Source organism: Pseudorca crassidens, chromosome 18, assembly GCF_039906515.1.
Source record: "Pseudorca crassidens isolate mPseCra1 chromosome 18, mPseCra1.hap1, whole genome shotgun sequence".
In the NCBI taxonomy this organism is placed as follows: Eukaryota; Metazoa; Chordata; class Mammalia; order Artiodactyla; family Delphinidae; genus Pseudorca; species Pseudorca crassidens.
The window spans coordinates 58,186,796-58,475,153 of record NC_090313.1 but is presented as its reverse complement, the minus strand read 5'-3'; the positions used below and the strand labels follow the sequence as shown (position 1 = coordinate 58,475,153).

Genomic DNA, 288,358 nt, shown 5'->3' with positions numbered 1-288,358 from the left:
TATTGAATATCATATTTTATAATAGTTTATCATATAATGGAAAAGAATATATATATATATATATATATATAAAACTGAATCACTTTGCTGTACACCAGAAACTAACACAACTTTGTAAATCAACTATCCTTCAATTTAAAAAAAGAATTTTAATTAGAAAATGTGCCTTAATTTTGTACTTAAAAAACCTAATTTTGTAACACAAATAATAACAGAGGAGCAGAGACTGCTGCAACTCCCAGAATTCCACTTGAAACTATGGTTCAGCCATGGACAAAGTTCTGGATTTAAGGACTTGAAGTACAGACCACTGCTAGCCTTCAAGCATTTTATGTTCTTGGGCAAGTTTTGGCCACTTTGTTCTCTCTCTCTTTTTTTTTTTCCCTTTCTTGAAATAACTTGAAATCCATACTGCTGACCTATTTCACAGGAAAATTGTGTGAAAAATCTCACAGAGGAGCCAAGAGACCACAACTTGCTTCACAGTTTCAAGGTGTTAAGCATCAGGGTGGGGTTTTACCCACTTCTGGGTTCAGTATGGCTCTTATTTGGCCCCTGAGAGCACCAGTCTGAGTCATTATTATACGACAGGCCCCGTTCTAGATAAAAATGTGGAGAACAATTGGTCTTGAGCTGCTTCATGTCTTTGTAAGGCACTTGCAGCCTTACTTCATCAGACTCAAGTGGATCTCCTGAACCTGTTTTTGGCAAGGGTCTTGCATGCGGACCACCTTTCCTAAATCTCTTCCCTTAAGATGTGGAAAGGCTTCCTGTTCCCTGGGGGCTGTGCCTCAGAGATGCGTGCGATCCACATTCTGTCCTACAGCTGTCACCCATAGGCACAGGGCCTGTGGGAATTGTGGGAACAATTCAGTCCTTAACAGGTGAGGATGCAGGTTCCCACTCTTGGACGTGGCTCCCCCTCTTCCCATGGTCTAGAACTCAGTGTGTCCCCCAGTGCTGCCTCTTCCCTGTGGATGGCCGATCCCAGCCTCTTCCAGGTGTGCCAAGCTTTCTCAAGTCACAAGAAACAGGTGTGGGAAGATCTCTGGACTAGAGTAAAAGACCTGGATTCCGGTTCTGTGCCACTCCAGGCCTTGAGCAGGTCACTTCAATGCTGAGTCTCACTTTCCACTTGTGAAAAACGCATGGTTTAGATGGACATTAATGTCCTCATCACTCAAGAAAACCAGTCTGATATGAGGAACCAAACCTCAGTAAAATGTTAGTGGGTATTAACTGGGCTAATATATTTCCTCTTCCAGGTCACATTTTTGAAGTTTACCTTGGGTGCCCTGAGGAATTTTGTCTTCCCTTATTCCAAAGGGTTTATTTCCATATTGACTGTATGTAACTATTGAGGCAGGCCTATGGGAGTATATTACTTCAGGGAGTCCAGACTCTAGTAGCCCTCAAGTCACTCTCTCCACTGACATCCATTGACAGTCAGGACTGTGACGACCAGTTATTTATTTATTTTTTATAATTACAGATACTTAAAAATTTTTTTTAATTTATTTAATTTTGGGGGGTTTTTTTTGGCTGCTTGGGTCTTCGTTGCTGTGCGCGGGCTTTCTCTAGTTGTGGCGAGCGGGGGCTACTCTTCGTTGTGGTGTGCCAGCTTCTCATTGCGGTGGCACGGGCTCTAGGTGCACGGGCTTCAGTGGTTGTGGCACGTGTGCTCAGTAGTTGTGGCTCACGGGCTCTAGAGTGCAGGCTCAGGAGTTGTAGTGCACAGGCTTAGTTGCTCCACGGCACGTGGAATCTTCCCGGACCAGGGCTCGAACCCATGTCCCCTGCATTGGCAGGCGGATTCTTAACCACTGCGCCACAGGGAAGCCCCGGATACTTTTTTTTATTTTTTACTTTTTGGCCGCACCACCTGGTGCAGCTTGCGGGATCTTAGTTCCCCGACCAGGGATCAAACGCGTGCCCCCTGCAGTGGAAGCACAGAGTCTTAACCACTGGACTGCCAGGGAGGTCCCTGAGGACCAGTTATTTAAATGGAAAGGATTTGGGGATAGGTCAGTGAGAACAATCAAATAAAGTAGCGTTATGCTTCAGGCCCATAGGGTACATCTCATTCCAGTGGGGATCATTTGATGGAAACATGAAAGACTACAGTTAACTGGTTGTGAGCCCTGCCCCGCCCCACCCTCCCCACCCCCCGGCCCCCAGTGGTCTAAGAATAACCATCCAAGGGTCTTCTCCCATGGAAGAAGGTGGAGAGTCAAGATAATAGGAAAGTCATCACCAGACATCACCCCTGTGTTCTAGCTCCCAGAGGGCAGAAAGGATCCTCAGGTCTCTGCTAAATCCAGAGAGATAACCTAGCTCTTCACAGGTTGCCTGCCTCAGGGTCATGACGTAAGAGGAAACATGAAAAGCAAAGATTTGAAGTCCCACCATTATCCTTCCCTCTGCATCTCCAGAACCATCCAGGAGTCACCTTGGCACAGGATGACTCCTGTGGCCTTTTAAAGACCGGATTGTGATGCCACTTCCAAATGTGCAAACGGTCTAGAGAGAAGCCCCCTTGAGGAGCATGGGGTGAAAACGTCACCACACTCCCACTCTTCAAGGCCTGGAAGAGGACTAGCAGGTAGAATTGTAGAGCACCGAGCAGTGTCCTTGGGGAGAAACAAGACATCCACCATCTCACTGGCTTTGCATTTTGGAGAGTCTAAGATGAGACAAAGGGTGCCTGAGAAATGAGATCAGTTGAATAGTCAGTTCTCCAAAATATCAACAATTTAATTAAACAACAGGGCTGATCCTGGCACTCTCAAGGAGCTCTTTTTAATTAAACTTTGTATTTCTTCGCGCTGCTCTGCGGTGGCATTCCAGGGTAGCATTTGGCTTTGAATAAGCCGTCATTTTGTCCACCCATGATGGTTAGGAAATGCCCCACTGCTGAGTTAACAGAATTCTTTTTTTTTTTTGAAGACAGCAATATTACTATTTATTGACACTTAGAAGCATTATCCTATTATGAGGAATAATGTAATAACACCTCATTCTTATTATGTTTTATAATCATTAAGTACCTATGAACACATATAATAAAAATACAGATACTGCATGGTGACTAAGTAATTTGGGAATAAGCCCAGAGACTAAGTCACAGCACGCATAAACTGTTTATGTCTTAACTGCTCACTTATACCTGAACAAGTTTTCATTAAGCATACTAATCATTTCCAAGTGATGTAATAAAAAGTCTGGTTGCCGTATTTTATTATTTTTCTTAATTACATTTGGGAGAAAGATGCTAGCTGCTTCACCTATTTTTATACTCATATATTCTGGATCATATTATACAAATACATACATAGAAACTTAAATGATCATAAATTTCCCATGAGGAGATTTATTTAGTCTGTGTCACTTGTGTGTATTTGCAAAACATTTTAACACTGCAAACATTAGAGGTTTCAAGATTGGGCACAGGAAAAAGTTTTACTCTACGACGATGATGCTGGTGTGCACTTCTCCACAAGGCCTCTCAGTGACATCAAACAATGGGAGGTAGGAGTTTATCAATGAACTGCCTGATATCCATCACTTCCTGTTCACATGAACTGTGCATCATGCCTCCATAGGTTTTGAAGGTTACATTGGCTGGATTTACCGATGTTTTTAGCCTTTTCAGCAGTAAGAGAACCGAACATTAGGGGAACTAAAGGACCCAACTCTCCATGGCACTGAAGAACAGAAATGTCTCTATTCACACCACTGATAGGATCCTGTGGAAAGGAGGCCCGCAGGGGCAGCCAGCAGCTGAGAGCGGTGACGCCGGCCAGCTTCTGCTGTGTGGTCAGTGCTGTGAACAGAAATAAAGCCCCTCCCTGAGAAAATCCTCCCAAAATCATTCTGTTAGAAGGAATGCCATTCTTCACCTCTTGCTCTATTGAAGCTTTTACACTTTCTGCTGCCTGTTTAATTCCAGTTTCATCTTCCTGGGAATCTAGTGAAAGCCCAATAATGTTAAACCAAGAAGGCACGGCCATGTTCACATTTAATGTTACAGGCATAACTGGTGCGTGCGGGCAGATGTATTTGATGTGGGCGCTTCTGATACCTGCAAAGGCTTCTGTCCATTCATGCCCCGTGTCTCCCAATCCATGAAGGAAAATTACCGCGTCGGTGGCCTTCCGGACGGCGGGCACAATGGCGGACAGCGGGGCCGACATGTTACTGCCGCACATACACCGGCTCTACCGACAGCGCGTCTCAAGCGGAAGGCGGAGCTGGCGCCAAGCCGCGGCCCAAGGGCGCACGCTCAGGCGCGTGCGCGCAACAGAATTCTTAAATGTGAGTATCCCTGACTCCTCATTTTCACCCATATTCAGAAACTTTCATTAGGGTTAATGAAACTTGCGTGTTATTTTATTTATTCTTTTCCGGGCTGTCTGCAAAATATCTGCCTCTACATAGAACTCAGATGTTGGCTAAGTTTCAGGTCACATTTCAGTCCTTTCATCTGTAAAATGGTGTCACAATTCTCTCTTAATGCAAAATTATTTTACATTTTGGGTGAGGACATGACAAAACAAAACAAAAAAAGAAGGAAAAGCTCATGACAATGTGTGTGGCATGACCTCTAACGCATAGTAGCCAGAATTCATGAGAGCTGGGCTACTAATCGCCCTGCACGAGAGTGAAGATGCTGCCATTGTAGAAATTGCTTGTAAAATTGCTAAAGTATAAATTTTAAGGTTTAGAGTGGAGAGAATCCCATCTAGGGTAAAAAGGACATCAAATTATTATGTAGACATTATTCTCATAAACTACTCATCTTCTAACTGGGAGAGGGCTTTATACACATTGCAGAAAACTGATTGACAGGTGAGAAAGAGAGGATGCGATTAGGAAAGATGGGTGAATGGAAGTGGATAGTGTGGTAATTGCCTTCCTATAATACTGACTGTAATAATTTGACTATATGACCATTTTCTGCTCTGTAAAAACATACGTCACAAAAAACCCCTATTTCAGCCGAATTCTCTACACACGTATATATAATCCAAATGCCTCCGTCTAAACTCTTGGAAAAAAATGAGTCAGAACAGCATAGATTTCAAATTGGAAACAAAATACATCAAAGTAATTCAGATTATTAAAATCCAAGATCAGTCATGTTGGGGTTAAAAATATTACTTTAATCTTCCCAACAAATTTTGTTATAGGATGTTCTTTTAGAATGTGGCAAAACAAACTCCTAAAACCGATCACTAGAATTAAAAAAAAATAATTCGTGGGGCTTCCCTGGTGGCGCAGTGGTTAAGAATCCGCCTGCTAATGCAGGGGACATGGGTTCGAGTCCTGGTCCGGGAAGATCCCACATGCCGCGGAGGAACTAAGCCCGTGCGCCACAACTACTGAAGCCTGCGCGCCCTAGAGCCTGTGCTCCACAACAAGACAAGCCACCACAATGAGAAGTCCACGCACCGCAACGAAGAGTAGCCCCCGCTCACCGCAACTAGGGAAAGCCCGTGCGCAGCAACCAAGACCCAACACAGCCAAAACAAAATAAAGAAAATAAATAATAAATTAAATAATAATAATTTGCAACACGGGAAGCCTGGCGAAACTCTTTTTTGCTCTACTATAAGTATTAATATGTTGTGCTTTGGGAAACTTCATGTATTTTACAGCTAATGCTAAATACGCCAGAAGTAATTGCATTATAATGTGTATATAAGAAACAAGAGGGACTTCCCTGGTGGTCCAGTGGTTAAGTGCCTTCCACTGCAGGGGACACGGGTTCGATCCCTGGTCGGGAAACTAAGATCCCACAGGCCGCGGGGCAACTAAGCCCATGTGCTCTACAGCCTGCTCGCCACAACTAGAGAGAATCCCGCATGCCGCAACAAAGATCCGGCGTGCCGCAATTAAGACCTGATGCAGCCAAATAAATAAATAAATAAATATTTTTAAAAAATTAACAAGAAATTTTAAGTTGGGGAGGAACCAAGAGGGTTTTCAAAGCTGAGTTTCTTCTTTTTGAATACAACCACAAGACTCATGTCTTTTTCCTTCTCCATATGAAAGTAGAGTAATTCTGGTTGCTCTGTGTTGCTGTCTTTGAGGCTTTGCTCCTAATGACTAGTCATAAGCAATTAAAATTTTTTTCTTTTTCTTTTTCTCCTATGGCCTCTCTAGAGCATGCTTTGCTTCAAAACTGACTAATGTCAAGATTATCTACATCGTTAATGAACACAAGTGGCTTGAAATGTTATACAGGGAAATCTATTCCTCTTAAGAGCTAGATCAGGAACATAGCAATGGAGAAGATAAACCTTTTCATAATAACAAATGAACAACCATGGGAGAAAAGAGCTGAGATCTCTTTATAGCACAAAACAAGAAACTAAACTATTAAAGGAAAAGAACTATTGTTAGTCCTATAACCTGAAATGTAAAGTGGCTCCTGAGCCTCACTTTCACTGTAATTTTCGAAACTTTTGGAAAATGGACTTTCTAAGCAGGGCATTCTGAATGTACACATATAATGGACTTTACTAGGTAGATGCAATTGATGTTATGATTACTCACCAACATCTTTAGCTAGTGGAGGATCTGGGTAGCATTATTTTATACAGGTCAAAGCCCATTAAAAATAAACTCCAAGGCCAAATAACAAAATACATGTGAAAAATATTTTTTTAATTAATTGATTGATTTATTTTTGGCTGTGTTGGGTCTTCGTTGCTGTGTGCAGGCTTTCTCTAGTTGCAGTGAGCGGGGACTACTCTTCGTTGCGGTGTGCAGGCTTCTCATTGCGGTGGCTTCTCTTGTCGCGGAGCACGGGCTCTAGACAGGCGGGCTTCAGTAGTTGTGGCACATGGGCTCAGTAGTTGTGGCTCTCGGGCTCTAGAGTGCAGGCTCAGTAGTTGTGGCGAATAGGCTTAGTTGCTCCACGGCATGTGGGACCTTCCTGGACCAGGGCTCGAACCCGTGTCCCCTGCATTGGTAGGCAGATTCTTAACCACTGCACCACCAGGGAAGTTCCGTGAAAAATATTTTGAATGTTAAAAATGCAAGGCCAATGTAAGAAAGTATTGTGTTATGTCAAATATAGGGAGAACATATGGCTGTGGCTTGGGACTCATTTTTAGATGGAAGTTCCAGAGATATTTATTCTGAACAAAAATAACCAGTACATTTATCCTTTGCCATTGAATTTGAAGAAAGAGAAAGAGAGGAGAAAAGAAATTGAAATTTGTATTAGTCTGGACTCTGTTTTCAGATAACAGAAACTCAACTCCAACTAACTTAAGCAAAAAGGGAATTTACTGGCTCATGTAAAAGCGAAAGTCCAGGAGAGCTGGACCTAGGGACTCAAATATCATTTGGCCTCTCTCTCTCTCTCTCTCTCTCTTTCTCTCTCTGTCTCTGTCTTTGTCTCTCTCTCTCCACCTTCTCTTCCACTACCAATGCTCTTTCTTTAAGAGATAGAAAATATGGTAGAACCAATGAAATGTGTGTGCAAAATCTGAAGGATGGGCCGGGAGCCGATACTGAAGTTCAAATTCCTCTTTCTTGGGGGAACTCAGTCTTTTTTCTATTCAGCCTCTCAACTAATTGGATGAGTCCCACCTACACTATGGAGGGTAATCTGCTTTACTTAAGTCCACCTACGTAAATGCTAAGATCATCCGGAAATACCCTCACAGAAACTTCCAGAGTAATATTTGACCATGTATTTTAATTGGTTAATGTTAGACATAGGGTAATACCATATACTCTTAGTGGCTACATAGGCATGCCAATATCACTTCTTTTGTGATTACTAGTGCACTGACTTTATTCATACTGATCTGGGGGAGAGGGTGTCCGGGGGTACTGCAGTCTGAAAGGAGATCTTAGTTCCCTGACCCTTGAACAGGAATTGAATCCAGGGTGCGGTGGTGAAGGCACTGAACCCTAACAGCTAGACCACAAGGGCCAGCATAAAGGACTTGCACAGCCACAGATTTTGGTATCCAAGGTGGGGTCCTGGAAGCAATCCCCAGGATACTGAGGAAGGACTGAACCAACTTCACTCAGGCTCCCTCTGACTCTCATACCCTCTTTTTTTTTTTTTTTTTGCTTTACTTCTCTCATCTATTTTATTTTTATCCTGCAATGTTTTACTTATATTTGAAAACTACCTAAATCCTTTTTGGAAGAAGGCAGAATATAAATGAACAAATAGTGCTTATTTTACAGGGTGAGTTCAGCTATTTTAGCCAATGCATTTTGTTCTCTTAATAAAATGCCCCATGAAAGAACCTTCTGGAGGAACCTTGTAGGCAGACACACGTGCTAGGTAGAACCTGCCTGACTCCTCAGTCTAGATTCTAGATTCTAGATCCCAGAGTAGGCAAAATCAGATAAGCAGCCCTCTTACAGGGATGTTTTTCAAATTTAGATAATAGATGCCTCTCTTTTAAAAGAAAATCATTATCACAGACCTTCATTACTGACATTTTAATTATAATATTACCTAAATATGTAAAGTCATAAAATGAGATAAAAGTTCCTTATATATATAGTTATTATATAACTAAAAGCCAAAACAAATGTATTAATTAAATACCAGCAAAGCTACAAAACTAAAATTTCACAATTTTAATGTGATGAAGGATGCCATTTTGCAGAAATTAAATTTCAAGTGCAGCTTTCTAATTTATATATTTTTTGGTTTCCTATTTTGTGACTTCCGTAATACTAATGTGGCTTCAATGATACTACTGCTAATAATTATTCACCTAAGTATATTTTTCAAGACAGTATTAACATTTTCAAAACTTTTTTACTTCAAAACAATCTTATACCTAAGCAAAACTATCAGTGAGAATTCCATGGATGTCAAACTTAAAAGTAGCTCTGTAAAACTGTCCCCTTCTAAGATAAAATTAACGTCACAATGTAATTGGAATATGTGTTAAATGGGTAACAAAACCAATTACTGCTTGAATAAGGAGCAGGAAAATGCTTCACTGTATATTTAGTATTATGCCTGCTGCTAATGAATTTTTGCAACTTGGTACTGACTGCAGTCGAGGGGATTCTTTTGAATGTAAAACTTTGACTATGGGATTAATGAATCAACCCTCTCAGCACTTTCCTCTTTTCAAACTCCTGCAAAATTTTTGTCTGAGAGCATCCTCATTGGAAGTACACGTGTTGCATGGATATACTCGGAATTCCGCGTGATTCTGGTAATAGTAATTTTTTTTAGATTATCATTGAAATTAAAATGTAATATTAAAAATAAAAAAAAAGACCCCAGACCCTAAGGAAACACGTGCAACCCACAGCTTGAGAAATACTGCCTTACAGAGTGCTTCTGTAGCAGGCTGACCCCTGGGAGATAGAACAGTAGCATCACTGGGTTGGGACAGAAAGGCCATCCTGAGCCCCAAGTCCAGGCTTCTTCCCTTCTTTTCCTCCTCACCCCTTGTCACCATTTGCCCCATGTGTGGATGGACCAACCCACAGCCCATCAGCTCCTGCCCTGGAGGCAGAGACGTCATTGTCCAACTTTCCCAGATGGTCTGACAAAAAGAGGGCTGAGGAACACTTAGGCAGAGCTTCTCGCTCTGGAACGTGCATGCAGATCCCTGTAGATCTTGCTTAAATGCAGATTCTGACTCAATAGGTCTGGAGTGGGGCCCGAAATTGCATTTCTCACAAGTTCCCAGGATCCATCCAATCCCCCTGGCTTGTGGCCCACAGTTTGAGAAGTTTGAGTCTAGGGCTTGCCGGCCCTCTTCTGGGATGCCACTCAGAGTAGGCATACTGTCCATGGTTTGCCCTAAGTTACTGGAAAGTTGCCTTAACACTGTGTTTTGCTTGGGACCATGGCATTTTGGCTTCTATGAAATGGAACAGAGACTTACTAAGCAGATTAAACAGATTACAACCATCTCATTTCAATCGGAGAGAAAGAAAGTTTCACCAGACCCAAAGGATCTTTGTATTATAGGGATTTTTCATACCACTAGTTGGTACGAAGTTTCTGTAAGATTAACAGCCAAAGACTCAATATAGATAACTCTAGAAACTCTGAATTAATTTTAATTCTACTTGGTGGTAAATCAATAAATGGAATAATTTAGGAGTGAAGTGAGTGATTTTATTTTCCTTTTGCGTTGGATTTCAGTGAGTGCTGGGTAGCTTTAACGTACCATTATGTCAGCCTGCTCCCAGACTGATATTCATGGTTAGGAAATATTTTATTTTTAATTAAATGCTATATATTATTAGAAGAAACTCAGGACAAAGTTATCTCCCTTCTGTGAAGCCTATAAAAATCTCCTTGCGTCAGTTATAAATGTAGTTGGCTGTGAGTGACAGAAAATCCAGCCCACTGTGGCTTTAGCAGATGGTGGATTACTTTTCCCACATAGCAAGAATCCTGGAGGAAGGTGGCCTAGTATCGGTTCAGCAGCTCCGTGATGTCAGGGTCACTATCTTAGATTTATGACAGGAAAAGGGGGATAAGGACAGCATCAGCCTTATCCACTGATATAACCAGGAAAGCCAAAATTTCCCAGTAGCCCCCAGCAGACTTTTGCTGACACATTTTTGGCCAAAACTATGACACACAACCACTCCCTCCAAACCCCTAGTGATGGAGGCAAGGGAGAAGTTTGGAAAAAGATGATGGATTAGTCATCCAATTGTTTTTTCAATCTCAAATTTCTCTTCTGCTTAACTGAAAAGGAGAATATTGTTTATCTCTATTTTATGCTACTTCTCTATTGGCAGAAATTGTGATGGTTTAAAAAGTATGACAGATATATGAAATTTCTGAAAAAAATCACAGAGTCCAAAGATTCCTCATTAATACGAAAAGTGGAACATAAAAGAATTCCCTTACTTGACACTCCTTCTAAGGACATGGGATGCAGTCCTAAGGTGAAAGGTCATAAACACCTCTAGGTCCTCTGTCCTTCCCTGGTCTTATCATGGCAGGTCCCGGCTCCCAGTGGGTCCACCCGTTGCTGGAGACCTCAGTACAATGGCTTCCCCTTCCTGCTTGCCCATCCTCAGTAAGGAACCAAGAAAGAACATTGCAAAGATTCCAGGACTTGTTCAGTCTTCAATTACTTGACCTCCTCTTTGTTTGTTTTTTGTTGTTGTTGTTTTTTGTTTTTTTGCGGTACGCGGGCCTCTCACTGCTGTGGCCTCTCCCGTTGCGGAGCACAGGCTCCGGACGCGCAGGCTCAGCGGCCATGGGTCACGGGCCCAGCCGCTCCGCGGCATGTGGGATCCTCCCGGACCCGCAACGGCAGGCGGACTCTCAACCACTGCGCCACCAGGGAAGCCCCTCCTCTTTGTTTTGACGCTTTGATGTGATACCGTAGTTCTTAGCATTAAACCCTACATATTCGATAAATTTGTTTTGAACTGGCCATGGATTCTTGGCTCTATCCTTAATTTCAAATTCTGTTTATAAACACCAAGGTTCTTAGTGACTCTTTTTTTTTTTTTTTTTAATAACCTATTTCATTGTTTAAACACTATGAAGGGCTTTTTATTCTTGAAGATTTTTTTTGATATGGACCGTTTTTAAAGTCTTTATTGAATTTGTTACAATATTGCTTCTGTTTTATGTTCTGGTTTTTTTGGCCACGAGGCATGTGGGATCTTAGCTCCCCGACCAGGGATCGAACCTGCACGCCCTGTGCTGGAAGGTGAAGTCTCAACCACTGGACCGCCAGGGAAGTCCCTCTTAGGGACTATTTCTAAGGAAGGATCAATTTGGCTGCTATGCATTTGTCTGCTAGGACAGTCTTCTGTTTTCCAGTTTTACTAGGAATTCTGCACTTCCTATCTTTTTTGCGGAACTGAGATGTTGGATGGCTGCTCTTATGACGTTAGGCTGACCTATCAATGGATTTCTTAGTTTACTTGTACGTCAGGCAGTGCTGTACAGGATGTTGGTGCTCTAGCTCATACTTCTTGTCCGGTCCCCATCACCTCCAGATGTCAGCCTCAAACAAGATAGGAAATATTTAACCATATTGCCAGCTTTTTTTCATCGTGTCTAGGACCTCTGTTACTGAAGAACTACTGGACTCTAATCACACAAAACTGTAATTGCAATAGAAGGAGAAAGTCTATTAATATATATTTAAATATATAACAGCTTTTTGAGATTTATTTGAATGAGTTATTCTTTTAGAGGTGTTTTAAAGAAGATAAGGGGAGCGCTTCCCTGGTGGCGCAGCGGTTGAGAGTCCGCCTGCCGATGCAGGGGACACGGGTTCGTGCCCCGGTCCGGGAAGATCCCACATGCGGCGGAGCGGCTGGGCCCGTGAGCCATGGCCGCTGAGCCTGCGCGTCCGGAGCCTGTGCTCTGCAACGAGAGAGGCCACAACAGTGAGAGGCCCGTGTACCGCAAAAAGAAAAAAGAAAAGAAGATAAGGGGAAAGAATTCAGAGATAGGACCCTTCACGTAAGGAGTTCAGATCTTGGAGCATCTGGATGAAAGAGTTCCGAGCAGGGAGTCTTACCTGGGCCACTTTAAACCTTACGGTATGGATGGAGCTGAGTCTGCCTACTTTACCAGTGTTTACAAGACATGGTCCCATCCACAGGATGAGCAAAAAGATGCTGCACGAGGGACCCTACCATGGAGTATCTTGAAACACCACAAGTGTCTAGGGGTGGGGGAGATGCCCAGAGGAGGAAGTGAGGAACTCGGAAGAAAAACTGAATCTGCCCCTCCATTTTCCTTGGAGGGAGCCCCGATAGTTTCTTGTACTAAGTACTTTCAGAGGGTAAAGGCTATAATTTCTGTGGAAAGAAAGAAAAATTGTGAATTAAAAACCAGATTTTCTGTACGTCAGCGAGATTTCAATTTAAAAAGAAGAAAATTGTGTTAAAAAAATCAGATTTTTCTCTCAACTCTCTGACATAGTAATTTTTTAAAAAGAGCAGATTTTGGGGGACTCAACCTTTCTGCCTTACTTGGGACAACAGAAAATATCCCCTTTTAGTAGATGCTTATGATGGTGATAGCGGTGAAAACATGAGTGCTTCTTTCTAAATAGAAAGCATTTCACTAGCAAACCAATCGAAAAGAATATAAACCAGATATTTAAAGATTGAAAGAAACGTAGAAAGGGTAGTAGTGTCAGGATATTTGGAAATGACAAAAATGGGATGACTGCTTAAATACATACAGTGGCAAAAATATACCCTTGCTCTCTGCAGCAGCAAACAAAGATGTGTCAGCTTATGGAACAAGGAAATGATGGGTCTCTAAACACTACTTTGATGAGCCACAGCTGGTGACTCTGTTCTGTGGATGGCATTTCAGAGTGTTTTTAATGTGCGTGCGTGTGCTAAAGTATCAGGAGTTGAATTTAACCACCTGCTAGGGCTTGGGGGGATTTATCTCCCCCAGATCCAATCGTGGCCCTCAGAACCCCTAGGAGTCGTGAAATCATACTCATTTGCATTGGAAAGGACTTTAGAAGTTCTCTAGTGAAGTATTTCCTGACTTTTTTTGAGAATCAGAACCCCTTTTAACCTTAAAAAAAAAAAAGGCTTCAAGGATCTCCACGCGCTAGTAGTTGTACTTCTAATATCTGTTCTTCGAGAAAATGCAAAATGGCAAAAGACTTTTATAAATTTAGTGACATTCATAATTAATTTGTACTCTATTAATCATAAAAGCATCTGCAAAACTTGAAAAAGAGTAGTGTATGTACTCACCAGACATATTTTTCATTCCGTCTAAAAGCAACACTTGTGTCTGTGGATTCAGACTCTTAAAATAACTCCACTGCTCACCACCGATCCCTGGAGGGTCTTTCATTCACAAACTGGGAAATCCAGCTCCAAGAAAATTGCCCTACTGATGCTCTACAACAGTCTTGCCAAGTTATTGTCCAGCCTGTACTTGAAACCTTTCAGTGACGGGGAACTCACTACTTCAAAAGCTGTCTCATCCTGTCTTTGAATCAAGACTATTAGATGATTAGACTTCATTATCTTGAACTCAAGTTCTTATTACTTACATTACTTGCTTCTAACTGTCTCCTTAGGTGGTGCAGACAAATCTAGCCCCTCTTCCACACACAGCCCTTCAAAAATTGTAGACGGTGCTGTTGCCTTCCCTGAGCTGTCTCTTCTCCAAGCCACACGTATCTGGTTCCATGGAGTATTTCTTAGTGTATTCTTGAAATGTTCTTAGTGTTAACATTTGAAATTGATATTGTGATGATATTACCTCTGAATCAAGTCCTTTTCCACCATCTTTAATTTCACCCTGTTGTAACGGCCCATTTGTTCTCCAGGCTAGTGGGTACCACACTAGAAAGGGAACAATTCAAGCACTGAAGCTAGCAAATAGATATGATTTTGTTTTTCTGTGAACAAGAATTAAAAGGAAGAAGATAAGGGGTTTTGTTTGTTTGTTTTTGTTTTGTTCACGTTATCATTTCCTTTTCCAATTTCATTTATTTAATGTTGCATTGTGCAGAAGCGTGTGTGGCAGGACCGTGGGGAGTTGGGGCCAGAAGATCCGTGTTTAAGTTCAGCTGCTGCCTCGCTGACCTCGGATGGCACTGGGAAAAGCCCTTAACGTCCCTGGAATCCATTTCATCTTCTGTAAAATCGATGGAGTAATTCGGATGCTGTTAATCTGCCTAATGCTTCAGTGTTGTAACCTATCTCCCCACGTGGGGCAATCACGTGGCCTCTGAGCCTCAGTTTCCTAATTATTGAGCTGTACTTTGCAAAGGCGTTCTAAAGATTAAATAAGATAATGATGTGAAGCCCCATAAAAAGCACATAAGCAAAGGTAGCTCTTGCTAGCGCTAACTTCTCTGGACTGTAGAAAACGAACGGCAACACCCGCCCCAGCCTGCCCGCGCATCCCACCGATGGAGAGATTGACTCTCCATCAGTCAGTCTCCCAGATCTGAGGCTGTGCTCATGCGATGTGGCTGCCATGTGCCACTGGGCCGAAGGTGCCAGCTGCCTCTCCACCCTGCACCCCCCCTTTCCCACACAACCCGAAATCCCCAGCAGCCTGTATTTCCAGTTTCTCTTTTGTCCCAGTAAGTGGACCAGCCCACCCTCAACCCTGGTTATAAGCTGAGACTTAACGCAGTCATTTCTCAGGACCTAAGCTCTTCTCTTTTTTTTTTTTTTAACATCTTTATTGGAGTATAATTGCTTCACAATGGTGTGTTAGTTTCTGCTTTACAACAAAGTGAATCAGTTATACATATACATATGTTCCCATATCTCTTCCCTCTTGTGTCTCCCTCCCTCCCACCCTCCCTATCCCACCCCTCTAGGTGGTCACAAAGCACCGAGCTGATCTCCCTGTGCCATGTGGCTGCTTCCCACTAGCTATCTATTTTACGTTTGGTAGTGTATATATGTCCATGCCACTCTCTCGCTTTGTCACAGCTCACCCTTCCCCCTCCCCATGTCCTCAAGTCCATGCTCTAGTAGTTGTGTGTCTTTATTCCCGTCCTACCCCTAGGCTCTTCATGACATTTTTTTTTCTTAGATTCCATATATATGTGTTAGCATACGGTATTTGTTTTTCTCTTTCTGACTTACTTCACTCTGTATGACAGACTCCAGGTCCATTCACCTCACTACAAATAACTCAATTTTGTTTCTTTTTATGGCTGAGTAATATTCCATTGTATATATGTGCCGCATCTTCTTTATCCATTCATCTGTTGATAGACACTTAGGTTGCTTCCATGTCCTGGCTATTGTAAACAGAGCTGCAATGAACATTTTGGTATATGAGTCTTTTTGAATTATGGTTTTCTCAGGGTATATGCCCAGTAGTGGGATTGCTGGGTCGTATGGTAGTTCTATTTGTAGTTTTCTAAGGAACCTCCATACTGTTCTCCATAGTGGCTGTATCAATTTACATTCCCACCAACAGTGCAAGAGTGTTCCCTTTTCTCCACACCCTCTCCAGCATTTATTGTTTCTAGATTTTTTGATGATGGCCATTCTGACCGGTGTGAGATGATATCTCATTGTAGTTTTGATTTGCAACTGACAAAGGATTAATCTCCAAAATTTACAAGCACCTCGTGCAGCTCAATAACAAAAGAACAAACAACCCAATCCAAAAACGGGCAGAAGACCTAAACAGACATTTCTCCAAAGAAGATATACAGATGGCCAACAAACACATGAAAGAATGCTCAACATCGCTAATCATTAGAGAAATGCAAATCAAAACTAAGCTCCTCTCTTAAAGGTCAAAGTCCCGTCTAACAGGAGCTGAGTCTGTTTCCCATCTCTCCGCAGCACGTCATTATGCACTTCGGCTCTTGAAGTGTCTCCCACTGTGACTGATTTGCCTCACACCCGTTTCTCTCTCTGCCTTTTCTCATGCCCGGTACCCTGGTAGCCTCTCGGTCTTTTTATACTACTTTCTCCCTTGAGCAACCTTATGCACTTTAACAAGGGTAGCCGTGATCTAGAAACTGATAATTCCCGAACCACTGTAACAAGTCCTCCCTAACTCCAGACCCAGAAGGCCTTCAAACTGCACACGTCCCACCGCATCTTGTTCACTTCCTTCCTCCTGTGTTCCCCAGCTCTGTGAATGGAACCATCACCCACCCACGGACCGCCAAAGCAGAAAATTCAGTGACCACCGACCCTGCTTTTTCCTACTGCCCCAACTCTTATTCCATCTGTCTCTACATTTTATCAATTTTAATTCTTTCCCATCTTTTCACTATGCTTAGTTCAAACTCTCACAATGTTTCATCCAATTTCTGTAACCTCCAAACTGGTCTCTGTCGTAGCCACCCTCCCTCCTGGGCTAGAGATATCTTTCTTTTTTTAAAAAAATTTATTCTTTATTGAAGTATGGTTGATTTACAATGTTGTGTTAATTACTGCTGTACAGCAAAGTGACTCGGTTATAAATATATATACATTCTTTTTCATATTCTTTTCCAGTATGGTTTATCACAGGATATTGAATATTGTTCCCTGTGCTGTAAAGTAGGAACTTGTTGTTTATCAGAGATATCTTTTTAAAACAGAGAATTCACAATCCCACCTTGCTTAAGTCTTTGACAAATGTCCTTTGCCAAAAATCATCAGTGAAGCATTCCACAACCTTCACAATTTATCCTTTGATGCTCACCCCTTGCCGAATGTCCCTGGGACCCAGGCTGAGTGCCATGTGGTTTCTGTTTAGTTTGCAGTTCAGTTCATCAACCAATCACTTTCAGTCACACGGCCTCTCTTCTGCCGAACAGCCCAGCTCTGCTTGAATTGTTTAGCGTATGCAGGTGATTCAATCTCAGAAAATTTCTTTGGGTGGATATTTTTAGTCATCAAATGACAGAAATACTCTACGCATTAATCATAGAGTTTATAAAATTTTAGAGCAAACCTATAACTACCTGATGGCATCTCAGAAATGTTTGATAGAACAATGGCATAATGATGTCAGCAGAGCAATTCGCAAAACTTTTTCCAGTTAACATTGAACTCTTATTTGTCCAAGCTAAGGGAAGGATATAGTACAAATAACTTACAGCATTAAGTATAGAAATACACTTTTTTGTTGTATAATACATTATTTTTTTTCCATCTTCCAGAGTAGCTTTGGCTAGGTTGATAAATTAATTCCTAATCCCAGGTATCAAGTCGCTAATGCTAAATTAGGGAGTGACTCAAAAGTATGGGAATTTCGGGCATCAGGTTAACCAGGAGACGACATTTGTTGCAGATAATGTAAGTTTACAACAATAATTTGGACTGAGAATGTGTTTTTTCTGTCCTCACTTGACTGTTGACTTGCTTATGTTTTATACAGTCACGCCTTATGTCTTAGCTAAAGATTGTCATTAAGGCTATACCGGCAACCTGCCTCCTGATATATGCTCTATACAGCTAGGGATGCAGAAAGTTGGTGCTTTTTGGTTTCTTTGTCGTTATATATGGGTCAGATGTAAAGCACATTCATGCACCAAAGTCTACAAAATATAGTCATTGTTGAAGTGAGAGGTCATTCTATTTTTACTCACTTTCACTTTAATTGCAAATTGTTAGTGCAGGAATTTCCACAAAAGGGTTATGCAAGCATGCCCAAATTGCTTGAAATATTTTCCACTTCTCTGACTTCCCATGGGAAAAGCCACTAGGTTGCATTTGTGGCATCTCAGTTGGTTCAAGCAGCCTAATTGGGATTTAGAAGCTTTAAACTATACAGGTTTACAAAGGGACATCCAGGATTGGAACTCCTGTCTTCATTCCCTCCCTGGAATCTGGAAATGTGTAAATTACCCATGTAACATACAATCTGAACAATGGTGGCTGACATCCAACTTTTGTTTGTTTGTTCACCATCCTATTTTTACATTTATTCCTTAAAATGATTTTTCAAAAAGGTTTGAACTGTTTGCCTGGAATTTCATCAGGAAGCAAAGTACACTGCTGTGTTCTTTAAAAAAAGGGGGGGGGTTCACCTCTCATATGGGAGAAATATACTCTTGGGCACAGGTAACTTGCTTGTCTCTTGAGCAGAAGCACATAATCATTCTGTCCCATCTGTCAGAGCCACTTAATTGCAAACACAGGCCCTTTTGCAACATAGTGAACCAATGCAGAACAATGAATTAAAGCTCAGAAGAAAATAGTTGTTTAAAGGTATATACTCCACTCAAGGAATAAAACTCTTACTGCGATGTAGCTTTGATTGTCTCTTGTATATACCCCCATCCATGTACCCATGCAAATTTCATTTGTCCTACTTTTCAATTTCTGCTGTCTAATATTCAGTATAATTTAAAATCGTCAGGGAAAAGAGCCAAAGTAAGCAATTAATTCACTGTTTGCCTCTCAAACTTTAGTGTGCTGATAAATCGCCAGGGAGATCTTGTTAGAATACAAGTTCTGATTCAGTGGGTCTGAGGAGGTGCCTGGGAAGCTGCATTTCTAAGAAGCTCCCAGATGTTCTGATGCTGATGGTCCCAGACCACAGTTTGCATAAGAAGGATCTAGACTATTAGATACTTACTCTTCCTGATGTGAATTTAGACTTCCTCTCTTCAGGATTGCTATGCAAAGTCATCTCCATTTTACTTGCTTGATACAGTGGGCACATCTCAGATTTATCTCGTCTGCTTCACTTCTGCTCAAACCCATATTTCTCCTTGGCCTTGTTGCTATTTCCTCGGGAATCCTTAAAGAAGCACATCAGTGTCTAGGACTCTGATAGATCATGTAATGGATATGTTCAAGATGTGGTTCCCTCTGGACAGTTTTAGAAACAAAATGACACACTTTTTTTTTTCTTTCCGTTGATAACTGAACTGTCATGCAGCAGTGCACTGTTTGGAAAAATGCACAGGGCAGGTAGGAATCTGTCAAAAACTCCCTGTGAGTCTTAAGATCATGTGCCTCAGATTTCTTCTCAGTGAAAAATGACAAGGCTGAATTTGATGATCTCAAAAGCTCCTTCCTGCTGTAATGCTTTATGATTCTGAGAGTTGGTCAGTGAATCATCTGGAGGAATTCTTCCTGGTTTAAATCAATGGATGCTCCTTTAAGAAGGTAATTCTATTAGTGTGGAACCCTGTTGAGTTCACCAGGTTCCACTCCTGCCTCTGTGCTCCCAAAAGCATATTACTCAACCCATAAGAGTAGTGTGATGACATTGCATGTTCATTCATTTACACCCACCTGTCTTTATGGCTGGGCTCTGAGTGTCTGGGTCTGAGCATTTTGGGGGGAAGGGAGGCAGCCATGAGGACTGTACCAAGTTGCCAAGACGGTAGGGGTTGGTTAGACTAGGCAAGACTTTACCCAAAATACATGAAATCAGCATAACGCCAAACAGGAAGTAGGAAGTGAACCTAAGAAGCGAAGCTAGAGATGAAGGTTGGAGTACTGCCAAGGCAGTGAGGTGGAACCACAGTCAAGGAAATGAGATGTGATCAGAAATTGGGAGGTTTGGGAACAGGCTAGGAAGCAGAATTTGAAAGGATGCAGGGTAAATTGTTCTGACTGGAGGCTATCACTCTCAGGGGGTGGGACTAATTTTTGAGTTGCTAGATTAAAGAAGTTACTCAGGGCTGGTCAGAGAGCTTTGTGAGGGCAGAAACTCTACATTACTCATTTTTTTGCCTGGTATCTCTAACAAGTGCCTGATACAACAAAAGAAATGAATCAAAGTAAGAATGAATGAATGAACAAATCTATTTTTAGATCACGTAATTTATCTGTTGTCTCCATTTTCTTTGCCACCATACAAGTTCATAGCCTCACTATTTCTCAAGGAAACCAAAAGGACTCCCCAATTCTCCAATCTCTCCCAATTTCAATTCATACTATAGAATGCAGCAGGATTAGCCCTCTTGTTTTTGCCTCAGTTATTTGCATATTCTGTTCCATCAAAGAAAGTAAGTCCCTTGAGATGGTCAGCGATAGTGTTCTACCAAGTGTTCTATGTCTATATTCACATGCCCAGTCATTATAAGGATTCAATATCCTGAACATTTAAAGCAATATCTTTTTCTCTACTTTATTCTTTAATAATCAGATACCCAAGAGTTACACGTGACTAAAATGTTCTTATAAAATCTACCCCATTCAATCTTTCACATTAGTTATTATTTTAGAGTTATAACTTTAGGCTTAAATTCTTTTTTTTTTTTTTTTTCGGTACGCGGGCCTCTCACTGTTGTGGCCTCTCCCGTTGCGGAGCACAGGCTCCAGACGCGCAGGCTCAGCGGCCATGGCTCACGGGCCCAGCCGCTCCGCGGCATGTGGGATCTTCCCGGACGGGGCACGAACCCGCGTTCCCTGCATCGGCAGGCGGACTCTCAACCACTGCGCCACCAGGGAAGCCCTTAAATTCGTACTTTTTTAAGTTAAGAAACCTTTTAATAGGCAGTGTGTCTTCATTTTTTTAAAGTAGCAGACTCTGTGAGAGCTATGAACGTCATCCCCAGAAATGCACTTCTGCACGTATGCACAATCTCGCATATGATTTCAAGGGATTCGGGAATTCCCTGAAGGCCCATGAAGACCCCTGATGAAAGTCAAACCTGGAATTTCTACTGGAGACAAATAAAGGTTTTCTGCAGCTAAGAGGCTCTGCCGTAATTCTTCCCTCGCACTCCTGCCCTAAGCCCTGCCACCTAGCATTTAAGAACGCAGAGGACCAGTGCCTCAATACCCATTTGGAGATTGAAAACAGAAAACACGTGGGAGGCAGGGCACAGTATATTTTGTGCTCTTGTCAACAGTGGTCTTTACCCTGGGATTATGGGAAACAAGCATGGGTTGGCTGGACGACCCCTCTTGAAGCCTGGAAATAGGCAGGTGTTTTTGAAATTGCCAACTGATGAGAGAGAGGACACAGGATTGCCTCCACCCAACCCTGTTGGCCCCTGGGAGCTCCTAACTGTCCTTGGAGGATCTGTTGGTAGCAAGGGCTGATTCTGAGCCCAAGGAGCCCTTTTTTCTTTCTTTCTTTCTTTGAAGATTACTTTCCCCCTCTTTTCAGCTTCAAACTCGTGTGTGGATCTGACACATAGGTAAGGTTGCTAGGAGAAGGGGGATTAGGTCCTCAAATATAAGAAAGGAAACTAACCTGTCAAATGTGGATTCTAGTTTAATTTCCTGGCAGCCTTATCCCAGAAATAAGGGCTTCCAAGTTTCTGTTTCGAGAGATTTCAATATCCTTTGCAATTTTGAAATAAGAGGTTTCTCTGATACAAGTTGTCATGGCATGATGGAAGAGAACAGAAAAATCTGTTGAGATCTCAGAACTCACTCCCCCTTTCACGGTTTTTCCTTTCACTCTTTTCATGGGTAATCTGCCATTTTAATGTGATCGTTTCACCGAGATCCATCCAGCATTTGAAACAGGGTCCTCAACCTCTTTATAGGGTGGATGTAACCTTTCCTGGGCCCCATTTGTTTGGCTCGTGATTGATTTCTCAACATGTTGAGAGATGTCTAGTTGGATAAGCACATGTTGATGCATAAAAAGCATGATCACTGATGACCGATTATATAAGAAAATCGTGGCTTAACAGACATCACCGATTTTGATTTACGTCACCAGAATAAGTATGATCATGGGGCAGGAATAGCATGTATTTCCTCTGATAAACCTGGGAAGAAACTGACCATTCTGATGCAGAATTCACACTCAGTCATTTCAAAATGAGAGGGAAACAAGTTGCAACCAGGATTGCAGGTATCAAGAGATGTACATAAGGTGAGGATTCTGCATTTCGGAGGAATACAGATTTAAAATTAATCCAAGCGTCATCTGATTAACAGCATACAGAGAATATCTGTGCATATAAAGCAGGAGTGTTCCATTAGCCTCTTCCTGTATATTCTGCTCATTAATTAGTGCTCTTAATTATAATCTCTCATACAAATAAATGATGTGATTTATACCATTCTTAAGCAAAGAAATTTAATTTTGTACCAAAAAAGGAGGTATGGTTTGCTTTAAGGTATGGCTTAGTTATCTGTGGTTGGAGAAAACCTCAGAGGTCCCACTCCTCAAATTCAAAGGCCTCACCTATAGAAGAGCAGTAAGCAGAAACAACAACAAAACAAAATGAAACAAAAAGCAAACAAACAAAAAAGCCAAAACACACACACACACAAAATGCCACTAAATTAATGCCACCACGCTAATTGTTCTCTTAGGCAATGACAGGCTCTACATAGGAGCTGAAGCAAATCTATTTGGGGTTTTGGGGGCAAGCTTGTTGCTACTTAACTGTGTGGGTTTCGACAGGCATTTTACATGTCTGGGTCCCAGTTCCCCATTTGTAGAAGGAGAGTTATGACTGTAGGACCTAGTACATATCGAACACTTTGTGTCAACCACTGTGCCTGGTATTTTAATGTATTACCTTTAATTCTTTAAGCAACTTTCCAAAGTAGATATTACTATCTCCACATTACAGAGGAGAAATCGGAGGCTCAGAAAAGTAAATTAACTTGCCGGAAGTGACGTAAGGGACTAGTGATGGATCTGGAATTGGAACCCTATTGTATGGGGCTCCAAGAGAAAATTCTTTTCCCTACGGTGCTTGTACTCATTGGTTTAGGGCTGCCATAGAAAGTGACACAGACTGACCGGCTTAAGAAACAGAAATTGATTGTCTCACGATCTGGAAGAAGAAGTCAGGGATCCACCAAGGTGTTGGCAGGGTCGGTTTCTTCTGAAGCTCTGAGGGAAATGGTTGCATGCCTCTCTCCTAGCTTCTGGTGGTTTCTGGCAGTCTTTGGCATTACCTGACTTACGGCAGGATAACTCCAGTCTTCATATGGTGTACTTCCTGTGTGCATGTCTGTGTCTAAATTCTCCCCTTTTTATAAGGATACTAGTCATATTGGATTAGGGGTCCACTCTAACTCCAGTATTGTTACCGAAAGTGGGGTCCGGATGCTCACCTCTCTGAAGCCAATAAAGAGACAAGGTTGGTGGAAAGGAAAGTTTCTATTTTTCAGATTCCTGTCCAAAGGCCAGACTTCCCCCACTGACAACCAGTGAGCAAGAGCTTTTATAGGCAGAGGGAGGGGGCTCCATGCGGAAACAGCACAGGCAGCTCTGACTCTCATCTTGAAATTGGTCATTCGGTGGCCTGATCAGCGTCATCTTGATTGTTTTAAGCACAGTTAGTCTTTAGTTCCAGGGTCGGTTTGTGCCCATTTCTCTGAGGCCAGTTCTCAGAATTGTGGAAGCTTATGTCATGGCTACAGTCTGGTCATCATGTAATTAACTTCTTCCATCTGATGGGGGTTTCAGTATCTATAAGACGGCTCACAGGATAGGGCTCAGAATATTATCTACAGCACCTGGAGAGGAACTAAAGGTCTTTGACTATGCTTAATGACTAAACTATTACTATTTAGTCTTGTTGGACTGTTTTCCTTTGATTCTGCATTTTCTCACTTCTCTGATTAAACTTATTCTTTTTTTTTTTTTTTTTTTTTTTGCAGTACATGGGCCTCTCACTGTTGTGGCCTCTCCCGTTGCAGAGCACAGGCTCTGGACGCGGAGACTCAGTAGTTGTGGCTCACGGGCCTAGCCGCTCCGTGGTATGTGGGATCTTCCTGGACCAGGGCACAAACCCGTGTCCCCTGCATCAGCAGGCGGACTCTCAACCACTGTGCCACCAGGGAAGCCCTAAACTTATTCTTTGGCTAAAGTTTTTCCACAGACAAAAGGCAAGATGAGGACATGGGGGGCAAGGACCATAGGGTCCTCCTCCATTTCGGTATAACCTCATCTTCATTAATTTCATCTGCAGCAACCTTATTTCCAAATAAGTTCATATTTAGAGGTACTGGGGATTGAGACTTCACCATATGAACTTGGTGCGAGGGGGATACAATTCAACCCATAACAGTGGGGTTGTTAAACCTGTTAAAGCTCCAGGAAAGAAGTACACAAAAGCATAATTAACATTCGGACATGAGCAATAGTTCCAGGTGACACTAGATGTCAGAGTGCGTGAGTGTTTTCTTTGGTGGATAATTAGCGCTAGCCCTTCAGAAGCTTAAGGAAATCCCCTTTGGCTGGGATGAGCAGGGAATGCTTTATACTGTGATGGGATTTTAACTGACTGTGAAAAAGTGGCGTATCCCTTGGGTCGGTAGAGACAAGAAGGAGGAGGGGTCCTGGTATGTGTAGGGACATCTTCCCCGTCATCAAGGAACTTAAAATCTAGCTCCAGAAACACAAATAAAACTCAAGAAAAGTTAACTATCGAGGCAAAAGTTGACAATATGACCTTCACCGACACATATGTGGGTAGCCGTGCACCACGGCACAAGGCAATGGCCACGTGAGTGACAAAGTGAGCTCCAGCACTTTGGGGAAGGTTTGTGGGTATATGGTGATGTGAGCTGTGTTTGTTTTTTTTTTTTTAAAGGATGGGCTTTGGATAGAAGAAGAGCAGGGAGAGGGGTTCCCAGGGAGAGAAGGTGCTGTACACAGAGGTCGTAAAGCCCAAGACCTAACTGAAAGCCATCAGACATGCCAGTTGGGTGGAAACATCAGGTTTTTGTAGGGGAATGCTCCAGGGTGAGAGTGGAAAAGCTGTCAGCCTGCCTTCATGTTTCCAGAATCCTACACTGAAGCCACTGCCTAGGAAGGCATTTACCAAAGTATACGGTCGAAACCTGTGCTTTGTCAGACATTGGTAAGTATTCCTCAATTTAGAAAAAAGTTATGGGTTTAATAAATTGGGAAATAATGAATAATTAACATTAAGATTGCAGTCAGGTCATCAGGTCCTGGTGGGAAACAGCACACTCAAATTTAAGGGAGGTTTAGTAAATGGCTGGGCAGGGTTTGAGGAAACCATAAAGGAGAGGTGAGTGCCCCAGAGATGGTACCAGTGGGGAGCCATTAACTATCCCTAGGCCTGAAGGGAGGGGGAGAGAAAGGTTACTGTACCTGGTGAGGGATGCTCAACATGGCCTGTGTCCTTGAATTACAGCAGCCCTGTGGTGTCTGGGCACAGACCGGGGAATAAATACTCCCACCTCACTCTCCTACCTCCCCACCTCCTGTTCAAACCAACCAAGGCCAAAGGCAAAGGGGTCCATTGATAGAGAAAGTCAAGATAGCCTCCCAAGGCACAGAGCAGGTGCATGGGGGGATGAGGGGGGACAAATGGGAGGTTTCCCGCACAAACAGTTACTTTACAGGAGGAATTCATAGAGTATTTAATATATTAATGGGCTAATGACCCTACAAAGGAGGCTTTGGAAGGCAGTATTCCTAAACTAGCTTTATCACAAAATGCCATTTTTGAAGGATCTTTAGGACGAGTGATCAAAGGAAACCAAACTGGGAGACTTTGATCTGTGGGATGGAATCCAAGCCTCTTATATCAGTCAACCTTCTTTCAAATGAAAGTGTCAGAAACCGGTCTCAAGCTAGTTTAAACAAAAGGAGAATTATTTTGGATTTCACATAATTGGTGAGTCAGAAAGGGACTGCTGATTCAGGCATGGGTGGACCCAAGAGCTCTAGGGTTGGTGAGAGCTCTGTCTGTCCCTCCAGCATTCCACTCTGTCTGTCTCTGCTAAGCTTTATTCTCACCATGAGGTGGGCAGTACCACTACTGACTGCCTGACACCACATCCTCCCAGCTCAGCAATCCAGTGAAGAAGACACTTCTCTCTCTCCAAGTCCATATACAAATCCCATGATGATTCTGAGTGCTTCTGCCTGAGGTAAAGTGTCCATCCCTAAACAACATCTGTGATTATACATTGAGGTCCTTTGATTGACACTGCTTAGCCCTTTGGAGGTGGGGAGGGTACTGACCCCATTTTCACAGACTCAACAGAACCATATCACCCCAGAGTGTGGGGAAGAAACAAGAAAGAGGGTCATGAAAAAGCATGCAAACTTACTGCCAACTAAAACTATAGCTACCATGATCTATCATCTTCCTTTACAGTGTATTCATGGCTTCCTCCAAATCTGGCCTCAAACAATGAGTTCCAATACCCACTGTTCTCCTATATAACTTCCGTGCTTCAGTCAGACTGATTTACTTCCTGTTTCTTGAACACACCATAAATTCCCATATTTGTTCCTCAGCCCTTCTGATTTGAATCCTGCTTCGTCCGAATCAAGTCTCAAGACTCCAATGAAGTCTGCTCACTGTGTCCCTGTTCCCTTATTCCAAACTGTAGATCTTGTTTTCCATCCTCTTAACTCCTGTTGCATTAGAATGTCTGTACCATCCATTTGATCTTTATGACCCACTGCCCTTTCTCCATATTCCTATAGATATAACTAGGTTGTAAGCTCCTTGAGCTCCATGACATCATCACCATATCTTCATAAACTTTGTATCTACCTTGCCTGGCACACCGTAGAGGTTAATCAAATGTATTTTGCTTGCTATTTCAGAAGTTCAAGGTTAGCCTCCCACCTCTTCTTGCTTGCTTGCATTTTCATCAATCCTTCATGTCCTCTATGCTAACTTGTACAGTGGCCTTGAAAAATGTTCTTACCTTAGTCAGGTCCCAGTTTCTTGTCAAGTGGGTTAGCAATACTGATATCTTGGAAAAGAATCGCCCATTCATTCATTCATTCATTCATTTACTCACTCATTCGGCACTTATTGATAAACTTCTATGAACAACACACTATGTTAGGTGTTGTGGAGCACACAAGGATAAATAAATAGAGTGTGCCTTGAGGACATTCAAAAAATTGTGGGGAATATAAAATAAGAATTAAATTTCTAAAAGACACGGTAGAACATTGTGCACCAAAACATTTTAGCAATCCTTATGGAAGGGAATTTGGCAACATCTAACAAAACTATATATACATTTACCCCTTGACCCAGCAATGCCAATTCTAGGAATTCACCCTAAAAATAGACCTCCATCTATATGAAACAACATATGTACAAGGTTTTTCACTGTGGAAATTCTGTAATAGAAAAATTAGGAAACAACCTAATGATCCATCCTTAAGAGACTGGTAGAATAGATTATGGAACATCTACATAAAAAGACTGAGGAAGATTGTTATAGGTTGAGTGAAGTGATTTCCAATATAATATTGTTAAGAGAAAAGAGAAGCAAGGTACAAAAGTGTATATAATGTGCTAACTTTTTTGTCTATAAAAGAAAGAAAAATTTTAAATATGTATCGTATTTGCTTTTTTTAAACATGATGAAACATAGAAGGAATGAATTAAAAAATTAATGAAATGGCTACTAATAGTGCCTCCCTCCTTCTCTCTCTCTCTCTCTTAAAAGAGATTTCCTAGTTTGTCTTGTCCACTGAAAGGGCCTAAAAACAATGACAGCCCGGTAGAAATGACCATATCTAGCACTCAGATTTTGTTTTCTATTTACCATTCTCCAATAAAAAGAACCAGGGTTTCTTGAGAAATGGCTCATTTCAAGTCTGGTACAATAAAGGTTTAAGGTAAACATGGAACATCTTGTAGTTCCATAAAGCAAAGAAATGCTCAAACTCTAATGGGGTTAATGTCAAAGTACCATGGGAATGAAGTTCAGGGTTTCCTGAACACATTTTTAATTAAGTGCAAAACACACAGAGTATAAAAAAGAATATGGGACTATAACACTTTGAATTAAAAAAATTAATAAGCTTATGCAGACTTAAAAAAGAGATACAATAGAATACCACTGAACAATAATAAGGAACAAACTGTTGAAACACACAAACAACATGGCTGAATCTCAAAATCAAGCCAAGTGAAAAAATTCAGACAAAAAGGAGTACATACTGTAGGATTCCATTTATATGAAATCTAGAAAGTGAAAGCTAATCTACAGTGACAGAAAGCAGATTGGTAGTTAGTTGCCTGTGGATGGGGTTAGAGGAAAGAGGATGAAAAAAAACTTTGGGGGGTGTTGGGAATTCTTGTTATCTTGATTATGGTAATGGTTTCACAAACATTTGTCAAAACTCATCAGTTTATACATTTTAAATGTATGCAATTTATTGTGTGTTAATTTTATCTCAATAAAATTAGAGAGAGAGAGAGTGTGTAAATGATGGGGACTCTTCTTCCGTTGCTAGGTTATAAATACAGAAGAAATGAAAGAAGTAGAACATTGTCATTTTGCAATCCCCAATGTAATAATTGATTCAGAGAAGAATCATCAATAGAGGCTATCAACACTGGGGGAAATGTTCAAGGTAACAGGATAGTCACATGGTCTCAAAACACCACCCCATAGATTACTTATCAGTCCTAAAGGGGAAAATATACCTCTATGTTGGAGAGATATGGTGATAACACCATCACAGCAGAATACACATTCTTTTCAAGTGCACAGGGAACAGTCTCCAGTATAGATCACATGATAGGCCACAAAACAAATCTCAACAAATTTAAGAGGATAGAAATTATCTCAAATAGTTAATTTGAAGGAACTGTTTGTTGCAACTGTATCTGAAGCCAAGATTTCCTCCTTCTTAGTAGACCCTGACATATGAATGAAATAAAAATTGCAATCATATTGCTATTCATGGGATCTGTACCATCGGTAGGGATCCACTGAGGACATCCTGGTCCCAACATTGCTTAAAATTCAATTGGAATATTTTGTTACTGGTGAGATTGGACTGTTCTTTTAAATAGCATATTGTTGTTTTCAAATAGAGTCATTAATGGTTCCCTTTTCCCCTCTACACATTGAGAAATAGCAGTTTCTGTTCTATCCATGGGCAAGTCATTGCTTCCAATTTCAGGGTTTCATCATGTTGAATATTTATTGAGTTCTACAGTAAATCATGGAGCTTGTAAATACTGTCACAGGAAAACAAATTTATAAACTACTATTATCACAAAGATTCCTGAAGCGTTATGCTGTGTGGAGAACCCATCTCATCAGTCATTCAGGAATGTTATATATAAGATTTACAGCTCTTGCAAATGAAGCTTTAGATGCTTTCATATGTGATTGAAGTGTCCATCCATTATATCTGTTACTCAGTAAGTGCACAGATGGTGCTGTGTGCTGAGTGGCAAGGTGGGTGGGGACCCAAAGATTCTCTCCTGGTGCTTGTAGAGGTCAACGTGTGGGCTTGTGACAGAGTAGGAGAAGAGGATGTAGCCAGATTCAAGGTGTGACCCTTCAATTTGCATGGGCCCCTGTTCTAGAGAGGAGTTTGGCAGTGCAGTATCTCCAAGGTTTTGGATTGGCCTATGTCCTTAGAAGAATGTTAGGTGCACGGTGACCATGGCCACTGCAAATGAGCCCACCCATTGGATGAAGTGCTCTAAGTTCTGTTGTAACAGAGGTGGGTCATCCACCCAGGGCCCTTCTATATCTTTCCCGCAGGGATTTGAACTTTCACCTCTGTGCATCTGTTTCCTCCCTGGGAAATGTAGGAGAGCACCTGCAGCCTTGTGGGAAAAAATCGTAACTTCTCCTTTTTCTGCTTCACTTCTTAAGCCATCCCCCTCTTTGACAAGATGTGCATTTCTCTTTCTCTCATATTGCTATTGAAGTACAGTGCATAAATCTAATCTTTAAAGTTTATCTTATTTAAAGTCTCTGGGGAGTACTTAGGATTTGAAGAAAGCAAGTGGCAAATCCTGGAAAAATGTGAATAATTATAGCATTATTGAGTTATTCTGTAAACTTGCATCTTATTTCACTTTACTTGAGGCTGGAGTGAACAGCTGTCTTTTTCACTTATTTTCAAAAGCAGAGACTAGTTCATTCTTTTCCAGGGGTGGCAAGTTGTTGATCAGGAGATTACAGTCACCCTGACTAGTGAGCTGAATTTTCTTGTTGCTCTCTGTTGCCAGGGTATCTTCTTTGGGTTTGGGGCAGCTTGTCCCAGCTTCCTTGTCTTTCTCCCCTTCCTACACTACACAGTGACTGAACGACCTCCAAGGGCTAATTTAGGAGGAGTCGAGAGCGTTTGAATGGGGCTTTGTATTCGTGATTCATTTCCGGTAGCCTCACACAGATGATGGATGGCACTAAATAACACATCCAATTTTTGAGACTTGATATTTGCTAACTGTATAGCCAGGCCCCTTTGACTCTCACTGAAGGGGAAACTTAAGCTATTAACTGAGATTAAGTGACTCATTTTAAGGTCAAACCGTAAATCAGGGATAGAATGGGAATTAGAACCACAGCTCCAAAGAGCTACAAAAACAAAGACTTGAAGAGGGGGAAAAAAGGACACAATTTAGGAAGATTACTTTCTCCTCTGGCTACAGTGACAGACAACCCTGCCTCTGGATTATTCTCAGGGATTAATAATTCATTTTGAACCTCAATAATGAATTCAAGTGTTCACGCACACAGCATCTTTGTGTGACAGTTCTGTGCTCTGCTCTAGAAGAAAACGGAAACAGATTTAAATGGTTCGCTGATCCCCACCCACTCTGCTGTCTGCGGTGTGTTGATGTAGTTCAGTTTATTTTAGCAAGAATTTATTTAGCTCACACTGTGTGCCAAGCATGGTGTTAATCCTCTAAAATGAATTTTGGAGAATTTAAGCGAGACCCAAACATTTCCCGAAGGAACTTGGAGTCCAGTGATCTATTCATTTATTACCTTAAATGATTATTTGTATCCTTCTCTTTCCAACCGGTATAATTACAAGAGGAACACAAATTAGACTTTGACTTAAAAGTGTCAAGAATACGCAGTGTTCTTGAAGACACAATTGGTTTTTTTTCATTCAGCCAGATGAAGTGGTGAATGCCAGCATCGTGACATTGGCGGCTGCCCTTCAATTGTAGACTTGGAAAGTATATCCTAAATCCTCCAGTGAAATGTTTTGACAGGCATTTTCATCCAGATATTATTAGCAACAAAACACAAACAATCCACACATCAATTCTGACTCTCAGGGAGGTCCTTGATGGGAATGTTAGCAACTGCAACTTCAGGTGTTCTTGCCCAACCAAATCTCATTTCCCAATCAGTCGTAATCTTTTAAGTAGCTTTTCTGTTTGGGGATAAATAAAGCATAGGCATGTATTTGCCCAGCCACTTTTTGCATTTTTCATTACTGCGACACTTTTGGAAGTTATGACTCATCCATGGCTTAACGACATAAGGATATTATCAATAGCCAAAAGGCTGTTGGCAAAAACATCACACAAGCCTACAACCTATGGGAGATCGGAAAGAGCGTGGTCTGGGCAGCCCATTCATTCAACAAATATTTTTTGAGTATTCTGCTAGACCTGCCTCTGAGACCAATGACTCCATCTCTCTGAGCCTCAGCTTTTCTCATCTGTGAAATGGGGACACCTACCTCGCAGGGTGGTGGGGATTCAGGACAGCAGCTACGTGAAAATTCCCAGCCCAGGGCACACATAGGGGAGGTACTCAGTAAACGTGGATTTCCTTCACTTCTAGGGGAGAAGGAAAAGATGTATTTTTTCACACTTCCTTCAAGTTGCCTTCTTCACCTCTGCCCTCTTCATCTTTAAGAGCTGCAACCTTGGAGACTTCCTTAGAAAATAGATAGAGGTCATTGCTTGGGAATGCCTTCACGTTCCTGTCTTCTGACCTCTCCTCAATGTGTCCTCATCTTTACTTATTTGGTCTCAGAGCATCACCATCCTTTCTCTGGACAGATTAACTCAGCCTTCTGTGCTCTGGAGCCCATTCCTTCCCAATTCCAAAAGACCTCCTGCCATCCAAAACTTCTTTCTCTTCTTGTCCTTGGGTACTTTACTTTCAGTGTATTAACAAGGCTTGACTCTCCTCTTGGGCTCTTGAGCTCCTCCGTCCATGGGTCTCTCTCTCCTTGACTTCAAAGGCAAGCTTTTGGAGACTTCCCTGGTGGCGCAGTGGTTAAGAATCCCCCTGCCAATTCAGGGAACATGGGTTCGATCCCTGGTCCCGGAAGATCCCACATTCCCGTGGAGCAATGAAGCCCGTGTGCCACAACTACTGAAGCCCGCGTGCTCTGAGGGCCCGCATGCCACAACTACTGAAGCCCGCGCACCTAGAGCCCGTGCTCCGCAACAAGAGAAGCCACAGCAATGAGAAACCCGTGCACCGCAACGAAGAGTAGCCCCCGCTCATCGCAACTAGAGAAAGCCTGTGTGCAGCAGTGAAGACCCAATGCAGCCAAAAAAAAAAATTAATAAAAATAAATATAAATAAAATAAAGTTAACTGTTTAAAAAAGAAAAAGCCAAGCTTCTGGAAGGATGGGAGACGGATCACTCCCTCCACTTTCTCACCCACCATTCACCCTCAAATCCCCATCCTCTGGCTTCTGTCTTCCTCATACCATGGGGACAGCTCTTGCCAAAGTCATCATTCATTTCCAAGTCTATTGGGTATTTTTCACCTTATTCTTCACGGCTCTTTAGGACTTTTGAAACTGTTTTCTTTCTGGAAACTGCTACTCCCTTGGCTTTGTGGTATGTGATTCTGGTCTTCCTCTTCCTTCCCTGGCCACTCCTGGCTACTCTAGGGGCTCCCCATCCTCTATGCCTGATGATAATAACCAACTTTTTTTTTTTTTTTTACTTTTATTGGAGTAGAGTTGATTTACAATGTTGTGTTAGTTTCAGGTGTACGGCATAGTGATTCAGTTATACATATATATATATTCATTCTTATTCACATCCTTTTCCAATATAGAGATAATAACCAACGTTTACAGAGACCTCAATATATGAAGGTAGTTTTCTAAGTACTTTATATAAATTATCGCATTTAAATCTTAACAAACCTTTAATGAGTACTAATATTTCCCCCTTTTATACACAGGAAACTGAGGCTTAGAAAGGCTAAGCAATCTGCCCAGAGGGACATACTAATAAGAAGTGGAGCCTGATTCAAACTCAGATAGCCCAGCCCCAGAGCCCCTCCTATCACTACCTAAAGTTTAGTTTTCTCCTTAACCTTTTCTATCCATTTTAACATTTCAATCCTTTTCCCCCTCATCCTATAGGTTCTCCCAGATATATCTAATTTACTCCCATTCTTTCAATGATTGCATACCTGTATACTGATGACTCCTAGGTGAGTGCAGGATCTCCAAGAAGCAGACACCAAAATGGAACTGGATGTGCAAGAGATTAGTTGGGAGAAATGACTGTAGGGGATACAGGAGAGAGGGAGAGCCTTAGACCTTTGTGCTGATGGACATTGATGAAAGAACAGGAAGGAAGGAGGTTGGGTAGGGAGAACCTCAGCTCCCAGTACAGCCCAGAGGAAGCCTGTGTTAGAGAAGCACGTGAGGCGTGGCCATGCTTGGTCACCAGGTGGGAGCACCCCAAGGAGAGTGTGGTGGGTGTGAGCGCTGTCACACTTGAAGGTGAAGGAGCAGAAGGCTGTCTGCTAGCCTACTTCCTTGCACCAGGTTCTCTTGATGGGAAACATGAGCAGTACACCTCCCTAATCAACGCCAAGCCCCAGTCCCCATTTTCCATGCAAACCTGTCTTTGAACTCCAGCCTTACCCCCAGCTGCTTGTCTCCCATGTCCATCCCACCTCCATGGAACCTCAAACTCAGCATGTCCACCACTGAACTCCTTAAGGGCCTCGCCCCTTTCATATTCTCTACATCCGCTGCCTCAGCATGTGGCTCTATCATCTAAGTACCCCCACTTCCTTTCCCTCATGTCTGCGCATACGACCAGTAACCACATTCTGTGGATTTTAGGTTCTAAATTTCTGTTAAATTGATTGGTCATTTCCTCTCCATATCTATTACCGCTGCCTTCGTTCAGACCCTCATCATCTCTCTGTTATAAGAGCTTTATATCTCCCTGGTCTCCTTGTCTCTGCTGTCTTCCCATTGTGCTGTCAACAGAGCAATCTACCCCCCTTGAAACTGACCTCGCGTGACCTGATCATCTCCATATGACATAGTGAAGCTGAGAGGTGAGGGCTGAGTGCTACAAGAATTCAGAGAGGGGATGGTCAGCCTCTGCTGGAAACGCAAGGAAGCCTTCCTGGACAGACAACTGAAAGATCACCAAGCAGATGACCAGCCCCTGTTTAAATAGGTAATTATCCGCTCAGTCACGGCTGCTCATGGCCAAGAAAAGTTTAGTCATAAGAAGGTTTCATGTTGCTTATCAAAACAGTGATTTGCTGCAGGCAAAGAAGGGAAGCTCTTCATTTTCCCTGAAATGTGAGGACCTCTAGGTTTGGGATTTCTGTCTTGCAAGCACAGTGGACAGTAACACATATCTGTTGGATGGGTTTCAAGTTCAGCCACAACCTTTGCCCTAGTGCTCCCTGACCTCGCCCCACACCTCCCATCTCCTTTTAACTTGAGAGGCAAACACATTCTCACTTCTTTTCAGGGAGGGATTGTTTCTTGTCTCTTCAAAGAGAAACTTGAGAAGGCCAAGAGTGTGGGCCTCTCCTGCAGGTACAGATGCCTCTGAGAAACAACGGAGTTGATTTTGGTTTTCAAGGATATCAAAGAACTTTAGGAAATAACCCAAGTTTTGAGTATTTTGAGTTCAATTTCCAGACATGTCAATAGAGATATGACTATAATATGCTCTGGAGGATACAAGATATTCTGCTCAGTGAACTGACTTGTGAAAGTTTAATCAGCTAACTTATCCTTCGCCCAACCTCTACCCATCCAGGATACAGAAATGAGCACTTTCCTTCTTCCAGAAGAAATTTATTCCGCATGCTCTGTGAGACAACGTAACAGAAACTAGAGTAGATCAGATAAACCGATACTCTCGAAGATATTATCAGCTACAAATAACACCAAATAGCAGCCTTCTAATTTTGATACCTAAACATAATTTCCCTAGAAGATGTCATTTTAATAACAAATAGTTATACACTTGCTTTAGCTTAGTGTTTACTTTCTAAAGGAAATGATACCATTATCATCTTTTTGCCTGTAGGAGAGGAGGGGCAGCAGGAGAAAGAGGACCGAAGCAAAAGGTCATGGAAATGGACTCACAGATGATTAACTGCCTCTTCAGAGGCAACCCCTAGGGCCACAAAAGCCATTGCTCATTTTAAGACTTTCCCAAGTTTCCCTCTTGAATATTGCAATCTGCTCTTTGTTTCGTAGGCATACATCAGGAGCTTGATAACTTTATTTTGTTGACTGTAATCTGTCCTCCATATTCAAGACTAGGGAAGCAGGTAATAGCTCTATACCAGAGGCTCCCCTTCATGCTGGGGTTTGTCTTTGCAATGGTGGAAAGGAACAAAGGCTGGGAGAAGATGCCCAGAGAGCTCAGACCATGGAGAGGGAAAGAGGCATAACTGCCACTTTGGGTGGCCATTTGAGTAGAGTAAGGTTGAGAACCGTTGGTCCAAGAGCAATCTCTCAGGGAGACCCCTGGGCCTCTAAGCTGGTGCCTGACCATGCTTATGTGCGACATCTTTCTCTCCTCCTTCTTCTCACCTTGCAGTTGGACCACAGGTACACAACACAGTGTTCAGTTGACTCCTATTTCCCATGAGTTTCCTCTGAAACCTCCTTTCACTGAGTTGTCTTGGATCAGGCTGCTGCCCCCAACTTGTCCAGCTCTGCCATCACAGCTCCAAGCATCCTAGGAGAAAGGGAAAATGGAACCCATCACCCAGCTGTTCCGAGCCACCAGCGTTGTGTTGCAGGTGTACATAGTATGTCAAGAAAATTGGCTGTGTTTTTCTTTTTTCAAGTAATCGGCTTTCAAAGCCCATCTCTGCCATTTAACTAGTGTGTGACCTTGGGAAACTTTCTTAACCTTGCCAAGGCTCAGTTTTCTCACATGGAAAATGGGAATACAGTAGGGCTGTTGTAAGGGTTAAGTGAGATGATGCTGTTGGGAGCAAAAACTTCCTCTTCCAACATGAGCTCAGCTAGTCAGGAGAAAAGACAAAGTTTATTTACATTCACCGGAGTCTTTAGATGAAATGGCCCAGAACTGCGAGAGATAGGGGTTTATACACCAACTTAATAGGAGAGAGAGAAGAAAGAGAAAGATCTTCCGTGGAAGAACAAAGGAAGGTCTGACAGTTTCAGATAAAGTTTGTTGAGCAGTTACTCATCCCAGTGATAATGGTTAGTCCCCATTCCAGCTATAAATCTCCTGGAGAGGGGATTTATGACGGCTATATTTTGGGGGAGTTCCAGCTTAAGTCCCCAAAATAAGTTTAGAGAAGGTTTCTTTCTGTGTCTGCTGTTTGTTCAGATGTTTTTAGCTTAAAATAATCTTTATGCCATTGAGGTGCATGTTGGGTTCTTTCATTGTAAGACACATGGTGCTATGTAGGTGTTGTTACAGGAGAGGGAAATCTTTCAGAGTTCAGAGGCATTACCCAAAAGTGGCATCATCACCCTTAGGGCCAGTGGCTCCCTTCTGGGCTCTGGGGAGTAGGTGGTACCCTAGAAATCGTAGCAGCAAAGGCAGCCATGAGAAGTACTCTGCTTGTCCCAAGAGGAGAAAAGAGGTCCCCACTCTCCACACTTTGACCATAAACACAAATGATGTGCTCCTGCCTCCACCTGGGAACAGCCTCTTCTTTGGATCCACCACAGAAAAAATCAAACTGAATAAAAATAATTTTCCTTCTGAAGTTTTTACTCCTGGTGTCTGTAGAGATGGTCAAAAGGAGGCAAGGCATGTGGCAGAGGGATGCTGGAGTCCAGGCAGGAATTAAAGTCACCTAACGAGGACCAGCTGAAAATTCACATCCAGGTTTGTGTATTTTTAAGTCCAAGTGAATAGCTTTATATAAAGGTGTGATTTGGTTTCAAGCTATTTTAAGCCCTGACAAGAAAAATCTTTAAAAATAAGAGATAAATTTCTTCTTTGCTCGTTAGAGAAAAGAATAGTGGAATAGTTCATATTGCATAGATTTTCATGTTTTAATTCCATTTTTCTCCAAGAAATCTACTTCCCTTCTATTTGTAGCACTGCGTGTATAGCTGGGAGTGAAGACACGTTAGAAAAATTCATGCAATACCTAATTGCATTAAAGATAGTTATACCAAAAGAGACTGACTCCCAGTGAGAAATCTGCTTTAATTTTATTATTTATAAGGATTTATGAATTGCATGTAGTGCAAAGGGCACCACACCAATCCTATAAATGTTACTCTTATATAATTGCACAAATTATGCAAATGACTTATGCAAATAATTCAAAATTGCTAATATGAAATTTTAATTGGGCATATATGCCAAATATTTTCTTCAGTAAGGTAGATTCCCCTTCCCCAGGCCAACTGGTAATTAAATAAGAAATAAGGGGAGGGCTTCCCTGGTGGTGCAGTTGTTGAAAGTCCGCCTGCCGATGCAGGGGACACAGGTTCGTGCCCTGGTCCGGGAAGATCCCACATGCCGCGGAGTGGCTGGGCCCGTGAGCCATGGCCGCTGAGCCTGCGCGTCCGGAGCCTGTGCTCCGCAACAGGAGAGGCCACAGCAGTGAGAGGCCCGCGTACTGCAAAAAAAAAAAAAAAAAAATCATTGAAAACTGTAATTTTTCAGTCTTCTGAAATATCCATTCATTCACTCATTCAATGACTATTCAGTTAGCATTTACTATGGTCTTGCTGGGAAGGACACAAAGAAATGGAGTATCTAGCAGTGGCTTAGTTCTCAAGCATTCACCAAAAGCTTCACATGCACAGTTTGATGGCCACAAGAACTCAGAGAAATCAGTATTAGCATTTCCATTTTACTGATGACAAATCTGAGGTTCAAAAAAAGGTTGTCCAAATGTCCGTAACCTGACTCCAAGTCCAGGGTTCTTTCCACCAAAACGTGAATTGTATCTTGCCCTTGTACCTTGCTTTTAGATCTAAAATCCGGGAGATGAGGTATCCATACATTTAGAATGAATAAACAAGATTTAGATAGCGAAGCAAAACAGCTATTTGGGAAATATTACAGGGTAGTAAGTGGTTAAATGCCTAACGTGTAGGGCAGAGAGCAAGCATCACACAGGAGGAACTTATCATTCTTGATCGAGAAGCAGAGTGTATGCTTATTGCAAATGGAAAATAATCTTTCCCACACAGGGACTAACAGCCTGTATTTGGAATCTGATTTAATCATATAAAAACTATGGTTAACTTCAAATAAACAAAAAAATGCATAAACCAAATCCATGATTCTTATCAGATCTGTGATACCAACTTTTGGCACCTGTAAATAATTAATTCTAAGCTTGAAAAGATCTGATAAAACAACTTCATTTGAAAAGCAATAACGTGTAGATGTTGAGACTATTAGAGGAAAAAGATTTAAGGTAGTCTCAATTTGCTCCAATAGCAACTGAAGTGAAGGAAACGGATTAACAATAGATTCTTACCTTTACTAAATCACAGAATTAATAACATGTACTCAAGCCCTTTAAAACTGTCTGATTCAGGAGCCAGTAGCCACTAGATGCAACTATTTAAATTTTAATTAATTAGAAATTAAATAAAAATTTAGTTTCTCCGTTGCACTAGCCACATTTGACATGCTCAGTAGCTCTATAATAGATGATTGGCTACCATATTGGACAGTGCAAATACAGAACATGTTCATCTTTGCAAAGTCCTGCTGGGCACTGCTGCTCTAGTCTCTGGCAAATGAGAGATTGTGATGGAGAATGTAAAATTATTTTTTAAATGAAAAAGGGGAAATATTGAGGTTCTTATTATAATACTTTTGCCTTGTTTTGTATAATGATAGCATCAGAGTTGCTCTGTTCATTCATTATAAAACAAATATTTGCGCTTTGCTAGGCACTGTGTAATTACACAATTTCAGTTCTGCTAGGGATCGGCAGTTGTTTCTCCCAGAACCTAGCACCTAGCACTGTGCAGGAAAATAGTCCTACTCAAGAATTGTTTATTGAGCCTCCCTGGTGGCGCAGTGGTTGAGAGTCTGCCTGCTGATGCAGGGGACACGAATTCGTGCCTCTGTCTGGGAAGATCCCACATGCCGCGGAGCGGCTGGCCCCGTGACCCATGGCCGCTGAGCCTGCGCGTCCGGAGCCTGTTGCTCTGCAACGAGAGAGGCCACAACAGTGAGAGGCCCGCATACCACAAAAAAAAAAAAAAAGAAAGAAAGAAAGAATTATTGACGGAACAATGCAGATCTTCAAACATCTTCTTCTGCCTTTGTACAGGTCAGGAATGAGACTAGCAACTCCATTGCTGAAGATAAGGTAACTTCCTAGTTACCCACCCAATATCTCTTCCCTTCTTCTTTTCTGCAGATAGAATTCCAGTTTTATTCAGGTCACTAATGTCCCCAGCCAGGGAGATGGATCAAGACTTTTCTGTGCCCACACAACAATTTTATCCCAGCTTTCCCATCCTTTCTTTCATCTAGTATGACCACATAATCCAGATTTGGCCAGTGAGATCTAGGTAGAAATTAGTGTGTGGCGTTTCTATAAAACCTGATAAAAGTAAATTGACTTGCCTGCACCACCTGCTCTGTTTCCTTCTTCCTGCTTTGAATGTGAATGTCTTGTCTGGAGACGCCACAGGTATCTTGCAACTATGAGGAGATATGTATAAGTGAAAAACTAAGAGAAGTGCAGACAGCAACGTTGTTGAGCTGCGGAGCGAAGGCCTAAACTGTCTTTCACCATACTTCTTATGTAGAAAAAAAAGAAATGCCCATTCATTTGAGCCACCTTTAACTAAGTGTTCTGTTACTTGCAGCTAAAAGCAATCCTAATGTATACAGAGCATTATGGCACATAGTGTGTTGTGCAGAGAGACTACCTACTCCTTCATGACGCAATCACTTACCTGATAAGATTCTACGTTTCAAGTGGCCATTATAATGTATGGTTCAGACCTCCTGCTCCAGGGAGCATAATTGACTGATGGCTGCAGGTGCTGCCTTTCTGGACCCACCCCCGAGCTCATGCAAGGCTATCCTTCCTATGGGACGCTCTGAGTCTATGACCGAGTATGGCAGGGAAAGGAACGCAGACCCATTCCTGCAAGATGAAGGCCTCCTTCAACAGGCAACTTTGGCCCGAGGACTCCCCATTGGCCTGGCTGAAACTTTCTTAGAATTATCCAGCATCTGAGAGTCTTCCTCTCCAAGCCTCCTTCCTTGCCGCTCTTTTTCACAAGCACCAGATTTGCAACATGGTCTGAAAGCTCTTCTTGTTAATTCTTTCTCCCTCCCCTTTATCCGTCATAGCTATTTCTCCTAATAAATCTCTTGTGTATCTAATTCCCTCTTGAAGTCTCCTTCTTAAAGGACCCAATCTGGACCCAATCTAATCTTGGCTAAATAAATTAGGAAAATAACCTAACCTGGGAAGCTAGAAGAGGTTCAACCTGATTGAAGCATGAAGTGAAAGGACTGGAGAGGTTAAGAAGACTTGAAAGCTACATTCAAGCCATTGGTTTATCAACCTCTCTGCTTTCCTACTTTTAAAATTCCTGCCACTTAAAATTCCTGCCTTGTTTTTTAGAGTGTAAACCACTCCCTCAGGATCATTTCCTAGAATCCACTCCTATCCTTCTGGACAATTCCTTTCAGCACCAGTTTGGTAGCTTGTCTCCAAGATGGCCACCATCTTGGAGACAAGTTACCAAAGAAAGGGAATTCTTTCCATCCATATACACTCATACCATTTCCTCATCAAGGATGGAATCTCTTCCTACCTTCCCCTTGAATCTGGCTGGCTTTAGTGACTTGCTGGACCAGTAGAATATGGCAGAAGTGACACCCTGTGACTTTCAAAACTCAGTCATGAGAAATCTTGTGGCTTCTGCCTATACTAATAGGCATATTCTCTCATGGAACTCTCTCTCTTTAGAGGAAACCAGTGACTGTGTAAGAACTGCAACTAACCATAAGACTACCTGTGGGGGGAGAGAGAGAGAGAGGCATGCTGGCCAGACTTCAACTGTTCTAGCCACCCCAGCCTGGCACTGAATATGAGTCAAGGAGCCATATTGGACTTTCCACTCCCATCAGACGCCCCAAAGAGATGAAAAGAGGCTCCAGACATACAGCCCCAGGAGAGATATCCTAGCCATCTCCAACCATTTATTCCACTCCAGCTGAAGTCTCTGACTCAGCAAATCATGAGCATAATAAAAAAAGTTTGTTGTTTTATGCCACTAACTTTCAGGATGGTTTGTTATGCAACAAAAGATAACTGGAATATCCTTGGGTTCCTTCACATCCATAAGACTAAGCCGTTTTAAACAATGGCTTCTCAGAACTTCATTTTAGTTCTTTGAACTATATCATCATATTGAGCTAATTCTCCACAGTCTTTATCATCCTCCTGCTAGACTTCCTGTCTTCCTCACTGAATCCAGTATCATATGGTACAGTTACGCAGGTTGTGCACTGCACAAAGGTGTCAGGCCAAGGAGTTGAGTGATGGTTGAAAAAGATGTCTTTTTTTAAGTTTACATAAATCTGTTATATAGCTTAGTGGCTGTCCTGACTGGGACAGTCAGTCCCCCAAATTTTTCAGTCCATCAGTTCTCTTTGCTATTATTGGATTGCCTGTTCAATGTACTCCAATGCTACCTTCACACCATTTTCATTTTTTTGCATCTTTGATGTCTTGAAGTACTCATTGTGCTTATCGCAAGTCTTGGGCCACTTCCTTCCTCTTCCGCTATTAATAAACTCTTTTTTTTTCTCTCTCTCAGCAGAAATACCTTATTTTCCTAATTGTATACAATATTTGCCTATTAAAAAAATTTAAACTATACATAAAAGTTACACTATACATAAAAGTATAAAGAAGAAAGCAAAAAACCTGAAATCCCATCCCTGAGATATCTAAAATTAACATTTTTGGTGACTTTTTTTTATATGTTTGTACATATACACAGGATTTTCTGGATCATTCTATCTGCTTCCTCCAGTTCTTTCCCCAGATGATAAATGAAGAACCTTTGCCTGGATGTTTACACTGCTTGGCAATGTTTTAAAATCTGTTTCATTTCCTTTCTACTACATCTGGTAAGTTGACACCTTTCCAGTAATCCTCAGGCTCTACCCATTTTGCTGCAAAGAGTGAGTCCCTCCTCAACTCCCTGTCACCTCAGTGGACTTCTGTCATGGCCCATGCATCAAAAAAGGGTGAAGAGGGACTTCCATGGCACAGTTAAGACTCCGTGCTTCCACTACAGGGGGAAAGACTGTGGTTAAGACTCTGGGTTTCTGGGACTACCCTGGTGGCGCAGTGGTTAAGAATCCACCTGCCAATGCAGGGGGCATGGGTTTGAGCCCTGGTCCGGGAAGATCCCACATGCCGTGGAGCAACAAAGCCTGTGTGCCACAACTACTGAGCCTGCACTCTAGAGCCCGTGAGCCACAACTACTGAGCCTGCTCTCTAGAGCTCACATGACACAACTACTGAAGCTTGTGCATTTAGAGCCTGTGCTCAGCAACAAGAGAAGCCACTGCTCGCCGCAACTAGAGAAAGCCCTCACGCGGGAACAAAGACCCAACGCAGCCAATAAATAAATAAATAAAGACTCTGCACTTCCACTGCACGGGGAAAGACTGGTTAAAACTGCTGTAACCTAAGTGTCCATCAACAGATGAATGGATAAAGAAGATGTGGCACATATATACAATGGAATATTACTCAGCCTTAAAAAGAAATGAAATTGAGTTATTTGTAGTGAGGTGGATGGACCTAGAGTCTGTCACACAGAGTGAAGTAAGTCAGAAAGAGAAAAACAAATACTGTATGCTAACACATATATATGGAATCTAAAAAAAAGAAAAAAGGTTCTGAAGAACCTAGGGGCAGGACAGGAATAAAGACGCAGACATAGAGAATGGACTTGAGGACATAGGGAGGGGGAAGGGTAAGCTGGAATGAAGTGAGAGAGTGACATATATACACTACCAAATGTAAAATACATAGCTAGTGGGAAGCAGCCGCATAGCACAGGGAGATCAGCTCGGTGCTCTGTGACCACCTAGAGGGGTGGGATAGGAAGGGTGGGAGGGAGACGCAAGATGGAGGGGATATGGGGATATATGTATACGTATAGCTGATTCACTTTGTTATACAGCAGAAACTAACACACCATTGTAAAGCAATTATACTCCAATAAAGTGTTATTAAAAAAAACAAAAACCAAGAAGATTTGGGCAATTACATTTTCTAAGTCTTCTTTTATATTGAATTTGTGTCCAGAATACTTATTTAATGATCTTATACATTCTAATAGTTTGTAAATTTTCTTGGGTTTCCTATGCAGATAATCATATTGTCCTTGAAAATTTAGATTTTTATTTCCTTTTTCTATCCAAATATATTTTATTTTTTATTATTTATTTATATTAGCTAGTCCCTCCGAGCAATGAATTAGAAGTAATGATAGTAAGCATTCCTGTCTTGATCCTGACTTAGTAAATAAAAAGCTTCTAATGTTTCACTGTTAAATATAGTATTTACTAGAGTTTTAGTGAATATCACTTTGTCAGGTTAAGGAATTTTCTTTCTATTCCTATTTTGATTATAGTTTTATTTTAACATTAATATATGTTGGATTTTTCTGTATCTATTGATGTGTTTATGTTTCTTTCATCTTTAATTTCTCATGAGAAATTACATTAATGTATATTCTCTAGTATTAAAACTTGGGTGGACCCAACTTAATGGCAATGTATAATTTTTTTTCTCTAATAGCCTTTTTAAAATAGTTGAGAAATTTTGTCTCTTTTTCTATTTTTGGAACATTTTACATAAAATTGGGATTATCTATATTTAAAGCATCAGTGGAATTATTTTTAACTGCCTAGGTCTGTAATTTGAGGATATATGGATAGAATATATTTTTAAATAGTGATTAAATATGCATAATAGTTGTAAGTGTAATCATATCTTTAATTCGTTTGCGAGTCGGCCTGGCAAGTTATATTCTTTTGGTAAATTGTTTATGCAAGTCTTCAAATTTATAAATTTATAAGTAAATTTATAAGCATTCCAAATTTAAAGTTTTCATAGCATTATATTATCGTTAAAAAAAAAAACTCTAAAAAAATAAAAAACTGTGCACTTCCACCACAGGGGGCCTGGGTTCGATCCCTGGTCAGAGAACTAAGACCCTGCATGACGCGTGGTGTGGCCAAAAAAAGAAACAAAAAAGGATGAAGAGGGGCAAAGAGAAAGGAGGCAAGTTGGGGCTATCTTGGGATGGACAGTTGGACAGTTGACAAGCTTAGGAGACAGAAACTGGGAAGGCAAAGGATGGACTTGAGGACATAGGGAGGGGGAAGGGTAAGCTGGAATGAAGTGAGAGAGTGGCATATATACACTACCAAATGTAAAACAGATAGCTAGTGGGAAGTAGCCGCATAGCACAGGGAGATCAGCTCCGTGCTTTGTGACAAAAACACCAAGGATGCTTTGGTCCCAACAGGCCAGGATGGCATGTTCACTGAGCAAGGCCAAGTCCAGATGCAAGAGTCACAAAGTAAGATTGTAATGGAAGCGAAAGAAGGGCCTTAGAGAAAGTCCGTTAGACACCTGAGTATGGCTTTATTACGACCAACTCCAGGTGCTAAGGTACTTCAAGGTATAAGTGTCACTCCTCACAGGCTGAAGTTTTGTCTCTTGAGAACTCACTCCCTGTGCGTCCCTGGCCAGTTGGTCCACTCACTCCCCTTGCCTGACTGTGAGCCTTGGAAGCCACTCATGCCTGCATGAAGGCTAAGCTGGTACCGGTCTTTGTATGATGGCTTGTCTGTGGAACTTCTCTTCCAGGCTGGAGTTGGCCAGGGCCCAGCTCTGCCCTGCTGAGTTGTTCCCTCAAAGCATTTTCCTCATATTCCTAAAACCGTTGCCAAGCTCTGGCAAAAAAAATATTACGTTTATTACCACAAGCCAGGTTATAAGGTGGGAAGGCATCCTATGTTTTGATGCTGCTATACAGAAACGAGAGGAAAAAGTCCTTCAGTGTCCTGGTAAGACTTGAACGACTGCTGGGATGAATAAAGAGGGGAGAGTTGTCTGCTGTGGGCAGTAGGGGAGGGGACCTGTTGTTCCAGTGGCTTCTTACTTGGACCTTCAAGCAATCGGCTGGTTTTCAGCTGCATGTTCATCGTCAATGCCCAAGGTCCCTGTGAGTCCAATTCCTAAGCATTTCAGAGATTTTATGGCATAAATCAAGTCACTTCTAGACTTCTCTCACTGACGGTTTTGGATTCAGTTTTCACAAGTCTCCTGTGTCAGTTATGGCTCATCCATCTGCTTTACAGTTTTCAAAATGTTGATGATGTTTGTCTCCATGGGCATAAGTCTATCTTTTAGATTTATTTATTTTTAACCTTTTACTGTCATTTTGGGGGTTGGGGAAAGAAATTGAAGTAAAGTACACTCAACCCATCATCTTAAACCAGAAATTACTATGAGAGTATTTGCCAAGGAGAGCAACATAGTGAAAACATTATTTTAGGAAGTTCAGATCATCTGTAAAATGCAGGACAGATTAGACGGGTAGAAAATCAAGTCACGGAGCCAGGAGGGCACACAAAAATCCAAAAGGGAGAAAGTTAAAGGTCTAAAATATGGTTGCGGCAAAGAGAATGAAAAGAAAGAGCAAGACCTTTGAAAAAGGGGAAAGGAAGGGATTTGTTGGCCAGTTGACTAAAAGGAAGAAAGAGGAGTCCATGTGCTTAGGAGAGAATGACTGCAAGAATCCTAGGAATTTATGAGAAGTCATAAAGAAGAAGCAGAAAGAGGTTTGGGGGGCAGTTCATGCCTTCTGCTTTTATAATGATGAGTGTTAAGAATGAAGGGAAAGTAGGTTACTTTCTTAGAGCAACCAAACTATAACAGAAATTCTACCAAAACTCATGAAAGTTTTCATTTAATTTACAGGGACATCTATTTCTAAAAGATATTTGAAATATATATTCAAGAACTTCTAAGTGTAGCATTGGAAGTGAATGGCCTTGGAGGTTCAGGAGGTAATGTCTTTTCTCTCTCCATATGAAGGTCATAACTTTTTTAGGACAAGGTTTTCTATTCTCTGGAGAGAGTAAATCAGAGGGTTTCTGATTTAGGAGTTACCAGGCACAGCTTAAGTTTTGAGATACCAAAACTTAAAACAGGGGATTAAGAAAAATCCTGCAGCCTTTGTATCCCACTGGTAGCCAGGCTGCCTTTTTAGTCAAGAGACCATGAGTCTTTTTAAAAAAATCTGACTAGGCCAAGAGGAAAAGCCTAAATATCAGACAACAGGGGCTCCCTGTGCCAGTCAAGGATCTCCATGGAAACACAGAATCAATAGAATACATGTGTATTCACATGAACAGATTTCTTTTAAGGAAATGCCTCACGCAATTATGGGGCCCAGAAAGCCCAACATCTATGGGACAGGCCAAAAGCCTGGAAACTGAGGCAGGATTTCTCTGTTACAGTCTTAAGGAAGAATCACTTTTCTCTGGGAAACCTTGTTTTTTGCTCTTAAGGCCTCCAACTGATTGGATGAGGTCCATCCACATGATTGAGATTAATCTTCTTTAAAGTCGACTGATTGTAGATGTTAATCACATCGACAAAATACCCTCACATCAATGTCTAGAGCTGTGTTTGATCAAACAACTAGGCACCATAGCCTAACCAAGTTGACACATAAAATTCAGTCCTCACACTCCCCAAACAAACTGCCCAACCAGATCACCCCAACACCAAAGCCCACCATCAACAAGGCCCACCCATGGCACAGATCTCCGAGTCCCCTTATTAAGTGCCCCATGCTAAAGAAATAATAGTCAACCAAGAATCAACAGACGTCTGAGCAAACTCACTTTGTGGAAAGAAAAACAATTCAGGGAGAAGAAAAAAAAACAAACACAAACAAAAGCAAAAACAAATAACCAAACCACCATTAATATCTTTGGGGGAGTTAAGAGAAGACAATTCAATCATGAAACAAGAAAGAAACTATTGGAGAAAAAAAGACTTCAGAGAACAAAAAGGAGCTCCTGGAATTATAAAAATTATAACATCAATGAAAAACTTGGTAAGAGGGTTATAAGATAAAGGTGAAGAAATCTCCAAGAAAGTGAAACAAAATGACAAAGAGACAGAAAACAGACAATAAAAAAAAAGAAGAAGAAGAGAGGGAGAGAGAAATCAGTTTGGAGGGATTGACTCTAAATGAGGTTTCAGAAAGAGAGAACAGAGAAAATGGAGGAGGACAAATTATCAAAGAAATAATTCAGAAAAGTTTCCAAACATTAAATGTCATAAGTTTCCAGATAGAAAAGGTTTACCAAGTTCCCAGCCTAGTGGTTAAATCTATATCCACACCAAGCCACCTCATCATGAAATTTAAGAAAACAAAGAGAATAAAGCTTGGGTGAGGAGGAGGGACAGATTACATACACATGATTTACATACACAAGATCAGACCAACTTCGGACTTCTTAACAGCATCAGCAGAGGGCAATGGAACATGCCTTCAAAACTCTAACAAAAAAGTAATATTTTAACCCATAATTCTATTACCAACCCAACCTAGCAAATTTAAGGGTAGAAGAATGATCTTTTCAAAAATGAAAGTTCTCCAAAAATTCACTTCCCAACCACTTTTTCTCAGCAAGGAGTGAAGGATATATTCCTCCCCAAAAAAGGAGTAAACAAAGAAAGAAGAGGACATGAAATTCAGGAATCAACGGATCTAAGGAAAGAGAGAGGGAAAAAGAATACTCAGCGGAATGTTGAGGGGAGATCCAGGACAGAGCTGCCCTAGACAGAGAGAGAGTTGTCAGTCCAAACTGAATAAGCTCAGAGGATTCTGGGAGAGATGTCTCCAAGGATAAGAAACTGATGGGGCACCTGTCATGTTTGAACGTATTAAGAGGAGAGTTACATAACTTGGGAACGGTTCTGAGATAGAAAACTAAGCAATAAAAACAAAAACAAACCAAGAAATTATCAAATCCAGGAAAAGCAAAAGGTTATTGAAGAAAGGAAAAGTAATAATGTCAGTTAGAACTACTTGGCTCAATTATAAATAGTATTTACCTAGTTAAAATAATGTCAATATTAAATATTGTTTAATAAAATTAACATATTTGCGGGGCAGGCAGAGAAGCGGAGAAAGAGCTAAATCCTTATTTTGTCTAATAAATAGAAATGGATAATACGAAATACTGAAAAATCAAGAAACAGTAGTTACTTCAGTAGCAGTCCAGTAATGTTATTTATAGATTTAGAGGTAAATAGATTTAACAACAACAACAAAAAAACAAAGAGTTAAAAGGGCTTGTCTCTGGGAGGAAAAGATTAATGGTGGAGACAGGAAGAGGACTGTTGTTTTTCCTAATAAGCTTTGTAGAACTGTTTGATCCTTCTTGTATATACACAATTTTAATGAAAACAAAAACTAGAAAAAAACTTCCCAAATAGCATAAAACCCAAACTCCTGGCAGTCTAAGAGTCAAGCTTACAGAGTCAGAGTCCTGGGTTCCGATACCAGCTTTGCCAGTTACCAACTATGTAACCTTGGGCAAGTTTTCTAAGTTCTCCAAACTGTGAAAAGGGGATAAATAATAGTTCTCATGGTAACGGTGCATACTGACTGATTCACAGCCCTGGCTTGTGAAGAATGAATGAAATAACCCATGTGACGTCTAAGCACTATGCTTGCTACACTTAGTGTTGTATAAACTTTCGCTCATTTTTTTTTTTTTTTTGCCATTGTCAGGCTGACGTTCAAAGGCTCTTTGTCATCTCTCCCATCTGCATTTCCAACCTCAAGTTCTCTCACTCTTCTAGATAAACTCTAAGTTTGGCTGGGCAGTGTTCATTCTTTCTGAAATACACTGCACTCCTTCCTGCTTGCTCGCTGTTGCTTGTGCAATTGTTTGTTTTCCTATTCCCCAGCCTATTGTGGTTGAAATAACAATGGAAATGAAATGTGTTACACCCTGTAGATAACTGGAAGATGTCTGCCTTGGTTGAATCTAAATTCAAGATGTAAATATTTCCTCTAGGGGCTAAAAGCTGAAAGGAGGAGTTCCATTTTTGTTCAAGACATGTTAATCTTGTCATTGCTCAAGGTTGCCATGGTTCCTGTTTGGTGCTTCCAGGACTTAGGCTTATGCCGCTACATCTGAACAAGTGGAAATAACCCTATTCGACTGAGACAGCAAGACAGGCAGGGTGAGATTCTTGTGAGATAGGTCACTACTGTAATTAGAAATATAAGCCAGGATTTATGTGTCTCAGTTACACACCGATCCTGGCTGCCCCTGACACTGCATATTTCCGCTTCATGTTTTCCTGGAGACCAGGGAGCAATTTACTTTGTAAACCAGAGAGATACTCTTTTCCCTTTCCTGTGGCACAATTTAAATGGAAAAAACCACCCAAAGCAACCATTTGCTTATAGTTTTTAAAAATAAAGGCTTCAATTGTATAATTTGTTAGAGCCAATTATTTTATTAAAGAGAGACTTCATTACAATATAAAAATAAGTTCTAGCCTAAAAAATAAAGATGAAACCAATGAAAATAAAGCTAATTAACTTTGGCAAATCATATTCTTCCGTCAACTTCACAATCATTTTCAAATGCACAGTCATAGATAGAACAGTTCCTTGAACAGAAATGAAAATCGTGTTTTTATGAGACTCACTAACCTATCTCTGATGACATTTAAGTACTTTCTTAGAGACGGTGTCTGGTGTATATAGGAAGTAAATAGTAATATAGGAATGGTGTTAATTACTCTTCATTGCTTTAAATGTTCACAAGATTTCAAATTTTATGATTGCATAAATCATTTTATGAAACTTTCTTTTGCAGATTTAAAGAAGAGGCACAATGTTATCTTCCTTCTAACCATCATTGTAAGTTGAATTCCAAGACTGTCCAGCATCTTATGCAAATTCACCAGCATTTCATATTCATCACCTTCGCCAACAATATTTTGTTCGAATTTGCTGACACTTTATCAATGTCCCTAAGGCATATAAGGATAAATCAGTTGCTATAAGGTGTACATTTGTATGGACTAGGAATATTCTCTTTCCTCAGAGGGTAAATAATTCGTGAAGGGTTGTTTCATGCGAGCTGTATTAGGTTTTTAGGTAAGGAAGTGAGAGATGAGAATATTTTCATGCAAAATAGACAATTTGAAACCTTCAGGTTAAGTTTTGAAAACTCTTATTCCCTTAGCTTTAAGGAGGGATAAAGCAGAAGACATTTAGGTGAGCAAAGACCTGCAAAATGTACACTTTAGTTTCACCTTCTCTGTGCCTTTCCTATGCTTTATCTAACAAGCCAAATACTGTTGCTTAGGACACCCAAGGTACAATTAGAGCACCGTCCAATCTCTATTTTAGATAATTTCTTATAAACTGAGTATTAGCCCATGATTGCCCTTTATTTCTAATTACTTTCTTGCTTATTAATATCTTTGTTAATTTAAACATATGTGCCTGCTTAAATCTCATGGAAACCAAGTCTTAGATAATAGACAAGATATGTTGCCAATGCAAAGTTGCCAACTACAGGTTGGAACTGTTCTTAAAACAAGAAGGTCAAATCCAAAAAAGGACCCATGAACCAACTTTCCAGGACCCTCTAGTATGCACTGGATACCAATGATTAAACTTGAAAGTAATACCGATCTATTTTTATTTTATTTTTTTATACAGCAGGTTCTTATTAGTTATCTATTTTATACATATTAGTGTATACATGTCAATCCCAATCTCCCAGTTCATCCCACCACCACCACCCCCCCCGCCACTTTCCCCCCTTGGTGTCCATATGTTTGTTCTCTACATCTGTGTCTCTATTTCTGCCCTGTAAACTGGTTCATCTGTACCATTTTTCTCGATTCCACATATATGCACTAATATACAATATTTGTTTTTCTCTTTCTGACTTACTTCACTCTGCATGACAGCCTCTAGGTCCATCCACGTCTCTACAAATAACCCAATTTCATTCCTTTATATGGCTAAGTAATATTCCACTGTATATATGTACTACATCTGTTTTAACCATTCGTCTGTCGATGGTCATTTAGGTTGCTTCCATGACTTGGCTATTGTAACTAGTGCTGCAATGAACATTGGGGTGCGTGCGTCTTTTTGAATTATGGTTTTCTCTGGGTATATGCCCAGTAGTGGGATTGCTGGGTCATATGGTAATTCAATTTTCAGTTTTTTAAGGAACCTCTATACTGTTCTCCATAGCGGCTATATCAATTTACATTCCCACCAATAGTGCAAGAGGGTTCCCTTTTCTCCACACTCTCTCCAGCATTTGTTGTTTGTAGATTTTCTGATGATGCCCATTCTAACTGGTGTGAGGTGATACCTCACTGTAGTTTTGATTTGCATTTCTCTAATAATTAGTGATATTGAGCAGCTTTTCATGTGCTTCTTGGTCAACTGTATGGCTTCTTTGGAGAAATGTCTGTTTAGGTCTTCTGCCTATTTTTTGATTGGGTTGTTTGTTTTTTTAATATTGAGCTGCATGAGCTGTTTATATATTTTGGAGATTAATCCTTTGTCCATTGATTCGTTTGCAAATATTTTCTCCCATTCTGAGGGTTGTCTTTTCATCTTGTTTATAGTTTCCTTTGCTGTGCAAAAGTTTTTAAGTTTCATTAGGTCCCATTTGTTTATTTTTGTTTTTATTTCCATTTCTCTAGGAGGTGGGTCAGAAAGGATCTTGCTGTGATTTATGACATACAGTGTTCTGCCTATGTTTTCCTCTAAGAGTTTTATAGTGTCTGGCCTTACATTTAGGTCTTTAATCCATTCTGGGTTTATTTTTGTGTATGGTGTTAGGGAGTGTTTTAATTTCATTCTTTTACATGTAGCTGTCCAGTTTTCCCAGCACCTCTTATTGAAGAGACTTTTTCTCCCTTGTATATCCTTGCCTCTTTTGTCATAGATTAGTTGACCATAGGTGCGTGGGTTTATCTCTGGGCTTTCTATCCTGTTCCATTGATCTGTATTTCTGTTTTTGTGCCAGTACCATATTGTCTTGATTACTGTAGCTTTGTAGTATAGTCTGAAGTCAGGGAGACTACCAATCTCTTATGGTTCAAAAATTTCATTGGATAATGACATCTTCCTTGGGTTCAATAATACAATGGTTTCAAACACTATGGCTGCCAACTCTTCAATTAACAGATTGATGAATATATTGAAAAACTGGGCTGTTCTCAAGTGGCAATCCCACTAATGGATATTACGCTTGATAAATTAATTCTGAGGCTTAACTTCAGTGCAGAGTGGAAAACAATGAGAAAATCAAAGAGAAAACAAAAAGAAAATGACAATAGCACAAAATACAGATTTCAAAGAACTGCCTTGTAGCCTCTCCTATAGAAGAGGACAAGAAGAAATAGACATTTCCAGAAACGTGGCACATGATATAAGATGACCACCTCATCACTTTGCCTTGACTGGCATGGAATGTCACCTCGCACATACAGATGACTTTGGTGCAAAAGCTTTTTGCTCATGATGGTTTTACTGCTGTCCGTGCAGGATACACTCAATTACATGTGATGACCATGTGCTTTTTCCATAGCAGCGTCTATAAGAATGTTTAATTTGGATTTTCCAGAACAACAGCCTAATGGCTAACAGGGCCTCACATCCTTTCCCACCAAGTGGTGTCCAGGGAACCCTATTCCTGACTGTGGTTGATAACTGACCACTAGGTTTAATATTTCCCCAATTTCTTTACTTTTCTTATTCCACTTTTTTTTTCCTTTTTTCAACTGCGTGTCATATACAGATTGGGGTAAAACACTTCACAACTTATTTCTGGTTTAATATTTCTCATTTTCAAATGTGCTTTTCAGACTTTAATTATACCTAGTCTCCCTAAGGGGCTACTAGGAAGCACTGTTTTTTCTGCTTTCCAGAAGGGGACAAAGAAAAAGCAATAATGACTTCAGACAGTAAAAGTGGACAGGGACAGTAAAAAAGAAACTCTCCTGACTGCTTCTGAATTTAGAAGCTTTGCAGCCTTTCCTCAGACCTCAGTTCACACTAGTAAGCCTTTTAGGGAAATCTGTTTCCTTGAGGAGGTTGATAGGTATTATATTGTATTTCATAATATGAGAAGAAAAATCATTACTTAATTTCTTATAGGTGTAACATCACATATAAATTAAAATATAAGAAAAATGTTTACCTTCAGCTTATTTGCTTAGACAAAAAAATCATTTTTATTTATTATGAAGTAATAAAATTATTATTTTTCATTTTTAGGCAAAATTCATTCATGATTAGGCCAAAAATAATTATAATTTGACGTACTGGCCCTTAAGTCATATAATTTGATAATCCTGTATAGTTAGAATTTATTGAGACTATTTAAAATATAACCATTTTGTCTTTAAAATGCACACATTAAGTGGACATAAAACAGTTAAACAACAAAACCTCAACAAGGTAGCCACTGGTTAGTTCTGACTGCATTTACTGAGGCCAAAGAGTACATCTGCAAGCAGTATATAGAAAACATCTTAGAAAACTTTTTGGGGAGATAATAAAGTAGCTCCTTGAGGAAGGACTTATTCTTTCTTCCAAATTCCACAGCAAGATTTTACTTTTTTTTTTTTTTTTTTTTTTTTTTGGTTCACGGGCCTCTCACTGTTGTGGCCTCTCCCGTTGCGGAGCACAGGCTCCGGACGCGCAGGCTCAGCGGCCATGGCTCACGGGCCCAGCCTCTCCGCGCCATGTGGGATCTTCCCGGACCGGGGCACGAACCCGCGTCCCCTGCATCGGCAGGCGGACTCTCAACCACTGCGCCACCAGGGAAGCCCCAAGATTTTTACTTTTAAAGGCAGATGCTGTAGGTCTTTTTTTGCAGAGAAGGCAAAAGAGTTCCCCTCTTTGAGGTGTACTTCTGCACAAATCTTTTTAACAACTAACAGGAACAGAAGGATCAAGGTACAGAAACCAAACTGATGAAGACACTCTCATCTAAAGTTTGTATTTTACTCACTGCAGACAAAGACATAAAAAAATGAGAATGTTCTCCAGTTATCACATCAGAAAGAAAACATTCTAGTATGGACCAGTTCGGAATGGATGGAGGACCAGGAATGACAGAATCAAGTGGTAAAGAAAGCACAGGATGTGGGCAAGACCAGGTGAGAACCAGTTTCCTCTGTCAGCCATGCCCTGCTATAGTGTGCATTATGGTCGACTCGTCACTATCCTTTCCTCCCACCAGATGATCAGTCTAGGCTAACTGTACTAGGAGCCTTGCCAGCTCCTAGTTTAGGCATGGGTTTGTGACCCAATGAGAAAAAATCTGCTGAGGGTTTTCTGGGCAAGGTTTTCTCACTCTTATGAAAGAGTTAGAGGAAAATATGGATTTTCTGCTTTCATACTCAACCAAACCTACACTCAGAAGTTGGCAGAGTGGATGGAAAGAACTTCAGTATTTGATGAAGTTGTTGAATTACTAAATCAGCCAGTATTGAATCCTACCCTACTTCTGGACTTCCATTTATGTGAAATAATGTTTCCCTATGTTCAAGCCAGTTTAAATCAGAGTTTTCTGTTAACTATTAACCAAGAATTTTCTAATTGATATAATTAATGAGGAAGATTGGGTATTTCACCAAAACTCTTGCATGGCACTATTTATATTTGCATTTATATTTACATTTACATTTATATTTATATTTATATTTTTTGGCCATGCCACACAGCTTGTGGGATCTTAGTTCCCCAATCAGGGATTGAACCCAGGCTATGGCAATGAAAGCACAGAGTCCTAACCACTGAATGGCCAGGGAATTCCCTCGCCTGGCTATATTTTAAGTATGGTTTCCATAGTGTATGTTTATACCTAAGTTGACTGAGCTTAGTTTATTCCACAATTTGGGTTCTCTTCTCAACTCTTAGTGATCTTTCTCAAGTCCTAACTCAAGAATCCTTTTATAGGGGGTTCCCTGGTGGAGCAGTGGTTGAGAGCCCGCCTGCCAATGCAGGGGACGTGGGTTCGAGCCCTGGTCTGGGAAGATCCCACATGCCACGGAGCAGTTGGGCCCGTGCGCCACAACCACTGAGCCTGTGCTCTGGAGCCCTGGAGCCACAACTACTGAGCCTGCGTGCTACAACTACTGAAGCCCATGCGCCTAGAGCCCGTGCTCAGCAATGAAGAGTAGCCCCCGCTCGCCGCAACTCGAGAAAGCCCGCAAGCAGCAACAAAGACCCAGTGCAGCCAAAAAACAAATAAATTAAAAAAAAAAAGAATCCTTTTATATGTTGTTTGGTAGAAAGGTATGTGAACTAATTGACTCCAGATGTCTTTGCAGCCAAGATTTGGTGTTCAGAAAGGGAGGGTAAGCAAGCAGCATCAGTTGCAGAACAATGCTTGTAACATCTGTGAATATGTCAAATATTATCCCTTTGAGATTATTTTACAAATGCACTAATAAAGATGTCATCCACTAGCAAATTTGATATTCCTAATAATATGACTGGAAAAATAAGTAGAATTTATAAAGAATTTCTTTATTCTTCCCCTCAATTTTCCATCATTTGATGACTGTTTTATTAATGACTTAACATGTTCTCCATTCTATGTTGGCAATTGAGAGCTAAGCATTCACTATGGATATAAATATTCATATTGCTGGGATTAGAAAGAGTGAGTATTAAAGAACAGTCCTATTATTCCAGGGATCTGCAAGCCAATATTTCTGAAAATGAAATGTTACATGTCTTTCAGAAAGAATATCTTTGGGTTAAAATTTGACTTTTTAGAGTAGCTTGGCAAGAGCACTGCTACAATAGTGCAGAGTCTATGGGAGGTTTGAATAGTAACATGAAGTAGGATGGCCTCTAACCTAGGATTTCTTACAACCTATGGGGTCCCTTTCTATGAGTCTCAGGAGTCCTCTGTCCTTTTGCCAGGATTCTTTTGTCCTTAGTTTAACTTTAGTAATAGCCCACAGGTAACAAAGGGGGATATATAGTAGGGGAGATATTAATTCTTGCACCTAGCATTCTTTTCTTTTATATTTATACTTTCTATCGTGCTTTAGTGCACCTAAGTGCACCTTACAGTGCCTCCAAACTATTGCAACCTCTTGACCTCAGTTACTTCCCACTTAAAATAAATGTCATCTTTCTGTCCAAGTTGCCTTTCTTGCCCATAGTTCTGATTTATTATCCTCATGACAGCCAGAATGATTCTTTAAAAATATTTGCATGGTATACCATTTTCCATCATCTTACTCTCAAGCTTTCTGTATCCTTATATTAAGGATGTGCTTCTTGTAAGCAACATGTAATTAGGTTTTGTGTGTTTTTTTAAAAATATTTATTTATTTATTATTTATTGTTGGCTGTGTTGGGTCTTCATTACTGTGCGCGGGCTTCCTCTAGTTGCGGCGAGCAGGGGCTACTCTTCATTGCGGTGCGCAGGCTTCTCATTACGGTGGTTTCTCTTTGTTGCAGAGCACGGGCTCTAGGCGTGCAGGCTCAGTAGTTGTGGCATACGGGCTTAGTTGCTCTGCGGCATGTGGGGTCTTCCTGGACCAGGGCTCGAACCCATGTGCCCTGCATTGACAGGTGGATTCTTAACCACTGCGCCACCAGGGAAGTCCCCTAGGTTTTGTTTTCTTATCCAGTTTGACAACTTTTATACTCTAATTAGAACATTTAGTTCACTTACATTTAATATAATTATCGATATATTTTGCTTTATATCTATCATCATAATATTTGCTTTCTTTTTGTTTCTTCTGTTCTATGTTCTGTTTTCTCTCATTTCTTGTCATCTTTTGGATTTATTTTATTAGTAGTAGTATTCTAATTTCTTCCCTCTATTAGCTTATAAGTTATACATTCTTTTATTATTCTTTTACTGCAGGATTACAATATTAGCTTACCAAAGTCTAACATTAATTGGTATTTTTACCCTCTTACCAGACAGAAGCCTTAGAACCTTTTAACTTTATTTATCCTTCTTCTGACTTACATGTTATTGTTGTATTTTAATTTCATGTTTAATGAAACTTGCACAAGAAATTATTATTTTATACAGTCAATATTTATGTTATCCACATATTTACCCTTCTCATTGTTCTTTATTCTGTCCTACATCTCTAGGCCTCTGGGCTTTCATCTGGGATCATTTTCTTTCTGTCAAAAAAAATCTAAATCTAGATCTATCTCCTTTGCATTTTCTTTACTGTGAATCTGCTAATATGAATTTTACCAATTTTTGCTTGTCTGGATATTTATTTCAGCTTCATTCTTTTTTTATATATGTATATATTTATTTATTTATTTATTTTTGGCTGTGTTGGGTCTTCGTTGCTGCGTGCGGGCTTTCTCTAGTTGCGGTGAGCGGGAGGCTACTCTTCGTTGCGGTGCTCAGGCTTCTCTTTGCGGTGTCTTCTCTTGTTGCAGAGCACGGGCTGTAGGTGTGTGGGCTTCAGTAGCTGTGGCACATGGGCTCAGTAGTTGTGGCTCGCAGGCTCTAGAGCGCAGGCTCAGTAGTTGTGGTGCACAGACTTAGTTGCTCCGTGGCATGTGGGATCTTCCCAGACCAGGGCTCGAACCCGTGTCCCCTGCATTGGCAGGCGGATTCTTAACCACTGCACCACCAGGGAAGTCCCGGTACCAATAGATTTTGATCAATGTGTGTCTTTCCCATTAGAATGTAACCTCCAAGAAGGTAGAAGGCATGTCTGTTTTGCTCCCATTGTATTCAGAGCACCTTAGCATAGTGTGCAGGGCATAGTAGGTGTTCATTAAATATTTGTTGAAAGAAGGAGGAATTTAACCTTTCTGAACACCTGTTATATACCAGGCAGTGCAGTAAGCGCTTTGCAAATATAATTTTATTGACTTTTCATAACAAACAAATGTGTTAAGAATTCTATCTCTTTTTCACAGATGAGATAAAGTTTGAAGAAGAGAAATAATTTCACCAAGTTCACACAGTCAGATATGGATGTGGGGTGTGACCTATAACCTCTGCCTCCATAGTAAATGCTCAGTTTATTCTGCCACATTTATGTTGACCAGGTGGGCTGTTCCCTGGCTTCCTCTGATAACAGGTTGGCTGATTTCATGAAAAGATGGAAATAGTAAATAATAGATTAATATCCTTTCAATGGCAAATTCCTGAAGCTTTAATGAAAGAAATTAATTTATAGCCACTAAATTCTAGGTATGATGTAGGCTGCTGAATGAGCTAGTAGTTTAGAAGAGATACATTCAGGAATATATCGTCAAAACTCAAACCATGTAGACATTTTCCTACTCAGCTAACATCAGTTGCCCACAAAGATCAGTTGTTTAGGTGATACATTTTTTTTTTTTTTTTTTTTTTGCGGTATGCGGGCCTCTCACTGTTGTGGCCTCTCCCGTTGCGGAACACAGGCTCCGGACATGCAGGCCCAGCAACCATGGCTCACGGGCCCAGCCGCTCCGCGGCATGTGGGATCTTCCTGGACCGGGGCACGAACCCATGTCCCCTGCATCGGCAGGCGGACTCCCAACCACTGCACCACCAGGGAAGCCCTAGGTGATACAATTTTGATATTAGGGTCTCTAGTAAAGAAGCTAGCACAATGACAAAAGTTCCAACCAAGATAACAAATACATTTTAAAGGGCAAGGAAAAGGAAGAGGCAAGAAAGACAGAGAAGATAAAGGAGAAGAGAAGAGAGGAAAACATATACAAAAGGAGACGAAACAGAGTAAAATGGAAAGGGGAGAGAATGGTACCCATTTGGTTTTTTGTTGTTATTTTGGGGTTATTTCTTTTAGTTTTCAGTCCACGCTCTTTCAGTAGTAGCGTCCTCCACTTACCCTTTGGGATTACATCCTCCCTTTTGGATATGTAATCTGGTGGGACTGTTGTTCAGAAGGGGGCTGCCTTCCCTGGGCCAAGGAAAGAAGAGTTGACCATAGCTAAACCACTCAAATGCTCTCTTCCTGGAATCTGAATCATTCCTTCTAGATGCAGCTGTTGAGATGTTCATGCCGTGGAGACTCACGTGAGGTGCCCGGTTCAGTCCTTTCCAACACTGGATCTTCAGCCTTCTCTCCTCAACCCTTTGAGCTTCCCCAATTTGCCCAATAAATTCCTTTCTTACTTAAGTTTACCAGAGGCAGTTACTGTTGCTTGCAGCCAAAGAACTCTACCTGACAGAGTCAAGGAAGAAGGTAAGTGAAAATAAATGTGGAAATTAAGATCTGGAGTGAGATCCACTGAGCATATATTTTCAGATCCTAAAACAGTAGGTACTGGGGACAAACAATTCTGGTTTAAACCTGGAAAAAAATGTGCAAGTTAGTGTTCAATCATCTCAGCTCTCTAGGAGCAAATATAATCACACTGTAAAGTAGCAGAGGGTTTCCAAAAGGTGAGAGTAATATTCTTTTTCAAGGATAACCTACTGTAAGATTGACATCACAATTTCGAGTAATGAAAAGAGAATGTGTCTCCTGAAAGGCAGAGGTTTAGCTCTGTTTTTACTGTGTAAGATCTTTGTGTCTTTGATGATTTCACATCTTTGGCATGACTAAAGGATTTTTCAATTCACATCAAACTCCTTCAACTTAGCTAGTCCCTCCCACTTCCCCTGACTGGCCCCCTGGGATTCTTTCTTTTCACTGCAGAGGATTAAATTCCCTGTGAAAGCCTTGAAGGCAACAGACATCTGTACTAGAAATGAGATACAAAACTGTCCAAAAAGAGAGAAGCAATCCCAAAGCTTAAGTGAGAAAATAATTGAACTCTTATTCATACTGGAAAAAAGTGTGGTTCCAAACTGAGTTTTTTATTGACGTTTTCTGTGAGGAAAGTATCATCATTTTTGAATAAGAAACTGTTATTCTTCTACTTTACCAAAGATGCTAAGTTTTGCATGCTTAAAACACCACACAAACATCTCCATAGAGAATGGCTTGCTGCCAATATCTGGTGAGCACACCAGACTTTCAAAACAGCCCAGTTATACCAGCTCTGTATGGGTGGGTGAGCGATTCAAGATAGAAGGCTGAATTAGAACTCAGTCCTAATCCTGCTTGGGATGCTGGTTTTATTGGGTCATAGCTTGGTTGATCAGAAGACAACCCCACATGCCTACAGTAGCACAGATTCATTGCTCCCTCCTCAAGCTACACACACGAAAGGCACAGTGCTGTTTGCAATGTGAAACATCACATGTGATGAGTACAAATAAAAAGGACCAACAGAGCACACTGTAGACCTTAACTATTACCTTGTTATTTTATCAGTCCTTACTCTCTCCACCTCAAGTATGGAATATCTTACATTAAATTTATATTCTTGCAATTGGTGTGTGGAGTCATAAATTGTGCCAAACTAAATTGCCAGTTTAGACATGATGATCAAGGGGTTCATATACGAGTGATATATTATCAGAACTGTATTGTCTCAACTTTCATCTGTTAATCTACAAGCTCATCAGAAGCTTAAGGCTGGATATAATGGAATATGATTCAATGGACAAGAATTGAGCTCCAGATATTAACTCTCATAAGATAGCCCCTTTAAAATGTCTTTTCTTTATGTTTATTTGCCATGGGATTTTTTTTTTTTTTTTTGGTTTTATTTTTGCTCACACATTTTTGCTCTGCGTGACAAAATTGAGCTTGGGGGAAAAAAATCACAGAGGTTATTATGTCAGGGATCCCAAATGGTTAGATGACCCTTCAGTAAAAAAACCTAAGGGTTCTTTGTTTTTCTTATAGTTGCTCAGGCTTTAATTCTACTGAAAAGTGACTGGAAAAGCCATTCTATGAAACGCCTCTTTAATATTTGATAAACGAGTCAGTCTGATGGGCCTATATTGTCATATCAGTCATGCTTCTCAGCTAAGACTGCATATTTTCACATGGGATGGTCATTAAGCAAACCTTTCAGGATGACAGGAATTCAGTTACTCTGTCTCATTTCCCAGAAGGAAGAATAATGGAATAAAATCTGGAGAGTTAAAAGGAAAAGGAACGCGTGTTGCACACACACACACACGCACACACACACACACACACAACACTTCTTTCTAACGTATGTCTTTGCAACATAATTTGTCACAAAGAGCTACATACGAAGTGAATAGGAGACATTTATTCCTAAATCCTCATGACACTTTAATGAGATAGCAGGAGAATATTATTATTTCACCCTTAATGATTGGGAAAATTGAGGCAAAGGGCTGCTGAAAAATATATTGAATATTACACTATTAATCTGAATTAAAAGACCGGAACTTGCTCAAATAACCTAGTTTGGGGAAATGAACGTAAGATGGGGAGTGAAATGGACAATATAGACACCAGATAGCTTCCATCTGGATCCAGATGTTATTTCCATCCTACTCTAAGTAGCACTGCTTTTAACCACAGACTAAGAGAGCTCTGGTCTCTCCCTGGAGAAATCAAACAGTCAGACTTCTCCCCTGGATTGCTCTCCCCGATCACACACTCCCACACTCATGCTCTGTACACAAACCTACCAGCTGCCCACCAGAAACAGCTGTCTCAAGACAGGTCTGTCAAGGGAAGTCTTTCTATGGATGTACAACCGCTGGCAGCAGCAGGAACCCTTCACCAAAATTGTTCCTTTGGCCTCAGTTCCAACTTTTGGCTCTGACCCAGATAATACATACATACCCATTGTAGAAAACATAAAAAATACACAGAAATCTTTTTTAAAAAATCACTCATAATCTCACTACCCATGCGTGCCACAACTACTGAAACCTGCGCACCTAGAGCCGGTGCTCCGCACTGAGAGAAGACGCTGCAATAAGTCTGTGCACCGCAATGTCCCTGATGACCTCAACTAGAGAAAGCCTGCGCACAGCAACAAAGATCCAATGCAACCAAAAAAAAAAAAAATCTCACTACCCAGAGTGATGTCTGACAATATTTTGATATTGTGTAAAAAAAAAAGTTTAATCTAAATATTCATTTGGGTTCACACTGTACTTGGAATTTTGAGTCCTGCTTTACTTTTTTTAAACTTAACTTTATATTGTGAACATTTCTCTATGTCATAAAAACATTCTTTGTAATCACCACATACATCTAGTCCATAAAAAATAATGATTATAGAGATCAAGGAGAAACCACAAAACTGAAGGAGAAAATAGTAAACAATCTCAAAGTTGAAGATGAAAGAATGATCATTCCAATTACTAATTTTCAAATCCTAAAGGTTATGGGGGAAAATGTTCAAGAAAAAATTAGAAACTAGTAAAAAAGGAATGAAGCTACTTTGATAAACGTATAAAATAGCGAAAAGATAGTTGTTAGCAAAGGCATAACATATAAATACCAAGAAAATAACTTTTATTGTGCAGCACCAAATTATATTGGTGAGGTTAATGTAGTTTTACTAAATAATAAAAGGGAAATGCCTACATTTTAAAAAGATGCCTAGAGAAACTATGCATAAAGGAGCTCATTAACTGTATGATATTCCTAACATGGCATTGCAGGTTCTAACAGATTCCCTACATGAGTTCTGCGAGGACTTAGAAAAAGAGGTGGGCAGTATGTTAATGGCAGAACTGTCCAACTCCTCCCCCCACACCCCACCAAAGATCATTCACAAGAACAAAAACAACAACCAAAAGTGGTAATATTTAATCTCTAGCAAAATATTTTGTGTTCATTGGAGATTGATCCTGATACTACCAGCCCCTCCCTTTTGCTTCAGAGCATCTCTCACTTCCCAGTTACATCCACGGGGGTGGGCTGGACCTGGGCTAGAGCTGGGAGGAAAGAGCTCAGTTAAGGGACCTGGAGAAGACTGCGATTTATTGCTAAGATGATGGGCTGTGGAGTCTGACGGAACTACATTCCAATCCAAGGTTGTCACTTCTAGCTCTGTCACCTGGGCAAGTGACCCAAACTGTCTGCAGTTCTCTTTCCACATTTATATAGTATAGGTAATAAAATCTGTTTCTCACAGATGTTTCATGAAAGTTGGTTATTGTCATTTATACTTCATTTTCATGTTTTCACATATTTCTACTTCCCCTTTTTTGACCATGGAATTGTAGCTCATTTCAACAGTGGTTCTGGCTTCTTCTTGTTTGTTTCAACTCCATTAATAATACACTGGACTTGGGGCTTCCCTGGTGGCACAATAGTTGAGAGTCCGCCTGCTGATGCAGGGGACGCGGGTTCGTGTCCCGGTCCGGGAAGATCCCACATGCCGCGGAGCGGCTGCGCCCGTGAGCCATGGCCACTGAGCCTGCGCGTCTGGAGCCTGTGCTCTGCAACGGGAGAGGCCACAACAGTGAGAGGCCCGCGTACCGTAAAAAAAAAAAAAAAAAAAAAATACACTGGACTTGTGTTATGGTAAGCCAGCAAGATTCTGTCCATCCCAGGACTTGTCATCTGATGTTTAATAAAGCTCATAGGTGGCACTAATACTACTCTTTAAACATTCATTAAACAAACATTCCCTAAATAAACTTTTTATTGAGAGCCTAATATGTGCTAAGCACTATGCCAAATGATATGGCTAGAAATTAATAAATCCTGGCTGGATAAGAAGGTGAAAAAATTGTCTAAATATATTTAGAAAAAGGCTTAGGCAAATATTTTAAAAATGTATCATAGATGAGGCTAACAAAAAAGTAGAATTCTAGTTGTAATATGAGTTAAAGACAATGTTGGTTTAAGTTCAAGAAGCTTTCTGATAGGGTAAAGAATATGAATTAAGAAACTGGAAAAGCAAAGTGGAGTAGTAATCAGGAGACTTTATTTTCAACCCATGCATTAGCTATACTATTTTGAGCAAGGCATTTAATTTTTCTGGACCTTAGTTTCTTTATCTGTAAAACAGAATTCAGGGATTACAAACTAAAATTAAAAAAAATACTATCCTAAAGAACTCATGGGGCTTCCCTGGTGGCACAGTGGTTGAGAGTCCGCCTGCCGATGCAGGGCACACAGGTTCGTGCCCTGGTCCGGGAAAATCCCACATGCCGCGGAGCGGCTGGGCCTGTGAGCCATGGCCGCTGAGCCTGCGCGTCCGGAGCCTATGCTCCGCAACGGGAGAGGCCACAACAGTGAGAGGCCCGCATACCGAAAAAAAAAAAAAAAAAAAAGAACTCATGGATTCAAGAGAAATCACGAAAGAAATTATAAAATATTTTTATATGTACAACAACGTATCAAATCTTGTGGGTAATTAGAAAGGTAATGGTAATTGGAATGAAATGCATATATGTAAATGAATTTATTTAAAATATAAGAGATTGAAAATGATTGAGCTACATGTGCAATTCAAAAAGCTAGGAAAAAACAAAGTAGAAAAGGAAAATTATGAAATTAACCATGGAAATTAAAGAAACAGAAAAAATAATAAAAATATAGATTATCAGCAATACCAAAGGCTGGTTTTTGGAAATAATCCAGACAAGGCAATTTATGGAAAGAAAGTAATGGGCCAATCTCATGAATTTAGATGCAAAATTTCTAAATTAAATACTAACAAATCACATGCAAAAATGTATAAGAAATACATTGTGATCAGAGGTGCAGCCATTATGGAAAGCGATACGGAGTTTCCTCCACAAATTAGAAATAGGATTGCCATATGATCTAGCAACCTCATTTCTGGGCATATATCCAAAAGAATTCAAAGCAGGATCTCAAAGATATATTTGCACACCCACGTTCATTTCAGCCCTATTCACAATAGCCAAGAGGTGGAAGTAACTCAAACGTCCAAAAACAGATGAATGGGTAAAGGAAATGTGGTATATATATACGATGGACTACTATGCAGCCTTAAAAAAGGAAGGAAATCTATCACATACTACAACATGGATGAACCTTGAGAATACTGTGCTAAATGAAATAAGCTAGTCACAAAAAGATGATACCATATGATTTCACTCATATGAAGTATCTAAAGTAGTCAAAACCATAAAATCGGAAAATAGAAAGGTGGTTACCAAGAGCTGGTGTGAGGACAGTAGTAGAATTAGTGTTCAGTGGGTATAGAGTTTGAGAGTTGCAACATGAAAAAGTTGTAGAGGTCTGCTGTACAACAATGTGAATATACTAAACACTTCGTAGCTGTACACTTAAAAATGGTTAAGATAGTAAACTTAATGTTATGTGTTTTTTACCACAACTTAAAAAAACCAGCAAGACCTGGAAGCAACCTAAATGTCCATGGATAAAGAAGATGTATGTATGTATGTATGTATATATATATATATATATATATATAAAATGGAATATATAAAATAGAATACTACTCAGCCATAAAAATGAATGAAATAATGCCTTTGCAGCAACATGGATGGACCTAGAGATTATCATACTAAGTAAGTCAGAAAGAGAAAGGCAAATATCATATGATATCACTTACATGTAGAATCTAAACTATGACACAAATGAACTTATTTACAAAACAGAAACAGACTCACAGACATAGAGAACAGAATTGTGGTTGCCAAGGGGGAAGGGGCAGTGGGGGAGGGATGGACTGAGAGTTTGGGGTTAGCAGATGCAAACTATTATATATAGGATGGTTAAACAACAAGGTCCTACTGTATCACACAGGGAACCATATTCAATATCCTATAATAAACCATAATGGAAAAGAATACCAAAAAGTGTATATATATATATATATATATATATACACACACTCAGACACTGGAGGGAAATGATCTGGGTGCCAGTCCCAGTTCTACCACTTATCTATGTAACCTTGGGTAAATTACTTTTCTTTAGTTTCTTATCAAAATTAGGATAAGTATAGACCGTTAAAAACAAAGAAAAAACACTGTGACCAAGTAAGGTTTATCCCAATACCTGTTGGTCTAAAATCCACCATATTAACAGATAAAAGGATCAATAAATACAGGAAAACTTTGTTAAAAATCAACACTTGAAATGTTCTTCTCTATGATTTATGTGGCTTTTCTTTCTCTTCCTTTAGGTCTCTGCTCAAATGTTGACTTATCAGTGAGGCCTTTTGGGACCATCCTGCATACATTAACACCCGCCCACCCTGCCATTCTCTAACCCTGCTCTATATTTATTCATAGCAGTACTTCCCAGGCATAAAGATAATGGAAGAAATCACAAAGATAAAAATAGAGAAATTTGACTACTTAAAAATGTAAAACTTCCTTATGGAGAACAGTATGGAGGTTCCTTAGAAAACTAAAAATAGAACTACCATATGACCCAGCAATCCCATTACTGGGCATATACCCAGAGGAAACCATAATTCAAAAAGACACATGCACCCCAATATTCATTGCAGCACTATTTACAATAGCCAAGACATGGAAACAACCTAAATGTCCATCAACAGAGGAATGGATAAAGAAGATGTGGTACATATATACAATGGAATATTACATAGCCATAAAAAGGAATGAAACCGGGTCATTTGTAGAGACACGGATGGACCTAGAGTCTGTCATACAGAGTGAAGTAAGTCAGAAAGAGAAAAACAAATATTGTATATTAATGCATATATATGGAATCTAGAAAAATGGTATAGATGACCTTATTTGCAAAGCTGAAGTAGAGACACAGATGTAGAGAACAATGTATGGATACCAAGGGGGAAAGGAGGTGGGTGGAAGGAATTGAGAGATTGGGATGGACATATATACACTATTGATACTATGTATAAAATAAATAACTAATGAGAACGTACTGTATGGTGCAGGGAACTCTACTCGATGCTCTGTGGTGACCTAAATGGGAAGGAAATCCAAAAAAGAGGGGATATATGTATACATATAGCTGATTCACTTTGCTGTACAGTAGAAACTAACACAACATTGTAAAGCAGATATACTCCACTAAAAATTTTTTAAAAAGTCAAATCACTATGTCGTACACCTAAAACTAGCATAATATGATACATTAACCATATTGCAATAAAAATTAAAAATAAATAAATTAAAATTTTAAATTTTTTATTGGCGTATACTTGATTTATAATACTGTGTTAATTTCAGGTGTACAGCATAGTGATTCAGTATTTTTGCAGATTATATTCCACTATAGGTTTTTACAAGATAATGGGTATAATTACCTATGCTGTACAGTGTACCCTTTAAATTAAAATTTAAAAAAATAAAAATGACTGGAGCTATCTTCGGTGCTACCACTTAAAAAACAAACAACTGTAAATGGAGTGTAACCTTTAAAAATTGTACAAAAAATAAAATTCTTTTAAAAAGCCCACTCCAACTATTAAGATTTACCCAGAAAAGAATTCTAAGCCTGTTTTTTAACAAAACATTTTCCTTTTTATAATTAAAAAAAAATACACATTAAAACACTTTCCAAGGTCACTTATTTTGATATATTCCCCAAATGAAAATTACATATAAATAGCATCTCAAACTCTCTGACAACACTCCCTGAGAAGTTAGGTCACATTAGTTCGCTCTGTTCTGTCTTTGCTAACTCTACTTCACTTCTTTCAAATCAAACTGATATGGTTAAAAATGACATGCCTGAAAGGTCCTTATGTTCACTTTTACTGTATATATTATATCAACTTTATGAAATAAATAATTCACAAAATATTGCAATCCAAAAAAAAAAATGTAAAACTTCTTGATGCCAAAAAAACATAATAAGCAAAATTAATAGCCAAGTTTAAAAACGGGAAAATATTTATCATCAATATAACTGGAGAAAGGGAATGAGTTCATAAGTACAAATAAGAAATTTTTTTTAGCAGGAAAAAGTGAGAAAAGGACATGGACAGATCAATCCATTTACAGAACATGAATTGATTAAATTTTTGAAAAAAGATCAACCTCACAAGTATTCTAAGAAATGCAAAATTTAAAGAGATGCTTTTTTAAAAACAAAAATCTTTGGAATAAAATGATTTTAAAAGGAATACAACTCCATGTGGTAAAACAGGTCCTCATGTCCTGCTGGTGAGAATATAAAATGATGCATATTTTCTTACATTAGTTATGCATTGCTGAGTAACATGTTACTACTAAACTTAGTAGCTCAAGGCCACCAATGAACATCTATCATTTCACAGTTTCTGTGGGTCGGGATCCAGGAACTGCTTACCTTGCCACTCAGGAAGGGCAGTCTGTAGCTGGGGATGGTCATTGCAGGCTCAAGCAGGGGAGGAGAACCTACTTTTAGGCTCACTCACGTGGCTGTTGGCTGGCCTCAGCGGCTAATGGCTATTGGCCAACAAGTTCAGTTCCTTGCCATGTGGAGTTCCCCATTGGCTGCCGGCGTATACCTAAAACATGGCAGCTGGCGGCTCTCAGGGCCAGTGACCTGAAAGAGCGTCCAAGACAGAAGCCACAGTGTCTTTTATAACCTAACCTTGCGGGTGACCTGTCATCACTCTGCTGTATTCTCTTGGTCACACAAATCAATCCTGGTAAAATATGGATCAGGACTACATAAGGGTATGAAGACCAGGAAGCAGGGACCACTGGGGGCGCTCTTGAAAGCTGGTTACCACATTTTTTAAAAGCAAGTTGTCAATATTTAAAAGTTTATACCTACCCCTTGGTCCAGTAATATTAATTACTGTTCTAGCAATTTATTATAAGAGAATAACCATATATGTGGACAAATATTATGCCCAAGCGTGTTTACTATAGCACTTTTATAATAGTAAAATATGGAAATAATTTAAATGTGTAATAATAGAGGATTTTTTTTTTCTTTTTGCGTACGCGGGCCTCTCACTGTTGTGGCCTCTCCCGTTGCGGAGCACAGGCTCCGGACGCACAGGCTCAGCGGCCATGGCTCACGGGCCCAGAGGCTCCGCGGCATGTGGGATCTTCCCGGACCGGGGCACGAACCCGTGTCCCCTGCATCGGCAGGCGGACTCTCAACCACTGCTCCACCAGGGAAGCCCAACAGAGGATTTATTGATCAAACAAATGGTAATAGTATATGATGGACTACTATGTATCCATCAAGAGTGATTTTGAAGAATTTTCATATAATGGGAAAATGATGATATAATGCTTTTTTTTTTAAAGGCAGGGCATAAACATTTGTATAGAATATACTTACTATGTAAACATTAAAATGCATACATAATTATGTTTTAAAAAGATTGGGTATACTTTAATGCAGTGAGAAGACAAAATAACACATATGTAATATTCCAAGCACTCACCCCTCCTACTCCACCAAAAAAGTTTAACCTGTGTCTCATTATGAAGAAATAATCAAACAAATCTAGCTTGTGGGACATATTGCAAAATGATGGGTCTGCAATCTTTAAAAATGTCAGTGGTAGGAAAGACAGAAAAAGACTAGAGAATTGCTTCCAATTAAAAGAAGATGCAATGGATTTTCCTCGATTAACTTTTGGATTTTTTTTTTAAGGTATATTAGAACAGTACCTGAGGAAATTCGAACATGGACTTTATATTAGATAACAGCATTGTATCAACGTTATATTTCCCGAATGTGATCATACTATTATGATTATGGAGAAGACTGTTATTGTACTTAGGAGATCCATGCTAAAGTCTTTAGAGTTGAAGCGTCATGCAGATAACTCTTGCGTGTATATGTGTGCGTGTGTGTGTATGTGTGTGAGTGTGTGTGTTAACAATTGGTAAATCTAGGTGAAGGGTACAAAGTGTTCATCTTACTATTCTTGCAATTTTTCAAATGATTTGAAAGTTGAAGAAAATAATCTTTTAAAGGTAAATACAGGGCTTCTCTAGTGGCGCAGTGGTTAGGAATCCGCCTGCCAATGCAGGGGACACAGGTTCGAGCCCTGGTCCGGAAAGATCCCACATGCTGCGGAGCAACTAAGCCCGTGCGCCACAACTACTGAGCCTGCGCTCTAGAGCCTGTGAGCCACAACTACTGAAGCCCATGCGCCTAGAGCCTGTGCTCTGCAACAAGAGAAGCCACCACAATGAGAAGCCCGCGCATGGCAATGAAGAGTAGCCCCTGCTCGCCGCAACTAGAGAAAGCCCGCGCGCAGCAACAAAGACCCAATGCAGCCAAAAAAAAAAAAAAAAAAAAAAGTAAATGCAACCCTAGAAAGAATTGAGATAGTAAGAACAGCTTTATTTTGGAGTAAAATTAAGACAAACGTTTATACTTTTCTGTAGTTACACATTTTCACGATTTTAACATGCTAAGCCTGTTATTTTAATAATTGGCTAATAATAAATGTTGTATAAAAAGACAGATTTTTCCTTGTTAGGAATGTCCACTTGAGCTTTTGTACCTTATTCTATAATTCTTTAACTGACTTTATTTAACAAGGCAGAAATTTTGCCTTGAAACTGTAGTAAGATGACTAGGAGACAACATACACAACAGCCATATATATTGGTTGTAAAAGATCTAAGTTAACAATACGGATGACCCTCAAAAGCATTATGCTCATCATACAAAATATCTTTAAAAAGGGCAAATATAGAGAGACAGAAAGTAGATTAAATGGATTGGGAGTGGGAATGGTGATTGACTATAAATGGGCATGAGGTTTCCTTTTAGGGTGATGGAAATGTTCTAAAATTAGATACAGGCGATGGTTGTACAACCTTGTAAATATACTAAAATTCATTGAATGCTCTACTTGAAACAGGTGGATTTTATTGGCATATAAATGATATCTCAGTTGTTTAAAAAATACAGATTAAAAGGCTCTAGCCAGATGAAACACACAATCTCAATTTGAAGAGACATAAAAGGTATGAGAAATCTATTAGGATTACTTGAGAAATAGCCAACAGAATCTTACTGTCCTATCCTTAGATTTTCCTTGTTTTTATCAAGAGACGCGTTATTAATTCAGACTTCCTGGAGTCATTTAGATGTAAAGGAATACCTGATTTATAGACTAATTCTCTAAAACATATTTTATAAATTTAAAATACACAGGCTAGTAGTGGATCACAGAAGATTCATTGCTTAATTAATGGATTAAGCTGCTTTGTAACTATAGTTTCAAATTTTATTTCTTTCAGCAATTGATTTTTGAATGTTTACTATGGCCAGTTTTAGAGGTAACCACCAACATATAATTGTCTGTATAGAGGTGATGGTACAGGTAAATACTTAAAAATGCTCTTTGGAGTCAGGTTTATAGGTTAATTTATAAGCATATCCTTTCTTCAAAAAATAGGTAATACCAATGCAAATTTACTCTAGTCCATGAGTCACAGTGGTTAATATAGTCTGAATTAGTGACGTATCACTGTGTTCTCAAAAGTGTTAATGAGGTTATCCTTGGTAAATTTTAATGCGTCTATAAAATACTAATTAAAAGATATTTGGTCAGAATTAGAAAATCATATTCTAATTCCAATTGTGGCAATCAGTTCTGAGGTACTGTGATAACCAGACACCTTGTCTAGTTCCTCTTGGACCTGTCTCTTACTAGACCACTCACTAATGCCACACAGGCCTTGACTGACTTTATGTAAGTGTGAGAGGACAGTTCTTGGTCTGGCTCATTGGTGTGGAACACCATCACACCAGTATCTATTGGATTTATTGGATAAAGTATAATAGACTTAGACGACCCCCTCAATAGTGTTACCAGACTAGACTTTTTTTCTCTTTTGGTCTAGACCAAATTCTAAAGGATTTGCCATCCCTCATGCACACACTGTAATGGGGAATGGAGGACCCGACTGGAGTTGACTGAGAGGTTCAAGATGGTCTGGGAATGCAAACCGCCCACAGGAAATTCACATGCAGATAATGAGGTGATGGTTGTCCCTGCAATACTGATTAAAATGCACTTCAATCTCTGCAATAGACTTCGGGCTCTGCTTTTCTGGCCCTGGGACTGCCATTGCCAACTTAGTAGGAGAGGGACCTTTCGTGAACAGGACCAGGAAGTTTAAGCTTTTAAAATGGTCCTCAGCTTCCTTGTTGAAAATGGAGCTCAAGCTTTTGTTTTAAAAACTTCGTTTTAGGGCTTTAAATGTGAAGCTGATAACTTATTACTGTCATTTATCTTTAAACGTAAAATCCCCTTTCTAGTCTTCCTCCTTATGGAATATTCTGTCACTATATAGATAGTGGGCGGCCATAGAATAAAAATCAGTGAACGTTAAACATATGAGATACGGACATAGTTTTCTCCTAGGCTTGGGTGTTTGCTATCATGACATTTGTCAGGGGATAAGTAGCCTCGAAGAACCTTTTGTCTGTTGTTATTGCCCCTTCTTTCTGTTAAGTTTGGTGTATTTTATTAGTAATATTGCTAGATTTAATTACACCAGGAACCCAGAGGCTTTTCTCCTCCCAAATGTCTGCCATTAAAAAATGAACAAAAGCAAAAACCCAACAACAAAAAATTAAGACAACCAACAAAACTCATACACTTACTCAGAATCAATTATCGTACTAAAGAGCCATAATTGCAGGGTTTTTTGCATCTGTATCGGGCACTACCATAGGCTTGTTCCCCAGCAGATGTATGCATCAATGAGGCAGCATGGTTTCTAAACTACATTGTTGCTATTGTTTCACATTAAAATTTTTCTCATCTAATTTCTGAAGATCCATATTGTGCCTATAGGTAACTGCTGGATTAAGAGGTGCTTGCAATGACTTGGAAGTCTCTGGTTACGTTCAACCTGGAGGAAAAATGTCTTTGGTGAAACGTGAACCAAATTGTTCTCCTGCTGCTTTCCATTTGTCCTTTGTTTAAAATAAGGTTATATAAATACACCTTCGAGCTGGGGGTGAGGGTCTGGGGTAAGGTTGCCTCCTTTTGTGCCCTCACTGATGTATAAAAGACCATTGAACAGGCGATTTTGTCTCCTACAGAACAGGCAGTAGGTATTCAATTAATGATATTGAACTTGGGTCAATTTTATCTTTCCTATTTCTAGTTCTTCTAAGGAGAACTTCCCATTATCTCATCCTTACCAGTATCGCAGACCACAAATTATTATATGTTTTGAGTTAATTCTACTTACTTTCCAGGGAAAAACATTTTAACCCAATAAGGTGAAAAATACCTGCAATATAACTCAGATGAGATCAGCCATGACTGTCAATATGTATTTGTGGAATGTTAAATTAAAAACAAATTAGTTGATGTCCTTTTACTTGCTTTTATATTTTAAGTTTTTGCAACAGTTTCTTATTCGTGAAGTACAACTCATCACGTACTTAGGATGAACAAAATAGCAAGTGGTGTTATCAGTTGACTGATGCTGCACAATTGTCACCAGGAAGAAAATGAGATGTTACTATTTGGGGATTTCATTAAAGTGAAGATGGTTGTAATCTCAATTTCTGAGGTATGGTGAGGGAAATGGGAGTGGAGGGAGGGGCAGGTTGGAGCACCGGACATGAAGGGAAGGGAAAGAGGTATGGGGAATGATGTCTATTATAAAATCTATTCAGCCTCCAAAACATTTTTGACTTGTAGATCAAAGCCATTTGAAAATATGTTAAGGCCTGAGTAAGGCCTGAGTCTTAACAGAGTGACCCGTCTGGTACAACTAGTAATAAGATGAATGTTAAGCTAATGTCTTATTAGAACAGAGTCACTGGAAACAGTGCCAAAGACTGTTCTCTCTGGACATTTTAATAATGCAGAACTGGTTCAGCTACAGAATCATTAACATTAAAAAAGAATTTATCGAACGCTTGTATACAGGGCTAAATATTATGTACTTAATTTTTTTAAATAAATTTATTTATTTATATATATTTTGGCTGCGTTGGGTCTTCGTTGCTGCATGCGGTCTTTCCCTAGTTGCGGCGAGCAGGGCCTACTCTTTGTTGCGGTGCGCAGGCTTCTCATTGTAGTGGCTTCTCTTGTCACGGAGCACAGGCTCTAGGCGCGCAGGCTTAGTTGCTCCGCAGCATGTGGGATCTTCCTGGACCAGGGCTCGAACCCGTGTTCCCTGCATTGACAGGTGGATTCTTAACCACTGCGCCACCAGGGAAGTCCCATGTACTTAATTTTAAAAACATATCCATAATAATAAACAAGGTAGCTTCTTTATTTTAACCTTAGTTATAGAAAGAAGGTTGCTTTTTATTATACTGACAATTGTAGGGGAGGAAAAAGAATTCTTCCTCTACCCTTCTGAGTTTTTAGATGAGGCCCTTGTTATAAAAGACAGATTAATATTAAGAGAACTACAAACAAGAATTGAAAATTAAGAGAAAAAAACCTAGAAGTTTATTAGCATGTATACCTTATGCATACATGGGAGATGCCCAGGAAAAATGAGTAACTCTCCCAGGTGGCTTAAAATTCAGGATTAAATACCGTCTTAATAGGAAAGGGTAGGGGGGATATAGGTCTCTTATGGCAGAGTTAGTGACTTTTAGGAAAGATGAATGGACCCTTAGAAGCACAGATGGGAGGTGTGATAGTTTGTGATGAAGTTTGTCTGAGTGTGGTGCTGACTTCTAGTTCTCTCTCCTGTGATGAGTCCATCTTCCCTGGTTGATGAAACTCCCGGGGAGGGGATTTATAACAATTGAGCTCCTTCTGGAGGATCTCTCTTTAGGCAGATAAGGGAAGTTCAGAGAAAGCCTCTCCCTGCATTTGCTGTTTTTCAAGTGCCTACAGCGCAAAATATTAATATACCAAACTGGGGCTTCCCTGGTGGCGCAGTGGTTGAGAGTCCGCCGCCGATGCAGGGGACACGGGTTCGTGGCCTGGTCCGGGAAAATCCCACATGCCGCGGAGCGGCTGGGCCCGTGAGCCATGGCCGCTGAGCCTGCGCGTCCGGAGCCTGTGCTCCGCAACGGGAGAGGCCACAACAGTGAGAGGCCCGCGTACAGCAAAAAAAAAAAAAAATAATAATAATAATAATATACCAAAGTGGCATATTTTGGGGTGGTATGCCTTGCTACCCTTCACAATCATTAATAAAAGGAAAAAGTGTTTCATGTGGAGAGAAATGCAAAAATAATAGCAGACCCTCATTTGGTATTAAGACTTCAAAGTGGAAATTTTGACCAATAAACAGGTAGTAAGCTTTTTAGATGTATTAACTAAGTCAAACTTTAAAAATTGATCATTTTATCTGAAATTATTCATTGTAGTCTTTGTATGAGCTCTGTGACTAGTCATGCCAAGTAAGTTTCTTAGAAGATAGTTCTGGAGCTCATCTGAGTGGACCGAAGCACGTGAATTCTCCATATCCTGAAGCCAGAATGTAAGGAATGCACTTCCAGAATCCACAGAGCTAAGGACTCCAGTTCTAAACAGTATGTAACATAATGCTCTGTCCCTAAACAAATGCAAAGCTACCAGAAAAGAGGATGCAGATTCAACTTGTATCTTCTTACCATTTTCACTGAACTTTGCTTCTTAAAAAAAAAAAAAAAAAATTGCTTGGGGCATGATGTTCCCTGAAAAAGAGTAACCAGCAAGTTGTTATAAGCTTAGGCTGGGCAAGGAGAATTTTACAGAGATCAAGTAAAGAACGGAGAAGGAAATATAATACCATTGGATGCCCTTGACCAAAATTTTAATAGTGAGCTTGTTTCCTAATGTCATAATTTCTGAACCTAATGTTCTGCAGAAACATCTTGTGAGAAGTTCAGTAGTGAAAGTTCATATGACAAATTATGTTGACAATATTATTGCGTAATGTGGGATTTAAGAAATTCTTTACAAGTACTTATTGAGTTACTATCATATGCTTGACAATAAAGAGAACTTAGCTCCCTTTCCAAGATGCTTTTCATTGGAAGTATTCCTTTGAAAATGCTTGTTTTTCTTTATTAAATAATTTAGGATCAACACTGGGTACCAGAGTATTATTACCCCATTTAATTCAAAATATGTATTCATAGAGGTGTAATTCAACAACCATTTTTGTGTGTCAGTTATGACTTGGATAAATAAGGTGTTTAGAAACTCTTTCAAAACATCAAACTTAAACCACTGAGTTGGCATTATGGTATGATCCCATTCCTGTCTATAAATAACTGGGGCAAGAAAGCACCTGGACCTTTGCTTCCAGTTTTTGATGGAAAGCTTTGCTGGCATCTTTGCAATTAACTTTATGTTTAACTTCGTGAAGGGGCTGAGTCAGTTATACATTTAATTTTCTTGAATTTGACAAGTGTGTATATAATGCATGTAATAAATCAGTTTTGTTAGGCTCTTTCTTCTAAATCCCATCTCACGCTTTTCTCTGAAATTCCAACCTTTCCCCTTTAATTGTTCTAATTTTATCATTCACATAGGAAGGTTTTGTAAACACCTTCCATAGGCAAACAGTACATTTAATGGTCTACGGTCATCCTATTAATTAATTAATGAATTTATTTATGGCTGCGTTGGGTCTTCGTTACTGTGCGCGGGCTTTTCTCTCCTTGTGGCGAGCGGGGGCTACTCTTCGTTGTGGTGCATGGGCTTCTCATTGCTGTGGCTTCCCTTCCTGCGGAGCGCGGGCTCTGGGCACGCGGGCTTGAGCAGTTGCAGCACACGGGCTCGGTAGTTGTGGCTCACAGGCTCTAGAGTCAGGCGCAGTACTTGTCGCACATGGGCTTAGTTGCTCCGCAGCATGGGGGAATCTTCCCAGGCCAGGGCTTGAACCCGTGTCCCCTGCATTGGTAGGCGGACTCTTAACCACTGCACCACCAGGGAAGTCCTACGGTCATCCTAGTAAAAGGATTTTATCTTGTGTTTCTGACTCTAATTTAGCTTGCATGTATCTAAGATTTTCTTTTCATTTTATTCAAACGTATTAATCCGAAAAGATTTTGGCCTTTATGCCTACTGATTTCTTGTTTTTCTTCTACAATGAAATTAACTGGGAATGTCAATTTAAGTATAAGTTACCGAAAACTATTTTATTGTTTTTCTTCTCCTAAAAGATAACCCAGAGTAGGAGAAAAATGAATGACCAAAGGAAAATTCCACACTGAGGAATGACTTCAACAGCCATTCTTCTTTCCTTGAGCTTTGAGACTGGAGATATACCTAAGTGTTTGTGAACCTAATCCTTAAATACAAAGAAATACTGACTGCCATGATTTGTTTGTACTTCTTTAACTGGTTTTGGTTCATGTATGGTGGAAGGACAGAGGTCTTCTTGGAATTATGATACAGAGAAGAATAACAAATTTGTTTGTTTCGGTAACTTTAAGTATTCAAAAACATGTACAAATACAAATTGGTCCTTAGAACATGTTGGAAAGACTAGATTATTATTGTCCCTATTTTACAGGCTCTCATGTTAAATGAACACTAATTGCTAAAATGGGAAAACATTTATCTTGTCCTGTATAGTGTTCCTCAATTATGTGTGATTAATGCCTTTTTTCCCCCAAGCATTTGACATCTGTTTTTGATCAGTGAAGGATCATCCAACTTATCAAGCTGTTGTTCTATTCATTTATGTCCAATTCCTACGCAGCCACAGTAGAGACTCTAAAATGTTCATTCTTTCCTAGAATGTCCCTGCATCAGGAGAAAATGGTGCTCCTAGATTCTTTGGAAAAATTAAAACGTGAGTATTATGTAGAAATTTAACTTGGGAGCTAGAATTGGCAGGAACCTGATTTAACAATGTGTCTCAAGAGGCAGCTGTGAAGTAAGAGGTGGTTACACGGTATGGATTTGTGTCTTAGCCCTACTACTTGTTGTTGTGAGGCCTCAAACTCTCTGTACCCCACTTTCCTCACTTGCAAAATGGGGTAATTATAGTTTGTACATTATACAGTTGTGAGAATTAGAGATAAAACACTTAAAGCTGTTAGAAAATGTGTGGTTGAGAGTAGGCATTAAATAAATATTAGCTATCATTTGGGGAGATCTGGAGGATTATTTGATTATAAACTTAAAAAAACCCCTAAATTAACAAATTATTTCTTTTTTCAATGTCACTTCACAGTTCTGTAGCAGAAGTTAGAAATGATTTTTTTTTGAGTTGCGAGAAAATTCTCCAAATTAACACATTCGTAAGTCAGCAAAGACTGACTGGAAGCATGTGTAACATTTACATTGGTTCAAACAGGGAAGAAGTCTTTTATCCTCCTCATGTAGAAGAAATTCTATGTGCAATCAGTGTGTGTGCAGTGTATCTTCACTGGCATTCAAAAGCATTAAAAGAACACTCCCTAATTTCCAAAAAAGCTTTGAAAAATACTAGTCTCTAGAGGTCAGACTGCTTTTTCAGAAAAATCCCTCAGCACAGAGGCATAGAATCTGAAATTAAGAGGGCCTGAGTACCCAGATTTAGGCATAAACCTTGGATGAGTTATTTAACCTCTCTGGGATCACTTACTTCTAAAATGTGAACGATAATGCCTCCTCCCTCAAAGGGTAGAATTTAACAAGCTAATGTATCCCAGTGTGCCTTCTGAACCATAAATTCAAATTTCTGTACTTTTTTTCATTTTATAATCGTGTCTCCTTTGAGGATATAAAATTGTTTAGCTGACCAGAAACATTTATATTGAAAATTTAACAAGTGCTGCAAAATTTAATCAGTTACAAGCTAAGCTATACTCATTGAAATTTGAATGAAAAGTTTCAAAATAAGTATTTTTGTGCAATTTACAAAAGTCAAATAGCACATACGACTCCTGGTCTCATGTAAAGAATTTTCTAGGCAGCAAATTGATTTATAAACATGCTGTAATATCCCTGTGCATAAATTTCATAGGTAAAAATGTGTGACTTTTTTCATATTTTTAACTCATTATTGAAAAATTTGATTTTTTTTTTCAGATGACATTTAAAAGTTACAGATAAGTACTATTGCAGGACTGAAGCACTGGTTAGCCAGAAAAATTACTGGAGTGGATCAGTGGTGTATTTTCTACAGCCATTTCTCTTTAGTATTTATCTTTGCACTCACAGCCATTCTGAGTCCGAGTATTCCCTTCCTGTTCTTTAAGGGCATTACTTTTGGAGAGTTAATTGGTTTTAAATACAGATCTATTTCACAGTTCTCACAAATAGGTAAATTGAGTTATAATGGTCAGGAAAATTTCTATTTTATGGTAGAAAAAAGTCTAAACATAGTGAAACTGAGCAGGCACCCTGTGGGGCTCCCAGGCACAGAGGCCCTTTTTGTCCCCCCCTTTTTTTCTTTTTTTACATCTTTATTGGAGTATAATTGCTTTACAATGGTGTGTTAATTTCTGCTTTATAACAAAGTGAATCAGCTATACATATACATATATCTCCATATCTCTTCCCTCTTGCATCTCCCTCCCTCCCACCCTCCCTATCCCACCCTTCCAGGTGGCCACAAAGCACCGAGCTGATCTCCCTGTGCTATGCGGCTGCTTCCCACTAGCTATCTACCTTACGTTTGGTAGTGTATATATGTCCCCATTTCTTATAGGCAAGACTCCACCTCCGGGACCTTCCTTGAGTTCCAAAGGGTGGATTCGCACAGCTGCTAATCAAGGGAGGAGCCACCAAGAAACCACCTGAGGCGAGATTAAAGGGACCAGAGAAGCTCATCAAGATGAGGACCGAGCATCTGAGAGGAGACTGAGGAAGTGCAGGCCCTGCTCACACCCTAATCTTGTCAAAGACCCCGCCTTTGAACCCCTGTTACAAAATCCTTTCATCAAATCATCTGGGGCTGAGACATTTTTCTGAGGCAGAAGCCCAGTGTGTCTTCCTTTGCCTGGCAAAGCAATAAAGCTATCTTCTTCTACTTCACCCAAACTCTGTCTCCAAGATTCGATTCAGCCCTGGTATACAGAGAGGTGGAGCTTTCGGTAACAATGGGGTTTGCAATGTCACAATAACGAGATTTAAGTGAACACTGCACTATGGACTAATCTTTTCCACAATAGAGAGTAATTCAGAACTATACCTTTAGAATGTAAACAGGTGAAATGCAGTCTTTCAAAAGACAAAGGGTAACTCCAAGTACTGGGTTCAAAGGAATTAATGACTTAATTGCACATAGCAGTGTGCATTTGATATTAATGTAAAAAAAATCCAGACCTTTTAGACTAAAAGGTGGTAACATGATAACAATATGGGGTTGTTCAAGTGCTTCTGCTTGTTTTTATGGCCTTATATTTATGTATTGCTGGTCATAGAAATGTTGGCAACTGGAGAAAGGGGAGGGAGAGAGAGCGATGTTTCTCAAACGCAGGTTGCCGTAATTGCAGAGCTGCTCGTCATATCTCAGTGGGACTTGATGCAGCCTAACCAGGAATTTGAAGGTGATATGGCAGATAAAAGTGAAACACATTTCAAAAGGCTGTATTTTCTGTGTCTTATGTTATCCTGGAAAAGTTAAAACAATAACAACTTTCTTTTAAAAGAAATAATAAACCCACTAACCCCCAACATCAAAACAGCCCAAAATAACAATACTAATTACTACCTGTTATTAGAAGTATCTGCTTTTACAGGGTTATCTCAATGACTCATTCTGTCAACGCTGGAAGACTTTATTTTTTTATTTTTTATAAATTTATTTATTATTTATTTTTGGCTGAGTTGGTCTTCGTTGCACGCAGGCTTTCTCTAGTTGTGGAGAGCGGGGTTTACTCTTCATTGTGGTGCGCGGGCTTCTCATTGCGGTGGTTTCTCTTGTTGCGGAGGACGGGTTCTAGGCACGTGGGCTTCAGTAGTCGTGGCTCCCGGGCTCTAGAGAGCAAGCTCAGTAGTTGCGGCGCACGGGCTTAGTTACTCCACGGCGTGTGGGATCTTCGCGGACCGGGGCTCGAACCCGTGTTCCCTGCACTGGCAGGCGGATTCTTAACCACTGCACCACCAAGGAAGTCCGGAAGACTTTATTACATGGTTTTCTTCTGCTTCAAACCCTATCATAGTTGGTATTTAGGCGGCAGGTATTTAGCTCAACACACCAGGGGGTGTTGGGCTGTTGTTTGGGGTAATTTAAAATTTTGACCTAAGGCAAGATTTTGAGATATCTAGAGCATTTTCTTTCACACTAGCTCACAAACACATTTTGCCCTACTAAATTCTATTGCAGTTTCAGTTCATTAGGATACTTCCTATTTTCCGTTCAAAAACTGTTGAAAAAAGCATGTCAGAGTTGCATTTCAACAATGAATGGCGGCCATTAATCAGGTCTATTTCTTGCAACAAAAGCTGTTGTAACATTAAAAAAGAAATTATTTTTGTAAAATACACAAATGGCCATAGTTATGTAAAAAAACCCCAGTCATCATGTATTAATTCATGAGTAACATAAACCAAGTCCGGTCTTTTCAAGTGAATTTGATTTTTACTACCATGTCATTTTCAATATTTGTGAGCATCTACTTTGTACCTACTCCAGAACTCCACATTAAAAACACGTAGTCCTACCTTTTGGGTTTAGTGGGAGACACCACAGAAAAAGCAATATAGCAAAACTTTGATACAGGCTATACGGGGGTGTTGAGGGTGCGTTTCTATTCAGTAATAGAATGGTGATATTCCTAACCTCTTGGGGGACAGAATGAGGGGAAAAGTCTAGAGAAACCTAAAGTAACGTGTTGAATCGACAATTATGCCATTTATGTTTTAATAAGCTCAAAATAGGATTGTAGATCTGGAAGTCTGTGAGACTTACTGAAGCATAGGTCTAACCATAAACGTTCAGTTTCTCAACAACCTAAGTTGAAATAAAACCACATTTCTCCCTAGGGTTTTCTATATTATAATACTTTGTTGTTTTTTAATTCCTGGGCGAGAAGTACACTCTCGCCTAGTAGTAAACAATGCTTAGAGCTAGAATGTTTTGACGTGTGATGCCAGGGAAGCAACTTCCAGTAAACTGCCTCCCATCAAACCTAACATTCCTTCTGTAGCACCATGCTCAGATCCATGCAGGTTTTATTATTATTTTTTAAACTGGAATTGCAGATGGTTCTTTCTCTTTTCTAACCCTAAAGGGTAGTCTTCATTGATCATCGTGTTGCCACCATGACTAGGCCAGTTTGTCTTTTAAGTCAAACCTATGCAGGCTACAGCCTGGACAATTAAACTAAATGCTATCCCTGCTGGAGATAAGCTCCACCTGTTGAGGTCAGTTATTTACTAGGCCGGGCTACTGCTTCCCTCCAGGTAACGACGGATTGCAAGCGCTCCCTCTCCAGAGAAGAGCTCAGGCAGTTAACTGCAAACAGCTGCAATATCTGCCGGGCTGGCTAGCCCGTGGCCGTCGAAAGGCGAGGCGACCGCATGGCAGCTGCAACTGCGCCGCACAAAAGGGAGCGTCTATCCCGAGGAGCCACCGGCCTTTCGCGGACCCTGCGGCTCCGAGCGCTGGGGCATCCTCCGAGGGGGCGAGGGCCGCGCGGGCCGGGGTCGAGCCCAGGTGCGGCGAGGAGGAGGAGGGCTCCTCCACGCGCCGAGGAAGAAAGCCTGACTCATGTCGTGGCGGCGGCGGACTCCTGGGAACTGAAACTCGTGATGCTGTTGCTGCGGAGAAAAGCCTCATTACCCATTCCGCAGGCGAGGGACACTACCCAGAGCGCTTACACCCGAGACCCGGGCGCCAGCGGCCTCCTCGAGCCCCTCCCTGCCGCGCCCCCTCCCCTGCCGCGTGCCTGCGCGCGCGCGCCGGCCGCGTGTGAAAAAGGAGCGGACACACCTAACCTGCGCGCGCCCCGCACCCTGCCCCACCCCCATCAGGCCGACTCTCTCCGGCCGACCCGGTTTCGCTCCCCCGGCCGAAATTCCCCACCCCCCACCACCGCCGCCGCCGACGTCGTCGGCGCCTCCGCCAGCCTTCGGAAATTTCCGCCAGGAGACCCGGCGCTCGGCGAGGTTCGAAGACCCGCCGCCTCCTCCGCCAGACCCGGCTTTATGTCTGCGGCGCCGGGGCGCATGCGCAGACGCCATCTTCCCTCCTTCTCCTCAGCCAGCCCCCTCCCCCCGCCACCGCCACCGCCTCCTCTGGCCGGCGGTCGCCCCTCCTCCTTCTGCGCTCGGGCGCTGGTCCCTCCTCTGCCGATGCCGCGAGAGACCCGGGGATACGGTGGAGCCGGAGAAAAGCACTAGTAACAACCACCACAGCCCCCTCTCCGCCCGCCGCCCTCCCTCGGCACCCACCCACTCACCCGCCCCGTTCGCCGACACCGACCAACCCCACCTCTCGTTCCTTTGAACGGCGTCGGCTGCAGTCGCTGCAGCAGCCCCTCTGGCCACCAACGCCGCCGAGAAAGGAGTCGCCGCCGCCGCCTGCGGCCCCCTCCCGCCCGGACCGCGGGAGCAGCGGGGTGCGGACGAACCGGCTGCAGAGGAAGAGGACTAGAGCGGCTCGCATCGTCGGCGCTAGCGCACGTCCCGTCGCCCTCCGGGGAGGCTCGGGCGCCGGCCCCTTCCTCCCCGAGGACGTGTGCCGAGCCGAGGCGCCTGCCCAGAGGGAGGAAAATGCTCGGGCTCCATGGCTGCCAGTGATGGAGAGGTCCCTGGGCTCCCGCTGCCACCGCCGCCGCCGCCGCGCCCCGGCCGTGCTCCGCGAGGACCCGGCGTCTCTGCGCGCCCGCCCGCGCCCCGTTGCTGGGCTCACCGTACCCGGCGCCCCGCCGCCGCCCCGCTTCGAGCCTCGCCGCGCCGGCCTCAGCCGCGGCCAGCGTTTCCTCACGGAGCAGCCGCCTCGAGCCCAGGGGGTTTGAAAGGGTCCGCAGGGCGTGGGGGGAGGGCCGAGCGGGGCCGGCGGGGCCAGGAGGGGAGGTTTGAGCCACAGTGAGCTCAGGGTTCGCCGGCGGCGGCGGGGCTGGGGGTGGCGAGGGGAAGGCGACACTCGCTCGGCGCCGCCGCCTTCGTGCAGAGCGACCGGGAGGGTTTTGCAGCGGCCGCCGCCGCCGCGGCGGGAGGAGGGGTGGAGGTGGCTTCGGAGTTGTCCGGAGAAGGTGGGCATTTCTCGGCTTTCCCACCCCCTCCCTTAGCCTCCCCCCTCCCCTGGTCTTCCCCTCCCTCCTTCCCCGCACCCCACGTGAAGCGGAATATAAAGGGGGGTGTGAGGCTAGAGGGGAAAGTGAATGGCGAAGGACTGAAGGGGTCCCCCCTTCGGGTCCCCGGCTGTTCTGTTCACCCTCGTTCATCCTCCCTTCCCGAAGCTCGCCCTCGAAGGCAGAAGCGGCCAGCGCCTTCGGCTGAGAAGGAGGAGGAGGAGGAATCGCGCCGGGCGGAGCGTCAGGTCCCGTTTTCCTCCTCGGCGTCTTGCATACAAAGATTACGGTGCCGAAGGAAATTGCACTCGCCTCCTCCGCCCCCCGGTACCCAGCACAATGCACCAGCCGCCCGAGTCCACCGCCGCCGCGGCCGCGGCCTCGGCCGCTGCAGACATTAGTGCTAGGAAGATGGCGCACCCGGCAATGTTGCCTCGAAGGGGCAGTGGTGGTGGCAGCGCCTCTGCTCTCAGTGCAGCAGGTACCGGCGTTGGTAGTAGTGCCCCATCTTCCGAGGATTTTCCGCCTCCGTCGCTGCTCCAGCCGCCACCTCCTGCAGCATCTTCTCTGTCGGGACCACAGCCTCCGCCTCCACAAAGCCTGAACCTCCTTTCGCAGGCTCAGCTGCAGGCACAGCCTCTTGCGCCAGGCGGAACTCAAATGAAAAAGAAAAGTGGCTTCCAGATAACGAGCGTGACCCCGGCTCAGATCTCCGCTAGCATCAGCTCTAACAACAGCATCGCAGAGGACACCGAAAGCTACGATGATCTGGATGAATCTCACACAGAAGATCTGTCGTCTTCCGAGATCCTTGATGTGTCACTTTCCAGGGCTACCGACTTAGGGGAGCCTGAACGCAGCTCCTCAGAAGAAACTCTCAATAACTTCCAGGAAGCCGAGACACCTGGGGCAGTCTCTCCCAACCAGCCCCCCCTTCCTCAGCCTCATTTGCCTCACCTTCCACAACAGAATGTTGTAATCAATGGGAATGCTCATCCCCACTCCCTCCATCACCACCCTCACATTCATCATGGGCACCACCTCCATCACGGGCACCACCATCCATCCCATGCCAGTGTGGCCAGTACACCCATTCCGGGAGGGCCGCCCGCAAGCCCAGTATCCAGAAAACTGTCTACAACTGGAAGCTCTGACACTGTTATGCCAGTTGCACCAACTTCTGCCGTATCATCGAGTGGCTCACCTGCATCTGTAATGACTAGTATCCGTGCTCCGAGTACAAGCGGCAGTATAGGTATAAATTCTGTTACAGGTACTAATACGATGAATAATGTTAACATTACGGCTGTGGGCGGTTTTAATCCTAACGTGACCAGCAGCATGCTTGCTAATGCTAATTTAAGTGCGAGCAACGTTCCCAGTGCTGCCGGTGTGAGCGTTGGGCCTGGAGTGAGCTGCGGTGTTAACGTGACTGTCTTGAGCGGCCTGGGCAACGGTACGATTTTGTCCTCCGTTCTCATTAACAGCACTGCCAGTGCAGCTGCAGGGATGACTGTAGGATCAGTTTCAAGTCAGCAGCAACAGCCAACAGTTAACACGTCCAGGTTCAGAGTTGTGAAGTTAGATTCGAGTTCTGAGCCCTTCAAAAAAGGTAGATGGACTTGCACCGAGTTCTATGAGAAAGAAAACGCTGCCCCCGCCGCCGAAGGGGTGGTGATAAATAAAGCAGTGGAAAGCGTAAAACAAAACCCGACAGAAGTGACTTCTGAGAGGGAGAGCACGAGCGGGAGCTCAGTGAGCAGCAGTGTCAGCACGCTGAGCCACTACACGGAGAGTGTGGGAAGCGGAGAGATGGGGGCCCCAGCTGCCGTGGTGCAGCAGCCGCCCGCTCTTCCAGGTGTCGCCCTCCCGCAGATGGACTTCAGTAGCGCTGCTCCGGCGGGCATTTCAGCAGTTAGCATGCCACAGAGTATTTCTCAGTCACAGATCTCGCACGCGCAGTTGCAGTCTCAAGAACTGAGCTATCAGCAGAAGCAGGGTCTTCAACCAGTACCTCTGCAAGCCGCTCTCAGTGCTGCAGCTGGTATCCAGCCATCACCTGTGAGCGTGGTGGGTGTAACTTCAGCTCTAGGTCAGCAGCCTTCCGTTTCCAGCCTGGCTCAGCCCCAACTGCCGTATTCTCAGGCGGCCCCTCCGGCGCAAGCACCCCTGCCAGGCACATCACCCCAGCAGTTACACTATGGACAGCAGCCGTCGGTGGCCCCGAGCCATGGCCCGTCAGTGACTCCGAATCCTGCTTCCGAGTATGTTCAGCAGCAGCCGATTCTGCAAACGGCAGTGTCCTCTGGACAGCCCACTTCTGCGGGGGTGGGAGCAGGAACCTCGGGGATTCCTGTGGCTCAGCCACAGGGCATCCAGCTGCCAGTGCAGCCCGCAGCAGTCCAGGCGCAGCCCGCCGGGGCAGCTGGCCAACCCGCTGGCCAGGCGCAGACGGCAGTATCTGCTGTACCTCCTGGCAGTCAAATTGCAAATATTGGTCAACAGACAAACCTACCTACGGCAGCGCAGCAGCCCTCTGCCCAAGTCACACCTTCAGTTATCCCGCAAGGTGCTCCTCCCTCTTCACAGGTAGTTCCACCCGCTCAGGCTGCGATTCTTCATCAGGGAGTTCAAGCTAGTGCTTCAAGCCTTCCTCAACAGTTGGTCATTGCACCCCAGAGTACCTTGTTAACTGTGCCTCCCCAGCCGCAAGGAGTAGAGTCAGTAGCTCCAGGAGTTGTTTCGCAGCAGTTGCCTGCAGTCAGTCCTTTGCCCTCTGCTAGCAGTATTTCTGTTACGAATCAGGTTAGTTCAGCTGGGCCTTCTGGAATGCCTTCTGTCCCAACAAACTTGGTTCCATCACAGAATATAGCACAAGCCCCTGCCACTCAAAATGGTAATTTGGTTCAAAGTGTTAGTCAGCCTCCCTTGATGGCAGCACCTAATATAAATTTGCCTTTGGCGCAGCAGATACCAAGTTCTACTCAGTTCTCTGCACAATCATTAGCTCAGGCAATTGGAAGCCAAATTGAAGATGCCAGGCGCCCAGCGGAACCCTCCTTAGTTGGCTTACCTCAGACTATCAGTGGTGACAGTGGGGGCATGTCGGCAGTTTCCGATGGGAGTAGCAGCAGCCTAGGAGCCTCTGCTTCTCTTTTCCCGTTGAAGGTGCTACCGCTGACGACACCCCTGGTGGATGGCGAGGATGAGAGGTAAGGTCATGCCATGTTTCTGCAGACACTCAGCAGATGCAGAGTCAATTTATTTTAGTAGCTATGTATATGCACAAGATCAGTCTAAAGCGTTATATATTTCTTCCTTTTTGTATGTGAAACTGCATTTTTCTGGTAAGTTTTCTAGAGCAAGAGTGTGATGGAGTGGTCTCAAACTAGTTGGCCAGGAAGTGGTGTAAGTATTGTGTAAACACTATTTGACAGGATAGTTTTTGAGCATTAAGAATAGGTTTGGGAGCACCAAGTGGTTTTGTTATTTATAAAATGGTTTTTAGAGTTACTAGTTTTTGCTGACCCATCTAATAGTTAATCTGTTCTTTTGAGTTCCTAAAATCATTATGATCATCTCTTGGGGACGGGAGGGGAGGTTGTGGTTCCCACATTTGTTTCTCCTTTACTGGACAGGACAACCCTTTAAAGTTCTACTGTGTTTGCTCTTAGTCTGTGAAAGATAACGTTAGCTGCTTTTCCTCATCAGATATTACAGGAAAGATGACCTAAGCTGGGTTATACAGGTTGCCCTCAAACTAATTGCCCAACTTTTGTGTACTTATCTAATGGTCGTTTCATTGGAACAGTAAAGGAATGGGAATCTTAAAAAGTGTTTCGTGGGGTAGGAGGCCATACACTCTTAAAAATAACCGGATTTATCGTTGATAGTAGTATGCTGTGCATTTTTCCTTTTGCATAGTAGATCAAGGTGGTAGCCATTTTAAAGGGTAAAGAAACAAAGTCTTGGAGGGTTGAATTTATAGAGACATGAAACCGACTTTGTGCTCCTACAGTCTACTCCACCTGTTCTCCTCTTCTCTTACCAAAAAAATACATAAAGCCTAAAGTACATTATTAAACCAGCGTTTTCTTAATTGGATTGGAAATAATGTGATAATCATGTTTATTGAATCCAATTGTGTCTTTGAAGCTGGCTAGCTAGAAAAGTTGTGAAATCTCTCATGCTACTACATGGCTTTAAACTAAGTTGATTTTTAAAGGAATGTTCTTTTCACAAATTTGCCAGTCTGACTAACCTTGATCAAAATAATATAGGAGTTATGACAAAGGCTATTCATTTTCACTGTGGAACTTTGAATAAGCTTGAAAGATACTTAATTATTTTAGTATTAGTTGGAGATTTTTGAGATTGAACTTTTATCAAACCAGTTGGAACATTTACATTCAAAATGTATATCTGTGGTTTTCCCTTTGGAAATATTGAGCATATTTCAAAAGAATTGCAGTTTTAGAAAAACAAAGGCCTAATGTTTCAGTGAGGTTTTCATGTTTTTTGTTTTTGTTTTTTTTTTTAGTTACTTAGAAGATATAAGGTAAAGGCATGATTAATTGAAATAATTTAAAGTCTTGTCTTTCAAGATTTTTATTACTTTTCTAAGTCATATAATTAAAATCTCGTTACCTGGCCGAATGTATTCAGTATCATGTGTACAAAACTGTACATTAAAAGATAGACCTCTTCTAGGAGGTGGTTTCCTTAAGAGTCCTATTATAATTATTGTTAAACCTTTAAATGTATCAAATCATGCTAATACTTATCTGTAATTTTAAAGAATTATTTACTCCAAATATTAATAAGTTCTAAATTTAAAGGGTGTGATCTGAGTAAAGCCCACGGGTCCATTATGTGGTTGCTAAAGTTAGAGAAATAAAAGATGGGTCAGATACACAAATGCAAACCACATATTTTTGAATTCAGACCTGCCATGATTTTTGCCAATTACTGTTTGTGGTCTCCTGGCATGACTCTCTCCTTTTTTGTTTTCCTCCTGGTGGTGGGGCATGATAGAGCTTTCCACAACATGCTGTTCCAGATGATTAAAGTCAGGAGACTTTACAGCTCGGTTTTTAACTGTAGAGATAGAGTCCCCGTTTAAGATATTACTACAAAATTAATTTTTCCATATAGTAACTGAGAGGAACATTAACGAGGGGCAAATTATGTAGGAAGCTTTGAAATTAAAGGGACAAAAACAGATACTGAGACATATGATTAAATATTGGTATAAAGTAACTGGAGTTGACTGTACCTGTTTTGAGTGAGCTACATATTTGAGCCTTTGTTAACATCAAAGTCAAGTCGTCAAGACCAGAAAATTTTTTTTCAGAGGTATCCTTTAAATTCTGAGAAATCAAAATGACCCCTAAAATACCTGTAAAGGTCAGATAGGGTAAATTTGTATATTATTTTCTTTGTGCTTTCTTGCAGATTATTTCTTTTACGACTGTAGTTCGGAAAAAGAAATGTTTCATTTAAATTGGTTTTTGGAAGGGAATTTGAGAATATCTGCAAGAGAAAAAAGTGATAATGAGTTTCTATTTATTTTTTTAAAATGTTTTTTACTTTTTCTTCCCATGTTAGTTTCTGTGTCACTTGTGTCTTCTGGGCTTGGTCACCTGTTAGTCTCCCATAGGAGAAAAGAGTACATTGTAATTTCAGTATTACGACTTAGGAAACACGTTAACAATAAAACTTTTGGATGGTAGGACAAATGAAGATTCGTTGTTCTTTAGTCATCTTTTGAAATATATTCTAACACTTTAAATTTTAAAATATTTCTAACACATGTGGAAAATGCTTTCAGTTGGCTACTGGTAGAGACTATGAAGATCAGAAACATGGATCAGGCATTAAGATTATGTATCTAGATTTTTAAAAATCATTCTCATTAAAAAGTTCTTAATGTCTCACGTTAACCTTTAATGTGAACTTATTTTTACAACACAGGGAAGACACAGGTATTTTACACTGATGTATAGTCTAGTGTTTTGTGATTGTTAGTACAGCCTCTTCTGTGAAATTAATTGGTCAAACTTCTATTCCTCCTTCAAGGCTCAGCTCAGATGTTCCCTCTGAAGCAGTCTCTTCACCCAGGGAATGTTGTTTCCTTAGCCCTTTTTAGTGTTCCTCTAGTCAAGGCATTGCACACATTCAGTCTGAATTATGTTTACCCATTTTCCCCACAAGACTGTGAGTTCCTCAAGGGCAAGAGCTAAATCTTTTTTGAACCGATTAATGAGCAGACCTTTCTCTGCTTTTTCTATCATGATTTATATTTGTATTCTCTCTCACCTTAAGCACAGCTGTTCAGGTTGTAGGATCATATAGTTAAATGCAACAAAGTGAAAAGAAATGAATGAAAATACTTGCTTTTTCTACCTCTTTTGCCTTTTCATACCTTGAGGTGAATTGATGTCCGTCTTTTAAATGCAGTGCCTGTTGTAGAGTTGGCCCTCATATTTACTAAAGAGGAATGAGTTTTCTTATCAAGTAGGAATAATACTCATTTTGCCTACTTCTTAGGATGGTAGCATCAGATAAAATACTTTAACTGTAAAATACTAAATTATAAGTTTTAATTTTTATTTAGGTTGTACCTGCACCGTTTAAAGAGCCAAATAGTTTACATGGTTATCGAAACAAACAGAAGCTTCCTGCCTGCTTCATTTCCCAGAAGCAATCACTTTCACCTCTTTTAGATGATGACTGTGATATTTACCTCCCAGTCTCTAACTGCTTGTGTTGCTACTAGATGTGCAACATAGCCAGGTGGTTAGGAGCATGGACCCTGGAAGTAGACTGCTTAGGTCTGATCCATCCTCTATTGTTTACTAGCTGCTTAACCTCGCTGTGCCTCAGTTTGCTCATTTTAAAAAGTGAGGAAAATAGTACCTACCTCATAGGGTTGTTATAAGAATTCAATGCATTTGCAAAGCCCTTAGAACTGTTTCTAACTCATATGCCCTATATATGTGTGTGTGTTAAATAAAATACTCCTTACTTTTTTTTTTTAAATACATTTCCTTCTTTCTTTATTTTTGGCTACATGGGGTCTTTGTTGCTGTGCGCGGGCTTTCCATAGTCGGGGTGCTCGGGCTTCTCATCGCCGTGGCTTCTCTTGTTGTGGAGCCGGGCTTTAGGCGCGCGGGCTCAGTAGTTGTGGCACACGGGCTTAGTTGCTCCGTGGCATGTGGGATCTTTCCGGACCAGGGCTCAAACCCGTGTCCCCCGCATTGGCAGGTAGATTCTTAGCCACTGCGCCACCAGGGAAGTCCATCCTTGCTTTTGTTTTTGGCTTTATTAACTTTGTGGGTAGAAAATGAAGATTAACTTTGTCATGACCTACTCAGTTGGTCCTCCTTCCTCCTGGTCCCTCCTTCTCTTAATAGTTATGATTGCATCACTATTGATTATTCAGTGTTCTTGTAAAATATGATTACTTTTCCTATCCTGTCTAATGTCCTGTACTTGCCTCCCTCCTCCCACCCCAGCCATCTAGTATGTGTGGTACACTTATATATATATATTTCTTACACTATTTAGCATTTAGAAATGTTAGCAGGTTCCCCCACCCCAAGGTTTCATCTGTCATCATCTGTTTCCTCCAAGTTGCCTTTCTCCCCATTTTTGTATGTTTTGGGCTTAACCTTTTATGATAGAGCCTTTCTTCAGATGTCTGGCAATTCTAGGTCCTCTGCTTGTACTTAAGTGTAGGAGACTAAAGAGCTGATAAGAAGTTCTCAATGTGACTTGCTGACTGTTAGCTTTACCATAGGGTGATTTGGCTGGAATTCATTGTCTCCACCCACCTGGCCCCCCCGTAATTTTCTCTGTAGTAATCACTGATTCATCATTTCATCAAATGTCCCTTGAGATGTTCAGACATATCAGGTACTGTTATCAATTTTATCTTCCTGAGGAAGTCTCTCTGATATTTCTCTGAGCTTCATTCTGGACTGATTGCCTTTTAGACTTGGTATGCAACTATTAATATTTGTGGGATTCCTTTCACTGTCTTCTGTGGTTGGATCTCCATTTTCCAGTGACTCATGTCATTATTCATTCTTGGCTCACTTGATGTTTTAAAATGGCTTTAGCTTACCCTGTTACTTGTTTGATTCTTCGGTTAGGTAAAGAATACTGGATTGGAAATTGTATTATTTTATAATTTTGCTCCATGGCTTTCTAGCTTCCACTTTGCTTTTGAGAAGTTTGAAGCCATTCAGATTCCTTATATATATTACATGTGACCTGTGTGTATGTGTTTTGTTTTTTCTTTTTTTCCCCTATACTCTTGTTTATTCTCTCTTTCCATCCCTTCTCTCTTTCTTTTAAATCTCGGAAAGCTTTTAAAATTGTATCTGTTTTTAGTGTTCTGAAATTTTATGATGATGGGTTCTTATGTGGGTTTTGTTTCATTCAGGGTGCTGAGTACTGGTGTCCCCTTTCAGTCTGGAAACATCTTTTAATTCTGAGACTTTTTCTTGAATGAGGTTGTTGATTATTTCTTTCCAATTTCTTTTTTCTTTCTCAAACTCCTTTTATTGGGATAATGGACCTTCTTGACCAGTCTTCTAATTTTCGCACATTTTCTTTCGTATTTGCCATCTCTTTTTCTTTTTGCTTTACTTCTGTTGAGTTTCCATCTATTATCATGTATTTGATTTCCAAGAGCTTTTGTCTTTGGTCCTTTTAAATAATATCTGTCCTGTTCTAGTAACAATAGTACTTTCTCTTAGCTGTCTGATCCCTGTGTGATCTGTGTCCTCCAGTTTTAGCTTTCTTAGTTTTTATTTGTTCGGTCTTTATCTTTTGTGCTGTAGCCTTTCCTTAGATGGTGGTTGTGTGTGAGAGTAGGGGAGTAAAATGCTGATTCAAAATTCTGAGAGTCTCGTTAGCTTTGCTTTATGGTCACCTGGTGGAGCATCCCTGTATATGTCTCTTCACTCAGTCAGCTTGTTTTCAGTATGTTCTCCTGCATACTTTTGTGCCTCATTTCCTCAGTCCTGGGATCTTGTGTTTTATATTCACCAGACAATATATTTTCAGTTTTTTGTTGGGGCTGGGGAGGGGCCGTTGGGATTTGTAGGGCTGGTTGCTTCTTAAACAGACTTTTAAACAATCTTCCTTATTTTAAGCACTCTCTCTCTCCCACATCCCACTTCAGATGTATGTGGTAACTGCCAATTCCTGAGTCTTTTGGGGATTTTACAGTTTAAATTGGGTTTGTTCTTGGCTTTCCCCACTGTTTGCTAAAGATTTGATTTCCTAGTGTTTGCTAAATAAGTCATTTGTCACTCAACCATCTGCTTTCCAGCTTCCAAATTTTTGTTGCTATTGTCTTTTCTACCCGTTCTCTCAGTTTTTGTGGGTTTATGGCTTTATATCTTAAGAAATTCCTTTTCTGTCATTTCAGTGGGGCTTTTAGGAAAGGAGTATAAAATAGATGTGCATTTAACATTACACATCTATTTCAGTTGTAGAATATTGCACTGTTAAATGTAAAGAATATTACTAATTTTAACAATTCATTCTCCAAGATTTGATCTGTAACTAGTACGTAAATTTTGAGTGGAATTGCTTGGCTTATATTCAGCAGAAATAATAATGGCATATAACTTGGTAGTTCAATTCACAGAAGTGATTAAGAATGTTAGGATTAGATTCAGTTAATATTTGTTGTCACATTTAACCACTCAACATCCTTGTGAATTAAGTTTTTTTCTAATTTACTGGTGAATAGACTGAAGCTTATTTAGTTTATTAGAGAAGCCAAGTAAGCTGTGTCAGGTTATATACGTAACAGTAAAGTTGTATACATAACAGTAAACAGTAGGCTTAAAAGCCATTTTTCCAATTCAAAATCTGGCACTGTTTCTACTACTCATAAAGCCAACAGAGAGGTAAGGGTGATGCCCATAAGTAATAACAGAGTGGCCGAAAACCCGAAAAAGGGCAGGCTTTATTGACTTGTGTATTAGTACAAATAATGGGATTGTCATAGAACATACCAACATTTACGTATGAGCCCTTGGTGAGAAAAAAGTGGGTAAAGTCGTAAGAGTGGTGTACCTGGAATACAGTAGACAGACATGTTAAATGAATTAATTTTAACATTTTTGGGGGAAGTTGTATGAAAATTATCTCTTCAGGAAAACCATTTTAATTTTCTAATAATTTAAATTCTGTCTTTGTAACGTTGACTTCAGAATTGCAAAACATGTAGATTTTATTTCTTATTTAGAAAGTTCAATTTAAAAATATGAAACTGCAGAGCATGCCCTGTGTGACAATATCAGAACCCTGGTTGGTTTTTGCTGTGTCACCGTGTCGTTAGGTTTTAATATCATGGTAAGAATATGCTTTAATGGCTTATTAAAATAAATTACATGAGGGAAAAAAATGATAAAGGATGTTTACATTATTTGAAAAGAATGATCTATAATGTTTTGGATTCCAGGTTGACTTTTTTCCTAGTGTCACATATATTCAAATGTCCCACTCTCCCCAACCCTTCACTTCTTCCTTACTAGTCAGCTTGACCTGAAAATCTTACTTGACCTTTCAGTCTCAATAGGTCTAGTTGATCTTTGTTTTCCTTCCTTGAAACACCCACTCTCTTTTGCTTTCAGTGATATCCTGCTTAGTTCCTTCCCACCTTTCTGGCCACTCCTTTTCATTCTCCTTCAGTTCAGCTCCTCTATCAGACTCTCAACATTGGAGTTTGTTTGGATTTGAGTCCTCTTCCCACCTACTGCCTTTTCCCTTTTCCCTAGGTGATCTGCTGTTCTGTGGTCTGTATGCTCTCAACTCCTGAATGCACATCATAGCCCACACTTCTCTTCTTAGCTCTAGACTGCTACGGTCCTCTGCCTTCCTGTTATCTCTGCTTATATTCTCACAGCCTCTCAGTCTCAACAGATCATAAGCTTAACCTCTTCATTACGTACCCTGTCAAATTTCTCTTTTAGTCGTGCTCATTTTAATAAATATTTCTTACTCTAGTTCTTCACTTAAGAAACCTGAGTCGTTCTTGATAGCTTCCTTTCCCCCACCCTCTGCATTCTGACCATTACATTCTAAATATATCTTGAATTTATCTTTTCTTTCCCCATCTGTGTTGCCACCACTCTAGTCTAAGGTAACATAGTCGGCTCTTAAAGCCCTGCAGTAGCTTCCTCACCAACTTCCTGCATACACTCTTGCCTTTCTCTGATTTTATGTCTTGTAGTCAGAGTGATGTTCTTAAAACGGAAGGCTGTTCAGGTCTCTCACTTGCCCCCAAACCCCTGAAGCCTTCCCATTTCTTGTAAGGTAATTACATTTTGCTTTTGCTCACTTCTGGCCTCACATGCCACTTTCCCCCTCCCTTTCTGTGTCCCAGCTGCTTCCTTTCGATTCCTCGGGTTGCCATCCTTTCTTGCTCTCTCCTCCAGGCTTTGGCGTGCGCTGTGTCACCTTCCCTCCATTCCTCCTTAAGCCTCACTGTCACTTTGAGTGCCTTCTGTGACATACCAACCTAAACTTAGGTTCTTTGTTAATACTGTTTAAGATCACCTTGTTCTTTTATAGTGCCAGTACAGTTTGTATTGCATAATTAGTTTTTGTTTTGGGGGATTATCTGTTTGATGATTTTAAGCTTCATGAACAGAGATGTTTGGTTTGCTACTATATATGCAAAGTATATTTCAGTGCCTTACAGTAGGTACTCAGTAAAAATCTGCTTAATGGATAACTGAAGAAAAAATTTTTTAATATTGGCATAAGTTCAGCTTCTTTTTAAAAACACTATTATGATATATTTGAAAGTTAAATAAGTTCTTTATAGATCATGTGTTATCACTATTTTCTCCTTTAATAGAGATGATTGAGAATTGATTACTTTTTTGCTGTATTTTGAGCAAAAAAGCAATGCTTAGTTGCTGCTTTTAACAAGCATTGTATGTTTATTTTGTATTTACATATGTTTATGACAGTAGAAGTTCTCCAACTTGAATAAAACAAACAAAAAACCCCACTTATTTCTAAATTAGAATGTCAGTATTCTTATCTCCTTTTGACTGGTTCAGCTGTTTAGCATAAATGATTCTCAAATATCTAAGTATTACCTTGGAAGTTCTTTGCAGTTTCAGCTGTTTAAAATATAAGCATTTAACTGGTGAAATGCCACTTGTTTGTATTAAAGGAGTTTTCTTTGTTAGACAGTGTAGTAAGCATTGAGTTAATTACTTGTTTAAAATTCCTGACTGATCTGTTTTACTTATGGTCGTTGTAGTGACAACAAGTGATTGTTACTAAACTAGTAAGTTATGGATTCTATGAAGGGAAAAGAACCATGGAAGAGATTTGGCAGTGATGAGAATTAGCAATCATTTTAATTGATTATATATGGGTATTAAATGGGAGTAAAAAGTATTAAGATATGAGGCCTTTACTTTTAAGGTTGGGGTAATTAAAAACAGAAGGGAAAATATAGAATCTGATGTTGTAGTGGGGTGATCATCAGAGGCTAGTTCTGAGAGTCTTTAAATGTTGTCATATTCTTTTCGTGGACATACCAGTGTTAAACCTTGTTTGGCTTAAAACCATATTTGTGTTGACTGGGGAGAAGATCGACTGTGGCTTGATCTTGTTAAAGAATTAACTTTAGGTCATGGTGAATGGTATTGCCTTTTCTCGTTCACTGAGCCATAGGGTAAAGGGTGCTCTTGAGCTTCATGGGGATGAAACAGATGAGATAGCATCTTATTTTCCCAGGCATCCCAGATTATTTTTGTAATATCAGGTCACTACTTAAGTTGAGGAACTCTTGACACTCTGTGTACATGCCTGAGTATTCCTTTTTTGAGTAAATTGTAGATGGATGGATTGATTATAAAATTACTCATTGTTGATAAGATTTCATTCTCTCCCAGCTCACCTAGTTATCTAATTTCTTTGGTTATTAGGGTTAGTGTATATTTATATGGTAACAAACAGCATACTGACTAGTTAGGAACATATAAACGTACAATTGAAATACTATCTAGCATTAATTTTTTGCTAACACATGGCTGTGATAAATTTCTAGTGGTGATAGTAATAAAACCTGCCTCTTGTATGATTGGGGGGGTTAAACAAAACTCTGAAATAGATTATATACTCTTGAGTCATAGCAGTCCTAAATTTTTTTTTTTTTTTTTCAGGACTTTTTTTTTTTTGGCTGTGTTGGGTCTTCGTTGTTGCTTGCAGACTTTCTCTAGTTGCAGCGAGCGGGGGCTACTCTTCATTGTCGTGCGCGGGCTTTTCATTGCGGTGGCTTCTCTTGCTGCGGAGCACGGGCTCTAGGCGTGCAGGCTTCAGTAGTTGTGGCACGCAGGTTCAGTAGTTGTGGCTCGCAGGCTCTAGAGCACAGTCTCAGTAGTTGTGGTGCACGGGCTTAGTTGCTCCGCGGCATGTGGGATCTTCCCAGACCAGAGCTTGAACCCGTGTCCCCTGCATTGGCAGGCGGATTCTTAACCACTGAGCCACCAGGGACGCCCATGTCCTAAAATGGACAGGATGCTTTTGTTCCATTTTCACAGAGGAAGAAACTGAGTCTTGGGTTCATTTATTCCGTCAGTAATTAAATATTGAGTTCCTACCATGTGTCGTATGCTGTTTTTAGCTTTTCATGGACAGACTACAACAATTTAGTAATAATAGTAGTAGTAACAGTTGTAGTAGGAGTAGTTGAAAATTATGGTACTCGTTATATGCTTGTTCTAAGCACTTTGCATATATCAACTTGTTTAATTCTCAGAACAACCTTATGAGGTGTAAGTACCATTATTATCCGCATTTTGCAGGTAAAGAAATTGAGGGATAGAATGATTAACTTATTCAAGGTCACATAGCTAGTAAGTGGGAGCTGGGATTTAAATCCAGTCAGTCTGGGTCTAGATTTTGTGCTCTTAATGACTTCTGTGCTCTGCCGTCTCTGTAGGATATGATCAAAACCAAGGTGTTCTGACTGTTGTTCCCTACACTGGAAGGCACTGGGAGCTGCAGATATTTAACTCATTATATCCTCAGATACTCTTGTTTTGATCTTGGAAGTTCGGGTAGGGACGCTTCTCTTGTTCTTGTACTCCAGAATGTAAGCTCCTTGCGAGTAAGGATGTTACCCATCTGTTTTTACCTCTGTATTTCCACTGCATGCAGTATAACCTGATTCATGGTATGTTCTGAAATACTTGTTGAATAAGTGAGTGCAGACGTGTGGCAAAAACATACCCCACAATCATCTGGGAAAGGGATATAATTATTGCCAAATACTTTGCCATCCTGTTACCATTATTGCATAGCAGTTTTGATAGGAGTAAGGTTCAGTTCTTCTCGGATATGTTACTGTACCTATTACATTAAGTTCTCTGTCTCCCCCTCACTGGCCTATCAGATGGATATATTTATTGAGTAGGTACTAGGTGTAAATCATTATATCTAGTAATGGTGTGGGCACAGATGTAATCTAACATGGTTCTTGTTCTCAAGCAGTGTATGCTGCATATACATGGGGAAATTATAAGAGCTAAATAACGCTTTTAAACAACACGAAATCAATGAATCAGAAATTTTGAGCTGGAACTCTGGATCCCATTCAACTTTTGGCTTATAGGTAGAGGAACAAGTTCAGAGAGGCTACGTGAATTCCTGACATAGTGCTACAAAACGTTTCTTAGACTGTACCTGGAACGCTAGCCTCCAAAATGACACAGGAAATTGCATTCAGAGTTCACAGATGGGATAGAATTGACCTTTGGTAGGTTAGGAAAGCAGTGTTGTTTGAACTGACTTTTCAAAAGTCTTGAGTTGAAGGAGAAAGTTTGAGGCAGGAGAGGGTTAATAAAAATGGGAGGAAATGAGGAGAACAGTCTGGGCATAATTAAGGCAACAGTTGGGCTTAATGGAGTAAGTTAAGGAGGTGAAAGGAAGTGACTGAAGATTAAATTGGGGAGTGATTTTGCCCTCAACGCTTGCTAACTAACTGATGTTCAGGGAAAATGAGTATCAGAGGAATCCGTAATCTAGATTGGAGTGGGGGTATGCTTGGAACAGGGAGGAGAAATTAGGAAATTATGTTTTTCTGTTATTTGTTAATGAATGAAAGAAAGAAATTAGGGGGAGAGTGATTTCCATTGTAAAATGATTCAGTACAGGAACGCTTTGGTTAGCAAAATTTCTCAGTTTATAAAAATACTGTATTCACCTTCCTACCTGCTCTTCGCTTGAAGCAATGTTTTGTTTCTCTTGTGTTGAAAAAGAAAAAAAATAACCTAATTTCCCAGGAAAGCTATTATTTATAGCTACGATTTTAAAGGTCTGAGGATAAGTGGTTATAACCTTCAGGTAGGATTTTTGGCAATTTAATCTTTTCATAGGGTTTATCTGTGTCTATAATCCAAAGCAGATGTGTCCCCAAAATATTTAGTAGTGAATAGAAATCCAGGTGAAGGTGAACTAAGTGTTTAGGATTGGTTCTTTACTTTAGTGATCTAGCTGCTTTCTTTTCATACTAACGAGGTTCCATTGCCAGTCTCTTCCAGGCATTGGAAAGAGGTGGAATTATTTCTTCCTATCTCCTGAGCACTCCTAGGTCTCTACCAAAAGGGAAATGGTAGAGATTTATTTAAATGAGAAAAGCATTAATGCTATCATTGACAATAAATGTGAGTAATTTGATTATTTTACTGACATTTGAAGTGCCACAAAACTTACTCTTTTATATTTTGGTGCATTGTTTCATTTTGCTCGCCATTTAAAAAATTCGAGAATATATACATGTATGTGTGGGTACACATACAAAGGAATGTAATTTTTTAAAGGGATGTTTTGAAAATGTCCTTAGATTACGGAATCTCCAGGGTATTTGAAAGGATGTAATTTATTGACTGTGTATATGCATAGCACTCTTTATATCCTTAAGGAGAGCCTACGTTGAATTTAAGAATAAGTGTATGTGTATATATACGTATACATATACATGAAAGGAAAAGCTAACAGGTAACAGATTCAATTTATATGACTCTTCTGTTTCTGGTCCTTTGTGTCAAGTTTTCTCACTCATTTATAAGTTATTGTATCTTAGAGTATTTATATCTATCTTTGTAAGCTTCTTGAAACATTTTAGGGAATGACTTGGGATAGAAAGCCAATAAATGGGAAAAGTATGGCAAGGTAGAATATGGTGTGTCATGAGAGATCTAATAAAGCAGTATTGGGAGACAGAAGGTAAAGATCACATGCTTTTGAGGAGGTGACATTTGAGAGAAGTTTGATAGCCATGGGGATTAGTAAGTCACTTCAGTGGAGAAAACATACCAAAAAGGTTCAAGGTACGAGGAGTATTTATAGAAGAGAACACAGGACATAGTCTAAGTTGGTAAGAGATAGTGTCTGTATACAGGAATGTAGAAGGCAAGGCTAACTTTGAAAAGCCTTAATTAAAGGCAGGATTGCGAAGTTTGGACTTAATTGGACTTGGAATGGAGAACGCTTCTTGTTTTTGTAGAGTGGCCTGATCCGTGCTGTGTTTTAGGAAAGTGCTGACCCTACTTTGGATGTCTAGTTGCTCCCTTCCTTAATGGGGTGTGAGAAGTTCAGTGATTCCTTTTCTGTCACTGGTGGAAATAGAGGCACATTTTCTTTGTGGTTGTAATCTGAGGTAATGGTTCGAACCAGTGACCCTGGCCTCATTAAGAAAGCTAAGAAGGTAAGGACGCAGTCCACACATGGTAACACTCCGCTTATCCAGAGTGGATAACCTAATCCTTTAGACACAGCTCTGGCTTCCAAAACTGCTTGAAATTGCCTTCACAAAGTAAAGCTATGTTTTGTTTTGTTTTTTTCCCTTACTGTTTTTGCATAGCATTTCTGGTCCTTTTTAGACTTTTTTTTCAAGTCTTATATTTTACTAGCTTTATCGTTTTAAAGCAGATGAGGGGAGGAGAAGGGAAAAAAAAGGGGATTCTGAGGCATGTAAGGTGACATTGGGAAAGTAGCAGTTTATAGCCTGACAGCAAGGTAGGAGTTAGAAATTTTAAGAAAACCCCAAAGAAATTTGATATGGTATTGAATGTTCACCAGTTGAAAGATTATGTTTTGTATATTATTTTAAGGAAGCATGAACACAAATGCATTCCCAATGGTGTTAACTACTGAGCTATGGATAAGTATAAAGAGACAGTATTTATTTTTAGTTGTCTGCCTCCATTGTATCATTTAACCATCAACAAATTAATATGCTGCTCCATGTTGCTTTTTTCCTATTCTAAAGTAAGGGCAAGTGTTTCATGTTTTCCTAGCTTTCAGGCTGGTAAGATTATTCTGTAAGAAATTCATAATGTCTTATAAATAAATGTTAGACCTTTACAGATAGAAATTAGAGAGAATATTTCCAGTAGTAAAATTAAAAGTCCCTAATAGATGCTAAGATTGAAGTAATTATTATTAATGATTTGTAGTTTTAGTGAAATTACTGATGAATAAGTGACATACAGTTACCTGTTCTGTATGAGGTATTGTATAGATACCTACTTATTAGTTATTTTGCTATAATATTATCCCCCCTGAGTTTTTCCTTTGAAATATCTTTATTACCTTTTTCAACACAGTAAATCAAATAATTGTATCTAGGAAAGCTGATTTCTCATTGCAGATGTTTTTAATCTCTTTTTTTAGAAATGGATAACCCAAACCACTTACTTTCTTTCATAAGGAAGTTTTTGTTTATGCTTAATATAGTTCTGTTTGCTTGGTTGTGACCTTTTAGACAGTTTTGTTTTGGTATTTTCAACAATGACAAGGATTCTCTTTCTATTGAGGGACATACTCTCATGTTTTAAAAATTACTTTTGAAAGATGGTATTCAGTGAAACTTATATTAGCCAATTTATATTGGAAGAAATGCTGCTTTGTAGTTACCGTTTTTGCTTGGTTTTTGTTTCTTCAAGTGTATTGTTCTGGGTGAGCGTGGTGAGGCGAATTGAGTGAATGCCTGGTTTTGGCTATAGTGCTGTCCACTGGTCATGTGCTAATGAGCCATCACATGTCTGGGTCGTTCCTTCTCTTCCTGTTTTAAAAGGCTTGATCACTGTACAGTTTGTCTTAACTTCTCTTTCAGAGTCAAGCATGGTGCCGTGTCTTGTCTTTGGTGGAGGTTCCATAATATCACAGAATTTTGAAATAAGGGATTGGACTGATTCCTAAGCTGTTCTTTATCTTCATTGTGTTATTCTCCTCTTTGGGGATCTACCAAACATTATTTGCCAGTTATTCTCTGATATGACATCAGGATTTATATGTTTGCACACTGGGTATATTTTATTATGAGGAATTTTACCTATTTTGAGGTTCTGGGGAAGAAGGGTGGATCCAGAATGAGGAGGGTAGGGTAAGTCCAAACTAGGTATTGTAACTAGTTTTCTGCCTCCATTCTTGAATCCCATAATAATAAACCACGAAACTGCACCCCAATCCTTTTAGGAACAAGTGTATTTAATGCTTATTGAAGGTAAATAATATTTGGATTAGCAACCTCTTTAACTCTTCTTTTTTGTAAATTTGTATAAAATTGATGATAAATTCATTGGGAGCCTGAGGATTATACGACAGATGATTCTAAGATTTCTTTCAGTGTATTACTGGCTGATATATTACCGTGGGTGAAATATTGTCAAGTAGCTTGGTCACGTAACTACTAAGTGATGGAGCTAGTATTCTACTAGGTGATTTGATTCCAAAACTTGTACCACTCGGCTCTCTGTATCCGTGGGTTCTGCGTCCATGGATTCAACCATTCTCTGGTCGGTTGAATCTGAGGATGCGGAATCCACAGATGGGAAGGGCCAGTAGTATTGATACTGCTGTGGATTTGGTATCCACAGGTGGTCCTGGAACCGATTTCCCCGTGGATACCGAGCAGTGACTGTGTTCTGAAGCATTTTGGAGGTTGCCATGGCCCACTGATAAGCAGCAAGAGGTGACAGTGGACAACTGTAGACAACAGCCCTTAGCCTGCGAGCATGGAGCCATTTGGCCTTAGACACTTCTCGTTGGTTCCTCACTGTGGTGCAGCGGCTTGGTGCTCCCGTTGATGATCCTCGCAATCTGAATTTAGTTATTTTTTTCTCGATACGTTTTCTATTCAAAATGATTAAACTTTCCAAGTTTTTGCTGAAGAATAAACTTTTAATTTGGGAAATCTGCTTAAGTGGCATCAATTTCTGAATAATAAATTGATATAGAGATAAAGTTTTATGACATGAACATTTCAATAAATCAGACTGGTAGCCTTCCATTGGTCTCAGTGAGCTTTAAGTGTTACAAGCTGTTGATATTTAGGTTATTTTTTTTGTTTCATGTGATCAAATTACATTACAGTACTTTTTAAAGTAGAAAACTCACTTTAATCACTTCAATCATAATAGCACATTGTGACTCAGATCTTTAATTCTGTACAGTTACAGCTTAGATTCACATCACATGCTTATTATTGGAACAAGAAAATGCTAATTTACATGAAGGTTTTTATATTAAGTTGAAAAACAGGATTTATCTAGTCTTTTCGCTCGTTAACCTAGAAGGGGAAGTGTATTTTTTTTTAAATCTAAGACAATTGTATTACGTATTAATTCAAAGTTTTTATAAAGCTACTTTCCTTAATTTCTATTATATTTTTCCTGATTTACAAACATTGGAACTATAGAAAGAAGCAATTGGAATTTTTTTTGAATTGTAGTTAACAGTAAAGATTTATCTTAAAGGATATAGTAGTTTAATTAATCCTTTAATAGTAATGTAGTATAAATCTTACTCACATGTTCCATAATTTTACTTTCCAGTAAGATGAAATAGCGAAAAGCTGCTGAAAGTTAGTAGTTTTCACATCTTGTACAGTTGATTGCATTTCTAGACATTTTACTTATTGACATGCTTTCAACAGCCTAAAAAAAATCTGCCACTCTTCCCAATCCATGAGGCGGTCACATTGAAGAGAGAGTGTTTTAAAGTGAGGTTACCATTGTGAAATGGATAGGCAAACTAACAGACTCACTTTGGGATTTCTCTTTATGTAAAGGTTTAGTTATGTTTCCAGTTATATTTCAGATTCTTAGCCCATGAGGATCTACCAGTAGCTTCAGTTAGCTTTTTAAGAAATCGATCCAATATGCAAAAGCAAAAACAAGTAGACACATTGGCCTAACAAAAACCTAGTTGTGCTATATTTGGGCTTATGAATATGTGACCTAAATGCCATTGATACCAATGGTCTGAGTTAGAGGCTCAAAACATGAATAGGGGAGAAAAAAACAGAGAAATAGAAAGGTAGTAGAAGACCATTAAAGGGGATGGTAGGGAAGGAGGAGGATCTGGTGATAGTCATAATTTATTAAACAGTTTTGTTGCCTCCATCTGTAAATCTAGCTATATAAAGCATTTTAGAAAAATTACCTAAACTAGTTAAGCCATTGTCTGTTAGCCCAGGAGACTTTTTACATTTACAGTATTTCTGTTCTTTTTTGGTATTGTGTTGGTTTATTTATTTAAGAAATATTTATTAAATGCTTGTTATGTATGTTAACACTGAGCAAAGGTACTAAGGATGCAAAGAAAAAAAAGTCATGATTTTGGTTTTAAAGAGTTTTATCTAGTACCCTGAAGAAATATCCTAAGATCTTGATATATCTTCCGAATTATCCCAAGTTATATTATGCTTAGTTCTGTGTGTGATGTGCATGACAGCTTTTTTATTCACACAAGTTGATTAATCTAGGCTGTAGACTAATGAGCATAGAGCATAATGAGGTAGCGTTTAATGAGCATTAGCCTTGGCATCAGATGTGGCGTCTGATCTTGTTTATGCTACCTCTTCATTGTATGACCTTTGTAAATGTACGTGTAAGCCCAGTTTCCTTACCTGTTAAATGGGAGTAATAGCTATCCTTACACTGTTGTTGGGAGGATTAAAAGAGATGAAGTAAGTAATGCACCTGGCTCAGTTCTTAGTTTTGTAAATGGTGGCTGCTCTTATTGTGCCGGATAAGAATGATTCCATTCCTTTCTTACCCACTGTAAATTAAAACTAAAAGCTTGTCTACATATTGAGAGACTGTCTCCCTACTATAGCCTTCGAGACAAGTGATTCTGCGCCTTTGTGACATTTTTGGTTGTAGCCTGTCTCACCTTGGGCTCCATAAGAGAATTAATGCCTACAGGAAAAGAGTGACTACTTTCTCATTTCTCTTAAGAATAATGTGTATAGTATCACCATTCCAGATGCATAAGGTGAGTAGTGAATGTATTACATATAATGGAAGCGTAGTGAATGTATTACATATAATGGAAGCATCAGGGATTAATTCTTTTGCTGAATCCCAGGATGCTAGTACTATATCTGACTATTGGAGAAGTGCTTCAAACTTCTGAAAGTTACGGAAATAAAAGTTGTTACAAAGCACACTTTCCTCTTTCTTAATGGGGGCAGGGAATATGTAGAAGGAATGTAGTGTCATGTAGCAGTTTGTTGATACTCCAGAATACAACCATTTCCCTAATCAAATGATTCTGAAACTCTTTCATTGTAAAGATTGTTTTAGACAGGCATAATGCCCTGAAGACCATCTGTTCCATGCTCGGTCCCATATGGGACTGAACACTTACATCCTTAGAATGAATGGAGTTAATCAGTTTATTTTAAATAAGATAATGAGTCAGTACCTGTTTTTTAAGTTTCAAAGATTCATTGAACTGGATTTTGAAATCTAGTTTAAAAGTTTCAAAACTAGTGTTTTGGGAATACTAGTTCTTCAAGTAAAAAAAAAAAAAGTTCTAGAGCCCAAGAATTTGGGGGAATGCTTTTTGACTTACACATCTTAGAGATGGACATTGCATTTTAGTTTATTGAAGATTGAGAAATTCTGCAGAAGGCAGACAGTTTTACTTATTGACTCCAACTCCTTTGAACATACAGCACCTGTTAATGTCCTATAGACCCGGTGTGTTTTGGAATACACTTCGGGAAATATTGATCTTCATTTTATATGTGAGAATATTCTGGGTCATATAGCTAAGTGATGGCAGGCCTCAACTGGATCCCATCTCTACATTTATTATTCTACGTGAACAGTTCTTTTTCTGCTATACCACCCTCTTTTCTGTAAGTATTTGATTTATTTTAGAAATAAAAATATAATTGTCATGTGAAAGTATATACCAAGTATATACCATCTGGCAGAAGTTTAAGAACATATTTTGAGAAGTATAGCACTGACATATTTGCAGCCTCATTTAATTGGCCCTGTCATTGTGAATGGTTTGCAGATCTTAGGGATGGCCTTCATACGAGTTTACTATATTCCTGGGGGAAATCTAGTTAACTCCATAAACATTCAAAGATAGGGAAGCTAATCAGAATTGGTTCTATGCTTTCATTAGTAAAATATAGAAATTTTACTAACTTTGTTTTTCTTATGCTTTAGAGTTAAAGCTTGACATTGCTAACAAAGGAGCCAATTAAACAGTCTCATCTCCCATTTATCCATTTCCCACGTTACACTTATTTGAGCAATGGAATAAGAAAGGAGTACCAAAAGGGATGTCAAATTCTGAGAAAAATTGAAGTCTTCTGGGAACTAAAAGGATTTATCAAAGGAGTGAAAAGAATGGGTATTGGAGATGTTCCTGAAGATGTATTAGTAGATTAAGGTCTTTTTGGCTCTTTTGGGAATGTCTTTGAAGATAGACCACCATAAAACTGCAGGAAGTCAGAACTTTCAGAGTATTAATACTAGCTGCATTCGGCAGTATCAGAGATTTGATTCAAGTTTTGAAGGAAGAACGGAAAAAGGTTTTTTTCCTACTCAGAAATACTGTAATCTGGTATTCTGAGTAAAATTTAAAGGAGTGCCTTATTAAAACATGTGAAGGAATATACATGAATTTCATTTCTTCGAGGAGGTATGTCCACATTTGTCGTTTTCTCACTTGCTGAACTGAAAACTTGAGTTCTGGTAGCAGTGGCACTTTCAAGGCCTTAACCCAAGATCTGTGATGGCTTTGCAAAGTTGTGTTGATAGCCCATACAGTGTTAACTAAACTTCATGTATCTGTTTTATATCAAATCATATTTCTTAAATTGTTGATTATTGATGGTGGTGATATTCTTTTCCCTTCGTACCTTTTCACCATATTCTTTTTGGCAGTATTTTCCTTTTCAAGACCTGGATTGTGACTGTAAATCTTACTTACAAAATGTTTGGAAAGTAGAATCGGCTGTGAAAGCTGTGAATGGTTGGTAAAATACCAGGATTAAAGGTTTGTTCCAGGATTTAAATTTAGTGTATAGCATATCAGGTTAGGCATTTTTTATTTTTCTGGTTTGTAGTTTCATTACTGTGTAGATATTAACTACCTGATGAGTATTTGACAAACACAGGCTTTCTTAGTTTCTGATGGTTTACTGACCTGGGCCCTGAAGTTCAGGATGCCCTCTCTCTAAGACTTATGGATGTGTTGGCCTTATGACTTTCTTTTTGTCACTGCAGGCTCAATGGCCAGACAAGTTATATAACTTAGAATAGGGTAGATTAAAGGTGTTATTTGTAATTAGATATTTGTCCTGTCTTTTCAAAAGCCTACCCCATTTTATTGATAAAGAATTTGAAAGCATCCTGTTCTTGTATAAAGTGCTGAGTGCTTCTGATACCATACTTCCATTGAGATGAGTGTATTTATATTGATTTTTATTAGACTCAGGTTGGGACGAGGAAGGGAGTGACCTTCCTTTGATTTTGTCTTTGTGTACAGAAGAATTTGAGTAGATATAGTGAAAGCTATCTGTAAATAATATTTAAAATATATTAAAATTGAGGACAACTACAACGTCCATACTGGATATTATACACTCAGTGACAAACTAAAGACTGTTCTCGGGGCAGCAGAATTGAGCTCTGAATTAGTAGAGAATAAAATGCAATTTGTTATTGCTAGATCATTATTCTAATCATGCTTGTAACAGAAATGATGACTTAAATTATAGAATTTTATATAATTTTTGAAGTACATTAAGGTAATTGAACTCATTAAACTCTTTGAGATTTTTATACATTTAAGAGAGTATCCTATATATTTATTTGTTAGGCAGGTCAATAGATATGTGACATATAAACTAGAAATTAAAATTCTGCATTTTGCTTTTTTGTAGATACTTTAAAGATGAGAGGAATTTTGGATTACCTTTTCAACAAAGTTTTAGATACAGGTCTTTCAGTTTCAGTAGAAACATCTGTTGTTCCTAGATATTTATGTTGTTGATACTGAGTTTTGCTGTATTTTATTTCTAACTCTTATTGCCTTGTCCAACTTTCCTGGGTTGATAGAAATGGCAAAGCAAATAACTGCCAACTGATCTATGTTTAAATGAAATAGAAGGAGAGAATTTCAGAATTCTACTTAAAACATTTAATCTAGCATTTTATCATATACTAAGTATTTTGAAAGAAAATAATTGTTAATCAAAATAATATGATTTGGAAAAGTATAAAATTAATGAAAACTGAGGATCTTGGAGACAAACTGGTTTTTCAGTTTCCTGCTCTACAGCCTACTAGGTGTGTGATCTTAGCCGAGTTACTTTACTACTTTGTGCCTTAGTTTCCTTATCGGTAAAACTGTGATGATTGTACTGTATATGTCATTGAGTTATTGTGAGGATCGAATGAAGCAATATATATATATATAATGCATAATATATTGCTGTATACTAAGCTCTCAATAAATGTTAACAAAATTAAACAGAAGTTTATGTATGAATATTGTAACTGATTTTATAAGTGAAGGTATATTATTTGGGAGTTTTATAATTTGACTTAGCAAAAATATGTTAGAGGGATATTTATGGTGCTATACATTGTTTCTTATGGAAGTTTTTAGGGAAAATGAGCAGAAAATTTTATTCCATTTTTATTATGCGGGAATAAAAATTCATACATGGTAATTTTTTTTTATTGGAGTATAGTTGCTTTACAGTGGTGTGTTAGTTTCTGCTGTACAGCGGTGTGAATCAGCTATATGTACACATCTATCCCCTCCCTGTTGGACCTCCGACCCCTCCCAACCCCGCCAGTCCCCCCCATCTAGGTCACCACGGAGCATTGAGCTGAGCTCCCTGTGCTATACAGCAGGTTCCCACTAGCTAGCTATTTTGCACATAGTAGTGTGTATACATACATGGTAATTTAAATTTGAAGACTTTTTAAGCTACTTCCTCTATTATATGTTTGCTTTAGTCTAAAGTTAATTTCCACTCTAGTTTAACATAAACATAATTCATTTTTCTCTTTGTAGGAGAGAAGATATTTTTTGATCTCTCATACTTTCTTCTGAATCAAAGTTCTCTGTATAGAGAACTATTTATCAAAGAAATTAAAAAGCATAAGCAAGGGCTTCCCTGGTGGCGCAGTGGTTGAGAGTCCGCCTGCCGATGCAGGGGACACGGGTTCGTGCCTCGGTCCGGGAAGATCCCACATGCCGTGGAGCGGCTGGGCCCGTGAGCCATGGCCGCTGAGCCTGCGCGTCCGGAGCCTGTGCTCCGCAACAGGAGAGGCCACAACAGTGAGAGGCCCGCGTACCGCAAAAACAAAAGCATAAGCAAGACTGTCACCATCTGATTACTTTTCTGATGTTAGTACAGAACATAATGCTGTCATTTCCACTAGAATTAGTTTTTAAAGAAAGATCGGAGTGAACTTTCTATCAGTAAAAATTGTAGATTTATATTTCTTCTCAGTGAACATTCCATAGGTATGTCACATATTCAGAACCTTTTGTTTTATATTTTTAACTTTATTTTCAAATAAATTTAGACTTAACAAAATGTTGTGAAAATAGTACATAGAGTCCCCGTATACCTTCACCCAGCTTTTCCTAACATTCATAGAAGAAATATAGAAATCAGGAGTTAACATTAATACTAACCAATCTGTAAGCTTATTTGCATTTTGACCATTGTCCATTAAATCACCTTTTTTTGGTCCAGGATCCTATCTAGAATTTTACAGTGTACTTAATTGTCATGTCTCTTTAGTCTCCTTCAATCTGGGCTAGTTCTTCATTCTCTTTGCCTTTTGTAACCTTGACAATTTTGAAGAGTACTAGCTAGTTTGAATATTACTGAACTTGTGTGTCTGATGTTCTCTCTTGGTCAGATTGAGAATTATATATTTTTGGAAAAGATTCCACTGAAATGATGTTATGTCTGTGTCAGTACATTATATCAGGAGTTACATGATATCGATTTGTCCCATTACTGGTGGCGATAAAAGATGATTTGGTTAAGGAGGTGACTGCCAGGTGTCTACACTGTTGATTTACTCTTTTTCCCTTTGTAAATGATAAGTGTCTTTGGGGAGATATTTTAAGACTATGTAAATACTGTTTCTCAAAATACTTCCACTAATTTTAACATAAAATTATGTTCACTAAGGTTTTCTTTGTTTCAAAGAACAGAGCCTTTTTCATTCAAAGGAGGCAGTGGTCAATTTAAATGTTTCTGTGTTTAGTCATCTTGACCCTGAAGTTGCCTTTTTAAAGGCAACTTGATTCTGAATTTTTTTATAGTCGATATATATTTTTATGATTGCCTTTTATCTTTTATTCTATAGAGCATTAACTACTCTAAAAATGTATTGTGCATTTTCTTTTTTTTACCTGTTTTACTTCCTCATCTATAGTCAGTGGAACATGAGGACATAATTGGATTAGCTATTTTTTTTTTTTTGCGGTATGCGGGCCTCTCACTGTTGTGGCCTCTCCCGTTGCGGAGCACAGGCTCCGGACGCGCAGGCTCAGCGGCCATGGCTCACGGGCCCAGCCGCTCCGCGGCGTGTGGGATCTTCCCGGACCGGGGCACGAACCCGTGTCCCCTGCATCGGCAGGCAGACTCTCAACCACTGTGCCACCAGGGAAGCCCAGGATTTGCTATTTTTTTCTTTTCTATCTTTGAACAAACACTTGACATTTAAACCTAGTGGAGTAACTTGAATCCCAATAACATTTCGGGATAGTATCTTTTCCAAAAGGATGAAGAGAAAATATATTGGTGAATCTTGGAATTTGGTTAGATATTGATTTCTTAAAACAATCTAATAGGGTTTTTCACTTTCATTACAACTTTCTTCTCTGTTAGGTAATTGCTTTCCATGCTGTGCATTCCTTAAAGTTCCAGGCTTTCTTCCTTATTTTAGTGTTTATAAGGTGTATCCCGTTTGACAATATATACAAGGTTCTGGTTTAGATAGAACCTTTTCCTCCAGAGTCAGTACAATACCGTGGCTAACTAATTCTGAGCAAGCTGGGCTTTGTTTGTCTTTCTGCTTTTTGACAAGATCTCTCACTTTTTAAAATTGAATGTTCTGCCAATATCCGGTTTGGTTTTTTGTTTTTTACTAATTTTAGGTCTGGAAAAGAACATTAGAAAATCTATAACGGGTGTTGTAATTTAGCTAAAATTTGTGTCACCTCAGGATAATACCTTTGACGTTTCTGCTGATCATATTTAGAAATTAATCCTAGAAGCTGATGAGCCCCAAAAGAGAATCCATGGAACTAATACACTTTCAATAGTTTTTATTTCCTTTAGGATAAGAAAGTTTAACTTTAGATACCAGCCACTTGACAAAATTCTGCTTACTTTTTGTTTCTTGATCGGTAGACTTCGTTCATTTGTAAAACGTTTACTGAATTTATTTAATTCGGTGTATAGTCTAGGGGCTGGAGGTGCAAAGACTCACTGCTTCTGTTAAGGATGTTCTTTCATTTTCTTCTTAATGCCATCTGGGGCTGATCTGGACACTTGGAGGGATTTGTGGGAAATTCTTATTCTTTTTAGAAGTGCCTTACAACTGGCAACAGTGAATGATAAAAGGTGAATAAGAAAAAGATATTACTGTGTCCTGCTCCCAGTTTAGAGTAGTAGAATGTTTTGTTTTATAAATAATCTGTAAATCTATAACTTAATAATTCCGACTTCAGATTGGTCTTCTATAACACAAGTGAATAGAAATCATAGTCTTTGTAGAAATGTGTTACCTTCAATTTCATTGCTTAAAAATGATCAGGTGTAGCTTTCCCTCTTTCATTGATATTAGAAACGCTTAAAAGTAATAAACAGTATATGCTCATTTAGTAATTTAGTATTGAGAACAAATATTGCAAATAGTCTAGTTTGTACATTTCTCAGAGTGGTATTTATATATAAAATACTTAGATTGTTTCTGATTTGAATGTGACTTGATTTTCAGTATGACTCTTTAAACTTTTAAGTATTAATGGAAAATATTAAAATCGTAGACGAATAGACCTTCTAACACCTTGTTTGAGTTCCTTTGTGGCATTTCAGCATTGCTGATTTTATTAGCTTTGGTTTGGAATTTCTTCTTTAGTGGTTGAAATGCAAGCCCTGCAGTGGAGTAATTTCTTTTTTCCCTCTTGAAACATCACATAGAAGAATGCTGTATACTGAAACAGAATTAGGGTAGGTCCTACTACGTCATTCTTATGAGCCTCCATCAGTAGTAGTCTTGCAAAGGCTGTCCTTTCTTGTTTGAATAATGATCTCATTTTGAAAGTGCCTTTACATTTTTCTGCATAAGTGATATGATACACTAATCCACAGTCTTCATAGATTATTAACTCCTGAAGCAAGAGAGATGCAGCTGTCCTCAATGATTCAAAATAATTTCTATTTAGGGAAATTTGTTTAATTTTTTTTTTGAGTATGAATATGTTGAATCCACAAGTTTTGGCATACTTCAGGCAGAGCAAAGAAGTTATATCCTGAAAGTAATCTGACTTGGGAGAAGTTTATAAGTGGATCTATTATTTCTTCAGCCAACTCTCATATTTAACTTACCCTATAACCTAACCTAAGGACTTTTTTTTAAATCTAAGTTTGTTGCATTTTTAATTTATATACTCTGTGGGGTCTGGTAAATAAGTCAAGGGTTTGGAGCTCCTACTGAAGGAGAAATTGTAAACTTAGACCATTATTAATCTGAGCAAGATACGATTTCTTGGGAGTTGTTTTTCATTTTCAAAGTGAAGTGGGCTTCTGAACTTAAATTACCAAATAATTCTGTTCCATAATGGAATGCTCCCCTTTTACCTGTATTTTCAATCAGATATATTGTTACTAATTAGTATTTAAGAAATGAAGGAAAACTGGGAAATTTGGAAAATCATATCTTGTTTATAGTTTCTGAATATATTTTAAACTGTATCTTAATCAAAGTAGTTAAGTTTTACTTAGATCTCGTTCATTTGGGAGTCTTTAATAATTTTCACGGTTTATATTGAAATATTATTAGATATGAAAAAGAATGATTTGTCAAGAAAATTGATTAGAAAAGGCTGGAGGATGATTGTTTAATAATTTTAAAAGCACTTTTGTAGCACCTGTTTCCACTGTATAGGTCCAATGAAAATAAATAAAATAGCTCTGATGTATCAATTTTAAGCTCTTTCTCATCTGTTAAAAAGCCACCTCTTAAGAACTCCAGCTGTGGAATACTCTGCTATTCGATTTGTGAGTTTTGGACCCTTGCAAGTACCTAGTTAGATTGTATTTCTTGAGACATTCAGTATTCAGATCTTTTTCTTTTTTGTGCTCCTTTCCTCTTGCCGTCCCTCATGTTCCTACTCAATGTGATTCTACTGCAGAATACTGTTTAAAGACTTCAGGATTTAAAATCTGTTGGAAACTTACAATGGAAAATAGCTCCACATAGGCTCATAGCTTTTGTAGTTATTTGTTTGGTACCTCATGTTGGATGGCAGTTTCACCCCCTTGCCTTCTTTAGATTTGTTTTTTCATTTCTTTGCTTAAATTCTGGAAATTACAGATTTGATGGTTAAATTTGTAGGTTTTCTTTTCTTAGTCCAAACTGTTTACATTTTTCACTTGTAGAGACTTGAATATATTCCTAAAGTACAGAAGGGTTATTAGCTCATTCCTTCATCTTCAGGCTTTAAAAAAAAAACATTTAGTCTAACTGTTGTTAGGTAATGGAATAACCATTCCTTTTCAGCTGCTGGCATATTTCCAAACTGGCCGGCAGAGCCAGGAGGAAATGAAGGCATTAAAAACTAACTTTGGTTGGTTGCCACCTTCTTAGTGCTGAGACTATAACCTTTGTTGGTTGATTGATAGAGAACAGGAGAGCACAATCCTCGTTCCACTAACAGGTAAGGAACCCTTGTGATGACCAGTTGGTGTGAGAGAGACATTATTTGATAGCATTTTTTCTTAATTTATCCCCAAATGTAACATGTCCCTGAAGTCACATAGTGTGACTGCCTGTGTTCCATCCAGCAGGAATACGCAGCACCCTTCTGTTGAGAGTGAGATCTGAAATTTAATACTCATGTATCACTGTACCACAAAGTATAATTGATCTGCTTCCTACGGTTAAAATTTATCCTGCAGTCCCTGTAACTTTAAATACCTATCTGTCTGTCTTATTCTCCTTTCAGCTTTTCCTTGCTGAGATGCTGTGTCCTTTGAACTTCCTTCTCTTAGTTACCTAATCTCTATAATAAAGTAAACTATTTTCCATTATCTTTATCATCATCTGTTATTTGGGTATATCTTACTGTTTAAATTTCTGCATTGTAGCCATTAATGATTATTTCCTGGTCCTTCTTGACCCCAAACCAAATGATCATGTGTTTGAAAAAAGATTTTTAGTCTGTATTGCCTGTATCTGCAATTCTGCCCTCCCGCTTTTAAATATGAGTGCTTGAAGAATAAATCTTTTTCAGTGACAGTAGTCATAGCTTGATAAAATTCAGGTTTCGTTTTATATTGCTATAATATGGGACTGTAGTCTGATTAACTCTTTAAATTACTGAAAACTTAAAAACTGAGAACAAATCCAGCTTCTTAGACAATTCCCAAGGTTTAGTGGTATTCCCGTTAATATGCTTGATTATTCTGTTTCTACTTTGCAATCCGTCTTCTTCTCTTTGACAGAAGAGTTAATTGGGACTTCCTTGATATATCTGAGGTCGAGTGCCTTTCCCTGTCCCTTTAAGACAACTGATCTTGTTTTCCAGTCCTAATTGATCATTTTTGGATTTGGTCTTCCACTTGAAGTTGGGTGGTTTGTCACAGAACATGTTACGGCTTAGACCAAGATAGGTCCCTTCTTAATAGTGACTGAGGAATGAATCATTTGTGGTGACAGACTTCTAAAATTCAAATTAAGAAGGCACTAAGGAAAGTATGCCCAAATGTAGCTCCTTTTTATCCTGAGGATAAGTCATTACAAGCTCAAATGACCAGAGAATGTAATTTCTTAATAAGAATTTTTTCTTAAATCTATATTCAGCTCTCTATTTCAGTGCTTCTCTCCTACCAGAGGTGCAAGGAGTGATCCTAGAACCACAGATACAGCCAAGACCACGGAGAGCTTTTGACGTCAGGGGTCCACTTTCTCCACTGAACCCTTGGAGGCAGAATATCCAGCTTCTGGAGAGAGTTGGGAAAGGATAATAAACAAGTGGGTGCTTTCCATTATTTACTTGGGTTTATTTATAGACTGGAGTGTCCTTCCATTGCCCATTTAATTCTACTGTTAAACTCCTTGGGTTCATAGAAGAACCAAGTGGGGCTGCAATCTGTTTGTTTTTCTAAGAATGCTAACTAGTGCCCGTTCCAGAAAAGAGACCTAAAATTTATTTTAATTTTCTCTCCAGATAACTAAAGCAGTGGGTGATTTGGGGGTACTTGATTTGGTGAATGCCTGTGTAGTCCACAGGAATTTTTAAAAGGAAATATTTGCCCATTTTAGCCTTTACTGGTATTAGTGTACTAAGTGCTCTTTTATATTCCAGTATTTAAGAAGTTTCTTTATTTCGTCTTTGGGCAAGCTGGGCATCTGAATTCTCCTAATTTACACAGTCTGATGTCCAGGTGTTATCCTACCCTGTTAGTGAGAACTTTTTGGTCTTTTTCCTACCTCGAACTTTAGGACTTCAAATTAAGTAGATCTTTAAACAAGATGCAATGATAGTACCATTATGGTTTTACTGTCAAGTCTAGGCTTCATTCTTTAATAAGATACATACGAATGAATATGAGTTTCAGGATATAACAAGGCAAAAGAGCCTTTTCCTAGATTTTCCCCATGGCATTAAGATGGTTTTCTCTTAGTTTCTTTGATGCCAAGGGTAGGATTTGATTCCAGGAAGTTCTTATCACCTGCAGTGGGTAGAACGTGAAGTTGGTGCCTTTGGCAGGTTTTCATTTCTCCTTGGTGGATCCCTTCTGTGACTCCAGGTATCTTGATAATGGGAGACCGGTTTATTTGTTCTCTAATTGCCCAGATTTCTTTCAACTGGTAAACATCATACTTCAGCAAAAGGAACTCTTCTAGCAGAGCCTTCATGGATGATATCTGTCACACATGCAGCAGCTGCAGTTTGGAAGGCAGTGGTGAACGGAGCCACGCATTATATCTAGAAGACACAAGGATGAGAGAGCCACCTGATCTTGCCATTGATAAACTTTAAGATTTACTCTGGTGTACTCTTGGTCTGGAAACGGAAAGGCTCAAATAATGACGTAATTTTTTCAGATTGGAATTTTACATGGCCATGAAAATAATTCCTTTTTATTCAGAAGACTGAAATAGAGGAAGCATGAGAGACACCTTTCTTTAAAAAGCAGCTCTCTGTATCTGTTTCACTTAAAAGATTTGTGGGATTGAAAATCACCTTAATGAAGCAGGCAGACTTTTTATTTTTTAGTAGTCTGGGAGATCCAAAAATCGTAATGAAACTGTCTTTTGTTGCCTGACACTGAAAGGAACTAGGAAATATAAAGGGTGAACTTCTTAATTATTCCCAAATTACTTTTAATATTAGGATGCACTTTTTAAACTTTTTCTAGTCTTGGGCCTTATTCTTATTTGTCAGATCAACAAAGATTCCAGCATAGGAGTAGAGACGTCTTCGAGTTCAGTCTGCTAAAGTAGTAAATACTGTTAAGCTTGAGGTATCGTTCTGCACTGCAGGCGTTCTAAAGCTGAATGATAGCTGAAAAAAAAAGAGGTATTTTATAGAGCAAAAGCAATTAGTAGCAGTAGGATAAGCCTCTATGTGTGAATAAGTGTTGCAAGATAGTTATCCAGACTATCGATAAACTGATGGCGGTAGTGATCAAAATGTTTTATTTCTCTTTTGGTATCTATTTAACTGGTCAGTCGAAAGCTGTTAAAGAAGTTTTTAAAAGTTATGCAATGCTGCCAGTTTGTTTTATTTGGTATAAATTTTAAGAATAGAAATTCTAGAGATAATAATATGGAAGCATCTAAATGTCTTAGGAATCTTCAAGGTTTTGGAAACCCACATTTGCTAGATTATAACCTGGCCTTCAGTCTTCTCGGCTATTTGTGAGGCCTGTTTTCCCCTCATTTATTATAAATAAACTTTTGTATGTACAGTACTTAAAAGTAAGTTTAAAAGATCAATTTGAACTAAAATTTCCCTAGAGAGCTCTGAATTCCCATAAACAATTACAGCTTTTTACTCTTGATTTGTTTCTGTTAAAAGTTAGTACGATAGTTGTTACAAACACATATAAATTAAAAAACAACTACTCAACATTTTAGAAAGAACTCAGGGAACTGAAAGTGAGATTCGCTTGGAAATTTAGTTGAACTCTTTGAACCACAGTACAAACGAGTTTATGGCCTGTGAGGTTATTAGCCTTTTGTTTCAGTTTTGAAGAAGTGATTTAAACTCTTAATCCCATTAATCTCATGCTTTGATTAAATTTTAGCTTTGTTCCTTAAAGTGTGCAAAAGAAATGAAGTGCATTTCTATTCATCTCATGCCACTAAAAGCTATTTAAAAGTGAAACTTGATGTATATTGATGTGAACTGATGTGTTTAAACTTCTATTTTGATACATTTTCCTTTCAGATTTTTAAATATTTCGTGTCACAATATGCAATCCTATATTTTCCAGTGTTTATTTTATGGATATTACTATAAGCTAATTTTTTTCTAGAATGACTAATTGTGTAATATTTGTATTATGTGATCATTTGAAAAACTAATAAATATTTTCTCCATAAAAAAATGCACTTACTGATAAATGGCTTATTTTTCTTTCAGGAGTAGAAAATGGAAACTACAACAGTATTTTTAAGTGTATTTTAATTTTATGTGTCTTCCTCTTAAGTATTTCTGAATATATATCCTATCCTTGTATATGTTGAACTCTTTTGAGAAAAAAAATTATTTTAAACTGTTGAATTAAAATGATTCTCCTTGGGTCACCCAGTGCCAAATGTAGGAAATAGGTGATTTATTTAGTCTATTTTTGCATTTTCCTGATTAGCTTCATCTTAGCTTTGTTTCCAGAATTGGATTGTTTTAGATGCCGTTTTTATATGCCAGTTTTGCAAACCATTAAAACTCTTGAGCTAATATCATAAATATCAGGAGTAATATGGTCACATCTTTTAAAGTGAGATCTTGATAAACAAAGACCCTCACAAAATAGCATACAAAAGACAGTTCCTCTATTCAGAAAAAGAATATTTGAAAATAACGGCTGATTGGAGAGCTACCCAATTTGTGGGTGCTGTTAATAGGAGAAGAAAATGTTTTATATTTTAGTGTTCTCCTTGAACAAATAATTGTAGGAGGGGAAATCTTAGAGTCTCTTGCTTTTAACCTTATCAAAACAACATGGAAAAGGATAACATTGGGTTTTAATGATTCTTGTCTTTATATCTACATAAACTTAATCAAAGCCACTGGAACAATTTACCTTTCCTATGCAGAGTCTGCTAGAAGCAAGAGGAGATTTCCCTTTTGATTTGAAGAAAACTCATAAGAAGTGGACTCCTAAAATTAAAAATGAACATTATGATAGGGTCCTAGGCAAGAAATAAAAGTTTGATTAATGACAATTTGCGGATTAAAATGAAAGAATTTGGCTCCCTGAAGAAATTATGCTCTGAAAAATGAGAATTATAAAAGGAAATTATGATTTAGAATAGCTACTATATTTGTGGGGGGTGGTGGCGGGAGAGGAGCTAAAATTCTTGGCTTTATTAGTCTGGTAAGTTTGGGAAAGATGAGTAAAGATTGTGTGGATAAAATTTTGCTTTTAGATTTAAAGCTATTAAAAGGTTTACGGACATAATGTATTTCTATGGAAAATGGAAGGCTGTATTTTCCTTGAATACAAAAAAATTTATAAGTCTTACCTATATGTGTATAGAAGGGTAGGGTTGGGGGGTTAAATAAAAATCTTGCACTGGAAATTTCAAACATATTGTAAAAATAATGGTGAAATGAGAGTTTTAAATAATTTTCATTACAGGGACTTTTCCCTACACTGTCAATAGCTTCAAAATAAAAACATTACAGAATGTTGAACATGGCTTTATCTCCGAGGTGTAAGAACGTAGGCTTATTGTTTCACCATGATTCATGGGATTAGCTATAGGAAAAAGTTTTGTTTTGTTCTTTAGTGAGGAAACAGTTTTATTTTAACATAGCTTCTGTTTTAAAAAAGGTAAAGGTAACGTAAGCAGTGTGACTGCAAAGTACTGACCTTGTAGCTTATTGTTAAATATGTGCACAGATCTTACTGTATTTTGCTGTATTGAAACAATTGAGCAAAATGTCAGTGCCTAGATGTCTAAGCGATTTCTTGATTTTTTAAAATTCAGGTATTTTTATTTCCCATTAAAAAAAATTCACATTAACGTAGTCCTGAAATGTGAAAGATTTGTGTTTCCAAAATAAGCACATAGGTGCTCTTTAAAGTTTTTTCCCACTAAATGTACATCTAAGGTAATAAGATCACTGCAGTAAAAAAACGCTAGGGAACTATGAAGGGCGCATCGGAGTGTTCAGGAATTACAATCAAAGGGATCTCTACTCAAGAGGTAAGGTATGGCATAGGTAGAAAAAGTGTTCAAAATGTGTTCAGTGCAATGTCTGGTGATAAAGTAAACTACAACAGATATCCTTTGATTTTCAGACAGATGAAGAATTAGGAAAATAATTTTTCTTAAGAATCTCTCTCAGAGAAGAGCAGTGGATAAACCACAGATTTGTTTTTGCATGACTTTGGGGTGCATTTAGAAACAAATATCTGCAGACGTTGTACCCTTTTGGTACCTGGCCTGAATATATCCCATGGCATCTCCTACCCTTGCTCTCGTAATGTTTATGATCCATATTTAATTTAGTATTTCTTAAGCCCTGAGAACTGTTAAAATATTGTACTTCGAATGGAAAGTTGAGTACAGATTCCTTGAGGTTATTGCTTGGCTTCATGTTTGCTGTGTCTGCCTGTTTTTGTTCAATGAAACCTAGAATTTAGAAAACAGTAGCTGTACTGAGTAATTTTAACTTCGGTTTGAGAAATTAGAGTTTTATAAACATTGACTTACACTGTAATTCGGGAATCTGTTATATTAAGGATTAAGAAGTAATATTGTTGGCTAGTATATAAAGTTGTTCAGACAAGAAAGTTATACTGTTGTTCTGTAAGGTATATTAAGTAGGTTCAAAGAATCAAGTGTTAGCATAATATGTAGTATATCTAGAAACAAAGGAAAATGCAGTATTCAGTACAGGGGAGCTAAAAAATGATTTAGAATTTTTTTCTAGAATTACATTACTAGTATCATTTACTCAATAGATGGCAGTATAAAAAACAGAGTAACCTTCCATCCTATCTTTTTGATTCTTTTTATAAGGACATCAGCTCGTGGACATTTGGCTTTTATTTAAGATAGTTTGCTGTCTGTTCTGCATTTGCCTTTATGCAGAGCAAATGATCATATTGCTATGATCTAGTGACAGCACTCACTACATCAGTGAGGTAACTGATTCCATGTTCAGGGATGCTCTGATGGTAAGAAGTTGACCCAGAATATGCTTCCATGTCATTTTTTATTTGAAAATTACCTTAGAAATTAGCTAGATTAGCATCCTTATCTGTAAAATAAAATATGTAAAATTTTACGTACAAGATAATTGATATCTGGGAACAATACATGTATTTCTAATATCACATAGTTTATTAAAGGTCTGCTGTAGGATTCAAGTCTGTTGACTCCAGGCTCAGAGATCTGTACTTAACTGTACTTTATTGCCTCATCATGTTAGTCCTAGTTCTGGGCAATGTAGAGTATTGCCTCATCATGTTAGTCCTAGTTCTGGGCAACGTAGAGCGAGTCTGATGCCCTTCAAATATGATAGTCTTCAGGTATCTTAAGATGGCTGTTATACTCCATCAATTCCAAGCGCAAGTTTCCCGCCCCCACAACAGATTAAGCACACCTCCATTTTTTTTTGCTCTTATTCATGTAGCATGGTTTTGAAATCCTTAAGAGTTTTGTCGATCTCTGAACATGCTTCAGTTTATTCTTCTTAACGTGTGACACTGAACCAACACAGTACACGCTCAGCTTGTGTTTAGCCCTGTGACTCATACCATTTTGTTTATCCTTACGTATTTAGCCAGTCAGGTGCTTAATTTTACGAGATTCTCTTGGACAAAAGACTTACATAGTGATATACAAAAAATTTTGTTTCAAAAAATTAGGCCGGTACAGACTAATGTGCACAGTTCAGAGGAAAAGAAAAAAATTCACTCAAGGTAATAGCTAAGACCTTGAGAAAGCAATCAAAGAAGTACCATCTTCATTTCAATTATTGCTTAATTTTGACTCATATAACTATAAATTCCATATTAAATGGCTTGTGTAATGTAAAATGTTATTTTTCAGGTTGTCCTTAGTAATTTAAGAGGAGCCAGGCCCTTTGGAGCTAAACTGTTGACACGGCACTGACATTGAGAAGAAAATGAACTTGTGTTTAGTAACATAATTAAAACTAGAAAGGAAAGTCAGTGCTTCAGTGGAGAAGTTTGAGATACACCCCAAACAGCTGAAGATGGTGGAGAAGTGGCCCTGGAAGTCTGAGAGTGTGACCAAAATTCTAATGAAAGCACAGTCTTATGTTGCTTCTTGAAATATAGTGCAAATACTCAAGCAACGTTGTTTTGGTTTAACAGTGTTTTAAGTTACCAGTTAAATAGCTTTTCCCCCCCAGATTTTAAATTGAGCTCCAGGAAGACACAAGGTGTTTATTTAATGGTTGCATGTACCTTTAGGGTATGCGTACCTTTGTTTGAGAAATACTGGTATGAGACAGGTTGTGTTCTACCTTACCGGAGTTAGAATTTGGGGACAAATGAGGGAGAAAGAAAAGAACAACCATTTACATGCCTACTCTGTGCAGCTTTTGCTAAGTGCTTTACATATATTTATCTAATTAGATCCGGTTGACCTATGAGAAAGGTAATTTTTTATTTTACACACAAAGATGCTGAAACTCAGAGGTTACAATGCCTGCCCAAGGGCACATAATCAAGCAACAAAAATGGGGTTTAAAAGATTTATCAAAATCTAAAGAATTGTATCACACCATTGATTGTCAAATATCTGCCAAAAAGAATGCATATTCTCAGGAAAATTTCACATAGAACCTCAGTGTTTAAAGTAGATAAAAGGGATTTTTGATATAATATGCATTTTTTGAGAGTAGTTTTACAGAAAAATCGACCAGAAAGTACAGTCCTCCCCCTGCCCCCCCCCTCATTTATACAATTTTCCTTACCATAGTTTGCTCTATTGTTGACATCTTGTGTGGTGTATTTTGTTACAATTAATGAACTAATACTGATGCATCATTATTAGTTGAAATCCATAGTTTACTTTAGGGTTCGCTCGTGTCATACAGTTCTACAGGTTTTGCCATATACATAATGTCATGTATCATAATTACAGTGTCATACAGAATAGTTTCACCTGCCTACAAATGGTGTTCCACCTATACTCATCCTTCCCTTCCCGCCCCTCCCCACCTCTGGCAATCTGTAGTTTTGTTTTTAGCCTTCTCAGGCTGGTTTCCTTCATTTAGCGATATACAATGTCTTTTTGTGACTTGATAACATATTTCTTTTCATTACTGAATGGGATTCCATCATATAGTTTTACCACAGTTTGTTTATCCATTCATCTTTGAAGGACATCTTGATTGCTTCCAATTTTTGGCACTTATGAACAAAGTTGCTATAAACATTTATATGTAGGTGTTTGGAGGACAGATTTCAACTCATTGGGAAAAATACCTAGTAGTGAAATTGCTGGATCTTACAGTAAAGCCTATGCCTAGCTTTGTGAGCAGCTGCCCAGCTGTCTTCCAAAGTGGTTGGACTGTTCTGCCTTCCCACCAGCAATGAACCAGAGTTCCTGTTGTCCTATCTCCTTGCAGGCGTATGGTGGTGTCAGTGTTTTGGATTGTAGTCCCACTGATAGGTGTATAGTTGCATCTTACTGTTTTATTTGCAGTTCTCTAATGATACTGTTTTCCATCTGTATATCCTCTTCAGGGAGGTGTCTTTTCAGATCTTTTGCCCATTTAAAAAATCAGTTTTCTTTCTGTTGAGTTTTAAAAGTTTTTTGAATGTTTTGGATATCAGTCCTATACCAGATAAGTGTTTTGCAAGTATTTTCCCCTAGTCTGTGGCTTGTCTTCATTCTCTTAACAGTGTCTCTTAGAGAGCAGAAGTTTTAAATTTTGATGAAGCCAACTTCATCAATTTTTTTTCTTTTTTCTATTTTGTGCTTTTAGTGGAGTATCTAAGAACTCATTGTCAAACCCATGGTGACCTAGATTTTCTCCTATGTTATCTTCAGGAAGTTTCACAGTTTTGAGTTTTACCTTTAGGCCTGTGATCCATTGAGTTAACTTTTGTGAAAGGCCAGTGTTTAGGAAAAGACTGTCCTTTTTCCTTTGAATTTTCTTTGCTCCGTTTTCAAAGATCAATTGACTATATTTGTATGTATCTATTTCTGGGTTCTTTATTCCGTTCTATTGGTCTGTTCTTTTGCTGATACTACACTGTGTTGAATACTGTAGTTTTTCGGTATGTCTTAAAATTGGGTGTCAAACTTCTAACTTTGTTCTTCAGTATTGTACCTACTATTCTAGCTCTTCTACCTTTTCATATAGACTTTAGAATCAGTTTGTCTACAAATGACTTGCTGGGGTTTTTATTGGGATTGCATTGGATCTAAAGACCAAGTTGGGAAGAACCGACATCTAACCATATTTAGTCTTCCTATCTATGAACATGCAGTTACTCTCCATTTATTTAGATCTTTTTGATTTTTCATCAGCATTTTGTACTTTTTCCTCACATAGACACATTTTCTTAGATTTATACCTAAGTATTTTTTTTTTTTTGGTGCTAGTGCAAATGGTGTATTTTAAATTCCAGTTGTTTGTTGCTGATATATAGGAAAACAATTAACTTTACCTATATCTTGCAACCTTGCTATAGTTGCCTACTAATTGCAGGTATTTTTTCCTTGCTTTAGGGACTTTCGTATACACGGTCATGTCTTCTGGAAACAAAGACAGTTTTATGTTTTCCTTCTCAGTCTTTATACCTTTCACTTCCTTTGCTTATTGCATTGGCTAGGACTTCCCACAACAATGTTGAATAAGAATGGTAAGAGGGGACTTGCTTGTCTTGTTCATGATATTGGGTGGAAAGCATCTAGTTTCTCACCAATACGTATGATGTTAGCTGTAGGTTTTTTGTAGATATTCTTTATCACATTAAGGAAGTTCCCCTCTAGTTCTGGTTCCTCAAAGGTTTTTTGTTTGTGTGGTTTTTTTTAAATCATGAATTGGTGTTGACTTTTGTCAAATGCTTTTTCTGTACGTATTGATATGATCATGTTTTTTCTTTAGTTGTTAATGTTTCTAATTGATTTTTGAATACTAAATCAGCTTTACATATGTAGAATAAATGGAACTTGGCCATGGTGTATAATTCTTTTTTTCTTTTTAAATTAATTAATTAAATTACTTTTTTGGCTGTGTTGGGTCTTTGTTGCTGCACGCAGGCTTTCTGGTTGCGGTGAGCAGGGGCTACTCTTCGTTGTGGTGTGCAGGCTTCTCATAGCGGTGGCTTCTCTTGTTGTGGAGCATGGGCTCTAGGCGCACAGGCTTCAGTAGTTGTGGCACGTGAGCTCAGTAGTTGTGTCACCCGGGCTCTAGAGAGCAGGCTCAGTAGTTGTGGCGCACGGGCTTAGTTGCTCTGCGGCATGTGGGATATTCCCGGCCCAGGGCTCGAACCCGTGTCCCCTGTATTGGCAGGTGGATTCTTAACCACTGCGCCACCAGGGAAGCCCGTGTATAATTCTTTTTACATGTTATTGCATTCAATTTGTTGATATTTTGTCAAGGATTTTTGTATCAAGGTTAATGAGACACTGGTCTGTAATTGTCCTTTCTTGTAATGTCTTGTCTGATTTTGATATTAGACTTGCCTCATAGAATGAGTATGAAAGAGATTGTACACAACTGGTGTCATTTTATTCAACATTTGGTAGAATTCATCAGTGAAACCATCTGGGCTTTGTATTTTCTGCTTGGGAAGGTTATTAATTGTCAATTCAGTTTCTTTAATAGATATAAGCCTTTTCAGTTTGTTTCTTGTCTAACTTTTGGTAGATTATATCTTTTAAGGAATTGGTTCATTTCATCGAGGTTGTCAAATTTGTGGAGATAGAGTTGTTCATAATACTCCTTACTATCCTTTTAATATCCATGGGATCAGTAGTAGTGGCTTCTCTTTCCTTTGTGATATTAGTGGTTTGTGTCTTCCTTCATTTTATTTGTTAGCCCAGCTAGAGATTTATCAATTTTATTGATAAAATAACCAGACTTTGGTTTTGTTGATTTTTCTCCGTTTTACTGTTTTCAGTTTCATTGACTTCTCTAATTTTTATTTCTTTTCTTCTACTTGCCTTAGGTTTATGTCGCTCTTCTAAGCACTGTTTTTGCTGTATCCCAGAATTTTGATAAATTCTTTTTTCATGTTCTTTTAGTTTGAAATATTTAAAAGTTTCTTTTGAGACTTTTGAAACCAATGTATCATTTAGAGGTGTTGTTTAATTTCTAACTATTAGGGGTTTTTCATTTATCTGTAAATACTTGGTATCTTACTAATTTTAGTTTAATTCCCTTGTGTCTGAGAGCGTACTTTTAGTATGCTTTCTATTCTTTTAAAATTTTGTGGTGTCTTTTATGGCCCTTAATCTTGGTGAATTCTCCATGTGAGCTTGAGAAGGTATATTTTGTTGTTGTTGGATGAAGTAATCTTTAGATGTCAGATCCAGTTGATTGATGGTGCTGTTCAGTTCAACTGTCTTTATAGATTTTCTGCCTGCTGGATCCATCAGTTACTGGTGGAGCGGTGTTGAAGTCTTTTAAGTATTATAGTGGATTCATCAGTTTCTCGTTTCAGTTCTGTCAGTTTTTGGCTCACATATATTGATGCTCTGTTGTTAAGCAAACATATATTAAGGATTGTTACATCTTCATGGAGACTTGACTCCTTCATTGTTTCGTAATATGCCTCTCTTTATCCCTGATAACTTTTCCTTGTTCTGAAGTCTGGTTTTCCTGAAATTAATGTGGTTATTCTAGCTTTCTTTTTTTTTTTGGGTACGCGGGCCTCTCACTGCCATGGCCTCTCCTGTTGTGGAGCACAGGCTCTGGACGCGCAGGCTCAGCGGCCACGGCTCACGGGCCCAGCCGCTCCGCGGCATGTGGGATCTTCCCGGACCCGCGTCCCCTGCATCGGCAGGCGGACTCCCAACCACTGCGCCACCAGAGAAGCCCTATACTAGCTTTCTTTTAATTAGTATTATCACAGTATCTTTCTTATCCCTTTACTTTTAATCTACCTGTATCTTTGTATTTAATGTGGGTTTTTTATAGACAACATACAGTTAGGTCTTTCTTTTTTTTAATCCATTTGACAGCCTCTGTCTTGTAATTGGTATATTTCAACCATTTACATTTAAAGCAATATTGATGTAGTTAGATTTATATCTATCTTGTTTGTAACTTTTCTGTTCTTTGGCTTTGTCCTTTTAAAATTTATTTTGCCTTATACACTATTTCTGTCTTCTTTGATATTAAGTATAATTCCAATTTAGTTTGAGTCCTAACATTTACACGTAGTGGTGCTTTGCTAGACGCCTTCTAAAAGCATTTCACTACTTTAATTTGATTCATTTAATTCTCTTGAGCATCCACTTACCAAATTTCATGCATCTCCCAAGCATTGGAGATATTGAGATGCTTCTACCCCCATACCCTTCTTTTCAAAGGCTTTTTCCCATTGTTGTCTAGAGCCTGGATCTATCTGTTGTATCTTGTCAAGGATTTTGTGGCTTTAGTATTTTCTGTGAGCAAATTTCCCTCTCTACTGGATCATTCCCATCACCATCTAATTATGCTGTCATATGTTATCTTAAGAAAAGGAAGCGGGACTTTATGGCAGTCCCGTGGTTAAGACTCTGCACTTCCAATGCAGGGGATGTGGGTTCGATCCCTGGTTGGGGAACTAAGATCCCGCATGCCATGCGGTGTGGCCAAAAGAGGAAAAAAAAAGAGAAAAAAAAAAGGAAGCCAACTTGACCTTTTCTTCACCCTCTAACTTCTACTGCAGTCTCTACTCACATTTATTACCAAGAATTGTCTACTCATATTGTTACAATTTCTCAAATTTTATTTACTTCTCAGTCTATCCCGATGTGGCTTTTGCATCTCAGACCACTGTGACTGCTCTTATCAAAGTTGCCCAGGTCCTCCCTGTTGCCAGATCCCCTGGATGCTTACCTGTGCCTTCTGACCTCTTAGCAGAATTCAGTGTACTTGAACACTCCCACCTTCTGAAATGCCCTTCTCAGTCCTTGAGTTTTTCCTCTCACCTCTTCTTCCTTTGCACTTAGATGATTTTATCCATTCCCATGGCTTAATACTTTTTCTTTTTTTAACTCCCCCAATTTTTATCCCCTGCCCAGCCGCCTCCTCAAAGCTCGTCTTGATATCCACTTGGATATCAAGTGGTTTAATTAAACTACTTAAATTAAAAAACATGTCCAACCTTGGACTATTTTTCTCTTCATCTCAGTGCAGAATCATGATGTTCATCTCATGTGAAAAACCATGGAGTGGTCTCTTCCTCACCTCCCATATACAATCTATTTGTTTTTCGTTAGTCCAGTTGTTTGTTTTGGGACTTTTTTTTTTAACATTGTTACTATTGTTTACAGCAGTTTTAGGTTTACAGAAAAATTGACCAGAAAGTACAGAGAGTTTCTATATTAATTCCCCTTCCCTTGTTTCCCTTGCTACCATCTTGCATTAGTTTGGTACGTTTGTTGTAGTTGAACCAGTTTTGATACGTTAAATAGTTTACATTCGGGTTCACTCTTTGTGTCAACAGTTCTATGGGTTTTGCTAAATGTGGAATTTCATGTATCCACCATTAGGATATTTTATCACCACCTCAATCCCTGGCACCTACTGATGTTTTTACTGTCTCTCTAGTTTTGTCCGTCTCAGGATGTCATATAGTTGGAATCATACAGTATGTAGCCTTTTCTGCTGGTTTCTTTCACTTAGCAATATGCAGTTAAGGATTGTCCTTATCTTTGTGTGGCTTGATAGCACATTTCTTTTTATTACGGTATAGATCTGCCAGTTTGTCCTTCACCTATTGAAGGACATCTTGGTTGCTTCCACTTTTTGGCACTTATGAGTAAAGAAAGCTACTGTAAACATTTGTGTGCAGGTGTTTTGAGGACGTAAGTTTTCAATGCATTTGGGAAAATACCTAGTAGTGCAACTGCTGGATCTTAAACGGTAAGCCTATGCTTAGATTTCTAAGAAACCACCGAACTGTATTCCAAAGTGGCTGTCCCATTTTGCATTCCCACCAGCAGTAAATGAGAATTCCTGTTCTACATCCTTGCCAGCGTTTGGTGTTGCCAGTGTTTTGAATTGTAGCCACTTTGATAGCTGTGTGGTGGTATCTCACTGTTTTAATTTGCAGTCCCCTAATGGCATGATATTGAGCATCTTTTCATATGCTTATTTTCCGTCTCTATATCCTCTTCTGTGTTGAGATAAGGCCAGTGTTTAGATTGATTATATCTTTTTCCCAATGTGGATGTTTATTCTAACACCGTTTTTTGAAAAGACTGTCCTTTCACCTTTGAATTGCCTTTACTCTTTTTTTCAAAGATCAGATCTACCTCCTAAATCTCTCTCAGACCTGTCCAACGTCTCACCATTTCCATCTACCAACTTCTGTTCCAGGCTGCCATCATCTCTCGCCTGAACTGTTGCAGTAGGCCTCGCTGGTCTCCTTGTTTTACCTCGTGACTTCTATGTTCTTCATAGAATAGGATTTATAATGATTTTAAAGTATAAATAAAATCGTAACTGTTTCCTGCTGAATACTCAGTGCTCTTCTTTGTAAAAACTATAAAATCCAAATTCTTTATCATGGCCCATGATCTCACCTCCAGCTTTACCCTTACTCCTGCTCTCCAGCCAGCCTTGGGTTTATTTCATTTAGTCTCTAAATTGTTTATCCCCTATCTTAGGGGATTCCCAGTGACTGGAATGCCCCTTCCTCTGCTTTTAGGTCTCAGCTTAAATGTTTCCTTTTCAGAGATGCCTTCCCTAGTCACTGTAGCTAAACATGCAGTCCTACATCTTGACCTCCATTCTCTGATACTGATTCCTGCCTAGTATTTTTCTCAATTTAAAAGCATATGTTGTTTATCGATTTATTGCCTGACTTCCTGAGACCAGGGATCACGTCTGTCTTGTTTATACTGTTTCTTTGCACCTGGCAGAGTAGCTGTCACACAGTAGGCACTGAACAAATATTTCAGTGGGGAAGACGTAGGCAGCGTTTGCGATGCCCAAATCTAGTGAGGGGGATCCACACATAAATAGGCGAATTGCAGTGCCGCTTTAATGCTGCTGCATGGTTGTCGTAGCCCTGGAGAGTAAGCAATAGAAGACTAAAAACAGAACAAACCTGTGGGATTCTTTCTCAGTAGTGTGAAGTAGTGATTACAGAGGTCAATTTATGAAGTCTTACTACCTAGGCTTATTTATGAAGCCTTACTGCCTAGGCCATAAATAAAGTTCATATTATTTAATAATGGGGTCAACGTAACTTTCATCCACGCAGTACGAGACTTAGGATATTAAGTGTTCCAGAAACCATCGATCTGTACTGACAGTATGGGTGCTTTAGGGACAGTCTCAAGCCCACCAAGAGATGGTCCAGTGTACTGATTGAGCTTTGGCTAGAGAGTCAGTGTTTGGTTTTGAGTACTCAGTGCTGCCATTCACCCTGGGCAAGTTGTTTAACCTCTGTGCGCATCAGTTTCCTCATTTGTGAAGGAGCTAATAAACATACTTACTGCACAGGGTTGTTATGAGGATTAAATAGACTATATAAAGCATTTTTCCATGTGCCAGATACTGAAATAAACGTAAAAGTGTTTCCGTCATTTAACTAAAATTTTATTGTTTTAGAATACACTTACCTTGAGTAATATGCAGCTTTCTCAACAGATACCTCCCTTCCTACTTTAAAGAGAAAGACTTCATTCTGATGCCAGACATGAATCTTACCTTTGCAGCACCCATCCTTTTTATCCTCTACCTGTGCTGTACGTTACATTACCTCTGCTTTCTCAGATGTCTAAAAAAAATCTCAGATGATTTTTTTATTCCTTTTCATAATTCTTCCTTTCAACTAGATCTTTCTCATATGCACAAAAACATGTTAAAGTGTCTCCAATTTAAAAAAAATGGTATCTAACTGTAGGCACTGCCCCACCTCTTCCTGTATGTATGCAAACTTAACATTCTGTATAACATTCTCTCTGTTTCTTTCAGTGCCACTCACTTCTCAGTCTACTCCAAGTTTGTTTCTACCTCTTAAATTAACTTCATTGAAATAATACTATTGAGGTGATCGGTGACTTTACCACTGACTCAAACAGACCGTTTTCATACCTTGTCATACGTGTGCTCTCAGCATTCAGCGTGATCGATGGAATTCTCCTCCTCTGACCTTTCGGACTCTGAGTCTTCACTCCTCTGATTTCCTCATATCTCTCTGGCTGGTTCTTAGTCTGTATTGCAGGCCCATTCTTTACCCAGGCTTTACTTTACGTATTGGAGTTTCTAAGGCTGTTTCCTCAGTCGTTACCTCTTAGTTCTTTGCGTCTCTAGCCATACTCTTAAGACTAATTACCTTTATACTGATGACTCAAGTTCAATAATACTGGTCCAACTTTAGAGATCGAACGACCTACTTGGCATCTCTTTTCCTTTCTGTGTGTCCCAAGGGCACTTCAAACATGTTGTATGAATTTATGATCTTTCCCCCCTCAAATGTGGTCTTCCTTTAGCATTCCCCAGTTTAGTGACTATCACCCCCTGCATCCAAGTTATGCATGCTGGGATCCTAGGTAACATTCTGCATATGTGTATTCCTCACACCTCCTTTTTTTTTTTTTTTTTTAATTAATTTATTTATTTTTGCTGTGTTGGGTCTTCGTTTCTGTGCGAGGGCTTTCTCTAGTTGTGGCAAGCGGGGGCCACTCTTCATCGCGGTGCACGGGCCTCTCACTATCGCGGCCTCTCTTGTTGCGGAGCACAGGCTCCAGACGTGCAGGCTCAGTAGTTGTGGCTCACAGGCCTAGTTGCTCCGTGGCATGTGGGATCTTCCCAGACCAGGGCTCGAACCTGTGTCCCGTGCATTGGCAGGCAGATTCCCAACCACTGCGCCACCAGGGAAGCCCCCTCACACCTCCTTTACCCCATCTGTCATCCAGTCCTGTTGATTTTTGTGTCTGAAATCTCAGTAACCTACTTCTCTGTTGCCAGTGTCCTGGCTTCGTCTATTACTTCCTAACTTGAACCGTAAGAGTTCTAATTGGTCTCCTCATGTACATCCTTGTGCTAATCAAATTCATTCTCCGCAGTACAGCCAGAGTGATGTGTCTCAAGATACGAGTTTGATTGACATTATACCTTTATATATATTATACTTTTAATTAAAACAATCAGCTGCTTCCTGTTGCTCTTAGAATCCACGGGTAGAATAGAGACAAAAATCCTTAATATCATTTGTGAAACCCAGAAAGACTAAGTTCTTATTTACCTCTCTGCTCTCATCCTTGGTCACTTCTTACTGTTTTTACTCTGTCTCTCCCTCATCCTTTTTGCCTTAGCTGGGTGGTCATTTCCTTACCTCAGGAACACCTCGGATGTGCTTGAACAGGTCAGATCACCACCTGTTTGCTCTCAGAGTGCCATGTACCTCTTGTATCCGTGCTTACAGTTTTACATTTTGGTGTGCCATCTCTCCCTCTAGCTAAAAGTCCTTACGAGACCAAGGATCTTGTTTGCTTTTGCTTACCATTTGCCAGTACTTCGCACAGTAAGTGGCTTGTACCCTTCATTTCATCAGCTCTTAAGATGCCACCTTTATTTTCCTTCTACTAAGGAATAAAAAAAAAGGAAGGAAAGTAATCAATGGAAGATAAGCTCACAATAATGTTACTGAAAGAATTTTCTGTAAAAGCTGAATTAACTTGAACTGTTATATTTTCTCCCAGCCTTTCTTGGATGATAAAAGAATGTAATTTGAGAAAAATAGCCTAGAGTTTATTTCTAGACTCTGATACTGTCCGAAAATAATTGGCACTTAATCATGGTTCCATTATTCAGGGCTTCCGAAACGGAGAAATTAGATTTGTTTCTAACTTTGGAAATAAAATATTCAAGCTAGTTTTGATTTGTCTTTAAATGCATGTTTGATAACTTCCTGAACTCCCAAGTGATGCTGACTTGTGATCACCTCTGGGAAAGGGATATTTAGTGAGAATTTGAGTTTAAGAACAATACTTAAAAAAAAAATTTACGGTGATGTGAAGTGAATCTTGTTTGTCTAGCTCCTCCTTTCATTAATTTACTCTTCTTCTCTCATACTTCCGTTCTTAGAGGAAGATACGCACTGTCAGCGTTTCTGTTTCCATTCCTCAGTTCACGAGGTTCTCTGCACCGTTCCTATAGTGGGCCCAAGGGGTCGTTTCTCTAAGACTTAATTTTTGCCTTGACTCGGTTTACGCTTTGCGTTAGAGAAATTTAGAATGGAAAAACTCAGTTTGCCATTTAACATCGTATGTTTCTCAAAGGAAACTTTAAAAATCTATCAAAAAAACCTTTTTGTAGTTTTAAGGCCTGTTTTTCTAGATTCTGAGTAATAAAAACACTCCTGGTAGCCTGGCATTTGGTGGTTGGAATAAACTAATCCCTTCAGCCTTTTGCAATCACTTAAAATACTCATTAACTGTGAGTCATTGTTTTGAGTTAATGTACATTATATTCTTTTTGTTTTTCTTGCTTGAATTGCCCAAGATGCTTTAGAATAGCTCCGTGCCACTTGTGAGCTTAGCGTACATTTTTATTTGGAAAATTGAGTGGTGCCAAAGGACACTGTGGGACAACAGCTGTTTATTCCCTTCCAGTCAAGTTGTCTCTTTGTAGAGCAGAAAGTACACCGAGGTATAGAACTTCTTTTTCTTGCTGAGGTACTGATAAGTTGGAGGAAATGAATATGTCTGAAATGATAGGGAACTGATTACCTTGGGCATCTTAAAAACTTATAAACAAATTTCTTCGTTAAGAATGGTACTGCATTTCTTTATTTTCAAAATTAAATTTATAATAGTCCTTTGAAAGCAGAGAATAATCTTCATATTTAAAAGTCAGTCACTATTATCACATTAATTAAAATATATCTGTATGAAATAGCTTATAAAATACTTCCTAAAATTTCTGGTTTGAACTATAAGGGCTCAGTCATTTTTTTCATAAGTAATTTAAAACATTTTAAATACGTCGTCCAATTTTTAAGTTGGTGGCTTTCTACTATTCTAAATATAAGCCTTTTCTTCGTGGAAAACATGACTTAATAATGAACTCTTGTATTTTTCAATATCGTCTTTAAAAAGTCATTAAAAACGATCTTGTAATGGCTATCACGTTTTTAACAATGATCAGCTTTGCTTCCACTTTTCACATGAACCAGAGCTTTGCTGTTTTAGTTGCACAATTAAAGTGCATTAAAGACAAAAACAAACCAGTAATCACCTCCTCCCAGTTACCTTCTTTGTTCTCTGAACTCTTGGTATTGGTGGTGGATGTAGGACTATTGGAATGAACATACATTTTATGCATGTTTTCTAATTAAGTAGTCTAAATTTCGAAACCTTTGTTTAGATATATTCATCTTCCTATAATACAGTTTCTTAATAGGTCTATATCGGTATTGCCAAATTTAGATTACCTTTTTCATTAGTCTACTAAATATGTCAGGTTACCTAAAATGAAGAGGAAGTTATCCTAAAGGATTTAACACCTCATTTACATTCTTGGAAATGTGTTCAATTGTGACATGAAGACTCCACTAGGAATGGAGATATCTATATGTAAATTCTATCTTGATAATTTTTCAGTGAAAAATTGGATACTACTTACTGGCTCTGCTTTTGAGCTTCATTTTCTTTTTTTTTGAATTTATTGTTTTATACAGCAGGTTCTTATTATCTATGTTATACATATTAGTGTATATATATGTCAGTTGGGCTTCATTTTATTTTCTATTCAAGTTTGACTTGATAGGAAATGGGGGATCCAATTTGTTACATAAATTAGTTTTTTATTGTTCACCTCTATAAATCAGAAGTTTTTTTAAGCTCACCCCTAATATAAGTATGTATTTTGAGTGTGCAGATATGAGAGGTTTTTTAGATCACTCTCAACATTTCAGTACAAATTACAAAATGGTGAGGATGTTTCTAAACATCTGTAACATGCTTCATAATTTTTAAAAATCTTGATTAATCTCTTTGACAGCAATATGAATCGGATTCCATGGTCAGTTTATTTTGATACTTTTTAAATGGCTGTCAGGGATGGTTCACAAAGATACATAGATTCAAATGGCAATGATTCCTAAATCATGATACTAAGATTTTAATACCATCCAGCAGTTACGCAGAGGCTTTGGTGATATTTGGCTGGCCCCTAATAGTCTGACCTTGCACCTAATGGGAGGGATTTTAATTTCCATAATTTTAAGAAATGGATTAGAAACCTTATGTGCTGCTTCTGGAAGATTTTGAAAGGGGTTAACAATTCTGTTTCCAAGCTTTTGGGTGTTCCAAGCTTTTAAGTGAGAGGTTTTTAAAAATTGCTCTCTCAACATTTTTAGTACCAATCACAAAATGATGGAGCTGTTTTGAAACATCCATCTTTAAAAATTCCCATAGAAGTTACTCCCAAAAAGCAGTCTTTCTCTCATGAACTGTTGAAACATTCCCTTTACATCGAAGGTACAAGTTCAGTGTGTTTAGAAGATTGTGCTTGGTGGCTTAACCTCTTGTCATCACAGAAAAGCTCAGCAAATTGTGAACGCTTTTCCTTTTGTAAAAGAAAAAATCCATAGCCCATCCTTTTTTTTTTAACATCCTTATTGGGGTATAATTGCTTTACGATGGCGTGTTAGTTTCTGCTTTATAACAAAGTGAATCAGTTATACATATACATATGTTCCCATATCTCTTCCCTCTGCGTCTCCCTCCCTCCCACCCTCCCTATCCCACCCCTCCAGGCGGTCACAAAGCACCCAGCCAATATCCCTGTGCCATGCGGCTGCTTCCCACTAGCTATCTACCTTACGTTTGTTAGTGTATATATATGTCCATGCCTCTCTCTCGCCCTGTCACAGCTCACCCTTCCCCCTCCCCATATCCTCAAGTCCGTTCTCCAGTAGGTCTGTGTCTTTATTCCTGTCTTACCCCTAGGTTCTTCATGACATTTTTTTTTTAAATTCCATATATATGTGTTAGCATACGGTATTTGTTTTTCTCTTTCTGACTGACTTCACTCTGTATGACAGACTCTAGGTCTATTATAGCCCATCTTTTAAGTTCAACAGTTCTTTAACGTTCTTTACAGTAGATAGCTAGCAAGCCTAATAGAGGAAAAAGAATTTTTAGCTGTTCCCTATCTCATTAAAAATACCCTAATGATTATTCTACTTTTAAGGATTTTTTTTTAAAAAATAAAATTAACCACATTGATACTAGTGCACACTTCTTATTTCAACTCCTTTGCTGCGATAACTTGCCCGTACGGAATGACTCGTTGATTTTCACATGAGTTGCTATCTGATTTATCTGACAGTCCCTTTTCTAGTGAAAGCAGCTGCTCCGTCAGAAGTTACACATACAATTTATAAAAGAAGAAATTTGCTGTGGAGAGTACATCTTCTCCAGTAAAACTTTGCTTTAATTCTTCATACACACAAAAACACAATGTTTTATATTGGAAACAGAATCTAGCAAATAGCATAGGCTGAGACGTGTAAGAAATGTGTCTTTTTATCTTATATCCAACCTTTTGGACTACATCATTTGCTCCAGTACTTCTTTCTTCAAACATTAAGCAATCTTTCCTATAATTCTGGCAGTGTTTTACTGATAAAGGATTGCATTTTAATTTGTTACTATGCTGTTTTGTTTTTTTTTAATATTTACTCATGTTTGCCATAGGAGGAAGAGCAAAGTATTTTCCTAATGTGACATGACTGTCTGTTAGGAATATTTTGTGCGTGTTGTAAAATGTTGAGCGAACTGGATTGAGTATTGCATGGCTTAAAACATGTCGTTAAAAAATATAGATATTTTATGTTCTGGGTGTTCAACTTTTAGATATCTTACTAACAGTGATGGCTTCATACTCAATTATCAAAGCACAATATATATTTAGGACTATGATTGCCTGTTTGGTGGTGGACATACAGATTTCAGATGAATTCTTGATAGTTTTGTGGGGCTTCTTTTTTTGTAGATCTGATTATCATCGTGCACTTGTCAACTTGTGGTTGATAGGGTGTTCGTGCTAGAAGAAGTATTCACCTATGCCATTTTCCTTTCATTTGCTTGTGTTTGTGTTATTAATATCATCCTAATCCTATATTCCTTTGCCAGGAATATTTTAAAGCCATTTCTCCATTTGGTGTGGGTTATTTAGTTAATAAAACTCAATCAGATGCCCATAAACTGCGGTAAAATTTAAAACATTAAAAGTGATCAAGTAAAAGTGCTACTAAAAATGCCTCTACCTTTGTGGAACTACCACTGAGGAAACCTTAACTGGAACACAGCTTGAGCACTAATTGATGAGACCATCTGACCAAGGGTTAGATCGAGGGCGCCAGTGTCAATTTACATATTAAATATCACCACAGCTCAGTGTCTTACTTAACTTTTTAAGATTAAAAAATTTTTTAAATATATTTTCTTCCTATACCAGATATCAGTAGATTATCTTTCATACTCTATTATGGAGTTCACTATTTTAAAGTATGGTTTTAAAAATTGGGTTTTTCTCTCTCATGGTCCTTCAAGATTAAAATAATTTGCATGTCAATTAAAATAAATGTCAGCCTCATTTAACAGTTCACGATTTTTTCCATCACCTTATTTCCCTCAAAGTTTTTCATTTCCGAGGTTATTGAACTCTTTCTGAATTAGACCATTGTAGGGTCTTAGATAAATATTAAAGCAAGGTTTGATGAAACCTTGATACTTTGATAGCTAGATGTTACAGTTAGGACTGTCCATGAATTAAATAAGCAATCTGTTTTTAACTTTGCCCTTTTGAGGGGGAAGAGACAATTTGTTTAATTAGAAATACTCTGTGAATTAACATATAATTTGTTTACCTCCACTTTGGAGCAGGATGTTCTTTTTCTTCTGGGATATTTAACTTCATTCTTTGTCAAAACTACTTTTGAATATGTTGACATATTCATGAGATTGATTTAATTTGTAGACACTTAAAGAAAATAACAGCATTAGGCCGGAAAATACTTTAAAACGCTCAGGTTTTGATAGATCCCGCAGACTTAAAATAGATTTAATGTTCCTGCACATTTTCAGTGTGAAATTTAATGCTTATTTTCTGTTATTGATGTGTCTTAGAAATTATAGGGTTTAATAAGTTCTTCCAGGAAATCTTCTGATTTATGCTCACTGTTCATTTTCTCCAATTTTTCGTTAATATTTTAGTGAGTATGAAATAATTTAATTTTTGTTACAGTAACAATGACATTACCATTGCTCTCCTGTTTTTTGGATGTAATGGTCATAGATAAGTGCACACTGTGTAAGAAAATAAATATTAGTTTGTGAAATGGGCCATAGCACATGATGAATTAAGTTTTGAAAATTAGCTTCCATTTCAGTTGTTACCTCTAATGACTGAAAGGTGTGTGTGTGTGTGTGGTGTTTGTGTGTGTAATGTGTATTTTACACACATACAGTCTGGATCTAATTATATTTATATGTTATACATATACATGTGTGTTAGCACACAAACACATGAACACACATGTGTATACGTGTGAATAAACACTTCATTGATCTCTTGACTAGAAGGGAGCATGGTAGATCAGACACTGTGATTCTAGGTTGTTTTTATTTTTTTTTAATTTATTTTTATTTTTGGCTGTGTTGGGTCTTCATTGCTGCGCGCGGGCTTTCTCTAGTTGCAGAGAGCGGGGGCTACTCTTCATTGCAGTGCGCGGGCTTCTCACTGTGGTGGCTTCTCTTGTTGCAGAGCACAGCCTCCAGGCGCGCAGGCTTCAGTAGTTGTAGCACATGGGCTCAGTAGTTGCGGCTCGCAGGCTCTAGAGCGCAGGCTCAGTAGTTGTGGCGCACGGACTTAGTTGCTCCGCGGCATGTGGCATCTTCCCGGACCTGGGCTCGAACCCGTGTCCCCAGCATTGGCAGGGAGATTCTTAACCACTGTGCCACCGGGGAAGCCCTAGGCTGTGTTTTTAGGTTACTGGAGGCAAAAGGGCCTTGACTCTACTTTCACTAGCAGTGTGTGAGTGTATTCATTTCCCTCAGATTATTATTGTTTACCTTTTTTTGCTAATTTTCTAATTTGATTTGTTTTAATGTGTGCTTTGATTATTAATGAAGATAAACATATTAAAAGTACAATTATGTTCTTTTGAGTATCTTCTTTTTTTCCTCTTTTAGTTCTAGTAATTAATTCAATGAGCATTTGCAAATTCTTACTCTCTCTATCATGAGTTAATAAACTTAGAGCATAACCCTCTTAGCTTTTATGATTTGCCAGGGCAAGGATGTCCAGGTTTTTTAGCGTTAAAGATGTACTGACACTTTCCTACTCCTGCCCCCACTTTGAAATTGTGGTAAACTACGCATAACATAAAATTTACCACCTTAACCATTTTTAAGTGTACAGTAGCATTAAGTACACTCATATTGTTGTGAAACACTGTCATCCTACCCTCTTGGTCATTTTTACAACTCTGCTAGCGTAGTAATGTTGGCTTTAAAATTTCACTGGGATTGCGTGTAGCATTCTTATTGTTAGTGAACCATTCTTTTGGTCACTATTTTTTTTTTTTTTTCTTTTTTTTGCGGTATGCCGGCCTCTCACTGTTGTGGCCTCTCCCATTGTGGAGAACAGGCTCCGGATGCGCAGGCTCAGCGGCCGTGGCTCACGGGCCCAGCCGCTCCGCAGCATGTGGGATCTTCCCGGACCGGGGCATGAACCCATGTCCCCTGCATCGGCAGGCGGACTCTCAACTACTGCGCCACCAGGGAAGCCCCTGGTTCCCATTTTTGTAATAACTTTGTGGAGATTTGCTGGCTTCTATGGGTGTAGAAGCATGCTATGTGCAGAAGCTGAGATTTCTAGTTTACATTGGGTCTTAGGTTGTTACTAATAATTTAGAGTCCCTCAATGAATATGGCTTATTAGCGTTAATTTCAGTTTTCCCTAAACTTAATTTGTTCTGCTAAGACTGATGCTCGTCTGCCAACTTATGCTCATCACATGGGGCCTCATGAGATAGTTCTATGGTTTGTTCTTTTCAACGAGACACTTTGCTCCTTGAGCATGGGGGCTGTGTGTTTATCTCTTTCTCTCTGTATTGGCAGAGGGCACAGGAAGTACAAAGGCTCTGCTTGGGAAAGGAACTTGATTTGCTCAAGGAATGGAAGGGAGGCCTGGTGGCTGGGTATGAGGGGCAAGGGGGCGTTGGTGTGCGATGAAGTCGCAGGGGCCAGATGCTGTGGGGCCCATGGGAGTTAGGTTCCTATTGCAGTGAGCAACATAGTCTTATGTGTGTTTTTTGAAAGGTAACACTGGCTACTGGATGGGGAAAAATGGATTCTAGAAGAAGAGTAGAAGCAGGGAGATGTGTTGGGACGCTGGATGTCTAATCCAGGCGGCACTGTTATCTTGATTTATTTCCTTTTTCTCAATCTCTCTCTCTTCTTTTTAACTAAATCCACGTTGTGACCATCTGCAGCACAACTGAAAATAACTTGCCAGGTTTACTCCATGGAAAAGTGAGACTTAACAGAATGTATAAACCTCAGAACAATGGGTTCATTAATATCATACTTTAACCAAGCTAGCTAACCCCAGGCTAAATATAGTTTGCCTATGAATCTCCAAAGTTCACTGTCAACTGTCTTTGAACATCCCAGTGAGGTTAAATGAACTTTAATTATGTAGGAGTTAGTGAATTCAGAAAGGTAATTCATATGCCTATTTTACACGTGAAGAATAGGACGTAGGACATGCAGTCATTAAAAGTACTGAAATAAAAAACAAAACATTTGTCAGTTTCTCCTGACTGCAGGCACCGTTTTGTCAACATCATGCTTTTAGTTTAATTCCTTCCAAATCCATTATAACTTTAGGGCATAGGTGAAACTTGAGAATTTTATGCACGTTTTTGGCATTTATTATTTTGGTGTCCCAGATAAAAGGTCGTGTGATTCCTCTGTGTCATTGCTTCTGATTCCCCAAGACTGGGAGAAGGCCCCTCTTATATGCTTTTGTAGCACCTTTTGCCTTCCCCTATGTTAAGCATTTCTTATACTGAATTATAAGGCTCTTTGAGGACAAAGATAAAGATAAGGGAGAATGAAGGCAAATGGGGGAATTGGAGAAACAAACCTGAATGAACTCGAGGCAAGTGTGAAATTTCCGTGAAGTCTTATTTCACTCCATAATACAGTTTTGTTATATGAAATAGTATTTTAAATCACCGAGCACTGAGTGAGATTGACATCACAGGGAGCTATGACTTCCTCTATTTTCAGTATACTATTATCTTCTCCAGTGTGAAGAGTTACAGTTCTATAGTATTTCGTGAACTTGAAGTTTCCTATCTTGGCTTTAGGGGAATAACATCAATACCTACATGATTAGACTTTGTAAGCGTTAAAAAATAATTTAATATAAGATACTTTTTTTTTGAGGTAGAGTTGTACAGTATTATATAAGCTTCAGGTGTACAACATAGTGATTCACAATTTTTAAAGATTATGTTCCATTTATAGTTATTATAAAATACTGGCTATATTCTCTGTGTTGTACAATATATCCTTGTAGCTTATTTATTTTATACATAGTAGTTTGTACCTCTTAATCCCCTACCACTACATAAGATATTTACTTTGAGTGTAAAATTTTGAAAGGAATTCAGATCCTTAGTTCTTCAGTATAACATTAGTCTGAGTCGTTGCCTTTTTAGGCCTCTCTAAGCTTGGTCTTTCACTCCTTTTTGAGCCTGCCTTATTTTGACACTGCACTACTCTGGTTTACTCCTTACTTCTGCTCTTTTTATCTTATTTCTTGGCTATTTACCGCTCCTCCCACGAGCTATGTATAGGTACGTAGAAGTTTTCTCCTTAGTTCTGTTCCTTTCTGTCAACTTAACTGCTGGAGCATTTGCCACAGTCCTTAAACTCTAAACTCTGCCGACGACTCCAAATCCTTATCTCCAGCCTTGGCCTCTTTCCCATTGCCCCGTCCTGTGTGGCTGACTGACTGCCTCGTGTTCTGCATGGGCTCCTTCTCCTGAGCTTGGAGCTTCTATTAATGATGGTCCTGATGTTCCCATCATCTAGGCTCCCAGAGCTTACTCACTTTGACTCCCCTTTCTCATGCCCCCCACCTGCTTGCCCCTGAGTCCGCAAGGCCTGGTTCATAGCAGACGCTCTGGGTTATCCAGTTCTGTAATCTCTGATTCTGTAATATGTCTTGCTTTTTTGTTCTTTTTCCTTCCACCCCCATTGTCACCACCGTAGTCCAGGCTGTTACTAGCTCTTTGGACTATTCGTGGGAGATACCTTATTGACTACGTAGCCTCCAAGCCTACCTGCCTCCTTCCCAGTCGTAAGATTAATCTTACTAAAACACTCCCTCTCAACCCAGTTCAGAAATCTTCAGTGGCTTCCTACTGTTTTCTTCTAGCTGACTACTTACTCATATTTTAAAAATGCTACCTACCTTCACGTAACCCCCTGCATATTCTTATGCATCCTCTTTACCTAGAATTCCCACTTCACTCTTCCCTGAAGCTTACCTCTCCTGGGACCACATTTCAAGTTCTACCCAATTGGATGTGATCTTTTGGAAACTCAATCCATGTATGTGTGTGTGTGTATTTTATACTTTAAAGAAAACTGCCACTCATCCACACCCTGCCTTGATCATTTATTTGAGTCATCACAGGCAGAATGGTTAAAAGAATGGACTCTGGACCTACATTGCCTGCCTTCTCATCCCAGTTCCACCTCTTACAAGTTCTACACCTTGAGCTGATTACTTAACCTCTCTGAGCCTCATTTTTCTCATCTGTAAATTGTGAGCAGTAGTAGTACCTAGCTTACAGGGTGGTTGTGAGGAATAAGCGACTTATTACTATATGTTTAAAACACGGCCTAGTACAATATAGATGTTTGCTATTATCACATGTTTAAAAAAGATTTATCCTGTTCCATAAGCTCCCTAAGGGTAGGGGATATCTTATTCTTATTTGGAATGCCCCACAGAATCTATCAAGTTACCTTATACTTAGTAGGCATTTAATAAGTTATTTACTGAATGAAATGGAAATTTATTGAAAAATCCAGTTGTCCAATAACAGCTACTTTGGGTTTTGAAATAAGATTGTTTAAACTTGTACAGGGGAGTTTCAACAGTCATAATGTGCAGTCACAGAGTTTTTTTGGAATAATTTAGTAGTAAAGTAGACTGTTTCCTTGTTTAATTACATGGTTTGGAAAAAACCCAACTGTACTTTTAAAAAATATATTCTAAACAGAATCACACAAAAATGATGAAATGGTGAACCTTTGAACACTAAAACTCTTAAAACATAAGCTTTAGTGTTTTAAATTAAAAAGCAACAACAACAACTAAGAATCATGTTGGACAACAATTTGCATGCAATAGAGACAACCTTCTAAGTGAAAGCACCCCAGAGTAGAACTAGTCGCTTACGTATAATTTTCTTTCAAGAACACTAGTTTTAGGCTCCATCCTGGGATTTCAACTTATGTATGCATTTGACTTTTTCAAGATATATTTAATAGTGTTTTTTAAAAAAATTTTTTTTTAAATAGTGTTTTTGAGTATTGAATTGAATAAGAGATATCCAGGACTAATATTTGCTGTTGGTCTTGTATGATAATTGTGAATTGTGGTAACAATGTTTCAGGCTTAAATATTTGAAATCATACCAGGTAGTATTATTTATAGGGTTTTAAAGAAACATTATCATTGGACATTTCATTGAAATTTTATCAATCTGCTTGAGACTTTTAATAGGAACTTAAAGTAGCTCTAAAACTAGACCACAGGTAAACTACAGAGTAATGTTTGGTTCTGATGGGAAAAAGGGAAGAAATATCCATTAAGTATGGGCTTAATTTTTCTGGCTCCAGAGAAGAAAAATTGAATTTTCACCAGTAAATAGAAACCTGGCTAAATGCCCCGAGAAAGTAAAATTATTTTCCTCACTTTAAAATATTTGGTGATGATCAGGTAAAGCAGCTTTCTTTTCTGTGTAGACTTTACAGGACCTTGAAGCATCAGCCAGAGAACCACTTGCAATGCCAGTGAACCCAGGGGCTCAAATTCCCATGAACTAATCATTATTTATAATAAAATCTAGGTATATTATCTTACATATTTAATAGAGTAAAAAACTAAATTTCCATCTTTTAATGTTAATATGCTGTGAGATTTATTCAGTTAATGTCTCCTAATTTTGTTATGAACTTATTTAAAATTTTTAATGTTAAAGTGTTGTAAGTATTTCTAGTCAAAAACATAGATATATTTAAGAATATATAAAACTAGGTTTTGTAATGGATCAGTATTTAAGTAAAAGGAGGAAAGGTATCAGGTAATTGTAATGAAATATTCATCAGCTGTAGTGACCTCATCCACTTGCCAAGTCTTACCCTCTGTTTCTGTCTCATTTGTCTTTATAACCTTAGTGTTGAAACACTGAGAGTTTATGCTGTAAACTCTTCTCTCTCTGCTTTAGAGTTGTAAATACTGAAAGATTTTTACATTCTGGATTTCACCTCCCCCTCGCCCCCAAAATTGATGAAAATTCTTGGGAAAATAGTTGTTTTACAAACTTAGTTGCAATGGCAATATGAAAATTTAAAGGTATTAATGTGTGGCATCCTGGAGTTTGTTGGAAATCATTTATTTTCCTTTCTCTTCTGCCATGTTAACTCTAGTCTAGATTCATATATAACAAAATAGAGCCCCAGCAGATTTCTAGACACTTTCACCTTTTATCATATCACCTCGCTGCCCTCTGTTTTTCCTGTGTACTTTAAGGTATCTTGTGTGGGTCCATTAGAAACTCTCCAAAGGAGCTAGGAAGTAAAATTGCTGAAAAAACAACCTTCATATTAGTAATTCTATGATAATTTAAACATTATTGATTGTAGATATGTCTGTGCTGTGTGCATTTTTTCTATATTTTTATCTTCAAATTTTGTTATGTTCAATATGCACATATTAGCGTATCTCTAACGACTGATGACTATACTTTGGCTCAAGCAAATCTTGTGTCAAGTAAGTTAGTCTCGACTATTTGAATTCACTCTTTGTTTCTTGATTTCTTATGGCTACACTTAGTTGTAATGATCGGTTAAACATTCTGAATGCTTTTTTTTGTGAGCCTAGGGCTGTGGGAATACAAGGGGAGTTCACTGTGGTCCTTATTTTAAACAGCTTGCAGTTTTGTTGTGAAAAGTATGTATGTGTGTGAAATAATTATAAAAATAGTAAATCATTAAGGATTAGGTCATAAAGTATTGCTTACATAGGAAGGAAGAGCTAAGTGGATTCAGAGCGACTGGGTTGGACTTACTGCAGTAGTGAGGACTCTGGAGCTTGACTGCCTGGATTTGAATCCTGGTTCCACTACTTAACTAGCAATGTGACTTTGGTCAAGTAATGCAGTTTCTGCCTCAGTTTTCTCATCTGTCAAATGGGGATAATGAAACTTACCTACTGGGATTGTTGACTTGTGGTCTTTCTAAACAGGGGTTTCTTGAGAAAATTCAGCCCTAATGACCTCAGGCATCTATTTCTATATTGACTTGACTTCTCTCCTACACATCTGGAATGGCACTAGTTATGAACCATCCTTGGGAGATTTGAGAAAACAGGCCTCAGACAGTTTTCCGTGTGTAGTGGTTCCAATAAGGAACCCTGGTTGAGGATTAAATGAGAAATAAATCATGTGGAACAGGGCTTGAAAGTGTTAATTATTCCCGTTGTTAGACTCTGAAAAAAAGAGAGGATTTAATTAGAGGTAGAGGGTTTTTCAGCCTGAGAGAAGTTAAAGGTTATCTGAAAGTGTTTTCCATCTCAAACAAGTATCCAGTTACTTGTGTCTGTGGGACTGAGATGGGACTTGGAAAATCAGCAACTTAGTCATCAGTCAGAAAAGCATGGAGCATTTGAAAGGAGGATTGTACATAGGGAAAAAAATGCTTCTTAATAAGCATTTACCTGTATCAAAGTTACATAAATTTATAAATATCATATTGAAACTATGAGAGAGCAAAGTTTTTCGTGAGCAAAAGATGGTAAATGGAAATTAACCATATGCCAGAAAGATAAATTGACACACCTTTTCTTGGGTGGTTACATATCTATTTTTTGTTGCATATAAAGGCAAATTGGAGAGACATTTGTTTCATTTGATCTACAGGGCTGTGGGAGCAAAGCTTTAGGTAAGTTAAGTACTAACAGTTGGCTGCTGAGTATAAAGATCATTGGTGACACTGGGAGTCATTTCAGTGGAGTTCACCCCACCGTGCATGTGTTAGAGCTCACGCTCTCTCCCTCTCCCTCTCCCTCTCCCTCTTTCTCTCTCCCCACCCCCACACAGGCACACACACAGTTTGAATATATTTGTAAATTCCTATGGCTCGCTCTCTCTCACACACACACACACACACACACACACACACACACAGTTTCAATGTATTTGTAAATTCCTATGGCTTTGATACGCTTAACATGCTTATTAAGAAGTTTGTTGTTTTTTACTATGCTAGACTCATCATTTCACATCCAGAGTCCCTTTTCCCTGCATTTTATCCTGCCTGTCACACCTGTGATCATTTTCTTTCATCTGTTCCATTTGAACCCTGACTAGTATGCCCACTCCTTCCTCATTCCAGCCTCTGGAACTGAGTCTGACCTTAGGGCAGATTTAAAGAGGTCCAGTTCAATACTGGCAGATTGAGCAGTTGGGATACTTGTTGCTAACTTGATGCTTTGTTGTTTAGTAGTATGTATAATTGGTGTACGGCTTTGTTCCTATGATCAGTTCCCCACCTTGCGCCCCAATTTGTGTACCTGGGCTACTTTTATTTCGCTTTGCAGAGTCCTTTGATAACTCTAGGCCTATTCATGAAACTCAGAGGCGGACTTTCTCTGATGTATAACATTTGCAGTGTCCCATCAGTTGGGGCATCTGTTAATTGATGCTGAAACTCCCTGAGACTAACCTCCTGCCTTATTATTACCTTTGCCTCTCAGGATTTTATCTGTTTTATCCCTGCTAAATATTCCATCACTGCCCACTGTTGGTTCCCCACCCCCCAGTTTCTAGTTCCAAATCCTTATCCCTTCCAGGTTCCTACTGCAGGAACCACTGGTACTGCCTGAAAAATGACAGTGGCAGAGGGTGAGATGTTCTTTAATAAAACTTCTGGCAAAGAAAGAAGCCAGCAGAGGAGACACCATTAAATATATGAGATAAAGTAAGGCTATAGGAAAAAACTGAGCAAGTTTTAGCATTAAGAACCCAGAGGGAAGCCCTTTCTTTCTTTTGGTTGAGATTATAATTTAGAAATTTTAAGATGCAGTGTGGGGAGGAGAGAGAGGGAATTTAATTGATCGGCTGTATCATCTCTGAAATTTTTTTTTTTTTTTTTTTTTTTTTTTGGCGGTACGCGGGCCTCTCACTGCTGTGGCCTCTCCCGTTGCGGAGCACAGGCTCTGCACGCGCAGGCTCAGCGGCCATGGCTCACGGGCCCAGGCGCTCCACGGCATGTGGGATCCTCCCGGAGCGGGGCACGAACCCGCGTCCGCTGCATCGGCAGGCGGACTCTCAACCACTGCGCCACCAGGGAAGCCCTCATCTCTGAAATTTAGGTAGAAATGTTGCTTGTTGACAGTGAGATAAATTGCAGTGGCTCCAAGAGAATGAAAAACAAAGTATAGAATGGTTTATATGGGGAATGGATATATAGTCAAACAAGAATGTATACGTGGATTGCTGAACAGCTTTGGAATAAGACTGATTAGGTCTGGCTTCTGTATCATTTGGGAAGCAGACTGGCTAATAATTAGTCAAGTGTGTATATAAAGTTTTTCTAGGAGTATATTCCAGAAGGAGTTAAAGGAAGCTTACAAAAATATGTCCAGCATGACAAAATAAAATTAAGTATATGTTGAAAGTATATACATTAAAAAGGGTAAGATGGGGCTCAGAATGAAAATATTACCCAGGCAACATATAAGGAAGCCTAGAAGTGGGCCATCAATTAGCTGTGGGCTTTCTAGCTGCCCATGTGAAGATGGAAATAGTAATTGCTAATTCCAGCTCTGTACGATGTAAAACAAATGAATTAATTAAGCAAAACACAAGACTTGTTGGCATTGAGAAAATATTTGTCTGAAGTCTTTTCTGGGAATTTATAAACTAATGAAAATGGGGAGCATGTTTTGAGTCAGCAGAAATAGCTTTAGGAAAAATCAGTCTTGACCGTAAGAAAATAAGTCCGTTAATAGCATTGTCTCATTCTTTCAAGTGTTGGAAATCTATAGATGTTGTTAAGTGGGCAGAATTCGATTGGATTAGAACACATAGAGTAAAACTAAACCCCATTACCAGTGAAAACACGTAACTATAGTTTGTCATTCAAGTACTGTTTTATGGGAAGTAAGTTTCCAAATATCAGTTTACCCCTAATCATCAAGGCAGTCTAGAGGTATATCCCTGCTTATCTTGGGCTTCCCTGGGTACCTTCAAATGCAGATTGTCGTAACATTCTTAGATGTCAAGTGTTTTCAGCAGACACGAGTAAAAGACAAGAGTAGAGAATACTTCCTTTGAAAAATATTCTGAAAGAATCTAGTTTCTAGCATAGTATCTAATGGCATCCAGGTGATTTTGGTGAGGCTAAGAACACGGCAGTGTGCCCGGGGAGTTGGTAGCTAGTGGTGCAAGAGTGAGCATAACCGATATCCAACTCCACAGGCCAAAACCGAGTTGTTGTTTCCAGTGAGGGAGAGAACCATTAGTTAAATTTTTATATTTACGTTGTTCATCTCAAAGCTAATTAAGGGATTTTACCTCGATGGTGGCCTTATTTAATAAGAAAAAGATTTACATTTCCTTAGATTGACTTAGAGCAGTTTTTTTTAATAAGAAGGATTAGAAAATATTCCTTCATGTATTAAACGCATTAATCAAGTCAGAAGCTCTTGTTTTAATTAGTCTGTGGAGGGATTACTAGGCAGAAACGTTGCATAAACAAGTTGCTAATTATTTTCTCAGATATTGGCCAGCCATGAAGACCTAACTATCAAGTAGCAAAGGGTGAGCAGATCTGTGAATTATTTTATGTTTGCCTGACTGAGTAAAGGGCTGAATAGATGAACATTTGCTGAGCGAGATACCAGGGAAATAAATATGATAAAGTCATGGCCCCTGCCCTAGGGTGTTATCTAGTCTATGGGAAAGTCAGCCAGTTAAGTGGGAAGTCATAAGTGCTCTGATAAATGCTTGGTGTGCTGTGAAAGTAGTGAATTGGGAGCTGGGGAATAACCCTTTCTAGAGGATGAGACATTTAGTTGAATTTTGAGGGAAGTTACTCACTTGGGAAAGGATCTCCCGCTTAGAGAAAGGACACCCCTTAAGCAGCATAGGTCTTTAAAATAGAAAGAGTATACCCTTTGTATATTGGGGAAAAGACAAGGAATGGCAGGAGATGAGGCCAGAGGGATAGGAAGAGGCTAGAATAGGGAAGACCTTTTGTGCTAGGATAAGGACCTTCACTTTGTCCTAAAAACTATAGGGAAACATGGGAGGATTTTGAGTAGAAAAATTATATGATTAGATTTGCGTTTTGGAAAGAGGGATCTGGCAGCAACTTAGAGATTAGCTGTGGAGAACAGTGCTGTTGGCAATGAGATTATCTGGGACACTTTGTAATTAGTAGTGAGAAGTGATAGTCCTGAATTAAGGCAGGGACGGTGGTGAGGAAAGGAGGAGGAGAGGGTCACGTTCCAAAGGGGAGGTAGCATCTGCTTTGAGTCAGTGCCAGATGGGGTGTGAGCGATGATGGAGAAAAGGGGTTGAAAATAATTTGTGGCCACGGGTTTTTGGTTTGTTTTCAGGTTGAGGTGAAATTCAATTTAATGTAAACAACATACAGTTATTTTAAAGTCAATAAACTACGACTGAAATATGGTATTAAGTATATTTACGATGTTGTGTAATTTGTCAAATTTCAAAACTTTTGTATCACCCCAAGAGAAAACTCCACACCCATTAAGCAGCTATTCCCATTTTCCCCTGCCCTCAGGCCCTGGCAACCACCAATCTGCTTTCTGTTTCTGTGGGTTTACCCATTCCTAATATTTCATATGAATGGCATCATACAACATGTGACCTCTGATGTCAGGCTACTTAGCATGATGACTCCGAGGTTGATCCATGTTATAGCATGAATCAGTACTTCATTTATTTTCATGGCTGAATAATGTTCCTTGGGTGTATGTACCCCATTTTTTTTATTCGTCTGTTCGTGGACATTTGAATGTTTCCACCTTTTGGTTATTGTGAATAGTGCTGATAAGAACATTCATGTATAGGTATTTGTTTGAGTACCTGTTTTCAATTTTTTTGCATGTATACCTAAGAGTAGAATTGCTGGGTCATGTGGTATTTCTTTAACTTTCTGAGAAACCACCAAACCATTTTCCACAGTTGCTATACCATTTTACATTCCCACCAGCAAGGTACGAGGGTTCTAATATCTCTACATCCTCACTAACACTTATTTTCTATACTTTTAATTACAGCCATCCTAGAGGGTGTGAAGAGATATCTTACCATGGTTTGGATTTGCGTTCCTTAATGACTAAAGATGTGAAACATCTTTCATGGGCTTGTTAGCCATTTGTATTTCCACTCCTAGTTCTATACCCCAAAGGTCTGTTCAGTATATACTAGACCCTTATCAGGTGTATGATTCACAAATATTTTCTCCCACTCTGTAGGTTATCTTTTCACTTTCTTGATGATGTCCTTTGATTCGCAAAAGTTTTAATTTTCATGAAGTCCAACTTACCTGTTTTTTGTTGTGGTGGTGGTGGTGGGTTGTGCTTTTGGTGTTATATCTAAGAATCTATTGCCAAATCCAAGATCATGAAATTTTATTCTATATTTTGCTCTAAGAATTTTTTAGTTTTAGCTCTTATATTTTGACCATTGGTCTATTTTGAGTTTATAGATGGTGTGAGTCGAGTCCAGCTTTATTCATTTGCATGTCGGTTTCCAGTGGGCCAGCACCATTTGTTGAAGATACTTGTTCTTCCCCTGTTCAATGGTCTTGGCATCCTTTTCTAAAATCAGTTGGCCAGAGTTGTGTGGGTCTCCTTTCCGTATCTTTGTCGTGGTTGATCTCTGAAGTGTCTGTTACTTCAGCTTGGGGTCAGCTAGTACTTGGACAGAGATTGCCTTGAATACCTGGACCCCACCTTCTCCTCCACCAAATAACCCCAAATCTCCCAGTCTTTGTAGATTGGCCCTGTATTAGGACATTCCTTTAAAGCCGAGCTAGGCTACTCACAGTCTCCCTTAGCCTTCACTTCCTCATTGCACTGAACCTGAAGATCAGCCCGGGGTGACATTTCGGGGTCTTCTCACATCCTGTCCTGGGTGTGTACTTTGACTTTCTAACTTCCCCGGTATGTACGGTAGCTTTCCACTATACTAGTTTTCCGAAGAATCTCTCTCCCCAGACTTCCAGCATATCTTTTGTGCACCTTACCTGTCATCTTTTGCCTCAGGTGACAGCGGGTTGTTCATAAGCCTTTCATTGTTTTCTAGGAATGTCCTCTACTTAGCTACTTTTCCACCCTGAGTGAGTGAGTCTGAGTCAGTCCTTCAGCTTGTCCCCAGATAGGTCAACACAAACACGATTCTTTGAGAACAAGGTGTGCTCTGCTCCCTAGCAGCCAGGGACTGGAGGCCCACACTGGGAATAAGCGCTGTCGTCACCAAGATGATGGCAGAGCCAGAGAGTTGGGTGGACAAGTAAAAATGCTGCAAAGTTGACCTACCATCTTCCCGTTTCCTCTTTTTTGATTCACTCTTTGCTTTGTTGCTTATAAACCTTTGACTCTTCTCCGGAATTCTGACAAAGTTGATTCTGACAGTTTTGCTCATTTTGGAACATGTTTCTCTGGAGGGATGTGCCCTTGGGGCACGTATTTGCTGCTGTCACTCCCTAGGTGGCTTTTGGAGGAATACCTTTGATGGGAGAGGTGAAGGGGGTCTGAGCTAAAGAGAAAGTGGGATGTGAGAGTTATCAGATGTAGATAGCTCCCCAGGGAGAGTGTATCTCTTGAGCAGTTTGCAAGGGAAATGTTAGAACTCATATATTTTAAGAAGTTTTTTTTGTCATTTGTTATGGGATTCATGTAAAAGCATTATATAACATTTAAGCAAATTATGAAACAAAATAGACACCTGTGAATCTACTAGCCAACTTAAAAATAAAACATTGGAGTATCTTTGAAACTGTTTTGTATCCCCCCAGTCCCAGCCTCCACCTTCCCCATCTTACCCTCAGAGGTAATTACTATAGTGATTTTTTTTTGGCGGGGTGAGAGGTGGGGCTTATATTCCTGTATTTTAAAACAAAACAGATCCCACATCAGCTTATCTAGATATGTACGTATTCCTAAACAATGTGTTGTTAGTTTTGTTAGTCTGCGAGCTTTATAAAAATGGAATCCTGTAGGGAGTCTTGTCTGGATTATGTTTTTTCACTCAGTGTTGTTTTAAGAGTATCCATGTTCTGTGTATAACTGTTGTTCATTTTCATGAATGCATAAAATTTAGACGTGTGAAGCCCTACAGTTTACCTAGTCTCCTCTCGAGAGGAATTTAGGTTTGTTCCCAGGTATTTTTTTTTTTTTGCCAGCATGAACAGTGCTACTGTGGACATTTTTATACATGTGCACAGGACATGTATAGTATTTCCACTGGAGTGGAATGGCCGAATCATGGAAGAGACACATGTTCAACTTTACAAGTTGATGTACCATGACTTTCCACAACAGTTGTTCCAATTTGCCCTCCCACCAGCAGCATGTAAAAAATCCCACTGATCGGTATTTTTGTCATCATTTGATATTACATACTGCTTCAATTTTTCTACTAGAGTGCGTGTAGATGTTAGTTCATTGTGGTTTTAATTTGAAGCTGAGTACTCTTTGATAACGTTTATTAGTCATACGTATTACCACTTCTATAAAATTCCCTTTACCATTTTTCCATTGGATTGTTTGTATTATACTTATTTGTTGGAGCTTTTTATGAACTCTGCATACTAATCTTTTATTGGCTATGTATATTATCAATATTATTGCCTAATTTGTAGTATGCCTTTTCACTTTATGAAGTCCTTTGAACAGAAGTTCTTAATGTATTCAAATTTATGTATATATTTTTTACGGTTTATGATTTTGGGGTTTAAGGAGTCTTTTATTACCTCAAGGTCATCAAGACAATTTCCTATAATTTCTTCTAAAGTATAAAAGTTTCGTTTTGCACATTTACATCTTTAACCACCAAGAATTAATCTTTTAAATGAAGTGTAGCATACAGAGAGAAAGTGTAAATATTGTATTACTTGATGAATTATCACAAAATAATGGGTGAGTAACCTCCATCCAGATTAAAGAAAAATAGAACGTTACTAGCATTCTAGAATCCCCTTTCAAACCACCTCCTAATTATACCCTCATTCTTCTCCCCAAAGACGCCTAGTGTATAGCTTTCTAACAGTGTCAGTTACTTTTGCCCATCTAGAACTTTATATAAATGAGATTATATGCTACGTATGCTTTTATTTCTGGTTGTATTTGTGAGATTCATCCATGTTGAGTTTAATGGAAGTTCGTTCATTTTCATAGCTATGTAGTATTTCATTGCATAAGTATATGGCATTCTATTTTTCTATTGATAGACATTTATGTTGTTTTCATTTGGAGACTGTAATATTCAACTATAAACATTCTTATGTATATCCTTTTGGTGCACAAATGTTTGCATTTCTGTTGAGGGTAGTCCTAGGAATAAAACTGCTGGTTGGTTTGTGTATGTTCATCTTTAGTAGATATTACCAGTTTCCCAAAGTGGTTGTACCTATTTTCACACCTGCCAGCTATGTATGAGGGTTCCATTTGCTCCAAATTCCATCCATCACTTACATTTAAATCTGCTCGTTAGTCTTTCTTATTTTAGCCATCTCGGTGGGTGTGTAGTGTTACTTCATTGTGGTTTTAAATTGCATTTCCCTTGTTAACAATGAGACTGAGCATAGATAGAAAAGCAGACAGACGTGCTATTGGGATATATTATTTTGTAAAATACCAGTTCAAGTCTCTTGCCTATTTTTCTATTCAGTTGTCTGTCTTTTTCTTATTGATTCTAGGAGTTCTTTAAATATTCCTTAAATAAGCTCTTTGAGGTATTATAAACATCTCCTCTCACAATGTGATTTATCTTTTGATTCTTTTACTGCTATCTTTTAATGAACATAAATTTCCAGTTTTGATGTAGGTCAAGTTTGTTCATTTTTTCCTTTAAAGTTAATGCTTTTGTGTTCTGTTTAAGAAATCTTTGCCTATCCTCAAGATATTCTCCTATGTTATTTTCTAGAAACTGTTTTACCATTTACATTTAGAGCTACAATCCATCTTATTTATTTATTTTTAATATGGTATGAGGTAGAGATCAAGAGTAATTTTTTCCATCTGGGGGCAGCTAATTAATTGGCTCAGCACTAATATTTGAAAAGACCATCCTTTTCCCTTCTTTGTCATGCTGTCTTTGTCTTAAACTCATATATATATATATATATATATCTCCATTTCTGCATTCTGTTCTTTTTTTGATTATGATTTTTATTCAGAATTTTGTATTGAGATGTTATTGACCTATAACATTATTTTAGTTTCAGGTGTACTACATGATTCTATATATATAATATTATAAAATGATCACAATTAGTCTAGTTAACATCCATCACCACACATAGTTAAAATTTTTTTTTCTTGTGATGCGAACTTTTAAGAACAACTCTTAGCAACTTTCGAATACACAGTATTATTATTTATAGTCACTGTGCTGTACCTTACGTCCAGTGACTTTTAAGTATGTACCATTTGACCTCCTTCACTCATTTTGTCCAGTAGATTGACAACCACTAATCTGTTCTCTGTATCTATGAGTTTGTTTGCTTTTTAAGAATCCATGTATATAAGTGAGATCATACGGTATTTGTCTTTCTCTGTCTACTTATTTCACTTAGTATAATGTCTTCAGGGTCCATCCACGTTGTTGTAAATGGCAAGATATTCTTCATTTTCATAGCTGAACAATATTTCATTGTATATGTTTACCACATTTTCTTTATTCATCCATCGATAGATGCTTAGGTTGTTTCCATGTCTTGGCTATTGTAAATAATGATGCAAATAACATGGGGGTGCAGATACCTTTTTTGAGTTAGTGTTTTCACTTCCTTCAGATAAATACCCAGAAGTGGAATGGCTGGGTCATATGGTAGTTCTGTTTTCAATTTTTTGAGTAACCTCTACAGTATTTGGCACAGTGGCTACACCGATTTACATTCTCACCAACAATGCACAAGGGTTGCATTTTCTACACATCTACACATCCCTTTTCTACACATCTTTGCCAGCACGTTATTTCTTGTCTTTTTGCTAATAGCCATTCTAACAGGTATGAGGTACGTAGGTTTTGTAGTAGTCACATTTAAAACATATAAAGAAACAGGTGCAGTTAATTGGAATAATATGCTTTATTTAACCCAATATTGTTATTTCAGCATGTAATCAATATAAAATTATTAATGAGATATTTAACTTTTTTTGGTACTAAATCTTCAAAAGCTAGTGTGCATTTAACCTTTACAGCACATCTCACTTTGGACTAGCCATATTTCAAGTGCTCAGAGCCACATGCTCATAACTGCTCATAGTGGCTACTATATTAGTCAATATAGGACTAGAATTTCTACTAGAGTGCTGATACTGGGCAGACTTACCTTGCTCCTAACTTTGAAACAAATGCTTCTGACATTTCACCGTTAAGAAGGATATGGTCTGTAGGTTTGGGTAGCTATCTTTTATGTGGTTAAAGAGGCTTTCTTATATTTTTAGTTACTAAGTTTTATTATTAATAAGAAACTTATATTGAATTTTGTCAATTTTTTAATCTCTTGAGATGATCTTTTCTTTTTCCTTTAATTTGTTAAGGTGATAAGTAAAACTTTAAGGTTTTCTAAGGATAAACCAGTTTTGTATTGCTGGAATAAACTCAACTTGGACATGATGTCTTTTTATTCACTACTAGATTTATTTTATAAGAATGTCATCTTCTGTTACTTGGCTGTTTGATAAAAATTTACATGTAGTAGGTTCTAGGTCTGATGTTTCTAAGTGTTGCCTTAAATTTCATAGTACTCTAATATGTTTTAATTTCTGCTGTATATATGATTATCTCCCCCTTTTATTTACTCCTGATGCTCTTTATATGTGCATCCCATTTTCATGAATCTTTTCAGAGTTCTACCTATTTTATTAGACTTTTCAAAGAGCCAAACATGTAAAAATTGAATCTTGTTTTAAAATTTCATTCATTTTTGCTTTATATTCATTGTCTCTTTCCCTCTGCATTTTAGGTTTATTCTAGTTCCTATTCTATCATATTAAGTTGAAATTTTAGCTCGTTAATTTTCAAGTTTTCTTCTTTAACATTGTAAGCATTTAAGGCTATTAAAATTTCTTCCAAGTTATTACTTTGGCAGCATATCTTACAAGTCTGCATTTTCTTTTCATTTTAAGTCTTTTAAATTTTCACTGTGATTTTATTTTTGACCCAGAAAGGATTTAGAAGTGTGTTTTAAAATGATCAAATGTAGGTGTTTTTACATTTTTATCATTTTGTTAGCAAATTATGTATAAACGATTTGCATAGTGGTCTACCAACTCCGTTGTGTGATATCGACTCTTTGAACTTTGTTTAGTCTTTTAATTATGGTTTAGCACATGAATAGTTTATGTAGATGTTCCATGCATGCTTGTAGAGGATGTGTATTCTTTAATTTTGAAATCGGGAATTCTCTTTGTGTCCATTTAGTAAAATTTTTTAATTGCTTTGTTTAGATCTTTAATATCTCAGCTGATTTTGTCTGCTTGATCTAACAATAGTAGAGAAAGGTGATTTGGCACTTTCTCCCTTATAATTCTGTCAAACTTGCTTTATGTATTTATGTGTATTCAGTGAATACAAGTTGAGAATTCGTATATATTTCTGGTGCATTGAAGCTGTTACGTCTTGACTCTCTATCTCTAATGATGCCTTTGGCTTAGATCTATTTTGTCTTACTTTACCAAGGTCATTCCAGCTTCTTTTAGTTCGTATTGCCAGTGATATCTTTTTTCCACTTTCCGTCTTTTTTAGTATTTCTGTGCCCTTATATTTTAGTGTGTCTCTTGTAAATACTATATATTGTAGGATTTTAGTGTGTGTAGGGAGAGTTTTTGTGTTTTTTTTTCCTATGTATAGTCAACAAAGTTAATCAATATCTTAAAACCCACTCCCTCTAGAAAAAATACAAGTCTTATATTTTAACACTGATTACTAACTGCACCATTCCCCACAAATTACATAATACCGTTATTGACCATTTTAACTTCATTTTTAAAAAGTCCCATAAATTTGATGTTATTATTTTTCTATAGACAATGTTTGTTTAGTTTTATGTACATGTTTACCAGTTTCTTTGCTTACTATTCTTTCTTGTAACTCAGACCTTTTTTTTTTTTGTGGTACGCGGGCCTCTCACTGTTGTGGCCTCTCCCATTGCGGAGCACAGGCTCTGGACGCGCAGGCTCAGCGGCCATGGCTCACGGGCCCAGCTGCTCCGCAGCATGTGGGATCTTCCCGGACCGGGGCACGAACCCGTGTCCCCTGCATCGGCAGGCGAACTCTCAACCACTGCGCCACCAGGGAAGCCCTTAACTCAGACCTTTTTAAGGGGGCATTTTTCTTCTTCCTAAAGAATATTTTTTGGGGAGTTTTTTTTGTGAATGTTAATAAATTTTTATTTTATATTTATCTGAAAAGGTCTTTATTTAACTCTGGTTCTTGAAAGGTCTTGGGTACCCAGTTCTAGGTTGAGGGTCATCCTAGTCATTTGTTCTTTCCGCAATAGCAGGACATTTTTGAAATGTCTTTCTAATGAAAAATGTAATCAAAAATCTAATATTTATTATGTGTGGGCTCAATAAAAATAATCTTACTAAGAAGCCTCTTAATAACCTTGTAAAAAGTTTGTATTAGGTTACTGGCAGAATAGCTATACATTTAAAGATTAAAATATGACTAATAGAAATTTCTATACACATGTGTGGTGATTGCCCTTAGATTTGTAGCTAGGGTCACTATTTATACTAATATTGTTTATGATCTTGAGTTTCTATTTGCTTATATTAAGCACCCATTTTTCAGAAACTCATTTTTAGTTCTTGGTGATAAGAGGGCAGGCTGTCTGCATTTCAGTTTTTAAAACCTATTTTCTAACTATTGCCTTAAGTGGATTTACTATTATTTCTGTCTACTCCTTGCTACTTCTATAATATGATAAAAGGAAGGAAATGTAGTCTTACATTCACTGAATGTTTGTATATCACTCAAGCTATATACTCTACGTGTCTTTTTAGCTCTCACTGTAATCCCACCTTACTTCCATTTTATAAATGAGGAAATTGAGTTTGAAAGTTATCTAAGTGACTTCCTGAGGTTTCATAATATATGTGTTGGGACTAGGAGTCAAAACAAATACTCAGCTATTTTCTACAATTCTGGTCTCATTTAAGTTAAGATATCCTATGGTAAGCAATCCTCTTAATGCAGATCGGTAGGTGGACTGGATACCCACCTGTGTAGCTTGGTGTTAGACATGCAGAAGAGCACTTCAACTAAAAGGAGTGCTGTACGGTTATTTTGTGTTGCTTCAAGGTGTACAGTTAGATTTACTTGTAGGATTTGACATAGCTATCTTATGCCCCAAATCATTAAATATGTTTATAATGAGTATCATTTGTACTTATAATTTCTGTCACTCCCTGCCTTCTCCTACCCCAGCTCCCATCCTAGATTATTAACATGACAGGTAATAATAAATAACTGTGTGTCTTTTCTCTTCCAGACTAATTAAAATAACTTATTACATCCTTAAAGCCCAACATTCAGAGACATTATTTACTACTGGGTTGGCACTATTATTTATAATGTATAAAAATGGACTAGTATGGGAAGGGGGAAGGACTGTGTTCCTTTACCTGTTGAAGAAATTGGAATATTCTGCATAGTCTTAAAGGATTTCATAGAAAGATAGGGAAATCCATTATTGTAAATACTAGGGGTTTTAGAGGGTTGTTTCAACATTCCTATGGTTGACTATAGAAATACTTTCAAACTTTATGGCTACTCTAACCTCAAATCATTCATGTACTATTTTTGAGTTTCTTTTATCTGTTCTTTTTTTCTCGGTTTTTCAAATTTTGTGACAGTATGTCTATTAAATTTGTTAACAAATTTTGTAGCTTTTAATTGTGTATTTAAGCAATACATTAAAAAAATAATGGTCCAGATTTGTGTATTAGATGCCTGTGTGTTCAGCTTTAAAAAACTAGGTTAGATATCAAATTATATACAACCTTATATGAGTAAAACTATACTTAATTTAATGTAGCCTGGGTTGTGTACATAAAAATATTTTTCTAGAAGGAAATGGACAGGTATTTTTTTTTAAATAGGATATGGTGTGTTAGCGCCATCTACTGTTGAGTAACAATAATCACGTCTTTGTGTACACTTGGATTTTTTTCCCAGCCCCTATTAAGTCCTGTGTATTACTCTGGGTATTCTCACTTAGTTGACAACTCTGTAAAGTCTGGGTGTTTTGGGACATTCAAGTGATACCCAATCTATGTTTACAGTTGGGCAGTTTTTGGGGATCTTGCTTCATAAATCTTGTCGAAGTAGCAGTGGTGAATTTCCTTTAATATTCTTGACAGTGCAGGATTTTAAAATAAAGCTAGCTGATTATTCTAGTTTTCCATATAGCATCCTTGTTTTAAAATTTGCTGATTGATTGACCATTGCTATAAAAAGACTGGTGGGTTAAAATTGGGATTTAAATTGAATGTCCCCTTTGTAGTTGAAAGACTGTCCGTGGAAAACTATTTTCCATATGTTGCTTGTTATTTAATTAATTGAATTGTCCAAATCTGAATAGCACAGTATTGAGTGTATTTGTAATTTAAAGGAAAACCTGTGTCTAAATAATATATTAAATTTCTTGGAGCTTAATTTGTTAATGGAAAGGACATTACAAAAATAGGTTCATGTAATGCTATTCACTTTACCACTTATGATCTTGAGACATTAACCTTGAGACATAAGCCTCAGTTTTCATTTGTAAATGAGAATACAATAATAGTACCTACCTCTTGGGACTATTATAGAGCATAAATAAAACATTCCTTCGAAAGCACTTAGCATAGCTTCTGGCACATAGTAATAAACACTCAATAAATGTTAGTTATCGCAAAAAATGTTATCATTATTTGTCATTAATATTTTGATCACTGTTTATATATTCAAAGTGAATATAATGTTTTAATAAATATATTTTTATCTTAGTCACTAATACCTTTTTAAAAACCCATTATGTTTGAATAAAATTGTAGCTTAAGAATATAAATGTTCAAAATGTTTACTGTTTGTTTCTGCGCATCATTTAGAGTGGAGGATGTTGTATGGTAGGTGGAAAGTACAAGGCCTTTTGGGTCTCTGGTCCTGGATCTGTCAGTTACTAGCAGTGTGACTTGGCAGTAATTGATTTAACCTCTCTAAAGCTCAGTTTCTTCATCGGAAAAGTGGAGTTTTTGGAGGATTAAATGATATAGTGTATGTATAGAGCCGTTATTCTTGGCATTTTGTAGACTAACAGAACATAAATGTTAATTCTCTTTCAATAACAGCATACTACAAGTTTACTAACATGCACATATTTCTATAATTTTGTTTTATGTTACTCATGCTAAAATAAGAAGATATTAAGTATCTTTATGTTTGAACGACATGGAATTTGAGAGGATACAAAGAAATTGTTACATCTTGGAGGAGTATAATTGTGGAGATAGGCTCTAAATATCGGAAGGTTTTTTTTTTTAATTTGAGTAATGTAATATTTGTACATGATTGTTAAATAAATTATATAAGAAATAGTTTTTAGGAATTCAAAGGGGGAATACTTTATATACTGGACCCAGCTTACTTCCCCCCTCCCTCATCACCATCACCATCATCACCGTCATCATCATCATCATCATTTTAGTAATTGTGACCCCTTGGGTATCCTAGGAGGACATAAAGAAGATAAAATCCACTCATGGACTGATAGAAATATTTCCCGATTACATGTTATCTACCAGCATTATGGACCAAGTCTTCAAGATTGGGCAGGGGTTGTACGTGGTAGTAACTGATCAACACGGAACATGGTACACGCTTGTAAATCCATGAACAAGCAAATGAAAGCCTCTGCATCACAGTATTAACACCAGCTGAAACCGGTGTTCTTATCACATTCTACTTTAAATTTCTGCTTATAAGTATAAAGAGCTAATTCCCCCCCCCCGCCCCGTGTCCTCTGGGTCTTTACCTCATCAGGATACTGCATCATCTCTTTCATCTTTTCCTCTTTACTGGCAGCTTGTGTGGACCAGCAAGCCCCCAGTGCCCCCACCCCAGACCCCGTCTTCCTCACTCCCCATCCATCAGTGGGGCTGCGGGGTGGCTGTTCCCTCTTCCTCACCCCCCTACAATCCAAGCTCCTGAAATTGTTCTTTCGCAGATACGACCAGTGACTTCCTAACTGTCCAGTCTCAAGTCGGAGGAACGCTTTTTGGTCTTAACCTCCTTTGATCTCTGTCTTTGATGTCGTTGCCTGATGCCCTCCTCCCTCAGCTTCAGTGCGCCAAGCTCTCCTAGTTTTCGTCTCTCTACCTGCTGTTTTTTAGTCTCATTTACTGGTTTATTTTTCCTCCCCCAGTCCTCTAAACTGTTGGTGTTTCCTTAGGTTATATCGTTGGCCTCCCCTTCTTCACTCTACAGGTTTTCTTTGCACTGCAGAGACCCTGCCTAGATGAGATGATATCTGTGGGACCCTAGGTTCACCCTGGTAGTGCAGGGGCAGAGGGCATGGGCTTTAGCCCCTCATAACTTCTATCACCTGTCAACACACAAAAGCTTCCCTGAGTAAACACAATCTGTGTAAAACAAACAACTGAGAAACACAAAATCATGCAGAAGTAGTACGTTTGTTATGGAAACTCAGCCTCAAGAAGTATCTCTAACCCTTTCTGCCCCTGGACCGCTCCTCTGTGGAAATTCTGGAGCTGCCCTTGAGTGGCCTCAGTTTCCCTGTGAACCTATCTCCTTGCATGTCCCATCCAAGCTGGGTTGCTCATTTATCATTCCTTTCAGACAGTCTGCTCCTCCTGTGTTGTGCCAGTTAACAGTACCAAGGCGTGCGCTCTATCAGAGCCAAACCCTTAATCACCCTAAACTGTGCTGCTTCTCTCTTATCTTATGTAACAAGCCAGTCCTGGGATAACTACTGCCTTAGTATCTTTCATTTACGATGCAATTTACTCTGTTATATCATGGTTATTTGATCAGTGTCTTTTTCTTTCACTAGAATATGTCCCAAGTACCTGTCATAATTTTATATGATAATATTTTTATATGTAGAAATAAATTTAGCAACAATCCCTAGACCCCAAGGAATGAATAGCATCACCCTATTATACTAAAAAATACCAAAGTACTATAAAACTATAGGTCTTCTGCTCTTCATTTGAAAAAATGTTACATTAAAGAACGTTAACTTGTTACATTAAAGTGAAATATTGTTTTCTTTTGTAGTTTCTCAATTTTCAAGAGAGTTTTTTATATGCCATCGATACATTTTGGAACTCGTACACTTCTAATTGCTTCAGTCTTATGTCATTAATCCAATTTCCCTTGTTTAATAATATTTCTCAGTACTATTTTTGTTCCTTGGATGCTCTCAAATGGTGGTTTGATAGTTACATTTTTGTTAAATGCATACTGTACCCTCCGTTTGTTGTCATTTTTGAAATAAACTGTTCCCATTATCCTTTCAGGGCCACTCTTGGAGGGGTAGACTTTTTCCATTTCAGTCCTAAATAAATAGCGTAAGAGAGGATGGTGTGTTCCAGATTCTAAATGGTTACAACTTATTTACGTAGTTTTTCCAGTGATTCTAGTGTTTGAGTTAAGAGAAGTATGGGGCTCACTGAAACAAACTTTTAAATTCCTAACCTTATTTTAACCTTCTGAGATGGTTACAGGTTTGATGATGCCTCAGGTTCAGCTCCGGGCTGATGACTTGTCTGTATGGAGGCTACTACTAAGCTCTCAGCCTAACAAGACAGAAAAGTGATCTCTTCTTGAGACTGTGTGTGACTGGTAACAGTTTGCCCTTTTCATGTGGTTGTTTTTAATCTCCTGAGGCCCAGGAAGCCTGATAATCAGGTTTTAAGAATTGTATGATGAACAGGACTCAGTAATTCTCAAACAGGATCTAAGGAACAGAGCGTATTTCTTTGGTGTAGTGGCTTTACAGGAGCTTCTTCCATTGTTCAGTTAGTCTTCGTTCTTTGAGTTTCTAGACTGTGTACTGAAGGTTAGTTAGGGTTGCTGATTCTAGATACCTGGGTGCACCTCCCGCTCATTTATGGTTCACCTAGTTCTGGTGTTTTCTGAAATGTAATCAGTCAGTCTTGGATAGTTTATTTCATTGCATCTGCTCATAGAGCCATTTGCAAGAGCCATTAAGCAAGAGGCTTAATTTCTTTTCTTTCAGTAATATTCAGAGGGCTTGAATCTTGGGTGATGGAGGGCCTGAGTGGAAGTCTATATACACAAACACTTGCACACATACACATAGTACATGTGTGTGTTTGTGTTTAATACACTCATAGCATGTATTCATTAACCTTGTTGCTGTTATTTCACGGCCGGAGTCCCCCTCCTAGTGCTGTATTTTATATAGATCAGTGTTCGTGTGTGCGTACTGGGCTTTCTTGCTGGGTGGTGGGCATAGCAGGAAAGACTAGATACTCCGACAGAATGTGGGAAACAAGCTGAGTGTGAGTTTTCCATAAATAGTTTGATGCTAGCTTATGTTTTGGGATGTGATGTGAATTTACTATCATTGCCTTATTTTAATTATATAAAGAATTGCTATGTATTAAAAATAGGGAAAAAATTTCCATACCTCATTATTTTATTTTTCTTCAAATTTTAAACTGTCATATTTGTTCTTTGTAGAGGCAATAGGGCTGTACATTCTGGCATCAGGCTGCCAGATTCTAAGCCTAACTCAAAAATCATTCACTTATGCCTGTGAACTTGGGCATGTTCCTTAGCCTTTCTGTGACTCAGGTTTCCTGCCTGTAAAATGGTAAAATAGTCATTATGGGGATTATACTATATATGTAAAGTACTTAGAATAGTGTGTGGGTGCTAGTCACTCAATACTGGTAATACAGTTATTCTTTCTATATTATTTTTCCTGTGGCAAGCATTTGAAATGTAATTTTTCAGGTAAATTTAAAAATTTTTTCAAACTTAAGACTTCTGGAATCTTCCGGCATCTCCAAGAGAATGTTGTGATTTAACTATTTAAGCAAACTAAAAGTAGTTCAAATTTTAAGTTCTGTCCCAGCTTCCACAAAGAATCTGGTGAAATTCTTTTACCTTGTACATAAGGACTTTATTTAAAAATAGGTGCAGTACTTGCTCTATTCTCCATGGTCCCCTCTTTTCTCTCCTTCACACACATCTGACCTCCAGCCAGTGTTAGGCACCGGTGGGGTACAACAGTGAGAAAAGCACACGTGTTCCCTGTCCTCTATACATGGAGCATACAGGGGCGTCAGACTGTCTTACATTCTGTTATACAGGTGATTAAATTCTTTGAAGCAGTGGTATTCAGATCCATGAGAGCATCTGACAGGGAGACTTCACCTGGTCTAAGGGTTCAGGAAAGACTCCCTTTAGGAAGGAGCTTGAGATGAAGTCCAGAGACTGATCAGTGTCATTAACTAGGAACAGAGTGGACATGGCGGGGCATGCATTTCAGGCAGGGATGGTTGATTAAGTGCCCTGAGATGGAAGGGAACCATTATATATGAAGAATGTGTATTTTAAAAAAATTAATGAATTCTTATTTTTTTGCAGTTATGGTATTTTACTGTTAAATGTGTTCTATCTAGGAAGATCCGTTTAACAGTCCTAAAACTTTTATTTTAATCAGTAACTATGGTTATTTAATCAATAACTATTCTTTTCTTAATAAAATATGTTTAAGAAAATGTAAAAAAAAGATTTTTAATGTAAATTGTAATTACATTAAATATTGAAAACAATCAAAATTTGATTCAATGCTTTTAATATTAAAGATTATTTCAAGTATAAGATATTTATTCTTGATAATGTCGGGGTCAGATCATGTAGTTAATGAATAATTTTCATCACTTTCTTTTTTAAAAATAGAGCACATTATCCCTGCTTTTGTAAATTGCACCATTTATTAGATGATAATCAAAAAAAGGAGGAGAATCACTTCATCAATTATTCTAAGTTTATTTCAAGTTACAAATAATTGATTTTTTTGGACTGATTTAGAACTAACCATTCTGTTTTATAATAATTCCAGTGTATTTTTTCTGTACTTATATTCCCAGAAATAAATTGCACAAGTTGTTCTGTAGTTTGTAGTTTATGTAACTGTTAAAGTAGAAAGTTGAACAGACTTTGAGTGATACCTAATTTACATGTTCTGTCAGCAATGCCATTTCAGCTAACTTTTAGAAACTCCGTATCTCAGGACTTCAGCATGTCTTGTTAGAATCATAGTTTGTGATGTTTGTACAATCTATGCCTTCACCTGCTGATGCCCCACCTCCAAGTGTGTTTTAATGTCCAACAGAGTATCTCACATGGGCTCATGTGCCTTATCTAGTGTCAGCCACATGGCATTCCTTTTAATTTTCTCCATCTCTTCAGGCCACCCACTAATGTTCTGTCCTGATCACGAGGCAGTGCCTCTTTTGGTGGTTTTTGTTGCTGATCCTTTTCTTGGCCGTTTCGGGGACCTCCCAGGGCTGGGTCACTGAATGATTTCTAGGACTCGCTGGTGAAGCTGTCTGGTTACAAAAATCTTTGTGAAAAGGTTTTTCACTATTGATTTAAGTTTATTTAGTGGCAATATAGGACTGTTCAGATCTCATATCTCTTCATCAGTCTGTTTCAGTAAAATATATTTTTCTAACGATTTGCCCATTTAATCTATATTTTAAAAATTATTGTTATATTCCTTTTTCATTCCTGATATTGCTTATTTCTGCCTTCTCTTTTTTCTTAATTAATCGTACTGGGGGTTTGACAGTTTATTTTACAGTCTTTTTCACAGAGCCAATTTTTGGCTTTGTTGATCTCATGTATGTTTTCCATTTTAATCGCTTTTGCTGTTATCTTTATCTCCTTTCTTTTATTTTGCTGGGTTTCCCCCCAGTTTTCTTGATAAAGCCTTATCCCACTAATCTTTAGCCTTTATTCTTACGTTCAAGACTATACATTTCCCGTTACTTTAGTTGCATCCTACAATTTTGATGATTTGTTATTCATTTTAATCTCATAACTGAATAGAAAATCTGTGATGTTGATCCCTTTGCATTATATTTTTCTATTACAAATTTTCCTTGACTTTCTAAAGTTTAATCTATTTTTTTAAAAATCTCCAACTTGGACATTTACTGGGTTCTTTTCTCTTTTTTAATCGATAAAAACAGAAATCCATCCCGCTGTTGCTGATGTTAGTTCCTTTCACTTTGGTTGATTTTATCAGTCTTTTTCTACTTTCTGGAGTAGCATTGCAGACTGTGTAGGAGAAAAACAAATGAAGAACTATGTGTTTCTCTTTATTTCCCATCCCATCCCCACCTCTGCTCCAGTAAAGTGGGATATTTATAGGACTAGAGTAGAATATCTTGGCGGCAAAGTGCAGGAAGTACTATGGGGCCTCTTGGGAATGGAAAAGCTGCTGGGCAGTAGGTTTCTCCATCTCTCTCTGAGACCTCCATGTCTGCTGGTTTCAGCTTTGCTTTGCTTGGCCTCTTGATTTTTCCTCTCTTCCCTCGCTCTCTCCTTCCTTCCCTCCTTTGTTCCTTCTTTCTCTCCCGTTCTCCCTGCCTCTCCCTCCCTGCCTCTCTCCCTTCCTCCCCACCCCCTTCTTTCCTCTCTTCATCCCTTCCTTCATCTTTTCCCTTCTTCGAATCTTCCTTCCATTCTTAAATCCTCATCGTCTGCCCCCAAACTCCCCTCACGCGCAATACACAAGTATGTTTCAAAAGTTGGAAAATTTCCCCGTTAGATCCTCCTGAGTTTGGGATCAAGGATTTCCATGGGAGCCATATGACATTGACTTGTTACCTTCTAAGAAAACCTAAAGGAAATCTCGTATGCCCTTTTAAAAATCCTTGAAACAGAGCAAGTCACTGAATTGATAGTGTTTTTGTTCTCTCTGAAGGCAGCCATCATAAAGAAATTGGGTCACTGCCCCTTTAAATAGAAACGGCCCTGGCGGAGGGACAGAACTTGGGATGCTTCCGGAAGCCCTTGGTCCACCGGGAGTGTCAGTTGGGCCTGGGTGGGAAGAGAGGCCCTAGGAAAGCCACACTGGTGTGTGTACCGTGCAACTTTTTCTGTAGTCTGGTAGAGATCTGTGAGTACTTAACTGTAATTCAGGTAACTGTGGAAAGAATTGCCCCTCAGTGGTCCTATACATTGCTTATTACCTTGAAAGGCAGTTGGCTTCTAAATACTCATCTTGGAGCGGGAAATAAGGTTCAGGTCAGCCTTTTTTTTCCCCCCTAATTGGAAGATATTTTTTTAAACCACTTGGAGGATTATTTGGAGATTATCAAGGGAAGAAGTTTTTCCTTCTCTTGTTTACTGAGATGAATTGTATAAAGTCCTTTTTTAGTTTAAGAGCTTTAAAAACTTAGTTGTGTAACAGCTTTTTAATTTCTTTGATTCCCCAGGTGAAGCTATTGTGAATTGACTTAAAATTGTAGATGACTTAGAATTTTATGTTGAGCTTTTCTATCAGAAAATATGGCCTTCATTTATCCATACTTGAAAATGATGTTGGCTGTACTTTATAGTGTATTTTCAAAATAGAGGTCTTTAGATTCATAGGTAAAGCATCAGTTGCATGGTTCTTTTGAATTGTTCAAAATTTTTGTGAATGCATCTTAAGAGCTGGTGGATCCTAGCTTAATTTAAATATAATGTTATGTATATTTTATAACAGTATATATATTACTGTTTCTGTAACTTAAGCTGATTTGAATGCTGGGGAAAGTGCTCATCCAATTGTATAGTTCCACATAAATTTAAAGTACTTCAGAGTAGTTGGTATTAACTCTTAAAAATAAGAATTACAATTTTAAAACCATTTAAGTTTCAAAAAAGAGTTTTGTTCACTAGCTTAAAATTAGAGAAAATAATTATAGGAATTTTGCAGTTGGCTTACTATAAAAAGACAGATTATATCAATAGTTTTTTTTATTATTATTTTTTATTATTTTTACATCTTTATTGGAGTATAATTGCTTTACAATGGTGTGTTAGTTTCTGCTTTGTAACAAAGTGAATCAGTTATACATATATATATGTTCCCATATCTCTTACCTCTTGCGTCTCCCTCACCCCACCCTCCCTATCCCACCCCTCTAGGTGGTCACAAAGCACCGAGCTGATCTCCCTGTGCTATGTGGCTGCTTCCCACTAGCTATCTATCTTACGTTTGGTAGTGTATGTATGTCCATGCCACTCTCGCGCTTTGTCACAGCTTACCCTTCCCCCTCCCCATATCCTCAAGTCCATTCTCTAGTAGGTCTGTGTCTTTATTCCTGTCTTACCCCTAGGTTCTTCATGACTTTTTTTTTTTTCTTAGATTCCATATATATGTGTTAGCATACGGTATTTGTCTTTCTCTTTCTGACTTCATTCTGTATGACAGACTCTAGGTCCATCCACCTTACTACAAATAACTCAATTTCGTTTCTTTTTATGGCTGAGTAATATTCCATTGTATATATGTGCCACATCTTCTTTATCCATTCATCCAATGATGGACACTTAGATTGTTTCCATCTTCTGGCTATTGTAAATAGAGCTGCAATGAATATTTTGGTATATGAGTCTTTTTGAATTATGGTTTTTCAGGGTATATGCCCAGTAGTGGGATTGCTGGGTCATATGGTAGTTCTATTTGTAGTTTTTTAAGGAACTTCCATACTGTTCTCCACAGTGGCTGTATCAATTTACATTCCCACCAACAGTGTAAGAGGGTTCCCTTTTCTCCACACCCTCTCCAGCATTTATTGTTTCTAGATTTTTTGATGATGGCCATTCTGACTGGTGTGAGATGATATCTCATTGTAGATTTGATTTGCATTTCTCTAATGATTAATGATGTTGAGCATTCTTTCATGTGTTTGTTGGCATTCTGTATATCTTCTTTGGAGAAATGTCTATTTAGGTCTTCTGCCCATTTTTGGATTGGGTTGTTTGTTTTTTTGTTATTGAGCTGCATGAGCTGCTTGTAAATTTTGGAGATTAATCCTTTTGCTTCATTTGCAAATATTTTCTCCCATTCTGAGGGTTGTCTTTTGGTCTTGTTTATGGTTTCCTTTGCTGTGCAAAAGCTTTTAAGTTTCATTAGGTCCCATTTGTTTATTTTTGTTTTCATTTCCATTTCTCTAGGAGGTGGGTCAAAAAGGATCTTGCTGTGATTTATGTCATAGAGTGTTCTGCCTATGTTTTCCTCTAAGAGTTTGATAGCGTCTGGCCTTACATTTAGGTCTTTAATCCATTTTGAGCTTATTTTTGTGTATGGTGTTAGGAAATGTTCTAATCTCATACTTTTACATGTACCTGTCCAGTTTTCCTGTCCAGCACCACTTATTGAAGAGGCTGTCCTTTCTCCACTGTACATTCCTGCTTCCTTTATCAAAGATAAGGTGACCATATTTGCGTGGGTTTATCTCTGGGCTTTCTATCCTGTTCCACTGATCTATATTTCTGTTTTTGTGCCAGTACCATACTGTCTTGATTACTGTAGCTTTGTAGTGTAGTCTGAAGTCAGGGAGCCTGATTCCTCCAGCTCCGTTTTTCGTTCTCAAGATTGCTTTGGCTATTCGGGGTCTTTTATGTTTCCATACAAATTGTGAAATTTTTTTGTTCTAGTTCTGTGAAAAGTGCCAGTGGTAGTTTGATAGGGATTGCATTGAATCTGTAGATTGCTTTGGGTAGTAGAGTCATTTTCACAATGTTGATTCTTCCTATCCAAAAACATGGTATATCTCTCCATCTATTTGTATCATCTTTAATTTCTTTCATCAGTGTCTTATACTTTTCTGCATACAGGTCCTTTGTCTCCTTAGGTAGGTTTATTCCTAGATATTTTATTCTTTTTGTTGCAGTGGTAAATGGGAGTGTTTTCTTGATTTCACTTTCCGATTTTTCATCATTAGTGTATAGGAATGCCAGAGATTTCTGTGCATTAATTTTGTATCCTGATACTTTACCAAATTCATTGATGAGCTCTAGTAGTTTTCTGGCAGCATCTTTAGGATTCTCTATGTATAGTATCATGTCATCTGCAAACAGTGACAGCTTTACTTCTTTTCCGATTTGGATTCCTTTTATTTCCTTTTCTTCTCTGATTGCCGTGGCTAAAACTTCCAAAACTATGTTGAATAAGAGTGGTGAGAGTGGGCAACCTTGTCTTGTTACTGATCTTAGTGGAAATGGTTTCAGTGTTTCACCATTGAGGACGATGTTGGCTGTGGGTTTGTCATATTATGGCCTTTGTTATGTTGAGGAAAGTTCCCTCTATGCCTACTTTCTTGAAGGTTTTTATCATAAATGGTGTTGAATTTTGTCGAAAGCTTTCTCTGCATCTATTGAGATGATCATATGGTTTTTCTCCTTCAATTTGTTAATATGGTGTATCACATTGATTGAATTGCATATATTGAAGAATCCTTGCATTCCTGGAATAAACCCCACCTGATCATGGTGTGTGATCCTCTTAATGTGCTGCTGGATTCTGCTTGCTAGTATTTTGTTGAGGATTTTTGCATCTGTGTCCATCAGTGATATTGGCCTGCAGTTTTCTTTCTTTGTGACATCCTTGTCTGGTTTTGGTATCAGGGTGATGGTGGCCTCGTAGAATGAGTTTGGGAGTGTTCCTCCCTCTGCTATATTTTGGAAGAGTTTGAGAAGGATGTGTGTTAGCTCTTCTCTAAATGTTTGATAGAATTCGCCTGTGAAGCCATCTGGTCCTGGGCTTTTGTTTGTTGGAAGATTTTTAATCACAGTTTCAATTTCAGTGCTTGTGATTGGTCTGTTCATTTTTTCTATTTCTTCCTGATTCAGTCTTGGCAGGTTGTGCTTTTCTAAGAATTTGTCCATTTCTTCCAGGTTGTCCATTTTATTGGCATAGAGTTGCTTGTAGTAATCTCTCATGATCTTTTGTATTTCTGCAGTGTCAGTTGTTACTTCTCCTTTTTCATTTCTAATTCTATTGATTTGAGTCTTCTTCCTTTTTTTCTTGATGAGTCTGGCTAATGGTTTATCAATTTTGTTTATCTTCTAAAGAATCAGCTTTTAGTTTTATTTATCTTTGCTGTCATTTACTTCATTTCTTTTTCATTTATTTCTGATCTGATCTTTATGATTTCTTTCCTTCTGCTAACTTTGGGGTTTTTTTGTTCTTCTTTCTCTAATTGCTTTAGGTGCAAGTTTAGGTTGTTTATTCGAGATGTTTCCTGTTTCTTAAGGTAGGATTGTATTGCTATAAACTTCCCTCTTAGAACTGCTTTTGCTGCATCCCATAGGTTTTGGGTCATTGTGTCTCCATTGTCATTTGTTTCTAGGTATTTTTTAATTTCCTCTTTGATTTCTTCAGTGATCACTTCGTTATTAAGTAGTGTATTGTTTAGCCTCCATGTGTTTGTATTTTTTACAGACCTTTTCCTGTAATTGATATCTAGTCTCATAGCATTGTGGTCGGAAAAGATACTTGATACAATTTCAATTTTCTTAAATTTACCAAGGCTTGATTTGTGACGCAAGATATGATCTATCCTGGAGAATGTTCCATGAGCACTTGAAAAAAATGTGTATTCTGTTGTTTTTGGATGGAATGTCCTGTAAATATCAATTAAGTCCATCTTGTTTAATGTATCATATAAAGCTTGTGTTTCGTTATTTATTTTCATTTTGGATGATCTGTTTATTGGTGAAAGTGGGATGTTAAAGTCCCCTACTATGAATGTATTACTGTCGATTTCCCCTTTTATGGATGTTAGTATTTGTGTATGTATTGAGGTGCTCCTATGTTGGGTGCATAAATATTTACAATTGTCATATCTTCTTCTTGGATCAATCCCTTGATCTTTATATAGTGTCCTTCTTTGTCTCTTCTAATAGTCTTTATTTTAAAGTCTATTTTGTCTGATATGAGAATTGCTACTCCAGCTTTCTTTTGGTTTCCATTTGCATGGAATATCTTTTTCCATCCCCTCATTTTCAGTCTGTATGTGTCTCTAGGTCTGAAGTGGGTCTCTTGTAGACAGCATATATATGGGTCTTGCTTTTGTATCCATTCAGCCAGTCTGTGTCTTTTGGTGGGAGCATTTAATGCATTTACATTTAAGGTAATTATTGATTTGTATGTTCCTATTCCCATTTTCTTAATTGTTTTGGGTTTGTTATTGTAGGTCTTTTCCTTTTCTTGTGTTTCTTGCCTAGAGAAGTTCCTTTAGCATTTGTTGTAAAGCTGGTTTGGTGGTGCTGAACTCTCAGCTTTTGCTTGTCTGTAAAGGTTTTAATTTCTCCATCAAATCTGAATGAGATCCTTGCTGGGTAGAGTAATCTTGGTTGTAGGTTTTTCTCCTTCATCACTTTAAATATATCCTGGCAGTCCCTTCTGGCTTGCAGAGATTCTGCTGAAAGATCAGCTGTTAACCTTATGGGGATTCCCTCGTGTGTTATTTGTTGTTTTTCCCTTGCTGCTTTTAATATGTTTTCTTTGTATTTAATTTTTGACAGTTTGATTAATATGTGTCTTGGCATGTTTCTCCTTGGATTTACCCTGTATGGGACTCTCTGTGCTTCCTGGACTTGATTAACTATTTCCTTTCCCATATTAGGGAAGTTTTCAACTATAATCTCTTCAAATATTTTCTCAGTCCCTTTCTTTTTCTCTTCTTCTTCTGGAACCCCTATGATTCGAATGTTGGTGCATTTAATGTTGTCCCAGAGGTCTCTGAGCCTGTCCTCAGTTCTTTTCAGTGTTTTTCTTTATTCTGCTCCGCAGTAGTTATTTCCACTATTTTATCTTCCAGGTCACTTATCTGTTCTTCTGCCTCAGTTATTCTGCTATTGATCCCTTCTAGAGTATTTTAAATTTCATTTATTGTGTTGTTCATCGTTGCTTGTTTGCTCTTTAGTTCTTCTAGGTCCTTGTTAAATGTTTCTTGCATTTTCTCTATTCTATTTCCAAGATTTTGGATCATCTTTACTATCATTATTCTGAATTCTTTTTCAGGTAGACTGCCTATTTCCTCTTCATTTGTTAGGTCTGGTGGGTTTTTATCTTGCTCCTTCATCTGCTGTGTGTTTTTCTGTCTTCTCATTTTGCTTATCTTGTACTGTGTTTGGTGTCTCCTTTTTGCAGGCTGCAGGTTGGTAGTTCCCGTTGTTTTCGGTGTCTGTCCCCAGTGGCTAAAGATGGTTCAGTGGGTTGTGTAGGCTTCCTGGTGGAGAGGACTAGTGCCTGTGTTTTGGTGGATGAGGCTGGATCTTGTCTTTCTGGTGGGCAGGTCCACGTCTGGTGGTGTGTTTTGGGGTGTCTGTGGACTTATTATGATTTTAGGCAGCCTCTCTGCTAATGGGTGGGGTTGTGTTCCTGTCTTGCTAGTTGTTTGGCATAGGGTGTCCAGCACTGTAGCTTGCTGGTCGTTGAGTGAAGCTGGGTGTTGGTGTTGAGATGGAGATCCCTGGGAGATTTTTGCCGTTTGATATTACGTGGAGCTGGGAGGTCTCTTGTGGACCAGTGTCCTGAAGTTGGCTCTCCCACCTCAGAGGCACAGCACTGACTTCTGGCTGTAGCACCAAGAGCCTTTCATCCACACGGCTCAGAATAAAAGGGAGAAAAAGTAGAAAGAAAGAAAGAGGATAAAATAAAATAAAGTAAGATAAAATAAAGTTATTAAAATAAAAAATAATTATTAAAAAATTTTTTTTAAAAAAGTCAAAACAAAAACGGATGGATAGAACCCTAGGACAAATGGTGATAGCAAAGCTATACAGACAAAATCTCACACAGAAGCATACACATACACACTCACAAAAAGAGGAAAAGGGGAAAAAGTAATAAATCTTGCTCCCAAAGTCCACCTCCTCAATTTGGGATGATTCGTTGTCTATTCAGGTATTCCACAGATGCAGGTACATCAAGTTGATTGTGGAGATTTAATCTGCTGCTCCTGAGGCTGCTGGGAGAGATTTCCCTTTCTCTTCTTTGTTCGCAGAGCTCCTGGGGCTCAGCTTTGGATTTGGCCCCGCCTCTGCGTGTCGGTCGCCGGAGGTTCTCCGCTCAGACAGGACGGGGTTAAAGGAGCCGCTGATTTGGGGGCTCTGGCTCACTCAGGCCGGGGTTGGGGGGGGAGGGAAGGGCACGGAGTGCGGGGCGAGCCTGCGGCGGCAGAGGCCGGCGTGACGTTGCACCAGCCTGAGGCGTGCCGTGCGTTCTCCCGGGGAAGTTGTCCCTGCATCCCGGGACCCTGGCAGTGGCGGGCTGCACGGGCTCCCTGGAAAGGAGGTGTGGGTAGTGACCTGTGCTCGCACACAGGCTTCTTGGAGGCGGCAGCAGCAGCCTTAGCGTCTCATGCCCGTCTCTGGGGTCCGCGCTTTTAGCCGCGGCTTGCGCCCGTCTCTGGGGCTCCTTTAAGCAGCGCTCTTAATGCCCTCTCCTCGCGCACCAGGGAACAAAGAGGGAAGAAAAAGTCTGTTGATTCTTCGGCAGCTGCAGACTTTTCTCCGGACTCCCTCCCGGCTAGCCGTGGCGCACTAGCCCCTTCAGGCTGTGTTCACGCTGCCCGATAGTTTTATTTAAAGAGAGGTGAACCAAAAAGATAATGGACAAATAAACTTTTAAGTCTTTTAAAATTAAATCTGTAGATTTCATCAATACTAACAGTTTGAAGAAAAGTTATATTATACGTTAGAGCTGAAATTGCAAATAGGAATTTTTCTGCTTAGCATAAATGTCTTGAATCTTAAAGGAGAAACAAGCTTTTTGCCTAAATTAACTCTTGCATACGATAGCAAAATTTTGTAGTTATTTTTAGTGAAAAACTAATGAATCTGTTTTTTAAAATTCTAATTTATGTTTGATTTATGGATTCCTGAGGTGTTTGTAAACTTTGTAATAAAATAGTCCCATAATTTTAAAGTCGTGAGGGAACTAAGAGATCATTTAGTATCTGACTGCTAATTGTCAATGCTCAGTACCTGATTGCCATTGTTTTCATAACAATATAGATACAGATGGAAAAATTGTTTTTTAAAAAATCACTGAAGTAACTTAGAATAACTTTAGTTATTGCTTAAATAGACAACCACCAGTTTATGATATGATTTTTTAGGAACTGGCTTGTGATGATTTTAAAAAAGACACACTTTTGTTAAACCAAATAGAACTTACGATTTACAAATGAATAGCTCACTGAAATTCATGGTTAATTGAAAATATTTTGGATATATAGGATAACTTTCATCTCAATTACAGCATTAAGTGATCTTATTTGCCCAGCTGTTTTTAATGACTTGCTTCTCTGATTACTGGCTTTAGAAGTAGCTTACTTAATACTTTATAAGTGCTTTCGCATGTATTGTCTCATTTGGATCTTTAGAATAACTTGTGAGAGAGGTAAGGCAACTACCCTCATCCTTATTTTACAAGTGAAGAAACTGCAGTCAAGAGATTGCTACTTAGGGAAGCATAAGTAGTCAGACTAAGTCCCAGTCTTTCAGCTCCTGAGTTGGTACTTTTTATATATATGTAGTAGTACATGTAAAGTATGCTTAATAAAGATTTGTTGAGTGATTTTTATGATAAATAATTTTTATCATAAAGCAATATATATTGTACTTATTCATGATTTACTTAGAAATTGCTTTAAGAAATTTGGAAGATACAAGAAATTGGAAGGGAAGAGCCATCTTCAAATTCATCGACATTGCATTTGATGAGAGATAAAAAGATTATCTCACAGATATCATTTGTATGTGATTGTGATATATAAAAGTATAATTATATATCTCTATGTACAGTAAGAATATATAATTATAGTGTATATTATGGTGTGTGTGTATATATACATATGTGTGTATATACACTTACATATGTACATGTATTTAACTGATATTTTATTGGCAATTTAAAATCTGTTAGTTGTGGGCTTCCCTGGTGGCGCAATGGTTGAGAGTCCACCTGCCGATGCAGGGGACACGGGTTCGTGCCCCGGTCCGGGAAGATCCCACATGCCGCGGAGCGTCTGGGCCCGTGAGCCATGGCCGCTGAGCCTGCGCGTCCGGAGCCTGTGCTCCACAACGGGAGAGGCCACAACAGTGAGAGGCCCGCGTACCACAAAAAAAAAAAAAAAAAGTTGATCTGGTGTGAGCGAAGAAGTGTTTTTAGAGGAATTTATGTCCAATTTTAGGGACATTTAGGAAGAAAGTTAAGAAAAGCTGTTTGTTTTATGTGTTTACTTATGGAATTTATAGGTAATACTGGTGTCCTTGTTTCTCCTGTAGCCATTCAGTGGGTTCTTTGGACATTGTAACTTATCGACAGAAAAGATAAAAAGATTGTGAAAACATTTATTTCATAATCATAATCCCGGATAAAACTTTTCGTTTTGCACTTTTTTCTATTAACATATTATGAGACTTTCTACTATAAAAAGAAACACTTAGCAAAGCTGTACAATTAAATGTGAAGCTTATTTGGAGAATGACTTTGAACGTGGAAGGAATGGACAAAAATAGATACCTCAGAACAAAATTAGCTACCATTCTTCCCCAATTCCATTATACTCTCTTCATACTTGTCTTGAAAAACGTATCATTACTGTCTCATTGCCTCTCCTACTAAAAGATAAAATTTTAATAGTAAAGACTATGCTTTTTCATGTTTTTGTCCTCAGTACCTGGTACACATAGCAGGTTCTCAGGTATTTGTTGGGTGGATGATTGGGTGAGAGGGGAGAGAGAAATCAGATATGCCAGTGGTTTTAAGTATCTGAGGGACTGATACTAGTATGCAAGGTAAAAACTGCTAGTTTATATGAAAAAAGAGAAGGCATAGTTCCTGGGCTGTGAGATAAAAGAGATGGCCGGCTGTTGTTAAAGAAGTAAATTCCAGGGGCTTCCCTGGTGGCGCAGTGGTTAAGAATCTTCCTGGCAGTGCAGGGGACACGGGGTTCGAGCCCTGGTCTGGGAAGATCACACATGACGCGGAGCAACTAAGCCCGTACGCCACAACTACTTAGCCTGTGCTCTAGAGCCCACGAGCCACAACTACTGAGCCCACGAGCCACAACTACTGAGCCCACGTGCCACAACTACTGAAGCCCACGTGCCTAGAGCCCGTGCTCCGCAACAAGAGAAGCCACTGCTATGAGAAGCCCGCGCACCGCGATGAAAGGTAGCCCCCGCTCGCTGCAACTAGAGAAAGCCTGCGCACAGCAATGAAGACCCAACGCAGCCAAAAAAAAAAAACCTCTTAAAAAAAAAAAAATTCCAATGATGCTGTAGGACAGAAAAATGCAACAGTCTCTCTTTGCCCTCTCTCCTGAAAGTTTCAGTAGTTAGAAGGAAACATAAGTGCTCTTCAGAGTCATCATTAACATAAAGACAGAAAACAAAAAGATCTAATGCATTATCTTTTCAGATACATTTTAAGCAGATGTTCTACTTTTATCTATGTAAATATCTAGTCTATTGGTCAGGGCGCTTGGAAACTAGAAGCAGACAGGCTCTGTCACTTAGGACAGGTTATTTGACCTCTAAGCCTCAACGACCTTCTTGGTAACTTGGGGATAAGAGTGGTTACTCCTTCGCAAGGTTAACATGAGGATTATTAAATGAGCTAGAGCAGGTGAAGTACATAGCACAGATTTATAGGAAACTCAATAAATGTTATTTATTACAATAAACTAAATTACAGTTGAGCAATATTCAACGATTTTTGACCTACATAAATAGAATTTCGTATGGTTCAACCTAATCTTGCCGTCATCATATTTTTCTGTAATTGGTGTTCATATTTTCACAGAATAAACGTCCAATCCTTTATATGTCAAAAGAGACTTAGTCTTCATTGAATAATATTCTTAAAACGAATTAATACAGATGGTGCTCTGAAAATGTCTGTGGTCCTGTATTTTTATCCACTATTTTAAAACTAGTCTTTTTATGTCAACATGATGTTTAGAAATTTCATAATTTATTATTTAGATTCATCAAGGAGTCTGAACAATTTAAGAATTATCAAATGTATGTAAGTCAAGGTACTACAGAAATTTACTATACTTCCTTTATGCCTACTTCATCATTTAAAGTTGATCAAGCAATGCTATCTAGTGGGCAATAAAAATTTTGCAACTCCATTTATTTAACAAGATGGTTATTTAATTACCAGAAAGGAAAGCATGATCCATAATCGACGTGAAGAATTTATTGAGAGCTCCAAGTGCTCACAGTTGCATTTCTACATCTTATAATTCGAAGAGACAATTTTCGTTTTTACCTTAGAAACAGTTTCATTTAAGCTAAACATTGACGATTTAATAAATTTTTACAAATTTTATGATCATTAAAATCAGTATTTAAGATTTTAAAATAAGTCTTATATTGATGAATATTTTTTTTACATAAGCACATTTTTAAAACTCAGAATTTGTTTTAAAGTAGGAAGTGGTGAAGGGCTTTTGAATAGGTACCACAAGGTGGCAGGATTGTATTTTTGTAGATCCTTTTTGCTTTGATGTACTGAAAATTCTTGGTTATCTAAAATCAAAGTTTTCCATGTGGTTAACTGTTAAGCGTTTTATATACCAGAACTTTTAAATTTTAACTTTTCTGATGGAAAACCTCCTAAAGTACATTCCATCCTTTCCTGAACTCTTAAGCAGAAACATATAACTCAGCCTTTACAATAAGCCATTTGAATACCAGATATTGGATCGAGGTTAAGATGAAGTGAGAGATAAAGATGGTGTGCGAGGAATGAGGACTGGTCCCAGCAGAGACTCTAGAACTTGTGCTCTTAAAACGTGTGTTTGCGTTAGCTTGCCTTTTGCTTATCTACATTTTTTCCTAGTAAGGTGAAGTGAGTCATGTCAAGTGCCAGACTCTGGTGTGGTAGAACGTAATTGCTTTCTGCAAAATTAAACAGCAAATGAAGGCAGTCATTGCCTTCTCCCGGCGGGGGGGGAAGGAAAATAAACTATGAGGCTTTAGAAAGTCTTCATCAAAGGCCGCTCTGGTAAAGGCAGCCCCAGACCTTGAGGACTAGGGTTCTGTAGCTATGAGTGTTACTAGAAACTAATGTAGCTGCTTGTGGAGCAACTTTCAGAAACGTTTCCTATGATAATGTTTTAGACTCTGAGTTGTACATACTTTGTATGAAAGAGATAATATTGATTATAAAAGACGTATTTAGGGATGGATGTATTTCCATGGTGACTCTGTTTTCCTGTCCTGGTCACGGGAGAGCTGTTTCAAGGCAGTCTGTGTCTTTATTGGCGATACAACAAGCGTTGGGTAAAATCTTCAGTCTCTTGGAGGCTGCGTTTCTGCCAGAACCTTTCTTTCCCCTCCTGTACACTTCCAGCTCGAGTTGTTCTGTGAACCTGTTACAGAATAGTTTTGGACTAAAGATAGGTTTTCTTCTGGATTTGTTTCCTTCATTAATTATTTGCATATTTTTCTAATCTTTGAAAAGATATCATGTATAGAATTCATTGGACCAAATTTCAGAAGGAATCCATTTTCTCCCATAAGCACGGGTAAAGTTGATGAAGGGGAGAGGAAGAGGACGTGGCTTCCAGCAGCACCCCTGTGTTCCTCTGGCTCTCTGGAATGTTCCTCTACCTGCCTGCCACTTCCCTACTCTCCCTAGTGATCATCAACTTATGGCGGGTTTGGTTTTTTCCCCTCATCTTTCATTCAGCCCTTCTGGGGTAATTAGAGAACTTTGTAAGGGCTCCAGAGAAGCCCCAGGAAATGATTGCTAAGTTAGCTCCATCTGAAATGGATATCAGAGCCTAGACACTTGATCCTGTCTTCTTGGTTCTCCTCAGTGGTACTTTTTTTTTTTTTTAACTTACAGTAGATGAGGAGGTAAGCATTTCATAACTGAAATACATGGATAAACTTCCCTAGCTTGTCATTTAAGGATGTGTACACTTTCCTCCTGGCAAGGTATTATATGTTTTTAAGTAAAAGTGATCTTCTTCAAGATTTGCAGATGGGTTTTGTGGATTATTTAAAAGATTCATGCCTTAAGAAACAGCTCGAACTCTCCCTGTTGCCTGGGGGCAGTTTTTGTGTAACTGTACACTCTGAAACGAAATTAACTGTAACTTTGAGATTACCTGAAAGGTGAGATGCCAGAGGTTAGCTGTGTTAAGAACCTCCTCCTGCACGTTCTGCAAAAAGTTTAAGAACTGTGAGTAAAAGCAGTTCATTTGAAGTGGTACCACGTTTGAACATTTAACCCCAAGATAGAATCTCATTAAAAGTGTTAGCCCACAATGTAAGTATTTTTCTCATTTTAAATGTAGTTTTAAGATATATTTAATTCTTGTTTCGATGAAGGAATTTTGGATTAAAAATACATTGTAGTTGAATTTTTTAAAAAAGAAGTGAACGATGGGTAAGGGCCGTTAGTTACAGACTTTGAATGTCAAGCTGAAGATTGGGGTTTTATCCTACAGGTCGTGTGTAATCATTAAAAGACTTGTAATTGAATGAGTGACAGGCAAGAAAGTTAAGACTATTAGCCTGGAGGCAGTATACAAAATGGATTTGCTTGGATCCAGCTGGATAGAGATTAGAGCCAGATTGACCAGTGGGGATAATTTGGCAATAATCCAGAAGTCTTATGATATGGGTCTGGATTAGGGTGTTGGTGATAGAAATAGAAAAAGAATTAAAGGCAGAGGTATTAGCAGGGAGGAGTTGACAAGACAGCAAATTGCTAAGTGCAGTTAAGAAAAAGGTACGTTGTATAAAATTTCTGTTTTTGTCAGGCAAGTCTTAGACACAAGCCCATCTTCTATAGGAAAACTATTTCTGTACATTTAGCATATTGCAGATTCTTCATAATAAAGGAGATATTGCTACTTGATATAAAGCCCAATAATGGAAGACAGTGCTGATACTGAGTCTGATTTCACAGAACGATATGCTACAATTGACTTTGAAAGATCATAGTCCGGTGGTTCTCAAAATGCTAGCAGCCTCAAAGTCACTTGGTTTCTTGGGGAGGGGGAGGGTGTTTTAAAGAATGCAGAATGTCATGGTTAAGAGCACAGGCTGTATGCAGGTCTACAGGTTTGAAGCCTGTATCCACCGTTTACCATGGGCAAGTTACTTATCTTCTCTGTGTCCCAGTTAACTATTAGGGTTGTTATGGGCACTAACTCGGATGATACCTAGAAAGTGCTTAGAAGATTGCCCGATACATTGTAAATGCTGAAAAAATGGTAGCCACTGTTGTTATTAATTTGTCATTTCTTACCTCTGGAGATTCTAATTCATACCTTTGACACTGGGCTCAGAAATCTGTATATTTAAAAATATCCCTTCTTGCAGCTCTGATCACCAAGTTTGAAAACTTTTGTTGAAACCTGCTTTTCTACCTCCGTATAATGGGACTGTATTTAAACCTCTCTATCCGTTTTTTTCCCTTTATTTTGACATTCCTAGGATGGCCATGTTTTTAAATGGTATGTGCAGTAGTTTTAATGCGCTAGGTCAGGAACTCCTTTTGAATAGCTTATCTAAATCCCTCTGGAAATTCCTTCAAACCTTCCCCACCCCCATTCCTCTCCCCTTGGTCACCCAGTGGAATTGAGGATCCTAGCCCTTAGGTGCCAGACCTACATGCTGCTTCACCTGGAAGCCTAGATTAGAGCTCCCTGATCTGGGCCCTCACGTTTCAACTCTGCCTATTTCCAGCCCTACCTGTGCCCTCAGAAATAGCCTTATAAACTTTGTTGGGGAAAATGAATATACAGTCTTATTCACTAATTACAACTGCAAAGTTTTTTTTTAATGCATAAATAATATCAGGTTTTGGTTTTTGTTTTTTAAAAATTCCTCCTAAGACCTTTTCTCCAGTCCTCTGATTGTTGCTGGTGTCTTGCTCTGGCCTAGTGGTTCTTAAGCCCTGACCTCACTTTGAAGTCACCTGGGGAACTTATAAAACCTACCGATGCTCAGGACTTGCACAAGAGCAATTAAATCAGGATGGATCTGATCATCTGGATTTGTGAAAAGCTTCCCCAGTTGAATCTAAGGTTCAGCTGAGGTTGAGAAGCCCTGAATTAGTCTGTCTCATCTACCCCGCCCGGCTGCAGTTCTGTTGGACGAGCGAATGCTTCAACCATCTGAAGTGAACATAGCTCTCCTAGACTGGCAGAGAATTTGAGGTGATAAAGGGAAAGCTTTCCGAAGCCTGTGTTTTTCCGGATGGACTCTCCTTGTATTCCTGTCTCTGTGCTTTAGACCTTCGCACATGCCATTCCCATATTCGATCAAGGTCTTCTAGAACTGTAAAACCTGTCCTTCATAGTGCCGGCATTTCTTCTGTACCACGATACATATGTTTCTAAAGACCTTTTCATTTTTTCAAAATTGCATGCAAAAACTAAGACAGCTTATGGAGAAAACAGAGTTGGGGCCGATCACTCAACCCTTAGGCAGCTTTTGTAACCAGAGCACCAAGAAAACAAAAAAAATTGGTACTAGCTCCATATAGAGCTGGAAGCTCTCACGGTTGATACTAAAAATACACACAGAAAAGTAGAGTGAAATGCCGGCAACATTTTAATTAGAGCAGAGGCGGCAGGTGCTAAGACAAGGCAGAAGGAAATGGAGCTCCAAGCCAGGGGGGCTGCCTGAGGCTGGGAGGAGGAAGCAGCACCCCTGGCAGAAGCTGAAGCTGCAGAGTGGGCACTCCTGGGGAAGCGCTTGCTTTCAGGTTTTGTTAAATACACATGAAAGGCCTCCTCCTGCTGCTACAGCAGCAGAGCCTAGCGCTGTCTCCTTTCTTGCCAAAGGTTGTAATTCACTGGCTGTTCTGGCTCCTCTTGTGTAGGAAAACCCCTTGTGAATAAACACAACTTTTGTGTTAGACTGACATCATTTTTCCATTTACTAATCACTTCGGAATTAATTTGCCTTCCAGAAACACATGGGATAGCAAAAAAAGACTGTATCATACTTTGTAATCCCGGACTAACTTGTGACATGAGTTGATTAAGGCCCCTCTTTCCCTCTAGAATGTGAGCTCCCTGAGGTCAGGGACTGTGACTGTTTTGACTTCCCATCCATCCTAGGAGGCATTTGCGGAATGAATGAATGACTTAGAACTTCTCTAATGAAAGTGGTGGGAGCAATTAGAGATAGGCCCATTGAATGTCTACTTTCAGAAAATGGAACAGTGAAAGTGACATAACCTTACAGAAAGCTTAGAAAGCAGAGGAAGAAATCATTCCTGCTCTTCTACTGCAATCATACTCCAGTACTATTATTATTGTTATTATTATTATTACATGGCCTTTTGAAATATACATTCTATCAGTTCTCTATTGCTGTAACAAATTACCCTAAAATGTAGTGGCTTAAAATAACAACAAACATTTATTATCTTGCTCAGCTTCTGAGGGTCAGGAGTGGCTTTGCTGCATGGTTCTAGCGCAGGGTCTCTCAGGAGGTTATGGTCAAGATGTCAGCCAGGGCTACAGTCACCTGAAGGCTCGACGCTAGGCTGGAGGATCCACTTCCAAGATGACTCGTGCACATGGTTGGAAAGTTGATGTTGGGTGTTGGCAGCATGCCACTTAGTTCCTTGCCATGTGGGCCTCTTCTCCATAGGGCCACATGAGGCTCTTCATGACATGACAGCTGGCTTCTCCCACAGGGAGTGATCAAATAGTCTTAGAAGTCACACACCATCATTTGTCACACACCAGCATTTGTGCAGCACTTTTTCCCCAGGTCAGCACTCTTCACTGTGGAAGGGGTCTGTACAAGAGTGTGAATAGGGGAGGGTCACTGGAGGCCATCTTGAAGGCCGGGTACCACATCTATGCATTCATGTTGATAGCTGTCACCATAGGATGGGTATAGTCTACCTCTTTTTATTCTCTTAACATAGAAGTATTTTCATACTTAGTTTCTATTATTTTTGGTGTCTATAACTCCCTAGTTTCTTTTGTTTCTAAACATGAGATTATAAAATGTAATAGTTACACTTAATTTTCTCTAAAATTCAATTCAGCAGGCATTGAGAACTCTCTGTGGACATAGCTAAGCCTTTAAAATTTGCCACTATATCCCTGAATATAAATAACTGAATTATGGATACGGTAAACAGTTAGTAAAATGACTGATTTTTCTTTTCTTTTTTCTTTCATGGTTTGATCTACTTTCCTGGCGTTGTTCTTTGACAATTACTGTGATTGGATTGCAGGTAAGGATTCTTTTAAACTTTTTCTCTTTTAGTATATCTTAAGAGCAAATGAATATAAATTTGCAAATATAAGTTTTTAATGAAATCCTTGAATTTAAGGATTTAGACATTTAAGGATTTAAGGATTTAGACATTTCTTTCAAAAAGCCATCTTCAAAGAGAGAACTATTCTCTTTATATAAACTTCCTTATGAAATTCAATAGTTAATCTGAATTTATTCCCACTGACCCATCTCTGACTTCAAGTGCATAGTGTGTTACCCATGGGCTAACCCGTTGCGTGTTACCCATAGTGTGTTACCTTAACTTCTAGTTCAGAGTCAAGAGTGCAGCCAGTCACTGAGCTGCAGTTTAGCCAAAGCTACTGTTTCTGTAATTCTGGGTAGACTGAAGGTTAATACAGGTACGTGAGAAGTTTGTGAACGTGTCAAATGAGTTGAATGCGATTTACAGATGTTAGGTTATTACTGCACTTCAAAGAAATTTCCATGGACTTTTAAACTGACATTCCATAATTTTAGGAAATCACATATATGTAGTTTTTATATCTATTTATACCTTTTTCCTTATGTTTATACATAGATGATTATGTCTATTTTTATTACTTTGTCAAGTAAAATTGATCCCTTTGATCAAACACTTGAGAAACTTATGTATAATATTTTTTTATGATCAATTTTAGTGTTGTTTTTGTTTTTTCAGAATTAGGATTAGCAGGGATAAGGACTAAAATTGTTAAGTGGATCCTTTTTATTGAAGAGTGGCGTGATTTGAATTATTTTTCAAATTTCTTAAGCCTTCAATAAGTGTAACATACATCTAAAATCTTGTTTATAATTATGTACATTAACTTAATTTTTATACATTATGTTAACATAAGCTTTAATTTTCACAGAGTATTTTAAATATTAAATATTTAAATATTAAATATTTCCAGACACATTCACCATCTTTTTTTAAATTGAAATATAGTTGACTTATAATATTACATTAGTTTTTAGTGTATACTATAGTGATTCGATTATTTTTACAGATTACATACCATACAAAGGTATTATAGTATTGTTGATTATATTCCCTGTGCTGTACATTACAACCCTGTGACTTATTTTTTAACTGGTATTTTGTACCTTTTAATCCCTTTCTCCTATTTTGCCCATCCCTACCCCTTCACCACCCCCTCTCCCTGTAACCACTAGTTTGTTCTCTGTATATGTAAATCTATTTTGTTATATTTGTTCATTTGTTTTGTTTTTTTAGATTCCACATGTAAGTGAAAACATACAGTATTTGTCTTTCTGTCTGACTTATTTCACTAAGCTTAATACCCTCCGCATCCATCCATGTTGTTGCAAATGGCAAGATTTCATTGTTTTTTTATGGCTGAGTAATATTCCTGTGTGTGTATATGTGTGCACACGCACGTGTGTGTGTGTGTGTGTGTGTATCACATCTTCTTTATCTGTTTACCTGTCAGTGGGCACTTAGATTGCTCCCATATCTTGGCTGTCGTAAATGATGCTACTGTGAACAGTAGGGTGCATATTTCTTTTTGAATTAGTGTTTTCATTTTCTTCCCGAAAATGAAAACACTAATACATACAACCTAGATAAATACCCAGATGGTATGCTGGGTTGTACGGTAGTTCTATTTAGAATTTTTTGAGGAAACTGCGTACTATTTTCCATAGTGGCTCTACCCATTTACATTCCCACCAACTGTGTACTAGGGTTCCCTTTTCTCCAAATCTTTGCCACTTGTTATTTCTTGTCCTTTTGATGATGGCCATTCTGACAGGTGTGAGGTGATCACCTCATTGTGGTTTTGATTTGCATTTCTCTGATGATTAGTGATGTTGAGCTTCTTGCCATGTGCCTGTTGGCCATCTGTATGTTTTCTTTGGAAAAATGCCCATTTAAGTCCTCTTCCCATTTTTAAATTGGGTTGTTTTTTTTTTTGATATTGAATTGTATGAATTCTTTGTATATTTTGGATATTAACCCCTTATTGGATGTGTCATTTGCAAATGTCTTCTCAAGTAGGTGGCCATTTCATTTTGTTGATAGTTTCTTTGCTGTGCAAAAGTTTTTTAGTTTGATGTAGTTTCATCTGTTTATTTTTGCTTTTGTTGCCTTTGCCTGAGGAGAGAGGTCCAAAATAATACTGCTAAGACTGATTTCAAAGAGTGTACTGCCTATATTTTCTTCTAGGAGTTTTATGGTTTCAGGTTTACATTTAAGTCTTTAATCCATTTTGGGTTTACTTTTGTGTATAGTATGAGAAAATGGTCTAGTTTCATTCTTTTACAGGTAGTTGTCCAGTCTTCCCAACACCACTTATTGAAGAGATTGTCTTTTCCCCATTGTATATTCTTGCCTCCTTTATTGTAGATTGATTAACTGTATATGGGTGGGTTTATTTCTGGGCTCTATGAAGGAGGCTGACCAGGACTGGAACATACTTTGGGACGTCAAGTAAATAGGTGAGGAAAAAAAGAGGGGATTCTCTCTAAAGATATAAAACAAAAATATTAGGAATCACCCTCTGAACTATTTCATCATATCACAAGAGATTAAAGCAAAACTTTCATTGCCCTTTCACCAACTCAGTGACGTCTTTCTTGGGATATTATTATGAATTGGTTCTTGGGATAATCTTTATGTGTTAGGGATTCTCAGAGTTGAAAAAATTTCTTTTGGATATAACCTATAACAATACCGTTTATTAATTAGGCTATTCTCAGGCAACTTTCTATTTTAAAAAGTGGAGAAATGTGCTAATAACCTCTTTTAAAAATTTATTTATTTGTTTATTTACTTTTGGCTGTGTTGGGTCTATGTTTTTGTGCTAGGGCCTTCTCTAGTTGTGGCGAGTGGGGGCCACTCTTCATCGCAGTGCACGGGCCTCTCACTGTCGCGGCCTCTCTTGTTGCGGAGCACAAGCTCCAGACGCGCAGGCTCAGTACTTGTGGCTCATGGGCCTAGTTGCTCCGCGTCATGTGGGACCTTCCCAGACTAGGGCTCGAACCCGTGTCCTCTGCATTGGCAGGCAGATTCTCAACCACTGAGCCACCAGGGAAGCCCGCTAATAACCTCTTTTGATTAACCCCTGGTATGGCTGAAACCAAGTAGTTCAGAGTACGAGGTCATAACCTTAATTGCTCATCTGACTGATGTGGGAAATGCCAGGTCTTTTCTTGTGTTATCTCCCCATTTTATATAGAAAGAAATGATTTTTGGAAATTTGGATTAAAGTCTAACTCCAAAGCATAAAATCTGACATTTCCTCTTTAAAGCAGCATTAAAAAGTCATTACTGATCAGGGAGCAAAACAGACTTAAGGGCTTCCCTGGTGGCGCAGTGGTTGAGAGTCCGCCTGCCGATGCAAGGGACACAGGTTCGTGCCCCGGCCCGGGAAGATCCCACATGCCGCGGAGCGTCTGGGCCCGTGAGCCATGGCCGCTGAGCCTGTGCTCCGCAACGGGAGAGGCCACAACAGTGAGAGGCCCGCGTACCGCAAAAAACAAAACAGACTTGAAGTTTTGCCATAACATATCTGGAGTCAAATGACTAAAATAACATCAGAGTTGCTTTTAAGGGTTGTTCAGAAGCGATATTTTAATTGGAATTAAAAAGGATGTCAGCATCATTTTGGTTTACCTCCCTTAGGCCACATAGAATCCTGTGTGCCATTAAGAGGATGAGAGTGTTCGTTGCTATCAGAATCTTTGTGAGAAACATTAGAAGGCTCACATTTGATAGAATATAGTGACTTGGAAATAATCAAAGTCTTCAACGATCCATTTGAAAAGTGAAAATAGATCCTAGAACTTTTCCATTTTGATATAAGCAGACTTTGAAATCCTTGGAAACTTAGTTTTCTAAGTCCATCCAATAATATAAAACAGTGTCAATAGCCTTAGATCTTAGACCAAATGCATGCATTTATAATAGATACCTGTTTCATCAGAATTGGAAATTTGATCCAATGTATATATAAAACCTCCTTCTTCAATGAACTTGTATATCATTGCTGGAAATTCTTCAGCAGTTTTCTTATCTGCATTCTCTGCTTCACAGAGAATGACAGCTGAAAGCTTTGAAATTATAGAGATTTTTGAGGCTACTAACCTAGTCATTACTAGCACTAAAAGAAGCAACTTATGCAGGACAACCTGGAGATTTCCATTTAAGGTCTTTGTGTGTAGATAGTGCTTTCTCTTTGATTGTGAAACAGATTGTTCTCGGTTTTTTGTTTTGTTTTGCTATTTGTTCTTCAATCCATTCAATCCATCAATCTTTCCATTCCTTCTGTTTCTTAAGAGCTTGTTCTTATTGGCTTCACAGCGCTTGAAGTTACTCTAGCTATAGAGATTTCTTTTATTTTCATGTGTTATCTTTGGTGGTCCACAACATGGATTCCTTTATGCTTGTTGCTCTGGAGATATCACATGTTCTCTCATGTTTTTCAAAACACCCTATTCTTAGCTTCTTCCTCAATGGTTAAAAGTTTTTATGCACTGCTTGGTATTTTTTTTTAATTGAAGTATAGTTGATTTACAAAGTTGTGTTAGTTTCAGGTGTACAGCAAAGTGATTCATATATATATAGATATAGATATATAATATATTCTTTTTCAGATTCTTTACCATTATAGGTTATTATAGGATATTGAATATCGTTCCCTGTGCTCTACAGTAGGTCCTTTTGTTTATCTATTTTATAGATCGTAGTGTGTATATGTTAATCCCAAACTACTGCTTGGTATTTTTGAACCAGGTGGTTAGATGTGTTTGGGATTCGATTGAGTGCTTTTTTCCATATAGAAAAGTTAACATTTGCAAAAGAATAGCAAAGCAATCTTGTAGGATAACAAACGTGAACGGAGTAGCTGGTATATACTTGAGATGTGTGTGTTTGTATTTTTCCAGGTAGCCTGATTCAGCTGGGTGCAGTTTCCTGTGTTCAGCTAGTATTTCTTGAAGACATAGCATAAGCAAAACGTGAAATATGAATTATGCTCTAATTGTTCTCTGTCATATAGACTGTGTTGGAACAAATTTGTGTTTTCCCAACAAGCTTCATAACAGAACAGATTGTGCTCGATAGGCTCTTTTAATTTCTAAAAGCATGATCTGTAGTTCTAGGAAATTTTCTTGAATTATTTTATGATACTTTCTTCTCCTCCATAATCTCTGTCCTGTTTCCAAGCTTCTGTTGTGCAGATGTTCGTCCTTCTAAACTGCTCTCTCCTTTCCTATTTTTCCCTCTTTGGTATTTGTTCTAGTTCTGAGATATTTCTTCAACTTTACTTTCCATTCATTCTAGGGAATTTTCACCTGTGCTCTCATAATATCAGTTTTTCAATTACCAAGAGCTTTTTGTAGTGTTTTGTTGTTGTCTACTCCCCCCATCCTCATTATTTTATCCATGTAATCTTTTAGGATCTTTAAAGTTTCTTCATTCCCCTATAATGTCTCTGTTTCCTCCAGGTTCCTTTTTTTCCTGGGTGATGGTTCTATTACAGAATGGTTAGCCCTTGCTCAGTTATTCAGTTGGTGAGGATAGGTAAGGGTCTGTTTTGTTTTCTACAGACTCTCATTTTGCCTGCACCTTGTACTTTGAGAAGCCTGTGCTTTAGAAGTATTGGATTCTTCAATGCATATCAACTATCTTCTGGACCTTCTTTAGGGCTTGCTTGGGTTTCAGCTTGATGAATTACCATCTTTTCTCCAGGCTGTTGAAATTGACATCTCTCCCATTTACTCTATCCTTGGATGTTTAAAATTGGATTCTCTTATCTCTTTAGTGGTCTGTAGACAGCAAGAGAGATAATATAAATGAATGTATTCAATTTACCATATTCGCTCAGAAGTAGCTTTAAACAGCTTCGTAGCTGAAGAAAATAAACCCTGTGAGATTCTCATGGTTTCATGAAACTGCCCAAACCAAGATTCAGAAAAGAGCTGTCATTGCATTTCTAGTGCTTGAACTTTGTAGGCAGGTGATTCCACAAAAGGATATCACTTGTTTATACTTCCAGGCAGGAAAAATTTTTGAGTTTCATTGGAAGGTGAAAAGCACCCCAAAATAATCTTTGAAGAGACTAGTTTAGGAGCATACCAAGTGGCTCTATTGCTGTTAAATGCACAGCAGTGTTTCTTAAATGCACTGTGTGTCATAATGCTGATCTCAGTAAATACTCTTCTCTACCAGAGAAGAGAGGAGTCTTTCGAAATACCAAGAAAGCCAGGGCCATCTCTTACATCATATACTGCTTACTGCATGTTCCTGGGATGCTCCATGATGGCTTGACTTTGTACAGACTCTTGAATATCAGAGGAGCATTGTTTCTTCCTATTCTCCCTGTTTGATAAGCTCTTCCGTGACTGATTCCTTCATTTCTTTCAGGTTTTTACTCAAAATTCACTTTCTCAGGGAGGCCTTCCTTGATGACTTTATCTGAAATTTTATCCCCTCTGATCTTGCATATTCCTGCTTCCATTCTTTGTCTCCTCAGTATTGTCACTATCTCACATACTGTGTATTTGCAAGTTTGTCTTGTTTAGTTTTTTAATCCCACTTGAATGTAGGTTCCACGAGGGCAGGGCTTTTTGTTCATTACTGAATCCTCAGTGCCTGGCAAAGAACAGGTGCTCAATATATAGGCGTTGGGTTTCCATCAATTTTCCAACGATTTCAGTATATTCTAGTCATAACCAGTCTTTCAGCAGACTTAGGGTTACCAATATACAATATGACGGCATCCGTTATGTTAAGATTGCAGAAATATTTTTTGCTGTTCATAGTGATGATGAGTATGGCCTTGATCCAGTCATATAACTCGTTTGTGCCTCGGTTTCCTCATCTACATAAATGAGGATAGTAATGGTACCTAGATGAGCAGGTTACTGAGAGTAAATATATGTAACAGGCTTAGACTAGGGACTGGCAAGTACTAAGTGTAATTAAGTGTTTGCTGCTATTGTCATCACTATGATTATTATTACTGTTCATTTTCCTTCTTTCAGTGGCACCGTATTGAGCATTTACCATATATCAGGCTCAGATCTAGGTGTTTAGGACACACCTGTGAATAACAGTTAACACTCCACTCCACGCCCCAACCGTTTCTAGCTGAGGGAGGCAGACAATAAATATAGTAGTAACTAAATAAACGGGAATGGCTTTTAACACTTTCTGGCCAGGGAAGCGCTGCCCTTGGTAGGAGACTGGGGGAGGGGGAGGGGCTGTACAGGGGTTTCAGTGGTGGTGGTCACCTTCTTAGTTTAGTGGTGGGTTTGGGGGTGTTTGTTCTACTGTTATTCTTCATAACTTACATATATGGTACACGTATTTATATGCTTCATTTAAAAAATCGCTTCTGTCTCAAGCATACTTCAGTGCTGAAACAGCTTAATTATTCATTTAATTTAGTTATCCTGATTAGGTAAGATACTTGACTTAAGAAAATCCCTTAATATAACCTAATTGGCCCCATCCCTGCCCCCCATTTATTAAAGGCAGTCATAGTTGTTTTTAATTGGCTCTGTTTTTTTCCCACAATATGTATTTGAAGTATTCAATTGTATGTAATTTGTGCAGGATTATCCTAACTTGGGGTAAAAGGGTGATGAGATTTATGCTTTGTCACTGACACCATTTTAATGACTTTAGCATAATGTCTTGTTTTAGTCCACATAATAAGATTCAATTTTCAAATATATGTAGTATTTGTGTAATGGAGAGAAGGATTTAATTTTTCTACATTAGACTAAATTAATCATTTTATGTTTTAACTACCTTCAAACCAATTATGAACCTATTAAAATTAAAGCATATTCAATTAATAGTATTTCTTTTTTATTAGAAACACATATCTAATAATCTGATAAATAGTAGAGTTAAGGTATAAATTGTTCCAACGTGTCTAACCGTAATGGCTGTAAGTACAGGTGCTATTTTAAGGACAGGCATCAGTTTTTCACTAAGTTCATTGAATTGGGCATTTCTGAGACATCTAGAAACAGCTCGGCACCTCTCAGTTCTGTGGGATGGTTGCATCTTGCTGCATGTGAGAGTCAGCTGGCTTGAGTTTGGATCTTGGCTCTGCTGTGTTTAAGCATTATGTTACCTTGGGCTGTGTTTGGCCACTGTAAGCCTCCGTTTTCTTTTCTTTAAATGAAGAAAATAACGGTACCTACCACCCCAGAGTTGTTAGAAGTATTCCATAAGAAAATGCATGTACAACCAGTTAATTGAGAAGTCTTAATTTTTCAGGGGTATGAATGTGCGGCATTTTTTTAAAATTAATTAATTAATTTTTGGCTGCGTTGGGTCTTCGTTGCTGTACGTGGGCTTTCTCTAGTTCCGACCAGTGGGGGCTACTCTTCGTTGTGGTGCGGTGACTTCTCTTGTTGTGGAGCACGGGCTCTAGGCGTGCAGGCTTCAGTAGTTGTGGCTCGCAGGCTCAGTAGTTGTGGCTCACGGGCTTAGTTGCTCCGCGGCGTGTGGGATCTTCCCGGACCAGGGTTTGAACCCGTGTCCACTGCATTGGTAGGCGGATTCTTAACCACTGCACCACCAGGGAAGTCCCATGAAACAGTCACAGTTTTTAAAAGTACACTTTTTCTCATTTCGAAACCTGACTTTCATGTTGGAATCAAAGCTCTCTACTCTGCCCACTCTCACCCCCCAAAGAAAAAAAAACCCTTAGTCTGGATCCTGGCGCGTTGGGGGAGTGGGTACCGCTTGGCTGTCACATGCGTGCCCCCTGCCCCCTCGTCTCCCAAGCAGTGGCCGGCATGGCTGGGTGGGTGGGTGGAAAGAGCAGAGGCAGTTACAGTGGCCCACTCCTCTGTGTGAGTGGCAGCTGCTTCCCTGTCTCCCTGTCTGGACTGCTGGCTTCTTCTGTGAGGCAGCCATTCACATGTGGGCTCTCGTAAAACACATCTGGCAGCTCTTTGGGGAAACCCTTGGCATTGGAGATCTGACGTGATCTCCTCATTCCCCTGCTCCACAGTCCAATCACCTTCGTCCTCTTGCTTCTTGGTCTCCACATCTAGTAGGGCTGCTCTCCTGGGCAAAGTTGTTGCAAAACGACTCAAGCCTCGCTGCCTTTGTGGTTGTCCCCTAGACCCACAGAAAACCCAGGTGTCTTTGCCAAGACGGATGGCTGCCCCGATGTTTGCGGCTGTCAGCTCCGCCGTCCCTTTCCTGCATGCATTACTGTGTGCATTCTCATCCGCCCCCCGACGACTGTTTACTGTTACCTAACAACTTCCAAATCTTTCACTCGAGCCAGATCTCTCCTAAGTTCCCAGACCACATTTCCCATAGCCTAGGGTGGCTTCTCACCATTATTTCCCGGATCCAGTTCCTTCCCATGACTTAAGCATCATCCTGGTTAACGGCATTGCCTCCTCCCATTCATGTAACCCAGGAGCCTGGGGGTCCTCCAGCCCCCCTTAGCTCCCTGTAAGCCAGTCCTATCTCCCAAATACCTTCTTTTTTTTTTTTAAAGATTGAGGAAGCAATTAGGTTTAATTTTCTGAACAATAAAATATACAATCACTACTCACTGGTAGGCTCTTTTGCCTCAATTCAAATACCCACTCATTTCAAGGAAAGCACTCACTTTAGGTAATGACCAGACACAGGAAACGGAAAAATCTGGATTCTAAAAGTAGTCACAAAGAGCACGATAATATTCATGGTATAAAACTCCAGAAAACCAAAGAACTGTTGGAGGGGACTGTCACCATGTACAGCAATTATTCACTGCATATCTTTGCCCCAAGAACAGTATCTATTGCGAAGACATTTCAATTCTAATTTATACTAGTTTATACTAGTTCATATTTACATTGTAAAAGTTATTCCTGGATCAAATGTTTAAAAGAAAGATGTTAAAATTTGTAAGGTTCAAAGACTATCTACAAATAAGAAAATGACTCAGAAAAAATTATAAAAATGGGCAAAATAAGTCAACAGCAATCATACAGAAGGGAAAAGTAAACGGTCAACAGAAGTAAGCAAGTATGTTCAGCCTCATTACTAGTAAGATAGCAGATTAAAACATCGTGTGAATCCCTCCCCCTTTTCTCTGTGTCCCCGCCCCTTCTTGGTTCTGGTCCTCATTATTTCCTTCCTTTTACTCCAAATCCCATCTCCTTTAGACTTGTACACTGCGGTCAGGGTGGTCTCGCTAGGACACAAATCCCGTCACATCACCTGACTGCTTACAACTCTTTTATGGGGACCCCTGCTGCCTTCGGACCAAAGTCCAGTCTCCACCCCATGGCCTCTGAGGCCCCAGCCTGGGAGCAGCCTTTTTTTCCTTCTACTGCTTCTCTTTACGCCCCACCACTGACCCTGACTTCCCTGCTCCGTAGCCACGGTCAACCACTGGTAGAGGCCGGGGGGCGCGGCGTGATGCTCCGAGACCCAAGCTTTCCCTGCCCTGTCCCCGTTCATGGAGGGTCCTCCTTCTCTTTGTACCTGTGGTCCAACCGGACACTTCCCCTTGCTTTTCAAGGCCCAGAGGGAGTCTTCTGCTCTCAGAAACATCCTCTGGCTTCTTTTTGCTAATCATCCTACCCACATGGTCCCAGGCATCGCACATCTTCCTCTCCCCACCCCCCAGGTGCCCCTGGGTCACTGAAAGCAGAGACTATACCTTATACATCTTGATAATTTTAGGGCCAAGCCGAAAGTTCCTGGCCTTTCGTGGGTGCTCAGTGCTGAATAAGTATGAATAACGAATAAAGGCACACCTGAAGAGCTAACGTGTAGAAAATTTTTCTTCTAGTTCGTATCCTAGCTAAGATATGTTGTAGTAACCATTTCCTTAACGGTGGTTGGCACTGAGTTCAGACACTAAGAAGTGACCCTAATGATCACTGCGGATTTATATTTCCCACTCCACTGGCCTTGGCAGCCCACGCAGTACTTTGTTATTTTCATTATGTTGTCTTCTCACTCTTCCTTGTGAATGAAGGAGAATGTAGCAGCGTCAGAGTCACGTTCTGGCAGAGAGATGGGAAGGGCATCCCAGGTGATGTCCACAAAGAGTAAAGATCCGTGGGGACTGTGATGGGAAGCTGGACGGTCTGGGCGTGATGTGCTGACAAGGCCGCTTCCTCCTACCAGTCTCGGCCTCAGCCGCAAGCCTTGGGGACACAGCCTGCCTGCCTTCTTTATTTTTTTATTTTATTTTATTTTTGGCCGTTCCAGGCGGCTTGCGGGATCTTAGTTCCCCAACCAGGGATCAAACCCGGGCTCCCAGCAGTGAGAACGCCGAGTCCTAACCACTGAACCGCCAGGGAATTCCCTGCCTGCCTTCTTTAGGAGTGTACATTGTTCTCTGCGGTCCACTTGGGTTCCTTTTGATCCTTCTCACAGCTCTTGAGGGCTCTCCAAGGAACTACCAGGGCTTATGAAAAAGGTATTGGAAAATCAATCTTGGGCACGTTTGCAAAGTAACGTGCCTGTCAGCAGGCTGTGTCTGTGTGTCTGCGGCGGCCCCCATCACCCTGGGACCTCTTCCCAGTGGTTGGAAAGCACCTCCTCAGACTGTGGAACTCATTGGCACTGGGACTAGCCTGGGTGCCCGTCAGCCTCTCCAGCGCCATAATCTAATACTACTAGGTGGGTGATAATACTAAGCGGGTGAGGGCCGGCTTTCACCAGAGTTCAACATCTCTACTCAGGACAATGCCTGGAAACTCTGCATCCAGGCTGCTGGGCCCATATGCCACCTGGGGCTCTGGCTTTGGTCTCCACACAGACTCCTGGCCAGTTTCTTCATCTGTAAAACGGGCAACTTTACGTGATTACTGAGGTTCCATTGAGATTGGCAGGAGGGATCTCCCCTTTACTCTTCCCGCACTAATATTCCTTAGTTTAGATCCCTGTGTATGAATCTGGAATTCCTGGTCTAGAGGACAGCATATTGAATCAGAAGATGGTTCTCTGCCCCGTCCTACAGTGAATGAGATAAACGCTGTACAAAAGAACACGATGTCTTTGAGCTTCAATTTCTAAACCTACAGATGAAGGAAATTAGAACTAGATGATCTCTAAATTAGATGATCTCTAATGAGAACTAGATGATTTCAGCTCTAAAATTCTGAACAGACCAATTAAAGAAACCCTCGGGCCCCAGTAAAGTCACAGAGCCTGGACTCTGAGAGACCATAATATGGAAATGTGTCCCTTGATCAAAGCAGAAGGTAAACATGCAGTATTCCTAGCGCAGAGTCATCTTTTCCAATTTGTTAATGCTTACCTAAGTCTGTACTGCGTTAGAAATTCAGGAGCTGTGTAATCCTCTAGAATTTATCTTCGCCTTTGTAAATAAAACTGTACAGTTGACCTTAATCTTATTGTTTGAGGATCACCAAGGACCGACTCTAATGGCCCTAAGTGGTTCTGCGTGCAGAGAATAATGGTTAATCTAGTTCCCACTGGCTCTTCTTTCTCTGTCGGTTATCATTGTTGTTATCTTATGGAATTTAACGTGAAAAAATAGCTTAAAGTAACTCGTTACTTTTCAAAAGCGAAAGAAAAGTTTGAGGCATCTGTCTTGCGTAGCTGTGCAAAAATGAAATAGAAATAGTATTCATTTCTGATAGACTTTCACGAGGTTCTTGAAATAGCAAATCATAATCAGGACGACTTGTCACTTCTTCAGATGTTTTATGTAGGCTATCATTTGGTTTCAAAATCTATGATGCCCTTTTGCCCGTGGCTTCTGATTTTCAGAATCTACCATGATTTAGCAAAAGCGGTGATTTATGAAGAAACTTGGCTTTGAGGAGCTTATTTTCACGAAGATATAAAGGAAAAGGGAGAATGTTAACCCTTTGAATCCTGTTTACTCTTTTAGAACAGGGGCATTCTTCTGGAATTATAGTTATGTTAAATAAAGCAGAGAAACAGAGGCATGTGCAGACAAGTATGGAAGAACCAGAGATTGTTTCTAGAATTGTAAAATAATTTAAAAGTAATAGTAAATGTTCAGAGAGAAAATCTACAGAAAGATATAGGAAAAATATATTTATAGAGAGCCTTACGCTATATATATATATGTGTGTGTGTATAAATAAATAAAAGGTTATATTTAAATTTGCTAGTATTTTGTTAGGATTTTTGAAATTCTCACCGTGAGCAAGTAATTTGTTAAGTCTTTTAATCCTCATGTGGGATTTAGGGAACCTGTAGTATCAATATACGTGAGTTAGTTCTCCTGCAGGTTAATTACCAACAAATTCGGCAGCTTTAAGACAAAGCAAAATTATAGTTTAAAATTCAAACTTGGGCTTCCCTGGTGGCACAGTGGTTGAGAGTCCGCCTGCCGATGCAGGGGACACGGCTTTGTGCCCCGGTCCGGGAAGATCCCACACGCCGCGGAGCGGCTGGGCCCGTGAGCCATGGCCGCTGAGCCTGCGCATCTGGAGCCTGTGCTCCGCAACGGGAGAGGCCACAATAATGAGAGGCCCGCGTATCGGAAAAAAAAAAAAAATCAAACTCAATAATACATTTCAAATGATTATAGAGCAGTTAATTAGTCTAAAGTAGACATTTTTATGTCTTATCAATTAAAGTATTCAAGTCCTTAGATTATAACTTCTTTTTTTCTTTTTATTTATTTATTTATGTTTTCATTTACTTATTTATTTACGTATTTATTTTTGGCTGCGTTGGGTCCTCGCTGCTGCGCGCGGGCCCTCTCCAGTTGAGGCGAGCGGGGGCCACTCCTCGTTGCAGCGCATGGCTTTCTCGCTGCGGCGGCCTCTCTCGTCGCGGAGCACGGGCTCCAGGCGCGTGGGCTTCAGCAGTTGTGGCACACAGGCTTCAGTGGTTGTGGCTCGCGGGCTCTAGAGCACAGGCTCAGTAGCTGTGGCGCCCGGGCTTAGTTGTTACACGGTATGTGGGATCCTCCTGGATCAGGGATCGAAGCCGTGTTCCCTGTATCGGCAGGCGGACCCTTAGACACTGCGCCACCAGGGAGGTCCCTATAACTTTTTTAGTAGCTTATTTTTCCTCTTTGCTTTTACTTTAAAATATTTTTAATCAAAATAATACATGTATAGGTATCTAAAGTAGTAAATTCATAGAAGCAGAAAGTAGAATGATGACTACTGGGGCTAGAGGTGGGGAAGGGGTACGGGGAATTGTTTGATAGGTATGGTTTCAGATTTGCAAGATGAAAAAGTTCTAGAGATCTGTTTCACAACAAGGTACATATACTTAACACTACTGAACTGTACACTTAAAATGGTTAAATTGATAAATTTTAGGTTATATGTGTTTTACCACAATAGAAAATACATGTGCGTTTATAAAGATCAAGTAGAATTAATAGAAAAAAATATTAGCAGTTCCTTTTTTTTTTTTTTTCATCCTCTCACCTGCTACCTAGAGGCAGCCACGTTTTTTCTTTCATTTTTTTAAAGTGTAACTCAGTGAAGTTTCTCTGTTCAGTATACAGTTCTTCAGGTTTTGACAAACAAACAGTGGTTGTACCACCACCAGAATCAAGAAATGAAACAGTTCCATCGCCTACAAAAACCTCCCCTCCCTTGCCCCAAGGCTCTGGCAACTTCTGACCTGCTTTTTGTGCCTATAGATTTACCTTTTCTAGAATGTCACTGTAAATGGAATCATCGTTTGCAGCCTAAGTCTGGCTTCTATCATTTAACCATAATATATCTGAGATTCATTCATGTTCTTAGGTGTATCAGTAGTTCATTTCTTTTTATAGCTGAAAAAGAAATGGTATAGGTGTGCCACGGTTTGTTAATCCATTCTCCAGTTGAAGGACATTGGGGTTGTTTCCAGTTTTGAGTGATGATGATAAAGCCACAAACATTTATGTACATATTTCTGTGAGAACATAAATTTCGTTTCACTTAGGTTATTGACTTAGACTGGGATTATTGGGTTTTATGGAGAGTCAAACTTTATAAGCAGCTGCTAAACTGTTGTGCAGAGTGGTTGTACCATTTTGCATTCCCACCATCAGTATATGAGCATTCCAACTGTTCTGCAATCTTGTCAACAGTTGACATTTTTAGGTTTCATCTTTAAATGAAAGATTTTAACCCCTCTAGTAGATGTGTTGCTGTATCTCATTATGGTTTTAGTTTGCACTTCTGAAATGATTAACGATGTTTACCATTTTTCCATGTGCTATTTACCAAGCATGTATCTTCTTTGGTAAAGTGTCTGTTGCCCATTTTTTTTAAAAATTGGGTTGTTTGTTTTCTTGCTATTGAGTTTTAAGAGTTCTTTATATATTCTCGATATAGGTCCTTTATCAGATGTGTGACTTGCAATATTTAATTACAGTCTATAGTTTGTGTTTTCATTCTTGTAACAGTGTCTTTCAAACAACAGAAATTCTTCATTTTGATAAAGTCCAGTTTATTGATATTTTTTTTTCTCTTTTATGGTTGGTGCTTTTCATGTCACATTCAAGGAGTCTTTGCCTAACCCAAGGTCTGAAGGAATTATGGTTTTGGATTTTGCATATAAGTCTGATCCATTTTAAGTCAATATTTCATATGGTGGGAGGAATGGATCAAATTGGCTTTTGTTTTCTATATTCTATCTAGCTGTTTCAAGACTATTTGTTGAAAAGATTATCTTTCTGCACTGAATCACTTTTACATCTTTGTTAAATCAATTTGCCATATATGCGTGGGACTGTTTCTTACCTCTCTATTCTGTTCCGTTGCTCTACACATCTGTCCCTTTACCAATACCACACTATCTTGATGAGAGTTACTTTACAGAAAGTCTTGAGTGGGAGCCCTTCAGCTCTATTCTTCTAAAATTGTTTTGCTTATTCCACTTCTTTTACTTTTATGTACACATTTTAGAATCACTTTGTCATTTTTTAATAAGAAGTCTTGCTGGAATTTTGATTGGGATTACGTTGAATCTTTACATTAGTTGGGGGAGGGGGAATTGACATATTAACAATATTGAGTCTTTCAATTGAACACAGTGTATCTCACCATTTATTTGGTTCTCTTGGATTTCTTTCTTCAGTGTTTTATAGTTTCAGCATACAGATTTCATACATATTTTGTTAAATTTATATCTATTTCATGTATTTTTATGAGATAAATGGAACTTTAAAAAAATGTCAGCTTTTGGACTTCCCTGGTGGCGCAGTGGTTAAGAATCCACCTGCCAATGCAGGGGACATAGGTTCTATCCCTGGTCCGGGAAGATCCCACATGCCATGGAGCAGCTAAGCCTGTGCGCCACAGCTACTGAGCTTGCGCTCTAGAACCTGTGAGCCACAACTGCTGAGCCAGAGTGCCACAACTACTGAAGCCAGCGCGCCTAGAGCCTGTGCTCCACAACAAGAGAAGCCACCGCAATGAGAAGCCCACACACCTCAACGAAGAGTAGCCCCCACTAGCCGCAACTAGAGAAGGCCCGCGCACAGCAACGAAGACCCAACGCGGCCAAAAATAAATAAATAAATAAATTTTTATGATGTCAGCTTTTAATTGTTCATGCCAATACGTAGGAATAGAATTGATTTTTCTGATTGAACTTATATCCTGTGACCTTGATAAACATTCTTATTGTTAGTTCCTGTAGTTTTTTTTGTGCATTCTTTGGGATTTTCTGTGTAGGCAATCACATTATCTGTTAATAGGATAGTTTTATTTTTTTCTTTCTACTCTGGATGCCCTTTCTTTTGTCCCTTCCTTCCTTTCTTTTTTTTTTTTTTTTTTTTTTGCCTTATTGCCTGCCTATTACTATTACCTCCAGTATATTGAACAGTATTGCTGAGAGTGGACATTCTTGCCTTTTTTCCAATCTTAGGGGGAAAACATTCATTCTTTTGCCATTAAGTGTGATGTCAGCTGAATAGTTTTTGTATATGCCCTTTATCAGGTTGAAGAACTTCGATTCCTGTTTTGCTGAGAGTTTTTATCATGAATGGACGTTGTATTTTGTCAGATTGCTTTTTCTGCAACTATTGAGATGACCCTGTACTTTTTCTTCTTTAGTCTGTTGATATAGTGAATCACACTGACTTTTGAATGTTTACCTTGCATTCTCAGGATAAATGCCATTTGGTCCTGATGTATTTATTACTCTTATTATATATAGTTGGATTCAAGTTGCCAAAAATTTTTAAAGAACTTTTGCGTCTCTGTTCATTAGGGCTATTGGTCTGTAAATTTTTTTTCCCTTTTTTTAAAATAATGTCTGCCTGATTTTAGTATTAGGGTTATGCTGGCCTTGTAGAATGAGGTGGGAAGTGTTTTCTCTTCAATTTTCTCGAACAGAGTTTGTGTAGAATCGGAATAGTTTCTTCCTTAAATATTTAGTAGGATTCACCAGTGAAACCATCTGGGCCTGAGTTTTTTGGGGTAGGAAGATTTAAATTACAAATTAATTTTAAAAGTGGACTATTTTAGTTACCTATTTCTGCTTGAGTGAGTTTTGGTAGTTTGTGTTTTTCTAGGAATTTGCCCATTACATCTAAGTTGTTATATTTACTGAAATAAATTTGATATGCCATGTTTTCTTTTCACTCAGTTCAAAATACTTCCCAATTTCCCTTTTATTTGACCCCCGTGGGTTATTTAGGTATGTGTTATTTCCAAGTATTTGGAGATTTTCCAGATAATTTTCTGTAATTGATTTTCTGCAATTGATTTCTAATTTAATTCCATTGTGCTTATAGAACATGCTTTGTATGATTTGAACCCTTTTAAATTTACTGAGACTTGTTTTATGGCTCAGAATACGGCCTATCATGGTAAAAATGCCAGGTGTCCTTGAAATGAATGTGTATTCTGCTGTTATTGGATGGAACGTTCTACAAAAAACAGTTAGGTCAAGTGGTTGACAGAGTTATTCCAGTATTCAGTACCCTTACTTATTTTCTGCTTACTGTCTTTCAATTACTGAGGGAGGATCGTTGAAAACTCTAACTTTAATTTTGGATTTTTCTATTTCTCCTTATAATTCTGTCGGTTTGTTGCTTCATATAATTTGAAGCTCTGTTATCAGGGTATAAACATTTAGGATTTTTATAACCTCATGATGAATTGACCCTTTTATTCATTATGAAATGATTTTAGCTCTGCAGTCCACTTTCTCTGAATCATATAGCCACTTCAGCGTTCTTTTGATTATTTGAACATAGAGGATCTTCTTCCATCCTCTTATTTTACCTAATTATGCCTTTATATTTCTTTTTTTAAAATAAATTTATTTATTTATTTGTTTGTTTATTTTTGGCTCTGTTGGGTCTTTGTTGCTGCGCCCGGGCTTTCGCTGGTTGCGGAGAGCAGGGGCTACTCTATGTTGCGGTGCGCAGGCTTCTCATTGCGGTGGCTTCTCTTGTTGTGGAGCACAGGCTCTAGGCGTGCGGGCTTCAGTAGTTGTGGCACATGGGCTCTAGAGCACAGGCTCAGTAGTTGTGGCGCGCGGGCTTAGTTGCTCCGCGGCATGTGGGATCTTCCTGGACCAGGGCTGGAACGGAACCCGTGTCCCCCTGCATTGGCAGGCGGATTCTTAACCACTGCACCACCAGGGAAGTCCTAAAGTATTATTTCTTAAAGTCAGCAATGGTTGTGTCTTGGGTTTTTTTCTTATTTGATCTGACAATCTGTACCTTTTAATTAAGGTACTTAATTGAGAACATTTATATTTAATGTGATTATTGCTATAGTTGGTTTGAATGACTGTCTTACTATTCACTTTTTATTTTGTTCTTTATTCCTCTTTTCTTCCGTTCTACTTCTTTTAGATTGTATTTTTTCTAATGATTCCATGATATCTTCTGTATTGGCTTATTAGCTGTAACTCATTGTCTTGTTATTTCAGTGATTACCTTAGAGTCTGTAGCATACATTTTTAACTTACCGCATCTACTTGCAAGTAATATAAGAACCTACAGCACTATCCTTCCCTTCTCCCGTCCTGGCCTGTGTTGTTTTTTGTCATACATTTTACTTCTACATATGATATATCCCCTCTTCACTCATATATTGTTATTATTTTTGCTTTAAATAGTCATTTATCTTTTAAAAGAGATTTAAATAGTTAAGGGAAATATCTTTTGTATTTAACTACATAGTTACCATTTCTGATGCTCTTCATTCTTCTGTGTACACCTCAACTTCCATCTGGTATCATTTTCCTTCTGCCTGAAAGACTGACTTCACAATTTCTTATAGTGCAGGTCTGCCAGTGATCGAATCCTTGTAGCTTTCGTGTGTCTGAAAAAGAATTTCATCTTCATTTTTGACAGATATTTTCACTGAGCATAGACTTATAGGTAGACAGGCTTTTCAGAATTTCCTTTCAGCACTTGAAAGATATTGCTGCACCGTCTTCTGTCAACCAGAAGTCTGCTCCCAATCTTAACTTTGTTTCTCTGTGTATGATCTAGTTCTTTTCTCTGGGCTGCTTTTAAGATGATCTCTTTATCACTGGTTGTAAGCCATTTGATTATGATACACCTTGCTGCAATTTTCTTCACAGTTCTCTTGCTTGAAGTTTGTTTAGCTTCTTGGATCTGTGAATTTATTGTTTTTAAATAAAATTTGGAGAAAATTGCCGTTATCACTTCAAATATTCTTTCCCCTCCCTTTCCTTCTTCTCTTCTTTAGGGACTTCACTAAAGATTTACTTGGTTGTTTGAAATTGCTTCAGAGTTTAATGATACTTTCTTCTTTTCTTGTTTTGTTCTTTTTTTCAGCTTTTTTTCCTCTCTGTTTTGTTTTGCGTAGTTTCTATTGCTGATATATCACTAATATTTCTTCTGCCCTGTCTAATCTGCTGTTAATCGCCTGCAGTATATCTTTCTTCTCAAATTGTATTTTTAATCCTCATAAATCTAATTTGGGTTTTCTCTATACCTTTCATACCTCTATTTAATATGCTGCTGTTTACCTCTACTTTCTTGAACAAATAAAATATGGTTATAATAATTATTTGAGTGTCTTTGTCTACAAATTATATCGTCTTTGTCATATCTGGGTCATTTTGATTGATTGATTTTCCTCATTATGAGTCATATTTCCCTGTTTATTTGTATGCCTGGTACTTTTCATTGGATGCCAGACATTGTGAATTATTGGTTGCTAGCTGCATTTTATTTAATATCCTCGAGGCTTGTTTTGGGAAAAAAATAAGTTACTTGGAAACAGTTTGATCTTTTCAAGGCTTCCTTTTAAACTGCTTTACACAAGACCAAAACACCATTCAGTCTAGAACTAACTTTTCCTCATGACTTTCCTCCTTGAATATCTGGTGCCCTGCGTTTACAAGGTTTTTGTTTTTTTTTTTTAACCCAGGCTGGTGGTAAGACCAACTATTCCGAGCCCTGTGTGATTTCCAAAAATTGTTCTTCCTGCTTCTTTCGGGTGGCTCTTTCCCCAGCCTTGGGTAGTCTCCTCACGTGTGCTCCACAGAAGCCTGGGAGGAGAGGAGCACGGTCCCTGCAGGTCCCACCCTCTCTCTTTTTTTATCTTTTTTCAAACAGAAAGTCACAAAAATTATAATGATTCTCATCAGTTCACTCAGTCCCATGTAATTAATTTTTTTTTCATCTTGATCTTTTGTTAGCACTTTTATGAATTCATCAGTTTTCCATTAGAGTTCTGAAAATGTTTATTCATTCAGTTCAGCAGTGTAGTCAGTTACCAGAAACCTGTACTTGTCAGAGTCGTTTCCATGAATTCCTTGAAGATGAAACCCTTTTATAGCAACATTTTTGCAAAAGCATCAGAGTACACCCAGTACTGCCTGTAAATGACGAAAGACTTAAAAATGACCACGGTTAAAGATTGATGAAAGTTCATAATAATGCAGTTGACTAGGAAATGTAGTTATTTCTGAGATATACATTTTAAAATAATAACTAGAATTATGACTTATAACATTATACCAGAACATATAAGATTTTTAGGAATTTCATGTAATGTCTGAAACATTTATATTAACATATTTCCATACAAATAACCCAAAGAATGTTTAGTATTAGTTATTTTGTTTTAATTTTTGCATTTTATTTATCTTTTTATACAGCAGGTTCTTATTAGTCATCCATTTTGTACACATCAGTGTATACATGTCAATCCCAATCACCCAGTTTATCACACCACCATCCCCACCCCCGCCTGTGGCTTTCCCCCCTTGGCGTCCATACGTTTGTTCTCCACATCTGTGTCTCAACTTCTGCCCTGCAAACCGGTTCATCTGTACCATTTTTCTAGTTTCCACATACATGCTTAATATACGATATTTGTTTTTCTCTTTCTGACTTACTTCACTCTGTAGGAGAGTCTCTAGATCCATCCACGTCTCAACAAATGACACAATTTCGTTCCTTTTTATGGCTGAGTAATATTCCATTGTATATATGTACCACATTTTCTTTATCCATTCGTCTGTCGATGGGCATTTAGGTTGCTTCCATGACCTGGCTATTGTAAATAGTGCTGCAATGAACATTGGGGTGCATGTGTCTTTTTGAATTATGGTTTTCTCTGGGTATATGCCCAGTAGTGGGATTTCTGGGTCATATGGTAATTCTATTTTTAGTTTTTTAAGGAACCTCCATACTGTTCTCCATAGTGGCTGTTATCAATTTACACTCCCACCAACAGTGCAAGAGGGTTCCCTTTTCTCCACACCCTCTCCAGCATTTATTGTTTCTAGATTTTTTGATGATGGCCATTCTGACTGGTGTGAGGTGATCCCTCATTGTAGTTTTGATTTGCATTTCTCTAATAATTAGTGATGTTGAGCAGCTTTTCATGTGCTACTTGGCCATCTGTATGTCTCCTTTGGAGAAATGTCTATTTAGGTCTTCTGCCCATTTTTGGATTGGGTTGTTTGTTTCTTTAATATTGAGCTGCATGAGCTGTTTATATATTTTGGAGATTAATCCTTTGTCCATTGATTCATTTGCAAATATTTTCCCCCATTCTGAGGGTTGTTTTTTGGTCTCGTTTATGGTTTCCTTTGCTGTGCAAAAGCTTTGAAGTTTCATTAGGTCCCATTTGTTTATTTTTGTTTTCATTTCCATTACTCTAGGAGGTGGGTCAAAAAAGATCTTGCTGTGATTTATATCAAAGAGTATTCTTCCTGTGTTTTCCTCTAAGAGTTTTATAGTGTCTGGTCTTACATTTAGGTCTCTAATCCATTTGGGGTTTATTTTTGTGTATGGTGTTACGGAGTGTTCTAATTTCATTCTTTTACATGTAGCTGTCCAGTTTTCCCAGCACCATTTATTGAAGAGACTGTCTTTTCTCCATTGTATATGCTTGCCTCCTTTGGCATAGATTAGTTGACCATAGGTGCGTGGGTTTATCTCTGGGCTTTCTATCTTTTTCCGTTGATCTTTGTGTCTGTTTTTGTGCCAGTACTATATTGTCTTGATTACTGTAGCTTTGTATAATAGTCTGAAGTCAGAGAGTCTGATTCCTCCAGCTACATGTTTTTCCCTCAAGACTGCTTTGGCTATTTGGGGTCTTTTGTGTCTCCATACAAATTTTAAGATTTTTTGTTCTAGTTCTGTAAAAAATGCCAGTAATGATTTGATAGGGATTGCATTGAATCTGTAGATTTCTTTGGGTAGTATAGTCATTTTCACAATGTTGATTCTTCCAATCCAAGAATATGGTATATCTCTCCATCTGTTGGTATCATCTTTAATTTCTTTCAGCAGTGTCTTATAGTTTTCTGCATACAGGTCTTTTGTCTCCCTAGGTAGGTTTATTCCTAGATATTTTATTCTTTTTGTTGTAGTAGTAAATGGGAGTGTTTCCTTAATTTCTCTTTCAGATTTTTCATCATTAGTATATAGGAATGCCAGAGATTCCTGTGCATTAATTTTGTATCCTGAAACTTAACTAAATTCATTGATTAGCTCTAGTAGTTTTCTGGTGGCATTTTAAGGATTCTCTATGTATAGTATCATGTCATCTGCAAACAGTGACAGCTTTACTTCTTCTTTTCCAATTTGTATTCCTTTATTTCTTTTTCTTCTCTGATTGCCGTGGCTAGGACTTCCAAAACTATGTTGAATAATAGTGGTGAGAGTGGACATCCTTGTCTTGTTCCTGATCTTAGAGGAAATGCTTTCAGTTTTTCATCATTGAGAATGATGTTTGCTGTGGGTTTGTCGTATATGGCCTTTATTATGTTGAGGTAGGTTCCCTCTATGCCCACTTTCTGGAGAGTTTTTATCATAAATGGATGTTGAATTTTGTCAGAAGCTTTTTCTGCATCTATTGAGATGATCATATGGTTTTTCTTCTTCAATTTGTTAATATGGTGTATCACATTGATTGATTTGTATACATTGAAGAATCCTTGCATCCCTGGGATAAATCCCCCTTGATGATGGTGTATGATCCTTTTAATGTGTTGTTGGATTCTGTTTGCTAGTATTTTGTTGAGGATTTTTGCATCTATATTCATCAGTGATATTGGTCTGTAATTTTCTTTTTTTGGAGTATCTTTGTCTGGTTTTGGTATCAGGGTGATGGTGGCCTAATAGAGTGAGTTTGGGAGTGTTCCTTCCTCTGCAATTGTTTGGAAGAGTTTGAGAAGCATGGGTGTTAGCTCTTCTCTAAATGTTTGATAGAATTCACCTGTGAAGCCATCTGGTCCTGGACTTTTGTTTGTTGGAAGATTTTTTATCACAGTTTCAATTTCATTACTTGTGATTGGTCTGTTCATATTTTCTATTTCTTCCTGGTTCAGTCTTGGAAGGTTACACCTTTCTAAGAATTTGTCCATTTCTTCCAGGTTGTCCATTTTATTGGCATAGAGTTGCTTCTAGTAGTCTCTTATGATGCTTTGTATTTCTGCAGTGTCTGTTGTAACGTCTCCTTTTTCATTTCTAATTTTATTGATTTGAGTCCTCTCCCTCTTTTTCTTGATGAGTCTGGCTAATGGTTTATCAATTTTGCTTATCTTCTCAAAGAACCAGCTTTTAGTTTTATTGATCTTTGCTATTGTTTTCTTTGTTTCTATTTCATTTATTTCTGCTCTGATCTTTATGATTTCTTTCCTTCTGCTAACTTTGGGTTTTGTTTGTTCTTCTTTCTCTAGTTCCTTTAGCTGTAAGGTTAGATTGTTTATTTGAGATTTTTCTTGTTTCTTGAGGTAGGCTTGTATAGCTATAAACTTCCTTCTTAGAACTGCTTTTGCTGCCTCCTATAGGTTTTGGATCGTCGTGTTTTCATTGTCATTTGTCTCTAGGTATTTTTTGATTTCCTCTCTGATTTCTAAAGTGATCTCTTGGTTATTTAGTAACATATTGTTTAGCCTCCATGTTTTGTTGTTTTTTACGTTTTCTTCACTGTAATTCATTTCTAATCTCATAGTTGTGGTCAGAAAAGATAGTTGATATGATTTCAATTTCCTTAAATTTACTGAGGCTTGATTTGTGACCCAAGATGTGATCTATCCTGGAGAATGTTCTGTGCGCACTTGAGAAGAAAGTGTAATCTGCTGTTTTTGGATGGAATGTCCTGTAAATATCAGTTAAATCTATCTGGTCTATTGTGTCATTTAAAGCTTCTGTTGCCTTATTTATTTTCCTTTTGGCTGATCTGTCCATTGGTGTAAGTGAGGTGTTAAAGTCCCTCACTATTATTGTGTTACTGTCGATTTTCTCTTTTATAGCTGTTAGCAGTTGCCTTATGTATCATGGTGCTCCTATGTAGGGTGCATATATATTTATAATCGTTATATCTTCTTCTTGGATTGATCCATTGATCATTATGTAGTGTCCTTCCTTGTCTCTTGTAACATTCTTTATTTTAAAGTCTATTTTATCTGATATGAGTATTGCTACTCCAGCTTTCTTTTGATTTCCATTTGCATGGAATATCTTTTTCCATACCCTCACTTTCAGTCTGTACGTGTCCCTAGGTCTGAAGTGGGTCTCTTGTAGACAGCATATATGTGGGTCTTGTTTTTGTATCCATTCAGCAAGCCTGTTTCTTTTAGTTGGAGCGTTTAATCCATTCACATTTAAGGTAATTATCGATATGTATGTTCCTATGACCATTTTCTTAATTGTTTTGGGTTTGTTTTTGTAGGTCGTTTTCTTCTCTTGTGTTTCCCACTTAGAGAATTTCCTTTAGCATTTGTTGTAGAGCTGGTTTGGTGGTGCTGAATTCTCTTAGCTTTTGCTTGTCTGTAAAGCTTTTGATTTCTGTGTCGAATCTGAATGAGATCCTTCTCGGGTAGAGTAATCTTGGTTGTAGGTTCTTCCCTTTCATCACTTTAAGTATATCATGTCACTCCCTTCTGGCTTGTAGAGTTTCTGCTGAGAAATCAGCTGTTAACCTTATGGGAGTTCCCTTGTATATTGTTGTTTTTCCCTTGCTGCTTTCAATAATGTTTCTTTGTCTTTAATTTTGGGCAATTTGATTACTATGTGTCTCGGCGTGTTTCTCCTTGGGTTTATCCTGTATGGGACTTGCTGCGCTTCCTGGACTTGGGTGGCTATTTCCTTTCCCAGGTTGGGAAGTTTTCAACTCTAATCTCTTCAGATATTTTCTCTGGTCCTTTCTCTTTCTCTTCTCCTTCTGGGACCCCTATAATGCGAATGTTGTTGCGTTTAATGTTGTCCCAGAGGTCTCTTAGGCTGTCTTCATTTCTTTTCATTCTTTTTTCTTTATTCTGTTCCACAGCAGTGAATTCCACCATGCTGTCATCCAGGTCACTTATCCGTTCTTGTGCCTCAGTTATTCTGCTATTGATTCCTTCTAGTGTAGTTTTCATTTCAGTTATTGTATTGTTCATCTCTGTTTGTTTGTTCTTTAATTCTTCTAGGTCTTTGTTAAACATTTCTTGCATCTTCTGGATCTTTGCCTCCATTCTTTTTCCGAGGTCCTGGATCATCTTCACTATCATTATTCTGAATTCTTTTTCTGGAAGGTTGCCTATCTCCACTTCATTTAGTTGTTTTTCTGGAGTTTTATCTTGTTCCTTCATCTGGTACATAGCCCTCTGCCTTTTCATCTTGTCTGTCTTTCTGTGAATGTGATTTTTGGTCCACAGGCTGCAGGATTGTAGTTCTTCTTGCTTCTGCTGTCTGCCCTCTCCATCCTCTCTCTTTTACTTTAAAAAATTGTACATACCTAAAGATAGAGTGAATAGAAAAAAATATATTAGCAGTTTCCTTTTTTCCCGTCTCCCAGTCTATTCCTGAGGCAGCCACTTTTTTTTGCTTTCTCATATTTACCCACAGATGTCCATGTCATATTGATATAGTTATTCTTGCTTTTTCAATTGTAGATATTTTATAATCAAGCTGTGGTAGATAAGGATTTAACAGTTATTTATTTATTTATTTATTTTGCGGTACGCGGGCCTCTCACTGTTGTGGCCTTTCCCGTTGCAGAGCATAGGTTCTGGACGCGCAGGCTCAGCGGCCATGGTTCACGGGCCCAGCCGCTCTGCGGCATGTGGGATCTTCCCGGACCAGGGCACGAACCCATGTCCCCTGCATCGGCAGGTGGACTCTCAACCACTGCACCACCAGGGAAGCCCAGGATTTAGCATTTTTAAACCATTCTTACCACAGTTTTTTTCTTCCCTCCACACATTTCTTCTTCCCACCAGCTTCCCAATAAAGTTAATTTAACTTTTTAAAGTTAAATAAGTAGAAAGTGTTAAGAACGAATATAGTCATGTAAATTTTATTTATGAGCGTAACTTTTTCTTTCTTTCTTTTTCTGTTTTCTGTAAAACTGTCTTTGAACTTATCTAGTTGCTCCATTAGATCTGTCCCATACCTGGCTGTACCACCCCCTGCCCCTGCAAATGCTCAAATGTATTAGATCCTGTCTCTGATTATTCCCACCCAAGTGCTGCCTCCCAAAGGTTCCCACTTCCCACATGGTTACATACCTGTTGCTGCTAAGGCTTGCTTATTAGCACCTGTCGTCCCCAGATTTCCTTCCCCCATCATCCTGCTTTTTTTTTTTTTTGGCTGTGCTGCACAGCATGCGGGATCTTACTTCCACAACCAGGGATCGAACCTGTGCCCCATGCAGTGGAAGCACGGAATCCTAACGACTAGACCACCAGGGAATTCCCCCCATCATCCTGTTAATTCCCTTCCTTCTCTCCAGCATTTGAGTCCCTGGTTCATGTTTCCCTTCTTCTTTTTTTTTCTTTTGGAATATACAATATTTCTTATATTTTTTAAATTTTATTTTATTGTGGTAAGAAGACTTAACCTGAGACCCACCCTCTAAAAGTTTAACAAATACCAACACAGTATTGTTGACTTCAGGTTCAAGATTGTACAGCAGATCTCTAGAACTTATTCATCTTGCTGTAAACGCTTTTTCCTTGATTTGTTCCTCCATACTGGTGTCTGAAATGTCTGAAAATGTTCTTAGTCTACATTTACACGTAAATGATTTGGCCAAGTGAAAAACCTTTCTCTCCTAGAATTTTATAGACATTTTCTCCATTGTTTCCTGGCAGCCAGCAGATTCTGATACTAGTACCTGTGTTTGTACCTTGTTTTTTTCTGTTTGGACGCTCTTAGGATCTTCTCTGTCCTGAGTGATCTTCAGTCTTGTGATGATGTGCTTTGGGGTAGAGCTCTCTTCACTGATTGTGGTAGCCGTCTGGTCATCTGATTTAATCTGGAGACTTGTGCCCTTCCGTTCTGGAAAAATTCTTAAATTATTTCTTTGATAATTTTCTTCCCTCTGTTCTCTATTTTTGGAGTTCATGCTATTTTGATGTCGGACCTCCTAGATTGATCCTTTTAAGTCTCTTGTGTCTCACAATTCCATCTCTTTTCTGTTCTACTTTTGGGAGGATTTTCTGAACTTTATCTTCCACCTCTTCTTTGGAAATGAAGGAAATTTAAAATATGGTTGAATTTTTCTGTTTGGATTTCTTTGGCATTCTTTCTTGTTCCAACAGTGTGTGGGACCCAAACACTAAAACATTATTTGTTGCTTATCTGCAACTCAGCTTTAACTGGGAGTCCTGAAGTTTCATTTGCTAACCCTGGTAACCCTAATCCCAGCGCCTAGTAAGAGTAAACCAGGAAAGGGGGTCCCTAGGCAGCAGTGATTTGGTCTGGCTCGCAGTGATGTGCTTTAGCTTCTTCCCTGGCAGTCACTTTAGATTTGCAAGGAGTTTGGACACAGGGAGAAACAGGTTATCCTATTTGAGTGGTGGATCCCCAACTGTACCTATATTGGCCAAGACAGATCAAGTTTGGAAGAAAAGCAGATGTTACTGAACCAGCATACATGCTACCAATGTGCAGAAGTGATTGGATTGGAGTCCAGGTAAAAAGGCTCTTAGGCAAAACAGAACAGAATAGAACAACAAAATCCACCTCAAAGAACCACCCTGATCTCAAATGTCCAGGCTTTTTCCTGTACTCCGGATTCCCCAGCAGAGTGAGACCTCCTGATCTCTGCCCAGTGCCTGAAGGTGACCAGTATTATCCATGCCTTTAGGGGTCTCTCCTAGAGGCATGGGAGTATTTATCCTGTCTTATCAGCTGGTCTTGGTTAAGCTCAGGGCACTAGATTCACAGATGTTCTATTTTGGAAATGGAAGAAACTTTTGTAATGGCTAGAAAGTAATTTTAGCTATTTGGGCCTCAGACGTTTCTGACCCATGGGTTTTCCTCTATAGAGATTTCCTCCAATTTCTTTACCTTCTTTTTGAAATTACGTCTTTTCAGTTTTCATATAAAAATCCATCTTAAAGGAATCTAGCCCATTTATGTGAAAGATAGGAAGAGAAATAGATTTCTAATCATATTTTTGCTTGTATATCTTTTAGCCCAGCAAATTCTCCAGAAATAGATTACAAACATTCAAGGATATATGTACAAGGATGTTCCCTGCAAGTGTATCTAAAATAGCAAAGTATTGATGATGACCATAACGTCCTGCTGTGGAGATATGGTGTAAACAGACTGTGGTTCAGATATTGGCTTCTGTAGCTTAATATTTGGATGATCAGTTGAAATGAATGAAATGAAAACATAGCCAACTTGTATCTTTGTTTTCAAGAATCTGGAGCACAGGAAAAAGCCTGGACATTTGAGATTGGGGTGGTTCTTTGCTATTGATTTTATTTTTCTATTCTGCTCTGTTTTGCCTAAGAGCCTTTTTACCTGGATTCCAATTCAATCACTTCTGCATATTGGTAGCACGTATGCTAATTCAGCAACATGTGCTTTTCTTCCAATAAATAAAATCCAGTTAATTTAGTAATCTTCTTAAACTTCAGTGGGAATTTAAAATTCATTTCTTTATATGACCTTAGAGTTTTGTTTTTGTAAGCTCTTGATTGCAGCTTAAGCGATGCTTTAATTTTTCCTGTGCAGTTGGCATTCCGTTTAAACATATAAACGACTTAATCACATAGACAGTTTTAGTGATCACTGTAACTTTCAAAATATAGAAACTACCGTGTAGTAAGTAATAATTGTGCCTAGCATTCATAGACATGGAGACCACGTGTCTGCTTCCCAAATTATGATTTTTGAGGTTCCATTTACTCTGTTTCCTTTTACTAAAAATGGGTGCCTTTCCAAAATTTGTATCATGAGATAATATATATTTAATTTTTGTAAATTATAAATATGCCAACACATATTTGAATATCACTTGTTATTCAAAAGCAAAGCCTTAAAATTTAGAGAACGATACGAACCTTACAGTAGAAAAAGGATGATACTGCCTTGGTTTTTTTAACCCAACAGAGAATTGCCCTTTCATTAGCTACCACATTCACCAGATTTGGTTCCTAATGACTTCAGACAATTTCCAAAGCCAAATGCACTCTGCCAACATTGGGTCACCTTCAAAGAATGTCTAAGAGGCTCCACTGGCAACTAAAATTTCCTAAATTAAAGGATGCTGCTTGAGGGAGAATGCTTGGTTGAGAGAAAAGACTCCATGTGTGTGTGTTTGTATATGTGTGTAAATCGAATATGTACATATACATGTTCTATGGTCAGATTTTATGTTGGAATTATTTGTGATGATACAACTTGTTTATGGATTAGTCTTTAGTATTTGTAGTTTTTTTGTTTTCTGTTTTTATAGGATTATACCATTAGAGGGCAGTATTGTAGAGGTTTAAATGTACCTTCTTAAATGTATTGAATTGCAAAGTGTTTATAACCTGTAATAATCAAGTGAATTTAAGGCCTTAGACTTATAGTATATTAAACTGCAACCTCAATTGATACATCCTTGCAAATATTTTAAATTAATAGAAGAAATTATGTAACGGGTTAAGCTATTTTACACCCAGATCTCTTAATTTTAGTTTAGAGAAGGGAATTATTTGGTCAGTGTGGCCATCAGGGTGACATATATACCTACAGTATTTCAGTTCCTCTGATGTAAGAAGGCTCAAAGGATTGAGGCTTATAGGAATTGCACTTAACATCCAAAAACTTGCCTTACGGACTTAGTGAAAATAGATCCATGTGAGTAGGATTCAACCTGTGGATTGATTTTTTTTTTTTTCCTAGCTATAAATGGAAGAAGGAGGTGCAATTTTAAGGTTTATGGCTCTAGGGACATTTTGAGATCCACCTGATTACATTTGGTGGCTTCCTTTTGGCCTCAATTTGTATATGCCTAGCAAAGAATATGTACTGTTTTTTGTTTCTACACGTAATCGATAAATTCATGGAAAGGTAGAGTCTCTCAAAAAGGAAATGTGATTTTTTTTCCTCTAAAATTCACTGGCTAAGGGAAAAAAAAGTATTATTACAGTATGGTGTTATCCTTATAAATAAAACTGCCTAGAAAATCCTCCAGTTACTGCTGCCTGTAAGAACGAGATAATTGAAATCGAGACACTCGGGCTCCTGCAAGTCTTTAGTGGTGGGACTGGGCATGCTCAGTAGCTCAGACGGGTCTGGTTGCAAATAAGCAGCTTTCGCCGTTCGGCAGCCACGGGAACAGGCAGCTCCAGAGACGGGGGTCTGGCTCCCTTAAACGTAAGCACGTGCGGGTTCCCAGTCGCATTTTTCGGAGCCCCTCGGCGTTTTCTGCCGGAGCACTGCTCCATCTTTCCTTGATCACGTAGGCTTTGGCGGCACGCACCCCGGCCCCTTAGACTGCGGCCTGGGCCAGCCCACCCGAGGAGCGGATCGCCGGGCTGGGGGCGGGGTGGGGGTGGTGAGGAAGGCGGGGAAGAGAGGAGGAGGGCGGGGAAGGGAGAAGGGGGCGGTTCCAGCGGCGTGCTGGCCAATTGGCGCGGCTCTTCCCTGCATATATTTTGCACGGAGACTGGGAGTCCTAGTCTAGAGCCTGGTGGAGCCCGGCTGCCGACGTGGGAGCCTTCTCCGCACGGTAGTGGGATCTACATCTTCCCGGAATCGCCAAGCCCCAGAAGCTGGGTTTCTTTCAATTAGGGCTGCTGTTTTCTATTTCTCCCTGAGCTACATAAAGCTAGAAGATTTTTATCTAGCTCAAACAAGGCTGCTCGTATTCCCTCTTTTTTTTTTTTTTTTCCTGCGAGGGTGTTTTTGGCTGCAATTGCATGAAATCCCAATGGTGTAGACCAGTGGCGATGGATCTAGGAGTTTACCAACTGAGACATTTTTCTATTTCTTTCTTGTCATCCTTGCTCGGGACTGAAAACGCCTCTGTGAGACTTGACAATAGGTAAATGTCGGCTGGGATAGTTTTTTAAAAATTTACTCGTGAGATACTTGTAATAATGCAGGTGAAAGATAGCCTGGCGAATTCCTTTGTCCATTGCTGAGAGGCTACGGTGACATGGATGTTGCTTTTTGAAATGTGCAGAATAGCCTTCTCTTTGCAGGTCTGGCCAGAGAACAGGCTTTTACCACATTATGTAATTTAGCCTTTGTGGCTCACTAAAATTGGGAAATGTCTGGATATTCATTAGTAAAAGAGTGGCTGGTGTGTTCTGGAGGGTGATATATTACATAGCATTAGAGAATATTGAAAAAATGATGCTAGTAACATCACGGAATTGGGAAATCCTTTTTGTCTTGGATGTTTAAGATAGATTCCATTGATCGATTTTTTTTTTCCTTTTCAGCTCTTCTGGTGCAAGTGTGGTAGCTATTGACAACAAAATCGAGCAAGCTATGGTATGTACTGATTAAAAATCGTTTGTACTAAACGTGGGCACAGTACAAAAAGCGAGGTGTCTTGGGATGGAAGAAGCGCATCCACAGTTAAACTGATGATTGCTCTCCATACATCTAGAAATGCCGGCACTGTCTCCATTCTGCTAGCGTGAAGCCACATACCACAGCTGCTCAGGAGAGAGAAAGGGGCCCTGAGGGTATTCGATGTTCTTTCCGGGACCGATTTCACACAGCCGTCGGGATTTTGGCGGAGGTCCCCCTTTTTGCTGGGGAATTGCTAGGAAAGCGCTGGCCCGGCGTGTCCTCAGGTCGTGGGCTCCTCTCTAGTGATGTGGCTTTACTAGGAATCCTAAGGTTTACCGGGGAGCCGGGAGGGGGGAGGGCCACAGAAGTGGGGATCTCCGGAAGGGGCCTCCTACACCGGGTCCAAACGGATCCCCAGTGATGGAGGCTACTGCACAATGAAAAAGAACCGGAGAAAAGTTTCGCCTTCTCAGCTTGCGCCTGGTTTTCTCCTATTTTTTATTTCCGCCTTGGCCGTTCTTTGTTATTGGAGCAGCGCCTGTGGCTCTTCTCACGGGATTCTCTGCCCACTGTTGCTAGGCAAACTCCGAACCTTTAATTCGGAGCTATAAATAACTCGAGCGCCCATTGGCTGCAACGGCTGCCCAGGTTTCTGTGATGTCAGCTTAATCACGAAAGAGGGGGGGATGGGGGGAGGGAGGAAAATGCGGCAACACGCTCTGTAGGAACTGGCTGCAGCCGGTGCTGAGGGAGGCGGTCTGGCGGGCGGAGGGAGGGACTTGGGGGCGGGGACGCGGCTACCGTTGCTCCGGGGCTGGACATCCCTGGGCCGGGCTTTTGCACGGAGCCCCAGAGCCCCAGTGCATTTTGCCATCTCGAATAGGAAACTTGAGCGTAGGCATTCCTGGCCAATGGCTGCAAGGAAAGCAAAGGCTTTAAAAAGGCTTGATGACTTAGACGTTAAAGTGAAGTATTGTACAGTTGTGGTTGTATTCCGTAGATCTCCCCTAGGGCCTGTTAAATGAGCTCTAAAGGCTGGATATGTAAATGGTTAGGGAGAGCCCCGCAAAATGATGCTTTAGAAATTCAGAGTCCGGGGAACAGTAAAGAGAAAGTTAAACCTTTTTTTTTCCTCTTCTCTCTCTCTCCCTTTCAGGATCTGGTGAAAAGCCATTTGATGTATGCGGTTAGAGAGGAAGTGGAGGTCCTCAAAGAGCAAATCAAAGAACTAATAGAGAAAAATTCCCAGCTGGAGCAGGAGAACAATCTGCTGAAGACACTGGCCAGTCCCGAGCAGCTTGCCCAGTTCCAGGCTCAGCTGCAGACTGGCTCCCCCGCTGCCAGCACACAGCCACAGGGGACCACACAGCCCCCAGCCCAGGCAGCGTCCCAGGGCTCAGGACCAACCGCGTAGCCTCCTGTGCCGCCGCGGAACTGGCTGCTGCTGTCTGAACTGAACCGACCGGAGAAGATGGACTGGGGGGCGTCCGCGTCCACCGTCACCCATTTCATTGCTCGCTGCAAAAGAGACGTGAGACTGACATATGCCATTATCTCTTTTTTCCAGTGTTAAACACTCATATGCTTTCGGCTTGAAGAAATTTCTTAAGTTGGGTGAATTAAAGGTTAATGAGAGAATTAGCATGGATATACTGGGACCTCATGCAGCTTGGCAGATCCGTGAGAAACGGTTTCATTCATGCTGAGGAGCTGTGTGCCTTTCCATCCCTCCCCTGCTCCCCACCCCCACTTACAAGAGTTCTTCCTGCTTGCACGTGGCGTGCTCCATGGGGTTCCGAAGCAGTGCAGCACCACTGGACTCTCCTCTCTCTCCTCTCTGCCCCCAGGAACTGGAAGGGGAGGTGAAAGTCAAGAGTGAAGCTTAGTCTCACCTCAGATGAGGAGAAACATAGTTCATTGTACAAATGACGACTGTCACCAACACTCATAAAAACCAATAGTACTGTGCCTCTTTCCAAAACAGTGGATGACACAAAACTATTAGCGTGACTGAACGGTGACAGGTAGCTGGGATCTAGGCTATCTTACCCTGAAGGTTGTTTTGCTTATTGTATATTTGTGTATGTAGTGTAACTTTTGTACAATAGAGGACTGTACTATTTAGGTTGTACAGATTGCAATTTAGATGTTTCATTGGCTGTCTGAAGAGGTGTGGGTTGTCTTTTATATAGAGATCTACGTAAAAAATAATACATGAAGAAAAACACACCTACCTAAAGAGATTTTAAGAATTTGGCACAGTTGGTCACTTTGTGTAATCTGAAATCTTCCAGCTGCTGAATATCTTGAAGTCAGTCCCGGTTCACCGAAGTCTTTCGATTGAGCTGGTTGAATACTTTGAAATATGATCATTTCTAGCTAATGAAATGGATTTCCCAGTAGGGGTTTCTGCATATTACCTGTATAGTAGTTACCTGCATATGTTTCTGTGCATGTTCTCTACACAGTTGTAAGGTGTCACTGTATTTAACTGTTGCACTTGTCAACTTTCAATAAAGCATATAAAATGTTGATAAACCAGTGTTTCCATGTTATAGTGTTAACGTAATCGCAGTCATTTCCACAACTATTTCCAGATAAAGTTAAAACAATTCGACTAGTAAAATCCTGAAGGGGGATGAAAGGGTTGGGCAAAGTAGTGGTGCTAGTGGTTTGACTGGAGGAGTAAAACGAATCAGACGTTGCGTTCTGTCAGGCAGTAAGGGAAGAGACATAACGAAAGAGGCAAGAGCTTAGCTCTTCAGACTAGTTGTGTGACCCAGTCAAGTGGCTTCCCCCACTCAGGGCTAATGTGGGGTATTGTTGAAAGAGAGAATCTCTGAGTTCCTCTGTGGCTTTAGAATTCTAGGAGCCCGTGGAAGTTTTAATCTCTCAATGTTTACCAGCTTAGGGGAATGAACCTTACTCTGTGTATAATTCCAGCAAGCAGCTCTAGGATCAGAAGATGGGAGTTAGAGAAGCTGATTTCCACTTTAAGAACTCTGTCACCCTAAGTTGGGGTGTCTTTCCTAGTGTGGATTGAGTTCCCAGCTCCTGGGAATTTCCAAGCAAAAGATAGGATAATTCTAGAGGTTTCCTCTTCTGGGTTTGAGGAAGGAAGGACCAGATAAGGGAGTCCCTCCCAGTTGATTCCTTAAGACTATAAAATAGGTCAAGATTCAAAACATGAAGGAATCCTAAAGCAAATTGGCCCCTGAGAAGTGAGCCTGAGGGGTCCCACTCTGCTGCAGGAGCCCTGCCAGTGAGCAGGTGAACGGTAGATTTTCAGCTCTGCAATCTCCCACTCCACCCCGTGGGAGTCAGGTATTCCCCAGCTCTAAGGCTTACGGAAGCCCTTGCAGGACAGGAATCAACTCTTCTGAGTCCTTCTCTAATGTAGAACTGCTGAGAGATTGATGGGTGGATGGAGGGAACATCAGAGCTCCCCGAAAAGAACTGGACTGGGTGCATGTGTTACGAAGCTCAAAGTAACTGGTGGGGCGACCCATCTCCTGCTGAAGCAGTAAACTGCCGACTGCCTTGGGAGGTGGCGGTTGCCATGAAGATGGTTTGGGGAATTTGGAGAAGATTTAAAACAATCTTTGTCGTATTTGTTTGAAGGTTATATAACTTTGACTTAAATAAAGAGATAATTAATATAGTAATTCCATTTCCTTTAAGAAAAAAAACTACTGAATCGAAATCTTTAACCATTTCATCTTTTAGGTTTTTAATATCCTCCAGAGCAAAGGTGGTAATTGAGGAAATTTGACAAGTGTCATGTCAATGTATTATTAAGATAAGGGAGAACTTTCTTCATTATTTAAAGGAATTTGGGGCCTTTATATTAAAAATGTGAGACTCCCATGACATTTTGGGGGCTGAATATTGTATGTGAAATATGAATGAATGATTAGAATCAAAAGATGTTTTTCCGTACATGTTCACTTTAGTAATTACTAAACACATTTTAAGTGATTGACTTATATTTAAGGATATTTAAGGTCATTTTAAAAGGCATTTTACTATCTGCTTACAGGCCTGATTAGGCCTTTGTTGGCCTGTGGGTTGTTATGTAATTGATTATATCATACTTATGTGGAGCGCGAGAGATTTTTAAGGGGGACAGAATGTTGTCCAGCACTGGGTGTTCCTGACATCAGCAATTGCAGCAGGAGAGACCGCCATTCGGGGAAGGAGAGACAGAAGAAATTTTACGTGATTTTAATGAATATTTGCTTTTTGTTTCAAATTAACAATGCTCATAACTCAGTAATTTTGTGCCTTTTTTTTTTTTGCATAGTTTAAAAGCAAACATCTATTTTTCATTATGTGATAAATACATAATGCCAGAGTCAATTTTAATTGACACAAGAAATGTTTAAAAGTGCATTATAACTGAAATTAGAAATGAAAACTTGATTTCCTCAGACACTGCTCTGCCCTTACTTTATGTAAAATAAGTAGTTGAAACTATCAGGAGCCTGACTGCGTTTAGCCGTCAACTTGCGTTCCCACAGCAGTCATGGCCTAAAGATTAGAAACGGAGGCAGAGAAAATGAAGTTTCCTCCTTCTTAGATAAAATTGCCTGCCACGGAGCCGAGGATGAAGACTTCTGGCTGCCAGGCCTGGCCCTGCAGTAACTAGCTCTTTGACCTTTTGAATGGGACCTCAGACCCACTTTCTCATCTATAAAATATGGAGTTGGATCAGATCACAAAGATTCTGTCCTGCCGTAAGATGCTACAGCCCTCTGCTTTTTCCAATGACTTTATTTCATTGGAACTTTTTGGGGAGAGTGTGCTGTTTTGTTTGTTCGTTTAACTTCTTGGGCTAAAATTAATTTGGTTTTAATCCTAGCTTTGCCAGTTACTGGTCTGTTTCCTCATGTTAAAATGGGGGCATGCTATCTCCATAGGGTTTTTTGTAAGTGTAATGCTGGAAAGCCATAAACAGAGACGTGGGTTCAGAGCAAAGTTTCAAGAAATGTTAGCCTTTCTCATATTTTTGAGTCATTCATCCTCCTGTTTATGTTTTTATATATATATTTAATTCTGTATTTTTTTCAGGAATAAAGTTGTGGCAGTTTTATTTTCTAATAGCTTTTATTTAGCATGGATAATAGTGGTGGCTGTTAAAATTTTATTACAAAAACACACATTAAAAATTGCCATTTAGAATATGGACGGAAATGGACCATTTCTTCTGTATCTGAAAAATAATACTTAAGGCAACTATTTGATTTACATAAGTCAGAAAGAATTTACTGGGAATTGTTTATGTTTGAAAGTCATATTGGTAGAAGTAAATACACACTTGCAGGTGGAATGTATATCTTAAATTATTAATTTCCTTATGGAAAAATGTTCTAGGTAAAACAGTGCTATGGAAGGCCAGGCAGACCAAAGTCACTGGGATTAGTAATCAGGCTTTATCAACAGCTGTTTTAAAAGGTTCAGTGGCCATTTTAATTTATTATTTATTTATTTATTTTTGGCTGTGTTGGGTCTTTGTTGCTGCGTGCGGGCTTTCTCTAGTTGCGGCGAGCGGGGGCTACTCTTCGTTGTGGTGCGCGGGCTTCTCATGGCGGTGGCTTCTCTTGTTGCGGAACGTGGGCTCTACGTACACCGGCTTCAGTAGTTGTGGCTCGCGGGCTCAGCAGTTGTGGCTCGGGCTCTAGAGCGCAGGCTCAGTGGCGCACCGGCTCAGTTGCTCCGCGGCATGTGGGATCTTCCCGGAACAGGGCTCGAACCCGTCTCCCCCTGCATTGGCAGGCGGATTCTTAACCACTGCGCCACCAGGGAAGCCCTCAGTGGCCATTTTAAATGGTGCAAAAATGACTACACTGTTACAATATACATCTGTGCTTTAATCCAGGTGTTTTGGACACAGATGTCTGTAGGATATGACAGAGAAGCCCCTTGAGTGGAGTGAGATGGGACCATAGGAAGTGGTAGTGACCGTGGCCTTGGAGAGTGTGCTCCATCCACACACACGGGGCCTGTGCTTCTCGGCTCCATGCACTTGTTGCTGTGTGGGAGCTCAGGCGCTGTGTTGCCAGACCTTCGCATCTTTCAAGATCCAGAAACCCAGGCTCGCTCTGAAGATTCCCAACTTTTGGACACTGTGCAGACCAAACAAAAGCACAGCTACTCTGCTGATTTGGCCCACGGGCTGCGAGTTTCCGCTCCCTACTATCTAGATCTGCCTCAAGAACTAGACTCCTGCCCTACATGGCAGCTCATCCTTTCAGCACAAAATAAAACAAAACCAAACCTCTTCTTTCTTGAGTAGAGAAAATGGGCCCAGGCTGTCTGGTAAGCTCTGTGTGAATTTACTCAGAGAACGTTTCCTGAGTACCTTCTGTGGCTTGTTCGTTTTACTAGAAGGTAGTATAGAGCCCCTGCCCTGAAGAGCAGCTCAAGTATTGCCTGTAAGAGAAGTGAGGCACTTTGTTTTCTGGCAAAATTTGCCTTACGTGACGTAATACCTGAACCACTCCTTCTCTATTCCTTTCCAGATGAATCTTCAGCAAAAATAGTTCTGGGAGTTCTTTTAAGAACTGTTGTTAAATTGGTAGCAATTCCTTAGGGTAGTATAACCCCTCCGCTACATTTTATAACTGACTCACTTAAGGACAAAGATGGTGTTTGCAGATGTGTGTGCTTCAGGCTTATGTCACACATGCCCCAAATTTCCAGGAATAATATGTATTTCAGGAAAACAATCTGCCCTATTGTATCAAGTACACTCAAGCATCCCCCGACAGTGGTTTATAGTCAATGCAGACTAGGGGACCAAGAAAACAGAAGACTGAGTTTCTCTCCTTAAGAGGAGAGAGAGGTGGAGACATTAGGGTGACCCACTGTACTGGTTTGCCCAGGGATTGAGGGTGTTTCCGGGAAGTGGGACTTTCAGTGCTAAAACCATCAAAGTCCCAGGCAAATTGGGACAAATGGGTCTCCCTAGATCCCATTTCCTCTTGTACTTGGACACACAGCTGAATCACACCTCCCAGCCCCTTGAAGTTGGGTGTGACATGGGACTCAGTTTTAGTCAATGGATTGAGAGCTGAAGTGATGAACACCTGGCCATAAGAAACCCAGTCTGCTGTGCTCCTTCTGCGGACCTGATGGGAAAGACCTTGGGCCCTTGGACGTGACAGAGGCTCTGTCAGTGTGTGTGTGTGTGTGTGTGTGTGTGTGTGTGTGTATGTGTGTGTGTGTGTGTGACTGGAGCGTCCTACCCCACTAACCTGGGACTGGCCAGCACAGTGCCATTTTTCTGGAGTGTGTCAGCCTTTAGGCATCTGAGAAACTGCTTGCCTCGGGGACTGACTCCAACTAACATGGAAATGAAGACGCGGAACTGGGGTGCTGCCGTCAGAACCAAAATGTGTGGCGTCGACTATGGCTAGGTGATGAAACTGTCGGAGGCTTGAGGTTGAGACCCGAACTGTGAAGCGGCAACACGTTCTGTAAAACTGTTGCCTGTGCTGCCTTAGAAGCCGCCCAAGTGCCCAGTGAGCCTGTAGCTCTAAGGGGTCAGAAAGTGAGTAGCCGGTCCTTTGCTGTGTTTGGCAAAGGCTTTCAAGAAAAAGGTGAGCTCAGGAAAGAATGAGCTCAGTTTGTAAGTAGAAAGGAAGGGGGAGAAAAGGTAAGAAATTTGGGGTGGCCTGGTATTGGAAAAGCCCGTTGCTTCTAGAGCCCAAAGAGTTGGAAATAAGACTAAAAAGCCATTAAGGCCCATTAGGACCTTTCAGTTAAACAAGATGATCTACCCGTTCAGCAAATATGGGATAAAGGGTAAGGACTCTCCGTAGATGCCTTTGGTTTCAAATGGCTTCCGGGTGCTGACCGTTCAGCTGATAGAGGTGGGCGAGACCAAGTACTAAATCGTGACACCATCTTGTCCAGAAAAATATTTTTGGTCATGCTATTGACACATTGAATTGATTGGATACAAATAAGGGAGAAGCCTGCTAAGTTTTTTTTTTTTTTTTTTTGTGGTACGTGGGCCTCTCACTGCTGTGGCCTCTCCCGTTGCGGAGCACAGGCTCCAGACGCACAGGCTCAGCGGCCATGGCTCACGGGCCCAGCCGCTCCGCGGCATGTGGGATCTTCCCGGACCGGGGCACGAACCCGTGTCCCCTGCATCGGCAGGCGGACTCTCAACCACTGCGCCACCAGGGAAGCCGCCTGCTACGTTTTTGAGGAACTGCTATCGCCAAGGAAAACACCAGCCAGCCCAGACTTCAATAATAACAAGGACAACAGCAAAACGTTGCTGAAACCTTCAAATAACCAGGAGGCCTTAGAAGTGACAGGAGCTGGAAGTGGGGGCAGCGGGCATCTAAAGCTGTCCGGCTCCCAAGGAGATCACCCTTCTCCAGCACCCACTTCACACAAGGAGGATTCCAGGCAACGAAACCTCCCAGACACAGGAGCCTGGAGCTTTGGAGAGTAATGGGCCAAGGATTTCCTCCCAGAGAGCAAAAGGAGTCAGCTAGGCTCAGAGGTCACCATCGGATGGTCCCTGGGCTGTATCAAGCCTCCTGACCAGAGCTGGCTCTCAGACACGTATCTACATAGTGTTTGGGGCAAAAAAGTGAATTAGTGACATCCCTTCTGAAACGCGGATCTCGTTCCAAGTTCTGGCGACCTTGAGTCTGTCAATTCCTGCATGACAGTCTCCACCTGCTGCTGAGTTGAGCTGCTGTTGACTTTAGCTGGGATGTGGGCCTCCAGCCGCCAGAGCGCAGCACTCTGGGATGGCCCACGCTGTCAGTTGCCATCATGCCTCACTCATCTGGTTGCATACCTGGCCCAGGTAGGCATTTGAGGTTGTGTTCCAAACCCAGACTCTAACATCTGATTCCTAAACTTTGGTGGCTTAATTCATCTTAACCCTGTTTTTAAGATTCACAGGGTATGAACCCTTAAAGAAGAAAAGAACTAGAACTTGTTCTATTACCTCTTGGGTTTTATTTTGCTTTGTTGATCCAAGCTGTTGGAAAGGAGAAGAGTTGTGCTTTTTCCTTCACGGATGAGACATGATTGAACTGGGCCAGAGCATGAAGCCTGGCAGCGTCCTTTTGGGGAAAAGAAAATGGAACTCATTTGTTATTATTATTATTACATGTTGTTGAGCTTACTGTGTGCTAAGCACTTGAAATACAGTATCTCATTTATTCTTCGCGCCAGCCCCGTGAGGAAGGCGTCATCCCACATTATAGGAGAAGAGAGCAGAAGTGAATTGCCAGGTCAGGTGTAAAGAGGTGATAAGTGTCATGCAAACCACTTGTGACTGACACCAAAGTCAGTGCCCTTAGCCACCATTTTGGCCCTTTCCAAAGCCAGGTAGCCTCATCCAGTGGAGCACGTCTGGGGCCAGTGGCAGCCCCAGTGCTGGCAATCTGTCCATCCCTCCGTGTGTACACCAAAGAGGGGTGCATGTGGTGGCACAGGTCAGGGCTGGCCTGTGAATCCTGTTTCTTCCAGAAAACAATAATACACAACACCCTGCCCCAAACTCTTCCTGCCGTGTCAAGCTGCTTGGCTAGCAGGGTCCAGTGGGATTCTAGGTCCTTGGAAGGGAATTTTACAGCGCAAAGGCAAGACTAGGTATGGATTGAGGAACCATAGGCGAATGTACAGCACAAGGGCAAGTAGACCTCCACTTTCTCCTGTCCATCATCGCACCAGATGGACCCACAGCATAGAGGAGACAGTTACCTTTCCCACACCAGTGTCCCCGCCACTTGACCCAGAAAAGCCGTCACTGGAGAATGAACTGATCCTCTAGAGCACGCAACTATTCATTCATTCATAAAATGCACTGCATTTATTAAGCGCCCACAAGGTACCAACCTTAGGGAGCCCCCTACGTCCTGTAGGTACAGCAATGGAAACACTTCTGCTTTTGAGGTGCTCAAGTCCAGCAGCAAAGACAGATCATATAAAGGATTATTATAATGCAAAAGACTCTCTCTCTCAAAATCATTGCACACTGAAGCGTCGTGGAACGAAGTGGCAGGGAGAATCAGTTCTGTCTGGGAAGTAACTGAGGGTGGGAAGAGACACAGTTTGGAGAGGATATTTTGGTCTCACTCCATGCTTGTTTTGGGAAGAGGTGTTGGAATACCGTCTGCTGTTGGCTGCCCAGAATTCATTTTTCATCCTTCCTTTGGGAAACCCCAAGGTGACTACAGAAATGGCCCTGCTTGACATCTGCCCTTCCCCCCGGCCACGGCGACCCAACCTGGTTGAGTCAGAATGAACTTTAGCCTTCAAAGGACTCAGAATCTTGCCCCGGTCTCTCTCTGCTGGGATTGGCAGTTTGAAAATGAAACGCTCACAAGTGCCACAGCCATGAGCAGAAAGCTTGTGGCACCTGCAGGAGCCGTTGTGTGGGTCCTGAAGATGAGGCAGCCTGAAGAAAGCCGGGCTGAGATGTGAACCTTTGTGACATCATTTGAACCCTGCTTTCAACTAGATCTGAAGCCAGATCTATCCCCCGACATTGCTCTTTTCCCCGAAGCTGATTTAAGTTAGGTTTTCTGTGGCTGGTGAACTAGAGGATCCCTAACTCGCACATATCTTTCCTCTGTTTCCTTGTCAACAGATTGGAATTCTGTTTGTTTGGGTTTTTTTCTGTAGGAATAATTACTGTTGCATACTTTGAATTTTGGGAGAAATAATTCTTGCTGTATACTTTGAGTTCCCAAAGTTCTATAGGAGTGATAAGTCTGTCTCATGATAAAGGAAGGAAGGGAGGGAGGGGGGGAGAGAGAGAGAGAGGGAGAGAGAGAGAGAGGGAGAGAAAGAGGAAGAATGAAAGGAAAGAAAGAAAGAAGGGAGGAAGGAAGGAAAGAAGAAAGAACTAAAGAAGAAAGACAGAGAAAGAAAGAAGAAAGAGAACCACCTCCCGTGGTTTCAAATTGAGTCCATTAGTGTGTGAAATTTTTACTAATACGGTAGATGAAGGACATCATATTTAACTGGTCCACATGGTTGAGACCATTCTGTAAATGACCAACTGTAATCTCCACGGAGGTGGTGTTCAACTATATCTGGGAAGGTCCTCGAAGGCTCCCCCAGAACGTGATACTTGAGCTATGCCTTCTAGGGTAAATTGCCAAGAGGGGAGGGAGGAATCTTGTGAACGAGAGGAACGGAAACTTCAGGCTGGTTTCCTCTAACTGGAGCGCAGGCTGGTGGGGTATGAGGCAGGAGGGGGAGGGGAGGCCCTGGAGGGCCCTGTAATCACGCTAAGGAATTGCAGGGAAGGAACACGTTATAAAGTCCATTTTAGGAAGAATTTAGGAGGGGTGAGATTGTACACAGGGAAATCTGTTATTGAGCTGTTGAAATAGATCAGGTGGGAGAGAGGAATCTAGGAAACACACCAGGATGTAGAGTCTTGTCAGGGTGGGGTGGGGGAGGAGTGTGGGAGCCTCTGGCTCAGGGAATTGGGTGGGTGGGCGATAGTGCCACCCCCAGGGCAGGAATAGGAAGGTAGAGCCTGTCTGGCAGCCTAACAGAGTTCAGGTTTTTTTTGTTTGTTTGTTTGTTTGTTTTGCGGTACGCGGGCCTCTCACTGTTGCAGCCTCTCCCGTTGCGGAGCACAGGCTCCGGACGGGCAGGCTCGGCGGCCATGGCTCACGGGCCCAGCCGCTCCGCGGCGTGTGGGATCTTCCCGGACCGGGGCACGAACCCGTGTCCCCTGCATCGGCAGGCGGACTCTCAACCACTGCGCCACCAGGGAAGCCCCCAGAGTTCAGTTTTGAATGTGCAGAGTGAGGGGCTGTAAGGAATCCAAGTGGAGATTTCCTCTAGCCAGACTAGCCTCTGGCTCCGGGACTGGGGGCGATCTGGGCTAGCTGGCAGAGATTCTCAGGTTCATGATGTCCATGCTTTTCTCTTCTTCCAGGGCACAGCCAGACGACCTTCCCAGCCTCCCTGCAGTAGCGTGCACTACGTCCTGCCCACGGATGGTGAGTAGAGGGGATGTGTGCCACCTGCAGCCATGGCCCCGAGGGTCCTGCCCACGCTCTCTCGGCGTCCCTCCCCGAGCTGAGGGAGTGGGCTGTCAGGATGTGGGGAGGACAGAGCTACAAACTGCAGGAGCCGGGCTCCCTGCGTGACCGTGTGGGGCAGGGCACCTCCTCCCCCCACACCCTCCCAACTCAGAGTGAGCCCCGAGGAGAGTGAAGAGTGACCTGGGCTTGTGCTGAGAGCCCCAGGCGTTTGGGGGAGTGTTTGTAACGCAGCTGAAGGAAGTGAGTTGAGTGTCATTTTTTTACCCAGTCCAAGCCTGCACTGCTCACCACACAGGTCAATGAATCGAGAGATGAGGTGTTGGGACAAGGAATAGTGACTTTATTCAGAAAGCCAGCAGGCCGAGGAGATGGTGGACTAGTGTCCAAAGAACCATCTTACCTGAGTTAGAATTCAGGCCTCTTTTATACTAAAAGGGGAGGGGGTGTGGTGGCTTGCTGCTAACTTCTTGGTGCAGGTATCCTTCGTTCTTGCAGCTGTCCACGTAGGTCTGGTCACAACGTTCCTATAAACCTCCAAGAAGACAAATGTTATTCTCTGTTCTACCACTTTTTATCTCTGCATGAATGGGAAACTGTCATACCTTTAAAGGTCAGAGCCTTGAGAATGGGCTCTCCTGTATATTTCAGGCTGTTGGCAACAATCTTTTACAAAGGTACAGCGCCGGCAGCTAAAGGGATAGATCCGATATGGAGTCAGGATTGTTTTCCTCTGTTATAGGAGCACGACACAGGTGGAGGAATCAGGTCTTCTCAGAGAAAGGGCAGGAGAGTGAAGGTGGAGGCAAATACAGATGCATCTGCAGGTGTTGGGAAGCTGAATGTCCCTCCTACTGACCAAATTTGTCCCCTGTGAATTAGGAAGTGGGGGTCTGCGCAGAAAGTTCAGACAGCAGCGGCGGGGAGTTTGAGAAAAACAGTGAAGGTAGTATCACACAGATTTGTGGACGGAAGCTGTCAGTGAGAACCACTTTTGGTTCCAATAGCAAATCCAGATCTTGCAGGATCCTGGTGGTCTCTGAAGAAGCCTCTGCCCCCAGATCAGGTGGCCTGGGGACCGGGCTCCGGGACTGGTGGTCTGGGACTGTGTAGAAGATGGACTCGGATGAGACAGGAGATCCTTGGGACAGTGACAAAGAGAGAAACACGAGAGAAAATGCAGGTCTGGATTTGAGCAGTGGTTTAAGGGAAAGGCGGGGGGTGGTTGGGGGACTTAAAGACATGAAAGCTATAGAACTGAGAGGATGACATGACCAACTAGATACCAGAGTTAGGACATTGGTCCTGGAGGGATGCTTGGGACAGAGAGCATGGCCGTGGGAGGTTCTTCTATCCCGGCAGTACTGACACCTACGAAGTTACACAACAGAATTACCTTACACAGGAGACAGGGGAGGGGGTTCCTATGCAGCCTCTGGCTCTACCCCCTCCCTCCTCTTCCAGAGGGGACTGAGTCCCAGGGACATGAAGTCACTTCTCCATGATCACAGAGTTAGTGACCAAGACAGCCCTGGACCCAAAAGCAATTGCGAGGGAAAGGGAAAAGTTGGTGAGAGGTGGGAGAGGAAGAGAGGATGGGCATTCATTCATTCACCCATTCATTCCTTCAGTCACGTCTTCATTCAGCAAATAAGTATTGCCTTTAAATGCTGGGGTCACAAATATGAATACGACCCGGTACCTGCCTTTAAGAGCTTCTAGCCAGGGAGGAGACCCAGACAGCTGTTGGAATAAAGTGTGCAGGTTACAGTGGGTCAGGAAGGAGGAGTCATTTGTGGCTGGGTTGTTGGAGTGGGTGGATGACGAGTATCACGAAAGGCTTCCAAAAGGAGCAACTTGACAGTCTTAAAAGATGAGGTGGACGAGTGGAAAGGATGTGTCGGTAAAGGAAGCGGACACCGGGTCAGAGAGCAAGCTGTGCTCTAAAGCAGCCCTCGGGTTGGAAAAGCAAGTGCTTCTCCTTGGAAATCATGTTTTGATCGGTGGGGGAATTTGGAGGCAACGTCAGAGAGCGAGGTCTCGGGGTAGCACGTGTTACAGCCTTGCCCCTCGGAGCCCTGGCTAGTGCACATCGGCCAGTGGAGCGGGGAGTAAGTTGCACCCGTCACTCAGCTAAGAACCGGAGAGGGCAGAGCTCAGAAGCAGACCTCTTGGCTCCGGGGATCGGCTCCACTGCACCGCAAGCCACCAGACACGGCGCTGAGGGCCAGGATCCTGGAGGCGAGGCCGACCATAAATAACACAAATAAAAAGTGACAGTGCTGGAATCCATGAGAGAGTGTTGGGGGAGGGGTATTAACTCCAGCTTGGTGGGGGCAGCAGAGGTAGGATCTGGAGGAATGAACAAGATTTTGATAGAGTGGGTAGAGAGGCATAGGGTGAGGAGAGCTATACTGGGGGAACCGTGAATGATTCCGATGGAATTTCGACCTTACGGAGGAGCCTCCGTGGATTTCAAAGCAATGAACAGCTGGAATCTGTGTTTTCTGAGACCTGATCCCTCGTGTCTGCCCGGCCCTCCTCCTCTCACCTGCCGGGGTCAGTGATGCTCTTACCAGGGGCCATTTTTCTTTCAATTTGTCTGGCACTTAGATGCTAGATAAATATCTGTTGAATAAATGAATAAATGGAAAAGAGTGATGAGAAAAGGTTCAGAAGGGCCTCTCCCCTTCCACTACTAGGGACATCTTTTGAAATTCTGGGATTATAAAACAGAAGATGTCATTTACCCAGAGGACCCAAATCTTGGCTTCCGCCCCCAGGGTTCTGAATCTTTTTTTGCTCCTTGGATCTCTTTGGTGTCTGGTGAGCCCTTCTCAGAACAAAGTTTTTGTTTTTCTGTCAGGGGATAGATGAATTCTTTTTGTCCTGTTTATTTTAATGACCACTGCATTTGTTTCAAAAAGAACTTGCAGAAACAACAGTGCAACTCAAAATCTCCTAGCAGTGTGAATTCAATGAGGTCAACTTAAAAAAAAAAAAAAGAAAAGAAAAGGAAGGGAAGGGAAAAAAAGGAAGGTTCACGCTGCCTCGACCACTCAAAAGCCAGTGTGTTGTTACTATCAAACTGCCAGGCGTGCTGGGACGTGGGCCTGGGAGTGGCGAGTGTCTCATGGGCTTACGGGCCACCGGGCTCAGTGGACCCCTCCTCACTCCTGAGCCCTCACTTCCTCTTGTCACTTAGAAGAGGCAGGGATCCAGATGACTCCGGGCAAGGAACACACACCCCTTTGGCGAAAACCTGCGCTTCTAGAATCTGCTAACTTCAAATGTCTGAACATCCTGATGCTTGGCTCTGTCTTTACAAACGTTTTCTTTCAGAGATTGATTGCATCTCCATTGTAATGAATATTTATAGTCCGTGCATGCCTTTGACCCACAAATATTTACTGAGTGCTCATGTGAGCGAGAGCAAACCATCCGTGCTCCCTCCAAGACCGCGGGGCCCCTCTGTCCGCCATCCGGGCAGATTCCAGCCATTCTTCCCAGTTTGGTTAAGGGAGGCCCTTGGGGTGGGGAAGAGGAGAGCTGAGGGGAGTGGCCGACGTCCTGGGCTGGTGGGGCCTCACTGGGGGGCCGCTGGGAGGCCAGAGGGCACCGGGGTGGACGAGGGTGGGGTTGGTGGGATTGATGTGGGCCCAGTGACCAGTAGCCCGTGCAGGGTCCGTTGGCGGAGGCGGTGGAGATGGCGGGCTGCGGCCCTGAAGGAGGGCGCTGCTTTATACACGGTGCAGATTGGCAGCCTTTATGCCATTCGCCCCTTCCTCAGATGCATCCATCCACTTACATCTAAAGAGATCTTCTCTATGTATGTACCTTCTCTAGGTTCTATACAGCTATGGGCACAAAATACAGCCCCTGATGCCTGGGAAGAGAGACAGGAAAGTCAATGGTTGGGATCTAGAAAAGGGCTAGGTGAGCGTCAGTGAAAGGGTCTGGCTTGGAGCAAAGGAGGAAATGATCAGGTCTGCCCGGAGGGGCGAGGAGGAGAGAAGAGGGGATTCCAAGGAAGCAAGAGCAGAGAGGTGTGAAGCAGGACCGCCTGGCCCAGAACCAGGTCTTGTCGCCGGAGACAGGCTGCTCGCACCAGAGGTGGCCAGCTGAGTGGCTGGGAGTATCATCGTCACACTTGGGGCCACTAAGGGCTGAGGCCCGAGGTAATGTACTGAGATTCGCTTTTGGAAATCCTGAGCTGACATTCATGGGGAAGGCAGGTTGGGGGTGAAGGGCTGGGCTGGGGTGGGACTGATGCTGTGGCCCTGAGACCATCTGGGAACCTACAGCTACACGCAGTGGTGATGACCCTGGGAGGAGGGGTCCGATCTGAGAAATATCTAGGAATAAAATGGGCTGGTAGTAGGCAGGGGGACGGGGGAAGGAAACCACGGGAGGGAGGGCCAGCAGTTACTGGCGCTGTGCCGGGCTACCCACACGTTTGGTCGCAGGAAGCTAGGCTCAGTTTTGAGTGGGTTCTGGGATGCTTCGTGGGGAGCCTGGGCACGGCTGTTTGCTGGAATTTGGAGCTCGGGAGAGAAGAGGACCCTGGGCTGGAGCTTCGCTTCGCACAGTCCTGTCCTGGTAAACAGGACCTGCTGCAGAGCCAGGCAGCTGGGGGCCACTGGTGCTACCACCTGGGACCATGGGCAAGTCCTTTCCCTCTCGGGCCTCAGCTTCCTCCTCTGCACTGGATGCAGTGGTGGTGCGGATGTGATGACATAACCTACCTGTTGGGCTTAGAACAATGCCCGCTGCACAGACGTGCCCAAAGCTTGTTAGCTACTGTCCTTAGGACTGTTTGGGACCCCTCAGGTTTTAAGTGGTGGTTGAACCCTTATGAATGGACGAGATGGCCAGGGAGAGAGAGTTGTGAGGCTGAGGACAGCCGTGACCCTGAGCACGTAGGATGTTTTCTCATTCCACCCCTGTTTCTGAGTCACTGATTCAGAATGGTGGCCAGAACAGATCACAGGGCTGTGGTTTAAAATCTTTTAAAAACAAGTTCTCATCAGACCTTCTAAATATATCAAACCATTTAGTGTTATGAGCAAGCCAAATTAAACCCTTCTCTTTATATTTCGGAAAGAACAAAGTGACACAGTGAATACCATACAGGACATTTTTAAGGTACGTGGGAACCACGGTTGATCCCAAACTTGCTCTTAACCAGCGGTGGGACCTTGGGGAGTCATCCACCATTTCTGAATCTGAGTTAATTCACTGTAAAATGAGTCACTCAGATCATAGTCATCACTCAGGTTTCTTCCAGTCCTAAAAGTTTAGTTCTAAAGGCAACCAATTATTGGGCTGGTTTTAGTTACTTGATGTACTTGAGAGTTACATGGTAGATCTTCATGTATATGTGGGGCGGGGGAGGCTTCGTCCACAGTAGGTGAGAGACCAAAGCAGGTGGGGAGAGGACAGTGGGAGGGAGGTCTGGGAATCCCACAGCCCCGGACGGGAGGGGAGGCAGCCCAGCCTGGGGCCCCTGTGTTTCTGAATCTCTTCAAGCTTCCCCATAAGATGGGGATACAAACGTTTCACTCAAGGGGTGTTACGAGAATAACTGCCCTAGCATGGTTTTTTCCTTGATTTTTGATGGGACTTGCAGAGATGCATAGCGTATAACAGAAGTAAATAAATGAGGATGTGGGGACGAAGGGACAAGAAGATGAAAGTAAGGTAAATTAATCTCCAAATGGCACAGGGATGGCCTCCTGTAGTTGCCAGCAGTGGGCTGCAAATTCAGTTCTGAGCTTCGAAGCTATCAAAGAAAACAGAAAATGTGACCGGTTTGATCATATCACTCCTGGTGAGAATTTTTCAGTGGCCTCCTATTGCCCTTAGATAGAAGCCAGGTGCCTTTTAGCATCTCACAGCTTCCTCTGCTGCCACCAGCCGCTCACATTCTATGGCCAAGAGCAGCCCACCTTCTCCCTTTCTTGGGCTAGCCATTTTCCTGCTCTCATAGTCTTTCTTTCCAGGCTCAGCTCACTGTCTCTTCCTCTAGGAAACTTTCCTGACCCCGAGGCTGGTGAGAGAGCGCTGCTCTCTGCTCCCCAAGAATCCTGCACCTCCTGCCTGTAATTGCTGGTCTGTCTTCTCTCCGGTTACACACCTCCTTCCCCACGGCTCCCGCCCTCCCTCCTAGAGTGCTGGACACGCGGTAGTTGCTCAGTAATTATCCGTAGCATGAATGGATCTACTGAAAGTTGCACAGCTTTTCTGGTCCTGAGATCTCTGTGTCAGGCTCCCCGATGGATCCTCAGAAAGGGGGCCTCATGCGGTGCAGGGGACACACTGCATGGCCCACAGCCTGGCCGGTTGGACTGAGTAAGTGGTCATCTAGGAGAAATGGAAAGAGGCTGATGGTGTGGTGGTTCCAGCAGGACTCACTAAAGAAAATAATCTCAGGTGATGAGAACTGAGGTAGGAGTTTCCTGCAAGGGAGGGAAGGAGAGGGGAGACAGAAAACCTACAAAGGACATTTTAGGAAGCCTGCTTTCTATTACCACCCTTTGCAGGGCAGATCTGTAGACGTTAGTGAGATTTTTGAAAATAAACAAAAAATCAACCCCAGAAAAGAGAAGGCAGAGGATGGTACAAACCCACAGCCCCAGGGCACATATTCTAGGGCAAAGGTCACAGAGGTGAAAGGCCAGTGACTAATCTGAATTATCCAGGCAACGAGAAGTTCACATGGTGAAACCTTTCGGACTCGCTGAGCTGTGAAGATGCTGTGGTGAACTTCATGGAAAAAGTCATAGAGGGGAGTCCACACTGACATTTCACAAGTAGACATTGGTCCAAAGATCTTTAATCATGTTATATATAGAAGCTTCATTTTATATCTCACTGGAATCTAAGCTACCTGAAAAGAGTAAGAACATTTCCTGTTCATACATTTCCCGCAGTGTCTGTCGTAGAATCTTCACATCACACTTGCTTGTTGAATTAAATGGAATTCAGAGGACTGGAGAGCAAGGTTCTCAGATGTAGGGACGGCACACTCCGCTTAATAGCAGAGGCTGGTACTTCAGACGGCTTAGAAAGGATCACTCGTTTGTAAAACTATTCACTGTCCCATTAAAAATGAGCCGGAGCCTCCATGAAAAACAGGCTTCAGGGATTTTACACAGTCATATATTCTAGGCAAGTCATCACTGTGAAATGACTTCCAAGGAAATCCCCAGGACCCACGGGCTGCATTCATGAGTGCACGATGCTTCTCTCCTCCGTCGGTCAAACCACATCTGGAGTAATAAGTTCTGTTCTGGGCTCATGTCTGCCAGATGAGATGGACGAACCCGGAACAGATCCAGGAAACGGTGACCAGGAGAGAAAAGACCCTCAAAGCTGTGAGACGTAGGAAACAACCGAAGGAAGATTCCACTTATGCTTTCATGCACCTACTCACAAGAACGGGAACCTTGGTGCTAATTCTAGACTCTTGCGCCTCCCTCGGTCCCTCTTGGATCCCGGCACTGCCCTGCGTTCCCCCTTGTCCCCAGCTGAGTTCTGGTGCCCCTTGTGTCTCCCCCACGCTCTGTAGCAGCCCCCTTCTTCTGGGCCTGAGCAGGGCTCTCAGGGTGAACTTTCTCAAAGGTACATCATTTCGTGCCACTCCTTGCTGAAAATCCTTAATAAATACTCATACATCCAGCCTCTGACTTAAGCCCACTGTTACCAGCTTTATCCTATTCCCTCCCCGTCACAAGCACCCTCACTCTGGCCAGGCCACAAGCCCAACAGGTCCTCCAATACGCCATGCACTTTCTCACCTCCCACTTTTGCACATACGGTTTCTCCACGGTAAGCTGAAACACAAATTCAACTCCAGCTAACAAACAATATATTACCTGATGAATATAATATATACCTGAATATAAAGCAACCCTGAAAATAAAATATTTTCCAGTAAGAAGATTCTCCACCCTGACTTGATTATTTTCCCCTATGTTGAATATTTACACTAATTGGGGAGAAGGGGGAGATGGCAGCCAATAGTTCTAACGTTACAACCACCCAGCATCCTGAATTCAGAGGCAAGAGACAGTTTTCCTCCCTTGACGAAGATCCCCAGGGAAAACTCTCGGGGCTGAGCTTTGGACCTTCCCTGAGCCAATCACTGTGACCAGGGGATAGGGGCTCACTCTGATTGGTCCCTGCAGCAGAGAGGGGCGGGGCACAGTGTCTGGGACCAGGGAACCGTCCGCAGGGAGGGAAGCAGAGGAGTTCCCAAAGGAAAGGATGCTGGGGAGATGCACCACTATGTCTTCTCTCTTTCAAGCCCTCCCTAACCTTCCCTGAAGAGTCAAGTGCTTCTTCCCAGGTGTATCCAGAAGTCCTCACGAACGCCTCTCTCCCAGCATGGGTTACATCACTGTGGTTTTCTGGGTTATATGCCTTCTCACCCATCAGACGTAAATTCCTGGAGAGCAGGGATTTTGTTTGTACTGGTCATCTTCTGTCTGCCGTCCATGTTGACTCTCCACCCTCTTCCCCCTGCCTGCCCATATGGACAGCATAACCGGGCCCCTGGGCCTTGTTTGGCCAGCGGGGCTCATCAGGAGGAGACGAGAGGGAGAGAGGAAAGTGAGGCTGGGATATTCGTCCCTCTGGCGCCTTGCACCGCTGTTCACAGTCGCGGGTTCTGCACTATCTCTTTAGGTTTCCCTGTACCTTTTCCACACCAGATAAATAGCTCCTTTATTAAACTCTCCTCGTATTACCCAATTAGAGCGTGCCACCTGGTTCCAGCCAGACCCTGCCTGACCCAGTCCTCTATTCATCTTTGTTTCCCCAGGACCCAGCACTGAGCCTTCCACACCACGGGCACTTAATAAATTCAGGAATTAAGGAATGACTGAGCATCTGCTGCATCTAGGAGTGTTGAGCTCTGTATGGAAAATGGACCAGGGCAATAGGCTTCAAATAGTTTTTAGTCAAGACTCATAGTAAGAAACCCAGCTCAAGTTGCAGTGCAGTAGACACATACATATTTATATATAACTGAGTGAGGAGTTTGGTGAAGCAATGCTTAATTTTACTATTTGCAACGCACTGTGGTATCTTGTATTTAATTGTGCTCTGTTTCAAGTTCAAATTCTCATTTTGGTCTGTTAAATTGTCTTATGCCCCCCAAAATGGTTGCAACCACGGCTTAAGAAGCTCCAGCCCAGCGACCTTTCACGTTTCCTCCCCGCTGGAGAGTCTGGGATTCCAGTGGAGAATTCTAACGCACAACGAGTGACGATGTAATCGCGTCACAGGGATGATGCATTGAGTGGGAGTTGCCTTCATTGCCTTGAAAAATCAAACAAAATTGCCATTCTATCTTCCGTTTTCCATAGAACTCTTACTCAAAGTTGGCCTTTTTAGGTTTAGACTAATTTGGAGGAAGGGGTAGATGACAGTTCTTAAAACACACCGATGGGGCTTCCCTGGGGGCGCAGTGGTTGAGAGTCCACCTGCCGATGCAGGGGACACGGGTTCGTGCCCCGGTCCGGGAAGATCTCACATGCCGTGGAGCGGCTGGGCCCGTGAGCCATGGCCGCTGAGCCTGCGCGTCCAGAGCCTGTGCTCCGCAACGGGAGAGGCCACAACGGTGAGAGGCCCGCGTACCGCAAAAACAAAAAACAAGAACAAAAAAACACACCGATGTATGTGAGCAATTTTAAGCATCGGGTTCATAAAAGTCAGTGTGGGGATCACAGGCCTGGGAATTCAGAGCAAAGTGAACAGGAAGGCTAATCTTGTGTGTCTGCCTGCGGATCCCTGGGCCTCTCTTCTGCAACCCGCTGCCGTCAGCAGCTCTGTCTCTGCCTCAGCAAAAGTACGTCTTAGTGCCCTGGTTATATGTAAAGCTTGACCAAGACGACACTGCTGGCCAGTCCGTGTCACCAGGGGCTGGTGTCACCAGATGGTAGGCCTTGCCATCTACTTGCAACTGGATATTTTCTCCCCGTTTCAAACTCAGCCCAAGTCTGTGGTCCTCTCTACCTCAAAAATTGTACGATTCTATTTTAAAAACTGATTTTTATGTTCTCTAAAATTGACTCTCCCCTCCCAGTTCACCGTCTGTCATTCTCCTGGTGTCTGAAGCCAACTTGGAAGGGTAGAAGATGGTAAGAGATGTTAGTTAGCTGTGATTCGGAATCAAATCCTTAAACCCCATCTTCCACCGGCCATTGCCTCCCTGCAAGTTTCTTGAGAGAGAAAAATGCAAAGACGACAAACCCAGATGGCTCCAGAGTGGAGGTTTGGCCCGCTGTACAGGTGAGCTGTTGTTCATTTGTTTTCTCATCGTCAGTTTTTCCAAAAATTCCTATCAGCGCCTACAACATGTCAGGCACAAGGGAGAGAACAGTGAACAGAGTCCTTGTCCTGGTGAAGCTGATGTCCTGGTGGGGGAATCAGAAAAGGAACAAATAAACCAAGATGTAGATACCAGCACAGGCAATGGTGGTAAGCGAGGGCACAGCTAAGGCACGTGCCAGGCGGTGAGTGTGTGTGTGTGTGTGTGTGTGTGCGTGCACGTGGGAGCATCATTTTAGTTAGTGGTGTCAGTGAGGGCTCTTTGAGGAGGTGACATCTGAGGAGAGAGCCGAGTGGATTTGAGCCAAGGAAATATTTAGGGGGAAAGTTTCTGCACCCTAGACCGCACCAAACCTTGGCCACTATTTTAACGCCTAGACTCAAGGATTTTTAAAAATTATTTTTAATTATGGTAAATTATACATAACACAAAATATACCCTCCTAACCATGTTTAAGTGTAAAGTTCAGTGGCATTAAGTATATTCACAGTTGTGCTACCATCACCACCATCCATCTCTAGAACTCTTTTCACCTTGCAAAACTGAAACTCTATAACCATTCAGCAATGCTCCATTCTCATCTGTGCCCCACTGCCCAGCCCCTGGGAACCACTGCTATACTTTCCGTCTCTAGGAATTTGACCATTTGACCATGAGCTTGTCCTCAAGTTTCATCCATGTCATAGCATATATCAGCCTTCCTTTTTAAAGGCTGAATAACATTCTGTTGTACGTATAGACCACATTTTTTTTTTTTTTTAGGCACGCAGGCCTCTCACTGTTGTGGCCTCTCCCATTGCGGAGCACAGGCTCCGGACGCGCAGGCTCAGCGGCCATGGCTCACAGGCCCAGCCGCTCCGCGGCATGTGGGATCTTCCCGGACCGGGGCACGAACCCGTGTCCCCTGCATCAGCAGGCGGACTCTCAACCACTGCGCCACCAGGGAAGCCCCTATAGACCACATTTTATCTATCCATTCACCCATCCATGGACACTGGCTTGTTTAGCCACCTCTTGGCTGTGGTGAATAATGCTGCCTTCAACATAGGTGAGCAGAGATCTCTTCCAGTCCCTGCTTTCATTTCTTCTGGGAATATACCCAGAACTGGATCCACCATTTGAGAACATTTTTCCCCTTGAGTTGATCTACTTTTCTTTGCAGGTGGCCCCTGGTAATTATGCACCAGCGCTTCCTCATCTATGTTCTCGTCCCTCTCCTCTCTGGACTGTAGGTTCCTGGTGGCTGGGAGTCTGTATTCAACATTCCCGCACCCTGAGGCCATGGAAAGCACACAGCTTGCCTCCAGAAGGATTTATTAAATGCCCAAATCTGGACAGGGCTGCTGCCGGGAGGAGGGCGAAGGGTGGGTTGGACTGAGCATGTATTTTAATATATCGGGCTTCTCTGATTTTGTTTGAAGGGAGGGCACTGCCCCTAAAATAAAAACGGGTATAAATCAACTTCCTGTGGGAGAAGTGGAAACCCACAGAGGGTAAGTGACCGGCCAGGCATCCAGGTGCAGTTAGTGGCTTGGCCAGGATCCAACTCCACGCTCTCTTGTTCTCTGTTCAGAGCTACTGCCACCATGGCCTTTGCCAGGAAAGGCAATTGTCTTCTGTTGCTTTCTCCCTCGCCCTCTGCCTGACTCTGTCCCTCACTTCAAAGGGCAGAGCCGTGCCAAGCACAGAAGAAAGGACAGACCCCTCACTAGACCCAGCCTTGGCCCTGGTCCCCTGCCGGGTTGGGCAACCCAACATGGAGTGAGCAGGGCCCCCATATGCAGGGAGGTGAGCTTTCCTCTCCCAAGAGCTTTAATCAAGTTCAGGGAGGGGGTCTCAGCACCAAGGCACCTCAGGGCCACCCTGGCAGAGGGAGCTCAGCTGAGAATCAGAACCTCCCTCATAGAGTTAAATGATCTGAAAAGCACTTGGAACAGGACCTGGTGAACAGCAAGGGCTCTGTGGGTGATTTTCATTATCGCAGAAGGCCAGAGAGAGAGAGAGAGAGAGAGAGAGAGAGGGAGGGAGGGAGGCGGGGAGTGGAAGGGAAGGTGGGAGGCATGGAGGAAGGACAGGTCCTTGAAATCTAACAAAAGGTAGAATCCGGTCAGCGCTCCCTTGCCCGGTTGTTCTCCCATAACGCTGGCTATGCTCACCTCCCTGGCAGCAAGCATGGAGGTGGAGGGGACAGGGCGGTGGGGTCCGTCACAGCCCTGGTCCCCGGCTCCCTGGGCTGTAAGAACACCCCTGGACCTCAGCCCTCGCTGCCTGCCTGCCCCTCCCCTCCACAAACTGTTTGGGCTTCAACCCACCTTTGGCAGGAAGAAATTGCTTCCCGGATATGTAGGATTAAAGGTGGGTCCCACAGCCTCCAGGCCCTGGATTGGGATAGGTCCTGGGTCCCTCCAAGCCCTGGGAAGGCTTCTCCAGTGCAACTCTGCTGAGACCATCTCCCACCTGCGACTGGAAAGCACCCACTCCCTTGTGAATGGCTTAGAGCAGACAAGGCTGGTGGGACCCCCAGGATGTCTACGTTGATTTACAATCCAGGTCATCACAGGGGGACTTTCTTTGGTTCACGTTTAAAAAAGTCATTTTGTTTCTCCATGGAGACTGACAAGAAGCCTGCAGGAGAGATTCCTCCCAGGGCTGGCAGGCTGGGCTCTGTCCATGGACCCGGACTCGTGCCTTGTATCAGTGGTGGTGCACTAATCACACTTCTCCTTCACCTTTGCACCAAGAAAAGAGCAGAGGCAGACCCAATGGTTGTTTCCATTTGCCCACACCCTCTCAGCCGGTGGGCAGACATCACTGGGCTGCAGCCAGGGAGAGGGAAAAGGGAAGGGGCTTCTCTGGTGAGAGAATGAAAGGGCTGGCCTGGCCAGGGGAAGGAGGTGTGCAGCCCAGGGCAGGACTGAGGACAGGACACGGGGGCACAGCTAGAGAAGCGTGAAGAGGCAATGCTATAAAACGTCCCAAAGCCAGTGCATGGAATATGCCATTTTGTTAGATACAGAGTAGAAATTGCTGGTCCTTTGAGAGACACACAGACAGCAAGGCGTAAGGAGGCAGCCCGACATCCCCTAGGGATGTGTTGTTGAGGGTAGCTTCCTAGGGAAAAGTCTGAGCCCTCCCTGAGAAGACTCAAGGCTATTTTAAAGGCTGGTCCTCAGAGGGCCGTGCCCAGCCTCCCTGTGCAGCAATGCTGGGCAGCAAGGCTATGCGCCGGCTTCCCCCAGGTCCCCGTTGCCACTGGCAGCAAAACCCAAGCTGGGTTATTACATCAACGACTTCTCCCCTCCTCGGCCCCTGGGGAGCCCAGCCAGGTTGGAAAGCAGCAGGAACCTTTTCCAACACAAATACATGATGATCTCAGGTAGCAGCGCTGATATTAGAAAACAGGGAGAGACGTCTTATGGGTTTCACTCAGATGGAAAGGGATGGGAGCCAAGCTCAGTCTGTTTCAGGGCTGTGGGCCAATCTGGGCTGCGGAGAGCTGCAGATATGGCCCTTGAAATACAGGTTTGGTGACTTCTGACAGTAAGTGGCCTTAATTCACAGGGGGAACGTCCTGCTTCTTTGCCATCTTTGCAAATTTGCAGTATTTGCCGTAAACTAAAAACACCCAGCCAGGATCTCCTGCCCTAAAGGCAGGGAACAAATGAAACGTTTTCCTATTGTGTAAAGAGCTCACATTTTCCCACATGCAGAGCACAGAACAATGTCATCAACCTTTCATCTTTCTTTTATTTCCCCAAGTTACCTTTCAGAAGAGAGCGCAAACGCCAGTTTTGTGGACGTATCTCCAATATACAGATATACTTTCTGTGTCACTGTCATAGTGGACGTTGTCGTGTTCCGGCAGCCACCTTGCATCACCAGGAGGAAAATTAGATTGTGCATCAAGCCCCCGTGTGAAAGGAAGGGGGCCGAGAACGCCCCCTGAGCCTTTAGGAGGCTGGGAGCCCAGGAAGGGGCTGGCAGCCCCCAACCCACCCTGCTCTCTGCTCCTCCTGGGCTCCTAAGACATACCCGGTCCACGGGACCAAGGGCGCTTCTCCTGTGTGTGTCTTGCTCCCTGACTATCCTATTCACACCTTGTCACTGGAAATGTATCTTTATTCTACTCTCCATCCCCTGCCACCCCCAGCTATCTGGTCTGAAGATGGTTTATCAAAATAACACTAGTCAGATGAAAAACAGGGAAAAACTGAACGCTTTTCTCATATAAAAGTAATACAGGTCTTGGAATTGGACCAATTTCTAGCATCCCTCCTAAAACAGATCCCCTTGTGGGATGTGGTTCTGAGAGCGGAGATTGGGAGTGTGGGAGGGGTCACGTGCAGGACCCTGTCACCTGGCCTAGGCACGACAGATCCGGTGACTTCGTGTGAATGATAAGGTGAATCACTAAAATGACAGAAAATCCCTTTCCTCCCTCCATTTCCTTCTTCCTTCCTCCCTTCTTTTCTTCCTTCTTTCCTCCTTCTCTCCCTCCCTCCATCTGCCCACCCCCTCGTCTCCCGCCTTTCCCCATCTGTTTGGAATTCCAGTTCTCCAGTGCTGTGGGAACTGACTGCATGTCCTATCTCCATTCTAACATATTTGGAGGTTTGAAGATTAACAAACACATAATCGGAACGAAACTAGCCATAGGTCAGCCTCTTCACAGATACCAGTTGTCTTCCCTAGCCCAGATTAATTTAGAATCTTGCCTAAAACTCCACCTTCAGGAATTACTACAAGGAACAGTAATAATAGAGAAAACCATGGCACTGACAGTAGTGTATACATTTTGAATTCTTTCTTCATCATCTGGGATGGACTGTGTTGATCCAACCACACTTTTCCTTCAGGGCATTCTTGCTGTTGAGAACATGTTGTTCTAAGATAGGGCCCTGGCAGAGGTAGGATTTTGAATACATAGCAACAGTTCTCTGTGTAGTCCTCACCTGTCCTGAGTAGCAATTACTATTGTATTATTGTATGATTGCCAACAATAATTCCACATATAGTTGTATACATATATATAATTATATATATAATTTGTATAGCATTCTACAATTTTTTCAAAGCGATGTCACATACATCATCTCACTTGCTTCCCACAACAGCCCTGTGATGTGGACGGGCAGGTTATCTTCAAATGGATGAAGGAGGAAATCAAACCAGAGAACAAAGTGATGAGCAGAGGCCAGGAACCCAGGGGCCTGGCTTCTGGTGCGGAGCTGTTTCTATGATTCAGTTCTGCCTTCCAGCCTTGCCGAAGCTATGTCTTCACCAAGAGGTTATTGTTTGCTGACTCATTTGTTCATTCATTTCATGAATAGGTATTGAGCTCCAGGCACTGTTCTAGGTCTTGGAGGCATAGCAGCGAAAACCAAAACAAAATCAAAACAAAATCAGCCCTTCCTGGAGTGTAGGATCAGGCGCTGGCTAAGGTCAGTGCAGTGTGGAAAAGCACAGATGCAGGGCCAGCCTGCTTGGGTCTGCAGCCCGGCTCATCTGTCTACTTGCAGCATGACCTCTGGCATTTCAAACCCTCTGGCCTGTTTCTTCATCGGTAAGACAGGGGAAATTATGGCCCCCCACCGAGGGGCATTTTATGAGGCTTCAATGAGCAGATACTCATAGGTACTAGAATAGGATCTGGCCCAGAGTAAGCCTGCCATAAGTGTTAGTAGTGAGTCTAACCTACCTTATGCGGAGACTGAAATAAAAGACAACAAATGTGTGCGCAAGCTTGTTAAATGCTTAAGAATGCTTTGAAGCAAATTTGGGGTGATGACTCCAAATGCTGATTTCGTTCTGGCCCTTTTTTCTTAAGTAGTAACGTATTTTCTCTCCCTCATACACGACCTCCATCTTGCTCCCACCAAGAAGTAATGGATGAGTTATAAACGTCTCAGGGCCACTTTTTTTTTTTTTTTTTTTTAATTTTGGCTGCTTTGGGTCTTCGTTGCTGTGCGTGGGCTTTCTCTAGGTGCTGCAAGTTGGGGGTACTCATTGTCGCGGTGCGCGGCCTTCTCATTGTGGTGGCTTCTCTTGTTGTGGAGCACAGGCTCTAGGTGCACGGGCTTCAGTAGTTGTGGCTCATGGGCTCTAGAGCGCAGGCTCAGTAGTTGTGGCGCACAGGCTTAGTTGCTCCGCAGCACGTGGGATCTTCCCGGACCAGGGCTCGAACCCGTGTCCGCTGCGTTGGCAGGCAGATTCTTAACCACTGCGCCACCAGGAAAGCCCTCAGGGCCAATTTTTAAACTATTCATTTGGACTTCTCTTCCAGAGCTCTGTGCAACTTTGCTCAGATCTCTCTGTGTTCCTAATGCAATATTTAAAGTTTGTATCTGTCACAGTGAGATAAAATAGACGTCTCTGCGTACAGGCTTGTGTCTTGGGGGCTTTCATGATGTAACAGTCTGTGCTTCTGTGTTGAACATTCAAGGCTGACACTCTCCAGTTACTTCTCAGAAAGAGCTTGACTTCCCAGCCCAACCTTCAAGTTTGCTTTGCCTTCAAGGTCCCAGCCTCCCACCCCGACTTCCCACACATACCTTGGCACCGCTAGAATTAAAATCCTTTGTATTCATCCTGAAAGATTTCCTCACAGCTCTGCCAAGGCAGATCATTGTCTGTTTCACTTCTATTATTTAAATTCTAAATTCCTTCTTAGTAGAGTCTGCCTTCTGTCATGAACAAGGGGCTGGTGGATGTGCAGAACCTTCCAACTTAATCCAGTGCTTCTTGAGTGAGGGCTTGTGAGTCACAATCTGAGAACTGCCACTCAAGAGCAGGGCTTGGCAGGACCCGCTTGTTTGTTAAATAAAGTTGTTGTTGTTGTTGTTGTTGTTGTTGTTGTTTTTGGCGGTACGTGGGCCTCTAACTGTTGTGGCCTCTCTCGTTGCGGAGCACAGGCTCCGGACGCGCAGGCTCAGCGACCATGGCTCACGGGCCCAGCCACTCCGCGGCATGTGGGATCCTCCCGGACCGGGGCACGAACCCGCGTCCCCTGCATCGGCAGGCAGACTCTCAACCACTGCGCCACCAGGGAAGCCCTGTTAAATAAAGTTTTATCGGAACAAAGCCTGTCCGCTTGTGTATGTACTACCTAGGGCTGCTTCCAAGCTACGCTGAGTCGTCTCAAGGCGCTATGGTCCACCAAGCCTAAAATATTTACTCTCTGGCCTCTACTGAGAAAGTCTGCTGATCGCCAGGGTGGAAGGTAGACCCACAGCCAGCAGATGGAAGCCTGACGATTTAAAGATTTTCAAAGAAAGGGGCCCATGGCTGAGAGCCATCGCTACGTGTTCACGATTTGCAGCTGAAGCCTGATGCTGACTTGTGTACGATAAAGGATATCACCCAAATGATATTTTGCCTCCAAAGCAAATGTGACCACGTGTGGGGACCAAGTGTGGAGTAACTGCAGGGATGTTACGTCAGGATGTTCTCGTGTCTGGATGGGATGAGAATTGTCTTACAGCAAAGTGTCTGCATATCTGTGTGTGCGTTCCCTCCCTTCTGAAGCGGCGAGCACACTCCCTGTGCACAGCCTTCTCAGAAAGAGTGTTTGATCTGTAATGATGCCCTGGAGGGCGAGGACCTGGAAAGAGCTCTCTGCCTTCCCACTGCAGATGGCTTTCCTCTTACGGAGCTTTTGAGGGCCAAGTATTCAGCACTCTGTGCCCCGGTCTGTGCTGTTCTTGACAAAGACACACAAGACCCGGAGCAAAACAAGACACGGTGTCTCATGTTCGCTGAGCTCTGCAGAGCACCCCCGGTGCTTAACATGTCAGAGGAGGGAGGAACTCTTGTGCATCTGGGTTGATGCAGTGTTAGGTTTAGGGGTATTACCTCTGGGTCCCTGTTTCATTTAATTAAAGCAAGTCTGCTGGTGAACTTGTTCCCAAAGACTAATTAGTGGATGGGCAACACTGAAATCATCTGCATATTAAAAAAAATATGCATGAACGTCTTCCTCGGTGAGTTTGATTTTCAATAGGCCTGGGGTGGATTCCTGCTTTTAAAAACCCCCATCCCCCCCAATAACTGTGACGCACAACAAGTGAACGCTGACAAACGGAATCTGGTGTTTATCTCACAACGTTTCAAAGGATTCAGGAGGTGCTCGTTCTTTCTCTGCAGGATCTGCACCTTGAGTCCCCAAAGAAGCGGCTTAATGTGCCCCTGGAGGTACTGACTGTGATTGAGATGTGAGGTCTGGTTCTCATCAGAACTCAGTGTGGGATTCAGACTTTCTTACCTTGTGAGCCCTGCTTATCTGTCTCCCATGAAGGGCTTGAGTTTTCTCCAGAAAAAGCAGTGTTTTCACACTGTAGGTTGCAATCTACTCGTGGGTTATAAAGTCATTTAAGGAGGGTGCAACCGGCATTAAAAAAAAAAAAAAAGACTAGGGGAAAAAGAAATCAAGGCGCATCACATGTGTTAAGGATGTGTTGTTCTGTTATAGTTGCTTTGGTGGGTGTGCTGTGCAGCGGGCTGCCATGTGTTTCTTACTATGTGTCATGGCAAAAAGTCTCCACTGTACAGTATAAATCAGCCATGAACCTAATTCACTCAGGGCAGCTCCCATCTCCGCTTGCAGAGGGCTGACAGAAGTCACAAGGGTGGGCAGACTGTCCTATACAAGTGCTTCCAGGGAGGCTACCTGGAAACTAATAGAAAACCAATTTGTGGATGATTGCATCTTCTGGGGAGATAAATCCATCATGGGAAGTTTTACGGATGACGAGCGACTCAGCCCACCACACCTGTCACCTGGCGACAGCTGGGTTTATCTGGAGGCCAAATTTCAGTGTCCTTTTGCTTGAAATGGGGATGTCACCCCATTGGCTATTACTGTTGTGGGAAAGACCAAATTAGGGAGGGAAAAGACTCTCTCCAATAAAGGATGAATTTCAAAACTCAGGCCCAGTGATGGCTTTTCACGACGGTCTGGTAGGTGTAATGTCATTGGCATTAGGAAAGGAAGGGGAAGGCCCTTAGATCAAGTCCAGGCCCCGTGGGTGTCAGAGAGGGTGTTTGTGGGAGCACAGACCAGGGAACCTTTATATCAAGGGGGCTTCCTTATGCTGGCTTATTGGCAGGCAGCAATGGGGTCTGATCTCACACGGATCTTAGTCCCCAAGAAGAGGACGGCCAGACAGAGCCAGGACGATGAGCAGACCAGCTCACGAAGCATCTACTCAGTGCAGCCCTCAGGTGGTGGGGAATATCTTCTGCCGTCTCAGGAGAGGTTTGGGGTTGGAAGGAGGAGTGGGGAAGCCTAAGGATGGTAGCCTGTCCCTGGGGCAGCTAATTTCAGAACAGCTCTGTCACCCTCTTCTCAGTGGGAAAGAAAGGGGAAGGAGGGGAACTCAGAGTATGGGAGAAAAGAAAGCTTTCAAGAATATCACTAAAAGGTCTGGGGTGAAAGATTCTCGGGGACAAAAAGCGTCCCCCCCCCATTCCAAAGGGCCACTTACAACAAAGCCCCTGACGCGGTGGCAAGAGGTCCTGCCCCTTCTGCCGCTTCTGTTTTTAAAGCTCTCACAGTGTTAAGGGCTGGAAAAAAACGGTTAAGGATGTAAAGATGGAATTTTTTTAAAAAATAGTGAAGGCCTGTTTGAAGTTGCACGGTGAGCGTCTTTAATCCTGCAGGTCATCTGAGTGGCTGTCCCTAGGACTTCCTTAGGCAAGATGAGAAGTCCCAACCAGGGGGCAGGCCAAATGTCACGCAGTCCCTGCCAGGAGAGGCTTTGCTTAAGAGCAAGCGCGGCTGCCTTTGCTGCTTGGAACGGGACAGAACTTCATTCGCTCCTCAGCGGGGCTCTTTCAGGATCTCGGCGTAGCGGACACGAGCCTCACCCTGGGAGCTGGTACCAAACACTTGTTCTTAGCCCCAGTGGTGGGGATTTGGAGTTAGCAGACTTGAGGTGGAACCCAGAATCTGCATTTTGAGATGCATCCTCCTACGCCCCCTCACACACGGAGACGGGATGCAGGCCGTCCACGCTTTGAGACGCTGTGGGGAAGGCTGGCTGGGGAGAGGAGGGTCTCACCCACCACACTTGAACCTCACCCACCCAGCCGGCAGGACTCCTGCCTGCCCGGTGCTCTACGTTAGGGCAGGGCTGGGCCTGAGGTTGGATGGTTTTTCCAAAGAGGCCTCTGTGACGCAGGAAGCCCTGATGCAGCCCCCAGAAGAGATAATGGCTAATTGGACTTTAACACACATTGTAGGTACCTTTTCTGGATTGAAAAAAAAGAACAACAAAAAGCGAACCAAAAAAAGAAAGAACCCCAGAAGAGCCACACTTTGTCAAATGTGTGAAAAACCCAAGGTCCTTAGAGCTGCCCAGGGCTTCATTTCAGGCAAAGACCTTGAGGGTGGCCAGCGCCCGGCTGGGCAGACTTAGCCCTGATTCCCGGGCCACAGATTCCCTGACCTTCCCCAGTTACGTAATCAAGTCCCCTACCCTACCCATCCCTCCGGAGCTTTCCTGACATCATCTTCACTTTGGTTTTTCTCACTGGAACCCACACAGTGTATAAGGTTGAACAAAGACATTTATTTGTAAAAGCAATTCCCAATGGAGCAGAGATCGTATCCATAGAAAGTAAAGCGGTGATCATTCAGAAGCCCGCATGCAGACATCAGCGAAACCCAGGGCAAAAGCAGACAGACAGCTCTGCTGCAGACACCCGGAGAGCTACCAATCCTGCCAACTGCAAAGCAAAATGTCCTTTCCGCTTGAGAACACGGATGTACCGAGATGTCCTGTGAGAAAGGAATTTGGTCTGACATCCACGATGAAGCGATCAGGGAACAGTTGAGGGAGCCTTTTTTTTCTCTTCTGGGTGGCTTGTAAGCTTCCCACAGATACCCGGCTAAGAGCTGAAGCGGTCCTCCACCCTCCAGCGGCAGGGGGCCGTGTCAAAGCCCAGCCCGCTCACATGCCCATCCTTATGCTCTGAATGATCTGGAAGATAGCTGAAGGAGGAAAACAAAACAGACGGCTCAGACACCAGACAGCGCACAGCTGGAAACCCAGCCCCACTGCGAGCCCTGCTTCTGCTGACCCCGGGCCCTGGACCTGTTAGCACACAGCTGATTAGATATTTCCTAACAAGGACTTAAGTTAACAAGAGGTCAGTGAACTTCTTTAAAAAGGCAGCCTTGCTCTGTCTGCTGATGGATGCCTCGGGGATTTATGGATAACTTCTGCTAATTCCACCAGGAGTGAAGGCCAGAAATCCCTCAGGCACTGAGAGGTTTGGCCCTCTTCCCCAGAACGTTCTGATGCTGCCGGGCAGCGGCGGACAGCGCTTTCGTGCACGCAGGGCACTCATTTAACAGGTCAGCCGACGCTGCCTCTTCAAAATGGCTGTGACCTGGAAAAGAAGCTGCCCTTGAACTGGAAGGAAGGCCAGGTGCTGGGAGCAGACACGTGGAGCTGGGCCCCCGGCTGCTGACAACCTTTGATACAAGTGCATCTTCAGGCGGCCTGGAACTTTCTGAAATTCGACTTGAAATGCACCGAGAGCAGCACTGATTTATTCAGGGCACCGTCTTCACTAAGTGGACCGAACTCCTTCATGAAGGGGTGGGTAGCCTGAACGTCCACAGACAATTCCTGGGACTCCCTCCCCTTATTCTGGTAAGAGCTGGTTGGATAGCACCCAGCCTGGTTTTGTTTATAGGGTTTAAATATGTTCCAGGAGAGGAAGGTCCAACTTCTTTTTCACATCCTCTCCAGATGGGACATATACAATATCGGTCAATCGTGATGGAGACAATCATGATAATAATAGCAATGAACACATATAGAATGATTTTTTTTTTTTGAGGGGCAGCTGGGTACCATGTAATCAAGTGCGAAAACAGAACAAGCACAGAACATTCAGGGGGCTTACCCCTTCTCTCCTTCATAAAGTCATCCTGGAATATACCCAGGAATGCTGCTTCCTAAGTAACCATAGTGAAGTACGCTACCCAGAACCCTCGAGAAACAAAGTGTTTGATATTTTATCAACTAACGTTAGTGAGCACGTACTACGTGTCAGGCATTGTGCTTTGGGGATCCAGAGATAATTCAGACCGAGGGCCCCGGGGACTCTTTCTTGGACAGTTAGATGTGAAGGGTAGATAATGCACTAATGTAGTTGGTTTTTCATAAACTAAAAAAATCACTGTGGGCATCATCACGACTTTCCTAAATTGGATATACACCCAACATGATTTAATATATTAAGGTTTCATGAATGTTCAGTGTGACCATAATAAAAAGTGATAACTGCTAAGACTCTGCTGTAATAGGGTTATAGAGGATGCACAGTGTTTGATGTGATCCCAAAATAGCTCCGGTTGGCTGTACTTCTTGGGCTCTCATTTCTGCTTCTTAGCAGTTATTTGGTCTCAATGACTCTTAGCTCTGGTCACATCTCTGGTGCTACTACACCAGTCTGCAGTGGGCCCTCTTCTATTATTATGCTACTGTAGACTAAGCCCAAAACAAAGACTGTTAGAACCATGTATAAAATTAAGAGTCAACCAGTTGTGTGCGAAGGTCGGAAAGAGTCTTCTCTAGATAAAGGAGTTAATTCAACAAGTTGTGATATTTAACTCCGGTTGTGCTCAGAGGTTTTCTTGTCTTATTCTCATCTGGGGGGTGGCTCTTAACGGGAGAAGTTGCTAGATGGATGAGAAAGTACCTTACCCAAAGGTATACGCTTGCCGGAACACGGATGTTTCCACCCTCCTCTACCAAAGCTAACAAGGAATAAAAATTAAATAAATATTCCTGTGTTCCGGCTCCACAGGAGTGCTGGAAGACAGCTGTATATTCAAGCACATTAGGAAAAAAATATTTACATCTACCGTGCCTCAGGCTTTGTTCTTCGGATCAGGAAAACATCCCTAATTTGGACAAACAGGCTTACTTTAGAGGGGAATGTTAGGGTCAGAGGGAACTGGGTTTGAATCCCATCTCTTCACTGAATAGCTGTGTGACTGCATGAATAATTCAACCTCTTCAATTCTGTCTCCTCCGCTGTGAAGTGAGGACCACGCTGCTTGCAGTGCTAATACAGGGATTAAATGATCTGACATACATGAGGCCCCTCCCACGTCAAGGTTTCGGTGCGTGGGAGTCATTGCTATTATTACTGTTCCTATTACTACAAGGATGGCTGCTGCCTCCCTGTATGAGCATGAATACCAGAGCTCAGGCGCTACCTGCCACCCTCTAGAGGTGTGAATTTTCGGAATTCACTAAAGAGTTCTGAGCCCTGATTTCTCTATTTATAAAACTGTAGATAATAGGTAAAATATCTGCCCATAATAGATGCTCCAAAATGTTATTTCTCTGAGATTTATTCGTAGACAAGGAATCATTATCAGCAGGATATAGGTTAATGGGTACGAAACAGGCTGTCCCTTAGTCCATCAGACCCTATTAAGTTAATTCATGACTTCAAAAGTGCTGGGTAACGATAAAACCACTCAATTCTTTTTAAGGAACTGCTGCAAATTTCTCTTAAGAATCTTAGACAAAGTTTGCTGGCCTCAGAGTAGCAACACATATTAAAACAACGTACCTATTTCTGAGTCTGCTTTAAAAACTAATGAAAGATCATTCCTGACCCTAATTGAATCCATGAATTAACAGGTAAAAATCTGATGGTCTTTAACATGTGTACAGGCGACCCTTTAAAATTGAACCCTCTTGGAGAAATTACTTTGAATAAAGTCTATTTTAAGTTCACCATTTGCCTCCACCTCTAAGATAATGGAGAGATGGTTGTGTTTTATGATTCCTTTTTCAATGCCTTTAAGAATTGTATCCCTGTCTTTAAGAAGGCTTATGTCAATGTCAGTGTCTTTAAGAAGCCTTCACCATCCTATACCAATTATATTAACTGTACTTCTATGTGCCCGCCAGTAATGACCAGCCCTACAACCCTGGCCTCCCCGATGCTGACTTTCTGAGGCGGCGAACGGGAAGGCAGCCAAGAGTGGGTTCAAAGTGGGAAAGGAAGCAGGGAGTCTGGACCCTGACAAGTTAATAACTTAACAGAGGGTGAACAAAGCAGAGAAAACAGCCGAGCGGGCTGCAGGAAAGGGGCTGTGGGCAGGCGAGTCAGCAGGGAGGACGGATGCCAAGAAAGGGAAGGAGGGCAGGCATTCAAGGTCAGGGGATCTGGCCTTGGGCAGGTCAGGGGTTCAGGAAAATCCAGGCTAGAGTGGGAACTACAGAATCTGGGAGCTTCCGCACTCTCCCACCTGTACAGGATCCTGGTCCTTGGTAACCTGAGACGATCACATCTCTTTTTTATTCAGCCATTCCCTTTCAATGAAATTCTTAGGGTTTAACATGCAAGAAGCACTTGCAACTCAAAAATCAACCAGAACAACCCTCCTGACTCCATGTCTCCCATCCACAGGTGTCCTCTTCCTCTTTATAGCCATTTCCAAAAACGCTGTCTACGTCCTCACTTTCTCCATTCCCTTACCTTTGGGTTCCACCTCATTCCACTGCAATTCCACTGCATTCTAGCTTCTCTCTTCACTCCAGCGAAATAGCTCTTGCTAAAGATACAAATGACCTTCCATGTCACTTAATCCAACTAGCGTCCTGAAGGACGCTGCCTCTTGTCATGAACCCCTACTTACCCTCGCTGAGCGCTCCCTCCTGGAAACTCTCTTCCCTTGGCCTCTGGGACACACCACTCTCCTAGTTTCTAGTTTTCCGTCTTCTCTTTGGTTCTTTACACTAAACGTGGTTTATGGGGTCATCCTAACTGCTCCTGACCAGTAAACAAGAATGTTGAAGTTCTGCAGTGAGCATGGCTGGCTTTCTTCTCTTCATTACATTCCTTCTCCCAGGCGATCTCATCCCGGCCCACAATTTCAGTTGCCACTTAGCTTTTGATGACTCACCAACGTGTGTTGCCAGCCCCGACCTCTCCTCGGAGCTCCAGACCTACACCTTCCACCACCTAATTGATACCTACACACAAGTGGCTCAAAGGCACGTCAAATGCAACAGGACCTTCTCATGATCTCTTCCCGTTGCCAAGCTTGGCATCGTCCTCCTCCATCTTGCACGTACACCAAAAATGCCAGAGTCATCCTTGATACCTCTGATGGATGACCAAGACCTGTGGGCGTTACCTAATAATCTCGTGATTGTACGTCTTTCGCTCCATCCTTCCCGAAACCACCCTAGTCCAAGTTACCGTCATCTTTCCCCTGGTTCCTGCGGTGACCTCCACTGGTCTACTCTTGCTACGCCTTCAATCCTTTCTCCATACTGTAGCTAGAATTATTCTTTAAATAAAAACAAGTGAGATAGTGCCCTCCTTGAGTTTCTAACACACCAGAAGCATTCTATTGCCCAATCCTTGGTGAAACCTCCATGACCTGCATCTCCAGGCCCCTGGCAACCTGTCCAGATTCACCTTCTCCACTCTCCTCCTCTCTTACGGTAAGCCCTCCTGTTTTTAAAAGCTCCCTGATCTTACTACTGGGCTTTTTATACATGCCATTCTTTCTTTCTGAAATACTTTCCCCACCCTACCCTATTGCCTAGTTTTACTTCAAAATTCAGAAGTTATTTCTTCAGAGAAGCCGTCTTTGACCATCTGAAGCAGGAGTTCTCAAACTTATGTCTCACAATCCCCTGAAAATGTTTGAAAACAGGCACTGGGCCCCATCCCTAGAGTTTCTAATCCAGTGGGTCTGGGGTGGGAACTGAGAATGTATATTTCTAACAAGTTCATAGTTGATGCTGAGGCTGCTGGTCCAGGGACCACACTTTGAGAACCACTTCCCTAGAGCACACCAGCCCTTTGCATTACAGGCACACCTCGTTTTATTGTGCTTTGCCGATATTGCATTTTGTGTTTTTTTTTTACAAATTGAAGGTTTGTGGCAACCCTGTGTGTAACAAGTCTACGGGCAACACTTTTTCCACCAGCATTTGCTCACTTCATGCCTCTGTGTCACATTCTGCTAATTCTCACAATATTTCAAACGTTTTCATTATTTTTATATTTGTTACAGCGATCTGGGATCAGTGATCTTTGATGTTACTGTTACAAAAAGATTAGGACTCACTGAAAGGCTCAGATGATGGTTAGCGTTTTTCAGCAATAAAGTATTTTTAAATTAAGGTATGTATACCTTTTTTTAGACATAATCGCATGCTTAATAGACTACAGTATAATGTAAACAGAACTTTTATGTGCACTGGGAAACCGAAAACTCACGTGACTTGTTTTATCGCGATATTAGCTTCATTGCAGTGGTCTGGACCCGAACCCGCAATGTTTCCAAGGTTGGCCTGTCTATGCTTTCGCAGCCCTATGTTCCTCTCCTTCAAACATTTTCATGCCTGAAATTTTACATGTTGCAGCATAATTATTTGTTTGACTCATCTTTCTTCCCCACGAGACCACAAGCTCCAGGAGAGCAGGGATGATTTTGCCCCCAGCTCTACCCCTGGGCCTAAGCTCAGCACTGGGCACATAGTAGGTCCTCAGTAAAAATTTACTGAAGGACTGAACGGTGAAAAATTGCAAACAGCGTGGAGGAAGATACATTTTAAAAACCTCAACTGATTACTCTTCAGACCTAAAGAATCAGCATCAAATGGCGACCTTGAGATTCAATTGCTCCAAGAGCTCAGTTCTTGAGGGGAAGTCCAGTCACAAGTCGAGAACATAAACCCCTTAAGGCCGGGAGCTGGGCCAGCCCAATCCACGCTTCCCTGGGGACTGCCCCACCCCAGCTAACTGAGAGTGCCCAAAGGACACAGAGATGACACAAGTGGATCCCCTAGGAGACTGTCAGAAAGCTGGAACCCTGCCAGACAATGGGGCCTTCCGAAAACCACCTTTATTGAAAGTAAATGGTGGACGATAAGCGAGATCAAGGGAGTTGCTGAGAAGAGAGATCAAGACAGGCCAGAGGAACATCCTTTAGGAGGATAAGCCTACTCTAGGATTCACGCAACTTTGATTATTTTTCATTTAAAAAATTTAAAAAATGAAAGCATTGGTAAGAAAAGTCTGGGCCTTGAGAAAAAAGAGCAGAGATGTTAGGAGACAAGACATCGCCAAGGTGGGTCATTAAGCTCCCTGAAAGAATTAGCACAAAGATAGTCAAAGGCAAGATGTCACTCCCCCATGGCTTCTCCAGAGATGGAGAAGAGGGTAAAGAGAGGGAAGCCAGGGATAGGGGAGGGCAGCAGGGCGCTGTGGAAAGAGAGATCGTATTAGCAAAGAATGGGATGCTCTCTCCACATTAAGATGGCAGACAGCAGAGCACTCTTCCGAGAAGGAAACCATACACAGACCCAAAGGGCCCCAGGGGCGCAGGGCCCCAGGGCAGAGGGAAGCACATGACAAGCGAGGCTGCAGGTCACCTTGAGGGAGCCAATGGCTGATGAGACATCTTCTCCAGACCGTGCATCTCAGATCCTGAGGCAGGAGTTCCAGAGCAGACGCATGTCCTCAAGCTTTCCTTTGTGGTGGAAGGGAAAGGTTCCTCCAGGGCTGCTGAGTTCCTCAAACTTGCATCTTGGGGCTGTGACTCCCTCTGGGTGTCACAATTTCAAGATAGTTCAGGCAGTCTCCAGGAAAGGCCAGTGCTTATGCGGTCGACCTGCAAACACGGTGAATTCAAATTTGTCCTGGAGCAGGTGTCCAGAACAGAGCAAGGTGATGGAGCACCCCGGTGGCCCAGTCAAGACGCAGCCCGTGGTTCGGTCAGGGCTTTGTCCACCTGGGAGCAGACCGAGAAAGGCCGTCCATCTGGAATCTCTGGACAATGCACATTTTCTGGCAGGGAAAGTAGGAGATGTTTTAACGTGAGTTCTTTTCAATACACAGTCATATGCTAGAGGCCTGAAGTTGGTGGAAATCTGCTCCATGGTATTTTGGGGGAAATGGTAAGAGAGAAGGATAATAGGATAACAGAAGGCAGATGGGTTTGGAGTTTAGGTTTGGGTATTAGCTCTCTTTTTAGCTACGGGATGCTGGTTGATTTCCTCTTTGAACCTCTGTTTTGTGATTTGGAAAAATGAGTACCATAGCTTCTTTGTAGGGACTGTGTGATGAGAAAAGAAAATGTAAGTGTAGGACCTGGCATTAGAATAAGTACTCAAGAAACGGTAGCCAAAATAGTTGTATGAATAGATTCTGCTCGCCCCCATTGGCTAGTTTTTAAAGAGTTCTTTCTAGAAGGAGAGAAGAGGCTCCAGCTCTAGCTGTCCCTGCAGAGGTGACACCACTGACCTCTGGCCGGCAAACCCTGCCCTCTCCCTGTCCAGGTGGGAGCAGGGGTTCCTGCAGCTTCCCCAGTATCTCAGAGCTCTGCTCCCCCAAGTTTTCTCCCCGTCACAAAGGACAAAATGTTAGCTTTCTTTCCTTGCAAGCATTCAGAATCTTGGTCGGCACCTCGCCAGGGGGGTTGAGAGGCAAGGAGACAGTGCAACTAAGGGCCGTCAACATAATGACAATAACGACAAACATTTGTAAAACTAGTACCAGGACTCCACTAAACGTGTGGCATGCGTTGTCTCATTTCATCCTCAGGATTGATTTTCATGAGGATCCTAGGAGTTTTCAGGTAGGATCCTATCCCTTTTAAGAATGGACGACACTGAGGCTTGGAGTGGGCGTGTGGGTGAGTAGCTTGGACAAGGCTGCACGGCTAGTAGGTGGCAGAGCCGGGTTTCCAACCCAAGGAGGCTGTCCCTGGAGCTGGTTCACACAGCACTTAGTCCTGTCCCTCCTCCACAGCATCCTTAACAAAACAGCCAGTCCTAGGGAGGGTGGGGCTGTGGGCTCTTCCAGAAACGGAGAGGCCTCCAGTGCAGACATAAAGGGAGACCACTGGACCACCTGAATCAGGAGGCCGGGAGGACAGGAGGCATTCAGGCCCAGCTTAGAACATCTCAGGGAATCACTTTCCTTATCTGTTCTGAATAGGTTGTCCTGAAAAACGGTCCAGCCTGTGACACGTTATCTCTCCCCAGTCCTGCCCCCGCAGGCAGAGTGCCTACCAGATACAGGAGAAGAGTACAGTCTGTTAACTGCCAGACAAAGGGAACGTCCCTGCCCAGAAACAGTGCAGCTACTCACAACTGATGGTGCCAAATGAACCTAGTAGGCTCTTTGGGAAAGGCCTTAACTCTGGAATCACAGAGGCCAGCGCCGGGCTGGACACAGTTTCCTATTTGATGGGCAAAGAGGGTCCAGATGTGTATTCCCTTCTGGGGATGATAAAAAATCAGTATATCCAGCAACACAGGAGGCACCCCTATACACACACACACACAAACACACATACAAAAATACACACAGACACACACATGCAAACAGAGACACATGAACACACACACAGATACACACAAACATACACATACACAAACACACACAGACATCATACAAAGACACACACAGACACAGACATAAACACAGACACATGACAGATCCTGCTTCAGCCAGAACAGCTTTTCTTTTGTTTCCCTCTAAGATTTGAACAAAGAGGTCTACTACTCTAAAAAAAAAAAAAAAAAGAAAGAAAGAAAAGTCTACTGCTTTGAAGAAAAAAAAAAAGAAAAGGCTAAAATCAAGAGTTTAGCAATTTTGCTCTCAAAATACACTTATTTTTTTCTGATTATACAAGTAATATATGCTTATTGGCAAAATTGGAAACTATAGAAAATTAGGAAGGAAATAAGTCACTGGTTAATCCTTTTCCCCTAGAGGTTTCCCTTTGATGGGGGATATAAGCTCATCAGTTTCAAGAAAAGCCAGACTTCAAGAATGACTAAAATTCACATAATCTCTAATTAGGAAGTGAGTATCAGGTTCGGCCAGAGAGAGAGAAATGCAATTGAAATGAGGGACGGATGAGGGAGAAGTAGTCTGAGGGAGGGAGTTTGGGTGTGGCTGGTGTGTAAGCGTTTCCCTCTGAGAATCACAGCATCATGGGGATTAAATGGTGGTTCCATTGACCCCGGTTGGAACCTCAGTGAGGGGCGAGGACAGAGAAGACGGCTCTCAGCTTGCTGCCTCCTGTCCACACTCAGGGACACACCTGGGCTCAGGAGAGGTGAATGATGCAACAGGATCGCAAGACACATGTAAGCGCTAACATACTGTCTGGTCAACTGCATGTGAAGGGAAAGACCTACTGTCACTGAGTCCAGGTGAAACTTCTAGTCCAAGAGGAAAGCCAAAAATGCTGAAGACAGTTGTCCTGTGAACACTGTGGCACTGACACTATAAGATGGGTAGGCCAGCGTTGGGACCCTGCTGTCACTGCCGTGTTCGGGTCAGACATTACTGATGTACAGCGGCATACTCATCACAGAGCTCTGGGGAGGCCTCCGAACCCTTCTCCACAAGGCTCCTGAAAGAGATGAGGACAAAAGGGAGAGGGAAACCCAGGGCCGAGGGCTGTGGGCACAACCAGCAGGACGGGCTTCATCCACGGTCCGGGGAAGCACACGCAGACAGCAAGTGTCTCGCGCAGATAGCAGTTGGCGTACCTGTGCGACGGCATCTCTGCCGCCTCAGACGGACATTCCGGGTCACGCTTGTCTCTGAGTCTCAAGATAAAAACAAGTACTCTTCAGAAGCTATCAAACAGTTCTCTAAAGAGGCAGGCTTTGAAACCGGGGACTGAGAGTCAGGACGAGCTGCTTATCTGGAAAGAGGCCCCACCGCCTGCAGAAGTGGAAGATAATATTTTTATAAAAACGGCCAAGTCTCTAAGAGGCGGGTGTTTAAACCCTTGGGGCTTCAGTGTGAATCTGGGGTCCTAGGAGATCAAATAAAGACAAATGCAACCAGTTAAAAAAGGCCCAAGCAAAAGTCCTGGGTCAGGATCTGAACAAGAAAAGTTTCTGGCCTGTTTGCAATAATCATGAGGGGACCCAGAAGAGGTATCTGACTAAGAAACAGGTTTTAGATTTCTGATGAAATGTATATAATGCTAACAACAATAAGGCTTGTTTCCAAATTAAACCAGACGAAGCAAGATATGGCCCTGAGATGTCCTATCTGGACAATTCCATGTCTCAAAAGCTTTTGCATCTCACAAAGAAAACTTTTTTTTTTTTTAAATAGCAAAACGGTGGTGTATTTGGGTTGCTTTAAGCGAATAAAACTTAGTTTATTTCTCATATTCAACTTAAAGTACAAACCCCTATTCATTGATTTTAGTGTACCTCTGGGCGCTTCCTTTTTCCTGCCTGGGTCGGTCTGAAAGATTCTGATGATTTATCATGGGAACATGGTCTCACCCACTGGGAGTGTTATCACTGAAATTGCTCACACTTCTCCTGGGAGTGAAGAGGCGGGGTCTACAGCTCTCTGGAAGGTCAAGACCAACGTGAGTGGCTGAGCCTGCCAGGTGAAGGCGTGGCCTGGGAGGATGGAAGGCAATGGGAGCTTAAAGCGTCCATGACACACCAGTCCCATTCATGGTGCCACTACTTTACGTGAGGGCGATGGGGACAGAGATGGTGGTGACTGAAGCTGCAGGTTTCAAGCGTGCTGTGGGCCAGCACTTACGTCCCTGGAACTATCCAGTATCAGGACAACCTCTGGAGGGGCTCCCCCTATCCCCGTTGGATGGATAAGGAAATCAATACAGAGAGAGTAATGAACTTGTCCAAGGTTATTCAGCAGAAACCTAGTGAATCCAGGCTTTGAACCCACATCTGGCGGAGCCCCAAACTATCCTCCCCTCTGAAGCCTCTTATCCATTTTCTGCCAGTTGGTCAGTTTTCAAAGAAGCGTCTTGCCTAAGAGACCTTTTGCAATCCTGGAAAGTGGGAATTTCCTTCCTCTGAAGGGGGGTGTATTTAGTATTTAGATAATGTCCTCTGACTGGTTACAACCATGGACTTGGGCTGGACTGGGATCTCGGGGGGTCTCCCTGGTGAGGGGTGGGCATTCCCTGGACATGTGTTTTTGTGCCAGGGGGCTCTGGGTGCCTGTGTGCTGGGCTCTCACTGCTGCCCTGGTTCCTCTTCCTTCCTTTTCGTTATCTGGCTCTTATCAGCACCACCACTGCTGGCACAAAAGGCATGTGTGGAGAACAAGGAAGGCCGAGGAAAGAAGCCGAGAAGGAAGGGGTCAAGAGTCTGCTGTGACACATCACTCCCCATAATAATGGGGTCCCGTAACCTCTTGGAGGTTTGTTAACTTGTTTTGCCACGTAAAATGGAGTAAGGGTGACCCATAAGTGAAACTATACTTAAAGGTCAACATTTTTACCATTCTGCATTTTTTCCCCAAAGATACTAGGAAAACAGATAAAACCTGCATTCCTTGTGACTTGCCTCACCTGAAAATTTATTTACCCTAGGTACACTGACAGTATTTCTATAATTTTTATTTTTTAAAATTAATTAATTAATTAATTCTTGGCTGCATCGGGTCTCCGTTGCTGCGCGCAGGCTTTCTCTAGTTGCGGCGAGCGGGGGCTACTCTTCGTTGCGGTGCACGGGCTTCTCATTGAGGTGGTGGCTTCTCTTGTTGGGGAGCACGGGCTCTAGGCGTGCGGGCTTTAGCAGTTGCAGCACGTGGGCTCAGTAGTTGTGGCTCGCGGGCTCTAGAGCGCAGGCTCAGTAGTTGTGGCGCACGGGCTTAGTTGCTCCGCGGCATGTGGGATCTTCCTGGACCAGGGCTTGAACCCGTGTCCCCTGCATTGGCAGGCGGATTCTTAACCACTGCACCACCAGGGGAGCCCTCTATAATTTTTTAAACTGAAGTGTAGTTGATTTACAATGTTTCAGGTGTGTACAGCAAAATGATTCAGTATATATATACATATATATATATATATTCTTTTTCAGATTCTCTTCCTTTATAGGTTATTAGAAGATACTGAATATAGTTCCCTGTGCTATACAGTAGGTCCTCGTTGTTTATCCTTCTTATACACAGTAGTGTGTATCTGTTAATCCCCAACTCCTAATTTATGCCTTCCCCCTCTCCCCACTCCGCTTTGGTAACCATAAGTTTGTTTTCTATGTGACACTATTTCTAAAAAAGAACACTTTGCCCAGCCCACCGTCGATTAGAAAAGTGGGTTTAATAGAGTGAGGTCACGAAAGCAAGAGAATCAGATCAGTGATCAACATCTTCACTACTATTAGAAGATTTCATATTTTTCCTGTCTGTATAAAGATCTACAAAGTATGAAGAACTAAGCACATGAACTCAGAGAGGGCGAATGACCTCAGAGGGATCCCAGGGACTTGGTGAAATGGAACTTAAGCCTGGCACACGGGTATATCCTGTTCAAAGGAAAGGGACTCGCTGGACAGGGACAGGAAGGGGTATGTCTGCAGAGGTATGGAAATCCCACCACAAACTCCAGTGCATTTTGTGCGAGCGTGACAGGCAAGGGCAGGGGTGAAGGTGCTGTTGTGCACACTGCAGATGATGGCAGGACGCTAGATGGGGCGGGTCTCTCCTACTTTGTGCTACAAAAGTGGAACAGAAGCGAGAGAGAGCAGTGGTAAAGGGGTCAATCATCCAGGCACCGAGAGGCTCATTACGTAAAGCAGAGGAACTGATAAAGGGAAGAGTTAGATTTGAGGAAATCGCATTTTTTTTAAACATCTTTATTGGAGTATAAATGCTTTACAGTGGTGTGTTAGTTTCTGCTGTATAACAAAGTGAATCAGCTATACATATACATATATCCCCATATCTCCTCCCTCTTGCGTCTCCCTCCCACCCTCCCTATCCCACCCCTCTAGGTGGTCATAATCGCATTCTTTTAAACGAAGAGAAGAGATAGGCAGATAGCTGAATCACTTAGCTGTACAGCAGAAATTAACACAACACCGTAAATCAACTATACTTCAATAAAATAAATTAAATAAAAAAGATAGGTAGGAGCCTATGGTCTGCGACTCTGAAAAGGGAGGAACTCAGGAGGGAGAGTAGGAGCTGCAGGAAGAACTGAATCTTGACTAATCCCAGAGACGTGGCAACGGGTATGAATCTAAAGGAGCTATTGTGTTTTTCGTGACGTGTTTGGTTTAGAAAAGGACACGGACAAAGATAGAAGGAAGGGCACAGTACCAAGGACGAACTGAGAAGAGTGACACATTTCTGTGAGAACAGAGCTTGGCCTGAGCTGAAGCTTGCAAAAAAAATGCTAAAGTTGGCAAAAAAAAAAGGAAAGGAAAGAAAATAAGAAAAAAAGGGAGCTGGTGGTGGATTATTTTTAGATATGATTTTAAAAAGGAGGAGGTCCATTTCTTGGGGATCATGGTGGCATGTTAACAGAGGATAAAGTTAAGAGGACCCAACTCCCCGTTTGATGTCTAGCCTTTCCATAGAAGCTAGTGGTCTTAACTAGATTTAAAGCAGCATCCTTAGAAGAGCACCAGACATGCAGGCAGGGGACGTAGTATGCCAGTAAGGGGTGTGTCCTTTTGGTCACTTTAAGTCCAAATCTCCAGGCCCTGCAGGCTCCCATCTCACGCCCCTGGACAAACCAACAGAGAGGATAGCAGAGACAATGTACTCGATCCCTGAAAAAACTAATGGAGACTGGGAAGATTCCAAAAGATGGTTGTCAGCAAATGTCCCAATTTACCCAAACGGGGGGAAAGATACAGTTCCTACTATGTGAACCAATAAGCCTGGCAAAATTTTAATTAAGATGTAATTTAGGGAAGGTTTTTAATCCCTTTGGAAAGGATGGATATTGAGAACTAGCACAGGTTGGAGAAAAACAAGCCAGACTAAATGACTTATTGGCTTTTCCCCCTCTCCTATATGCTACCTAAGGGCACAGACCGGAGAGGGCCCCAGTTACTGTGTCTCTTGAAGCCCAAAAAGAAAAAAAACAAAAAAACCCCACCAGCTCTGTATCTATTTAGTTCCTGACAACAAGGGCTACGTGATGACCGAGGCTCACAGATCCCTGTGACTGGGCTTTGGCCAGTCTTGAGCCTGTCCTACTATCTCAGGCCTCTGTGCCTTTGTCATGCTGTGTTCCCTCATGTGGAATAACCTTCCCTTTGTCTGGCTGTTTGTCCTTCAAAACTCAGCTCAAATGGCGCCTTCTCTGGGAAACTTTCTCTTCTGCTCAGTATGAGTTAGAAGGCCCTGATATAGTCTGACTGTGTTTTCTGAGCTCCACATGTTGGAATCCTAATGCCCAATGCGATGGTGGTAGAAAGGCGGGGCCTTTGGGAGGTGATTAGGTCCTGAGGGTGGAGGCCTCATGAGTTGGATTACTGCTCTTATAAGAGAGACCCTACTGAGCTCCCTAGCCCCTTCTACCACGTGTGGATGCCACGTGAGGATACAAGGAGAAGTCTGTGATTGGGAAAGGGGCCCCCAACCGACCACACTGGTACCCCAATGTGACTTCCAGGCTCCAGAACTGTGAGCAATAAATTTCTGCTGTTTCAAGCCACCCAGTCTATGGTAGTTTGTTATAGCAGCCCGAACGCACTAAGACGGTCCCTTGTCCACGCTTGCCAAACCCTCCGGGTGCTCTGCCGTCAGAGTGTTCTTTTCCTGGGAGCAACGACATGTTCCTTATCTCTCTCCCCAGTGCCAGCTGCCCACTGAAGGAGTTTGTATCTCCAAAGCCCGCACAGCGCCATGCACACCAGCGACCCTCAAGACACGAGGGCTGCTTGCAGGAGTTTTGCTGAGAGGTTCAAAGTCAACCTGAAGGGAGTTGTCTCTAATTGTTTTCTGTGGGCTTCTCCAAATCTAGACTTTTATCAGTGCCTTGGACGAGTAATATACTTTCAAGAAACCATAAAGCTGGGAGAGAGAGATAATTAGATGAAAGGCTCAAGGTTCAAGATCTAACAATCTACAGTTTGGCCATAAAGCCTGAAAACGTAGATAACTTTTTTTTTTTAACATCTTTATTGGAGAAAATTGAATTACAGTGTTGTGTTAGTTTCTGCTGTATAACAAAGTGAATCAGCTATATGCATACGTATATCCCTGTATATCCCCATATCCCTTCCCTCTTGCGTCTCCCTCCCACCCTCCTTATCCCACCCTTCTAGATGATTGCAAAGTACGGAGCTGATCTCCCTGTGCTATGCGGCTGCTTCCCACTAGCTATCTATTTTACATTTGGTAGTGTATATATGTCCATGCCACTCTCTCACTTTGTCCCAGCTTACCCTTGCCCCTCCCTGTGTCCTCAAGTCCATTCTCTAAGTCTGTGTCTTTATTCCTGTCCTGCCCCTAGGTTCTTCAGAACCCTTTTTTTTTTTTTTTTTTAGATTCCATATATATGTGTTAAGATACAGTATTTGTTTTTCTCTTTCTGACTTACTTCACTGTGTATGACAGTCTCTAGGTCCATCCACCTCACTACAAATGACTCAATTTCATTTCTTTTTTTTTTTTTTTGCGTTACGCGGGCCTCTCACTGCTGTGGCCTCTCCCGTTGTGGAGCACAGGCTCCGGACACACAGGCCCAGCGGCCATGGCTCACAGGCCGAGCCACTCCGCGGCATGTGGGATCTTCCCAGACCGGGGCACGAACCCATGTCCCCTGCATCGGCAGGCGGACTCTCAACCACTGCGCCACCAGGGAAGCCCCATTGCAATTTTTCACAGTGCTCTGAACTATGCACTGCTAATGCAGGGCAATACACTGACTGCATCATGTAACATCACTAACCATACTGTACATTATTATGCAGTATCAGTAAGCCATTTATTATTCATGTTCTTCTACGTTTCCATACTTTATGGCTACTCTGTAGAAAAACAGCTTAACAACCAACAATGAAATTAAAATAGAAATGTTCATGGAGCTTTATATTAGGTCTAAAAAAAAGTCTATTTAATATCTACAGCATGGGGAATATTTGGTTTTATCCATCCATCCATCCATCCATCTAGCCAATGAGATTAACCACTCCTTATGTGCTAAAAACTGTGCTAGTATCTAAAAATTTAGTGGAAGTTAAATACTGTCTTCCCTAAGCTTATATCCTAGTAGAGAGAAATGGATAATAAGTAAGCAAATTAAATAATTTCAAATGTCGATGAGGGCCATGAATAAAATAAAACAATGTGTGATGCAGATAGGGGACAACTTTAGATGGGAGGGTACGGACATGCATCTCTGAAGCTTGCAGGAAGTTGACATGAAGAAGAGCTTGGTGGGGCCTGGCTGGCCATTAGCTCTCTGTAAGTCTAGGAGGTGCTGTGATTATTAAAAATAAACTGTAAGACAAAGGATTAATCTCCAAAATATACAAGCAGCTCATGCAGCTCAGTATCAAAACAACAACCCAATCCAAAAATGGGCAGAAGACCTAAACAGACATTTCTCCAAAGAAGATATACAGATGGCCAACAAACACATGAAAGAATGCTCAACATCACTAATCATTAGAGAAATGCAAATCAAAACTGCAATGAGGTATCACCTCACACCAGTCAGAATGACCATCATCAAAAAATCTATAAGCAATAAATGCTGGAGAGGGTGTGGAGAAAAGGGAACCCTCTTGCACTGTTGGTGGGAATGTAAATTGATACAGTCACTATGGAGAACAGTATGGAGGTTCCTTAAAAAACTAAAAATAGAACTACCATACGACCCAGCAATCCCACTACTGGGCATACACCCTGAGAAAACCATAATTCAAAAAGAGTCATGTACCAAAATGTTCACTGCAGCTGTATTTACAATAGCCAGGACATGGAAGCAACCTAAATGTCCATAGACAGATGAATGGTTAAAGAAGATGTGGCACATATACAGAATATATTACTCAGCCATAAAAAGAAATGAAATTGAGTTATTTGTAGTGAAGTGGGTGGACCTAGAGTCTGTCATACAGAGTGAAGTAAGTCAGAAAGAGAAAAACAAATACCGTATGCTAACACATATATATGGAATCCAAAAAAAAAACTGGTTCTGAAGAACCTAGGGGCAGGATAGGAATAAAGACAGACGTAGAGAATGGACCTGAGGACATGGGGAGGGGGAAGGGTAAGCTGGGACAAAATGAGAGAGTGGCATGGGTTTATATATACTACCAAATGTAAAATAGATAGCTAGTGGGAAGCAGCCGCACAGAACAGGGAGATCAGCTCGGTGCTTTGTGACCACCTAGAGGGGTGGGATAGGGAGGGTGGGAGGGAGATGCAAGAGGGAGGGGATATGGGGATATATGTATACATATAGCTGATTCACATTGTTATACGGCAGAAACTAACATAGATTGTAAAGCAATTATACTCCAATAAAGATGTTAAATAAATAAATAAATAAACTGTTTGGGGCATATTAATAAAAGCAGGGTTATGAGACAAAAAGCAGGGACAGACCTACTATCTCTGTAGCAGTTGCACCATTTCTAGACCAACTTCTGCAGTTGCAAATGCAATACTTTAAGAGAGTCGTGGCATGTACAGAAGGGTCTAGAAACTACATCTTATGAGGACAAGGTTGAGAGAACTAGGGAAGTTGAGTTTGTAGAAGGAGTCACTAGGCAGTCATCTTGAAAATATCCGAAGAGTCAAGACGTTCAGAAGCAGAAGAGTCTAAGCTGTGTGATTTTCGGCGTCCACACCTGAACTACCGAGAAGACAGCACAGTGTGGTTCAAAGGAGGGGAGATGTTTCCAATAGAATCAGAGCTGCACAGAAATGGGATAGGCTTTTTTTTTATTTTTTCGGTACGCGGGCCTCTCACTGTTGTGGCCTCTCCCGTTGCGGAGCACAGGCTCCGGACGCGCAGGCTCAGCGGCCATGGCTCACGGGCCTAGCCTCTCTGCGGCATGTGGGATCTTCCTGGACCGGGGCACGAACCCGTGTCCCCTGCATCGGCAGGCGGACTCTCAACCACTGCGCCACCAGGGAAGCCCTGGGATAGGCTTTTTGAAGGAGTGAGCGCTCCTGAAGTATTCCAGCAGTGGCTGGGTAAACTCTATTAAAGATGAGGGATCTCTGTATTGGACAAAAGACTCCCTTTGAGGACACATCTTTAGGGATGGTGTACACTTTCGTTTCTTGGAGTGGAAGATCTTCTCTCATCTTGGAATCAACTTTAAAAAATTGAGCCTTGGGGCTTCCCTGGTGGCACAGTGGTTGAGAGTCCACCTGCCGATGCAGGGGACACGGGTTCGTGCCCCGGTCCGGGAAGATCCCACATGCCACGGAGCGGCTGGGCCCGTGAGCCATGGCCGCTGAGCCTGTGCGTCCGCAGCCTGTGCTCCACAATGGGAGAGGCCACAACAGTGAGAGACCCACGTACCGCAAAAAACAAAAAACTGAGCCTAACACAAAGGCTTGTTTGGCAATAGTGCCAAGACCATCGGATCCCTCCTTCCTCCTACGAGCTTTCATTTCCTCGGAAGAGTGGTCTCCTAAAGGTCAGAGGCACCTTTAGTCATGGGCGTCTCTTGCCATTGGGGAGGAATGACGTCTTCCTGGGAGTTTTAGATCTTTGCAGGAAGATGTGTACTCCTCACCTTCCCTGCCCTCAGCAACAGTGAGGAGATGGAGGATGGGAACATCTAAAGACCTACCTTGTTGATAGAAGTGACCTCCACTCACCAGTACTTCAGAGACCCAACCCATGGGGACCAGGAATTAAGTCAAGGCTCCCAATTACAGAAGTCGACTAGAAACAACTGCATGATCCTTCTGGTCAAGTCTGCACTGTGTGTGTGTGTGCGTGCGTGTGTGTGTGTGTGTGTGTGTGTGTGTGTGTGTGTGTGTGTGTGAGTAAAGCTCTCTTAACTTGCCACCTTCCAGCATCAGGTGACTGCACCTTGAGGCTTAGGTCAACGGCTCTGTTTCACCCAGCACCTCCGCAGAGCTTCCCTTAAGGCATAAGGCCTCTCCTTCTCTCTGGAATGTGGATTATCTCAGGCAGACAGGTGCTCCGCTTTCTGTTCCAAATGCCCTTTTTAGGTTAGGTCTTCAGAGAAAGCTTTAACTGAACTCTGAAGTGTAGCCAGCCAATTTAATTGCTCACTGTAATCATTTTATGAGTATGATTTGATAGCACATCAGTTCTGTCTCTACTCTGTTTGCTGGGATGGCAATGAAATCAAAACCTATTAAGATGAAGGCTTCGGGCAGCAATTAACTTGAATCCCAGACCAATATAGTTTTTGTCTATTTACCTTGAGAATAAAACATGTGTTTTTATAGGACAAAGGAGACCATGGGATATAAGGGCAGCGAGAAACCCATACCTGAGCCGCAGACAACAAAAACAAACAGTGCCAACAGCCATGGTCCCACAGGATATTTCTCTTCTTGCGGCCTCTGAAAGGGAATGGGAGAAAGTAAGATTAGCTTCATTCATTCAAGAAGCATTTACTGAGTATGGCTAGTCACTAGACACCTCTGTGAATGAGACAGACCCGGTCTCAATGCCAGCGGGCAGATCTAGACGAACAAAATCAATTTTAAGGGATCAAGATGGGTTTGGAAAAATTCATCAATAACCTTACTTACACCCCTGTAATTCAATGAACTGGGTGGTTCTTAAATATTCTGGGGACCGATGAGGTATAAATACACAAACCAATACAGTGATTTGGGAAGCCAAAAATGATATTACTAATCATTGCTTCTGTCGGCTGAAAGCACACTTCATGCCAGGCGCTCTAGAAAGCAGCCAGCAACCGCGATCTCTAGCACTCACAACTCCACGCAAGGCCAGTATTATCATCTCCATCAAGGGGCCTCCACCTGAGGCTCAAGGTTTGCTAACTGGGACAACAGCTGGCATTCACGTTTAGGTCTCCCTCTTTACGGAGCCAGGGGATTTTCCTCCAACAGATTCATCTTGAATTCCTGCATCCGTGGCTTCCAAGCAGGGTTACAGAGCACAGCCATTTTCTCAAAACTTTCTAAGTGCTAAAAACCCGGAAGCCCCTGCAGTGGAAACCCTGGGAACAGTAGACGCACCACAGCAGCTGTGTATGGAGATGAGGGGAGCGGCGTTTTGTAATAAACCTCCTAATTCTTAGTGACGCTTATGCTTGGGAGAAATCTCAGCATCCGCGGGAAGCATAAGGGGACTGTGGTTCCCACACGGACCAGCCCTGCGTACCGCCTGCTCTTCTCAAGCCAAAAGCACAGACGTCAGAGGAAGGTCCCTCTGCACCTCCTCTGGGTCTGTGTGCAGGTAAGGCTTGGTTCTTACAAGCAAATCAATCAATGGAAAACCATTATTTTCTGAGAAAGGCATCTGAAAATGTGGGGAATTTCTCAAGTGAAAAGGGAGAAGGTAGAGTGAAGAAAAATGAAGAACTCACTAAATATTCCCTCACTGACATGAGCCCAAAATAGGCTGTGGCCAACATAGGTTAAAGAACTTATTTCATCATAGACAAGGCAACAGTTCTTCAGTTCTCAGCTTACCTGTTCCGTTCTCAGAGAACCTTCTCTCTTCTACCTCAGTGGAGTTCACTTGGCACTTAAATCACCAAGTACTTTTTTTAGATAGCATTTATCACAGTTTGTATCTTGATGTTTATTCCTGTGATACCGTGTTTGATGTCTGTCTTTCCACAGACTGTAAGCCCTACAATGGCAGGCACTGTGTCTCTTTCATATATCAACGTACAGCAACGTCTGGCCCAGAACTTAAACACAATAGATGCTTAATAAATGTTCTTCGAAGAATGAATAAGCATACAAGCCCCACTAAATACCATGTCTTAGGTCTGCTACAGTAAAGAAAGGGTCTAGGAAGGATATTGGCTCTTTTAAAACTCCCCAATTGGTGACAGGGTTATTCCAGCATTTCTCTAACTAGAGAAGTATGGATTAGTGGCAGGTAGCATCTAAGGATTAAGACCACTCACTTCTCCGACCTTGACCACTTGTATCTACCAACACTCTTGTACGGTGGCAAATCTCGCTGCAAGGGAATAGATGGTTTCTTTTGACTAGAAGAAAGACAAACTCAGTCTTAAATAATTGCATAGGATAACCTTAATCAGCATTTGTACTGTGTCATTCTTTGGCACTTATGACCAGGTCAAGATCAGAGCAAGTAAATAATAAAGGTATTAAATAAAGTTACCTGAACAGAGTGTGACATTCACCCCTCTGCCCCTTCGCCAACTTCCTAATCACTTGTGAGGGTTGACCAGAAACAAATTCTGTTGCGGTCATCCCACTGATGCTAAGCGAAAAAATTCATCTAGTTCTATCTCCAGCAGAGTCAATAAGTGAATCCAGGAGCCTGTAGGTGGAGTTTTGGTCTCATGCAGATACCAAACGGAGTCATTTAGTTTTTCCTTTGCAGAAAAACCCAAATTATCAGGATACAGAGCTTGCATCCCGATAACACAAAATCCTTTTTGATGACATTCCACAGTGAATCAATATTATTTGTGGACGTTCAGAGCTCAAGAACTCGTTGGCTGGTCATGATACCAATATATCGTTTTTGGAGAGCTTTGAGTTACTGTTTTGGGGAAGCAGTGCCCGGCACAGATCTGCTGGAACAATTCACCTAGGCCTGAATCTATTGCTGGGAAAGGTAAGAAAAGCAGTAGAATCCTGCAAATGACATGGTTCGTTTCCCAGAGGAATTTGTCACTCCCTGGGCTCCAAAATGCAGAGGGTGGCTTTCCCTGTGATAAGATACCAGCAGGGTAACTCGGAACTCTGACATTTAAATTGCCCTTTCATTCTGAAGATTTTACTACTGTATAATCATGCAATGATTATTCCATTTCTGTTATCTGGGAGAACAGTACTGATTCACTCCACAGCTGTAAGCTGATAATGAAATACCCAAGCATCTATATACAATTAAAGGAGTTTATTTCTGAACAATTCGTCTGAATTTTCTGTTAGAATCTGTTCATGTGTCTGCATTTATTGAATTTCATTCTGAACAAGTTACCCCTTACAAGTTACTTCCTTCAAAGTATAATCATGTTTGATCTCTAATTAGGAAAATGAGATTTAAGATTTAAAGTGTTTCTTTTTGAAAGAGAATTTCATTTTTCTTTTTGGAGACTGATCCATTTACAATAAAGTTAACCAAAAAGCCTTTCTAACCAAGGGAAAATAAACATACATTGTGGCTTGGTTTGGAAACCTTTCATTACAAAGTTAGTAGGACCATTTAGAAACACTCATAGGCGCCAGGCACGTCTGAAGGGTCCACTCCATGGTATATCAGAACCTATTAAAAATCCATTCAGACCATACATTAAACATAATTTGAAAATATCCCTGAAAGTTAAGTTGAACTGCAGTCAAGTTGACTACATTTCCTAGATATTTAAACAGCTTTTCCTCCAATTTTTCCATTTTCTTTTCTTAGTTTGGAGCCAATCATTTTTGTTTCAGGTACCAAACATTTTCTAGTGGTCTTGAGAAGCTAGAAGTGGCAGACACTGACTTTATCAAGCCTAATGGGTAAAACAGCTCTGCAAAGCGGGTTCTGTTTTGTCGTTACTCCTGCAGTCAGATCAGTTGTCAACTGAGGAGAATTAAGTGACCTCTGTTTTTTCAGTTCACTAAAAGGAACCACACAACTAGAAATTTTCAGTAAATCAGCTAGTCTGTATGATATCCTGGGAAGAAGTGATCTCCTAGGGATATAATCCCCGAATACTTTAACATCCATTAAAAATTGTTTTTCAATGTCAATTTGGACAGCAAGTTTTTTTTTTTTTTCTGAGTAAAAATAGGGAAAACAGAGCTCTACGTGAAAAATAGTTCCAATTCAATGGCATATTGGCGTTTTGCTGCCCAAGAACAACTAAATGATCTAACTCCCAAATGAGAGAACTTCCAGCACAACTTAAGCTTGTAGCTGCCTGTAAAGACCTAAATTTGATGCTGTTTCTCTTCCATAGAACTGCTTGGTTCTGCAAGAATTCTGCAGTAGAGATTGCAGATCCAGCTTTGTGCTCAGTTAAGCAAACCAGCTTCATGCCCTTGGCTAAAGGCAACTGCCTCATCAAGTCTGCAAGCTCTTCCAGCCAAACCTCAAGTTTCAGCTGAACTTCCACTGAAGTGCCTGGGATAATAGATTCCATGCGCCTTTGCTCATACACTTGGAGACCAGCACGACTCAACAACTCATCGGAGGGCTGCCTCTGAATGTCCAGGACCACGGGCCTGGCAATGTCTGTTGAAGATCATTTGCTTTCCTAAAAACAAACAAACACCACACACACACACACACACCACACACACACACACCCCCGTACTTAAGGCACAGATTTTGCGTAAGCATTGCTATAAAGCTTTCGTCTGCGGTTTGGAGGTGCAGAATGCCTGGCAGTAAGCTAGTCTCTAAAGTTCTGGGACACACTATCAGGGTGAGCCGGAGCTGACGAGGTGAACGGGGGGAATGCTGCTTTTAAACTTTCGCCGAGTGGTGCGGGGCCTCACTGGAGGAGAGGCCAAAGAGGAGGATGGAGGGAAATACGGGCTGAATAGCATTCCTAATCCCCAGTTTATACACGGAGACCACTACAAAGGGGCAGGAAAGAAAACCTTATCTTGGTGTGTTTGTTGGGGATGGAGGGCAGGGGATGAAGCCTAGGAGGGAGACGTGGCAAAGGGCCTCCCTTTACTCATTCATTCATTCATTCATTCATTCAACAAAACCGAGCTAGCACCAACTAGGTTCCAGGCCCCGGCGTCAAGCAGTTGGTTTAACTGTTCCCTGAAGGATGTGACTTTCGTCTTTCCCGGAGACAAAGGCCCAGTTCTCTTCTGGGGAGGGCCTTCTGCGCCTCCGCGGTAGCCCCAGCAGACGCTCCCAGAGGGGCCACGGCCAACCAGGGCCCTCTCCGCTCAAGGGAGCACAAGTCCGCGCCGCGGGGAGCCCGGCCCTCAGCGCCCACCGTGCGGGACCCCGCGGGAGGGGCAGCCCGGGGCGCTGAGGAGGGGGAGGCTGGCCCCGCGCCCGCCCAGCCCGGGCCCGGCCCCACGCCGCCCGGTCAGCGCCGCCCCCGCCTTACCAGCGTTTTGGCTACATTCCCTCTCTGGGTGATGTTTTTGCTGTGCTTCTCGTTAGCCATCCGGATGCGCTGTTTGGCCACCATGGCTCGGGCGCTAGGAAATGCTCTCGACTCCCACCTGCAAGGATCCCCCCCCACGTGAGCCCCCGACAGGGCCAAGCGCGTCCCGCCGGCCCCGGGCGCTGCAGGTGGCAACGCGCGGCCCCCGAGCCCCGCGCACCCCGCTCCCCAGCCCCCAACGAGCCGGCTCCAGAAAGAGGCCAGAGCCCGGACGGAAGTAATCTTTCATCTCAGGAAACCCTCTCCTACTTCCTCGCCATCCTTCCGGTCCCCCCAGCTACCTAACCAGCGCGGCCCCGAGGCGGGCGCTGCGGCGCGTCCTCTCCGCACCTGGTGGCCGGAGCGCAGCGCGCCGAGCGGCTCGGGGCCCGGGGCCCCAGGGGTGTCAGGATCCAGCGGTCGAACGCGGCGGGGCCGAAGGTTCCGGCGGCCGCGGGCTTTGTGCGCTCATAGCGGCCGGGGGCTCCTCGGGCCGGGACCCACTGGGTCCCGGGGAAGAGAATGGGGCGGCCGTGCTCCGAGCAGGGTCGCGATGTTTTCCCCGCACCGCTGCCCCCTGGCCGAGGGCTGGGCTGGAGGTGGCGGCCCGGGGTCCTCAAAAGACAAGTTGAACAAGGACAGGGCTGGGCCCGCGCTGTTGGGGGACAGTCCGAAGGAGCCTCCCCTTAAGGGGTCTGGGGAAGGGCCTGCGCGAGGGAAGACCACTGCAGGAGCTTTCTCAAGTGCTGCGAAAAGGGCCGGATCTCCCCGGGGATGGGGATAAAGGGGGTGTGGGGATGGAGTTGGGACAGGCCTTCCTGCCTGGGTGATTGCGTGGGTTACACGGAAGACGGGCCGGTGCCACATCTGAGTGAAAAGTGGAGGAAGACCTTAGGCCTGCCGCCCAGGCGGGATTTGGTGATTGCCGACTGGAGGTGGGTCACTTTGACCCCCTGGCGCAGCTTGGATCTCCTCCAGCCACCCTTGTCCCTGGGAGTCTGAACTGGGAGTTTCCCTGCGGTACCGGGATAAAAATGGACGTTTTCCTGACTCACAAACATTGGTACCAGGCCCTACCCATTGTCTAGTGTCGGGGAGGGGGCGGGGTGAAGGGGGAAAGTGGTTCAGTCCCTCACTTTTCCGTGCTGAAGGGATTGGAGTTAGCTCTTAGAAGACCAGAAGAGTTGAGAAGAAGAGGGGAGAATATAGCCTGGAAGATCTGGGGCTTTGGGAAGTGGTGGGAAGAAGAGCTGTGAGTTAGACCAGCTTTAGCTAATGCACCCCAATCCTTCCCCTTTGGGCATCCGTGGCTACGTTTCTACCAGGTTTTATGGAGTGAGATTCCCCTGTGGCAGTGGGAGGGTGAGGGAGAGCTCCTTCTTTCTTTGGGGGGCCCTTTACTAAGCTCATCCTCATGCCCCTCCCCATTCCTTGTCATGCAAACTACAATATGGACTGTTTCGGGGCTGCTTTTGGTGACACAGAAGCTACTTAGCATCATTAGTAAAGTCTGGTCATTCTTTTTCTCTTCTAAAGATCAGTCATTTCCAAACTAGTTTCCATTGGCTACACCATTACCGCCAGCACCACCCCGTAATTACAGGACCACAAACCAAGCAGGCCCAGCTAGTGTGGTGCTTTTATAACACTTGAATTCTTGGTGGGGAAGGGAGAGAGGGCCATCCCTCCCTCAGTTACGCTTGCTGAATCTGGCTGTGGTGTGAGGCCCAGGGCGTGCCTCTCCATGACTCAGCTTCCTAAGAGCTCATCCAGATTTCTGGAGAAGTGGCAGAAGGTAGGAACCCGCCTGAGCTGAGCACAGACCTGGCTCTGAGGAACATTAAGGAAAAGATACAGACAGAGATGGTTTTCCATTTGGGCCTGCAAGCAGAGAAATGTTCTTCGGGGTCAGATGCCTGCCTTCCCTCAGGCTTAGGTGTGCTGCCTTGTTGAGGAAAAAATTATTTTCTGAGCTCTGACTCCTGCTTGATACTGGCCAATTTTACTCTTTTTTTCTTGCTACGCTCCCCTTTTACAACATTTTAAATTAGTTTGTTTTATTTATAGACTGTGAACTCACAGTAAACATTTAAACAGAAATAGGGTATAAAGTGAAAAGCAAAGCTCTCATTCCCTGCCCCCTCCCACTAATTCCCACTGTTTCTAGGTTACCTTTGCAGTAGTTTTTACTCCTATATAAGCCTACTTATGTGTTCCTTTTTTAAAAACAAACAGAATCGTCGTACTGTGCCAACTGTTCTGCCACTTGCTTTTCTCAATTTATTACAAAATGATTGCATCTACTTATATATCACTTCTTTTTTTAATAGGCACATAGTACTCCATAGTATGGTTATATAGTAATATATTGAACTATAGGTGGACAGTTTTTGGTGTGTGTGTGTGTGTGTGTGTGTGTGTGTGTTTGCCGACAATGCTTTAGTGAACATTCCCGTACATATATCTTTACGTACTTTGCAGCTATATATGTGGAATAGATTGCTGGAGGTGAATGTGCTGTACTTTTTCGTGGCTTCCGTGGAGTTACTGCTTCTGTTTGGGGTGAGGCAGTCTCCTGCTGTGACCTCCACTTTACCCACCCATACCCCACTTTGCCCTCTGCAAGTCTCAAACCTGTATATTGCCTGGAGGGTCACCATCATTTACTAAGAAGAGCTTTCCCTTCCAGTATGGGTCTTGGCCCTTCCTCTCCTTAGCTCCCCTGCCCGCCATAAATCAGAGGTTGAGCGGGCTCATCCCAGAAGTCCTTCTGCAGGGAACCGGGGTCCAAGGTCTGAAGCTGTGTCCCTAGAGTTCAAGAGTAACCGCTGGGCTAAGAAGTAGCAATGCCAGGCATCATCTTGCTTTGTTGAGGTGGGAGGATTGAGGAGGGGAATGGAAACTTGATCAAGAGTAGAAAGTTCCTTTGGGTTAATCGTGCTGGCAGCAGAAATTTTGACATACCTTTAGCGTGCAGTGCTCAACCGCAACTTCTAAAATTGCCTTGCGTAAAGAAGCAGGAACCTGCTAACTGATTAAAACTTAATCTAGGCTGGAAAGTTTGTCAGCTTTTAGAGCAGGAATTCATAACAAGCCTGTGTCCATTAATCATAAGTCTGCTCCATTTAGGACCCTGGGTTTATGACTACAGGGACTGAGTTTCACCCATCTTTATAAATGATGTATAATCAAAGCTTACAGATGTGACTCTATTGAGCTGTGATGTAGTGGACACCTGTCACTTTTCTGTGGCTGACCAGCATGCAGACCTCACTTCTTTTGGGGGGACTCCTGCACTGTGTGAGTCTCAGGACCGTTTCTCCCACTATGCGAGCTCACTGGGGACTTGGTCTCCTAAACCCTGGCAGCCAGGGCCGGGGTGTGTGACCCAGATTGGCCAGTCAGATGCTCCTGTTTGGAACTTTGAAGCTTGAGCAGGCAGTGCAAGGATAAAGGGACAGGTTAAACTTCACCCTGGTGGTGGGATCTTTAAGACACCGGCAGTGTCTACTAGTGGAGGTGGTAGTCTCACTTATTATGTAGTACCGGCAATCCTTACAATAAATTCTCCTGCTTTGGACTTCCCTGGTTGCGCAGTGGTTAAGAATCCACCTGCCAATGCAGGGGACACAGACTCGAGCCCTGGTCCGGGAAGATCCCACATGCCGCCGAGCAACTAAGCCCGTGCTCCACAGCTACTGAACCTGCGCTCTAGAGCCCACGTGCCACAGCTACTGAGCCCACGTGCCACAGCTACTGAAGCCCACGCGCCTAGAGCCCGTGCTCCGTAACAGGAGAAGCCACCGCAATGAGAAGCCTGCACCCCACAACGAAGAGTAGCCCCCGTTCACCGCAACTAGACAAAGCCCGCGCGCAGCAACGAAGACCCAACGCAGCCCCAAAAATAAATGTATAAATTTATATTAAAAAAAATTATTCTCCTGCTTCTCTTGGCCAGAGTTTATATGTCTTGTTCACAACCAAGAACACTGATTAATGTACATGAAAACAGACAAAAACCCAGAATGTCCTCCTTGGTCATTTCCCTTTCCAGAGCTGGAATGATGACCATCTCACTTGAAAGTTTTCAGACATTGTCAGCTAGTGGCCTCTCTTCAACCTAATTCATCAAGGGGACCTGAGTGTAGAGGCCTTGATGACAGGAGCTGTGGTGGCCAGTTATTGATTATGAATGCGACTGATTGACAGGTACACTCTACAAAATTAAAACCAAGAGATCACTGACACTTCAGATTAATATTTTCAGTTTCTTCTTCATCCAAACCATTTCCAGTACTGCTGGAGAAGAGGCAAATTTGGTAGATCATGTCCTTTTGCACATATTATGTTCCAGTGGAAACGTTCATGACGATGTCTCAACTGTAGGTAGAGAAAAATAAGAGAGCTCACAGCCAGCGTTACCTGCTGCACGCGTTAGAATCAACTCAACGCATTCAGTTATGACTTTACAGAATCATGTCACATTGTAACTGGAATGAAACTCAGTCATTCCTTTCACGTTTATTGAGTGTCTACTATACGCCAGACACTGCTTTAGACACTGAGAATTCAGTGATTGATATGAGTTTCTGCCTTTAGAAAGCTCCTGGTTGTGACAAAGGAGTAAACGTTGGGAGACTGCCCTCATTGCGCAAATGAGCAAAAGCCTTGGAATTGCAAAGGGAGTTGTAGCAGAGCTGAAAGCAGGATTGAGACCTCTTGGCTTCCTGTTTCCTCAAAAGAAACATTTACTAGGTAAACCTGAGTGGGAGCCAGGGTGCAGCTTTGGGAGATTTGGAGCAGCCTCTACATGCCCAGAAAATAAATCACACACACACAAACGTGCACACACACATGCATACTGCAGAAGAAAGATAAACTATGTTCCAGACATCCAAGCCTTGAACTTTGGTCCATAAATGGTGGCACAAGACAGACTTTAACCGTTATGGTAAGCATGGCATTCCCTGACCCTAGAGGTGATCAGACTAAGCTTTAAAATGCAAGATGTGATTACCCATCTCCAGTCTGTAATTGCCTGGCCACAGCTGTTATTAATAGCAGTAAAACCATCATATCCCGAGGAGGGTTAAAGAATCATCCCCCGTCACAGTGCTTTCCCTATTGACCTCCCATGGCAATGCACTCACGGCTAAAGAGATGCGAGGTGTTTCCTCGTGTTTGAACTCAAGCTGTGTATCACACTCCTGACCATGCCTCTGCTAACATTTCAACCGTGCTTTCAGGACAAAGCCACCTTGTTTCTGTTCAGTTGGGGGCATGTTTTTAATGGCTGGAAGAGTTTCCTGGTAGGGAAGAAATAACATCAGTAATAATATCTAACATTTCCTAAGCACTTCCTGAGGGCCAGACATTGATAAATGTTTTGCCTGCACTTTCTCACTTCTTATACAACCCTCTAAGTACATGGATTCTGGAAACAGATTCCAGCCCCTCCACTTATTAGTTGGATGATAAGTCTCTCTCCCCATCTATAAAGTGAGGCTATAGTGATAATGCTTAATAGACAGAGTTGTTTTGAGATTAGATGAAATTATTCATGTTAAAAACACTAAACGCAGAGCATGGATCCCTGGTCATTACTTAGTAAATGTCGGCCCCTACTATTATCTCCATAGACCACTGAGGAAATTGGTTTATAGAAGTTAAGTATCTTGCCCAAGGAAGGTCAAGACGATGAGCCACGGTCATTGCCCTCAAGTAGTTTGGAGTCTACTCGAGGTACTTAAACACTGCCGAACATTTTAAGCCCAGATGAACTCAAGGAGCCATTGCACTGAGAGACAGAACATGTGGACAATCTTTCCAGGTCATTTTTTTCTTTTAAATTATTTTAAAAATCTGAAAAAAAATTCATGCATTAACCATACCAAAGGGATGTAGAGAAAAGTCAGTCTTTCTCATCTCAGACCCCAATGAGTTCAAAACAACCCCTACCTGTCTTTCTACGGATATTCAAGCATGTATGCATAATACATTTTTATATATGGACATATAGTATACATGCTTATTTATGTATAATATATTTAAATAAGCTCTTTACGAAATTCTTTTAATTCCCCTTTAAAAATCTCAGATAGTTTCCCATTATTCAACATGATTTGTATCTTATTTTGTTTTTTTTTCGAGATTGGAGATTTGTTTTTTTTTCGAGATTGGAGATTGATCCATATCATTATATCTAAATCTATTTCATTCTTTTAAAAGGGCTGCATGGTATTTTGTGTATGGCTATACCATAACTGACTTAGCCAATCCCCTCTTGCTAGACATTTAGATGGTTTCCAGTTTATTGCTACAAAAATCAATGAATAGCCATGCATATATATTTTTGCAAAAATGCATGCATATATTTATTGGAGGACTTCCTAGAAGTGTAATTACTGGGCCAAAAGTTATGTGTGTAAAAGTGTATGGATATTGCTAAATTATCCTCCAGAGATGTTGTATCAATTTATATACTCCCTCCATAATGTATATGAGTGGGTTCAGGCTATTTTTTCTTAGTTATATGGCATTGGACAAGCACTTCCTGGGCGAGTAGCATTCCTTCCTTTTGTTTCTTTATAGTCTTTCCTAGTGAGACTGAGTGCTATAATGAGGCCAAGGTCATGAATTTGTCCACTAAGTAGTCAATTAGCTTTGTTGTCTCCTTAATCAAGGTTAGTTCTTTCCTTGGTCTGTGAGTCACAATAGGGACCAGAGGAGAAAATGGACAGATAGGCAATATTCCTGACCATTTCTGGATTTCCTTAGAGTCTACTTTTCTAATAATAGGGAATTCTCAAAAATTTAAACTTAAAAAAATAAATAATATTGTTCTTTGCTGTCGCAAGACATTTATATCTAGTATAGAGCTCTGAACAATTTAGAGAAAGAGGAGTTATATTTATGAATAATCCTTACTGTACAGAAATTGCTTTCAGTAGATCGTCAGCTCCTTCAAGATACAGACCTTGGATGTTCTTTATGGTATCCCCAGAGGCTGTCTGATGACATGTGTTAGGTATTAAGTGAATAGTGAATGAAAGAATAGTGAAAACTGAAAGGATTTGGGGGATTTGGATATTAACGACAATAAATATCTATTTAGTGTTTTATATAGTTTATCATTGCCTATGTTAGTTTCCTTTGATTTAAATTCAAAGTTACATCACCGTTTTAAATAACATACATGTTTTACTGATCTGATTCACTTATTCCTAATTATAGTTGTTATTTTTATCTCTGTCACGTCAAATTTTTAAAAAATCCAGTCCTTTCAATAACATCATCACAAAGGAGCTTTGTGGATGATCAAGAATGCTATTGGCCTTTCTGAATGTCAGCACATTAAACCGATGATCCCAGCTTCTGGAAACTTGTCACATCTAATGTACTTTAAAAGGATTTCATAAAGAGCTTATTGGCAATGATACGTACGGATTAGTAAACCATCTGCAGAAAGCTCAGGCACTTGCACGAAACTGTTTTCACCGAAACCGCAGTAGCTCTTGAATCACACAACGTCCCTGTGTGACTTTGTATGTGGAAAGCTCTGGGCCATTCGGGTTTCCCACATTCATCTGGGTGGAATTGTGTACCAGGCGGGGGCTGCCCTAAGGTTGTTCAATATCACAATGAAATCTGAGCCTGGATGAGGAAAAATAGGTGAGGGAAGGAGAAGAGGAAGCTTTGAAGGGAGTCCCTTCCGGTCACCATAGAAACATTAGACCCCCATGTCACATGGAAATATAAGCCTGGGACTAGAGCCATGGTCCCTCTCCCATACCCACATACACACGCATTTCATCTAGAAGCAGAAATCAGGAAAGAGCCAGTCTATGGGAGGAAAGGAAGTGATTTAGAGCAGCTGGCAATCGTCGGCAATAAATTGATTCCCAGAAATTCCTCTGAGCATGATATCGGGAGGGTGTGTGATTTAAGCCGCCCTTTTACCCCAGAGACCTTTGTCCAAGAGTGACAAAATACCGGCAAAGAGTGACAAGTGTTGCAGCATCCACTGTGGGTCAGGCCCACGTAAATGTTGTGAGTTCTTTCTGAGAGATAGGCAGAGAGTGTTCGTTTGTCCATATTCCAAGACATTTACAGGGCTTGATTAGCCAATCCCCACACCACTACTGGGAGATAGATAGGTCAATGTTATTATTATCCCAGGTTTACAGCTGAGCAACTAGCACACAGATGATGACTGTGACAGAATTCCCAAAAAGGAGGACCCAAGGGCCAACAATCTGGTTAGAAAGGGGATGGAGTGAACAGTGGTAGGAATGTGTCCTTTTTTTAAAAAAATTTATTTTATTGAAGTATAGTTCATTTACAATGTGTTAATTTCTGCTGTACAGTGAAGGGATTCAGTTATACATATATAATACATTCTTTTTCATAGTCTTTTCCATTATGGTCTGTCACAGGATATTGAATAAAGTTCCCTGTGCTATACAGTAGGACCTTATTGTTTATCCATTCTATATATAATATCGGTAGTTTGCATCTGCTAATTCCAAACTCCCAACCCATCCCTCCCCTGCCCCTCTCTCCCACTTGGCAACAAGTCTGTTCTCTATGTCTGTGAGTCTGTTTCTGTTTCACAGATATGTTCATTTGTGTCATATTTTAGATTCCACATATAAGTGATATCATATGATGTTTGTCTTTCTCTGTCTGACTTTCTTCACTTAGTATGATAATCTCCAGGTCAATCCATGTGGCTAAAAATGGCATTATTTCATCCTTTTTTATGGCTGAGTAGTATTCCATCATATATATGTACTACATCTTCTTTATCCATTCATCTGTCAATGGACATTTAGGTTGTTTCCCTGTCTTGGCTATTGTGAATAGGGGTGCATGTATCTTTTGAATTATAGGAATGTGTCTTGAAGTTATGTTTGCATAGCATTCTGTATAAAATTAAGAGCACCTCAAGCATACCCAGCCTCTATGCCTGGCACTGTCTCTTCGGCACCACCACGGCCCACAGTGACAGATGTGACTTTGCCAGGGGGTTGTCACATATATACCAGTGGTGGCACTCGGTGAGGGTTCAGGTTGCTAGCCCTTCTGCTCTTTGCCAGGGCTCCCCATTTAACAATCCCTGAGCCCACCTCCTGAACAGAGTCATGGGACTTCAGGGTTGAAAAGGACCTTGGAAGCTATTCAGTCCAACTCCTCATTTAAAGGTGATGCAAAAAAATTCATGACGGTTGCTTGGTAACTGAGAGTGATCATTTTCATATGCAAAAACTGTTCTCAACGAATCTGTGTGTGAGTGTGTAGAAAGAGGGGGGGCTCACTTTTTTTGCTTTCTCTATGGTTTCGGTAATATGTAGGACATGTAGTTAAAATACATTTCTTCATTTTAACGCAGCTAATTATCATTCACAAGTAAAAGCCATAAACAGACTTTGGCAGTTAAAGGATCAAAGTCTAGAAGGAACGGAAATATGACTGGTTCCACTGAGGGTTTTTTGTTTCTTTGCTCTGAAAGAACAGACACATTCTTCTTTCAGATTCATTCGGGTTAGTGTAAGCATTGCTGTTTTAATAACAAAAGTTCCCTATTTACCGGCAAGCCATTCTCTGGGACGCTCCCCTGATTGATTCCATCTAGACGTTGCTTTTTCGTTTAGTGGCGTGGCGCTCCTTTTCTGCATTACTCCTTTGTCATAACTGATATTCCATGAGTGTGTTCACTTGGTTCCTATTTGCACGATCTGTTTTCTTTTTCTCTGGTCACCTTCCGTTCAGTGCTTCCACGCTGCTCTACTGCACAGTCGCCATGCCAAAGGCACTGACATCCAGGCCCACGGACTTTGGATGGGCAAAGTCGTCCTATATTAAATATGGTATTGCCTGAATGCACATTCGACATTTCGCTGAATATTTATACTGTTATCTCCCAAAAGGGAAGCCCTCGACTTGCAAACAATTTATCCGGCTCATTCTGCAGCTCTCCTAATCTGAGAAAACAGGGCCTTAATGAACTTCAACTACAGCAAACAACAGACTTTTTTTAAGGCTCTAGTTGCCTTTGTGCTTCTGACTTTGTGAAGAGCTCACAGAAAGACCAGGTCCATCTGGGTCTCTCTCTGTCTCCCGACGGCCATGAGTACCAAGCAGGAGCCAGTCCACCTTCCCATGATCCCTATCTCCCCCTGCTTCCTTCGTCCTTCTCGAGATGCTCAAACCTGGGTGGCCCGTGGGAACCGGGTGGCTCTGTGCTTGGTTTGGTCCAACTCTTTCTGTACGACCCCCGTGAGAGTCAAGGAGAAGGTGTCATGTCATGACTGGTATTTTATCCTTTTTTCCTCTCCTGTCCAAACCCACAGAGCCTAATCAGTACCCAACAAGCTTTATTACAGACTTGGCTTTCTCAGTGACAACTTAATGAAAAGGGACCTTCACTCTCCCTCCATTCCCTTGACTTTGCACACCACGTGAACTCACTCCCATAAATGGTGCGGTGTGCTCTCTCCATCCCCGGCCTGCTGAGATCTGGAAACAATTGTGTCCTCTGACACTTCTTGCCACAGCTGAACTTGTCTCAGTCAAATTGTGGTCTCTCCTCCTTCATTGGCTATTTGTTTTCTTAACTCTGAAATGTGCTTCCGCCTGACCCACCCCCTCCATCCTGTGTATTGTGTTTATCCAACGTGAGAGGTTGCCAATATAAAAGAAAGAAAATGACCAGTTAGAGCTCTGAATAGTTTAGAAGGAGGGAGAGGAAGGGGACAGGAGGCCAGAGAAAGAGGAACGGGCCATTTGGAAAACTTCTGGCTGAATAAGACCTTACCAGCCAAGGATCCAGGATAGATGTACGCAGAGTCGACTGGCTAAATGCTGCCTTGTGACCGTAATAGCCCTTTTGGTGAAATACAGCGTCATTCCCCTCCTTCCCCATTTCTAGTGTCTACCAGTTATTAACCTTTTCCTTAGGATTCACCTTTTTTTTTTTTTCTCCTGGAAAATATCTTCATTTCACTGTTACTTCAAGTGGCTGAGATGTTCTACCTTTGTATGTGTGTATGTGTGGTAAAAGACGCATAACATAAAATTTAACCCTTTTAAAGTGTACAGTTTCGTGGCATTAAACATTACCACTGTTTCTAGAATTTTCTCATGAACCCAAACAGAAACTCTATACCCACTAAAGCATCCCCCGCTTTCTCCAGCCCATGGTAACCTCTATTCTATTTCTGTCTCTATAAATTTGCCTCTTTTAGGTATTGAAATACAGTTTTGAAGTCTTAGCGTCCTTAAACGGATAACAGCTGGCTCAAAGCCCCAGCGTACTTCTATCAGATTGTGGAACGAACCATCTGGTGGACTGAATCTTTCCTTAAATAATCCAGGAAACAACCACATTTTACCTGAATTACTCATCCTATGACTCTTAGCAAACAGTTTGACTTTCCTTCGTATAATGCTCTTCAAATCCTTATTTTCTCCTTTCCCTTCATTCATGGTACTTTTCAAATAGTTTGCAAAAAACTGGTTTGTCATTAAAAGGTGACAATTGCCCTGGTTACTGCCCCTAGATGATTCTAATAATGGGTTTAGATTTCTTTTTAAGAACATTTTTAAAAATTGAAGTATAGTTGATTTACAATGTTGTGTTAGTTTCTGGTGTACAGCAAAATGATTCAGTTACACACACACACACACACACACACGTATATATATTCTTTTTTAGATTATTTTCCATTATAGGTTATTACAAGATATTGAATGTAGTTTCCTGTGCTATACAGTAAGACCTTGTTGTTTATCTATTTTATATGTAGTAGTTTGTATCTGCTAATCCCAAACTCCTAATTTATCCCTCTCCCCTTCCCCTTTGGTAACCATAAGTTTGTTTTCTATGTCTGTGAGTCTGTTTCTGTTTTGTAAATAAGTTCATTTGTATCATATTTTAGATTCCACAAATAGGTGATGTCATATGATATTTGTCTTTGTCTGACTTACTTTGCTTAGTATGATAATCTCTAGGTCCATCCATGTTGCTGCAAATGACAATAATGTTTTTTTGTTGTTGTTGTTGTTTGCCGTACGTGGGCCTCTCACTGTTGTGGCCTCTCCCGTTGTGGAGCACTGGCTCCAGACACACAGGCTCAGTGGCCATGGCTCACGGGCCCAGCCGCTCTGCAGCATGTGGGATCTTCCCAGACCGGGGCACGAACCCGTGTCCCCTGCATCGGCAGGCGGACTCTCAACCAATGCACCATCAGGGAAGCCCGACAATAATGTTTTTGAAACAAGTTCCCTATATTCCTTTTTTCAAATTGTGATAAAATATACATAACATAAAATTTACCATTTTAACCATTATTTTAAAATTTTATTTTATTATTATTTATTTTTGGCTGCATTGGGTCGTTGGGTCTTTTTTGCTGGACACGGGCTTTCTCTAGTTGTAACCAGCGGGGCTATTCTTTGTTGCAGTGAATGTGCTTCTCATTGCGGTGGCTTCTCTTGTTGCAGAGCATGGGCTCTAGGCATGCAGGCTTCAGTAGTTGTGGCTCACAGGCTCTAGAGCACAGGCTCAGTAGTTGTGGCGCACGGGCTTAGTTGCTCCAAGGCATGTGGGATCTTCCCGGACCAGGGCTCGAACCTGCGCCCCCTGCATTGGCAGGAGGATTCTTAACCACTGCGCCACCAGGGAAGCCTCCCATTTAAACCATTTTAAAGTGCACAATTCTGTGGCCTTAAGTAAAGTCACACTGTTGTGTGACCATCATCACTATTCATCTGCAGAACATTCACATCATCCCAAACTGAAACTCCATACATACCCATTAAACACTAATTCCCCATTTGCCCCTCCTCCAGCCTCTGGTAACCCCCAGTCTGCTTCCTGTCTTTATAAATCTGCCTATTCTATGTGCCTCATATAATTCCCTTTAAGTGACTCAGTGTCTATAACTCTCATTCAACAGCAGAGATGGGATGCCACGTCAAGAGGAAAGGGACTTGTTAAACTTCTAGTCTATTTCAGGCTTCTATTTTGACATGGCCGGACTTACAGAGATTTACAACTCTGGGGTCATGGTTATAGAGCAAATTTTTGAGATTCCTCTACGGTGATAAGGGACCCATTTTTACAAATGCTCGCGCTGGGTTAGTTGCTTCTAGGAAACAGGAATCACACGGGCTAGGCTTCTTTTACTATAGGCAGGGCTTGCTGATTTCTAAAAGGAAGATTATTTCTTCCAGGGACTTTTGAGGACATAGTTAACAGCTGGAGGGTGGCCCCTTGGGCACATTCAGAGCACTTTCAAATGCCTTTGGGGTGGGGGTGTAAATAGCATATATACTTGTGGCGGGGGTAGGATGGCTACTAGAACTGAAGCAGGCCACTCTAGACCATCTCAATGTTTTGGTTAGAGCAGTTGTCATCATTTTCTATTTTTTGGAGAGACAGAGGTAGGAAGGAGGAAAGGATTTGAATTAGTTTTCTTCCATCTTGGTCCAGAGGATCAAAGTAAATGTGCAGATGTGCCTAAAGATAAAAAGAAGAACAGATGCAAAACGGTTCTCCTAGCAGAACATTCAGGCCCCACCTTCCCTCAGGAAGCATTTTCTGACGATTTGACTTGTACCTTTGCTTTCTCTGCAATGCTCCTGCG

General features: G+C 41.0%; 3 protein-coding genes and 1 pseudogene across 12 annotated transcripts; 1 reads left to right on the top strand and 3 right to left on the bottom strand.

Annotated features, from left to right (window-relative positions):
• Positions 1-3,236: 3,236 nt before the first annotated feature.
• LOC137210897 (acyl-protein thioesterase 1 pseudogene) lies at positions 3,237-4,216 on the bottom strand (annotated as a pseudogene).
• A 76,598-nt stretch (positions 4,217-80,814) lies between these two features.
• LOC137211121 (uncharacterized) lies at positions 80,815-84,248 on the bottom strand. Its single transcript, XM_067713235.1, has 2 exons — positions 83,478-84,248; positions 80,815-82,804 (listed from the first exon to the last, which is right to left on the bottom strand). The coding sequence occupies exons 1-2, from the start codon at positions 84,246-84,248 to the stop codon at positions 82,601-82,603; spliced, it is 975 nt and encodes a 324-aa protein (XP_067569336.1). The 3' UTR covers positions 80,815-82,600.
• Positions 84,249-84,618: 370 nt separating this feature from the next.
• TSC22D1 (TSC22 domain family member 1) lies at positions 84,619-219,834 on the top strand. 8 transcript variants are annotated; one of them, XR_010936915.1, is made up of 3 exons: positions 84,619-87,491; positions 115,710-115,880; positions 116,707-118,393. XR_010936915.1 is itself a non-coding variant. In XM_067713228.1 (3 exons), exons 1-3 carry the CDS (start codon positions 84,619-84,621, stop codon positions 218,708-218,710), a joined length of 3,183 nt encoding a protein of 1,060 aa, XP_067569329.1. In that variant the 3' UTR covers positions 218,711-219,834. The 8 variants fall into 8 exon arrangements, 7 of the variants coding, with proteins under 7 accessions (XP_067569329.1, XP_067569331.1, XP_067569330.1 ...); XM_067713228.1 differs by lacking the exons at positions 115,710-115,880; positions 116,707-118,393 and adding exons at positions 217,221-217,272; positions 218,453-219,834; XM_067713230.1 differs by having other exon boundaries at positions 115,723-115,880.
• Positions 219,835-250,218: 30,384 nt separating this feature from the next.
• On the bottom strand, positions 250,219-275,409 carry SERP2 (stress associated endoplasmic reticulum protein family member 2). 3 transcript variants are annotated; one of them, XM_067713023.1, is made up of 4 exons: positions 275,012-275,047; positions 274,671-274,788; positions 269,916-269,988; positions 259,805-260,092 (listed from the first exon to the last, which is right to left on the bottom strand). In XM_067713023.1, the coding sequence occupies exons 2-4, from the start codon at positions 274,752-274,754 to the stop codon at positions 260,016-260,018; spliced, it is 234 nt and encodes a 77-aa protein (XP_067569124.1). In that variant the 5' UTR covers positions 274,755-274,788; positions 275,012-275,047; the 3' UTR covers positions 259,805-260,015. The 3 variants fall into 3 exon arrangements, with proteins under 3 accessions (XP_067569125.1, XP_067569124.1, XP_067569123.1); XM_067713022.1 differs by lacking the exon at positions 275,012-275,047 and adding an exon at positions 275,061-275,409 and having other exon boundaries at positions 259,806-260,092; XM_067713024.1 differs by lacking the exons at positions 259,805-260,092; positions 275,012-275,047 and adding an exon at positions 250,219-250,660 and having other exon boundaries at positions 274,671-274,889.
• Positions 275,410-288,358: the final 12,949 nt, after the last annotated feature.

Coding starts and splice junctions, on each gene's coding strand:
- LOC137211121 (XM_067713235.1), bottom strand. CDS start 84,248: ATGCCCACCTTCTCCGGACAACTCCGAAGCCACCTCCACCCCTCCTCC. Junction 82,805..83,477: donor GCCGTTCAAAGGAACGAGAG/GTGGGGTTGGTC, acceptor TTTTCTCCGCAG/CAACAGCATCACGAGTTTCA.
- TSC22D1 (XM_067713228.1), top strand. CDS start 84,619: ATGCACCAGCCGCCCGAGTCCACCGCCGCCGCGGCCGCGGCCTCGGCC. Junction 87,492..217,220: donor GTGGATGGCGAGGATGAGAG/GTAAGGTCATGC, acceptor TTTCCTTTTCAG/CTCTTCTGGTGCAAGTGTGG. Junction 217,273..218,452: donor ACAAAATCGAGCAAGCTATG/GTATGTACTGAT, acceptor TCTCCCTTTCAG/GATCTGGTGAAAAGCCATTT.
- SERP2 (XM_067713022.1), bottom strand. CDS start 274,754: ATGGTGGCCAAACAGCGCATCCGGATGGCTAACGAGAAGCACAGCAAA. Junction 269,989..274,670: donor GGAATGTAGCCAAAACGCTG/GTAAGGCGGGGG, acceptor ATTCCCTTTCAG/AGGCCGCAAGAAGAGAAATA. Junction 260,093..269,915: donor TTTTGTTGTCTGCGGCTCAG/GTATGGGTTTCT, acceptor CATCTCTTTCAG/GAGCCTTGTGGAGAAGGGTT.